The sequence below is a fragment of the Acinonyx jubatus genome, chromosome D4 (assembly GCF_027475565.1).
Source record: "Acinonyx jubatus isolate Ajub_Pintada_27869175 chromosome D4, VMU_Ajub_asm_v1.0, whole genome shotgun sequence".
Classification (NCBI taxonomy): Eukaryota; Metazoa; Chordata; class Mammalia; order Carnivora; family Felidae; genus Acinonyx; species Acinonyx jubatus.
Genome location: NC_069391.1, coordinates 2,062,398 through 2,327,680, shown reverse-complemented (window position 1 = coordinate 2,327,680; position 265,283 = coordinate 2,062,398). Strand labels below are relative to the sequence as shown.

General features: G+C 60.5%; 16 protein-coding genes, 3 long non-coding RNA genes and 5 other non-coding genes across 39 annotated transcripts; 11 read left to right on the top strand and 13 right to left on the bottom strand.

Annotated features, from left to right (window-relative positions):
- Positions 1-1,863: 1,863 nt before the first annotated feature.
- Positions 1,864-36,913, bottom strand: ADAMTSL2 (ADAMTS like 2). Of its 2 annotated transcripts, none has more exons than XM_027051679.2 (20): positions 36,673-36,913; positions 35,726-35,851; positions 34,829-34,919; positions 34,154-34,296; positions 33,401-33,476; positions 32,263-32,365; positions 31,747-31,892; positions 31,489-31,612; positions 29,006-29,086; positions 26,262-26,437; positions 20,347-20,695; positions 17,999-18,371; positions 13,268-13,365; positions 8,598-8,724; positions 7,315-7,528; positions 7,076-7,231; positions 6,381-6,551; positions 5,482-5,658; positions 3,294-3,438; positions 1,864-2,559 (listed from the first exon to the last, which is right to left on the bottom strand). In XM_027051679.2, the coding sequence occupies exons 3-20, from the start codon at positions 34,916-34,918 to the stop codon at positions 2,441-2,443; spliced, it is 2,868 nt and encodes a 955-aa protein (XP_026907480.1). In that variant the 5' UTR covers position 34,919; positions 35,726-35,851; positions 36,673-36,913; the 3' UTR covers positions 1,864-2,440. The 2 variants fall into 2 exon arrangements, with proteins under 2 accessions (XP_026907480.1, XP_026907481.1); XM_027051680.2 differs by lacking the exon at positions 36,673-36,913 and adding an exon at positions 36,257-36,472.
- Positions 36,260-39,066, top strand: LOC113596851 (collagen alpha-1(III) chain-like). Its single transcript, XM_053204401.1, has 2 exons — positions 36,260-38,071; positions 38,584-39,066. The coding sequence occupies exon 1, from the start codon at positions 36,584-36,586 to the stop codon at positions 37,790-37,792; it is 1,209 nt and encodes a 402-aa protein (XP_053060376.1). The 5' UTR covers positions 36,260-36,583; the 3' UTR covers positions 37,793-38,071; positions 38,584-39,066.
- A 5,907-nt stretch (positions 39,067-44,973) lies between these two features.
- MYMK (myomaker, myoblast fusion factor) lies at positions 44,974-55,198 on the top strand. Its single transcript, XM_053204400.1, has 5 exons — positions 44,974-45,256; positions 49,556-49,670; positions 50,475-50,623; positions 53,420-53,536; positions 54,008-55,198. Exons 1-5 carry the CDS (start codon positions 45,122-45,124, stop codon positions 54,155-54,157), a joined length of 666 nt encoding a protein of 221 aa, XP_053060375.1. The 5' UTR covers positions 44,974-45,121; the 3' UTR covers positions 54,158-55,198.
- Positions 55,199-69,858: 14,660 nt separating this feature from the next.
- Positions 69,859-72,971, bottom strand: LOC128312282 (uncharacterized). 3 transcript variants are annotated; one of them, XR_008291376.1, is made up of 5 exons: positions 72,216-72,971; positions 71,611-71,966; positions 71,154-71,396; positions 70,518-70,617; positions 69,859-70,208 (listed from the first exon to the last, which is right to left on the bottom strand). It is a non-coding gene; the product is annotated as an uncharacterized LOC128312282 (long non-coding RNA). The 3 variants fall into 3 exon arrangements; XR_008291377.1 differs by having other exon boundaries at positions 71,210-71,396; XR_008291378.1 differs by having other exon boundaries at positions 71,611-71,950.
- Positions 72,972-74,915: 1,944 nt separating this feature from the next.
- Positions 74,916-82,247, top strand: SLC2A6 (solute carrier family 2 member 6). Of its 2 annotated transcripts, XM_027051690.2 has the most exons (10): positions 74,916-75,133; positions 75,639-75,801; positions 76,886-77,092; positions 77,689-77,788; positions 78,320-78,531; positions 78,898-79,050; positions 79,712-79,820; positions 80,228-80,413; positions 80,624-80,769; positions 81,376-82,247. In XM_027051690.2, exons 1-10 carry the CDS (start codon positions 75,042-75,044, stop codon positions 81,529-81,531), a joined length of 1,524 nt encoding a protein of 507 aa, XP_026907491.1. In that variant the 5' UTR covers positions 74,916-75,041; the 3' UTR covers positions 81,532-82,247. The 2 variants fall into 2 exon arrangements, with proteins under 2 accessions (XP_026907491.1, XP_053060374.1); XM_053204399.1 differs by lacking the exon at positions 75,639-75,801 and having other exon boundaries at positions 75,015-75,133.
- Positions 82,248-82,910: 663 nt separating this feature from the next.
- CACFD1 (calcium channel flower domain containing 1) lies at positions 82,911-93,084 on the bottom strand. The gene is made up of 5 exons (XM_027051691.2): positions 92,872-93,084; positions 89,869-89,941; positions 88,325-88,450; positions 85,362-85,469; positions 82,911-84,854 (listed from the first exon to the last, which is right to left on the bottom strand). The coding sequence occupies exons 1-5, from the start codon at positions 92,990-92,992 to the stop codon at positions 84,764-84,766; spliced, it is 519 nt and encodes a 172-aa protein (XP_026907492.1). The 5' UTR covers positions 92,993-93,084; the 3' UTR covers positions 82,911-84,763.
- A 374-nt stretch (positions 93,085-93,458) lies between these two features.
- Positions 93,459-125,155, bottom strand: ADAMTS13 (ADAM metallopeptidase with thrombospondin type 1 motif 13). Of its 7 annotated transcripts, none has more exons than XM_027051702.2 (34): positions 124,893-125,155; positions 123,107-123,225; positions 122,692-122,863; positions 122,280-122,346; positions 120,975-121,255; positions 120,754-120,895; positions 119,576-119,721; positions 117,527-117,610; positions 117,247-117,371; positions 116,982-117,128; positions 115,393-115,533; positions 114,751-114,913; positions 113,945-114,049; positions 113,500-113,651; positions 113,312-113,375; positions 110,939-111,065; positions 110,390-110,538; positions 109,924-110,044; positions 109,120-109,200; positions 107,782-107,963; positions 105,970-106,105; positions 105,747-105,876; positions 104,334-104,537; positions 103,946-104,129; positions 103,217-103,337; positions 101,653-101,782; positions 101,364-101,543; positions 100,516-100,698; positions 97,765-97,969; positions 96,840-97,131; positions 96,168-96,314; positions 95,660-95,836; positions 94,485-94,660; positions 93,459-93,944 (listed from the first exon to the last, which is right to left on the bottom strand). In XM_027051702.2, exons 2-34 carry the CDS (start codon positions 123,142-123,144, stop codon positions 93,759-93,761), a joined length of 4,938 nt encoding a protein of 1,645 aa, XP_026907503.2. In that variant the 5' UTR covers positions 123,145-123,225; positions 124,893-125,155; the 3' UTR covers positions 93,459-93,758. The 7 variants fall into 7 exon arrangements, 6 of the variants coding, with proteins under 6 accessions (XP_026907503.2, XP_026907506.2, XP_026907505.2 ...); XM_027051705.2 differs by having other exon boundaries at positions 105,970-106,036; XM_027051704.2 differs by having other exon boundaries at positions 122,692-122,803.
- A 469-nt stretch (positions 125,156-125,624) lies between these two features.
- REXO4 (REX4 homolog, 3'-5' exonuclease) lies at positions 125,625-135,155 on the top strand. The gene is made up of 8 exons (XM_027051746.2): positions 125,625-125,870; positions 127,660-128,018; positions 129,244-129,381; positions 129,561-129,754; positions 131,106-131,194; positions 132,828-132,902; positions 133,320-133,394; positions 134,065-135,155. Exons 1-8 carry the CDS (start codon positions 125,652-125,654, stop codon positions 134,242-134,244), a joined length of 1,329 nt encoding a protein of 442 aa, XP_026907547.2. The 5' UTR covers positions 125,625-125,651; the 3' UTR covers positions 134,245-135,155.
- A 9-nt stretch (positions 135,156-135,164) lies between these two features.
- On the bottom strand, positions 135,165-157,685 carry STKLD1 (serine/threonine kinase like domain containing 1). Of its 2 annotated transcripts, XM_053204397.1 has the most exons (19): positions 157,523-157,683; positions 155,730-155,816; positions 152,751-152,795; positions 151,158-151,232; positions 149,589-149,690; positions 147,120-147,190; positions 146,139-146,254; positions 144,982-145,100; positions 144,258-144,421; positions 143,527-143,657; positions 142,202-142,285; positions 140,019-140,135; positions 139,592-139,732; positions 138,650-138,778; positions 137,828-137,956; positions 137,629-137,757; positions 136,263-136,403; positions 135,867-135,946; positions 135,165-135,385 (listed from the first exon to the last, which is right to left on the bottom strand). In XM_053204397.1, exons 1-19 carry the CDS (start codon positions 157,535-157,537, stop codon positions 135,296-135,298), a joined length of 1,965 nt encoding a protein of 654 aa, XP_053060372.1. In that variant the 5' UTR covers positions 157,538-157,683; the 3' UTR covers positions 135,165-135,295. The 2 variants fall into 2 exon arrangements, 1 of the variants encoding a protein (XP_053060372.1); XR_008290843.1 differs by lacking the exon at positions 136,263-136,403 and having other exon boundaries at positions 135,315-135,385; positions 135,867-136,229; positions 157,523-157,685.
- A 348-nt stretch (positions 157,686-158,033) lies between these two features.
- Positions 158,034-170,608, top strand: SURF4 (surfeit 4). Its single transcript, XM_027051751.2, has 6 exons — positions 158,034-158,218; positions 165,301-165,487; positions 166,170-166,246; positions 166,847-166,890; positions 167,404-167,590; positions 168,273-170,608. The coding sequence occupies exons 1-6, from the start codon at positions 158,171-158,173 to the stop codon at positions 168,537-168,539; spliced, it is 810 nt and encodes a 269-aa protein (XP_026907552.1). The 5' UTR covers positions 158,034-158,170; the 3' UTR covers positions 168,540-170,608.
- SURF2 (surfeit 2) lies at positions 170,188-175,097 on the bottom strand. Of its 2 annotated transcripts, XR_008290842.1 has the most exons (7): positions 174,939-175,097; positions 174,699-174,853; positions 173,922-174,025; positions 171,812-172,000; positions 171,463-171,629; positions 170,866-171,056; positions 170,188-170,768 (listed from the first exon to the last, which is right to left on the bottom strand). XR_008290842.1 is itself a non-coding variant. In XM_027051754.2 (6 exons), exons 1-6 carry the CDS (start codon positions 175,014-175,016, stop codon positions 170,976-170,978), a joined length of 774 nt encoding a protein of 257 aa, XP_026907555.1. In that variant the 5' UTR covers positions 175,017-175,097; the 3' UTR covers positions 170,188-170,975. The 2 variants fall into 2 exon arrangements, 1 of the variants encoding a protein (XP_026907555.1); XM_027051754.2 differs by having other exon boundaries at positions 170,188-171,056.
- Positions 175,000-178,630, top strand: LOC106988273 (surfeit locus protein 1). Of its 2 annotated transcripts, none has more exons than XM_027051750.2 (9): positions 175,000-175,191; positions 175,289-175,340; positions 176,172-176,305; positions 176,614-176,696; positions 177,184-177,375; positions 177,633-177,705; positions 177,794-177,956; positions 178,281-178,362; positions 178,453-178,630. In XM_027051750.2, the coding sequence occupies exons 1-9, from the start codon at positions 175,015-175,017 to the stop codon at positions 178,520-178,522; spliced, it is 1,026 nt and encodes a 341-aa protein (XP_026907551.1). In that variant the 5' UTR covers positions 175,000-175,014; the 3' UTR covers positions 178,523-178,630. The 2 variants fall into 2 exon arrangements, with proteins under 2 accessions (XP_026907551.1, XP_026907550.1); XM_027051749.2 differs by having other exon boundaries at positions 176,154-176,305.
- Positions 178,631-178,852: 222 nt separating this feature from the next.
- Positions 178,853-182,315, bottom strand: RPL7A (ribosomal protein L7a). The gene is made up of 8 exons (XM_027051752.2): positions 182,290-182,315; positions 181,567-181,687; positions 180,945-181,094; positions 180,307-180,447; positions 180,017-180,096; positions 179,587-179,717; positions 179,216-179,285; positions 178,853-179,027 (listed from the first exon to the last, which is right to left on the bottom strand). The coding sequence occupies exons 1-8, from the start codon at positions 182,290-182,292 to the stop codon at positions 178,923-178,925; spliced, it is 801 nt and encodes a 266-aa protein (XP_026907553.1). The 5' UTR covers positions 182,293-182,315; the 3' UTR covers positions 178,853-178,922.
- LOC113596870 (small nucleolar RNA SNORD36) lies at positions 179,378-179,444 on the bottom strand. Its single transcript, XR_003417701.1, has one exon. It is a non-coding gene; the product is annotated as a small nucleolar RNA SNORD36 (small nucleolar RNA).
- LOC113596868 (small nucleolar RNA SNORD36) lies at positions 179,785-179,856 on the bottom strand. The gene has a single exon (XR_003417699.1). It is a non-coding gene; the product is annotated as a small nucleolar RNA SNORD36 (small nucleolar RNA).
- Positions 180,181-180,255, bottom strand: LOC113596869 (small nucleolar RNA SNORD36). The gene has a single exon (XR_003417700.1). It is a non-coding gene; the product is annotated as a small nucleolar RNA SNORD36 (small nucleolar RNA).
- On the bottom strand, positions 181,177-181,251 carry LOC113596871 (small nucleolar RNA SNORD24). Its single transcript, XR_003417702.1, has one exon. It is a non-coding gene; the product is annotated as a small nucleolar RNA SNORD24 (small nucleolar RNA).
- On the bottom strand, positions 181,839-181,912 carry LOC113596864 (small nucleolar RNA SNORD24). The gene has a single exon (XR_003417695.2). It is a non-coding gene; the product is annotated as a small nucleolar RNA SNORD24 (small nucleolar RNA).
- Positions 182,316-182,425: 110 nt separating the features above from the next.
- Positions 182,426-188,758, top strand: MED22 (mediator complex subunit 22). Of its 2 annotated transcripts, none has more exons than XM_027051755.2 (5): positions 182,426-182,578; positions 182,974-183,149; positions 184,622-184,702; positions 185,432-185,640; positions 188,092-188,758. In XM_027051755.2, the coding sequence occupies exons 2-5, from the start codon at positions 183,027-183,029 to the stop codon at positions 188,279-188,281; spliced, it is 603 nt and encodes a 200-aa protein (XP_026907556.1). In that variant the 5' UTR covers positions 182,426-182,578; positions 182,974-183,026; the 3' UTR covers positions 188,282-188,758. The 2 variants fall into 2 exon arrangements, with proteins under 2 accessions (XP_026907556.1, XP_026907557.1); XM_027051756.2 differs by lacking the exon at positions 182,426-182,578 and adding an exon at positions 182,597-182,878.
- Positions 188,759-190,249: 1,491 nt separating this feature from the next.
- Positions 190,250-192,257, bottom strand: LOC128312054 (uncharacterized). The gene is made up of 3 exons (XR_008290841.1): positions 191,907-192,257; positions 190,935-191,019; positions 190,250-190,842 (listed from the first exon to the last, which is right to left on the bottom strand). It is a non-coding gene; the product is annotated as an uncharacterized LOC128312054 (long non-coding RNA).
- Positions 192,258-192,341: 84 nt separating this feature from the next.
- On the top strand, positions 192,342-196,589 carry SURF6 (surfeit 6). 2 transcript variants are annotated; one of them, XM_027051694.2, is made up of 5 exons: positions 192,342-192,545; positions 193,539-193,742; positions 194,310-194,398; positions 195,505-195,717; positions 195,835-196,589. In XM_027051694.2, exons 1-5 carry the CDS (start codon positions 192,452-192,454, stop codon positions 196,312-196,314), a joined length of 1,080 nt encoding a protein of 359 aa, XP_026907495.2. In that variant the 5' UTR covers positions 192,342-192,451; the 3' UTR covers positions 196,315-196,589. The 2 variants fall into 2 exon arrangements, with proteins under 2 accessions (XP_026907495.2, XP_053060371.1); XM_053204396.1 differs by lacking the exon at positions 192,342-192,545 and adding an exon at positions 192,579-192,778.
- Positions 196,590-210,432: 13,843 nt separating this feature from the next.
- On the top strand, positions 210,433-227,328 carry ABO (ABO, alpha 1-3-N-acetylgalactosaminyltransferase and alpha 1-3-galactosyltransferase). The gene is made up of 8 exons (XM_053204395.1): positions 210,433-211,837; positions 214,551-214,856; positions 215,439-215,489; positions 215,736-215,792; positions 216,205-216,253; positions 217,111-217,146; positions 219,363-219,491; positions 226,520-227,328. Exons 2-8 carry the CDS (start codon positions 214,643-214,645, stop codon positions 227,190-227,192), a joined length of 1,209 nt encoding a protein of 402 aa, XP_053060370.1. The 5' UTR covers positions 210,433-211,837; positions 214,551-214,642; the 3' UTR covers positions 227,193-227,328.
- A 9,731-nt stretch (positions 227,329-237,059) lies between these two features.
- LOC128312052 (uncharacterized) lies at positions 237,060-262,763 on the top strand. Its single transcript, XR_008290840.1, has 3 exons — positions 237,060-237,910; positions 260,514-261,819; positions 262,171-262,763. It is a non-coding gene; the product is annotated as an uncharacterized LOC128312052 (long non-coding RNA).
- On the top strand, positions 241,438-243,845 carry CDRT15L2 (CMT1A duplicated region transcript 15 like 2). Its single transcript, XM_053204394.1, has 3 exons — positions 241,438-242,403; positions 242,852-243,101; positions 243,404-243,845. The coding sequence occupies exons 1-3, from the start codon at positions 242,266-242,268 to the stop codon at positions 243,805-243,807; spliced, it is 792 nt and encodes a 263-aa protein (XP_053060369.1). The 5' UTR covers positions 241,438-242,265; the 3' UTR covers positions 243,808-243,845.
- Positions 262,764-265,283: the final 2,520 nt, after the last annotated feature.

The following is a 265,283-nucleotide window of genomic DNA, read 5'->3' as shown; positions in this document are numbered from 1 at the left end:
TTCCTAAAAGACAAAGCAGCCTTTGAGGGCCCCTGAGCCGAGGACAGCCCGAGCACCTGCCTCTTGCTGAATGCCCCAGAGTCGTCCGGACGTGAGCAGAGTTAGGGAGGGCTTACTGTTTTCAGCTTTCTCTGTGACTTTCTCCTTCCGTTCACCTCCAGCCTCAGTTGGGACACGCTAATGGAATCCACCCCCAGCTTCCCTGCAGCCCAAGCTCTCCTCCTTTGTGGAACCCCATGAGTTTGTTTTGCGCATTTGCTTGGGGGGTGGGCTGGGGTGGGGGGCGAGCACCAGGAGGCGGCACTTCCTGTGGCCGTTCTGTTCCCGTTTCCTGTTTCCTTCCCTGGTCTCTGTTCTCTGTGTAGATTCATAGATCCACTTAAAATGAGGTGAACACCCATCCCTGTGAGTTCATGCAGCTGCACTGTGGGGACCCGCGGGGAGCTGCGTGCTCCCCGAGAAAAGAGAAAGCCAATAAAACTCATCTCCAGCACCGCCACCGCCACCGCCTTCGGTCTGCCTGCAGTTCCAAGCCAGCCCGAACCTCTGCCCGGGACTTTCCGGGAGGGGACCCCGTCCTGCCCAGTGCCGGGCAGGGTCTGCCTTTCCTCTCCCATCTGGGGGCCTGGGTCTAGGCACGCCACGTCTAGGGTGGCCGTGGCCGTCTGCCAAGTCTGGGAGCCGCTGGCCTAACCTCTGAGCTCCTGGAGAGCGGGGTGGGGGTGACCGGCTGAGTCACCTGGGGCCAGTGTCTGATGGCCTCTGGGCCCGTGTTGGCCATCAGCACGGGGGGGGGGGGGTGGTAACGACGCCCGCTTCAGGGGCTCTTGGGAGGTTCGTGAAGCAGGACTGGTAGAGCACTGGAGGCAGAGCCTGGCACACAGGAAGTGCCGAGTGTGGTCCGAAAGGAGGACCGGGGGCAAGGGTGACCACAGGGCACAGCAGCAGGGTGCATCGGGGAGGGCCCAGACCCCTCGATTACTGTGACTCCCCTCTCCTGGGGCTGGGGACCTCACGCAAGCCCATCCCAGGGCCTCAGTGACCTTCATCACTGAGCAGCACCCTCAATGCTGCCCTGAGCGCTGGGTGCTGGGCCCTGCTCTGGCAGCCGCCTGCCTCCCTGCTACCTGTCCCCGAAGAAGACGATCCCCGTGGCCCCCTCAGCCCATGGCGGTCTTGCTTCCCGAGCTGGGCGGACACCCTGGTCCTCCTCCCCCCGCCCCCAGCTGAGGCCAGAGCAGGTTTCCAGCATCTTCCCCATCCCCACCCTCTCCCTGGAGACTCTGTGCTGGCTGCTTCCCCTTCTTTCATGCTGGAGAACCACTCCTGCTGCTGGACCAGCCTAAACACCACCTCCCCCAGGAAGCCCTCCAGTGGCCCTGCACAGCCCCCACCCAAGTCCAGATTAACTAGCCCTTCTAGGAGGTTCAGGAACAGTAACGACGGATGATATTTCCTGAGCTCCCAATCTGGGGCCCACCCCCGCCCCTGCCTCATTTCCTGTTTTCCCCCTACACATCTCAAGGCCAGCCTTTTCTCCCAAGGCTCAGGTCGTACAATTCCTCCAGCCCCCCAGCCCCCTCCCTAGGTTCCACTTCGGTCAGTAGGCGGGAGACCGGCTCGGTTCTGAGAACACATCCAGGTCCTGATGCCTCCTGACCCCCGTCACCCCTGCAGGCACCCCACCTCTGGTGCCCCGACCGTCCCCTCCTCAGGGAGGCACTGCTGCTTGGTCCTAGGCCCCGAGCCCAGTCCTGGACCCAGGCCTCAGCCAGTCTTCCCGGACTCGAGCGCGGGACAGCCTGGCTCCCGAAGCCCGACGGCCACCACACACCTCCCGCCAGAGCCACTGGGAGCCCAAGATGCCGCCATAAATACGACCACTTTATTAACATACAGGAGCACTGGCTGACGACCATATCCTAGTGTGCCGTGAGAAAGAGTGCCTCCTCCCGGGGCGTAAAGTGCAGCGGGTCCCTCCGTGCGTGAGAGCTTCATAGAACGAGGCAAGTGGACGCTACTTGCGAGATACAATTCCTCTGGAAGGGGCACACCTGAACAGGATCCGGGTCCGAGGCGGCGGCACCTGGATCTCCCCGCCGCCCCAGCCCCGGTCCTCGACCCCACAGCCCTGGAGGGAGAGAGGACATTCCCAGGCCCCTTGGGTGGAGCCGGGGGCTGGCCGGTGGGACCCACAAACACGACCGTCCTTGCAGCCCTAAGACACCTTTCCGGGCAGGGGCAGGGGCCGGGGCCCGGGGCGCGCTCGTGGGGGCGGGCGGGGGGGGGGGGGGCTCTCCTTCCCCGGGGGAGAGCAGAGGCTCAGTGTCACGTCTTCACAGCCCGGGTGCCCTGCGGGAAGGGTGTCCGCAGAGGGGCCCCAGTGGCTGGGGGGCCCCCGGGGCCGAGCGCTCGGGTCTCTGGGGGGCGGCGGGGGTGGCTAGGAGTGCGGAGGTCTGCAGGAGCGGCAGCAAGCCTTGCTGTAGTACCAATGGCCACAGAGGTTCACCTTGATGGCCAGGGCACAGTTGGTGCCTGGCTGGTCCTGGCAGCTGTCGTCTGGGGAAGGGACACAGCGGGGAGGGAGGAGGGCATCACCGGTGGCCAAGGGGTGGAAACTCGACAGGACCCCCCCCACCCCACCACCTCGGGGGTGGCCCCCGCCGGCAGCACCCGTGGACAGGTGGCCCCTACGTGCCCGTTTCCAGGGGCAATGGGCCTCCCACCCGCGTCGGGCCCTCCAGCCCTACTACTCTGCCACCCCTGCCCCCAGCCCTCCCCAGGACGCCACGCCATCCCCCCGAGGGGTCTGATCTGCGCACAGCAAGGGTGATGCCCAGGGCCAGGGTTTGGAGGAGTCCTTGACCTCACCCCTGGAGGCCCGAACCTTCCCAGGTGGCCCACAGGTGTCCCCTCCACAGAACAGGTGTGAAGCAGAGCGGGTCACCTGTCCCGGCACCCCCCTCAGACTCTAGCACCCTCGCTCCTCCTCCAGACGCCGAGGCCCCATGTCAGGCCCGGCCACCCCCGCCTCCCGCGTGCCCGGCTCAGCATGAGTCACCGAGGACTCCTGGTCCCCGCCCGGTCGGCCCCACCTTCTGAAGCCAGATACAGGTGTTGGTGTGGCTCCTGGGGAACCCCAGCCCCAGTCAGGCCTCACCTGCCGCCCTCCCCACCCTCACCTCCCAGCCGGGTTCCGCCCCCCCGCCAGGCCTCGGTGTCCGTAGCCGCCCGATCTTCCCGGTCCCCTTGGCCCCTGGCTCTGCCCGCCTTGTCAGCACCCCCCTCCTCACCTGGGGGCTCCGTGGGGCAGGGCAGCAGGTCACAGGCCTGCCTACCGACAGGCTTCACCAGTGGGTCGCAGCCACGGACGATGTCAGTCCCCTGGTAACACTTGACGTCCCGCATCCGCACGCCCACCCCGCAGGTCTTGGTGCACTGATGGGAGAGACAGCATGGCCGGAGCCCCCACCTGGCCGCACAGGGTTCCGGCCCCAAGGAGGGGCGACCCCACCCCTCCCACCAGGCTGCTGGGTCCCATCCCCACCCAGGGCCGCGCAGCTCCAGCAGGTGCCCAGGGAAGGGGCGGCCCCTCCCCTCCCCACTGTCACTGGGTGCGTCCTTCGCTTTCAGCCTCCCCGGGGCCCGTGAGACGGACCCTCAGGACACACGGGGCCGTGGCAGAGGGACAGCGCTGGTTTCCCTCTCCAGTGAAAAACTGTGTTGCCGGCCAATTAAACCTATCTTCCAAAGCCACACTCCCGCCTGAGGCTCCCTCGTCCAGATGTTCCCCTTGGAAAACCCCGCTGAGCTACCCAGAGCACCAGGGACATCTGCTGACCCCGGCTGCCCCATCGTCTCCTTGCCAAGATCCTGCAGGCGGTGGCTCCCTCTTGCCACCGCCCTCCAACATGGGTGACCCCACGTCACCCAGGCGCCTCTGGGACCCGAGCCCTGGGTCCCTGAGGTGGGGGAGGGGTGGGAGGCCCCAGCCCTGGACCCCTCCCATTTAACTAAGACTTAGCAGGGGGGACCACCCACCCGCTCCCAGCATGGGGGGCTGGCCCAGTCTGGAGGCAAGAGGCGCCAGCTTGGCACGGAGCACACAGGACCATCGACCGCGGGCGGCCGCTCCGAGGAGCCTCTGTGTGCCCCCGGAGGGGACCCTCCGGCCCTGGGGAGTGGGCAGAACAGCTGGGAGGAATGAGCTCTTACTGAGCCCGTATCCCAGGGAGGGGCAGCCACAGGGACAGAACGCCAGAGCTCCACACACCCACCGTGGTCCACCTGTGCCGGTCACCTCCCGCCCACCCTCCGTCATCAGCGCAATACAGGTGTCCCTATCCCGATGCCCTCAGGCTGTTTGGGGGGCAGGGTCTGCTCCCTCTCTGCGGCTCTCCCCCCTTCCGGGGCTCGGCACCCAGCACCCAGCCCACCACCTGCACCCGGTAGGTCCTGGCCCCCGTCTTCTGAAGCAGGAAGTACCTTCCAAAGCGCGAGTGCTGGCGTGGCTCCTGGGGGCCTGGAGCCCCAGGCGAACTTCACCGGCCTCTCAGCCCCACCTGACGTCCTCCCCCACTCCCTGCCGGGCTCTGCCCCTGGACATGACTCACTCTGCCCCCCGTAGCCACTAGACCCTCCTGGCCCCTCCAGAAACCTATTCTTTATCCTTCAGGCGCTGGCTCTGCCCACACCTCCTCTGGAAGCCCCCGCCCCGCCCCCAGTCTCCCTCCTTCTCCCCGGTGGGTCCTTTTGTGGATGACACAGAATGGAGAAATGTGTGTTTTCGCTCTTGAACGAGCCTGTGTGCCAGTAGGCCCCATCTAGGACGAGGTTTGCATCCAGATACCACCTTGAGTCTCTCTGCTGAGATCCCTGAGCCCGGGTGGGGGCGGGGGGTGCAGAGGTCCTGGCCCATCACCCTCTGAGTGGGGGCAACACTCACGGAATCCCCAGACTCACCCCTGTCTTACAGACTCTAAGAATCTTCACCTTGAACTCTAAGGTTTGGGGATGTGCCTTCCACCATCCAAGACCATGGAAGCCTCGCATGCGTGTGTCTGAGACAACACCACGGTGCAACGTACAGGGCTCCCCACCCCCTGTGACACCCCTGCGTCATCCCCCTCAGTGCTCAGAGCTGGCCCATGAGGACACCGAGGCCTGAGGCACCGGAGACCCCGGAGCACACAGCGACAGAGGCCCCGGGGCTCCTGTTCTCTACCCCCTCCCCGCTCAGTGATGCTCAAAGACCGCTCTGGGCCTCCCCCTCCGCCACCTCTTGAAAACTGACGGCATCACCAGGTGGAGAGGGCACGAGGGGCACGGGGGTGGGGGTGGGGGCACGGGTACTAAGGACACACGGAGGAGACAACAGAGGCGGGGGTGGGGAGCGTCTGGGGCAGGGCTCGAGGTACCGAGGCGGGACCAGGACTCAGGTTCCGGCCTCACGTGGCCCCAAGGGGCCAGCCGGGCGCTCACCTCCGACCAGGGGCTGGTGTACCATTTGAAGCAGGGTCTCTCGAAGCACGTGCTCTCCTCAGGGGGCTTCTTGGCCAGCCCGCACTCGGGGCCGCTGCGCGTCTGTGGCCTCCCGTTGGCCAGCTCCATGCACAACACCAGCCTCTTCTTCACACCTCGGCCACAGGTGGTGTTACACTGAGACCGGGGGACAGACGGGGCCGGGTCAGAGGCCAGAGGCCAGGAGGACCAGGACACCGTGCACGTGACTCCGCGACTCCGGGGATATGGCTCGGTCAGTAACGATGGGGTGAAAACGTTTAGGTCAATGGCAGATTGGCCGAGGACTCTTTGGTCGGTAACCCTTTGGCCCCAAACACATTTGATCAAAAGCCGTTTCACGGAAAACCATCTGTTTGGAAACACAACGGTTCGTGACAATTTGTCCCAAGGCGGCTCGGCTAATGGTGATCTAGCTGAAGCAACTGGCTGAGAACGACCCGCCTGAAAAGGCAAGTTGGGGACTGTGACCGGCGGGGGGGGGGGGGGGGGGAGGGGGGCGGGGGGGGGGGCAGACGAGGTGGTCATGAGAACAAACGTCGGCCCAAGACCCAGGGGCCAAGAGTCTGTGAGGCCCAGGTGCCCCCGGCCCCCGTTTTCCATAAAGTGGGGGCTGGGAGAGGGCCGGGGACACAAGACCCATTCTGTATCATCAGGTACTTGCCTATTTAGATCTGGCAGGTGTTCAGGGGTTTTCTTACCTTTTGGCTTTTTCCATTTCAAATTAAGTTTCAGTGAATTGTGCCATCGTATTTTGCAATTAATTCCTCGTTTGACCAATCCGCCATCGTGGCCACTTGGCTCTCAGCCCAGAGCCCTCCCAGGCAGAGGGGAGCCCTGCTGCGGCTGGGGGCACTCACCCGCTCCCAGTCCTGGGCCAGCCAGTGGGCGGGGCAGTTCTTGTCCCCACAGGGATGGATGGCCAGCGGCTTGCTCTCCATCTGGCACTGAGACTCGGGCACCACCCGGCCGTCACTGGTCTTGCAGTACACGTGTCGGATCATGCGGCCCTGCCCGCAGCTCCCGCTGCACTGCAGGGGGGAAGCGGGGGGGGGGGGGTTAGGGGCGGAAACCCTCTCCCAGTGCACCCCCCCTCCCCTGCTGTCACTCCCAGAGAGGACCGGCTCCCCAGGCAGTGTGGGGGAGGGAGCGGCTGCCATGACAACCACTTTTTAAATAACATTTTCTGTTCTAATTACAGAAATACTACGCGCTTGGTGGAAAACAGACACACAAAAGCACACCTAAAATACCTAAAAAGGTCATCTGTGCACCCAGCACCGGGGTGGGCGGGGGGGCCGCTGGTGAGCACAGCTGAGAGACACACAGACGGACACACAGACAGACACACGGGGAGGTCATAAAAAGGGACCCCGAAGTCGCCACTCGGTTTTGGATACCGTCTATGACTCCTCACGTGACCAGAAGAACGGCTGGTTCGCCGATCTAACCCTACATCCCTCCCTCTAGAACGGCGGGGGCGTGAGGCGGCCCCGCGGCCACTGGGCACCGGCCACCCCTCCGCGTGCCCCCCCCCCCACGGCCCTCCCCTCACCGGGCCCCAGTCGGAGACAGTCCACTGGCGGTCGCAGGGGGGGCCTGTGCAGTCCTTCTCCCCCACGGGCCTGGTGTTGGGGTCACACAGCTTCTCGTCTTCCGAGCAGCGGATGTCCCTGGTCACCACGCTGCGCTCCCCGCACTTGGCCGTGCACTGTGAGCGGGCGGGTGAGGGCGGGGTCAGGACTGCGCAGCCCACGCGCGCGGGCCCGAGCGCCCGGCCGCGCAGGCGCTCACCTCCGACCACTCGGACATCTCCCACTGGGGCCCGCAGGCCGGGTTGCGGCACGTCTTACGCTCCTCGGGCCGCACGGCCTCGGCCGCCTCGCACAGGTCGCTGTACACGGAGCTGTCGAAGCCGGGGGACAGCATCTTCCAGCAGCGCACGATGCGGAACTGGTAGCCCTCGCCGCAGGTGCGGGAGCACTCGCTCCAGCTGCTGGTCTCCCACCTGCCTCGGGAGGGGCCGGCTTTCAGAGACCCCCACCTTCCTTCCGGGACCCCATGCAACCCCACGCCCGACCCCGAGAATGCACGTCTTCACCCATGTCCAAAATCACGCGGGGCCAAGCCAGCCAGGGAGCTGGTGAGGCCCCCTGGGGGGGAAGCTGCTGTCTAGGTGACCCTGAGCGCCCCCCCGCCCCCCACCGGGAGACACCCGAGGAGCGGCGCCGATACCCTGCTGGTGCCCCGAGTGTGTGCTTGGCCCGCCTGCCTAGGAACCCATGTGGCCTCCACCTGCTCCCACCTCCAGGCGGGACGCCTGGCTTTCCAGTCACTTCAAGAGCCATGTCCTGGCCTTGCTCCCTTGCCCATGCTGTTCCTTCCTCCCAAAGTGCCCCCCTCCTTCCTTCTCCGACTTTGGGATCATGCCTCAGCGTCCCAGAGCCTGTGCTGTACCCAACCCCCCCCCACACACAATGGGGGCTCCCAGGGGAAGGACAGGCCCCGAGAACCACACAACCAGCTTCTCAGAAGGGAGCAAATGTGCAGGGAGCCAGAAGAGCAGAACTGTGTAGCCTCCTCCTCCCCACCCGCCCCCGAGTCCGGGGACCCTGCGTCAGCTCCCGCCGTGGTCATGACTTGGAAAAGGACACGCTTAGGGCTCAGTTTCTGTCAGTTTCTGACTGTTTGCAAAGCGGGACAGGAGGCCTGGGTGGGGACTAGAAAGACAGGGCCTCCCCCCACATCCCAGGGACAGCCAGGCAGCTTGGAATTTCGGGAATAATCGTTTTGGTTTATAAAACTCCTGTGCGCCTGGGGGTGGGGGCCAATGATGAGTGATGCACAGAGTGGCTCCAGGATCTACAGTGGGAGACATTGGCTGAAATTCGGCAGCCACGTGTGGCCCGTGGCAGAGAGCCTGGCAGGCACCCCCACCCCACAGGTCCTGAGGCCCTGCCCACCACAGCACCCACTGAAGGAGCAGGATGCTAGCCAGCTCCCGACGCTCCCCTGGGCAGAGTCGAAGCAGAGCCCCAGCTGCCCCCGCAGTGCCCAAGGCGCTGGGTGGCAGGTACCTGGGCTGGCACTCCCTCCCCGCGCAGAATTCCTGGACGGGCTCAGGACGGGTCAGAGCGTCACAGTAGCTGTCATCCACCTCGATGCCATCGTAGCGAACGCACATGGCGTAGGTCGACATGACTCCTGGTTCAGGACAAGGGAAGAGCCTGTGAGCCACGAGCGAACCCCTTGGGGACCAGCAGATGGGCCATGTGACCACGGGCAAGGCAGCTACCTCTCAGAGCTTCCTGGTTTAAATTGAGGATAACGACAGTAACCAGCTTACCGAACCGTGGCAGAGCCCAGTGAGGACACCTTTGTGGATCTGAACTCCCTCCCTGCCCACGTCTCAGGGTCTGACTTCTCTCTGCACCCCCACCTCCACACCCACCCCTATGGGTAAATAGGAGGGTGGGTGGGTGGGTGGATGGATGGGCAGGTTGTGGGTGGATGGTTATGGATGGATGGATGGATGGATGGATGGATGGATGGATGGATGGATGGGTGGATGGAGAGTTTGGTGGGTAGATGGAAAAATGGATAGGTGGGTGGGTGGATGGGTGGATGGATGGGCAGGTTGTGGGTGGATGGTGATGGATGGATGGATGGATGGGTGGATGGATGGATGGACGGTTGGATGGATGGACAGATGGATGGACGGACGGAGGGATGGATGGAGAGTTTGGTGGGTAGATGGAAAAATGGATAGGTGGGTGGGTGGATGGGTGGATGGATGGGCAGGTTGTGGGTGGATGGTTATGGATGGATGGATGGATGGATGGATGGATGGATGGAGAGTTTGGTGGGTAGATGGAAAAATGGATAGGTGGGTGGGTGGATGGTGGATGGATGGGCAGGTTGTGGGTGGATGGTTATGGATGGATGGATGGATGGATGGATGGATGGATGGATGGATGGGTGGATGGGTGGATGGATGGATGGACGGTTGGATGGATGGACAGATGGATGGACGGACGGAGGGATGGATGGAGAGTTTGGTGGGTAGATGGAAAAATGGATAGGTGGGTGGGTGGATGGGTGGATGGATGGGCAGGTTGTGGGTGGATGGTTAGATGGATGGATGGATAGATGGGTGGGCAGGTTATGGGTGGATGGCTGGATGGATGGATGGACGGTTGGATGGATGGACGGACGGAGGGATGGATGGAGAGTTTGGTGGGTAGATGGAAACATGGATAGATGGGTGGGTGGGTGGGTGGGTGGACGGATGGATATGTTTGAAAACTAACCGTTCGAGCCCTTGCCAGCATCCCCAGATGTTATATTAGATCTTCAGACCCTCCCTGCTCCCCTGTGGCATGTCTCAGTCCTTATCCAACTCTCTCAAACTTTCTTTAATCACCACTCTGTGTGTTTATCTTCCTTGCCTCCCCGGTACTCTATAAATCCCATCAGGGGGATGATGTGTAAAGGGCCAGCCCTCACCCAATGTTGTTAATTCCTTGACCCCACTCCCATCTTCTACTCCTCTGGTCTTTCTACGCATGTCCCTGCACCCCTGCATCTGGCACTGTGTTGGCACATGGCCAAATCCACTGAACAGTGGGTGGGTCCCTGCCAAGGAGGCAGGATGACTCAGGGAGACTTGTTAGCATCAGTGAAGGCCCACGTGAAGGGTTAGGGTTTGTTGTTGCTGATGTGTGTGTGTGTGTGTGTGTGTGTGTGTCTGTGCGCACGTGTGTGGTGGGGGGGGGAGGTACCCAGCCTCCCTGAATGATGGAGATAATGGAACCCTCTTCAACGGGGCTGCCAGTGCCCCAGGAGGAAATCAATTTCCCCATTGACCCAGCCACCTCACTGTCCCTTTCTGGCGGCGTGTGTCTATAAGCTCCCACCTCCCCAAGCCCCAGCCGGGATGGAACGGAACCACCTGGGAAGCAGCCCTATGTGGGGACTTTTTTTCTTCTTTCCATAAAGGACTCCTCCATGCCAGCACTGGGCTGTGTCGTCTTTAGCCCTCTCTGAGGGGAGGCTGCCTTCCTGGCCAGGTCTGCTTGGAATGTTCTAGGCCTCAAGAGACACCAGCTCTGGGGCCCAGGGAGGTCCAGGGCTGGGGACTCACAGACCCTCGCCAAATGCCCGACTGTCCATTCAGTCCTCACCGTTGAGTGCAAACACGGCAGGTCCTGATCAAAAGAGACTGGGGTTCAAGACCCAGCTCAGTCTCTCCCTCGTCAAGGCAGGGTCACGTGAACACTATCAGAGTCTCCAGGCCTCGGCTTGGTCATCCTCAAGTTGGGAACCTCCCCGAGATGCTGGGAGAGTCAACGTAGCAATCTTCTTCATGACATCAGTCTCGGACACAGTGCTTTTGAAACCTTATACACGAGGCCTTCCCTTTAAGGAAAAGCAAGCAAGGGGGTGCCTGGCGGGGGAGGGGGGGCTCAGTCGGTCAAGCGTCTAACTCTGACTCAGGTCATGATCTCATAGATTATGAGTTCAAGCCCCGCGTCGGGCTCTGTGCTATCAGCTCCGAGCCTGGGGCCTGCTTCCAATTCTGTGTCTGCCTCTCCCCTGCTCACACTCTGTCTCTGTCTCTCTCTCAAATGGAAATAAACATTAATTTAAAACAACAACAACGACAACAACGAGCAGGGCACCCCAGTGCACAAAACACAGATCGGCGTGTTGCACCAGCAGAGGATGAGGCTCAGGGTCCGCCGGCCCCGCCCCCCCCAGCCCACCCCCCAGAAGTGCCAAGGGACGGTCTGAAACCACAGCTGGGCTCAAGCTCAGGCTAAGAGTCCACATTCACCTGTATTTCTGCCGCCCCAAAGAGCATTTTGAAAGAAAGGGACTCTGTAACGGAGCTGGCTCGGGAGGCAGGAGATCTCGCAGCCAAGCACAGGGTGCCCAGGGACCCCTGCTGTGTGCAGAGGACTCTCAAGGACGTCAGCACAGACAGCACGAGCCCCAGCAGGTTTGTAACCTCACCACCACCCCATCCGGCCTCGGCACTCCTCCGCCAAATGGGATTTTGAGAGTAGTTGCCACAGTCACGAGCTTTGACTCCGACAGAGCCTACGGGAGGTGGTGGCAGGGGGCCATTCGGCAGGGACGCGACTCCACCTTTTTTGGCCGGGTGCCGCCGGACCCGGCTCGGTGCCTTGGCGGCGATGGGGAGCTCACCCTCTATCGGGGCTGTTCACTCCACTCCTGGACAGCCTCCTCTAAAGCAGAGCTTTTTCCATAGCAGAGCCCAAATCTGTCTTTCCCACTGCCTTCCTTCTCTCACCCTACTGTGCCCCTTGGGCCACGTGAGACAAATTCAGCCTGTCCCCCACCCCCCTCACCTGGTCACTCTGTAGGTGACAAGGAGTGGTGTGTCCTCCCCGGGGACGGTCCCCCCCCCCCACCCCGGGGCCAGGCATCAGCCCCTCACCCCCATCTCAGGCGATGTCACCTCCCCAGGCGGCCCTATGTCCAGGAGGGAAAGGAGATGCTCCCAGGCTGTGCTCCGTGACAATCCCAGCTCTCGCTGCGTCCCCGGAGGCTGTGCGGCTCTCAGTCAGAACCGGTCCGTGCCCTGCTGACCGCCTCCGGCAGGGCAGACTCCCCCAGCGCCCCACCGTGCCCAGCCCTGGGAGGGGGCTCCCGCGGCTCCCTCTCAAGACCAGCGGCCTGGCACCTGCGCTTTGGCCGCGACAGCTCACTTCTGCTCTCCCTCCTATCCTCACGACCGCCGTGGCGGAGGGGCCCGTCCCATCTTACGGGTAGGAAAGTGAGGCTCAGACAGACCAAGCAACCTGCCGAGCGCACGTGGCACGGTGGGCCAGGTGGTGCCACTCCCGCGCTCACCGCGCAGCCAGCAAAGCTGGCCTCGTGCCCTGCTCAGGAGGGTCTTCAATAGCAGGGGGGGGCCCCGGCTCCCTAACCGAGAGCGAGTTCCGGGGTGAGCAGGACGTAAGGACCCGGGGTCCGTTCTGAGCCCTGCAGGGCGGGCTCCCCAGCCGCTCCCTCGGGCATCTCCTCAGGTGCCGAGCAGGACTGCAGGAGGCGCGATCAAGCCCAGACTCCCGGCTGCCCAGGGTCCGCCAGGGGTTCGCCTCATCCTCCTCACCAGCCAGAGACGGCAGGGGCCACTTTGGGGGGGGCAGGGGCAGGGTAGGGGGCATCATGCAGTTTCAGGGGCAGCCCCAGGTGCTGACCAAACCCAAACAAGCTGCTCCGGGCATAGGCAAGGTGGCACTCGGGGTCTCCCCACAACCTTTGCCACAGGGGCTGGTCCAGGGTCTGACATCTGAGCTTGCAGCCGGCCCCAGCGGAGGGAACCCAGGTCCCCGGCGGCTGCAGCCAGCATCCGAAGGTGCGGGTGGCCAGCCCCGTGGGCAGACAGACGTGGGTTCAATCCCAGCTCGGCACCTACTGACCACTAACCACGTGTGTCTGTCTCTCTGTCTGGGCACCACCGGCGGGGGGGGGGGGGGGGTCTGTGTTCCCCTCTACCTGCCCAGGTCCTAGACAAGGTCCCAGCATCTGTTCCACTCCTTCGTGGGTCTATTTCCCTTCCTAGGTTGCTGTAAACAAAAGCAAAATCCTCCCCGCTTGAGACGTCGTAGTTTTAACCAAAGGGACGTTCGCTCTCACAAGATACCATACAAAGAACAGTGAATTGGGGGGGGGGGGGGCTGAGCAGGTGGCTCCCGCCAGCAGCCGAGATTGGTACCTGTGGTGCAGGTGGCACTGCAGGGCTCGTGGGACGAGAGCTTCCACCGGTACATGTCCGCTGGGCTCACGCCTTGTTTGCGCGCCTTGGGCCTCGTCCTGGAAGGGAGAAGCAGAGAAGGGCACGGGCGCTCACCGAGGGCTGCGGGCACGAGCTCTTGGGGAGCAGCGCGCCTGCCCCGGCCCCGGGGGAAGTCCCCACCATCAGGGTCAGCCCGCCCACTGTCTAGAGCAGAGGACGGGAGGGGGCATCGCGGGGAGGCACGCTTTAGGACAGAACTTTCCCCCGCCTGGACGGGCGAGAGTCCGAGGCGGGCACTGGAGGTGCTGAAGGTCCTTCCGGGTGGCGGGTGAGCTCGGGGCCCCCCAGCATTGCCACCGCGCCCTGCACGCACGCACGCCACCTGCTAGCGTGGGCAGGCGACTCCTTCTCTCCGCTCCCCCAGGAGGGACCGCAGACGGCACCTTCTATGCCGAGAACCTGCCAGGACTCCCCTTGAGGCCCCCCTCAGCCCGACTCTGCTTGAACGGGGACACTGGCCATTCAGCCTCCAAGTGTCAAAACAGAAAAGCTCAGCGGCGGACAGGGGAGTGGTTGGTCCCCTCCAGACGCCTCTGCCCAGGTCTGTGATGGCTGCCGGTGCGGGGAAGGCGAGCTGGGCCCGCGCCAGCAACCAGCTATGATTCTTGGCCGGAGCGTGGGCGGCCGAAGCCAACTATTGTTAGGACCGTTTGCTTCTTTGAACCGGTTGGTGTGCTGGGGCCCAGCCTCAGTATCCAACATGCAGGCTGGGTTTGGACTCAGCAGGGGAGGAAGGAAGGGGTCCTCCCAGATCCCCAGCCCCTGGTCTGAGATGCAGCCCCTCCCCCTACAACCCGAAGCCCCGCGACCTGCAGACGGGGACATGGGGCGATGGCCTGGCTGACGGGACACCATTCGAGGCCCCGGCATCCCTCTTGCACCGGACGCCGCCCCAGTGCCCGGCGAGGGGCCGGCTGGAGACCACCGGAGCTGACGCCCTTTCACAAGGCTTCCCCGTGGGCTCGTGCGCACGGGTCCCTCTCCGGGGACCCTGTGCCACCTCGGTGGTCGGGCTTAATGAATGCTGCAGGGCATCCACTCCGAAGGGCCTTCCAGTCGATTCTGCGATCCGGACATTGGTTTGGATCCCACTGGGAGCTCGCTCCGCGTCTGGGCTTCACAAGTGGACGAGCTCGGAGGTTTACTTCTGTAGGAACGTTTGTTGCCCCGAAGGTGCAACTTGCTCTAAACCAGGAAATGATCCGCCCACAGCCTTAAGTCCTGAGTCTACTGATGTGGCTACACAACCTAGGGAGCCGGAGATCTGGGAGGGGTGGAGGAAGAGAAAGCAGCAGGAGGGGGGAGCAGGCCATGAGCTGGTGGCCGGTTTCAGGGCCACTCACAGCTGCTGAGCCCCTCACCTGCTGGCTTCTCAACCAGGAGACAGCCCTTCCCTTTCACAGATTTCTGGGGGGAGGGGAAGGTCCCCCTCCCACCTCCTGAAGAAGGAGAAAAAAAATCTTAAATGCGGTTTCCCCACCCACTCAAGACCTTGTCATCTCAGAGCAAAGGACCCGTAGAAACCCCCAGGGAGCACCCAGCTTCCCTGAGCAAGCCCCCCCAGAAGCCTGATTCAGAAAACACGACTCTTGCTGGTTGGGTCCCCCACCCCCGCCATCCTTTCGACGAAGACGACCACGGCTGCCAATTCTCCCCAAGAACAAACAGAGATGAGAAGGTCCCGGCCAGGCCCCACCGCCCCACCCACGGGGAACTGCGGTAATTACACGCTCCTCAGCCAGCAGGCCGCGTGACTCATCCTGGACTCCGGAGAGAGCGGCCTGGTTCAAAATAACCCTCCGGGTTTTAAGCACAAAAGGTATTTCTAGGTGGGCTGCCCACACATCACTCTTACACGGGCACACGTCAGGCGCAGCAAAGCCCCTCCTGAAAAACCCTGCTCGTGTTTGCACAACAACGGAATGCCTAACCGTTCTGTGCTTGCAAGTGGCCAGCCCCCCAGGAGAGAAACACCCACAGAGTCGCCCGAACCACCAGCCCCTCGCCCGCCTCCTCGCGGAAGGAAGAGGGTGCCCCTGTGCGCCACACTCAGGGCTCTGGGCCCAGACAACGCGGGCCAGGGAGTCCCTGCCAGGGCGGCTCCGGGGGCCCCGGAGAGAGACCCTGCGTCTCTGTGTCTCGCACGCTGGCTCCCAACGTCTGCTTCTGGTGACCGGGGGGCCTCCCTCAATTGTTTGAGGCTGTTCTGAGATGAAAATAACCCTTCCTTTCTGAGCTGCCCCTTTGATTTCGGCCTCTGTCGAGCAGACGCGACTTCCTGTGTTTGGACAACGCGCCGTGCGCGGTGGCTATTTTGGCCTGGTGGTTTCCCCGCGGCCTCCCTCAGCCCTTTATCTCAAAAGACCATCTTTGGTCTCAGCTCTCCAGCATCCTTTGATGGCAGCCGGCTGGAGGCGCCGCCCCATCACCGCGTCGGGACTTTCCGAGCGCAGACGACCCAGCGTATCGATTTCTGTAGTGGGCCCCAGCGGGGCTGAGGAGTGGGCTACGATTCAGCCAGGGTGGGGCAGGAGAGACTCTTGGCACTGTGGCCTGACGACCCGAAGGTCGTGCCTGATCTGGCCCGGGGGTCTTCGGCTGCCCGGCCCTCACTCAGGGACGCGGACGGGGAGTCAGAGACGTGTCTGAGTCGCCGGGGAAGTGGTCTCCCGAGCTCTCTCCAGGCCGCAGGCTGCATTAGAGCAGCAGGGCCTCTGTGTCACCCCCACAGACCCCTTGAGGGGGGGACGCTGAGTGTCAGACCTGCCAGCCGACTTTCTTCAGCCCCTGGGAGGCCCGGCCCCGCCCTGGAGGCTCACTGCACTACTGGGGTTTCCATTGTCGCGTCCTCCCCGGTGCCTCCGTGTGGGATAGACTGTAACCCTCTGGGCACAGCCCGGGAGCTGAAAGCAGCCCAGGTTGGTTAGACGCGGGAACCGGGCTGGGAGCCTCAGTCACCGGCCAGGCCCCGCCAGCAAGTGCTGGCACATTGTGAACCCTGGCCCCCGTGCCCACGAACCCCGCTCTCGGACTCAGACCTGCGCCTCGTAGCGAAGCCTGGCACCCCTCTCAGCCGCTGGGTCCCACGTGCCCCCCAGACCCACACCCTGCAGACTTTCGGGCCCCTGGTCAGGTGAGCAGACAGCCCTGGGGAGAGAAGAGCGGCCACAGAAGCTTCCAGAGCTTTACTCCGTCCAAATTTGCGCACAAGAATTCCACCCAGAGCCTGTCAAAGGTAACCAGATGTGCCCCGTGAGCCCGATGCCCGGCTGTCCCTGCAGCTGGGGGGGAGAGGGGGCCTCAGAAAAGAGCCTGAGAAAAGGGGCGGGCACTTTCATGGGCTGTGGGGGGCCCGCCTCGCTGCTCTCGTCCCCTGGGCGAGGGTGAGAGGGTCACCCCGACCGCATCACATTAGGAGTGGACCCCCAGGGTCCCAAGGACACCCACCTCTGCATCCTCAGCCCTGGCCAGGGCTCCATTCGTGTTGGTGTCTAAAGTCAAGGGGTTCGGGTTGGTCTTCAGAAAACAAAAGCAAACCCACTGAGTCCTTCCCTCCTCCGGCCCCCACCCACCTCAGGTGGCTGCTGAGCCCGGCTCGCTCTGCTTGAAGCAGCCTCACTGCCCCCTGAGCCTCTGGGGAACGGTGCAGGGACACTCCAGGGTGGCCATGATCAGCCTAAGGGACCTGTCACCAGGGACTGTCTCCTGGTAGGGGTGGTGACAGGACTGGGGCCACCCTGCTCCCAGCCGCTAACCCAGGGTCAGACATGACCGTCCAGATGTCCCAGGGAACTGCCTGGGCGTCCCCAACTGTTATTGTCCAGCTGTCCCCGGGTGTAACTGTCCAGGCGCCCCCAGCTATCATTGTCCAGGTGTCCCCAGCTGTAACTGTCCAGCTGTCCCAGGTGTGGCTGCCCAGGCATCCCCGGCTGTAACTGTCCACGCGTCCCCAGCTATCATTGTCCAGGTGTGGCTGACAAGGTGTCCCCAGGTGTGACTGTCCAGGCATCCCCAGGTGCATCCCAGGCTCTGGGGGCCTGGCCCAGGTAGACAGACTCTCACTGGACCCGTCCCAGAGGCAGCACCAGCCCCCGAAGCAGAAGGCCTCATTCCCAGTGCCTGGCTCCGGGGTCTGGCCCCTGGCTGAGGACCCCACGGGACCCCTCCCCATCTCCTCTCGGGCTGCAGTGAAGGTTGGTGCCGAGCCACTCCACATTCCGGGAGCTGCCCAACAGCCACGTGTGCGACGACCGTCCAGACGGAGAAGCCAGGCCTTCGGGAGAAGCCAGGCCTTCGGGCTCCGTGACCCTCTCTGAGTCCCCGTAACTGCCCTGACCCTAAGGGCGGTTGTGACGGGTGTTCCCGTGCTTACGGGTGCCTAGCCCGAGCTTGGCCCACAGTGAGCACTCACAATTGTCGGCCTCCCCCTCCCCCGGAAGCGGCGTCACGGCCGCACGTGGGCACTCGGCACCGCTGTAACCCGTGGGCCAAACTTGCGGGAAAGACTCGCTACAACCCAGGCCTCTGCCCTGCTCGCATCCAGGGGTCGGGGAGCCCGGCCACAAGTGACTGTCTCCCGTTTGCCCCCGGGGTGTGGCCTCACCTGCCAGGACCCGCCCCGGCTTCCCCGACAGCGGAGCAAGGACCTACCTGGCCTTGTGAGTCCTGTTCCCGGCCACGGCGGGGAGGCTGGCACTGGCGTTGGGGAACGGGGCCTCGGAGGAGGTGTTAGTCACTCTGTCACTGCTCAGCTCCAGGTAGGACCCATTGAGCAGGTAAGTGCCGGCTCCCTCGCTGTCCTCGTAGTCCACGTAGAGGCTGTCAGCCGGGGAGCTCCTCGGGGCGCCCTGCACAAAGATGCTGTTGCCAGTGTCATTGAAGGGGAGCTCCCTGGAGTCGGAGCCGGTGCCCAGGAGCCGATCGGAGATGGCATTGGCAGAGAGGAGCTGCTGAGAGGGGAGATGCGCGTCCACCTCTGGGTCATCCTTGTCCCCCGCGAGAGCCGTCCCGGTGGCATTGCCGTCTACGAGGGAGACAGGTGGCTCACTCTCAAATGCTCCCTTGTGTGGGCGCAAAGGCCGCCCGTGGGGGCGGGGTGGGGGGGCCAGTGGGGCTCGCAGCAAACACCTGAACCGAGAGGCTCCCGGAGGCAGTGAGAGCACACAGATCACCAAGCGGAGGTGTGCGAGCCGGCCTGCACAGCCTCTCGTAGGGGAACCTGCAGTGGATGAAACAGGGTCACCCTCGGGGCGCCCGGGGGGCTCTGGCGGTTAAGCGTCGACTCTTGGTTTCGGCTCAGGTCATGAGCTCACGGTTTGTGAGTTTGAGCCCCGTGTCGGGCTCTGTGCCGATGGCGTGGAGCCTGCTTGGGATTCTCTCTCCCTCTCTCTCTGCCCCTCCCCTGCTCGCTCTCTATCCTCCCCCCCCCAAATATATAAATAAATTGGGTCCTCCTCAAAATTCGCACCTGCCCTGAACCTCAGAACGTGAGCTTATTTGACACAAAAGTGGCTAAGGATGTAGACACGGGTCATCACGGATCTACGGTGGGCCCTGTTTCCAATGGCTGCTGTCCTTAGAAGAAGAGAAGACACACATGCACAGAGAAGGCGTGTGACCACGGAGGCAGAGGCCGGAGGGACACGGCCCTGAGCGCAGGAGCACCTGAGGCCTGCAGAAACGGGGAGAGGCGAGAAGGACCGCCCCCACCCCCTGGAGCCTCCAGAGCGAGTGTCGGACCTGCTGACACCTTGGTTTTGGACTTCTGGCCTCCAGAACTGGGAGAGAATGAATTTCTATTTGTCGTGAGCCCCCCAGTTTGGGGTGATTTGTTACAGCTGTCCTGGGGGATTTATACAACCTCCAAAATGTCTTCTACTAGAAGGTTCTCAGGGTCTCAAAAACTGGAGTGCCAGCCCAGGCAGTCCTGGTGACCGGTGCACGGCCCTCAGGAACACGTCCAAACTGCAGGTATGGATCTCGGGGACCCCGATGTACACTTGCATCTCGGGGACGCTGACGCACCCCTGCATCTCGGGGACCCAGACGCACCCCTGCATCTCGGGGACCCTGACGCACCCCTGCATCTCGGGGACGCTGACGCACCCCTGCATCTCGGGGACGCTGACGCACCCCTGCATCTCGGGGACGCTGACGCACCCCTGCATCTCGGGGACCCTGACGCACCCCTGCATCTCGGGGACGCTGACGCACCCCTGCATCTCGGGACGCTGACGCACCCCTGCATCTCGGGGACCCTGACGCACCCCTGCATCTCGGGGACGCTGACGCACCCCTGCATCTCTGGGGACCCTCACACTCCCCTGCATCTCTGGGGACCCTCACACACCCCTGCATCTCAGGGACCCTCACTCACCCCTGCATCTCTGGGGACCCCACGCACCCCTGCATCTCGGGGACCCTCACGAATCCCTGCATCTCCGGCCACACCTCCTGCTGCCTCCCTGAAATCTGCCTGCCAGGCTGTCGGCCCTGAGCGGCTCTCTCTCACCCCACCCTCTCCCACAGCCTCACCCAGCTACTCCTCACTGGTTCCCAAACCCTCAGGCCAGGGGCCACACTCTCTGAGAACTCAGGGTCCGCCCGTGCCCCCTCACTGGCCGGTCGTCCCCTTCCAGAGCTCTTGCCACACTGTGGCGTGCCGTCTGCCTCTACCCAATGAGCAAGCACACGGGCTCTGAGGACAGACTGTCCCGGGTCTGACCCGCAGCTCAACTGTGGATGTGGGAAAGCCCAGCCTCCACCTAAGCCTCAGCCCCCCCCCCCCAACATCTGTCAAGTGGGGACACCCGTATCCCCCTGGAAGAACGGATGGAAAGCAGGGCATGTGCGAAGGGGCCCGTGCCGTGCCTGTCCCAGGAGAGCCACAAGTAGGAGCCTCTCATCGGCCTCATCTGCCGGCCGCGGGGGCCCAAAGACCCTCTGCCCAAGGCCCCCTCCCTGGGAAGCCCCTGCCTGATCCCGGCCCTCCTGGTTACCTCGGAAGCCCTTGCCTCTGGGGGGTCCCTCGCAGGCCCTGCCGCTGGCCTGCTCGCACACCTCGTTGGTCTCCCGGCCCTTGCTCAGACCCAGCTCGATCCCCGGGCCCAGGTGGCCGAACAGCCGGTTGTCCAGGCCCAGCCGCTCCGAGGAGGCCTGGCCGTAGAAAGAGCTGTTGTGCCGCAGGAAGCCCAGGAGCGCGGCCCCGTCCAGCTCCTGGCTCTCCGCGCTCTCCGAGGCGGGCTCTGAGAAGCTGTAGTAGACGGGCTGTGTGCGGTGGGCATGCGGCGGCTGCAGCAGCGTGTACTCGAAGGTGATGGAGGGGCTCCTGCCGTTCTGGTTCCACACCTGGGGAGGAGGAGAAGCAGGACCTCACCCCTTCCGCACAAGCCGGGAGCGGCTCGGGGCTCGTGGGCCACGAGCCCCCAGAGAGCTGCACTCCGGTCCCGGGCCACCAGAAGCAGCCCCATCTGCGGCCCACAGCCAAGCCCTTCCCAGGGACGCACCCTCGACTGAAGGACGGTGCCCCTGCCCGCGCTGTGCTGCTCCCCAAGGGCAGCCGGCCTCCAGAGCCCCGCGAACAGGGGCACACGCCCAGGGCGGGGCAGAGGGAGCTGTCCACTCGAGGCGCGGGCCGGGAAGGGTGCCCCGAGCACACAGGATGCTCTAAGTAATAAAGCCGACTAAAACCCCATCTGCACTTTATTCCCACCCCGGGTGTAGCTCTGAGAGAAAGTGCCAGCGCACCCCCCAGGGTGGTTCCTGGAAGCTTGGAGAAAGTGAGGCCAGCACTAAGTGGAGAATAAAGGCATAGCAGGTAGTGGGAGCGTGGGAGCGGAGGGAAAGGCTGGAAGATTCGCCAAGTGACCGTTTCCTGCAGGAGACCCCTGCAGGACATCCTGTTCACCAGCGTGAAAAGAAATTGGCCAGTGAGAAGGCACTGACTTCACTTCGAGGGACACCGTTGAGTGACCGCAGCCCAGGGCGGATGCCAGGAGATGCTGTGATAGAACCAGACTCCCCACGATCATCAGAATAAGGGAGGCCGACGTGGTGGCCGGGAGCCCTGACCCACAGAGACGTCTGCACACGGCGGATAGGACAAAGGACTCCCGGACAAATAAGTGGGACCAGAAAAAGGGCTTCTCAACATGTAAGATCAGAACTTATCAAGGGTGGATATTCAGGGGGTGGAGGACAGCTGCCCCAGAAAAGTCACAGCCCTATCCCATTTCCTGGGCCAGCGTTTGGACCCAGAATCCACTGAATGATGGAACGGCCAGGTCCCCAGGACAAAGGACCCCCCATAAGTGTATATGGTAATGATTCTCTCAGTTGTTCCCCCAAAGAGCCTACAGCCGTTGACTTGGTTAACTGGAGAAACGGACAGACATTTGGGAACCAGGGTCCAAGTTGTCATTGTTTATCAGGGACCCAAAGCATCATCATCGCCCCCTGTTAGCATGAGAGCTTGTGGGTGACAAACAAGTGTGGCCCAGGTCTGGCTCACAGTGCGCCCAGTGTGGCTCACCTTGGGTCCAAGGCTTACCCAGTTCCCAAGTCCATTGCTGGTAGTCGGCTCCTTAGCCTGTAGGGTATGCGCTACCATTGCAGGGAAAGCTCAGCGGAAGCCCGTGACCCCAACCCCTGACCCCCATGCCCTTTCAAGAGAGTAAATCCAAAACAGAATTGCATCCTGGGGAAACTACAGAGATCAGAGCCACTCCTAATGTTGCCAGAGGATGCGAGGTGGTGGTCCCCATGTGCCCCGCTTCACTCAACGGTTTGGCGCCCATGAAAACAAGACAGATCCGGGAGGATGACGGGGAGCCCTTCCAAACCCAGCCAAGCGGGAGCCTCAGATGCAGCTCCCGGAGCAGATTAACATGACCTCAAGTCGATCACCTGTGGCCACCAACGTGGCAACCACCTTCTCTTCCACCCCCGTGGGGAGGAGGAAGTGGTGTTCGTTCACCTGGAACGGACAAGAGTATACATGTGCGGGTTTGTACCTGGGGCCGTGCTAACTGCCCCATTCCTCGACGTCATACAGTACAGGGGGGTCTGGACCGTTCTACAGAACATCACACGGGTCCTCTACGTTGGTGACATCATGTCCACCAGGCCAGCTGAACAGGAAGTGATGCGGGAGGCCTTGGAAAGCCTACGGATTCCAGAAGACCTTACACTGAACCCTGTGGAGATCCAGTGCCCCACCCCCATCGGCGAACGCTTCAGGGTCAGTGGCCTAGGGCATGCCAGGACATGCCCTTGAAAGCAGAGGGCAGAGGATCGCATCGCGTTCCCTCCCTTATGAGGAAGAATTCTGGACATAGCATGGCACGTATCTGGAAATGTGGATCCAATCCACATACCAGGTAAAAGCTGCCACCTTTCAGTGGGGGTCCTGAGGAGAAGGGCTCTACAGTTGGTCCAGGCTGCGGGATAAACAGCCTGCCACTTGGGCCATAACACCCAGCTGGTTCTATAGCGGCGGGGAACGATGTCACACGGGGTTTCTGGCAAGCCTTGATAGGAAGAGGACCACGTAGTCCTCCAGCGTTCTGGAGCAAAGCCATGCCACCCACGACAAATATCACATCATTTCTAAAAGAGCTTGTGACATGCTACCAGGCCCTATAGAGACGGAACCCTTTGACCACGGGACATCGAGTGACTCACGCAGCCAGAGCCGAGCTCCACCGAGTGACACAGCCGGGAGTTACGCAGCCACCCGTCGTAAGATGGAAATGTCACGTCCAGGATTAGGCACCATCAGAGCAGAGGACAAGACCGCCGGCTCGGCAGGTGACTGAGACTCTCATCACCCGAGGCCCCTGCCCTGACATCTCTCAGCTCACAACGACAGGTGCACGGGGTACCGTTAGGGTGAAGTCTGAGAGGAGAGAAAGGGCCAAACTTGATTCAGAGACGGGTCAGCTTGGTACGGGGCGGGGGAGGGCTCTACGGGGCGCATGTGGGATCATCTAATCTGTAGGAAAAGCACAGCAGCCCGAGGTGAGAATACACACTGCCTCGTGGGCAATGTACGTGGTTTGGGTGGTGGCTCAGGATTCTGGATGGAAAGGGCTTTGAGAGGGGGTGAGGAGGTCTGGAGGAGACCCGTGGGGATGGGTCCATGCCATAGGCAGAAGATGGGAGTCGCCGTGTCCCTCGTTAATGCGCCCCTGGGAGCATCCCCCCATGGGAGGGACACCGGACACCAGGTTATAGGTGAAATGGCCTTGCCAGGTGACACAGGCCAGCCTCTGCCATCAGTCCCCCCACTGATGGCACAACAGGTGCATGACGGGGATAGCCACGGTGGCAAGGATGGGCACCATGCGTGGCCCCAAGGGCAAGGGCGGTCACTCACCAAGCCCCCCAGCACCGACAGAGACTGACATGCGGCACCGTGCCTCGAGGGGCCGTCAGCTCTTTGACGGCCAGCAGGCTACGTTAGACGCCCTTCTGTCCTAGCAGGGAAGTGACCGCGAGGTTGCCTTTCCTGACCACAGTGCCTCCGGCCCCCAAACCCAAGGGCTCCCAGAGCATTTGATCCGCTGAGGCAGGATGGCACGTGACACTGCATCGGACAAAGGGACCCACGTCACAGCAAAGGAGGTGCCTCAGCAGGCACTTGACCGTCAGATGCACAGGCTGCGTCACCCAGACGCTGCGGCCTGATGCGACCGCGCACGCTGAGGCCACGGTGCCACGTAGAGAGGGCAGGACCCTGCGAGGATGAGGGGCCGGGGTGCCCTCCACGACGCAGTATACAAGGAATCGCCCCGACACGGTGCTGCGTCCCCACCGGGCAGACAGCGTGGGCCCGGGAAGCACAAAATGGAAGTCGCCTCCGCAATCGTTCCCAGTGACCCAGTGGGCATTTGGGGTTTCTAGTCCCTGCGGCTTAGGGTCTGCAGGTCTACAGGTCCTGATGCAGGGAAACACTTCCACAAACGGGAAGCTGTGACCGCCACCTGGGCCATCTGGCACCCTGTGCACAGAGAGCAGCCGGAGAGGAGTGGCCGCCCCAGCAGGGGGATTGACCCTGACCACCAAGGCCGGGTCGGGATGCTTCAACCCTAGGGGCAGAGAATATATCTGGTTCCCTGCTGCCCCACTGGGGCTCCTCCTGGTATCGCCCTGCCCGTGGCAACGGGACAAGGACAGGGATGGAAAAGGGCCCCGAAACCAGGAGCCCAGACCCCTCGGGTAGGAGGGACAGGGACACCTGGCCAGGTGAGCCACCTAGACTAGCAGAGGAGAATGCGGAGTGGGTAGCGCAGGAGGCAAGTGATGTGATTGGCTGGCAGCCCAGGCTAGCTGCCGGTCACCTCGCCAGCCTTCCCGGGGAGGAAGCCAGCCAGAATTCTAGAGGAGTCCTTCCTGCCAAGCATTCCACCCAGCAAATGGGTACCAGCGGGCACGGCGGCAAGCCCCCGGGCCCCACCCTTCAGTGAGCTGCCTGGCGAGCCCTGCCCCCAGGAACGTCCCTCGGCCAAAGAGAGCCGCCTCTCCCAAGGCCACGCCCATCCCCGTGGCTTCCAGCAACTGGGCCACGCCTCTCCGCCTCAAGTCCAGGGGACTCGAGGGGCCACTGCGACCCCAGAGCCCCCGCTGGGATCAGCTGAGGCTCTGACCACACCGGCAGCACGGCTCAACATCTCCCTCTGTCCAGGCCTGTCCCCCTCACCCCCTCACGGCCACTGCTCCTGTCACCACACCCTAAACCCCGCCGCTCACAGACCCTTCCTGGGATCCTGACCTGCAACACAGCTCCTGCGGGCAGGCAGGGAAGCCAGGCAGCCGGCCGGCCTGCCTCAGGGGCAGCTCCAGGGGCAGGCGAAGAAATATGTGGCCCCCATTAGATTCTGGGGCCATCCAGGGATGCTCTGCAGCCAGGAAGCAGTGTGGGGAGGTGGCGGGGGGGGGGGGCACCGCGATTGGAGACCCCTCTGGCAGGGCACTTAGACACACAACCGGCTCCAGCACCAGGCCGACCCGGGCCCCAAGCCCGGCCGCACCACCAACAGGTCCGTGATGGCAAGTCAGTAATCTCTGTGTGCCCAGGTTTCTTGTCTACAAAGTGAGGATCTAAACGCCCACCACGGTGGGATCCAGAAATCATGCCAGGTCGGGCGGGTAGGCTCTGGCCCCGCCGTACCCCTCAGCTTCCACGAACACCCGCAGACCTTGAAAAACACCAGAACTGCCCACCTGGGCGTCACCTGTTTCCAGGGACGAGTCCTTGTACATTTCCTCGACGCCGGGCCACCAAGCAACGACACTTGTTTCTAGACGCTAGCCATGGGAACGCTCCCAGGGAGCTGAGCAGAGCAGGTCCAAACTCTCCCGCCCTCTCCTCGCCCCTGTGCTGTGCCCCCAGAAACCGTGAGCATCCGGGGAGGTAGCGGGGGGGGCCACAGGCACTGCCTGGGCCCCCCAGCACTGAGGACCTGGCAGAGAGGCCACAGTGCCGATGCGGCCGGGGCAGGGAAGTACGCGGGGGGTACCAACCCCCAACTATGGAGTGGGGGAGGGGGCCTGCGTCCCCGTCTACTTCCTGTCCTTAGCAACCCCGCAGATCGTGATGACTGCAGTCCACCGGGGCGCTAACGGCCGTGGCAAGTGAATGAATGAATGAGTGAATGAATGAGTGAATGAATGAATGGTTACTTGGGTGAGGGCTGAGACAGTGGGTGGCTGGGTGAGCGAGGGGACGGGCAAATGAAGCAACGCATTAATGAGCTGATAGAGGCTAAGGACAGGAATCAAACCCCGAGCGGATGGGTGCACAAGGAGTGACCGAGCACGACCCTCGCCACGCCGGGCGGGGACGCTGCCTTGTGCACACACACCCTGGGGCCACGGCACGGCGTTGGTGGCCCGAAGCCTGCGGCTCACGCACCATGACGTTCAGGCCCTGGTTGGTGGGCCCCTGTGCCACTATGTACTCGATGCCGGTCTCGTAGACGTCCATGGGCCGCCGGTATTTGACCACGGTGCCCGCGATGTTGAAGTTCTTGGGGCTGTCCACCTTGAAGTTGCCGTTGAAGAAGTAGAAGCCAGCTTCATCCGCGAGAGCTAAAGGAGCAGAGCCACCTGGTCACATGAGCTGGACGAGCCACAGGGAGGACGGGGCGGCGGGCGGGGGGGGGGGGGGCGGACAGGGAGTGGCCAGTATCACTCACTCAGGTACCTGTGACCAGCTCACCCCCGCGACCCTCCCCGAATACCCCGAAGACAGGACACCTCCTCTCGTGGGGGAGTCGGAAGCTCCGACCGTGTCCAGCATGTGGCCCTGGCCAGCGAATGCTAAGGAGAGGTGAGTGCGCTTTCCCATCAGGAGGTGGAGGTGGCTGGCCCGGGGCCCATTTGGTGTCTCTGGTCACCTCTAAAGAGGCCAGAGTCTGCAAGGTGATGAGTAGCATAGACTAAGCGGCCAAGTGGACCAGGAGGTCAGCGCCCGCGGAAGGCATGCTCTGGACAGCAGGCACTGGCCGGCTCAGGGCAGGGCCATCAGCCCGGCCCTGCTGAGAACTCACTTTGTGACCCTGGGTGAGTAATCCCCACCCAGCTTCCCACCTTGGGAAGGAAGGGGACCACACATGGGGAGGGGACCTCCATGCCCCTCCAGGGTCCACACTGAGCTTTGTGACCCTGGGTGAGTAATCCCCACCCAGCTTCCCACCTTGGGAAGGGAGGGGACCACACATGGGGAGGGGACCTCCATGCCCCTCCAGCATCTACACTGAGCGACACTGCAGCCCTGGCCTGCCTGGCCCAGAACGCTGTCCCACCAGCGCCGGCAGGCCCTTCCAGACCACCCCAAGCTGGCCAGCGCCATGCCGACACCGGGAGCCATGACATTCTGTGGCCCGTGCTGCCGTGACCAGGCTGACCTTTTACCCCATCAGTCCATTCTCCCAGGCGTGGCTGAGGGCAGCCCCGGGCACATTCTCAGTCGCCCTCTCATTGAGACGGGGTGTGGGTGGACACTTGGAACAGAGGACCTCAGAAGGACAGCCACTCCCAGGGCCTGACCCAAGCCTGATGACGCCCAGACAGCAGGAACGTGCGTGCAGCCCTCAGCAGCCCGTCTCCTGCCAACCCCGGAGGCCGGGACAACTCTCCAGAGCTGGGGTGATTTTTCAGGGCAGCTGGCCCTTCCCTGGGGCTGCGGAGGGCTCGCAGGGTGCTCGGGGCCTCGGGCCCAGGGGATGGGAGTGAGGAGGCAGGCTCCACACGGTGGGGGACAGCGTGTCTTTCAGAGGGTGTCCTCTGAGCCAGTTCCGGAAGCTGGCCGGAGGGAGGGGAAGAGTTCAGTTTCCAGAGCTCCTGATGCAATCCGAGCGGGGGGGGGGGGGGGGGGCCATCCGTTTATTCTCAGGCAGACGCAGCAAGCAAGACTCGTCTGCTGGAAAAATACCCTCGACGCAGCGACGTCAGAAAATACCGTGAGTGAGGGTCCAAGCTGCGCCTCCTGGGGCGCGTGCCGGCCCGGCCTCCAGGTATGTGCATAGGGTTAAATCCCGGCCGGCATCCAAAGCCTGTTTCCTGACAGTAATGACCTTCCTTCCTGCGGCTCTGCCTCTGCTCCGAGGCTGCCCTTGCTGTCCCCACGCGGCTGTTTCAAGAGCCATTTCTGGGCAGCCAGCTCTGAGAACACCGTGTTTCCTGGCCTCGCCACCCTCCCAGCGGGGGACAGAGCCACCGGCCTGGCAGAGGCCTGGCTCCCGAACTCGGGTGGTGGGGCCGGGGGCCTGGAGTGTGCAGAACTGCTGGTGTGGGGGCCGAGAGCCCAGGTTCCACCGCGGGGACCTTTAGCAGAGTCCCCACCCGCGGCGTCCCCCGAGAAGGGCGGGTTTCACCCAGCCGTCCTGGCTCTCCCACGCTGCCCTGAGACACGGGCGAGTGAGCCAGGCGTCGGGACCAGCTTCCCTGCCCGGGGCCCCCCGCCCGCCCCCACCCAGGGCAAGGCCACGTGCAGAGCAGCTAAGTGGTGTCAGCACCCACCCACCTGAGCCAGAAGGGCCTCGGGCTGCGTCCCGGGGGGAACAGACAGGGCAGGCTGTCAGGACAACGCTCCAACTACAGAGGCAGCCTTTCCAGAAACTGCCATCAGCTCGGGGCCTCACTTATGCAAATAAGCCCAGAATCCTCACGTCGCCGAAGGCCCCCCGACCTACCAAGGTCCAGCTGCCCCGCAGAGACCATCCAGGGGCGAGAACCTCCACCAGGGACCGCCAGGCCCGAGTCTGAGTCTCACTTCTGCTTCGTGCGGCTGAAGGCCTCCAGCCGGGCCACCTCCGTGCTCTGGATCTACCTCAACCTACTCGCCTCCTGAGTCTCATCCTTGTGCCCTGGGGGAGGGGCGGTCAGAGATCCCACCTCCAGCACCTCCAGCTTTGGCCTGGGCCAGGCTCTCCAGGGACGGGAAGTCACTACGTGTTGTCACGTGTGGGGGTGGGGTCAGCTTCCCTATGAGCCCCCCCTCCGACACACACGTCCACACACAGCCAGGTCAAGTTCTGGCTTCTGGGGCCTGACTCTCCTGCAGGACGGATCCAGGGTCAAGAATCCACCCATACGTGTGGCCCCACACACACCCACAAGTCCACAAGAGGCAGCACCCAGGCCCCGCACGCGTACCTAGGACATCGGCAGACTTCTTCCGCTCCACAATCTGAATGTCTCGGGCACCGGCCGGGATGTGGGTCACCAGAGAGTAACCTGGGGGACATCAGATGACAGTGAGCCGCGGGCCGGCCCCGCTCAGTTGGAAAGTCACCACCCTCCTGTGCTCTTGGTGGGGGAGGGGTGCTGTCTAAGGGCAGCCCCACCCCCAACAGCTGCACCCGGGCCCAGACACGAGTCCAAGGCCCTGCAGACACGCACTGTGCCACCCGGGGACGGGCTCGGGTTCACCCAGGTTCCACGACCCTCTCCTACAAAGGCCCTGCCCCAGCCCCTCTGGAGGGACACCGTGGGCCACAGGGACCTTAAATCTGCTTGGGGTCAAACAGACTTGGGTCCTACTCTGCCACATGTCACCAAGATGATTCTGAAAAAAGTCACTGGAGCTCTTGGGCCTCAGTTTCCTCATCTGCACACAGGGATGATGGCTCCCACTCTGCGTCATGTGGGAATATCTCTGCATAGCACAGGGCCTGGCCCCAAGGGCATAGTCACTCTTACTATTTTAAAGGCCCGTGTTGGCCCAGCACCATGTTGATTTAACAGACTTGCTAACACTCAGAGACGCAGGTGGGCAAATACAGCTGAGGGCCGTAGAAGGTGGGGAGGCAGCCGTGGGGACCCCCACAGAGACGCCCAACGGAGGGACTGAGGGTCTAGGGGGGCCGGGGTCTGAGGAAGGGACAGGTGCTGCCAGCACGGCCTAGAGGGTGGTCTGGGGAGGAGACCCCAGAGGAGAGATTCCGAAAGCCCTAAGATAGAAAAGTCTCCCAGGAGGGAACAGTGGCAGCGAGGGGAGTCCACCTGTACCCGCCTCGCCCCCCTTTGCAGGCGCCCAAAGGCCCTGAGCCAGAGTGCGCTGAGTGGCTCCTTGGGGGGCAGAGCGGGAAGCTCTGGTCTGCAGTGTAAACCGCGCCCCACCCCCACCCCCGCCCCAGCCCGTCTCAGGCTCCCCGAGGGCTGGGCCGACCGCAGGCAGAGCAGGGGAGAGGCACACACTAGCCCGCCTCGCCTCCCTCGACAGCGTCTCCCCTACACGCCCATAATACACACAGCAGTGAAGTGAACAGGAAATGATGATTTGGCTTAATTGCCATTTATTCAAATGTGGGTTTAAATACGTTCATTTTTAAATTAGCAACCGGCTCACAAGATTCCTGCGCATCTAATAACGGCTCTTGCACAGCCCAGGGCCGTCGGCGTGGTTAGGGCGCTCGCATTTATCAGGGGAGACTGTGGGTCAGCGCTTAGGACCACAGGCCCAGGAGCCAGGCTGTCTGGGTTCAGACCCCGCTCTGCCACTCCCGGCTGTGTGACCTCAGACTAACGTCTTCACCCCTCTCTGCCTGTTCCCGCGCCCGTGGCACCCGTCCAGGACCTGCCTCGTAATGTGCGAGGCACGAACGCCTCGGCCCGGGCGCAGGAAGGACTAGGTGGATGTCGCGGGGTTGGAAGCGTCAGCCCCAGGCCCCCACGCCGGGAGTCCACGGGACACAGCCCTTAGGTGCTCAGAGACACGCACTGCCATCTACACGTCCCGGGATCTGGCAAGGAGCAGCCTCTCCCTGTCACGCTGGCTGTGGGTCCTTCAGACACCTGTCCGGCTGCTCTGCCCTGGGCCTTCCATTTCAGACCCTCCCTGCAGTCTTCATCTAGTCCCTCCTCAGCCCAACAGACCCATCCCCGGGCCCCTCGTCTAAGCCCTAACGTTAGCTCTGAAATTACCCCTCCTGTGTGGGGTGGACACGGTCAGGGTCCCCGACAGCCGGGTCCACGGAGGCTCCAACTAGTCCGGACCTGCCCAGCCTCACTAGGGAACCTTGAGCAGGCAACTCCCATGCAGGCCTCGGTTTCCCCATCTGCTAAGTGGGTTTCCAGCACCCTGCTTTTCCCAGTCTGAAGGCTGTGATGACCCAGGTTGACCCCACAAGCATTTGGAGAGACCCAGAAATGCAGTCAGTGTAGTACTGAGTGCTAAAGTGACACCGTTGCAAAGTACAAAGTCCTGTCACAGGCAGAGACCCCCAAATCCCCACCTGTCCTCCACCCCTCCCCCCGCCAGCCCCTGCAGAGCCAGGCCTAAAGGGGCACCCTGGGTGACCCACCAGCCACTGCCCAAGGGAAGGGAGGGGCCTTGTGCCTCGGTTTCCCCCTTTTGGGTGCTGCCGCAGAGGCCAAACACGATCCCCCAGGCGAGGGTGCACTCAGGCACCCGGTATTCAGTAGGCAGTCAACAAAGAGTGGCTCAGTATCCCCAGCCAGAGGGGGCCTTCCGGAGCACCTGGCCGGCCCGCCTGGGCACAGCAGGGACGTTCAGGTGGCCGAGAGCGAGGGAGAGGCGCTCACGAGGAGGCACCCAAGGCCGGAGACAGCGCGCAGCGGGCCCGGAGGGGGAGGGGCGAGGCGCGGGGGGGGGGGGGGGGGAGGGCGGCTCTTACCGAGGTGGGCGTTCCCTTTGCGGTAGTTGCCTGTCACGTGGGTGCAGCTGCTACCGTCCCCCTGGCAGACGCCGCACTTGTCCAGCGTGTGGGTGGAGAAGAGCACCCCGTCACAGCCGATGGGCTGCAGGAAGGGAGGCGGAGAGGGCCGCTGGGAGGGCGCTGCGACCCGGGCCCCCGGGGCCGCCACTGCCACAGGACAGGCGGGGCGGTCAGCGCAGTGAGACCAGTGGTACTTTTGCTACAATGTTTAACAACCTCACATTTTCCAGACACGCAAACCCCTCGCAGGTCGGTGAGCTTGCAGGACGTGCCGTCGCGGGCCGGGACCATGAGCTGCCGCTGACCGTCCACGGTGGTGCAGTGCAGGTCGCACGGCTTGCTGGAGATGTGGACGTAGTCGTCTGACGGGGAGACGGAGGGTCTCAGGGGCGGGGGGGGGGGGGGGGATTCAGGAACTTCCTGTGTCTCCCGCCGAGACCCGCCTTAGCTCCTCCCACCCATTGCGCGAATGGAAGAACTGAGGCCGGGAGAGCGGAAGGGACGGATCCCCCTACGGACGGTCCCGGGCGGCCTGGCACCTGCTCCGTGAGCGAGCGAGGCCGACTCCTCTTCACGGTGGCCTGTGAGCTGACCCCTCCCGCCGGGCCTCACCGTCCACCTGCCCACCCCGGGCCAGGGTGTCCCCTCCCCACCGTCCCCAGAAGGAGCCGTCGGGTGTGGAGGGGCCGCCCTCGCACTCTGCTCCCCACTGGGCAGCCCAGGGCCTGGTACCGGGGTACAGGGGTTTCCACTGGTGCGTCCGCCCGTCGTACACGCGGGAGTTGAAGGAGATGCATTGCTCCTCCCGGAAGCTCCTCCCGTCCGGCGGACACTCCTGCGGAGCGAGCGAGAGAGCAAGAGAGAGAGAGAGAGAGGAGGCTCCAGGAGGAACTCGGCCCGACAAAGGCATTTTTGTCCCGGCTGAGCAGGAAGTGGCTGCGGCCGGGCTGGGGTGGCCTCTCGTTCTCCCTCAGTCCCACTCGCTTTCTGGAAGGAGCAGGGGGCAACCGAAAGGGCTGCTGCCTTCCCTCAAACGCCTACATGCCCTGGCCCTCCTGGTGCTCCGGGCAGGGTCCTTGCACGTCCCCGCCACCCCAGCCTCCTCCCCAGAGGCACTGGGGCGCGGAAGGGGCGCCCGGCCTCGGCTGTGCTGGCACTGTCCCCCACTCGCCTGTGGCCCCGGGGCAGAGGGGGGAGGCCTGGGGGTGGGGGGCAGCCGGTCACGCCGGGGGGTAAGTGGGTCTCCCTCCGGAGGAGCTCACAAGCGTCCAGCAGGGGAGCAGACCGGCGATGCCAACACAGGAGCTGTGGCCGCCTGCCTCCCTTCAGGCCCTAACTCCTCGAGCGTGCACATACCCAGAGACGCTCACGGGGACGCAAAGACCCCTATGGCTTGCTGTCTTTCTACCCCACACCTGTTCTGGGTGGTGGCGGGGGGAGGGGAGTTCAGGTCCAGACTGGTTTGGCCCCATTGAAGGGCACCCAGAGGCTGAGGCAGAGTCAGCATCTCCTGTCCCCCCTGGGGCTGCAGTGAGACTTCTCACGGCTGGGGACGGGACACCTGGTGACTGTCGGTCTCCCAGCAAGCACCTGGCACAGGACTTGTGAGCAGCCTGAGATCTGCACGTTAGAGGCCGCATGTGAGCCCCCGCCCCCAGCAGAAGCCAGTCCTCACCCCTGCGCATGCACAGCACAGATGTGATCCGAGGCGTAAAGGGGGCTCTGAGCCCAGGACCCCTCACCCTCCTTCTCTTCAACCGGAAGTAAGGGCAGACCCGGCGCAGAGTGCCTGGAGGGTCTGGGGGGCCACCTGAGACCGGCCTAAGGAGCTTGGGGGTAGGGCTGCAGTCCCACCCAGGCGGGGCCTCACCTGCAGTCTGCACAGTTGGTACCTCTTGGACGTGCCCGTGCAGGTCCTGTTCCCTGCGCCCGTGACTGACGTCCTCCTGGAGGGAAGACCCGGGCTCTGAGCTGGGGGCTGGGGGCCGCGGGCTGCGGGCACCGACCGTGCCCCTGCTCCAGACGGCCTCTGGGCTGGGCCCCGGAAGCCCCCCCCTAATTCCTCTGGCCCCCCACGACTCCACCGCAGCCCAGGGGAGGGAAGATATCCAATTCACCTCTGCACCCCCGGCATAGAGCCCAGGGTTGTACACAGAACTGATAATAATACCAAGAACGTTTACTCCGTACCACTCCATACGTGAGGAAACTGATGTTCAGAGAGATGAAGCAACTTGCCCAAGGTCACACAGCAAGGACGTAGCAGAAGCAAAGATTTGAACCCACGCCCGCCCGATGGTAACCACTATATCCTATGTTTTTTCCCGTGTGAATTCGACTCGGGTCTTCAGAAAAGAAGGACCAGGAAAGATCTCGCCCCTCGTTGAAAAAAATCCCAAGAAACAGACCATGCCTTCTCACGAAAGGGCTGTCTGTCCCCAGAGCCCCGGGGCAGGGTGAACCCCAGGACACGGTCGCCCAGGACCCGTCGGGAGCCTCGGCCCTGACAGGCCAGCAAAAAGGCTCACTCACCTGGCCTGTGCCGCCTCCGCCTGAAGACCCCTCCCGGCCTGAGCCCGCACCCACCTGTCACCCGCTGCCCACCCCCGTGCTAGTCCCACACCTCTGCTGCAGACAGTGCCGCTCCTGGGACGTCACGCCGGCCCCACAGCTGCGGGAGCATGCCGTCCACTTGGTCCACTCTCCCCACCAGTAGGCGGTGGCGTCCGAGCCCCCCTCCAGGCTGTTGGACGTCGGGCTGTGGTCCTGGGCGAGAGTCCCCATGGAAGGTTAGAAGACGCTGGAACGGGACTGGCCCACCGTCCCTTGCTGTGGTCAGCAGCACACAGCCCGGCTGGGCCCCTCGGCACCCCCGCCCAGGTGTCCAGGCGGTCTTGGAGGGAACGCCCCGGAAGTCGTGGGCCTTAAGCGCTCCCAATCTCGGGATCTGGAACATCTTGGGGGCTTGGCGGGAGCCTGAGGCCACACCGTCCTTGTTTATCTTCTCCCGAGCAGCCTGGGCCCCGGCCTGGGTTCTGCGGGACACAAGCCCGCCCCGTCTACACGCCCCCTTCCAGGACTTTGCTCGGAAGGAAGCACTCAGCCCCCTCCAACCCCATCCTGCCCAAATCAGCCAGAGTCCCCGTAGGGACTGGTCTGACCGGCTTGTAAGACGTATTCCGGGGCTGTGTGGGGATCTGGGAGTGCACGCAGGGCTCGCTGGACACGTGCCCTACACCTGCCACGCAGCCCCTCCCACCTCAGCCCATCTGGGTGAGGGACCCTGCTCCCCACTCACCGTGGCCCCAGTAGATGCCACACGCCCAGCCAGAAGTGCCACAGCCAGCAGGGACCAGACCCAGCGTGAAGGCTGCCGTCTGCCACCCATCCTAGGAAGCAAGGCCACGGTCACTGCCAGGCCAGACCCAGCTCCTCTGACAGCTGAGGAGGGTCCACTTAAGGGAAGAGCCCTGGGGGCCCACCCAGCACTGAGGCCCAGAGGCTCTCTGGGATTGATTGGTAGTGGCTGCCTGGTGGCCCCGTTGGGGAAGGCAGGTGGGTGATTAACGATGCCTGCCACAGGCAAGAGAACCAACGTAGTGGTGAGCTTGCAAAGCCTGTCCCACCTCCCATCTAAGGGTGCACAGGGATGTGTGCTTTGCCTCTGACCACCTGAGCTCCCTAGAGAGGGCCTGCGGAGAAAAGCAGGGACAGCTGAGGAGGCTGCAGGCCCAGGCCGCACCTGTTGGACGAGGGAGCCAAGCCCCAGAACTCAGGCCGCCATCTCCACTGGGGGAACTGGCCTGAACAAGAGCCCCTGGGGATTTTCACCTGCTCAGTGCTAGCTGCCCACCTGGGACAGTGATCTCCCTGCCAGCCACACGGGGCTGCTGGAGGGGCCCATGGATGCCACCCGCTCCGCCAGCCCCTTCCCCTCCCTGGCCCCTGCTACCCCTGCCCTGGAGGGGGCCGGGCCCGGGACCCTCAGGGATCTCAGGCCGCACAGAGTCCAGGCGCCTGTGTCCCTCCCTTGTCCCCCGGGGTGTGGAGTCAGGGCAGACCAGAGCTACGGGGCTGTCTCTTCCCCAACAAGTTAGCACTGTCAGCCCCAAACACCCCTCGACCTCCCTGCCAGGGGTCAAACCAAGGGGAGCCCTTAACCTCCCCTATCTGCCTCAGCTGTGTGGACGCCTACCTCCTAGAAGGGAGGCACGGGGGCCTTCGGCGGCCTCTGTCCAGGGTCTATCTCAGGTCCTGAGTGTCACTTGCCAGCAGGTCAGAGAAGGGGTTTCAGAAGCCGCCAAGCCTGTCCCCCTACAGCCTGGAAGCGACAGAGGGGAGCCAAGTTGCCCAAAGCCACACAGCAAGGTGGCCAGATACCCGCCGCCGCCCCCCCCCCCCACCCCAGACCACAGTAGACTCAGGGACTCGTCCCCTGCCCCCGGCTACTTTCAAGGAAGAAGGTGTGAAAGTCGCCCCCCCCCCACCAGCCCCGAAGCCAACTCCAAATCTGCCCCCCTCCCCTTGCAGGGCTGACACCTGCAGATCTGCGGGAGTCCCGCCAGTGACGCCCGTGCGTCCTAAGAATGTCACCCTGGAATTTGGAGCCGGAGTCCTCGAGACCCCCACGTCCCCGGCTGCCTGCCTGCCACCCCCCCCCCGTCTGCTACCCCTCCCCCGCAGGCCTCCACCTACAGCCCCCCCTGCGCCCCCCCCCCAGCCTCACACAAGCACAGAGCACCCCCCTCGGCAGCCCCATTGGCCAGTCGGTGCCCCAGCTCCTGCCTGCTGAGCCGAAGACAGGTGCTGAGCCGGCCCCACACTTGGTTTTCATTAAGGCTCCCAGACACCGCTGGCCACAGGCCAGGTCCGGCTCACGCGGGATCCATCCCTCCCTGGGGTCCAAAAACAGCCACCGGCCGGCAGGAGAGGCTCGCCGTGCAAAGACCGGCTTCAGGCGCCCGAGGCTGGGAGCTGAGGGTCCAGACCCCTCCCCGTGAGCCCTCCTCCTGTTACATAACGGCTCCCCGGGGGGGGGGGGGTGGACCGGGAGATGCTCTGGCCCCCGGCCCCCTCAGAGCTCCATCCGTGCCCCAGGAGGGCCGCGGGGGGGGGCAACGCGGGAAGGCGGAGGTGGCCTACCTGGCCCCCGGGTCAGCAGGTCGTCCTCCCGGGGAAGGGGGCAGAGCCGCTGTGCGAGGGAGGCGCCAGGTGCCGGGAGCAGGGGGAGGCTCAGAGTGCAGAGGGCCGCGGGCTCTGCCCCTCGCCCGCCCTCCTCCTCCCCCTGGCCGCCTCCGTCCTCCACTTCAAAGAGCACCCACGAGAGGGGGTTCCCGGGGAGGCGCGCAGCCCAGTGGCGGCTCTGTGGCGCGGCCGCCTTTATAGCTGTCAGGCAGACAGGGAGGAACTCACACTTCCCACCAGGCTGCTCCCCCGCCCGCCGCCGGCTGGCCTGGCGCACACTTTAACCCACTCCGCGCCTCTGGAGCCCGGCCAGGCCGGCCCAGCTGCCTGCCGACTGCGGCCTCGGCGGCGGCCCAGAGCAGCGAGCCGCGAGCGGGGAGGCCGCCTTCCCGGGTCCGGGACGGGGAACACGCGTTGGGGCGTCCAGGCGGAGCAGCCGCGGGCCCGGGGTCACGGGGGAGGTTGGGGGTGGCAAAGCCCAGCCCCAGCCTCGGCCCGGTCCGGCTTCTGCCTCGGGAGGGGATCCGGTCCTCCGGTGCTCCCCAGAACGGGGTCCGGGGATGTAGGAGACAGCCGGTCTGACGGCTCCGTTTTACGGATGGGAAAGGTGAGGTCCGGGCCACCCAGCCGGCCCTGGAAAGGTCCTCCTGAGGAGCAGACGCCTATGCGAGCGGAGGGACGAAGGGAGACCCAGTGGCGGCTCAGCCAAGGGTTCCGGGGAAGGGACAGAAGTGCCCGGGTGCTGACCGGATGGCCGACATGGCCAGGGCCGGTGGAGGGCCGGGGGGCTGGGGAACCAGCCTGGCTGGGCCCAGGCCAGTCGGGCAGCCCCTGGCAGGCCAGACCCGTGTTCCTGCTGAGTCAGAGTGTGGAGCGGAGGACGGAGCAGGCAGCACACGCTCCAGCCCCCGGGCACCCGGGAGGACCCCGGACTCTGCAGGCGGTCCCCGAAGCAGGGCCTGGCACCCACCGCTTACACACCAGCCTCCTCCCTGGAGCCCGTCCTCCTGGCGCCCACCATGTAAGGTCTTCTGAGCCATCTCAGCCGCCCCCTGCCTCTGCTGCGCAGGGGTCATAGGCCCGCACGGGCACCTGGGGATCCCCCTCCTCCCCTCCATCCTCCCTGCCAGAGGAGCTACGGTGAGCTCCTTCGGCGGCCACCTTGGGTGGCTGAGAGTTATCCCGTCCCCGTGGCCTGTCTGGCCGCTGACAGGAACAGTGGAGAAGGAGTAAGAGTAAAACAGCACCGCCCGCTCCCGTGCATGGAGCCCTTCCCGGGCACCGGGAGCTATGAGGCCAGCATCTTCCTACGCCCATTTTGCAGATGGACAGACTGAGGCTTCAAGTCCCACATCCAGTAAGGGGCCCATCAGGGACCCCAGCACTCTTGCTGATCGTGTCCTCTCCATCCGCAGGGTTCTCCCATGATGTCTGTCCTCCCCGGAATATGGGGGAGGGGGGTCTTGTCCATCTCATTTTCCCCTTGGGGCCGCTGGGATAGTCACTGTGACCAAGACTTGAACCCAGCTCCACACTGCCCCCTGCGGCCGGTGTGCTGAAGTGCAGACAGGACGGAGCCTTTCCCCGGGCACCGTCTGGAGCACAAGCACCCACGCGCAGACCCCCCCTCCCCCCAGCCCTCACAGACACAGCCGCCATCCCCTCCCCTCCAGCCACCCCCTGGCACGGTCCCGAAACTCCCAGCGTTTCTGGCTCCACAGCCAGCCAGAGCCAGGGTGACTAATGGTTTCCCTTGGGAGGGACCCCACGGCCAACCGACACAAACACCCCCAGCGCCTTCTCTGAGCCCGGCGGGGCAGTGCCCGGGAGACAGGCCTGCTACCCCCCTGGCTTTGTGACCTCCTGCAGGTGTGTGACCCTCCCAGGTGCCTGCCACGCTTCCGCCCCACCCCAGCCTCCACCTGGAGGAATCCGCCAAGGTTCTCCCCCAAGGGACACCGGTGAGCCCCCAAACTCCAGACCCGCAGGGAGCTGCACCTGCTTTTTCTGCTGGTGGCCTGGGAACGTCAGGAGAGAACTCAGGAGCCAGGGAAGGCTTCTGGGAGGCCCCCCAAGACCCTAGGAATTTGGGGTGAAGAATAAAGCACAGGCAGGACTGTGCTCCGAGTGTGGAGAGCTGTTGGCCCTGGGGGGAGCTGGTGAGGGTGGGCCTCCTGGGCCACAGGCCATAGGTGCCCTGGGGACTCACTTCACAGGGTCCCAGCGAGGCTCTCGGGGCAGGAACCCAGAGCGCCCTCCCGAGGAGCCTCGGGGCCGCTGTGCTCAGAAGGGACCCACGCTTGCGGCCGTCACTGTACTGAAAGTCTTAATAATGTTACGCTTGGATCCGTATTCTGGAAGTGACATCCTAAGGGACGAGGGAGCACACACTGGGGCTTGGAGCCTTGGCTCAGGCACGGTCCACCTCCCTCCGCCTCCCCGGTTCTTGACCACCCGACCCCTGCCAGCCCTGACCCAGCCACCGCAACTGCCTCTGCCCTCCACGCTGGGCGGGATCCCGGGTACCCGTGAGGGTGAACACTCATCCCGGGAGTATCCTCGTGCCCAAAGGAACACGGCGTTAACCCTCGGATAGAAAATAACACGGTCCGTCCGGAGAATCGGGGAGGAAAGAAGCTCTGTCCTGCTTTTTGAACAAAGGCCCCCCCCATTTTGCACTGAGCCCCACAAATTACCCAGCGGGGTCGCTGCCTCCTGGCTGGGTCCCTCCTATGGTTCAAACTGCGTCTGGGCTCCCTGGAGTCACTACGAGTATTTTGAGCCCCTGTCTCAGGTCCTGTTCCCCACTTTGTGGAGCCCTTCTTTTGCACCCATCTGGACATGCTCAGCACCCCCAGCCGATCTTCTAGGGCCACCTCCTCCAGGAAGCCCTTGGGACTTTGTTGAGGCTTCTCATGTCGGGCCTGAATGCTCTTCCCTGACCAGCAGCTGAGACCCCACAGAGCGGGGACCGCTCCCAGGTCACAGGGCATCTTTGTGGGGCCGGCTCGTAGTAGGTGCTCGGTTAACAAAGGGGCGGATGTGTGTGGTGGCTCCTGACGCCAGGGCCCCTGTCCTCTGAGGTTCTCCGCTCTCCGGAGGCAGAGCTCCCTGCTGGCCTGCTGACATCCCCCAGGGCCTTTGCCACATGGAGACCCCACCCGCCACCACCTGCGGGTCCCGGCTGTGTTTTAGGAGATGTCTTGCCACTGGAGCCTTCTGGATGTCCGAGGAGGAGTTTGGAAGCGGGAAAGCAGGCACATTTCTAACGACGCCAAGCAGGGGTGTGGGAAAACAGGAGGCAGACCGTGAGGCAGGCTCAGGGAGGAGGAGAGATCCAGGGCACGGGAGGGGCACGGGGTGCCATGGGGTGACGGGCTGGGGGTGCTGGTGGCTGAACAGTCACACGCGGAGCCAGGCCCTGTGCTGCACGGCAAAGTGTCCAGAGCGGAGCCCAGAAGCATGGGGACCACAGCCAGAGCGTGTGTGAGGCGGGTCCCCCTGCCCCGGCCGCCAGCCGCCTGCCTGCCCTCCTCCTCTTCTCTCTGTCTCCCCAGAGGCGTCCTGGGTGCCTTCTGACAGCGGAGCTTTCCCACCCAACAGGCCCTGGGCCATCGAGGGGCCAGCTTGGAGGTGACCGGCCAGACACCAGAAGAGGACCAGGCCCCCGAGGGCAGTCCCAGCACCATCAGTCTGGAGCTCCGTGAGCTCTGGGGACCCCGTGAGCTCCCTGCCCAGCCCAGGGCAGATGACAACTTTCTCTGCCCCGGGCCCAGGGGCTGGACATTCGGGAAGAACTTCCCCCTGCAGACCACGGGGGTCAGCAGGTGGGAGGCTGGACCACCAAACGGACTTCTTTGTTTCCCTGTCCAACTTTCTCGGCCTTTCTTCTGTCAAGCCAAGGCTCGAAGTTCAAGCGGGGGAACCCAGGAAATGGGTAGACTTCTCTGGTTCTCAGATTCCACAAGAGGCTCCCTTCCACCCAGATATGGAACAGGGAGGGGGCGGGGGGCGGGGGGGGGGGGGTGGCGGGTGCATGAGAGGCCCCGGTAGCCTCTGCAACCCCCAGGGAGACGAAGCCCCAAGGCCAGACAGGCGGTCCGGCTGCTGCTCAGAGCTCCACACCACGACCCTGGGAGGCAGGGGCAGCGCGGGCTCCATTTTGCAGATGAGGAGACTGAGGCTCGCTGGGCGAGGGGCACACCAGAGCCCCAGAGCCAGGCAGGGGCGGCGTGCTCCGGCTGGCTCACGTGGCAGGCGTTCAGAAGCTGGGGGTGGCTCGGGTTGCTAATTCTCAGCCTGTGGCTGAGGACGACACATGATTGCTCTCACAAGCTCCGTCGCAGACACACAGCGCGGACACACGCGACACGTGCACGGCGCAGAGGCCCCGGACAGCGGTCCAGGCTGCGGACCCCAAGGAACGAGCTGGAAAACATCAGAGCCCGCCCCGCTCCGCAGGTGCGGGCCCGCCTCGGTGCACCCCTACGCAGGGAGCCAAGGCGCAGGGGCCGCCCGGGAGCTCCGGGCCGGGTGTTCAAAGCTGGGAGGACGCAGGCGCAGCCGCTGGCTCCGCTCTCCGGGCGGGCAGGGCAGACAGACAGCTGTCCGGGAGGCGGGGGCTCCGTGCCATTCCAGGCGTTTCGGCACCTCTATAAAACCCCCCTGCTCCGAGGCGAGGGGGCAAGGGACGGGGGGGGGGGGGGGGGGACGGGTGGGCGGACTCCCTGGGGGCCTCCTCCCTCCCCTCCCCTCCCCTCCCCTCCCCTCCCCTCCCCTCCCCCAGCAACCCCGGGCCAGCGCCACCTGCTGGGCGGAGCGGAGATGGCGCCTGGGGCCGCGCAGGGAGACCCCGAGCAGTCTCTGCTCCTCTCCGGGCCTCAGTCTCCTCCCCTGTAAAATGGGCTCGGCAGAGGCAGCTCTCCCCACCCCCCACCCCCCACCCCACCCTCTAGCAGCTGCCGGGACCCGACAGGACAAAGTAGGAAGAGTGCTTGGCACAGGGCCCTGCACATGGCCGGCGCTGAATAAATGTCTGCGCCTGCCAGTGGTTTTCAAGACACACACAGTGTGTGTGTGGAGGGGGGTGGGTTGCAAGGGGGAGCCCACACCCCGCCGGGCGTCAGGAGAGGCTGAGGGCCACGGGGGAAGGCGAGAGCGCGAGAGCGGCCAGGCCGAAGGAGGGTGTGCGCTGGAACATGGGCAGGTGGGGGTCGGTGGGGGAGGGTGTCCACGGCAGGCTGGCAGGCGGAGGTCACCGAACGCAGGGAAGCGGGGGGGGTTGCACATCTGCTGCTCAGGCCGCTGGTTGAGTGGCCCCGTCCCCCCCTGCCCCTGCACCTCCGAAGGCAGCTCGACCCTGGAAGCAGCAGCCTGCCTTCCACTCTGCCTCCCCCTCCCCCAGCCCCCAGGCCCATCGCTTCGCCTGCTGCAGGGAGAGCGGAGGGTCATTTCAGTCCTGTTCGGAGCTGGACGCCTTCCCCCGAGCCAGCTGGTCGGTCTCCAGGCGGCCAGGTCTCAGAGGGGAGCCGCACGCAGGCCCCCCCACCCCCGCCCCGCTCCACGCTGTCCCTGCACTTCCGGCCTCGCTACAGGGGCTCCTCGGGCTGCCCCTGGACTGGTCACCTGTCCCCCCGCTCTGGGGGCGGCCCCCCTCGGCCCCCTTCTGCCTTAATCACTGCAACACATGTACAAGCGGCCTCACCCTTGCTTCCACCACCTCCCCCTTCTCTTTTTCCCTTCCCCAAGCTCACAGCCCTGGCCCTGGAGTTTACAGCTGCAAAGAAAACACACACACACACACACACTCCTGCACAAAACCAACTGTGGAATGTTTTCCTGCTTCTGAGCAGGGTTTATGGCTCCAGAGAGTTCTCGGACACCTGACATCTACTCGTATTTCCACTCCTGGAAGCTGGGGCTGGGGGCTGGGGGCTGGGGCCGGGTCCGAGCAGGAGCTGAGGGGCGGAGGGGTGGGCCCGCATGGGGTCGCCTGCCTCCTGCCCCGAGCTGCACGCAGCAGGATCTGGTTTTCCCATTTGGGGCAGGGAACTGGCCGCTAAGTGCCAGACTGAAATGTGCAGCCGCCTGGCCTCCTCGGACTTTCATTCATTCTCTTAACAAAGTCATTCATTCAGCCGGTGTTTGTTGAACTCCGACCGTGTGCCAGGCTGGGGCTCAGCACAGGAGCACCATCAGCTTGCCTGGGGGCCAGCGCGGGGGGCAACCTCCCCACGGATGGCACGGCCTGGACAGCGACCAGAGGGACCAGAACAGGGGAGGGGGAAGCATGTTCTTACGGGGTCTGAGAGCACGGTGGGGAGCGGGGTGTGTGGTGGGGGCACCGGGGCCGGGGATGGCCCCGTGGTCTCCCTGACACTTGGACTTCACCCCAACGGCGGTAGATGCCTTGGAAACTTGGCAGGCGCTTACGCAGAAAAATGACACGACCAAATGCATCATTGCAAACAGCAGAAGCGGGCTCCGGCCAGCTCAGGTCAGAAATGAGATTTATGGAAAGGGTTTTTGGTTGCTCTTCCACAGAAGGAAAAGTGGAGTAGCCAGGCCCCTCTCTGAGACACTGAGATGCGTTGGCAGACCCTCCCCCGGCGCCCCCACTGTCCCCGGAACGGTCACACTCCGCGGCCCGGCTCCCACGAGAACCAAAGCGTGGCGTATCCGAACAGTAGAACGCTACGCGCCCCGCGACCGAAGGAACCACTTGCCACGACGTGGGCGAACCTCGGGGACATTCTGTTGGTGGGGCGAATGCCAGTCAGACCCACGAGAACGCGTGCTGCACAGCTCCATATGTGTGGGTTTCCAGAACAGGCAAAATCAGGCAGAAATCAGGCCAGCGCCCGCCTGTGCTGACAAAGGGCACGCGGGCACATCCTGGGGTGACGGGGACACGGCATGGGTCACGGAAGTGTAGGCACTCATCTAAATGCATCAAACCTGTACTTAAAATCTGTACCTTTGGGGGGCACCTGGGTGGTTCAGTCGGTTAAGTGTCCGACTTCAGCTCAGGTCATGATCTCACGGTCCGGGAGTTCGAGCCCCGCGTCGGGCTCTGTGCTGACAGCTCGGAGCCCGGAGCCTGTTTCGGATTCTGTGTCTCCCCCTCTCTCTGCCCCTCCCCCACTCACGCTCAGTCTCTGTCTCTCTCTCTCAAAAATAAATAAAACATTAAAAAATTTTTTTAAATCTGTGCATTTTTCATATGTGAATTTTATCAGGATGAAAAAAATGGAGCAGAAGGGAAAGAATGTTCTTCTGCTGACAAGGAATCCATCCATCAGGAAACAAGCAAGCAATCAGACCAGGGAGAAAGTCTGTCTGTGGAGCTCACCACTCCCATCGTTCTTGGGCCGGAGGATAAGGGGGCACCCTGCCAGACGGCTCCCCTCAGACCTCTTAAAACAAGGGAAAGTCACTTCCCAAAGGCCAGCCAAGGGGTGCGGAGAAAGCGAGCGTCAGCCTTACCCTGGATCGTCAGCCTTACCCTGGATCGTCAGCCTTACCCTGGATCGCTTTGGAGACCATCCTGTGTCTGCTACAGATGCAAGACGACGTAAACAAACAGAAAAAAACAGTTTCGTTGGTTCTGTTTTGGGGGAATCTGTGTGGGGCAGGGGGAGAGGGGGGCGGAAAGCAGGCGAGTGAGCGGGACCCTGCCTGTGGGCTCGTAAAATATGACACTTGTCTACAGGGTCCTTCAGTGATTAGAATTGACTAAACCTTGGGGCGCCTGGGTGGCTCAGTCGGTTAAGCGTCCTCCTTCGGCTCAGGTCACGATCCCGCTGTCCATGAGTTCGAGCCCCGCGTCGGGCTCTGTGCTGACAGCTCAGAGCCTGGTGCCTGTTTCGGATTCTGTGTCTCCCTCTCTCTGACCCCTCCCCCATTCATGCTCTGTCTCTCTCTGTCTCAAAAATAAATAAAAACGTTAAAAAAAAAAAAAAGAATTGACTAAACCTTGGGTTCTCTCACCTCTAGCCGCCAGCGGACATTGGTGCCCTCGTCTGGGGCTCCCGAGTGCCCTGGGGAGAGGGCCAGGACGGAAAGAGGCTGCAAGTTGAGGCTGGTACTCATGGGGACTTTGTCGCCTCAAAGGAAAGAAGGATGGTCTCCGTGAATCAATAACTCTGGTCTCCCAAATTAAAAAAAAAAAAAAAAAAAAATCCGAGACAAGTGTTGATCACGTGGTACGTCAGCTGTTGGCCTCTGTCCGTGTGCCCTCAACACGTGCACTCAAGTCCCTGCCCCCCTTCGGGGCATTCGAACCACAGCTGCCATCGGAGCCCCCACCGAGCGGAGCAGGCCTCGTCCCTTCCGTGTTCTCTGCCCTGGGGACCCGGGCGGCCCGCACCCTCCCCTCCTCCCCAGCCGGCGCCCTCCTCCCCGGCCCATGGGGACGCTCGTGGCAAAGCTGCTCCTCCCCACCCTCAGCAGCCTGGCTTTCCTCCCCACGGTCAGCATCGCTGCCAAGCGCCGCTTCCACATGGAGGCCATGGTCTACCTGTTCACCATGTTCTTCGTGGCGGTAAGTCCGGGCCCCGCGGGGGCACCCACGCGGGGCACCCTCCCCACGGCGGAGGAGAGGGGCCATCTTTCCACCACGTGCCTGTATCGGTGATGAGGAGAAGTGATCTGGAGGTGAAAGAAACAGCCCGAAGACCAGGAGAAAGGGGTGGAGGGCCCCCCTCCTCCTCTCTGGACCTCAGGTTCCCCATCTGTGCCAGGAAGTCACTCTGGGGTCGGTGTGCATAAAATGGGCGAGATTCGGTGGGTCCAGGACGAGCCCCTCCGGGGTGCCCCTTCTCTCACCGCTGACAGGCCACCCCAGGCCCCCGCCCTTGTCCCACCTACAAGCGCGGGGCAGCTGAGCCGGGGCGGAGGGGCCGCACCGGGCCCCGGGAGGGGGGTGGTGGGGTTTAGGGAACGTGTAGGGCCTGGGTGAGTCTGATTCCAGGATTCTGGAATCCTGTAGCTGGCCCCTGTTCAGGAGGGCCTGCTCACGTCTGCTTGTCTCTCCTTCTTGGGGCCTACGTCTGTCTCTCTCTCTGAGTCCTTCTTTCTCCATTTATAAGCCTGGACGGCTGCCTTTTAGCACTGTCTCTCCCCCCCTCCCCTCCCCATGGGGCTCTTTCCCTCTGCCTTTGTCCTGTTGCTTTTCACCACATCTGCCTTTTTTTCTTTCACTCTGTCTGCGTCTGGGTCTCTCTTGATTTCTGGAGCTCTGTCTCCATAGAACTTGCCCTCTTCCCAAACCTCCTTGTCTCTCCCTGTCTGGCTTTGCACCCCCCCCCCCCGCCCCTCCACGTGTCTCTTTGGCTCGATCTGTCCCTCTAGTTTCTGTCTGTCTGTCTGCCTATACTCCTACCCATGTACATCCCTATCTAATCAATCATTGCCCCCTACCTACCCAATCGATGATCCTTCCATCCACCTGCCCGCCCCCGTCTGTGTCTCATCTCCCTGCTGCCATGTCCCTCTGAGCCCCCCACGATCACGGCTGGCCCCCCTCCCTGGCTCTGACAGTCCTCCTCATCGGCTCCCCTCAGACTCACCCTTCACTGAAGCCCAGCTCCCTCCCCGCGAGAAGCATGCACCGCGGGGGCGAGCGTCCCCCCGGACGTGACAAATCGCACGATGCCTTTTGCCGCCGGCCTGGCTCCCCAGCAGCAGGGCCTCGGGGTCCCGGGGGCAGCCGTGGGCAGTAGGTGTGTGAGCACACGCCTGTGTCCGCAGACGTGCCTGCACCTGTGTGTGCACTTGGGCGGGCGCCCCCTTAGGCAGCAGGGACCTGGGGCCAGGGGCTGCCTGGGGTTTGTCTCCACCTCTGGGTGGGAGAGACCCCCGCCGGGAGCCAGCATCCAGGCTGGGGGGCGTGCCGGGGGCTCTGCACACAGTGTCTTCTGTGGTCTTCTCGGCTCCCCGTGAGCCTGGGATTGTGACGGGCCCATTTGACGGATGGAGAAACCGAGTCCGACAGAGGCTGAGTCCCGTGTCACTGTGAGCACCAGATGTACCTTGGAGCTCCTGGCTCAGTCAAGGCATTTTGTCCGATGCCATTTCATTGGCCTCACAAGGGACCCCTGCTTGGGAGGGCTCCAGGAAGTCGGTTTGGCAGGTGGGAAGCCCAGGCACGGGGCGGACGCGGGACTTCTCTGCGGGTACAGGGGGCTTAGGGCCGGGGAGGGGAGCCAGGGGTCTTGTCCCCAGGCCCAGGTCAGACCCCACCCAGGAACCCACAGACACGGCCAGGCCACCCCTCCCTGCTGGGGCTGGGCTGGCCCCCAGCTGCCTCCGGGCTGACCTCAGCGGCCCGCCCTGGCCCGCCCAGAATGGCAGAGGCAGCTGCCTCCTGTGACAAATGTCCTCCAACCTCAAAGCCACACTCAACCCCTCTCTCCGAGAGCCCCAGGCAACACCACTGCAGCCCCTGCCTCCCATGTGGCTTCTTCTGCGTTCCACCCAGGACCCTCCTGGGCCAGTTGTCACAGGGGGTCGCCTGGCCCACCCTGCGGACCGACAGAGGGGGCCCCAAGCAGGCAGCCAGTGGCCGGGCTCACAAAACAAGGATCCGTGAGGCCAGCCTCTGGAGGCTGTGCGGTCTCCCACCAGGTCCCCAGCTGTACCCCACCCCCACCAGCACCCTCCGGGCCCCCAATCTGCCCCTGCATTGGAAGACGGAGGCAGGTCTCACAGGCACCTATCCCTCCTCTGCCCTGCCTCCTTGGCAGGTAGCACTGCTCGGAATCTCACCGTCCCCACCTGCCCAACAGAAATGAACCAAGGGCCAGGCGGGAGAGCCCCCCCCCCCCCCCCGCCCCATCTCGGGTCAGCTCTCCTTCAAACCGCTCTAAACCCTGCCTCCCTGACCCTGCATTCACACGGCCGGGATGAGACAGTATTCCTGCTCTTGATGGGGGCAGGGCACAGACACTCCAAGAATCTCTTAGCAATTAAGTCCGTAATGCTACACAGTGATCTGTGCTACGAAGGAGAGGTGTGGGTGCAGAGACAGCAGATGATGGGGCTGGGGGGTGGGGGGAGGGATGGCGTTCTAGAAGTAGCAGGAGAATATTCATGTCACTTGTAAGGCCTCACTCTGCCTGCCAGAGCCACGTGGAGCAAGTGTCCTTCTCCCCACTCTATCCCACAGAGTTCTGAGCACCTTGATCAGGCCTCACCTGAAGCTTCCCTTTCCCCAAACAGTTATGTCCACTCCCTAGTTGTTCTTCTCTATCCTCTCTGCCTGTGTCACTTCAAAGGGTGAGACTCCAAAGTTCAACACAGTCTTCTAGGTGGGTCTGACCCGGACAGAGAGAAGCAGGACTCTGTCACCTCCCTTGTTCTGGGCACTCTACCTCTATTAACACCTCCCGGGGGCACCTTAGCTTTAAGACACCCGTAATTGTAACCAATATGAGCTCCAAATCCACCCCAACTTGCTTGACTCACCGGGTGGCCCTGGGCTCCTGCTCCCCCTGTAACATCCCTGGGGCCTCCGGACGTGGGCTGCTCTCCTGCATACCTCGTCCCGTCCGCTGAGCTGGGCTCACCGAGAGACGATTGTGCCGGTTTCCGGGCTCGTCTATGCCCACGGAACTTGTCAAAACAATTACGTCACGTAATTTAATATGATGAAATGCATGTATGCACAAGGAAAGAGTTGTTTTTGGTAAGAAGTCAGTTGACAGCTTTGAGAATACCCCATAGAGGCATTTGGCTTTAAAAATTGCCAGGAGGGGTGTCTGGGGGGCTCCGTCGGTTAAACGTCCGATTTCCGCTCAGGTCACGATCTCACGGTCCGTGACATCGAGCCCCACGTCGGGCTCTGTGCTGACAGCTCGGAGCCTGAAGTCTGTTTTGGATTCTGTGTGTCTCCCTCTCTCTCTGTCTCTCTGCCCCTCCCTTGCTTCTGCTTTGTCTCTCTCTCTCTCTCTCTCTCTCTCAAAAAATAAACATTAAAAAAAAGTAATAAAAAAATAATAGGTTAGAAAAAATTGCTATTAAATAAGGTGTGGAGGAGACGACCGTACGAGTGTGGGAGGGGCCGGGCAAACCGACCGTGCCGTCTGCAGCACAGGGGTCCCTGTGGTGGTTCTCGAAGCGTGTTCCCCACTGGCGGCTGGCTTCAGCCTGAAAAACTCTTAAAAATGCACATCTCCGACCTCCCGCCAGACTGCCGAGTTAACGACTCAGGGTGGGCTCAGCGATCCGAGGATTCACAAGCCCCCCCCCCCCCCCGGGGGGTTCTGGTGCCCACTCGGGGCTGAGGGCTTCCTCTGCGGGGTAGCCCAGTCACGACAGGGGTCAACCGTACAGCAGGAGGCCCCTCAGGCCCCCCAGGAGCCGCCTGGCATCCAAAGAGTAGGCCCTGGCCTCACGTCCACGGCCGCGGGGAACGCGCACCTGCACCCACTGGCGGTAACCCCGGCTGTTGAAGGAACGTGCAGGGCGCGTCTTTGAGCCTCAGCGGAGCGTCGCCCGGCCTCTGTCTACTCGTGTCACAGAAAGTAAGGGACGCGTCTGAGCCCTCAGCGCGCGTCCCAGGCTCCGGACCCCGACACAGATTGTTTCCTCGAAGCCCCGCGAGACCCCATGAGGGGAGCAGTCGGCAGCGCCCCCATTTTTCAGGTGGGGAAACTGAGGCACGGGGCCGTGAAAGGACTTGCCCGAGCTGGTGAGTGGTCTGGCTCAGCTCGCAGTGTGGGTGTGGCTGGGGCCCGGCCCCGGCCCCGGCCCCCGCCCCCCCCCCCCCCCCCCGCCCCGCCTGCCCTCGCCATCGTGCGCTGTCCCTCCCAGCCCCCAACTGCCCTGCGTGTTCCGGCAGCTCCACCACGCCTGCAACGGGCCCGGCCTGTCGGTCCTCTGCTTCATGCGCCACGACGTCCTGGAGTACTTCAGCGTCTACGGGACAGCACTGAGCATGTGGGTCTCACTGATGGGTGAGTGGCCGCATCCCGAAGCCCAGTTTCCCCGCCGTCCGCGGGCCGGGCCCCCCGAGAAACCCGACCCCAGCGATCCTGCTGCCCAGTCCTCATCTGGAGCGTCTCCTCCCCCCCTCCCGGGGTCCAAGCACAGTCTGGTCTAGGAGCGCGCAGTCCTTTCACGCCCGGATTCCCATTCTCGAAACCTCTAACGTACACACTTGGTAAAGGCTTGTTGCAACACACGCATTCTAGAGCAGTGCCGAGGGCCGGCGGAAGGGCTTCCGCTCTCTCCCCCGGGAGACCGCTGTCCCCAGGTCAAGGTTTGCCCCCAAGACGTTTCTTGAGGCTCGCGCAAGCCTTGATGCACGTCGCTGTCAGCCCGGGTCGGTACGGGGATGGAATCCCTGGACGCAAGTCATTCCGCGACTTTGTTCTCACTTAGCGCCGTCTCGCGGCAATGTGAGTCAGGGCACGTGGACCCCGTCGCTCGGGGCTCCCTGCTACGTGCCCGTGAAGGACCCAGATCTTTCCTGTCTCTTAGCTGGGTGTCCTTGTCTCCGTCCCAGGGGTCTCCAGGGGTCCCCAGGGGTCCCCAGGGGCGGGCGCGTGCCGCCCGGGCTGCTCCGTCCACGTCTTTCCCTTCAAACCCGCTGGAACAACTCAGACCTCGGAGTGACCGGGCTGGGCCATGGGCTATCTCTGGCAGAGGACGCCCAGCACTGGGAGCCCTGAGGGATGCCTCTGGGGGAGCAGTGGCCGGGTGGGGGGGGGGGGTCAGGGGGCCGCTCACCTCTGCCGGTTCCTCTCCCCGCCCTCCAGCGCTGGCCGACTTCGACGAACCCAAGAGGTCGACCTTTGTGATGTTTGGCGTCCTGACCATCGCGGTCCGGATCTACCACGACCGCTGGGGCTATGGCGTGTACTCGGGCCCCATCGGCGTGGCTGTCCTCGTCATCGCCACCAAGTGGGTGTGTACTGCCTGGGCCTGCCCCCCCCCACCCCCCTCACCCCTCCGCCCCAGGCTCTCCGATTGCCCGTCTCACCTAAAGCACATCACCTAAAGCACAGAGACGGTGAGCACCAGGCACCCCTGCCCCACAGGCGTGGTTTGTGTCACCCGCACTCACCGGCTCTGGGCCTAAAACCCAAGTGACGTCACTCCCCTGCCTCAGCTTCCAGGTCTGTGAAGCGATCATTACAGGGACAGTCTCTTCCTTACCTCGTGGGCTTGGTTCTGAGCTGAGACAATGCACTTAAAAGTACTAGCTGGCATCTCACTTGCTCAACAAATAGGAGTCGTTAAGAGTATTGCTGTTAATAGTATTGCAGACAGTGACGCCTTTAAAGATACAAAACCCATCGGAAATGGCCTGGGTTAATCTGGGAAGACTTCCTGGAGGGGGTGAGCCTAGAGTTCGGTTCTAGTGAGGAAGGAGGCTGTGGTATGCAGTCGACAGGAAGAGGGATCTGCCCGTAAGCGTTGAGGAAGCTCGAGCTGGAGTTTCTGACACTGAGAGCCCTCTGCTGCCCACCCCTGGGGGGTATGGCACCCAGTAGGCCCTTACATACGGCTCCCAGGCCTCCCCTAATCCTCTGTTGTACCGAGCCCCCCACCCCCCCCCCACCCCGGCGGTGAGGCCTGAAACTCACACTCCCCAGGCTGACGAGGAACCTTCGGCAGGATGGACCCAGGGCCATTGCCTGGGGCCCCAGAAGGGAAGGAGCTGAACCTTGCCGGGCCAGAACACAGGTCTGGACTGCCGCAGGCCTGAGGCCGGGCTCACTCTCCAGCCGTGTGGCAGCTCAGGCCCCAGGGGGACGTCCCTCTGCCCCATTTTAGCCCCTCTGGAGCTCCTCCTGGAATCTCGGGGTCCCAGCTCCAAGTGCTGGCGGAAGGTCCGGTCCGACCCAGCCCAGGCCACACACCCACTCAAGGCCCTAAGATTGGCCCTAAGCCAAGATGGCAGGACCTCAGAGAATGGTCTGCCGGGCCACCTGGGGAGCAAGCAGGAAGGTAGTTCTCTGGGAAGAGGGGTCCGGCTGGACAACTGGTTGCAGAAAGTGCCCACCAACCCATTTTACAGCTGCGGGAGATCCTTCCCCACACGCCCCGGGCTCCTCCCACGGCCAGGGGGCAGAGGGTTTGTTTGGCCAGGCGGTTAATGAAGGAAGTAGGGCTCAGAGAGGTCAGCCACCAGCAAGGAGTCACAGCGGCAGCGAGCGCGGCCGGGCCTCGACTTTTCAAGCAAGGGAAGGAAGGAGCCTCTTTCTCACTGGGGCTCAGGGACGCACTGCTGGCCTGGGCCTGACCCAGGAGGCCCCTCGGAGCTGCCTCGGAGGAGGGGAGGCATGTTGGGTCCGCCGTGTCTGGGCCCAGGGAAGGACCACATTAATGAACAGGCTGGAATGCATAAACACAGAGCCCTCGATAATGCGCTCACTCCTGGCAGGAAGTAGGATAGGCTCCTTGGTCTGCCCTGGAGGGCTGTCGTTCCCCGCCTCCCCCACTCTCCCCCCCTCGCAGATCTTGGCAGGTCTGAATCTGGGCTGCGTTGTAATCCGCCAGAATAGAAGTCACTCCCTAGTGTCCCCGAGAATCCTCACGGGGACTTCCACGGCCTTGGGGGCTGTGGGTCCAGCCACAGGAACCAGGAGGTCTGCCCGGCTCCCTGCATCTGGGGCTCCAATTGTGTTTTGCAGACCATTTAGCGTGGAGTTTATTTTGGATTTTCAAGGGCAGTTGTTTCCTGGAATGAGGGTGGATTTTTCTCCCGGAGGCTCGTCCCTTCTCGAGCCAGAGTTGGGAACAGCAACCCTCGGGGAGAGGAAGCCGAGCCGGGTGCGGGGGGTGCAGGGCTGGTCAGGCCAGGCTAGGGCACGACCTGGGGCAGCCACAGCCGTGGCCACCCACACCCAGGACGCCCCCAGCCGCACCCAAGCCCTATGTGTGCCGTGCAGGTCCTGATTCCTTATCAGCGATGGTAAATTACAGAAACCTGAAAACCGGGCTTTGGCGGCCAAAGTTGCCCTGCCCCAGCCCAAGGCTACTCGGGGTCTCTGTGCACTCCACCTGGTGGGCTGGTGGGGGGGAAGGGGGGCACTTCCCCAGCCCCCGGGGGGCCTCCACCATTCGCAGTGTGCATGTGGAGGCTTGCCAGAGGCCTAAACACCCCGCTCTCTGAAACATTTTGGAACGCCCAAGGGTTCGAGATTTCAGGGTGTGGCCCTACATTTACTGCATGATTTCAGTGCATGTGAACCCGAATTCAAATGCCCGCTTGAGCCTTCCGCTAACATCAGGGCCTGCGAAACCACAGATGTAACGTGCGGGTCAGGCTGTCTCATAAATACTGCGATGGGACACCGGTGAAAGCAACCAAAGGGACTTTCCGAGCACCACACGGGCGCCCCCACCGGCCATACTGGCGGGCAGGGCCAGTGCTCCAACACCCCCTTGCTGTGACTGGTGCCCTGGACGGGTCCCCTCCGGCTGGGGGAGGTGCATGTGGAAGGGTGGCCTTGTTACATCCCGAAGAGGCAGGCAGGGGTGGGGTCCCCATGGGGGGGTACTGGCCCCGCAGTTCCCAGCTCAGCTGTCCAGGCTGGGGGCTCCCTTGGGTCCTGCAGCCGCGAGGCTGGGCATGTGGGGCGTCTCCCTGCGCCCCAGCCCCTGCCCGAGTGTAGCCAAGGTGCTCATGCCCGGGGCGAGCTCTCCGGGCAGCCCAGGGCGGCGTCCCCCGCATCACCGGCCACTCTCTCCGCAGCTGCAGCTCATGAAGGAGAAGAAGGGTCTGTACCCCGACAAGAGCGTCTACACCCAGCAGATAGGCCCCGGCCTCTGTTTCGGGGCGCTGGCCCTCATGTTACGATTCTTCTTTGAGGTACAAGGCCTGAGCCTCCTCGGGGTGGCCTCACATTCCTGCTTTTCTGTCCCTCCGGGTGGGCGGAGGGGAGCCTCCCTCCCTCCCGCCACAGCCTGCTTCCGTCCCCAGCACCGGGGCGATCGATCGCTGCCTGCGCGCACCTGAGGCGAGGCGCACGGCCCAGATGGGGCCTGGGGTGGGGGCCAGCACCCGCAGGGAGGAGGGAGGAGGGAGGGGGGCAGGGAGGAGCCCCGGACTCCTTGTCAAAGGCCTAGCGAGTGGGGTCTGATGTCAGGAAAGATGGCCTGGGCCGGACACTGAGCGGAGGCTCCTTGGAGGAGGCCATTGGCCACATTCCTGAGTGGGGGCGGGGAGGTGACCGGCAGATGCCCTGGGGAGCCAGGCAGGCCGGCATGCAAGCAGGCGCCCAGAGCGTCGGGGAGGGGGGCCTGGGGCCCCAGACTGACCCCACCCCCCCCACCCCTGCAGGATTGGGATTACACCTACGTGCACAGTTTCTACCACTGCGCGCTGGCCATGTCCTTCGTCCTCCTGCTGCCCAAGGTCAACAAGAAGGCCGGAAGCTCGGGGCCCCCCGCCAAGCTGAACTGCCCCGCCCTCTGCTGTGCTTGCGTCTGACTGCGCGCCGCGCCTGCCCCCTGCCCCCTGCCAGCCCCTGCCCTGCCGCATCTCCTGCCTGCGGAGAGACCCCCATGGCCCCCCCGGCTCTGAGCATCCGGGAGAAATGTCTCCCCTCAGAGGGATTTGGGGAGCATCCTGCCGAGGGCTGCTGGGAGCCCACTTACTAGGTTTCTACGGAGGACAAACCACCGTGCTGGAAAGAAAAGGACTTCCTGCCCCGCTCCTGCTCCCCCACAGTCATGGCCAGTCTGCGTCCACAGGACCCCACAGCCAACATGTGTCCCCCCCCCCCGTCCCCCTTTCCTCCTCACGCAGCCACAAAGGGACTCTGCCCATGTCCCCCTCACAACACCTGTCTCCTCCTGGGCCCTGGTTGTCACCGCTTCTGTCCTGTGCCCTCGGGCTCTGAGCAGACCCGTGTAGGAAGCCAAGGCCAGTGGGGGCCAGCTCCGTCCAGGCCTGCTGGCCGTCCCTCCAGCCGGGTCCCTGAATCAAGCCCTGTCAGTAACGGCAGCCCACAGGAAGCTCCTCAACCCTTGACCTTCCTGTGTGCCAGAAGCCGTATGATCATCGCTTCATCTAATTGGTAAAACAAGTCTGCATTAAAGGATGATCACTCCCTTCTACAGACAGAAGCCCGAGGCGCAGGGTCCATGGTGTGTCCGAGGCCTCGAGCAGGCGAGTGCAGACCCGGGCCAGGCCCACCGCCACCAAGCCCGCCCCCTCGCTGTGGAGCCGCCCACGGGCTGGGCGCGAGCACCTGTGTTGGCCCTTCGAGAGCGGGTCCACCCTGGGCTAACGGCCAGCGTGGGAAGGGGGTCTGGGCCCAGGGACACCCGCGCGGAGGCCGGCGGGCCCAGAGCCGGGCGCACGGGGCAGGCTTGCGGCAGTGCTGAGGGAGGGCGGCCGGCTCCCGCCTACAGCCCGTCTGCGCTGGGCCCCGCGAGGGCGGGAGCCGGCCTCCCAGACATCACCTCACAAACCTGAGCCTCCCCAGCAGCCCCAGCCCACCCCAGCTTCCCGAATGATGTGGGCACATCTGTCAGGCAGGAAGTTACCTACACCTGTCTGGGGCCCGTTTTGTGTTTCCAGACGGTGCACCCCCACCCCCACCGCACGGGGCGGCCCCTTATTTGTCCTGAAGTCACCTCTTGCTCCCCTCAGGGGGCCGGGAGAGAGCTGGGGACAAGGCTGGCCCCTCGGCGAGGCACCCCCGGTCTGTCGGCCTCCCTGACTGTCCAGAGGTCCCACGTGTGGGGCCCGGACGCCCACAGTCTCACTCTGGCTCAGCCCCTTCCTGAGCCTCCAGACTGGATGACAGAGCAGCCTCTGGGCAGCTCGCATGGGCTCGGAGTCCTGGCCGGGCCCCAGGGAGCAGGCCTCAGCCTCGCTCTGCTTCCCAGTTGAGGAAGCTGAGCCCACAGCTTCAGGGCCGTCCTCCCAGACGGACATGTCCCCGCATCCCCCGCCCGGCGCAGGGAGGGGCAGAAGCCGCTTCCGTTGGCTTCTGGTCCGGTTGAGGGGTGTGCACACACAGGTGCCCGCTCACACCGTGAAGAGATAGGGCCCCCTGGAAACAGCATCGTCCTGTCTGGCCTGTCTCCCAGCTCCGCAAGGGGAGACACCGGGCAGGAAGGAAAGGGAAGGCTGTGGGGGCCACGCGGGGGGCCCGCGGGCATCACTCTGGAAGCAGGCCTCTGCCAGTCGCCTCCCTCCCCGTCACCTCCCTCCCATCCCCCCCCCCGTGTCCCCCCCCACACACCCGGCGAGCACACCCCAGCTCCCAGCTCCGCGGCAGCAGATGGAAAGTTGGAGGCCGCGGGATGCTCCTGAGCAGGGAGGAGGTGAGGGGCCGGCCAAGAGCGTTAAGGACCATACTAACAGGCTACTCACTGCGGCCACGCTGATTTATGAGGCCGTCTGGGAGCCCAGCCAAGTCTGTAAGTCATGGACAATTAGGAGGCTCGCTCCAGCCCTCAGCCCCGTCCGCCTCTGGGGCTCTAGGCCCACTGCGCCCCTCCTCAGCAGGGTCAGCACCGTGGAGACCCCACGGTGCAGATAGGGACACGGAGGGTCGGGAGGCCAGCGGCTGGCCCCGGTGACTTGGACACTGGGTGCTGAGCGGTGGCTGTGCCCAGGGTCTTACTCCTAACCCTAGCGGCATCTTCCTCTGCTTCCAAGGCCCACTTTGACCTCTTGGGGGCTCCAGCCAAGGGCCAGGGGGGGAGTGCCCGGGAGGGGGGCAGAAAGAGAAGAGGCCACTTGGAACCTCCAGCCCTACACCTCGAGACTAACAAGGAAGAAAAGAAGTCTCGTGGCCTTTAGACCAAACGCCTCTGAGTCCCAGTGTCCTCGAGCCCGGGGCCTTCGTGCCCTAGAATCCAGCAGTCATAGCACCCAGTGCCAGGAGGGACCTCCGAGGACTCCCCCCCAGGCCCCCTGGGGCTCTGGACGGGACTCACCTCCAGCCAGACCTGATGAGGGAAGCCTGGGTCCCGACTCCAGCGTGTGCCCGGAAGCCGAGCCCGAGATGATGGCAGCCCCAGAGCAGCCCGTGCAGTAGAACTTGCTTTAATGATGGAGGCGAGGCGGGGGCGCCCGGGGGGCTCAGTCCACTAGCGTCCGACCTCGGGTCAGGTCGTGATCTCGCAGTTCGTGGGTTCGAGCCCCGCGTCGGGCTCGGTGCCGACAGCTCGGAGCCTGGAGCCTGCCTCGGATTCTGTGTCTCCCTCTCTCTCTAACACCCCCCCCCCCCACTCATGCTCTCTCTCTCTCTCTCTCTCTCAAAACTAAGTAAACATTAAAAACAAACACTTTAAATGATGGAGATGAGGAGACCACCCCCACGCCAACTGCCCGTCACACACATGGCCGCAGGGCATTTGAAATGTGGCTGGTGCCACGGAGGAGCTGATTAATCTAAATGTAAGAAGCCACGTGTGGAGGGTTGCAGATAAAATACAGGACACCCGGTTACACATGAATTTCAGAGAAACAAAAAAACGATGATTTCGCCTACGTGTGTCTCACGCAGTATTTGGGACCTATTTACATGAGACGCACTTACAGGAAGACGAGTCGCCGCTCATCTGAGATTCAAATCCGATGCAGCGCCCTGTCCTATCCCCGCGGCCACGGCCGGCGCCTACCACACGGGATGGCGCGTCTGCCAGAAACCGAAGAAATGGGACAGCTCCCTGGACGTGCAGGTTTGGGGGTCCCGAGTGAAAGCACGTGCCGCGGGCCGAGGGGCTGCAGCGCCCAGGACGCGCCCTCTCCGCTCGCTGCATCCTCCCTGCACCCTGGGGGCTGGGAGTGCGCAAAGGCCTCCCTGCGCCTGGACGCGGCCTCCAGACCCCGCAGAGCAAGGGGCACGGAGCAGTGCCCCCGCTTGAGCACCGGTGCCCCCGACCCAGGCACACGCGCGCGCACACGCACACGCACGTGCACACGCATGCACACGTCCGTGCACACATACGTGCACACACACAGAGCTCGGCTGCAGGGGGAGCCACACACCCCCAGCGGCAAAAGGCAAACGCAGAAGTATTATAAACACTTACAACCACGCAGACAAAACAGTCTATCGTAGGGGCCCCTCCGCCTCCCTGGAGCTGGGGCGGGGTCCGCCCGGGGAGCCAGCGGCCTCTGTTTGCTCAGAAGGAGGTGTTTTGGTCTGAGGGCAGTCTGTGTGCCCGTGGCCTTTGCCTGCTACCGACATTTCCTGTCTCTGTTATTCTCTTCTTCAGTAAGACCATCTGAAACCCAAAACTTTTATTGCCCCTTTTAAAAAGGCTTTACAGCTCCCCGTCTGCCTCATCCCTGCCGGCTGGCGGGCTGCGATTGTAGTTAGGGAAAGCGGGAAAGCAGCAGCTGCCGCAGGAATTCGCCCTGGGCTCAGCCGCAGGGTCTTGGCCGAGGACCCGCAGGGAGGAGGGCCAGGTATGTGGGCAAGGCCAATTCTGCAGAGTCGGCAGGAAGGCCGTGGGGGCGGGGGCGGGGGGACCCGGCTGGCCGGTTAGCCGGTGGCCAGAGCTCGCTGGGTGCCCCCCGGGGATCCCTCACAGCTCGGGGCCCTGGGGCCCGTGTGGTCCTACCTCTGCAGCAGCTTTCCTCACCTCTGACCGGGGACAGCAGCCTCGCCCGCTGCCGCACTCAGGCCGGAGGGGGTGAACTGAGTCAGATGCTGGCTGCCCTGGTCTTGGGAAAGAAAACAAGGCAGGAAGAGGAAGCAGGAGTGTGTGTCGGGAGGTCCGGTGTGGAGGTGAGGAAACAGGCGTGGGCTCCATCTCCCTCTGGGACCTCGGGCGAGCCCCCTGCACCCTGCTGGTCCTCTAGGCCTCAGTTTCCGCCTTCGTAAGGCGCCTGCCTCACCTGGGCGTTGCCAAGATTAAATGAGGTAATTGAAAACAAAGCGCTTAGCACGGTATTGTTTAAATGGCGTTTAAACAACTGGCCTTGTTTTCCTGATCAGTAGTCTTGGGCGAGCAAGAGGGTAGCAGGCAATCAAGTAGAGGGACCCTTACAGTCAGGGGACACGCACCCCAGATATGGCACCAAATGGCAAGAAAATGAAATGCTTCCAACCAAATGTTTATGATGGATTAAGAATTATGGATCAAGGAAGTAAGCGAGGAAGGCTGCCTGGAAGAGGCGGGTTTGAGACGGAAGCTAGAAAAGCAAAGCGGACTGAACCGTGTGAGCCTGCAGATGCCTGGCTCTTGAGACTCGTCCGTGACGGCTTCACCGGTCCACGGTTCTGAGTCTGACCGTCCTCTAGGCCCTGGGCCTCCCCGGACCCCCTGCGTCCTTCCCAGAGAACCACTGCTGCCCGGCTAGAGAGAAGGATCTGCCCGGCTGGACCGTCCCGGCTTCTGTCGCCGGCATGTGATCCAGGATGAGAGGGGCATAGGTGGGCCTGGCCCGGCGTGCTCAAGGTCCAGAGGTGGAGGGAGGAGGAGGCCGCCCTGGGCTCTCCCGCCCTCCCTGGGAGCTGGGGTGGGCGGGGGAGGGGGGAGGGCTGCGGTCAACCCAGCACATGAACGGGACTTCAGAGGCAGGCGTGTGCTGGCCTCAGGGTGCGGCCTTGCTCGAGAAAGGGCTGCCGGATGGCCCATGCCTCTGTGCCTCGTCGCCAGTGCCACTCTGGGGTTTCTGTCTCGCCCCGATGCCTCACTTTAACGTCACCCCCTTCCCGGCCAGTCACATTTGCCAAGCAGCTTTCCCAACCTCGGGGCTTCGCGGGGAGCCAGCCACGCCCGGGCTCTGCCTCCCCACCTCGCACAAGCAGACAGAGGTGAGCGAGGGGGTGGGGGTCGGGAAAGATCCCGCAGAACGTGTGCCTTTCGCAGACCTAAGGAGAAGGGAGCGGTGGCCCAGGGAGAGGGTGGAAGGTCAGCGGGGTCTGTCCGGGCACCGCGGGGGCCGTTGTGGCCGCGAGAGCTAGCGGCGGGGGGCCGGCGGACAGAGCGCGGGCCGGGTGCCCCGGGGCCGGGAGGCTGTTGCTGCCATAGCGGAACGTAGGTGGACGTGGGTGACTCTCCACGCACACTTAACCAATATTTGCCAACAAATGGGTGGGCGTTTCCATGTCTTGGTGAGGGCAGACTCCTGGCCCCTTGGAGAGCCCACACTTGATAAAGGGCTAGTCTCAGGGTAGCCTGAGAAGCCTCGGCCTTGACCCCTTGCTGACCTGCACACCAGGACCATGATGGCAGGGCCGAGTGTGGGAAACGGCTCTGGAGCCGTGGGCCCTGGACGACCCTCGGCCCCCAACGTCTCCAGAAGCAGAGACCCTTGCTTATCCCGCTGGGGCCGTCCAGTGACACAGTGGCCGTGTTGGCACCTCCCCCACAGCCACCACCCCCTCCCCCAGGCTGCCGAAAACCTGTCCCGCTCAGGAAGGCTGGCAGAGGCACACGGGACCCTCACTCTGATGGCAAGCCGGCACCGTGGGGTCAAGCCGCCATCCGGGCTGGGGTGAGCGGGATCACGAGGTCCGCATCACCACCCGCGGGCGCTTTGGACGAGGATCCGGGGGAGCCCTGGGCAGGGGTCCTGAGACTCCCCACCCAGGAGGCAGCCAGCGATGGCCGTGACCACCCCAAGTTCAGGGCCGGCTGGGCAGGCTGGGCTGTCTGGCCTGGAGGCCGCAGAGAAGGAAGGGGCCAGCAAGTGCCTAGAGCTACATGACCAGGCCGGTTGCCCTCTCTCCCTTCCGAGAAGCCGGGCCCCTGGTGCCTTCGTTGGGGTTTGTTTTCCTAATAGCTCGGCTGACAGGAGTCTGCTGGCTGTGGGCCCCAGCCCGAGCCAGGCTATCGAGTAGCTGCGGCCACATCTGGAAGATGTTTGCAGAGACCCCGGCCCCCTGCCCGAGGTAGCGGGCCTCGGAGCAGCAGGCCTTATCAGCTTGGGCTCCGGGAAGCCGCCTGCCTCAGACCAACAGCCCTGACTTCTGGGACTGGAAGGGGAGGGGCCGGGCGGCGGGGCGGTCTGTGGCCTGGGGCCTCCAGCGGGCTCCAGAAATCCCAGAATGGCAGAACCCAAGATGTCAACTCAAGAGACAACCTCAGAGGCCAGCTGATCCTGCTTCCTGCCAACGCTCGCCCTTCCGTATGGGGCCCCACGATGCCCACGTCCTACGAATCGTGTGATCGGCCCCCATGACGGACTTTAGAGCCGAGAAGGGGCTCTCGAACCTGGGATCGCTTCCTCATCCTGATCCATCCCGGCCACCACGGCTGTCCCCATTGCACAGGTTGGAAAACTGGGGATCAGTGAGGCGTCAGGGGACCTGAGATCTCACACCGACCGAGCTGGGACTCGACCCTGTTTGCGGTGGGGCTTCCCGGCTCTGTGTCCTGTCCGCTGCCCCTCACGGCCCCCCTCGTCCTGCTGTGCGATGGCACAACGTGGCACTGCGCTGTGGACCACCCAAGCCACTGGGCACCGCGTCCTTCCGTGAGCACGCAGGAAACGTGACCGGCGAGGCATTGGTGTCGTTCTTGCTGACCGGGAACTCAGGGAGCTCCCCCACCAAGCCTGGTGCATGACCGGCCATGCAGGCAGCACCAGGACGTAAACCGGTTCGTGAGTCAGCAACGGAGCCTGACGGGCAGGGGGCAGAGGGAATAAAAGGCCAACCACCCGGGGCGCCTGGGGGGCTCGGTTGATTAAGCGTCCGACTCGTGATTTTGGCTCAGGTCGTGGTCTTGTGGTCCGTGAGTCTGAGGCCTGCATCGGGCTCTGTGCTCAGAGCCTGCATGGTTGGGGTCCTCCCTCTCCCTCTCTCTCTCTCTCTCTCTCTCTCCAAAATAAATAAATAAACCTTAAACATTTTTTAAGTAGGAAAAAAGGGCCAGCCGCCGGCGTGCACGGCGCCTTCCGGACACTTGGGTGCCCTGCTTTGCATGTCCTGACTCGGGCCTCTCCACCGCCCTCTGAGACAGGCACCAGGACTGTCCTCGTTTTGGACTCCTTACGACGCCTTCTTTCCTAATTTTCAAGCTATTACTGACCCCTGGTCCTGAGGTCACTCTGTGAGACACCAGTGTGTAAAAAATGGGCAAAGACTGGCTTTATGCCCCGGCGTGTGGTCGGTTTTTGTAACTGGCCAAAGGTGTTTACCGTCCGCTTCCTGTAGGAGGTCCAGCAAGTTGAGCTCATTGGCTTACTAAGTAGATGCCGTCAGTCACGGAGAGGGAGGTGACAAAACCTCCCACTCAGGAAAAAACAGCTTCTTTTAAAAAACGTTCATTTATTTTTTAGAGAGAGGGAGAGAGAGAGAGTAAGTGGGGGAGGGCAGAGAGAGAGGGAAAGAGAGACAATCCCCGGGAGGCTCTGAGCTGTCAGCACAGAGCCCGATGCGGGGCTCGAACTCACGAACCGTGGGATCATGACCTGAGCCGAAGTCAGACGCTTCACCGACTGAGCCCCCCAGGCGCCCCAGGAACAGCCAGCCTTTAAAACAATGGGTGCTGGCACCAACGAGACGAACCTCAACGCGTTCCTCGCACCACACCCCCAAATTCACTCAAAAAACCCCGAAAGCTTCCAGCGGAAAGCACAAGAGAAAATCCTCGTGACCTTCGGGTAGGCAAACGTCCTTCGGAAGGACAGCACAAGAGTGAGCCATCAAAGACAAAAATTAGTAAGCTGGATTGTATCAAAATTTAAAACTTTGGTTCCCGAGAAGCCATCATTAAGACAATTAAAAAGACATGGCACGTGGGTGGCTCAATCCGTTAAGCATCCGACTCTTGATTTCGGCTCAGGTCATGATTTCACAGTTGGCGAGTTCGAGCCCCGCGTCGGGCCCTGTGCTGACAGCTCGGAGCCTGGAGCCTGCTTCGGATTCTGTGTCTCCCTCTCTCTCTGCCCCTCCCCCCTCTCAAAAATAAACTTTAGAAAACAAAAAGAAAAAACAAATCTCCCACTCAAACAGTGAGTTGGTTATTTTTTGTAGCTCTGCCCAATTTTGCCTTCTATATCTTGAGGTTTTTGTTAGTAGGGGCACTCAAGGTAAGAACAGTTATGTCTTCCAATAAATCAAGCTTTTTAAAAAATCGTTAAGCAATGGACTGGGTCTGGTGGTTCTTTTTGACAAAGTATATTTTTTCTGGTACAGAGTCTTTTCCAACTTTCCCTGGCCCAGTATTTGCACAAACTTTTCATTTCTAGCCGAACCGAATCCTTTTATCTTCCTCTTGAGCCTTACAGGACTTTACAACCCCTTCTTTCCAGTTTCTCCCCTCCTGACCTAAAGGCCATATTACCTTGTATTTCTGCCCTGTCTTCACTCAAAGCCCACACGACATTGCTATCCTCTTTATATGTTCCAATCTGCCCACCTACACAGCCTTCCCTTTGACTCTCTTCTCCTCCCCCCCCCCCCCAGCCTTGGTTCATTGTTTTTCCGCCTCAGATATGTCCTTTAGAACTTCCTCAAGTACACGTCATCCGTGGGACAGTTTCTTGATGTTTCTTTGCCTTGATTTTGGCCCCTTTTCCCTAACATTGACTTCTAGCTTGACAGTCATTTGCTGTCTGTGTTTTGACATTATTATTATTATTTTTTTTTTTTTTTTAGAGCTCCTTGTTGCTGCTGAAGGGTAAGCTCCTGAAAAGATAATCTATACTTTCTCTCCAACTCATTCTCAAGCCTTCTCTGCTCTTGGGTGTTCAGCATTTTCCTCTGAAGTGATGAGGTGTGGACCCCTTTTCTACTCGTCTTGCTTGCAATACATTGGGCTTCTTATATTTGTAGGTGGCTGCCTTTCATTAGATCTGAAACAGTTCCCGCCTTAATTCTCTTCCAATGCAGCCCTGTCCCTATTCTATCTCTCCTCAATGGTCGAAACCCCACTTGGTGACCCGTGTACCTGCTCACTTTATTTTCCACGCTGTTTCACGTGTCCCAGGTCTTTACTTTCCAGGAGTACAGTTTTCCTAACCTCCTTTGCCTTATCTTCCAGTTCAGTAATTCCCTCTTTGATTATGTTCAAACCATCCTCTGGTTTTTTGTTTTGTTTTGTTTTTAATTTTTTTTAACGTTTATTTATTTTTGAGACAGAGAGAGACAGAGCATGAACAGGGGAGGGGCAGAGAGGGAGGGAGACACAGAATCTGAAACGGGCTCCAGGCTATGAGCTGTCGGCACAGAGCCCGACACGGGGCTCGAACCCACGGACCGTGAGATCATGACCTGAGCCGAAGTCGGACGCTTCACCGACTGAGCCACCCAGGCGCCCCCCATCCTCTGGTTTTTAATTTCAAGTACCATGTTTTGTTCTGTTTTGTTCTTCGTTTTACTTTTAGGAGAATGCTTATTCTTTATTAATGTGTTCAAGCCCTCTTCATTTCTTCTATAAAACATGTTTGTTTCGTGTTTTAGGTCTGCTATTCCTAATATCTGATTTTTTTTTCTGATCTGATTCTACCGCCCATTGTTTCTGCCAGCTTTTGCTCATGGTGCCTTGTTTCCTTGGGCACCATGAATGGGCACCATTCATTTTTTAGTGAACGTTGACTCTGCACTGCTCATTTGCTGTGGAACTTTCTGGAAATTCCCACAGGCCTGACAGAAAAGCAGCTTCCTTTGGAAAGTGCTTGCCTTTGCTTCTCCTGCACAGCTAGGGCTCTCCCAGCCTCAGAGCCCTTTAACCGCAGATCCCTTGTTTGAGGTTGGGGGGATACTTGAGGGGATGTGAATCCAGGTTGCACACACATGGGGCCAGCTTGTAATTATGGGTTCCCGGAGCATTTTTCCTCCTCGGCTTCGGCACCAGGGCTTGAGGTAAGCACTGTCGATGCGACACCTAAAGAACAGATGGATTTTTCTAGTTTCCCTTACAGCGAGGGGGGACTTGGGAGTCCCCTATTCATGGAGGTGGTCTTCCGTTTCACCCCCAGCATGGCCAGGCTCGGGGCTTCGTCTTCTGTCCCTAGCCCCAAAGGGAGCCAAAATACGATGCTCCAATCCACCTATGAGAACAGAAAAGTTTCAAGTCCCCGTATTCAAAAAGAGAGGACAGGTGCGTCTGGGTGGCTCAGTCAATTAAGCGTCTGACGTCAACTCAGGTCGTGATCTCACGGCTGATGAGTTCGAGCCCCCCATGGGGCTCTGTGCTGACAGCTCGGAGCCTGGAGCTCCTTCGGATTCTGTGTCTCCCTCGCTCTCTGCCCCTCCCCCACTCATGCATGTACACACACACACTCTCTCTCTCAAAAATAAATAAACCTTTAAAAAATTCAAAAAGAGAGGACACGTTGCTCTTTGGCCATCAAAACCAGTTAACACCAGAACCAGCTTCAAATCCACCCCAACCTAACTGGTGACAACTTGGCTGCGGTCAGCCAATCAGCGGCAGACAACTTGCTGAGGTCAGCCAATCAGCGGCAGACAACTTGCTGCGGTCAGCCAATCAGCGGCAGCCAGACTCCTGGGACTGCACTTCCTCATTTCAAGACCGTCCAGCCGCCGAGCTCCCCGCTGGGAGGGCCTGATGCCACCCTTGATAAAACTCCGCTCCGGGCCAGCAGTTTGCTTTGCTCCGGAGGTCTGTGCCTCCCAGATGCGGTGCTCCCTGGCTTCACAAACAACACATGCAGGCTTTCGTTCCAGAGGTGGCTTGGTGGCCTCATCCCCCTACGTCTCAAAGCAAAACCAGCTTCGGTGCGCCACGTTCCTCCCTGGGGCGCCCCCTGTCCCCATCCTGGCCCGAAGATTCTGCGCCCCCTAGCCAACGGAAGATAGCATCCAAGATGGACATGTTTTAGTCTATCCCGAATTTGTAGCGGCTTTTCATACTAGTAAGAACGGAAATCTTTTGCCTTTATTTTATACGTGAGAGAAAACTGAGGCACAGGGACGTTAAATAAAGGGCCGGTCAATCACAGACTCAAACCTCGGAGCCAGGACCCTCTGGCTCCAGGGTCCGTGCACTCAAACTCTGCCATCGTCAACGAATGAGTTAGTAATTGGTGAATTTATTCATTCGCCAGATATTCATTGAGCCTCCTCGAGACGCCAGGCACTGCTGGGGCACCAGACATATGGCAGGGAAGGAGACGGGTGACATCACTGCCCTCAGAAGCTTATATTCCAGTGCGAGTGGGTGCAGCAGTGAGTGGAGGACGTCTGCAGATCCCTCCTCTGCAGAGGCCAACGGCGGCGGTCAGACGTTCTGCATTCCAGGAGGGACCAGTGCCCACGTTGGCCATTCCGGCTGGACCTCAAGGTTGGGACCACTCTTCTAAGGCTGCTGGCATTTCTCTGTGGGGGACCCTGATGGCCATGACGAGGGAGTTATGAGCTCTTCCATTGGAAGACAGGGCCTCCCCTAACTTTACAAGCGTGAGCAAAGGGCATCCCCTGGGCTGGGCCGTGGACAATACTTCTGAGCCCCCGAGTGTACCTGGGAGCCCTCAGGAAGTCAACAGTTTTCCCGAAAACTCTGCGAGCCAGGCAGGTCTTGGCCTCTGTCCTGTTACCCCAAAGGTCATAGGTCCCCAAAAGGACCCCGACACCTGTGTCCCTTGGTCAGCAGAGCTGCTGGGGAGAGGCTGGACTTTCTGGACGATGTCATTCGGGAAACAGCTGGGCACAGCTGTGTCCTGAGGACACTGTCCCAGCCTCGCCTGGAACACAGGCTCAGACGCCATTGCCAGCACGGGCCCTGCTCCAGGAGGCCAGGCCAGGCCAGGCCAGGGGACGGCGTGTCCCGGGGCTTGGCTGGCCCCCATCCCAGCCTGACAAAGCAGTCCCCCGCCCCCCTCCAGCCCTGTGGGTGGGAGGATATCTCTAGCCCCAAACCAGAGGAATGTGTGAGCTTCTTGTCTGGAGGCTTTCCCAAGCTGGGTGACTTCCGTGGGGTAGGGCCATGTGCCGGCGTCCCACAGTGTCTGAGAAGAAGCCTGAAGAGGGGTTTGTAAGCTTCTGGAACCCCCGACCTACTCAGGAACCCCCCCTGAGACCTGAGGACTTGGTGAAGCCTGTTCCCAGCATCCCGCCCACCGCCCACTGTGCACTGAGACCTCTCTTGGTGAACCGTCCCTCCGATAGCCCCTGCCCAGCGAGATGCTGGGACCGAGTCACCCTTCTCAGCTCAGGTTCCTGCTTCCAAAGTTCACACTGCATCACGCTGAGGGCCTCGTCCAGTCTGCACGCCTCCCAGTGGACTGGCCTCACCTGCTCTCCAGTTTCCCCTCCTGTTAGGTGGCAACCCCACCCCCAGCATATACGGAGGGACCCGTGTGTGTGTGTGTGTGTGTGTGTGTGTGTGTGTGTGTGTGTAGGGACCCGTGCGTGCACACAGGCTGTTCCCTGCATCTGCACACCTTCGTGCACATCTCTGCTCCCCGACTGGTCAAATCCTACACACCCTCCAAGACCCGGCCCTTCCATGAACCCCTTCCTCCACTCATCGCTCCCTGCCGAGAGGCGTCGTGCACCCACAGATGCGTCCGCATGTGCAGAGCCGCGACCGGCGGAGCCCCTGCCACGCCCCGCCCCCCTGGGCCCGTTCCATCCCCAGCCCTGCAGCCCGCTGGCCTCCCATCAGGGACGACGGATGCAGAGTTTTCTGTTTTCTTAACTTTTCGTCATTTTTTACCATGTAGGCAACACACAGGTGACGATTCTAGTTTGTGCAAAGCAACCGTTTAACCTTTTCAAAAATGGCCCCCGCCATTCACGTGTGTTGTCGACAGACTCACACGTGCAGATGAGTAAAAAGGCCATCTGAATCCCCTGGAATGTGAGACACCCTCCCCTGCAGACACCTCCACGGGGCTGTGGCTCAAGGTTCGCGCTCCCTGTGTGAACTCATTCGATCCTCTCCGATGCCCCCCGAGTGGGGGGTGAGGGTACCACCCCCGCTGAGGCACCAGAAGTGTGAGGGAGGCAGGCGCCTGTCCACGGTCAGGGCCAGCCGGAAAGTGACAGGGCGGGACCGAAACCTGCAGAGCCCACGGTCTGGCCACCGCAGTTCCGGGTGGGCACCCACGTCCATCTCGGCAGGACCAGAGACTTCCCCTGACCGCCTCGCTGTCTCTCTCTCTAGCACCTTCCGAGCTCTGGGGCCCAGTGTTCTTTCCCGAGCCGTCACGTCCCGCACGGGCAGGTCAGCCCCGGCCGAGACGGGGTGGACAGGAGCTCAAGGAGGGGGCCCGGTGTGGCAGGACTGTGCCCCCAGTCTGTGGCCGGCCGGGAGCCCTTCCCCAGGCCAGGCCGCTGCTCCCCCAGCGGCCACCAGGATTGCAGCGCCCTCCCACCCGAGGAAAGGCCAGCTCAGCTTCCCAGAGGCGGGAAGCGGGGGGGGGGGGGGGGGGGGGGTGTTCCGGGTCCTCGAGTCTACAGATCAGGCTGGCCGACCTGGGGTGGGGGAAGGGCCGAGCATCAGGAGGCCACGCACAGCGAGGCCGCTGCCCTCAACCTGTCGCAGAAGCTGCGGGCAGTTCTAACCGGGCCAAACCCCGCCTGCCCTCCCCGAGGGGGGAGCACGAGGTCCTCAGGGTGCATCAGAGAAAGTGCCGGGTCCTCCTGGGGATGCTCAGCCATCAGCCAGCCTCCTCACTTCTACCAGGGCTGTCGTGGGTGGGGGCGTGGCCTCCAAGCCGCCCAGGGCCTCCGTCTGCCAGCATCTGGGGAGATGCCCTCGGGTCTCCCAATCAAACATAGTCTACGTATTCAAAACCATCAGCAAAACACGACTCAAAATTCAGTCGTTGCTTTTGGCGGGAAGTCCACGCGGCAGCACAGGGGCCGAAGATAAACTAGAGAGACACGGGGACGGCCAGGGAGGACAGAGCCAGACTGTCGCCTACACACGGCGAGCCAGGAAGAGTCCCACCGTGCGACCAAATGTAACGTCATGCTTGAGCAAGCAAGGCGGCCGTGTGCCGGCCGGCTGCGTCCCCAGAGAAGGCGCTGGCTGAGGCCGGCAGGGGACATGAACCCCAGGGCGTCTGGCCGGGGTGGGGGACCTGGGCTGACCCTTCCTGGCACCAGACAGGGAGGGAGCTCACCTCACCTGCTCAGATCAGACCGTGTCCATCTCCCAGGCAGCCGCCTTCTCTCCCGCAGGCCTCGGGTCCCCGCCTGCCACATGAGGGCTGACAACAGATGGGCCAGGTGACGAGCGCCCATCCAGGACCCTGGGCGTCCAGCTTGGGGCTCCGCCTGCACCTGCCCGTGCGGACCTCCCCGCTGTCCCCATGTACACATGAGAAATAGAGGCTCACGGAGGGGAGTGGCTCACCAGATCTGCACAGCAAGGACTCAGCGCCAGGCCGTCTGGGCACCCTGCCAGGCCCCCAAGGCCGGGGTGGGTGGGGGTCACAGCAGTGCCCTGAGCAGGGGGTTAGCCGGCGGGGTGGGGAGGGCCTCGCCCTGGCCTTTTGCTGTTCCCTATCAAGCCCAGAGCAGGACGTACCTGATAGTGCGGGCTGGCCGGCACCCCGAGAAGGTCCCCAAGAATCTCCACAAGGAGTGTCCGGCCAGGTCTTTGGCGTGGCTCTCTGGGGCCTGGCCCCCAGGACTGGCTGCCAGAGTTATGAAGAAGGAGGCCCATCTGTTCACCTGCCGTCTGCGTGCCCCTCTGTCCCGGCTCCCCCTCCCCCCGCCCGTCACCCACAGTCCCCACTGGCTCTTGTGTTGTCACCTCACGGAGGACACGAGGCAGGAGGGCAGTGGCTGGCCCAGGCCCCATGGCCGCGCTGGGTCCCCGGCCACTGCCCGGTTCCCTGTGACCCAGAGCCTCCACCTCTCCGCAGGGGGCCCGGCCAGGCCCCCCAAACCTCTCTACTCAGGAAACGTGACCCTCCCTGGACACTCTCACCTACCCCTCTGGGCCAGAACTGATTCACTCGGTCACCTGACTGCGAGGACAGCTGGAGGACCTTTTAGGAAGGGGCAGAAAAGAACGGAGACAGTGGCGTCGCCCCCCCCCCCGGCCCCCCGGCCCTCGTGGGCTGCGTGACCCCCCAAGGACGCCCGGCTGGAGAGCGGAGAGCGGCCCGTCTCCCACACGCTCTCTCCAACAGCAGCAGGGGACATCCCCACCTGGAGCCTCGACGGGCCACTCACCCCCTCGCCCTGCAGACCCCCAGCGTCCCTCCGCCAGGCTGGGAGGAAGGATGCCCACCTCGCTACCGCACACGCTCTTATAGGGAGGCCACAGGGACTAAGCACACAGGCGCATGCACACTCACACAGGTAGGCTGCCTACCCCTAGCGACGCTGACAGCCTGCTCAGGAGCGGTCTGCCAGCCCCACCCCAGGTCCCAGGCCCATCGTGTCACCCTTGGCGACGGGCAACCCACCCAAAGCATATATTTCCTTCACCTCAGGCATCTGGCTGCCCCAGTATCCCTGGAAGTCGGTGGGGGGGGGGGGGGGGGGGGGCGGGAGGCAGGAGCCGGGGCAGGAAAAACCCCAAGTGGAACCTTCAGCATTTATAAAACCGGTCCCTGAATGGGATCCTCCTCGAAGGTGCAGTTCCCGGAGTTTATGGCCCCAGCAGAGCCCTGCCCCTGCCACACGCTGGGCCTGCAGGACAGGAAGTGAAGTGGGACAAAGGAGGGCAGTCTCAAAGTCACTGTGCCAGCGGTCAGGCCTCCCGACCCCGGTAGCAGGTAGGGGGTCAGCTGACAAGCAGAGCTCCCGAGAGCCGCCCCGAGGTGCTGCTGACAGGTCAGGAAGGCTACTGTCCAGCCCCCAGGCCTCGGCTCCCTCACCCCCACCTGAAGTGCCCGCCCCCACTTTTTCAAGAGGCCCCTCCAGACCTCCAGGATCCACCTCCACACCCCTCCACCCGGGAAGTCTCTGAGGCCCCCAGAGCCCCCACTCACTCCCCACCTGCCCTCTCCACTGGGCTGAATCCACGCAGCGGTGGGGGACAGAGGGCATCTGCCGCTCCCAGCACACCAGCCTGGACACACAGGTGCGTGCTGTGACTCTGAGAAGCTGGAGGAGCAGGGAAAAGAAACGTCACCCCCGGAGGGGATGTCTGTGGTTGGGGCTCGCGCCACAGGCCTTCCCTTCCCCGGGGAGGGCCAGCCCCGAGCTCTCTGGGCGCCCCCGCCCCGTCCACCTTCCCGTGTCTGGCACATGGTGTCTTGATAAGTATTTGTTCAATGAGGACAGAGGGGTCCTGGTGCCTCCCGGTCCTAACCTGACGGTCCCCCGCCCCTCCCATCCTCAGCAACTCGTGCCTTCCTTTGTCAAGGTCCAGGACGGGGCCACCATGGCGCAGCAAGACTCCAGTGACCCCGGGCAGCGTGACCCATCACCACTGCCCTCCCGATGGACACAATTCTCTCCCACCCCCTCCTCCCCCTTCCTGAGGATATTTTGGCGGCAAAACTATAGATACAGAACTGAAAGGAACGAAGATAGATAGCAAATGGTAAAAGAAGCTCTCTCTAAGTAACAGGACTTGTGTTTAATCCATAATCTCAAATTTTTCCAGTTTGAAGAATAAAACACCCTCACCTCCTCTGCCCTGAGGAACCCCCAAGGGATCGCACCGCAGATGGTGCAATTCTCACTTCAGCCAGCAGGTGGCGGGCCAAGACCACATGGACCGTCACAACCCTTCGTGGACAGAGCCTGGGCTGGAACGCTCGCTTCTGGACTCACTTTGATTTCGTTCCACAAATTCCCAGGGATCACCTGGCTTTGTTTGCAGCACCCAGATGGTCGTGCAAAGATGGGGACTCCAGCCCTGCGGCAAACCTGGATGAGGTGGATTTGAGCCCCGTCTGCCGCAGCACTTTCTGGGGCCCCAGGCTCTTGGCCCACCATCTGCGGCCATCTGGAGGGGTGAGCCTCCAGCAGAGACTAGGGCTCCCCTGGATTCCCGCTCTCCAGTGGGGGGGCCTTGGGGTCCTCCTGGGGTCCCACGGGGGCTGCCATAGACAGAGGCCACAAGTTTTCCCCACACTCTTACCCTCAACTCCCCACCTCTGCAGACCCCCACCCTCCAGCCCCGTCCCTGGATCTGCTCCTGGAGCTCCACTCCTGACTCCTGCCCAGCCCGGCCAACAGATACCCCACCCTCTGCCTCGGAGGCCACAGCAGCAGCAGACTCAGAGGGGCCTGTGTTACACCAGCCAGGCCAAGAGCAGGAGGAACACCAGGACCAGGGCTGCGGCCAGGGTCACAGAGGGCACCAGGTCCGAGTCCTCGGGACCGAGGACGGCATCTCCAAGGGCATGGTGGAGGGCGGCAGGGGCACCAGACAGCTGGGTGTCAGCGACCTTCTCTCCGGGGGGCCCTGGCCGGCCCATCTGTGGGAAGGGGGACCTGAGGGACAGGAATTCCTCTGGGAAGCGTCCCACTCTCTGCCTGGCCGTCCCATGCCTCTCCTCTGGGAGGCCCTCCAGACATAGCAGGTGACCAGAGGTCCCCGAGGTGACCCTGGGCAGTGACTCCCTGAGCCTCAGTTTTCTCCGCTGTAAAACCGGGATGCCAAAGGCCACCAGGGAGGACAGGGACCAGATGAGACAGTAGCGCCTGGGCTATTGGCATCTCCTCCCCGCCCCCCACCCTTACCTTCTCTCTTGAGACGACTGGGGCTGGAAAGTCAGGTTCGGCACCACAGCCCCCGAGACCTTAGCCCTTGTGCCAGGGGATCTGGAATGCAGCTCTGCTGGTTTCTTGGGCACTTAGAAGCCTAGGACTCATCTGGAGGGAACTTTGTCAAACTGCAGGAGAAGCCCCATCAAGGCCTGCCAGCTGCCCTCTGCCCACACAGTGGCTGGGGCGGTGGGCACCAGATTACATCCGTTTTACAGTTGAGAAAACCCAGGTTCAGAGAAGGAAGCACCTCCCTGGAGCAGGGTTCCCGAGAAGCCCCAGAGGTTGGCAGAGGTGGTCACAGCATCCTGGGTCCTCTTGGACCTCAGGCTCCTCGTCTGCACAGGGGCAGACTGTGCATGAACTCGTTTGCTAAGCTCCAGCACCGAGGATCGAGGATCGGCCAGGGATGGAGACAGCCCAGGAGTCGGAGGTGGTCTCCACCCAGCCCCTCCCCACCCCAGGCAGCTCTGCAGGACGTTTACCTTCTGGCCAGGGCGGGAGGCGGCTCCCACGCCCGGGGCCGGCCACGTTCCCCAGTGCAGGCAGCGACCAGTGGCAGCTTGATTGGATCAAGTAGGGAACCTTCTTCTAAAGAACCCACCCTCCTTGGGGCCTCCCAAGGGATTGGAGATGGGGGGCGGGGAAATGAGGGACCGGCCCCTGCTGTGGGTGTGTCCGGGCCAGAGAGGGGAAGCAGAATGGGTGCTCCCACCCCCAGACAACTGCTCTCTGCTTCTTCTGAGCGGACAACTCCCTGAGGGGGCTGGAAGGGGCTCAGGAAATTGAGCAGGGACCTCTTGGCACCCCTATGTGCCTGCGCCGTGCCAGGCATGGGAAGGGGGGCAGGGGGGGAGGAGGAGAGCCCCACCCCGTCCCAGAGGCCAGGTCCCCAAGCAGCCCATCTAGGGCAGGCCCAGGTGGCAAGAGAGAAGGCCCAAGTGACCCAGTGAGGGAGATGGTAGTTAAAAGAGGTCCAAGGACCAGAGAAACATCCTTGGTGGAGGAAATCATCCTTTAAAGACAAAGATGGTCATTGGATCACTAATTTTAAAAGCGAACATGTTTGAAATAGCCTTAATGCCCATGACAGAAGATTCCTGAACAAACTCAGGTTATGTCTCAATTGTTAAAATACGGTTACACGGCTTGTACAACACCAGCGATGAGAGTCACCATTTATTGGGTGCTGGATCTAAAGCCTATGTCCTTTACGGCAATAAAAGGCTTAAAATACGTAAAGTGGCCACACAGTTGTATAACGACACACAACGAAAATAATGGGAAAATATGAAGATTAGACGCAGGTGGGGAAAGACACGGAAATGCCAGCAGGGTGATGGATGGGGCTTTCCGGAGCCTGTTTTTCCTGTGGGTCTACTAGTTGGATTTCCATAGTAAAAGGGAATTATACCTTTTTTTCTTTTAACGTTTATCTGTTTATTTTTGAGAGAGAGCAAGCATTTGTGCGCGAGCACAAGAGAGGCGGAGAGAATCCCAAGCAGACCCAGCTCGATGCCACAACCCGAATGTGAGATGGAGACCTGAGCCGCAGTCGAGTCCTACCCTTCACTGACTGAGCAGCCCAGGCACCCCTATATAACGCCTTTTTCAAACAACTCACTGTTACAATAGCTAGAACTTGGAAATAACCTAAATGTTCAACAACAAAGGATCAGTTCAAACATAACACGAGGCCAGCCGGGCAGCAGAATGGGGTGGGATCCAGCCCCTCCCGGAAAAAGCCCACAGGAGGCAGCGGGCCCCAGTGACTGTGCTGTTATTGGAGGGTGAGCTTCCTGGGATATTCAGTTTCTGCTTTTCTTATCTTGTGATTTTATCTTATTACCTGGATGATTTTCAACAAGCCGTTTATTCCTGCAATCAAAAAAGACCAGAAACGGGGAAAATGCAAGTCTGGAGCCACCACCCTCTCTTCTCTGGGTCACACACACACACACACACACACCCCGGCTGTCGGGGATGCGGTTCAGCCCGAATGCACCTCGTCCCTGGAGGGGAGGAAGCAGGGCCAGCGGTGACTCAGGACGCGAGCTGGCAGGGACGGAGTCCTGCCTTCGCTGGAGACCAGGGTTCTCCCTGTGACCTTGGCGAGTCGCTGCGCCCCTCGGGGCTCCGTTCCTCCGGCCTGTAGGAGCCACGGGCGCCGGACCTGAGGGTGGTCCGCAGTCCCCCCACATGTGCACACGGACGAATCCGCAGGGGCTCTGCCTCCAGGCCCCGCAAGGCTGTCGAGTCTCCTCCTTGGGTGCGGGGTGCCCATCCTCAGGGCCAGCCCAGGGGGTCCTCGGGGGCTCACGAGGCACGGGTGACGCCCATTTGAAGCCCAGCCACGCCCCCACGCCCCCACGCCCCCAGCCAGAGCTCCGCGCCCCAGTCCGCGCCCCGCCCCCAGGGCCGCGCCGCCGGAAAGCCCCAACGGAGCCCTGCCCCCGGCACCCGCCCCGCCCCCGGGCTCCGGCCCCGGGAAAGCCCGGCCGGGCCCCGCACCCCGCCCGGTCCCCGGGTCCGCGCCCGGGGAAAGCCCGGCCGGGCCCCGCACCCCGCCCGCGCCCAGCCCCGGCACCCGAGCAGCCGCACCGCTCGCGGCTGCCCCATTGGCCCGCGCCCGCTCCGCAGGGCCGCCTGGCAGCCAATCGCGGCCGAGGGGCGGGGCTGCGGCCCGGGCCGGATGCTCGGCGCTGCTGCGGCCCGACGCGCCTCCCGGCCGGAGCTGTCCCCCAGCACCCGGCCACTCGGCGGCGGCGGCGGCGGCACGGACACTGCCAGGAGGGGCCGGCCATGCAGGAGCCGCTGCTGGGGGCCGAGGGCCCGGACTATGACACCTTCCCTGAGAAGTCGTCCCCGTCGCCGGGGGAGAGGACGCGAGTCGGGTGAGAGTCGCTGGGCATGGGGGCTGCGGGCAGGGGCTGGCTTCCGCCTTGGGCCTTCTCTGACCTTCCATGAGTGTCCAGCAAGGGTCCATCTGGTCCCCTCCTGCCCCCAGACACCCTCGTTTTATTTAAGGAGCTGCCCCCCACACCCCCACCCCCTGTACCGGGCCCAGCCCCCAACTGCCTCAGATAGGGTGAGTGAAAGCCAGAGAGGGCGAGGGGCTTGCCTAAGGTCACACGGCAAGCTTCAGGCGGCAGAAACCAAGCCTCCTCTTCTAGAGAAGAGTGCTCCTTCACCCGTGCCTCAGCCACGGGGATGGGCTTTGGGGACCATCCTGGGGAATTCTCCAAGCGAGATGACACTCAGGCTCCGGGAGCTGGCAGTCTGGCCCTGGAGCCAGCCCTTGCCAAGCGCTGCCCTCACAGCCTGAGCGGGCAGCCATTGTTCAGCAGTTGGGGGAGGAGGAACTCAAAGACCTCATCGTTCTGCCCACCCCCCCACCAGGGCCCCACAGAACAAGAGGGTGTTCCTGGCTACCTTTGCTGCCGTGCTGGGCAATTTCAGCTTTGGGTACGCCCTGGTCTACACGTCCCCTGTCATCCCTGCTCTGGAGCTGTCCTTGGACCCAGACCTGAGGCTGACCAAAACCCAGGCATCCTGGTTTGGGGTAAGAGCCATGCTCTGAGCTGGAGATGGGCAGGGCAGAGTGAGCAGGGACCCACGAAGCCAGGGACGCCCACAATCTCAGGCGTGGGGCCCCCTCTAGGGCCCTGGTCTTCCCCCTCCCCCATCCACCCCAATCACGCTGGGCCGCAGGAGGGGCAGTGGGTGAGTGAGGCCAGATGATGGCTCTGAAATAGAAGGAGGAAGTGAGAGCTGAAGGAGAAGGTGTGGGAAGGAACAAGTGGGGAGGTGCCCCTCCAGGTCTCACCCCTGGGGGGGTTGAGGGCTCCCCAGACTGCCCCCGCCACCCATAGCCGGGCTGTCACAGCAGAGCAGACGCCTCTCTGGATGATGGGGGCATCAGATGCCGATGGAAAGAGGTGCCAGCTGGGGCGAGGGGGGGGTCCCAGGACAGAGTGTGGGTGAGTGGAAGGGAAGAGCAGAGGCCCCAAGAGTCCCAGAATTCCAGAATTACAATCTTAGCAGCCTCAAATGTACAATGACAACATAGTAGCTAAGATAATACCCATTGTGTGCCGAGCACTTAGTATGCGCCAGGGATGTGCTGGATACTTTACGTGAGAGCTGGTTAACTCCCGGGGCCAACCCTAAGAGTGGGTACTCCTGCCCCCCCTCCCCCCCCATAAAACAGCTAACGAAACTGAGGCTCAGATAGACCAAGCAATGTGCCCAAGTCACTGACCGGATCCTACTCACTCCACTCCACAGGGAATCCAAGAATCCCCAAGTCTAATAATGCCAGGGGCTTTAGGTTATAGAATACTCCCGTCTGCTATACTCCAGTATCAGACTTTTAAGCGTTCAGCTGAGCAGAACCACCATGGACACACGGCCCCACATCCTCTGCAGAGCAGGCCTCCCTACGGTGGCACCTCTTAAGAAATGGCTATGCACATGCTGCTTGTACACGCCTGGAGATGGGAGGCTCACTACCATTCAGGGCCTGAGTCCTGCACCCCAGGATCCCACGGTCAGCCTGGAAAAGCAGCTGCCTCTAGGCTCTGATGGGGGGTGGGGCGGGAGTGCGGGGTGCCCACACATGTCTGCAGTGCACTCCTTTCCTGCAGTCCGTTTTCACCTTGGGCGCGGCGGCTGGGGGCCTCAGTGCCATGGTCCTCAATGACCTCCTGGGCCGGAAGCTCAGCATCATGTTCTCAGCCGTACCCTCGGCAGCTGGCTACGCACTCATGGCAGGCGCCCACGGCTTCTGGATGCTGCTGCTGGGGAGGACAATGACAGGCTTCGCCGGGGGGCTCACAGCTGCCTGCATCCCGGTAAGGCCAGGACCGCCCCTCACTGCCTCGGCACCGAGTTGGCCCCCGTGTAGCTAAAGCCTCCTGACCCTCGAGCCATCTGGTCAGTGGGGGTTATGTTTGCCAGGGAGCCTCAGCTTACCTCCACCAGGGCAACCCATTTCAGGGAAATCTGGCCCCAGCTGACCTCACTCTGGACTCCCCATAGTTCCTACCCCATTTCCTGACAATCAGGCACATTGCTCAATTGGAGAAAATCTGCACGAAGCAAGGGGGGAAGGGGAAGTGTCTGCCCCGAGCCATCCCTCGGACTCCTCCCACAGCTCCCCACGCGCCATGTCGGGCCCAGGGCAAGCCCAGAAGGGGGCAGAGGTGCCCGGGGGCGGGGGTGGAACCAGAGTCTGCTCCAGTTCCCAATCTCAGGCCACCCATTTTCAGAGCCAAGTGCCTCTGCCCACTTGACGGGGAAATGGACTGAGTCCCGATCAGGATAAGAACCCCACCTGAAGCCCCCGCTTCTCAACTCCCGAGGTTCACAGGGCCACCTCTCCCGTCTCGGGCCGGGCCCCGGACCCTAAACTCTCACCAGAGGCCGTGCGGGCTGATGTGTCTTGCAGGTGTACGTGTCTGAGATTGCTCCCCCGGGTGTTCGTGGGGCCCTGGGGGCCACGCCCCAGCTCATGGCAGTATTCGGGTCACTGTCCCTCTACGCCCTTGGCAAGTATCGTCCAGATGAGCAATGAGCACCTCCTGTGTGCAGGCGGGCGGGTAACAGGGTGCCGCTGCTGAGCAGCCGTGGGTGGAAAGGCAGCGAATGTGCCCCAGAGCAAACCCCGAGCTGGGGGACAAGATACTTGCTCAGCCAGCACTGTGCTGTGTACCTCTAGGCAACGCTCTGCCTCTCTCTGGTCACATGGGAAGCCCATGCAGAAAAGAGAGCAGGGTACATCCGGTTGAGGTGGGGTGGGGGTTTGGAGGTAGTAGCCCGGGGCCTTGCCTGCTCCGTCTACCCCGCCGTCCCCCTGCCGTGGCCCTTGAGACACTCCGAGAACCTCCTTCAGGCCAAGCCATCCCTGTAGCCCCTCCTGGTTTAGACCGCGGAGGCCTGAGGCAAGCAGGGTAGGCTTCCTGTAGGAGACGGCCCTGGGACTAGCGCTTGAGGACAGAGCAGGTCGCTCAGAGGCATCGATAGGAGGGGACTGGACGTGCAGCCTGGACGCCGGCCGCTCACCCCGTCGTCACCTCCAGGCCTCCTGCTGCCGTGGCGCTGGCTGGCTGTGGCCGGGGAAGGGCCTGTGCTCGTCATGACCCTGTTGCTCAGCTTCATGCCCAACTCCCCCCGCTTCCTGCTGTCGCGGGGCAGGGACGCGGAGGCGCTGCGGGCGCTGGCCTGGCTGCGCGGGGCCGACACCGACGTCCGCTGGGAGTTCTCGCAGATCCAGGACAACGTCCAGAGACAGGTGCGGGAGGGTGGGTGCGAGGCCCTGGGTGGTGCAGCCGGCCACTGGGCCCGAGACTTGGCGGCTCGTCCTGGGGGGGGGGGGGGGGGGGCGGGAGACGGCGGATCCCACCTCCGAGAACGAGGGGAAGGGGAGGCGTTGCCGCGACCCAGAGCACGTGCTCCGCGCTGCCGATGCCTGGGCACCCAGAGATCCTGCCTTGTCCCACCCGCTCCCCCAAGAGCCTGGGGCGGGCAGGGGTCTGTGGCCGGACCGCCTCAGTGCCCAGGGTCTTTTCCTGGAGGAAGGGAGAAGGGAGTCCAGGGCAGGGTGGGGGCTGCCGGAGGGGCGGGCGCAGCCGCCTCAGGAGCAGCTTCACGTTCGCAGAGCACCCGCGTGTCGTGGGCCGAGGCCCGGAGCCCCCACGTGTACCGGCCCATCGTCATCGCCCTGCTGATGCGCTTCCTGCAGCAGCTGACGGGCATCACGCCCATCCTTGTCTACCTGCAGCCCATCTTCGAAAGCACCGCCGTCCTGCTGGTGAGACCCGGGCCCCACACCGCCCCAGCTCTGCCCCCCCCACCCCCCGTGTCCGCGGGGGCCGTCCCCTACTGAGCACCTGCTCCGCACCTCGGGTCGGGGGCGCATGCGCCGTGTGGAGCCCGCCGGGGTCTCTCCGCCGTTGTGCCCTGCACCTGTTCTCAGAAGAACGTTTGCGAGTAACCTCACGTGTCTTAAGCCAGACGGGATTGCAGAGGAACCCGCTGTATAGAAACGCACAGAGAGCCCTGGGGGGGAGGGGCGCCGTGGACCCCCAGGTTCAGAGCATCTGCCACGCCCCTGCAGACCTCAGCTTCCGCCTCTGTAGAATGGAGATAGCAGAGAGGGGGGCCTCCGTCGGCCCGTCCTGGGCTCAAAGGGAGATGAGATTTAGAGATTAGTGACAGTGCAGTCCCACGAGTCACCGTGATGCCCGGACTCTCTGCTGGCCTTGGGCTCCGGGGCGGGGGCGGCAGTTGCGTGCGCCCTGGCTGAGGGGGCCCAGCTGGGTGAGCAGAGGAAGTGCCCGGCACATGGTACGCGCCGAAGGAGCTGTGGCCACGGCTTGGCGTCTGAGCGCCCTGCAGCGCCGTGTGCGGGACGGGTGGGACAGGAGCAGCAGGCCAGGGTCCCTCAGCCCCTGGTGGCTCCCTCCCTGCAGCCCCCGAAGGATGATGCAGCCATTGTGGGGGCCGTGAGGCTCTTCTCCGTGCTGATTGCTGCCCTCACCATGGACCTGGCTGGCCGCAAGGTCCTGCTCTTTGTCTCAGGTGAGCACCGGCCTGGCCCCTGCACTGGCCCACTCCTCCCGCAGGGGCCAATTGTGTGCCGGCCCACGTGACTGGGAGCCCCGGGGCGAGGGGGGGGGATGGCTGGGTCAGACCTGCCCTGCCGGCCCTGCCCCCACCAGCGCCCGGCACAGGGCCTGGCGGCCACGAGCTGCTCCAGAAAGACCTGCTGGGGCTTGGGTGAGCAAACGAGCCAGTCGTGAGCCACACGGTGGATGTGACAGCAGCTCACAAGCGGGCAGGGTCAGAGCCCTGCAGGAAGTGTCCGGTCACAGACGGGCCACGACGGCGGCCTGGATGAGAAATGGGCCGCACGGGGCGCAGGGTGCTGAGGAAGCACCGGGCTCAGACGGTCCCGGCCCCTCCGAGGGCCACCGGTCTGTCCACAGCCACCATCATGTTTGCTGCCAACCTGACGCTGGGGCTGTACGTCCACCTCGGTCCAAAGCCTCCGACTCCCAACAGCACCGTGGAGCTCGAGAGTGCGCCCTTGGGGGGCACGGAGCAGCCCCTGGCCGCACCCACCAGCTACCTTACCCTGGTGCCCCTGGTGGCCACCATGCTCTTCATCATGGGTAGGTGTGGCAGTGACCCCACCAGGATGGGCGGGGGGCGGGGGCCGGGAGGGCCGAAGGCCAGCCAGAGAGGGGCTGTCTGGGGCTTAGGTGTGGGGACGTGCTAGGGCACGGGCAGGGCACCGCTGTCCTGGTCTGTCAGGGTGGTTGGGGAGGGGTCTCGGCAGCTCAGTGGAGGCAGAAGAGGCCCCACGTCCCCTGTGTCGGCAGGCTACGCCATGGGCTGGGGGCCCATCACCTGGCTCCTAATGTCTGAAATCCTGCCCCTGCAAGCCCGCGGGGTGGCCTCGGGGCTCTGCGTGCTGGTCAGCTGGCTCACCGCCTTCGCCCTCACCAAGTCCTTCCTGCTGGTGGTGGTGAGTGCCGGGGGCTGAGCTCAGGGCTTCAATGGCACGGCCTCTAAGTGCCACACAGGTCCTCCCGGGCCGGGGCGGGACCAAAGCCCAGAAGGCCGCACTTGTCCACATGGCAGTTTGGGTCTCTCAGCATGGATCTCTGCTGGTCAGCCCACATCCGGCTCTGTGCCCGCTTTCCCCATGCCCCCCCCCCCCACACACACACTTGGTTCAAACCCCTCCCCGGGCAGCTCGGCGGGTGCCTACCCTGGTGGAGCCAGTGGGTCAGGGCAGGGTCGGGGGAACCCAGAGCGAGCACAGCCCCAGCAGAGAGGCACAGACGAGCTTGGGGCAAGGCAGGAGGGCATGTGGAGTGCGCTCCCAGCCAGGCTGTGGTGGCGGCACCGGGCAGCGAGGGAGAGAGGTGGGGGCGGGGGGGTCTGAGCCGAGGCTGAGACCAGAGGTCCAGGCCCCAGGTCCAGGCCCGGGCAGGCTGCTGCCCTCGAGTGGAGGAGGTCCTCGGGGCCCGGCACCGCGGGAGGCTGTGGAGCCCAGAGAGGCCCGCTGGGAGAAGCAGGAGCATGCTGGGAGCCCCCGTGTGACCAGGCATTCCCTCCATGTCCCCAGAATGCCTTTGGCCTCCAGGTGCCTTTCTTCTTCTTTGCTGCCATCTGCTTGGTCAACCTGCTGTTCACCGGCTGCTGCGTGCCTGAGACCAAGGGCCGGTCGCTGGAGCAGATCGAGTCCTTCTTCCGCACTGGGAGGAGGTCCTTCCTGCACTAGGTCAGGGTCCCCACCTGGGAGGGGCCAAGCCAGGCCTGGACGCCGGGCCTCTGTGCGGGCCACAAGCCTGAACCCCAAGCCCAGGGGGCGACCGCAACATGCCATCAGACGGAGCCCAGGACCAGACAGAAGCATGACAGGCCCCTCCCGAGTGCGCTTCTGGCTCTGGGTAGGCTGGGCCCCAGCCTGGGCCCCAGCTCAGCCGTGCCGCACGCTCGTCGGCCAAGACCTGCTGGCAGAGGAGACAGCCATGGGCCACGGGGGAGTACGTGGCCCGGGGTCCAGGATGAAGCCGGGGCTGAGCAGGGGAGTACACGGCCCAAGGTCCAGGACAAGGCCCCGCTGGGTGACCCCAGGGCCTTGGCCCTTACTCAGGCTCAGAGGATGCCCCACACAGGGCTGCAATGAGGACAGAGCCAGGCAGGGCAAGAGGCAGTGGACGGCTCCACACAAGGACGTCGTCGTGCCATTTTGTTCTGATCACTTAGTCGCCATTGAGCATCCTAACCACAGGGAGGAAGACAGATCTGCACTTCTGAAAGCTGTGGATGCCACAGAGAACATTCTGGACTCCCAGGCCAGGGCACAAAGCCCAATACAGACCTTCCTCCTACACCCACCCGATCTCTGGGAACAGGGCTCTTAAGTGCCCCTGTCTGTAAACCACGTTCACCCCGTTTGTAAAAATAAATCAGGCTCTCGGCCCTGGCGTGGAAGGGAACGGGGTCTGTCGTAGGTGGGGGAGCCCACGCAGCAGCCAGGCTCAGCCAGACCCAAACTCTCAGCCAAGGCTACCATGGCCTAATGCCCCAGGCAAGGCCCGCTTTGTGGGGTCACAGGGAGGCAGAGAGAAGGGGCAAGGCAGCCTGGGAGGGAGAGCCTGGTCACACGACGGCCCCATCCGACAGGCTCCGGCCCTTCCCGGCTGTGTGACCTCGACAAGCCACTTGCCTGTCTGAGATGCTGCCAGCAGACCTGGGACAGGGCCAGCAGCACAGAAGGTCCTCGATAAAATGGCAGTTCCTCCCAGGGCCAGCGATCCCGGCCCCCGTACTTACGGTATCAGAGGGAGAAAGGAGCAGGCAGAGTGCGTGAGCGAGCATTCAGACCACGGCCAGGCTTTATTGCTCAGACAAGTTAAACACGGAGCGTGAACGAGGACCCCAAGAAGGCAGAGTCCAGACCCACTGAGGCAGGAGTGGGCCCTGGCAGCCCAGCCCCTTCTGCCACCCAGACAGACAGACGTTCCCTGCGGGCGGCAGCCCACACGGGCGGGGGACAGGATCCCCGGCTGCGGGACTGCTCGGCTGCACTCACTGGGAACCTCGGGCACGTAGCATGTCCATTCTTGCCTGTGACTGAGGGGTCAGAGGGCCCCCCCCCCCACCCCAGCAGACCTGCTGACAGAACGGAGGTGCAACCTTCCGGGACACACAGCCAGCCCTTCCCCTCCTGCAGCAGGGAGACCCCCGCCAGCGAGGCCCCTGCAGCAGGGGCAGGAGGGCTGGGCAGAAGTGACCCCCGCGTCCCACTTCCTAGATAAGAATGAGCCAAGAGGGGCGGGCAGGGCCCTTGCCCCTCCTGGGAGGTAGACGGTCTTGTCCACGGCACACAGAGCAGACACACACACACGCACACACACACTCCCGCCCGCCTGGAGAGGCCTGGAGCCCACAGCCCTTTGAACCCTGCGCTGGCTTGAGAAAGGTGGTCCCAGAGGACCCCTGAAGGCACGTGTCCCACCCGCCGGCCACGCCGCAGGGCCCACGCCACCCCCGGGGCTCGGCCAGGTCGGGCTTGCTGGAAGGCTGCTGGGGGCTGCCGCGGACCAGGATCCCTGTGCGCGTCCCCCAGGACAGTGAGTGCTGCTCCTGCGAGGAATGCTAACGAGCCCCAGGGAGGAGGGCTCCCTCTGGGAAGCAAGGATCTGGACACAGCTCTAGGGGTGGTTTCAACAAAGGGGGGCTGGGCCCGAGCTCAGGGTTCTGAGCAGGGCCCAGCCGGGGGCCCTGGGAGAAGGACGAGTGGGAGCTGGGCCCCAGACCGAGCCTTTTCCACACCAGCCCATTTCTCCCAGCACCGCCCAGGCTCAGCCAGGCCCCACCAGACACGCCTGGCAGCTGGGCGCCGGTCGGGCTGGCGGGGCAGGCAGCGGGCCGAGGGAGAAACACACAGGGGACACCAGGAACAGTGGATGGAGGGAGGCCGGGGTGACAGTGCGCATCCCCACCAGGGCGGCTTCCTCAGGCCCCCCACACGGGCCAGGCACCCGGTGCGCACAGCTCGTGGTGGTGGAGGCGGCTCTGGCCCCTGCCCAGCTCCCCAGAGACCAGAGTAGGGGGCAGGCCAGCAGGAATACGGAGGTGGGCGGAGCTCGGCCCCGCTGCCTGGGCTCCGGCCACGGCCGACACGGCAGGGGCACACAGACAGGTGGACGAGCAGCCCCACGGGGCAGGGGAGAGCCTGCCCTCCGCGCTTCCTTGGCACCGGGCCCTTGGGGGCCGTGGGGGAGGACCCATGACAAGCGTCCCGGAGTGGCCTGTCCGAGGTTCCCGGGAACTGGGGAAGGGGCGCTCCCTAGCCAGCCAGCCAGCCGCTGCTCTGGGCACTCGAGGAGCATCCCGGGACTGCTGTGGGCTCCCACGGAGAGCAGAGCGGCGGGGAGGGGCCTGGGCAGCGGGACGAGGCCGGGGGCAGCAGCACGCTGCCCTGCCCCGAGGGAGAGCCACAGGAGGCTCACCCCACCCCTGCCCAGGTTGCCGTGCCTCCCAGCTCACGCCAGGACCGGCATCCCCCAGGAAGCTCCTCCTGGCCCTGCGGCCCTGCGAGCGGTGTGAGTCCGGACACCCACCCGGCAGCCTGCTTCCAGCGGAGCCGGGCCAGCTGCGAGGGGCGGGGCCAGGCGGGCCGCCCGTGCGCAGCCACTGCGGGCTCCGCTCTGCCTCCAGTCCTGCGGCCTGGGTCACCCCGAGGCCCACGCTGCCTGCCTGCTGCCACCGCCAGTCTCCTTGCTGCTGGCCAAGGCCCGGGGCAGGAGACACAGATCTGGAGAGAGGGAAGACAGAAGAGGATTCCAGGTGTAGGGACAGGTGTAAGGGGGCTGACAGGAGCTAGGCAAAGGCTCCTCTTCCAGGCTGTTCTCCAGGGTCAACGCTCCAGGCCTCATCCCTGCAGGCCGTGCTCACACAGAGTCCGAGGGGCGAGCAGGAAGGAGCGGGTCACCTGACCTGCCTCACAGCTCTCCCTCCAGGGTGTCCGTGAGCTTCTCCTCATCAGCCTGCTGCTTCTGCTGCTGGATCCTGGCATAGGAGATCGCGTCGCCCCTGGGGAGACAGCGAGTCAGTGTCACAGGACGCCCAGTCCTCCCACCCACCAGCAGATTCCTGGCCTGTGACCGAGGTTTCAGCTGCAGGGACAGCAGGTGTCCCCAGAGACCCTGCTGCTAGGATAGCCGCCTCTAAGAGAGGCACAGGCTGCCCGGGATCTTGGATTCAGAGTTGCAGCCCGGGCTCTGAAGCAGAGGGCGGCAACTGACTGGGACGCCAGGCGTGGGCGCTGGACGGGAAGAGGCTCTGCCGAACCACAGACCTGCCATCCCCACTGTCGGCTGTGGCGGGGCACAGCCAGGCCACCAGGAAGTCCACCAACCCTCCTGCTCTCATTCCCGTGAGCGGCAAACACCCTGGGGGCACTGATAAGAGTCACTGACAACTGCCGTGCCCGTTCCCACAAACGGACACCAGGGGCCCCTCCTGGACCCTCCGCTCTGAGAAGACTACAGGAGGTAGGATGTGAAGATCCCTCCCAGGGGCTGGGAGAGGCAAACGCACTTTTTGCCCAGAGCCGAGAGTCCGTACAGCACCCCAGTGGCGAAGGCGATGGCGTTCCCCAGCAGCGTGGTCAGGGTCAGGCTGATGACGATGGGGACGATGGCCATCCTAGGAGAGAAGCCCAGGTCAAGGCGGTACCCCTGCCCTGCGGCTGCCATATGACTTCCCGGCTCCCCAGACTAACCCAGGCCCCCCCTCCCGGAGAGCCAGGTGCAGGAAGGGTCCCCAGAAATCAGTCCAGACACAGGGTCACGGCCAGGCTTCAAAAAGTCCTTAGACACCCGTGCACTTGTCTGCGAAGTTCCGTGTGCTTTCTGAGGCGAGGACCCAAGCCTTCATCAGACCTCTGGAAGGGTCTGTGGTACACAGAGTAAACCAGCGCTGGGGTCATCCACCCACCCCCTCGGGGAGCAGGCCGACCCGAAAATCTGCTGTCAGTTCCTCCCTAGCGGCTTTGTGACGGGCCAAGTTCCTGAACTCCTCCCGTGTGAACTCCACACACAGGGCCCGGGACAGCATCAGCACCAGGTAAAGGTCAGCTCTTCGTGGTGCAGCGAAACCAGCCTTATCTCAACAAGAGAGATCCCAGAGCCTGAACCGCACAAGGCAAGGGGTTTCCTTCTGGTCCCCGCCACGGTTGGGCGCCCCCTGGCGGCAGGTGTCCCCGCTGGCTCGAGGGTCCACGGGCTGACTCTCGATTCCGGCTGGGATTTCCAGACGCCCGTGGCAGTGGGTTAACTAGGCCAGGGACGTACCGCAGCTGGAGGACCAGTGCTCTGTCCCGTCGCTTCCCTGGGCGAAGCCGTCTGGCCCAGCAGCCGCACCCGCCCACGCACACCCCGCGCGCTAAGGCGAACACTGGGCCGCCACATGGGCCGCCGCAAGCCCGCCTGCCTCTCTACTCAGGCGGGACATGAGGCCGGGAGGTTTTGCTGTGCTTATAAAATCTTTCAGTAGCAAAAGAATAATGGGAATTAGAAAGAAAAAAAAAAAAAAGACCAAGGGGGAAACCTTCTATCAACAAAATTAAAGGGAAACCGGCTGGAAAGATGTCTGAGAGAAGTAGAACAAAGGGTTAAGAAATCTTCACTATAGGAAACATATAACTTGCTGAGTGAAACATTGAGACGCCAATAGGTAAGAAGTAAACTAGAACATTTTCAGGAGAGAAAATGCAATTAGTAAAAACGTTCAGAAAAACAGCTCAATTCTTGTCAGACTCGAGACGGGCAGCACCAGCGGGGTGGAGAGGAGGCAGACACCCTGATCGCCTCTTGGGAAAGCAAGTCAGTCACATATTGAAATCTTTCCAATGACTAACCCACAGCCTAACGATTCCATGCCCAAGGAGAGATCTATCCTAGGGAAAGCACCACAGGAAAAGTTCTGCTCATCGCTGTTTACTGTGGTTCAATTTAATCTGTACCACTGTTTACAGAGGAAGAAAGCATGACACAGGGAGTGGAATAAATATTCCTGTCAGTAAAAGTAATCTTATGAAGTCTTTACCGGTGATCCTGAAAACGTTTACGTCGCGGTATTAAGTGAAAACGAGCAGGACACAAATTTACTTCTAACGGTCATACTGTGTAAGAAACAAGTTTAAAAAACCTGCAGGGGTGCCTGGGTGGCTCAGTCAGTTGAGCATCTGACTCTCGATTTCAGTCCAGGTCACGATCTCACGGTTTGTGGCATTGAGCCCCACACTGGCCTCTGCACTGACAGTGTAGAACCTGCTTGGGATTCTCTCTCTCCCTCTCTCTCTCTCTCATTCTCTCTCTCAAAGTAAATAACTTAAAAAAAAAAAAACAACTATTAAAAAAAAAGTTTTTTAACGGACAGAAACATACCAAAATGTTCCAAGCAGTAAAGCTTTAATATTTTCCAAGTTCTTTTCAGTAAATGTATATTACTGTTAGTATTTTTAAAATACAGATCAAGGCAAGGGGCACGATGGCAGATAGTATTTTGTGAACCTCTATTCCTCTGTGGTTTAGACCCAGTAGGAAGCGGCTCTAGAATGCAACGCACATCTCCTGCTGTCAAAGCAACTGGCCTCCACGAAGGGAAAAAACCCGGGAATAAAGAACTCCACATTTATTTATTTATTTTTTTAAAGTTGACTTATTTTGAGAGGCGGGGAGGGGCAGAGAGAGAGAGGGAGACAGAGAGACAGAGAGAGAACCCCAAGCAGGCTCTGAGCTGTCAGCACAGAACCCGATGTGGGGCTTGAACTCACAAAACCATGAGATCATGATCTGAGTGAAAATCAAGAGTAGGAGGCTCAACTGACTGAGCCCCCCAGGTGCCCCAAGATCACCGCATTTATTGCTAAAGATAACCTAAATCGTGGTAACCATTGCCATTGCTGTCGGAAGCCACGAAGGGCCTCCTGCGCACCAGCACTGTTCTAGAAGCTTCCGTGCATGGGACACACCCTGAAATTCATTCAACCTCATGACTCAGGTGGACAATGCCCCACAGCGAATCTGCGGTTAGAACCAGGAAAATCGAGGGAAGCCCACTGGCAGGTAATATTTTCTGTTCTGCAACCTGCCTTCGTGCCGGGGCGTCGGGATGGACCCCTCGTGCAAGGCTGCACAGGAGCACATCGCTGGGCCTACCAGGGGTCAATTTAACAACTCTCAAACCCCAGGCCAGAGGTCCAGGCCCCGCTCACTTTTCTCTAGCCCGTACAGGCTGCAGGGCACGCATTCTCCCTGCGGAAGTGCGGGCGGCCACGGCTGTGGGCTCACCCCCCAGACGCAAGGTCACACGCCACACCCACCGTCGGAGGAGGACTCTGCACGAAGCCATCGCAGCCTCGCCCTCCCCGAGAGGTCCCCCCAGCCAGGCCCGCTGGCCACTGCCTGCCCTTCAGGTCCCTGACTCTGGGAACCCGGGTCGGGGGCCCCGGAGTGTTAAGTCCCCGCACCGTCCAGCCCCACCCGGGGGCCCCGCACCCGCAGTAGAAGACGGCCTTCTGCCAGGAGCGAAGCCGGTCCACCTTCTCCGCCACCGTGTTGGCAAACTCGATGAACTGGCAGCAGAAGGGCGCCTCGCAGAGCAGCAGGATGAAGGCGTTCATGCTGGAGGGCGGGGAGAGAGGCTGGTGGGCTGACAGGGTCGGGGAGGGGCGCCCCAATGCCCACCAGAGTGCCGCTCCCCCTCCCCCAGCTCCCCCTCAGCGCCTCTGCGGAGCCGCTCCCCACCCGAGGACCAGAGCCTTCCCTTCACCCCTCCTGTCTCGGAAGGTGCCCCTCAGCTCTGCCGTGAGCACGCGGAGGGGTTCCTCCACACAGGGCGCTTTGCAGAGAGCCAGCCGCCCCTCGGCCACCCCGTTACCGCCACGGTCACCGACATCGTCGTCTGCGCGGGGAAAGCTGTCCCGGCAGCGGCTCACCCATCAGGACGGCCAGGAGGAGGTCATCAGCCCACAACAGTCACTGGGGGCTGACCCCTGGGAAGCCCACACGGGGAGGAGGGCACCTGGCAAGCCCCGTACCCTGCCCCTCCTTCCTGTGTTCCGGCTGGGGACAGCGAAGCCACGGAGACAGACCGAGGGGGTCTGCTCCATGGAGTCTTTGTTCTCCACGGCTGGGTCACGCTCACAGACGCCGGGCCCTCAAAGAATGCCACAGCAAGCCTGCGTCCACCCCAAGCCTCGGAGGAAAGTGCCCTCATTACCTACCAGGGACAGAACCCAAGCTGAGGTGCCCCGGGAGCCCACCTGAGCCCAGAGCAGGGGCTCTGCACAACTCACACGCCCCCTGCTACAGGCCAGTCCCCCCAACCCCCCCACATCCAGGCCGGCCGGTCTCCTGACTGCCTCTGGCCAGCACAGGCCTCCGGGCCCCGGGCCCCGCTCCCACAGGCCTCATCACTGGCCTGAGTTCCCTGAGGGTCCCACCCTGTCCGCCTCTGTGTCCCTCCCAGGCCAAGCCCCACGTGGGCACCGACGATGCTTGGTGCACAGCCACTTCTCACGCGCAGGTGGCTCAGGCACGGCCAGAGTTTCACTGGCTGATTCTCACCCCACCCCCTCCGCCTGCCCTTCCAACGGGATCAGGCTACCCAGGCGGGAGCGGGGCAGGGAACTCACCTGGGGCCTTCTAGCCCCTGGCCCCACACCAGCTCTAACCTGCCCCGTCTGGCTTGCCCACCTCCGACCTGGAGCTCCCAGCACCTGACTCCAATCCCACCAGACACCAAGCCTCCACCAAGCCTCCTCCAGCAGCCCTGACGGCCCCCGAGCTCCCACAGGCCAGGCCCCTGGTAGCAGACACAGTGCCTGCAGAGTCTCACTCCGTGGACACTCGGGAGGCATTTGTGACCCCGGCCCTAAACCCAATGGAGGCCTGAGTGAGTGTCCCCCCTGGCCTGGCCCTAGTGAGAATCAGGACAAGTGAACACGGCAGGGTGGAAAGGAGGTGAAGACCCCCGCAAGGCGACCAGAAATCCACGTACCCCCAGCCCCATGGGGCAGGACAGTCACGGGGCTACTCACATCATCCACACGCCGGCCGCGATGTTCAGAGGGTGGATGGTGACGCAGTTGAAGAGGCCCGAGATGGCGCAGCCTTGAAAGCGACAGGAGCTGGGATTAGCAGGCAGGAAGGGACAGAGCCTGCCAGGGAAGACCCCTGGCAGACCCCTTCCGACACCCAGCACTGCACTCTGCCATCTGAGACAAGCGAGGTCCCTGTAAGTCCCCCCACGTCGTGGGTGAGGACCCAGACTGGGAGAGGCGAGGCGGCTTGGCCCAGACCCCGCGGCAAGGGCGCGGCCGGCTGCAAGGGCATCTCACCCTGTCTCCAGTCCAGGGCCCGGAGGGCCGGCCTCCGCACCCCAGCTGTACCAATACCCGCCGCAAGGCATCGAACGTGAGAAGAGAAGAGGATCTCAGGCCTCAGGTTCAGGCAGGTGTCACCATTCACAGGGCTGGCCACACAAGAAGCCTCTGACGCCAAAAATGAGGCTTGGATTTTGCTGGGGCGAGGCCTGCTGCCCCTCCGGGAACAAAAATTGGGACCAGGGAGACCTGGGTCACAATCCCAGCTGTGAGCTGCACACCAGCTGAAGAACCTTGGGGACGTCCTCGTCACTTTTTGAGGCCTGTTTTGTCCCCTGGGTGCGGGCAAGTGCCACAGCCCGGCCCAGCCGCCCCTGAAACACCAGGCCCCGAAAGTGGCTCCTCCGGGGTCCCGAGGGTGGAGCCTCGCCCAGTGCTCCCAACCGCACCCCGAGGGGTGGGTGTGCCACACTCCCCTCAGCTTCTCCCTACAGCCAGCAGCCCAGCTTCACCAAGAACGGGCGGTTCCCAGGCACAGGCTCCCAGCTGGAAGCAAAGCCCTGCCCAGGGCCATGGCTGGGGTGGGACTGGAAGCTGGGCCCCGAGGCAGCAATCAGCAGCCAGTTCATTAAACTTGCAGCAGCTCCGGGCACCTGACCCCTGCCTGGGCCTGGAGTCCTCCTGCTCTTCTCCCAGGTAACCCTGTACGGGCTGCAGGGGGAGGGTGAAACCAGGCGAAGTGAACCCAGACTGCAGGGGGCCTGCCCTCGCGTGGTCCCAAGGTCTCCTAGAGGGACAGAGGTACTTTCTGCGTACTAGCGGCACTCAGCCTGGACACGTCCCATCAGCCTCCAGGCAGCAAGGTTCCCCGGAGACACAGAACACAGACCTGAGTGCCCACAAGACAATGCCCCTGCTGAGTCAGTACTTCTCCTCCAGCTCTGACCCTGCCCCCACTGTCCCACCAACAGCCCACCTTAGGGGGGGACTAGGTTTCAACCCAGAAAGAAGGCTGCAGCAAGGAGTCCTTTAACAATCCAGCCCGGAGGCTGTCTCACCCCTTGGAGACCCGGACGTTCTGCCTAAAGTGACCAGCTGGAACCGCAGCCCTTATCTGAATTCCTGTTTCATCACTCAAACTTTTTTAAGATTTTATTTTTAAGTAATCTCTACACCCAATGTGGAGCTTGGACTCACAACTCCAAGATCAAGAGTCGCACGCTCTACTGACTCAGCCAGCGGGGCGCCCCGCATCGCATCCCTAAAACTCTTGCCTTGCACCCCACCCTGCAGTCTCCTATTTGGTATTTGCACAACAATCACCTCCCCCCAAATACGCAGGTGAAACCGACACAAGTTTCTCCTGATGCTTCTGGAGTAGCCCCAACACCATGAGCTCCTGGGGCGGCCCAGGTACCTCACTTTAAGAAGCGCAGAACGGGATGGGAGACCAGGGTTAACCCGGGAGCCAGCAGGGCTGCTGAAGCCAAGGCAGAGAGAGGGTGAGGGCCCAGAGGCCACAGGCAGAACCTTTCCTTTCTCCACCACTGGCCCCCTCACTCCCTACAGGACCCCCACTCTAGTCTGCAAGGAAAACAACTAGCCACACCTGAGAGGATCCTATCTAAAGCCTGATCCTGAGCCGCCAGTCTCTCCTACAACGTCAAAAAGATGCTCGCTCTGACAGCAGTGACAGGGACTCAGGGGCCTTTTTGGGATCTGCAGAAGGGCCTGTCCCATGATCACCTCTGGATAAGGGTGTGCCCTTCTGCACAGCACACGCCTAACCCTGCACCCCTGAACTTCCTTCCAGCACCCAGCCACCTGGGACGACTGTGGGACAGGCAGGGGACCCTGAGCAGTGTTCCCTCCGGCCGACTTGATCAGGATCTGCCCTGCTCCCGCCCTCTGTGCCAAGCGGGCACTGTTCAAACCCACTCCAGTGACTCCCAAAGGTGAGGGCCGCAGGACAGGACAGCAGACCATTCGAACAGACCAGACACGTATTTGCCACATGAGCTTCATTTTACTCCTGCAGCAGGTCTGCCTTCCTAGCGGTGTTCTTTGGGCGGGGTGCTAAAAGAGCCTGGCTTCCGTGCAACTTGAGGTCAAGATGTGTGTCGGGACGGCGCTGGGGGGATATGAAGAGGGGAGAGGAGCGGTGGCCGACGCAGAGTCGACAGCAGAGGGAATGCACTGGCCTCGGAGTGGGCAGTGAGGACCCAGATGCTCACTGCCCGGCCCTCCCTCGAGGACTACTTGTGCCCGGGCACCACCCGCCCATGTTTAAACAGCCTTGGCCCAAAGGTTAAGGGGGCCTCCGCCCGCGCCAACAGGTGAGGCTGCCTCCCGGCCGGGCAGTGCTGCGCTCTCCCGGCAACACACGGGAGGTCTCGGAAAGCCCCCGGGGCAGAGGCCGCACGCACCGTCCCGGCGCTCGGATGCGGCGCGGGGGGCAGTAACTCGGCCACGGTAGTTCACGTTCCCTCCTGGAATGTCCCCAGCGCCGCCAGCCCAGCCGCGGGCCCCGCGGGAGCCCGGGCCGCGGGGCCGGGACCATAGCAACCGCCAGGGCGTCCGCTCCGCGCGCGCCCACCCGCCGCAGACCGCCCCCCGCCCCACCAGCCCCTCCCCGCGGGGGCGCGCCGGAGGGGCGGGGCCGAACACGCATGCGCGGTGGGCGGTGAGGCCGACCCCTCCCCCGGGCCGGGTACTCACAGACGGCCCCCAGCACCCCCGACAGGCGACAAAGCCAGCGGTACCACCACGTCATGCCCTCCTCCTGCGCGGGCGGCGCGGAGCTGACGGACGCTGTCGACGCCCCGCCCGAGCCGCTCATGGTGCCGCTGTCTGGCGCAGCCCGCCACCCTCACAAAGGGCTCCGGAGCCGGCCGCGTTGGCCCGGCGCGCTGCCTTGTGGGAGAGGCGGCCGCTCATTAGCATAAGGGGCGTGGCTCGCAGGGCGGTGGCGGGTGCGCCCGAGGGTCTCGCGCTGATCAGCATAGGGGGCGGGGCCTGGCGGCACCCGCCCTCCCGGGTGGTCAGGTCCTCCCAGCCGGACCAGCACAGGGCCGGGGCCTCGCAGAGAATTAACGAGTGTGCCAGCGTGGGGGCTCATTCTCGACCCCACGCTCCCTCGTCCCTCCTTCTTGGGTAGAGAAAAAGAAGACCGCCACGGGTGGCGTGGGGCTTGTTCAGCTCAGTATTGGGTCTAGAGCCCTGCCGCTGCCAGGGAATTCCGGCAATGCCCTGGGGTGGGTTTTCAAGGCAGATTGGACAGGTTATGTGAAGAAAAACGCTACTCAGACTGCACATTCCGTTTATTGGTACAGAGGGACTGGTGACTGCCTTTCCAGACAGAGTCCAGACCCTGCCTCCCGCCGCCTAGCCTTTTGCATGTTGGAGGAGGCCCTTAAAGGAGATACTTAAGATTGGACGGAATTCAAATTGGAAAGCACTCAGAGACCAGAGTCAACCCTCTGGGGCTTGCCAGGCACCTAACAGGTGCTCATAAATGTCAAGTTCGTTTCATTTCCTTTCCAGAACCTGGAGGAGACATCCTACTGTGCACGCAGGGCACTGGAGGTTTGTGCTTGGAGAGGAAGCTAGGGTACGGCCCAGCCAGGTTCCTGCACTCGAGATCCGAGGGTCCAGTACAGGCCCCACAGACTAGCGCCCGCCTCCATGAAGCCCTGGCTAAACTCCATCTCAGCCTGGCTTCCCTCGGACTCCCAGTAGAGTGCCTGCTGCCCACGGAATGTCATCGTCTTCAGGCTGTGGATGTCCCGGATCTGAGGGGAAAGGGGCAGCCCCAGAGGGCCGGCCAAAAACGGTGGCTAGCATTTATGGTGCCTTTAATATACAAGGGACCATACACTCGGGGCCACACACTTAATCCTCACACAACAGCCCTGTCAGGAAGCCACTACTATTCTACCCAGGAAACAGGTTCAGAGAAGTTGTATTACTTCCCCAAGGACACACAGCCAGGATGTGAGAGATGGGTTCTGAGCCCAGGTCTGTCTAATTCCAGAAGCCAGGTTGCCTCCAGCAGGGGAGCTGACACTTTGCAGAGGATCTAAAATTATGCTTGAGTTCTGGGTTAACTGTCTACATCAGAAAAGGTCTTGTCTATTTCACTCCTGTGGGGAGCTCAGTAAACATCTGTTGGTGAGTAAGTGGAGGAAACTCTTCTCTCTCATTCTTTCACAAATGATTTTGAGGTTTGGGGGCAAAGTGGGTACAGCACCCCCAGTTCTCATCCCCAGGGACAGCTGTCTAGACTCATAGCAAAAGTCAACCCATTCTTGTCCCCATCCTGGTAGCCTTACCAAGATGTGGCTGGCATCAGTGCCTGTGCCCACGCTGGTGACCAGGGCATGGATGGCAATGCGGGCCCGTGGAGCCACATTGATGAAGATGCGGCAGCCCCCCAGGTTCCTCCCACGTGGACTCATCGAGGGGCTCACGATTTTACCCCAGGGTCCAAAGAGCTGCATATCACACTCTGCAGAGGAGAGCAGGTGGATGGGCTGGGTGTGGGCCACTTCAGGACCTAGCAGCCCTGGGAAAGACCACTAATGCCAGAGGCCAGGGCGGCTCACAGCCAGGGGGCAGTGAAGGGGGGCAATATGGCATTGTGGTCAAGATCGGGTCTCCGCCACAGAAGCCCTCGCCGAACCCCACCTCTACCACTTTCTGCTGTGAGACCCTAGGCGAAGGCGTTAAATGCTCTGAGCTTCAGTTCCCTCCTCTGTAAAGTGAAGGTAACTGTCACAAAGGCCATTGACATTAGGAGCCCACGGGAGCCCCGCCTGCCTGCGCCTCCTGCCCGTGCCCCTGGTGAGGCAAGAGCCCATGTGCGGGAGGGAGGCCAGAAGAGAGGAGCCTGAGAAGGGGCGGCCCGCCCTTGAGCACTCAATGCCTGTGCTCAGGCACCAAAAAGCTACTCGCTGAGGGGCGGGGGGAGGAGGGGGCGGGGGGAGGCAAATCTCTGTAGAAGTGAAGCCTGGGGGCGCCCAGAAACCTCTGGAGCTGGCTAGGGAAGCCACCTTCAGCCAGCTTGGGCTGTTGGGAGAGGGAAAGTCCCCTGAGACCTCCAAGAGGGCTACTGGAAGACACCAGTGGGGCCATGGGATGCCATCCTCTACCTGAGGGGTGTGTGTGTGTGTGTGTGTGTGTGTGTGCGCTCACTCACACGTGCAAGCATGCATGCACACACCAGCTCTGTGGGGGCTGAGCAGAGAGGACACTGCACTGGAACAGGGCTGGGGGAAAGCTGCTCACAGAGGACCTTGAAGGGTCTTGAGGGACATGAGTGCCAGGGCAGCCACCCATGTGGCTGCAGGGGCCTAGCGAGGGAGGGACGCAACACACACACCAGGACCTCGTCCTGGCACAGGGAGCTGGTGGTGTCCTCCTCCATGACAGTCAGCCGCCCGGTAGGCGGCACCCGCAGGGACGTGGGGGAGGCTCTGCTTCCCCCCCCCCCCACTGCCCCCCATACCTCTGTGGGAGGCTCCCGGGGCAGGCTGGCTCCGGTACCGCAGCACAACTCCGCCTTCCGGCCGCTCACGGCGCTGCCTCACCAGGAGCGTGTTGGCTTTGGAGCTGAAAGTCATGTCCGACAGTTTCCCGCACATCTTCCTCCACGTGAGCCTGCCCCAAAGCAGCAACATGTCCCCTAGGAAGTGACGGAGTGGTGAGGGTCCAGCACCCCCTGCTCTGGGCGGGCAGCACGACGGCCCTGGGGTAGACTGAGCTGTGGTCGGGTCCCAACCGTCCCACTTCCTGCCTTTGTGGCTCTAAGTCATCGGACACAGCCTCAGTTTCCTCATCTGCAGAACGGGGACAATCGCACGACAGGCTCGAGATGGCCATGATGATTATTGGGGGAGGGGGGGGTGGAGAATGCACTTGGTGCATCCCGCTGGGAACGGGGCAGGCTGGAGTCCTGCTCACCAGTGCCCGAGGCCCCACACCAAGACCGGTGGTGCGTGCGGCCCCAGACGTACCAGTGCTGCAGTTGAGGGAACTCTCGAGGACTTGAACGGTCACCACCTCACCCAGGGGCCGCCCGATGGCCACTACACAGTCAGCCTGCCCTGGGCCTCGCATGTCAATGGTTCCTGTCGGCTCAAGGTGCTGCCGGCCACAGACGCCTGGAAAGGAGGCAGGAGCACAGGAAAACGGAGCTTCAGGGCGGGGCGTTCCCCGAAGGGAGGCCCCAGGGTTTTCCACGCTGGGTAGGAGACTGAGAGGTAGGGTGGCTGACAGCCTCCTAGGCCCAGCTGGAAAAGCATTCTTAGGTCAGGGGAGGGGCTGCATGGGTGCAGGCAGGGCACAGAGCCGCTTCCGGATGCTCCAGTGAGAGGGAGGCAGTGTGGACAGCAGCACGTGGCCTTGCGTCCCACAGACCTGGGTCGGATCCTGTGAAACCTCAGGCTGAGGGTAAGGAAAGCGAGCTTGCACTCGGCCAGCAGAAGCAAAGTGGAAGGAGAGGGCCAGCCTGGAGCCCCACCTCCCAAGGCCACGCCTTCAGCCCCCGCCGCACCCAAGTGCTGCTTCGCAGGATGACCCCAGGAGGTCCCCACAAGGAGGCTGTCCCAGCTCTCCCAGCTGGGGACGGCTTTGCCCACCCTTCCCGCAGCCAGCCAGTGCCCAGACAGAAAGTTGAAGGACATAACTGGACACAGCCGGGCTTTCCTGGGGCCCAGGCAGAAGCCCCTGAAGCCGGGGAGCTGGGGAGAGGAGGTGGGCCTGGGGCCGGGGCTGCTCCGGAGGAGCACCAGCAGTGGCTTCCTCGGGGGGCGCCGGGCTGGGGGTCCCCTGCCCAGCGCAGGGCCCAGCCCAGCAGCCCCGCACCGTGGCTGGCTTGGGCAAGTGCTGGCAGAAGTGGGCTGGCACCGGTGCCTGGGACCCGGGTCCAAGGCAGGCATCGTGCCGGTGCTGGATGCCGTCTCCGCAGGAGACAGAGCACTGCCGGGAGACAAGAGAGGGAGTTGAGGCTGACCTCGCCAGAGGGCGTCGAGGACAGCAGTGACTGCTGGCCAGGCATGATCTGATCTCATCTGTGCACAGCCCGGGGGGCGGGCACACGTCTCCATTCCACAGGTGAGGAGACTGAGGCTCGGAGGGGTTACCTTGCCGGGTCACGGCACCAGCACCCCCCCTGCCCTCCTGCCCTGCACTGCCCTCATCTGAGCTCTCGTTTCCACCAGGACCCGACGCCCAGAGTCCTTGTGCCCAACGCCGGCGGTGGCTGTCTGCTTTGCCTCCTCTCCCCTTCCTGACCGTGAGCGAGATCTTCCCGCAGGAGACCTAACCACATCTACCTTTGTCTTTGCACTACCTTGCGAGGTGACGGCGCCAGAAAGGCAAGAACGGAGACCTGAGTCCCCTTCCCCTTCGTGGCCTGGTGTCTCCAGACCTCGGTCCAGACCCGCCCCTCAGGTCTCCAGGCCTCGCTGTGTCTTCTGTCTCTAGATGCCTTGACTACTTCCTCCCGCCCCAGTCTCCCCCTTCCTTTCAGGGGGTCACGATGAATCCAAGCCCCCAGGTCCCTGCGTATGAGGACCCTCGGCCGACGCACGCCCCAGCTGCCGTGCTCACCTGTGTCCAGGTGCTGACACGCCACCGGTAGGCGCAGTCGGCGGTGATGCAGGGGATGCTGGCCTGAGGCCGTACCAAAGCTACACAGGCCGCCCCGTCCACCTCGACGTCCTGGCCTTGATCGAACTGCACACAGGCCACGGAGCGTGTGGCGGTGCCAAGGCCACAGCTGGCTGAGCATGGGCCAAGGGACACGATTTTCCACCTGCGAGGACAGAAGACCCCAGGGTGCAGCCCCGAGCCCAGGAAGGGTGGGCCCTTCCCGTCCAGGGCTCGCGGATCCTCAGTTATGCAAGTGACAGGGACGGGGGAAGAGACGCCCTTGGATAAGGGAGAACACATCCCAACGTCGGTCGGTCCTGCCCGTGTCGACTTGTGATTAGCCTCAGCACCGCCTTGGCACCACTGACATCTGGGGCCGATGGCTCCGTCGGATGCGGTGCAGGAGGTTCACTCCACCCACTTGCCAGATGCCAGTGGCGACCCCCCTTCCCTGGTCACGGCCCTTAACGTGTGTCTGCACATCTGATTCGAAGGGGCACGGGCACCCCCATGTTTATAGCAGCGCTATCGACAATAGCCAAAGTCTGGAAAGAGCCCGAATGTCCACCGACGGGTGAATGGATAAAGATGTGATTTATATACACTTGCCGATGAAAAAGAATGGAATCTTGCCATTTGCAACAACGTGGATGGAAGTGGAGGGTATTGTGCCAAGTGAAATAAGTCAGAGAAAGACAAATATCGTAGGGCTTCGCTCATCTGTGGAATTTGAGAAACTTAACAGATGAACATAGGGGAAGGGAAGCAAAAGTAAGATAAAAACAGAGAAGGAGGCAAACCACAAGAGACTCTTAAATACAGAGAACAAACTGAGGGTGGATGGGGATGGGAGATGCAGGGGGTGGGGAAAATGGGTGATGGGCATTGAGGAGGGCATTTGTTGGGATGAGCACTGGGTGTTATATGTAAGAAGTGAATCAAGGAAAGGAAAGGAAGGAAAGGAAAAGAGAAGAGAAGAGAGGAGAAGAGAAGAAAAGAGAAAAGAAAAGAAAAGAAAAGAAAAGAAAAGAAAAGAAAAGAAAAGAAAAGAAAAGAAAAGAAAAGAGAAGAGAACCAAGGCTGGGCTCCTGGATGGCTCAGTTGGTGAAGCGTCTGACTCTTGCTTTCTGCTCAGGTCGTGTTTTCAAGGCTCATGAGTTCGAGCCCCTTAGCATTCTCTCTCTCCCTCTCTCTCTCTCTGCCCCTCCCCTGCTGTGCTCTCTCTGTCAAAATAAAGAAAGAAAAACTTAAAAGAAAAAATGTCTCTAGACAATGCCACATTGGGAGGCGAAATCGCCCCCGGTTGAGAAACCGCTACACTCAGTGAAGGAACAGACAGAGAAATCAACAGCGAAATAAACGCCAGGGCGTAGCACATGCTATGAAGAAGAGGGCAGAGCCGAGAGTCACGGGGTGGGCTGAGTGTGCCATTCTGGAGTGGTGCTCAGGGAGGACTCCCCACCTCTCTGCTGCGGTGCTTTGAGCAGAGCCTGGACGAAAGGCTATCCAGAGAAGACCCATTCTGGCAGCGGGAAGGTAGCCACAGAAGCCCTGAGGCAGGTGCCATCGGGGGAGTAGCCAGAGCTCAGGGGTGTGTGCAACTGCCGTATAAATCCCAGATAAATTCCCATACGAATGACTGGGCTGCGCGGCCAAGGGACTTCAGCACAAGCCAAGAGACACCGGTGTGGGTGGTAAGTGGACCATAAAGCCACAGTATTTAAAACACTCTGACACGGGGACGGGTGGGGGAATTACAAACAACAGAAGCCGATAGAAAGCCCTGACACAGATCCCAATGTACACAAGGATCTAGGACATGATAAAGGGGCCGTCGGGGGAAATTCAGTGACTGACGTGGAGAAATAAAGTGTGCTCCCGACTCTGCGACAGACCCCAAATAGATGACAGGTGAGCTAAGCGTTTTAATTGGAACGAATTCTTATCCGTAACGGTGTATTTCTTTGAAGCCAAGGAGACCGACAGGAAGGAAACATGGCAATACAGCGAATCTATTAAGGCTGGGACACAGGTGTCTGTTCCCTTGTTTGGGTTCAGAAAAGCAGTTCGGTGGTAAAAACGCGAAGCTCCCGGGGCGCCTGGGTGGCTCAGTCGGTGAGGCGTCCGGCTTCGGCTCAGGTCACGATCTTGTGGTTTGTGGGTTCGAGCCCCGCGTCGGGCTCTGTGCCTACAGCTCAGAGCCTGCTTTGGATTCTGTGTCTCCCTTGCTCTCTGCCCCTCCCCCGCTCACACTCTGTCTCTCACTCCGTCTCTCTCTCAAAAATAAGTAAACGTTAAAAAAAAAACAAAAACAAAAACGCAGAGCTACAAAGAAGCAGCCGTGGAAGCAGGGCCGACCAACAAGGTGACTGTCTGTTCCTCCCCGTCAGGCTCCCACCCCACCCCTGGACCTCGTTGGCTGCAGCTACTCTGTCCTGTGCCCAGCAGGGACCAGCTGCGGACTCCGCGTCAATGCTGCCCCCTCCCGGTGAAGCCCCCCAGCCCTCCCCCCACCCGCGCACCCCACGGGCATGCCACCTGCGTTTTGTTGGAACGTCACCTCGGACACCTAGTGCAGCCTGCCAGGTGGTCCTGCTTCCCGAGCACCGTCTCCCGCCAGAGCCACCCTTTAAGCCCCACGGCGACCGGCCGGGCGTCCACACGCTCCAGGACCTCGGGCTGCCTGCTGGACACCTGGGGGCTGCTGACCTGGGTGGGCAGGGCTCCGGGCCGCACGGCTCCTGCTGCTCCGGGCGAGGCAGCCCCAGGCACTGGGTATCCGGCAGGATCTCCTCGCCCTCGTCCCTCCTGTGGGCCCGTGCGCAATACAGGATCCTCCGTGCGACCCCTCCTCCACAGCTCACGCTGCAGGCTGCCAGCTTGTACTGCCACCTGGGGCAAAGCGGAGTCAGGCGGCGCCCAGAGAAGCAGGTCCCATTTCCCCAGACCGGGAAGGGCCTGGCAAGGGCCTTTCTCCGAGGGTCACCTTCACATCTCCACCGAGAGGCCGGGCCCAGTGGACAGAAAACACGCGGGAGAGCCCATTCTGCAGAACGCAAAGCTAAAGGCAAACCGACGTGTTCGAAGGGAAGTTGGGGGAGAGGCAGGGGACCCAAGGGAGCCTGCAAGGATATCTGTCTCTAGCAGGAACCCCAGCCCCCCACCGCGCCCGGCCGGCACTCCTAATCTTCCTTCCCGCCACGTTTGCCACATCCCCCCATCCGACTCTGTCTCCCATCTCCCCCCGCCCCTGGCGCCCGCTCCGGGAGGGCAGGGATGCCTGTCTGTCCGGCTCCCTGCTGGGTCCCTTCTGCCAGAACAGCACCTGGGCGGGGCAGGTGCTCAGGAAAGAGCAAGCGATAAACGAACCATCAGCCACATGGGCCCACGGCATCCCAGACCCCGTGAGACAACACTCACACGCTCTAAACGTCCCCCCCAACCATAGCCTTCCCGGACACCAGTGTGACCTGCTCCCACAGGCGAGGACACGGAGGGTCAGAGGCTTCCTGGAAGGCGACGCCTAGGACCACCCGTCTCCTTGGGAAGGGGCCCACCTGGCAGGGCAGGGCTCCGGACTGCAGTCCCGGACGGGGCGGGGCCTGGGCAGCGGCCAGCACTTGGAGTGAGGCAGGGGGATGGGGCGACCGCGGTCCAGCCTCACGCAGCGGACAGCCAGTGGCACCCGCCCCCCTCCGCAGGTCACTGGGCACGGCGCCAAGGCTCGGGTCTCCCACCTGCGGTAACAGGCCAGCGTTCCCTGGGAGGCTACACGCCAGGGTAAGACTCCTTCCTCCCCGGGGGACCCAGGCTGCCGCCCCCAGCACAGTCTCCACCCCCACTCACCAAGCCGGGCACGGGGCAGCCTGGCAGACCTCCCGCCGGCTCCCAGGCTTGCTTCCCAGGTCACATAGCTCTTCCTGGACAGGGGTCCCCAGGACAGAGTCCACGCACACGAAATGCAGCTCCTTCAGGCCTGCGGGGAGGGAGCAGAGGCCCCGAGCCCCAAGAGGAGGATTCAGCCAGAACTACAGGTGCCCAGCTCTCTGGAGACTCTAGCAGATAAGGCCGACGTGGGCTCCAGCCCTGCCTCTGCCACTTCCCAGCTGGTCAAGTCACATGTTCGAGTGACTTAACCTCTCTCAGGTTGTTCATCTGCCTAACATGCAGGGATATTTATAAAGACTTAAACATTTTTGTTAATGTTTCTTTTTGAAGGAGAGAGAGAGAGAGAGAGAGAAGACAGAGTGCAAGCAGGGGAGGGGCAGACAGAGAGGGAGACACAGAATCCGAAGCAGGCTCCGGGCTCTGAGCAAGCGGTCAGCACAGAGCCTGATGTGGGGCTCAAACCCATGAACCGGGAGATCACGCCCTGAGCCAAAGTAGGACGCTTAACTGACTGTGCCAGCCAGGCGACTCTAAAGATTTTTTTTTTATTTTTTTTTTTAACGTTTATTTTTGAGACAGAGCACGAATGGGGGAGGGTCACAGAGAGAGGGAGACACAGAATCTGAAACAGGCTCCAGGCTCCAAGCCGTCAGCACAGAGCCCGATGTGGGGCTCGAACCCACGGACCGTGAGATCGTGACCCGAGCCGAAGTCGGACGCTTAACCGACCGAGCCACCCAGGCGCCCCAAGATTTTTAAAGCACAGATACAAAGTGCCTGGCACATAGTAGGTCCAGAATAGCTATATGAGAATCTCTTAATGCGTTTCTGATGACGATGTTATCAGGGCTGGTTTCCTTGAATCTCTCCTTTAGGAGCGTCCTCGAAAGAAATCTCTGGTCTTGGTTGTACACATGCTCCAGTTTCACGAAGCAAGTGGTTAGCGTTTTGGTTTAAGAACGTGGCATATCTTGGAATTTTCTTCTGGTTTGGCTGCCAGGAAGCTCATGGCTAAGTTTGGGGCCCTCCTCTCACTGCTTTTCCACACCTTAAGAAATACATTTGGGTGCCAGTATTGCCGGGAACCCTAACCCTATCTTTCAGCCAATCAATGAACACATTTACATGACTGTCTGCACTTTGCCCCGGTCCCCTTGTGTATTATGTTACGTTCTCGTGTAGTCTGGATTCTCTGTAAGCCCACCCAAATGCTTCTAGAACTAGGTAAAACGCGGGGCGCCTGGGGGGCTCGGTCGGTGAAGCGTCCGACTTCGGCTCAGGTCATGATCTCACAGCTCGTGAGTTCGAGCCCCATGTCAGGCTCTGTGCTGACAGCTCAGAGCCTGGAGCCTGCTTCACATTCTGTGTCTCTTTCTCCATCTGCCCCTCTGCCGTTCACGCTCTGTCTCTCTCTCTCTCTCTCTCTCTCAAAAATAAATAAACATTTAAAAAAAAAAAAAGAACTAGACAAAATGTAGACAGGGACAGGTAAGAGTTAGCGAATGAGCCCTGGGGGCCTTACCTCGACTGCAGGAGACAGAGCACGGCCCCGCCAGGGGAGTCCACACGTGGGCGGCGCGGGCCCCCGGCCTGGCAGGGGCCGGTGGGGATGTGGCCTCCTCCTCTAGAGACTGGGGGTCTGTCTGCAGGGAACAGGGAAGGAGCCGCTGGGTCTGGGTTTCACCCTCTCGATCCCTGGGCACCTGGCCTCCAGCCGTGCCAATCTCTTCAGGAGCGAGCAGAAGCGGTCAGCAGCACCCCCAAAGGCTGCCCCTCCCTGCTGCTCCTTTCTGGGGAGATGTACTTCTGGCTGCCAGAGGAAGCCCTCAGCCCACACCCACCTTGGCCTCTGTATCGCCGTAGGGCAGGGCTGAGGCTGGGGCTCGGGAGCCAGATTTGCAGGCGCCCTTGACCCCGCAGCCCCCACCAGTCTGGAGGGGACAGGCTTGGCTTGTCTGAAAGCAACGCCCGCCAGCCAGGGCCCCAGGACGCAGGCAGGAGTGTGTGTGCTGCAGGGAACTGGCAGCATTCTAACAGGGTCTGGGCTTCAGCCTGGCTTGCCGGCCGCAGCGGGGCTTTCCGGTAGGTCCTGAGCCTTTCCCCTAAGTTTTCCCTCTGACCGGGGCGGGGGGTATCCCGCGCACAGCAGGACTGCGGAGGGACACCCTCTGCGCTCTGGCCAGGAGGCGGATGGTAACCAGCGCTCCCCGTTCTCTGGCCAGAGAAGCACCCAATAGCCCAGGGCACTCACGTGGCCCTGTGCCGGAGGACATGCCGTGGCCACACACGGCTCGAGGGCGGGCAGCTTCTCGTCTGTGGAGCAGGGCCCGGCTGTGGCCAGCGCGTCCGGGCCACCTGCCCCGTGCATACACGTCCCGTTGTGCGAAGCCAGGTGGGCCTCACAGGCTGATGAGCACGTGTCCGACTCCTGGCGCCTGAGGAGGATGCGGGAGTCACATCAGGCCCTGTCCCTGCCGTTGGGCCACAGGTACAGCCCAGCCCCTGGGGCAGGAGGCAGTGAGCCTGCGCCCCAGGATCCGAGAGCTCAGAGAGGCACGCCACCACGGAGCAAAACCCAGAGGCCTCTCCCTGCAGCACGGACGAGCGGCTGCTGGCATCCACGGTGACACGGCCCTCACCCTCCTGCCTTCCAGAGAGGACAGCAGGCCTCTGTCCACGTAATAATATCACTGCCGTGACAGAATCGGGTCACCCAGATCGGGGATGGCCGCTGCATCTCGTGTGCGTGTGAACCCTGACAGGTGGCGTCGGGCCCGCGGCGCCGTGTTGAGGATTCGGAGGCAGGCGCGGGCCTCGGTGGGACAGGGGGGTGGTTCCTACGACTGCCACGGATGGGAGAGGGAAAAAGGAGCCCAAGCCACGCGTGGGCCACCAGTGACCTAGGCCAGCCCCCTCGCCGCCGGACAAGCAACAAAGCCGGGGCCCCGAGTGGGAAGGGACTTGCCCTGGTCACCCAGCCAGTATATGGCACATCAGAATAAGCCAGCTTGGACGCTGAAGGGATGGGGGGGAAGGGGTGCCATGTGCAGACAATGATAGCAGTGACAAAGTGACCCTTATTGCTTTCCATCTGTGGCTTCATCACTTGGTCCTCACAGCCCCTCCATGAGCAGGGACCCGGGGGTTCAGAGAGGGAAATGGCCAGCCCAGGGTCTCTTGGATGGCAATTCTGAAGCTGGCCACTCCGGGCCGCCCCCGCCTCTCACTCAGGAGGGTGGGGCCCAGCCAGAGTCCTGGGGAAGACAGGGCACTCTGGAAGGGTAGGGCTCAGTGCAGGGACAAGCCCTGCCAGGCAGACGGTGCCCCCGCCTCCCCCACCTCCGGCGCCTTCCCGAGCTCACCTGCCGGGGCCAGGCTGAGGGTTGCGGGTTTCTAGCACTGCCGGCTGCAGGGCCAGGGCTCGGCACCGGGCAGGGGGCAGCGTTCTCAGGAGGCTGCCCTGGGCCTCCACGAAACACACCGCCCTCTCCCACGTGCCCAAGTCTCCAGTGGCCCAGCTGAGGCGGGGAGGAACAGAGCCGCTGGGGCTCCGGCTCCCAGAGGACCGGCCCAGGAGAGGCAGTGGGAGACAAGGCGGACCTGTCCAGCCACCTGAGCCTCGGGACAGCTGTACAAAAGTGCTAGCGGGTGTGCACCAGCCCGGCACCCAACAGGGACAGCCTGGTCCCTCACGTTACGCTCCTGCCAACGGTGCATGCCAGCTGCTTTCCACCGTCACCTCTCTGAACCTCACCTCCTCCCTCCCAGGGAGGCGACCACCTCCACCCTGCAGCGAGCTCAGAGCGGGTGCACGCTGCCCTTAGAAGAGGTGCAGCGGGAATGGGTCACACTAGGCTGACCCTGGCACCCGCCTTGGCCCAAATCTCGGTGTCCTCGCCTGCAGGATGGGGGCACTGACACACCCACCTCCCAGGGCAATGTCCGGGACGGCACGAGAACACGCCTGGAAGCGGCCTCATCGAGCCCAAGCTACGTGGACCCCGCAGCCAGCAAGAGCCCAGGGGCCACTGCCGGGCGCAGACAGCACTCACTCTGGGGGGCAGGGCCCAGGGGCGCAGGACTCTGGCCACGCTGCCGGCCGCTGGCTCCCTTCGCACCGGGCAGCCTCTGCCCACTCGTTCCTGGCCTGGTCCAGACAGCTGTAGGTCACCCAGCGCAGCCCTGGGGTCGGGGGGAGGAGGGGAAGGGGGAAGCTGAGCCACCTCACCGCAGGGGGCGGATGGTGCTCCAGGCCAGCCCCGCCCTGGGCCTCACCTGCCCCACAGCTCACGGAGCAGGGCCCCCGCACGGCGGCCCATGCCCAGGCCTGTGGCTGCTTCGGCTGGAAGTAGGTGAAGGTGATGTCTGGGCGTGCAAGGTCACCATACTCCTCCCCGTAGCGCCTGTAAACCTGCGTGAGACAGACAGGGGCCGGGCTGGCCCCCCCCCCCCCCGTGAGGTTCTAACACCCGTCCCCACGATGCCTCATTTGGCCACTCAGCACCGGCACCGTGTTGTTAAAACCCGCCTGGCGGGTCCTGCCTCAGCGGCTCTCTCTCTCTCTCTCTCTCTCTCTCGGCCCAGGAATCTGCATTTTTACCCACAGAGTAAAGGGTGCAGACACAGCTGCCAGGCGGCCACATCTGGAACAGTGTTCCCGGGGGGGTTGGAGCTGGGGGCCGAACGGGGCTGTACGAGGAGGCAGGGAAGGAGTGAACTGCTTACCAGGAGGCTCCCTCCAGCCTGGCTTGCACTCTGGGGGAGACCCCGGCTATCTCCCCCGGTGGTGGGGGCAGAGGTGGGGCTGCCAGACCAAAGCCAAGGGCCACCAAACCTCGGACCCCTCCCTGAGGGTTCTCAGGGCTATTTCAACACATGCTAACTTGCATCCACCCCTCCAGGCGCCTTCCTCGGCAAAGCACACGTGGGGACACGTGCAGAGGAGCTCGTGCGTGGAGGATGAGCCCGAAGCCCGTGCTCCCGTGTGCCTCTGTCCCCAGCAGAAAGACCCCACATCCACTCGGTGCCAGCGACTGCTGCCCATGCTGCCGGGCGCGTGTGTCCCCTAACCCCGGGAGGCGGGACGGCAGCCTCCTGCCCATTCTACAGGAGAACACTGAGGCACAGGGCGGTGGCATACACAGGCGGCAAGGGCAGGGGGAGAACCTAGCAGCCTCTGCGGAGGACAGCGTGGCTTGGGAGAACATTCAGCTTGCAGGCCTGGCCCTGTGCCCGTCCCTCTGTCCCACGGCTCCCGGGGGGTCTCACTTTCCCTCGATTAGGGTGGGGCGTGCCCATCCTCTGGCACCTTCAAGATCCAGGCCAGCAAGCCCTTTAGCAGCGGCCACCTTTCAGGACGTGCCACCCTGCCACATGCTTAATGCACCTTATTTTTGACAAATGAATCTTGACAAAACTTCGTAACGTAGGTATGCCTAGCCCCATTTTACGGGTGGGGAAATTTAGGCTTAGGAAAGTTCATGCCCTTGCCCAAGCTCTTGGAGAGCCGGGATTCAAACTCCAGTCCGTCGAGTCCCAGGGCCTGGACCCTTCACCTCTGGGTCACCCTGCATCCGGCTCCTGGGCTGACACGGCTCCGGGAGGGATGCCCCCACAGTGGGTCTCTAATCAGGGCGTCACCGACGGTCTCGCTCCCCATGCCCTCCTCGGGCCAGGTCCGACACAGGCCTGATCCCCACTGCACCTGATCGCCCTGCATAGAGCCCCCTCTGCACCCTCCCTCCCCAACCCCCAAGTCCCCGGGGGGAAGCCCCCACTCTTCCCATGGCCAGCAAGACCCCTGCAGATCTGTCCTGCCTCCTTGCCTGGGGGGGGGGGGGGCGGTGTGTCCCCTTCCCTCATCCCTCCTAGTTACCCATCCTGGGCACACACTGTTCGCTCAAGACGCGTTTGTCACTCCCTGCTTGGCCCGGCCAGCTCATCTCTGACCTCAGCAGCACAGCCCTCTCCTGGGGAAGCCCCCGACCCCTGCACGCCCACTCTCGGGACGCCAGGGACCCCGTGGGCTGACTGCTGAGCGATACCAGGAGGAGGCCCCACCGACCCCCCACAGGCCCTCCTGGTCACCTGGATCTCCACGTGTTCCCGAGTGGGTCCCCGGATGCGGATCTCCTCCAGGTGAGGCAGCCGGTCCTCGGTGAGGGTCACGCTGTACTCGACACGGCTGTCCTCCAGGAGGGAGGGGTAGGTGGTGCTGGGAGAGATGCCAGAGTTCCCGGCCACGACGTAGCGCCCTCCGATCCGCACCGCTGTGGGGGGATCCAGCCTGTCAGCGGGGGGAGCGCCACCCCACCCCACCCCAGCCCCGCGGCGGGTGGCCGCCAGCCCTCACGGGAGAGGTCCCGGTTTAAGAAATGGGGTGGTGGCAACCATGGGACGTGATCTCTGCTGCCACATCTGTAGCCTCCCCCCCAGGGTCCCAGCCCTCCCAGGGGAGCCCATCTGCCTGGCGCCTAGGTGGGTCAGGCGGTCTCTGCAGCCAGCAAGGCACAGCCTCCCAGGTGTGCACAGGCATCTGACCACAGAGAGCGTCCCCACGGGGCACCGGGGGGGGGGGGTTCCGTTAGTTGAGTGTCCAGCTCTTGACTTCGGCTCGGGTCATGATCTCACGGTTCGTGAGTCTGAGCCCTGTGTCAGGCTCTGTGCTGACAGCGTCCCCGTGTCGGTGGCTCTGCGCCTCTGCCCAGAACTGGTGAGCACTGTGGACCTGCCGTCTCACCAGGCGTGCTCACATGGAGCTCTCCAGGCAGCTTCAGGGGCCCAAGGACCCCCAAGCGCCCCCACTCCGGATTCCAAGGACGGGTGTAGGCGCCCTCGAAATCAAGAACCACCGTGGCATTGGGTAGTAATGCAACCGGTCCAAAGACAGATGTGGCCTTTGCCCTGGGCTTCCAGGCAGGAACTTGCGTCACACCTGATAGCTGTATCTTTGTTTAAGGTAGGGGCTGGCCAAACCGGCAAGACCAAATACGCGATTTAGACAGCAGCTCCGAGTCAACTGCCTCAGCGAGCCCAGAGATGGAGACCATCCGAGTGAGGAACCGGTCCGCCGGTCAGGCCTCCCGTCTACGTGATGAAGCCCTAATTCAAACTGGACGCTGAACCCCAGTGAGCTCCCTGGGTTGGCACTACTCGGTGCATGTTGTCACGCTTCGGTGCTGGACACGGAACCCTCCCAGGTTCTGCCCTAGGCGTCTCTTGCTCTGGCTTTATCGTCTAAGCCATAACCGCGGGTATAAAAGCTCTCCAACTTCTGGGGATCCTCCTAGTGACGTATCCACCCTGGCGGTGGTCAGGGAACCCCCTGAACTTGTAGCTGGCATCCGAAGTGAGGGCATCTTGGGGTCTGTGCCTCACCGTTCGCAGTCTGGCTAACTCTGGGTGAGTGCCCTCTGCCCAGCTCACCCAAGTGTGTGAAGAGAGGTTTCTGGTTGGCGACGTATATGCTGGTCAGGTTGCGGGTAACCGTCAGGAACGTGACATACTCTAGAAGGAAATAGGGGAGGGTGGGCGGGAGGGTGGGTGCTCCCAGGTCACTTACATCGCAGTCAAAGGGAGCAAATTTCAGGTGTACAGGAAAAAGAGCCTCAGCCCCGAAAGCTACCAATACAATGGGGCTGCCTCGGGCAGTAGAGGGCCCCCTGTCACCCCTCGGACAGTAGAGAGGCCCCTGTCACCCCTCGGGCTGTAGAGAGCCCCGTGTCACCAGGGGCCAATCAAAGCCAGGCTGGGCGGCCACCCTCCAGGGTGCTGCCCCGGCCAGGAGGAGGGACTGAATCCAAGGTTCTGGGCTCAGCGTGTGACCCGCCACAGGGAGGTGGGACTCAACCCCTCAGCTGACCTTCTAAGCGCCCACTTTGCAAATGACTTGACCTCCTTTATAAACAGATCACAGCCAAGGGGTTCCCAAGTATAACATCCCTTCTGATGGGATTCCGTGGGTAGGAGGGGCCAGGCCGGCCTCCCACAGACCGCCCAGTATCCGGGTTTTATCTGCATCACAGCTACTGTGAGCAGTCATTCCCAAAACTCCACTGCCCCAGGCGGCGGCCTCATCAGACTCCGAGCTGGGCGGGGAGGCTGGCGAGGTGGAGGGCAGAGGCCGAGGCCCACGAGGAGGGTCCGGGGCTCACTGCCAAGGCTCTGAGCTGCAGGTGTCTCTTGGAGGCTGGCAGCGGCCCGGCCATCCACCCCGAGGGAAGCCCCTACCTCTGGCTCTTCCGGCCGTGAAAGAGCCGTTGCGGGGGCTGCACGTGCTGTTGTCCCCTCCACACACCTGGCACGCGTCTCGCACCTGCTGGGAGTCCATCCTGCCGTCACAGCCGAACGTCTGTGCAAAGAGCAGTGGCAGGTGACGCCTGTCCCCACCGACCCCACTGCTCTGAGGCCCTGGGATTCACACGACAAACTCGAGGCGTTTTGCAGCATCGGACCTCCATGCAGGAAGCAGGCATAAATGACTCCCCCAAGGTCACAGCGGAGCTCTTGACCCCCTGCTGACTCCAAGGTCAGTTCAGTGCCCTAGCATCACCCCATGCGGATTCCGCGGCAGCTTCACAAGGACCGCGCCCGCAGACCAGGCCCTCTCCGAGCCCCTTAGCATCTGGCTTCCGACGTGACTGGCCGCAGGGCCATAGCGGGTGGGAGGGTACCTCCGCTGCCCGCACACGCGTACCCTGCAGCTGCCCGACACGCACAGGCTCAGGGTCCCGTCCTCCCGCCGACCACTTGGCACACACCGGGTCCCATCCAGGAAACTGTCCCCACGCCTCACAATGAAGGTCTCGCCGATGGCTCGGCACATGTGTCTGCACAGAGCGTCCCCTGGGAAGGTGGAGAGACAGAGAACCCTGACGCGAGGGTGACCGGGAGCTGGGAAGGCGGTGACCCTGCAGAGCACAGCCCAGGTGGGCCTGCCCTTGTCAGGGCCACCTCACTTCATCCTCCGGGTTTGGGGCCAGGGCCCCGCCTCCTGAGGCAGCGATCGCGATCACGACGTAACGCTTGTTACCGAATCGAGCCAAGGAGCCCCCTTGGTGCTTCCCGGTGTCGTCTCACTGAATCCTTCCAACACCCGAGCAGGGAGTCCCTACTTTTATTTCCATCTTACAGATGGGAACACCGAGACTCAGGCCCCTTAGCAAGGGGGCCGAGCCAGGACGCGATACAGAGCCTGAGTCCGAGCCCTGCTCTCACAGCATCAGGGTGACGGGGGCCAGCCCACCTTGACTGTACTGCTCAGCGGAGCCCCAGCGGTAGAAGGAGGTGTTGCCTGGGGACAGGTGTAGTGGTTTCCTGTCCGTCCAGGAGCACTGCTCAGACATGAAGTCCAGCTGGGTCTTCTCACAGGCCTGGCAGGGAGGAGGCAGAGAACAGGTACAGGAGGGGCCCTGGGATGGGGGGCCTGGGGGCGGGGGATCTAGGACAGGAGCCTTTGCCACCGGGGACGGCAAGGCACCCCGCGGCACGAGGGCCACGATGTGGGTTTGAGCCCGCTGCTGGCTGCGCTGCGGTTACCCGCTCTATAAAGCAGGGGAGCCAAGAGCCTTTCTCTGCTGAGGGGAGAATCCCGGAGAATCTGCAAGGACACAGGGCAGGGCCTACCAGCCAGCAACAAAGAAATAAAGAGCACTGCTCGCCTGCTCCCCTCCCTGAGCCCGTGCTCCAGGTGAGGACTCTGCCCTCCAGGTCTGGGGAGGCCCGTGACCGCCTGGAGAAAGTGGGAGGGAAGGCCTCGCCATGTGCAGACCTTGACACAACGTCAAAGGAGCCATCCGAGCGCCTCGCACCCAGGGTACTGGCCATGATCAAAGAACACCGGCGATAGGGACGCCCGGGTGGCTCAGTCAGTTAAGCGTCTGATTCTGGATTTCGGTTCAGGTCGTGATCTTGTGGTTTGTGAGTTTGAGCCCTCAACCCTGACGGTGTGGAGCCTGCTTGGGAGTCTCTCTCTCCCTCTCTCTCTCTGCCCCTCCCCGGCTCGCTGTCTGCTCTCTCTCTAAAAGTAGAAAAAGAAAGAAAGAAAGAAAGAAAGAAAGAAAGAAAGAAAGAAAGAAAGAAAGAAAGAAAGAAAGGCAAAAGAAAGAAAGAAAGAGAGAAAGAGAGAAAGAAAGAAAGAAAGAAAGAAAGAAAGAAAGGCAAAAGAAAGAAAGAGAGAAAGAGAGAGAGGAAGAAAGAAAGAAAGAAAGAAAGAAAGAAAGAAAGAAAGAAAGAAAGGAGAAAGAAAGAAAGAAAGAAAATCTTAAAAAAAAGCTCATGGGCAATAAAGATGGGAAGTGGAGAGGATATGGAGAAAGCGGAACCTTCGCCCACAGCTAGTGGGAGTGCAAAGTAGCTGGGCCGCTGTGCAGGATGGTTTTGGAGGCTCTTCAAAGACTTGAACGTAGAAACACCATACAACCCAGCGATTCCGCTCTTGTTTTTAACGTTTATTCGTTTTTAAGAGCAAGAGAGACAGAGCACGAGCAGAAGAGGGGCAGAGAGAGAGAGACACAGGGGGACGCAGAATCCGAAGCAGGCTCCAGGCTCCGAGCCGTCCGCCCAGAGCCCGACGCGGGGCTCGAACCCACGGACCGCGAGATCGTGACCTGCGCCGAAGTCGGACGCTTCACCGACCGAGCCCCCCCAGGCGCCCCTATCCAGTGATCCCACTTTCAGGTGCATACTCAAAAGAAATAAAAATCGGTGGGGTGCCTGGGTGGCTTCTGGCTTCCGCTCAGGTCACGATCTCACGGTTCGTGAGTCCAGGCCCCGCGCTGGGCTCTGCGCTGACACCGAGGATCCTCTGTCTCCCTCTCTCTCTGCCCCTCACACCCGCACACGCGCTCTCACTCTCAAAAGTAAATATTAAAAAATAGGAATAAGAATTGGTCCTCGAGTCCACATACACACAGGCCCACAGCAGCACTATTCACAATAACCAAAAGGTGGAAATGGCCTAAATGTCCGTCAACAGATGGACGGATAACATGTGGCCCATCCACATGATGGGCTGCCGTCCAGCCACAAAAAGGACTGCACTTCTCACACCTGCTACGCCGTGGATGACCCTTGAGGACACGATGCTGAGTGATAGAAGCCAGTCACAAAAAGGCCACGCATTGTGTGGTTCCATTTGTATGAAATGTCCAGAACAGGCGCATCCGCGGAGACAAAAGGTGACTGGTGGCTGCCAGGGCGGGAGGATGGGGGAGGGGAGCAACGACTTAAGGGGTCTGGGGTCCTACTTTGGGGTGACAGAAGCGGTTTGGAACTTGATGGAGGCGGTGGTTGCACAACATTGTGAATGTGCTAAATGCCACTGGATCCCACCCTTAAAATGGTTGATTTTATGTGACGTGAATTTCACCTGCTCTTAGAACGGAGGAATGGTTTCAGGGGGTGCTGGGGGGGGGCAGTGGCAGGTGGGGATGGAGGGGGACACTGCAGGGACGTCCTGGAGTATGCATTGAGGTCCCAGGAGAGGTAGAACAGCACCCCCCTCTTTCAAAAGCGCCCTGGCGTGAGCCACGAATTACAGCCGCCCTGATCCTTCCACACCCCCGGCCCCGCGCTGCCGACCTGACCCTCTGGCTGCACCCCGGGGAGGCAGGCCTACCTGGGTGTTGCACATCTCCGCCTGGAGGTCATCGCCCACACACGCACGCCCTCCAAAGGCCGGCCTGAAAGTACCCACAAGACACAGGGGGTGACAGGGGAGCCACTCCCCCCTAGCCAGGGAATGTGGAGGGGGGGGCCCTCCCCCCCAGCCCTGACCCGGAGAACAGCGCCTCCTGCGTGCAGTACCTGGGGTTGCTGCACTGTCGCCTCCTGGTGACCACCCCTCCCCCGCAGGAACGGGAGCAGGGACTGGGGGGACCCCAGCTAGACCAGTGCCCGTGCACCACTCCCACGGGGGTCAGCTCCGCCAGGGAGCGGCAGTGACCTTTGGAGCACCACTGCGAGAGAAGGGCACACTATCGCACACCCAGGACGGCTGGCATCCCCAGGGCCCCGCACACGCAGGGTGGCCACACAGGCATACACACGTGCTCGTGCCCCGCCCTCCCGTCCTGCTCAGGAAACGAAGCTGAATACGAAAGAGGGCAAACCCCAGCGTGTAGGACAGAGGGGTCTGGCCCCCGCAGAGCGTAGGAGAAGGGCAGAGGCACAGAGGTCTGCAGGGTAGCGGGAAGCCGAGCGCCTGGTAGAGCCCGCCAGCCAACACATGCTCCGTCACTCCCGCTCCGACCTTCTGCTCGCCACACTCTGTCCCATCCAGGAGGGGAGTCAAGAGGCGGCTACAGACGCTTTGGTCCAGGGGGTCCTCGTGGCAGGAGAGAGCCTGGCACACGTCCTAAACGGGGACACAGGGGGCCCGCTGGAGGGGCTAGTGTCCAGCCTTAACTGTCCCCCCGCAGACCACGGGGGCACACACACCGCTCTGTGGGCACCGGTGGCCGGGCAGAATGGGCACAGCACACCTGTCTGTGAGCCCACGAAATGTTTTCACTTGTTCTCAAATCAGCAGACAAAAAATGATTCTTTAGGTCAAAGCAGGTGTCCTCATATGTAACGTTAATACGTTTTGTTACAACAACGCGAAGAAAAAAAAAGTTTATATGTTTTATAAAAACACTGATAACAATTCTCAGTATTCCGTACTGAGAAAGAGGCCCCGCTAGGGCAAAGGTGCCTGGGGCCCATGGAAGTCCAGGGAGGAAGTCCGTCTTTGGGGAGCCGGCCCCCCTTCATCTCCCCTTCCCCCGCTAGCTCACACTCCTGCTATAGGATTCAGTGTGGAGGGGACCTCCTCCAGGAAGCCCTTGGTGACTGCCTATTAAGTCCCGCGTCCATGGGCTCAGGGGCTCCACATAATCTGTGGGACACAGTCAAAAGGAAAACATGAGCACCCTCGCTCAAAATTTACGCATTTTAAGCGGTGCCTGGCGGCCTGGCACGGCGGGCGCTCACAGGGCACAGTGGAGCAGGAGCTGGGCGCGGGTAGAGGGTGCAGGGGCTGGGTGGCGGAGAAGCGGGACGGCCGGCGGGACTCACCAGGTGCCCCCTGGTGAAGGTGCAGGCCACCGCTGCAGGGCCGAAGGCGACGCGGCACTGCTCGTCCGCGCCGTAGTGGAGGCCGGGCTGCGCCCGGGGAGGGCTCCCCGCGGCCCCGGCCTGCGGCCCCGGCGGGTCCCACAGGCAGCGCACCCGTCCTGCGCTGCGACAAGGCCCGGCTCAGACCCCGGGTGCACACCGGGGTGGAGGGGTGGGCGCGGGCGGGCGGGCAGGGGGTTCTCAGCGCGCACCCCCAGCAAGAGCTGGGACCGGGCTCGGGCCCGGCGGAGTGGAGGTGGGGCCCGGGCAGATGCCCGCAAGAGGGAGTGGGGAGGAAGGGGATGAGGCAGGGGAGCGGCGAGGAGGGAGGGGTGGCTGGAGGGAGGGGCGGGGATGGGGCCGAATTGAGGCGTGGGCGCGGAAACGGGTGGACGCAAGAGGGTGCGTGGGAGTGGGGGAGAAACAGGATCCGCGCAGGGAAGGGTGGCTGGAGGGAGGGGCCAAGGAGGACGGAGGAGGGCCCCGGAGGGGGGAGGGGACAGAGCGCGATGGGGATTGAACAGAGGGCTGGGGTACAAGTAGGGGTGGCCCCAAGTGGAGATAGGGCGGAGATAGGGCTGCGCGGGTGAGGGACGCGGCTACCTGAGCAGGTGCAGCAGTTGCTGGCGGCTGCAGGCGGACCACGAGAGGTCACCCCTGGCGGTCGCCGCGTCCTGGGACGCCATCACGTGGCCGCTGGGCCCACAGCCGCTCCCGGGCGCGCCGTCGTGTTCCAAGCCCAAGCTGTCCCGGGGGAGGCAACGCTCAGAGCCCTCGTGCCCCCTCCACCCGCCTGGAGTCCAAGCCTGGCCAGCCCTCTGGTCGGGTTGGAAGCGTTTGCAGACCCCACGGCCCCCTGGCCCCCCCACCAGCGAGCCCTGCCTCCGTTTCCCCCAGAGGGAGTGCTCAGCCAGCCAGCCAGGTGGTTCCTGCCTCTTTGGGCTAATAAATATCAAAAGGCTTTAGTGGCCCTTGGGTGGCTCAGTGGGTTGAGCCACTGACTCTTGATTTCCACTCAGGTCATGATCCAGAGTCTGCTTGGGACCCCCTCTTTCTCTCTGCCCCTCCCCTGCTCATGTGCACGCTCTCTCTCAAAAATAAATAATAAATAAAACATTTTTTAAAAGGCTTTAGGGGCACCTGGGGGGCTCAATAGGTTGAGCAACTGACTTCGGCTCAGGTCACGATCTCCAGGTTTGTGGGTTCGAGCCCCGTGTGGGGCTCTGTGCTGATAGCTTAGAGCCTGGAGCTGCTTTGGATTCTGTGTCTCCCTCTCTCTCTGCCCCTCGCCGGCTCGTTCTCTGTCTCTCTCTCTCAAAAATAAATAAAAATTTAAAAAATAGAAAACAAAAACAACATACAGTATAATCCTGATTTTGCAAATAAAAACTATGTGTGTGTGGGCGCCTAGGTGGCTCAGTCAGTTGAGCATCTGAATTTTTTTTTATGTTTATTTAGAGAGAGAAAGAGAAAGAGAGCGTGAGCAGAGGAGGGGCAGAGAGAGAGGGAGACAGAGGATCTGAAGCAGGCTCTGTGCTGACAGCAGGGAGCCCAGTGACAGGCTTGAATTCAGGAACCATGAAATCAGGACCTGAGCTAAAGTCAGATGCTTAACTGACTGAGCCACCCAGGGACCCGAGGGTCCAAGTCTTGATTTCAGCTCAGGTCATGATCCCAGGGTTGTGGGAACGAGCCCACATCGGGCTCTGCATTAGCATGGAGGCCGATTAAGATTCTCTCTCTCCCCTTCTGGCCCTCCCCTGCTCGCTTAAGTGTGCTCAAGAGTCTCCCTCTTCGTAAAACAAAAGTAAATATGTGTGTGTGAAGACCTGACTACAATTACGTACAAAAGGTGAACAGATGTTACCTCTAAGGGCTGGGATTTGGGATGATTTTTACAGCCTGCTTTTCCTTTACCTGAATTTCCTAGAAAACGTTTTCTAAGGGCGAAGTCTGTCTTGCTTTTGGGGGGAGGAGGGGGTAAACACAATTTTTTTAATCACCTGGTAATCAAGAAATAGCAGATTTCCCAGCCCTTGCCCTCCTCCCCCCCAAGTCCACTGAGGTCAAGGGTACAGGTTCCTTCCAGCAGACTCCTACAGGGCTGCCCTCCTACCCCACGGCAGCCTCAACGTTCCCTCCTGGGAGCCCCAGTCGGCTCCTAGACCTCAGCTTGGGGACAGTATGCCTACCTGTGCCCAATCTCATGGGCGATGGTGACCCCCAGGTCAAAGCCGGTATCCTCAGTGATGAGGCAGCTCCAGGAGGACGAGCAGACACCCCCCAGCTGGGTGACCCCCCGAACCTGCCGGTTACCATCAGGCAACTCCAGGTCAAACCTTGGGAAGAAAAAAGGCACCAGGCTGCTGCTGAGGCCGGGCCGCCTTTGCAGAGGAGGGGTGGGGAGGGGAGGACAGCTCCCAGGCAGGCTGGCGTGCCACGGGGGCGCTCGGCTACCTGGTGATGTAGAGGACCAGGTCGGCATGCCCAGGATCTGTGTCGTCCTCGGGGTTGACCGTCCTGCTCCACTCACAGACACTCAGCAGTGAGGCCGTGATGTTGGCTGTGATATTCGGAGCATCCTGGGGGTGGGGGTGGGGGTCACAGAGCCCGTGTTTATGGGACCTGCGCCACCACAACCCTGTCGCTGTCCATGCTACAGACGGGGAGAGCGACAGGAAGAGATAGAATGGCAATGGGGTTTCCAGGGACTCGGGGCTCCCAGCTTGGTGCCTACCTCAGGCTGGGTCAGGGTGACCATCTTCACCAGATGCACTCGGAACTGAGTCCCCAGGGATGGGTCCCTCAGCAGCTCTGACCCCTGTGGAAAGGCAGGAGGGAGAGGTGACTGGTGGGTGGGCGGGGCCTGGCTGGGGCGGGGCCTGGAGAGACTGCTCCATTAGCAGTGGGGGGAAATGCTTGTCTCGGGGCTGGCGGCCAGCCACAGAGATGGGCAGACGCGTGCTGGTCCTCCTTGCTCACGGCTCAAGAAGGCCAACCACAAAGAAAAGAAAACCTGAAGCCATGGGATGCAAATAATTATGAGTTTAGAACATTCCATTCCAACACCGTTTCCTGCTCACCAGACTCACCCCGTCCTTTCCCTTCTCTGTCCACCCAACTGGAACACCCTTCTCTCCACCTCGGCTTGTTTCACCTGCGCCTCTCCAGGAGGCGCCACGAGGGCCTCCCCTCCCTCCGCGAACCCTTTTCCGGGTTCCCCTGACAGAGCGCTGCCCCCACCACCCCCCAGCCAGGCTCCTGGCTCTCTCTCTCTCTCAGCACATCTGCCAAGATGCCCATCATGGTTGACTGTCTGTGGTTATTTGCAGCAGCCTGTCCCTGAATTAGACATGCCCCCCCCCCCCCCCGAGAGAGAGAACCCTGCCATCACTGGCCTCAGCTGACCTGAGTCTGAATCCGAGCTCTGCGAACTACCCGTGTGTGCGTGATCCTGCTAACCAACCTTGGAAGCTCAGGTTCCTCATCTGTGACATGGAGGTAAAGCCTTCCGTGGCTATTGGCGGACTCAGAATGATGCCGCGGGCACAGGATGGGTGCCCAGCCACGACAGTGGCTGTCACCACGGCCAGCCACCATCCGGGCAGGAGCCAGTCCGGTACCTACCACTGTCCCAGGTCCTCATAAGACACATCAAGGACCAGAGGGAGTACGGCTTGACGACCGAATTTCAGCAGAGTAGACGGGGGGGAGGAACCCCCCCCCCCCCCCCCCCGCCAAGCTTTCAGGTGACTGAAAGGAAGGAAGTGTTTTTCACCTCTGGGGCTGCAGGCAAAGACCTGTGGACTCGGGCCATGTCTGCAAGGGGACAGGACCACACGGGTGTGTCCCTGAGGCCCAGAGAACTGACAGCGGACCGGGTGGTCTGATGGCCTGGCGCTCTGAGCCCGGGGGGGGGCTTTTCCTTTTGCCCCAAACAGGTGGGCACACCTAAGGTGGGCACAAAGTGGCACCAAGCTCCGCGCATTCTTGGAGGGCGGGCTCTGCCACCCTGCAAGGCCAACTTGCAGAAGGCGGCCGTCTCCTCGTCCCTCCCCCCACCCGGCACTGGTGTCCATCCCCCGACGTGGCAGACACTCGCCGGCGGCCCAGAGCAGTCACCGCGTGTCATACGTGTATTCTCAAACCGCTGGACACAGGGTTTCATGCAGTCCGTTAGGTTACACGTGAGCGTCAGGTTGTTGAAACGCCCCTTTCTTTGCTTACCCTGCCCCCCGAGACGACAATCAGTGGGAGCCACTCTTCCCACGCCACCTTTACCCCTAGAAGCCAAGGGAAGGGGGGCCAGTAGAAACGGGGGTGCCCCCAAGAAAGGGAACAGAGAGGCCAGTGTGGGGTACCCCAGCTGGTGCCCGGGCAGTGCTGGCCGAGGTTCCCATGGAGCAAATGGACTTCAGGCCAGAGGCCAGACCTGAGGGGCCCTTGGAGAGAAGGGACCCAAGTAGCAAGAGGCGGTGGGGTGCACTAGGGAGCCAAGAGGGGTTCCAGGACCTCACCCGCCTCCACTGCAGGTGAGGGAGGGGAGGAGGAGGAAGGAAAGGACAGACCACACCCCTCCCCGCCCCAAAGCCCTGGGCCCCAAGCATGACCCCGGCCTTGCTTAGGTTTACGCCCGAGTTCAGCCCAAGTTCAAACTAGCAGATAAGCCAGCCCACTCACATTCGGCCCCAAGTCCCCGGTGTGGGGCACCGTGTCCAGAGGCTCCCGAGCCCCACTGCTTGTGGTCAGCACCATCCAAGGGGCCCGCTCCCCAAGGAACACTCACCATGTTGAGGTTGGTGAGCACGTAGCGCTCAGTGTCCTCCTGGTGAGCCTGGTAGACGTCGGGGCCCACGGCCACCAGCAGCTCCAGGTGCAGGACCCTGCTGGCAGCCCATCTCCGGAGGCGAAGGCGAGGGGAAGGAGGACGGCCTGGTGAGGGAGGGGGCAGGGCTCCGAGCGAAGGTTCCAGAAAGCAGACGACCCATAGCTTTGGCCGCCCACGGCCAGGTCTTTCTTGGACTTGGAGACACGGTTGTGAGCTCTGTCCCTGCCACTTACCACCGTGGGTTTACGGAGTCAGGGGGCCCGGTCCCCAGCTTTCTCATGGGAAAGGTGGGGAGCAGGGAATGCCTGCTCCCAGGCGGGTGGGCGCCGAGTGAGAGGGCCTGTCCTGGACCCAGTCTCAGCTCCTACCTTGGGCCCTCCGGGAGCCGGCCTCTAGGCTTCTCCGAAATCAATGGTCTCAGAGAGCAGAGGGGCCCGAGCTGTTGAAAGTCACTTTATATTGGGACTGTCAGAAACAGTGGCAGCTGGCCCAAGAGGCTTCTGGGTCCTGGATTTCAGCCCACCCCCAAGGCCAGGTCCCATCAGCGACTAGCCGTTTCGGAGCATTGAAAGGACCAGGTGGCAGGGCAGGGCCCAAGGAGGGAGCTGTCGTGTGGCTTTTACGTCCTTGGTGTCTCCCCAGAGTCCCACACTGGCTCTGCCCCCTTGATGTGTCCCCGCTCTGGGCACATGCTGGAGAACGGGGTCATCCCGAGATGAGCCCAAGACAGGACCCTGCTTGCACCTGGATGCAGCTGGGGGCCCGACGAGCAGGCCCGGGCAGCCGCGGAGCCAGCCATGCAAGCCCCGAGTGGCCACCTTCTGTCTTTGGGCCTCAGTGTTCCCATCTGTGGTATCGGATGTCCTGCCAGTCCCGGAGCTGGGAGACCCCAACAGCACATGTCTGCGAACGTGCTTTGTGATTGATGAGGGGCTGCTCATAGGCTGGCGGCCTAGCTGTCCCCCTCTAGGACAGCTGGGGGCATGGCCGATGGCCACATGTCCCCCTGGCCTGCCCACTCCCCAGCATCCTGAAGAAGATGGCTCAGCCGGGCTTGTGGCATTCTGCACAGCCACCTGGGCACTGGGGAGAGCTGGCCCTCCCCCAGAGCTGTCCCCCTCTCCCAGGAGCCGTACCTCGGGTGACTTGGGGGGCCTCGGGGCTGCCCCTGTGGACCAGGTGGGGCTGCGCACGAACCCGGGGAGGCAGCAGCTCCCAATGCCGCCTCCTCACCGGCTGGACGCGGAACCTGTCTGCGCCCACCAGGACGTCGCCCTCCTGGAGGAGAGACAGCACACAGGCACGTAGCCCACCGGCCCCACCGAGGGACAGGGCCTCTCTGGGACGTCACGCTCACCAAGTGGCCTGAGCAGTAGGTGACCCTGGCCACTGCGCCCAGGGGCAGCAGGGGGCGGCCTCCCGCGAAGCAGGGATGGGGAGGCCGCCTCTCAAGCCGGAGGGAGGCGTTCAGCACGTGCTCGCTGGTGAAGGAGGCGGTGAGGAGGCTCCGCTCCGGCGGGAAGGAGAAGGCAAAGAGCTGTCCCAGGGCGAGCAGAGAGCAGCTCGGGGCCCTGCGGGGAGGCCCCCCGGGCCCATCCTCACAGATGCAGGTGAGCGGGGCCATGTCGAATTGCAGCACTGCGGGACAGAGGAGACCACCTTGCTCCTCCCCTCCCCCCGGGGCTCAGCCCTCCGCGTCTTCCTGCCCTGGGGAGGGCCCCCCCCCACCGATCCGTTCCCTTTGGTGGGTGAGTGGGGCGCAGGGCTGGCCTGGAGCCCGAGAGGCCTGGGCTCAAATCCAGCTCCTCCCGGCATGCAGGGTGGTAGACTGAAAGTTTCCTCTCCAATTTGGGCCTCACCCCGGGGCAGACCAGCACTCAGCATGCGAGCCTCGCCCCAGAATAGGGTTTCCTGAGCGGTGGCCTGAACCCCAGCAGGCAAAGCAGGTACAGCCACAGCCTCTCTGGCCTTTACGGAAGAGCAGGTGCCCCAGGCCAGCCTCACCACCCTTCTCCACCGATCTGCCTCACAAAGCAGCCCCCAGGCCCCAGGAGGTCCCATCCCCAATCCCCAGGCAGCCCCAAGCAGCGCTCAATGTGCATGTGACCCAGGCCACAGGGAATTCAGTCACAGATGGGACATCCCCTACTGCTCTCCACCCTGACCGCTAGCCCACCCTGCCTCTGGTCCCCAACAGCCTTTATGTCAATGGCCTGACTTGGAAAGGGGGCTGGCACCCCAGCGAAGTCCGCAGGCACGGCCAAGAGCGACACGAGAAGCTCCGGCCGGAGCTTGAGCCAGCGCCTATCTCGTTTCTCACGGAAAGGATAAATAATTCCATTTCCGTCTGTGGCCAAAAGCCACAAGAGCTCCTGCAGCTTGGCCAGCCCAAGGGAGGCCCAGGGGCAAAAGGGACCAGCTAATTAGGAACCATTCCCTGGAGATATTGAGCAGAAGCCTGGGGTCAGAACCCCAGCTCGGTCCAGGACGCCCAAACCAGCTTTTACGGACTTGGCGGAAGTATGGAGTTAATAAGCAGGAACGATGGCAGCTTCTAGGACCTCCTCCCAAGCGGAGCTGAGATGCTCCCCCCCCACCCCCACCCCCGCCCCCGGCTCGGTCGGGGGAGCTCCCTCTGCTGAGAAGACACCAGGACAGATACCTTCTAAGGTAGCATCGGGGCCAAAATAAGAAGTCACTTCCTCTGGCTCCAAAGCTTGGAGAAATTGCTGCAGGACAGAAAGCACAAGGGAGAAGGCAGGCGGGGAGAGGGGGTGGGAGAGGGGCAAGGCAAGGAGGAGGGGGAAACCAAGGCAGGGGTGGGGGTGGGAGGAGATCAGTACTGAGAAGCCCTTTCCTTCCTCGGTGAACATGCTCTATCCCCGAAACCCCAAGCTCGGATCCGCCCCTCTCCCAGTGCAAACCTGGAAGCTGAAAGGACGCCCTCACTCTGCCCAAAGGCCGTTTGGGCGTCTCCATCTCTCCCGGGGGGCACCCCCTTGCAGCACCCAGCAGAGCTCAAGATTCCCAGCTCCAGGGCTCCCAAACACCTCAGCTCCTGCAGATTCGCCCACCTGCTGGAAATCGGAGCGTCCCCAGCAGCCCAGGAGAAAGAAGGCAGAAGTGAGCGTTGCCCCCACGCAGCTCCCCCAGGGGCGAGGCTCCCTCATCCTCAGGAAAACCAGCCTGCTCAGAGGGAGAGAGCCTTGTGACTGGAAATCTGGCCGGTGTGGAATGTGGCAGACCCTGGTGGGCGGGAAGAGGAGACTGTTGTTTACTCTTGGGAGCTTCCTCCAGGGGCAGGGGCCAACGGGGGTGGGCAGCCTGCAGGCCCTTGCACTAGGCTGGTCCTTGGTCTGGAGCTCCGGATCCTATACCCCGGAGCGGGGCTGAGCCAAGCAGCAGAGTCTGGAGGAGGGAGCATTGGACTAGGGATCTTAACAGATGTGGACCCAGGCGTGATTCTAGAACTGGGGCTGGGTTACTCACCCTTGGCTGGTGACAGGCTGCACCGGAGACAGCAACATTCCAGCCTCCAACAACCCGCTCACGTCCACGGACAGCCCATGATCTGCCCTGCTCTCCTGTCCTCAATTCCCTTTGTCAACCTAAATTGTCCGGAGGTGATAATTACACAAGCACATTTATCTGGGATCCAAGAACCGCAATTCAGGCCACATAGATTTGGGTCACAATCCAAACAGTGCCCCACCAGGGAGCCAAAGTCAGGGGCCTTTACAGCAAAAGTAGGCTCGCTCGTGTGCATTGCTTACAGAGAATTTCAGACTGGTGTTGGTGGCCGCAAGTTAAATCTGTGTAAGACACACCTCGACTAACGCTGTCAGTAAACAACCTCTCACTAGCTGATTGCAAGGGTTCAGGCTCGGTCCTTGGAACATTTGCACTTTGGCCCACTTCAAAAGTGCATGGTTCCACCGGTGAGGATGTCGAGGCCGTGAATACGGCCCATCTCCTTAATGGACTCCGGCTCCACTTAAAACCCCTTGACATAAATGGCCCCGTCTCACTTCACCCTCCGCGCCCAGGGCAGATGCCCGGCCCCCCGCTGAACTCACTCCTCACTCCCCCCTCCCGCCCCCGCCGGCCAGGGACGGTCACAGAACCAGGCGAGTGGCACCACAGTCACAGACTGCTTGGCAGCCCACTCCACTTTCTGGAAGGTTCTCAGCCACCCTCTCCAAAGCCCTGTTTCACACTCCCTCCCACCTCCAGGACATCGCCCCCCCCCCCCAACTCCCCTGACAGCTAGAGGGGGATCTGAAGGTCTCCTGGCTTCTCCTCCTCTTTATCAGGGAGGCTGCCCTGACTCCACCCTGGGCCAATCCGCTTCCCATTCCCCGACCAGACCTGCAGGACCGTCTGAGGCTCTCTCTGTCCATCCTGCCTTTCTCCCTTTCCCTTTCCCAGGTATGCCATCCTAATTCACACTGTGCACTCCTGACTTTCTCTGTGACTGCTCTCTAGAGACCCAGATGGACACATGCCCTAATCCAAGCTGCATCACTGCCGGTCTGGGCATCTGTCATTGGTTCCCTCTGGCCTCCCTGCTTTCTCCCTCACGTCCTCCCCATCCCGTTTCTCTTAGAGCGGCAGTGACTTGACTTTAAGAACTGAAGTCAGATTGCATCACCTCCCAGCTCTGTAACAATCGATGGCTTCCCCTTGCCCTTAGGGTAAAACGTCCAAACCCCTTCCTGAGGCCTCCAAGGCTCTGTAATCATAGATCAGACTGGCCCCTGCCATCCCTCCGCCTGCATCTCTAAGCCTCTTCTCCCTGCACACAGAGCCTCAGCCACACCAGCCTGCTTCTCACTGTTCAGATACTGCTCTTCCCTCTGAGCCCTGGCTTTACATTCCAGTTTCAGCTCAAACGTCACCCGCTCAGGAGGCCTTCCCTTAGGACCTGATCTAAGCGACCTCCAGGTAGGGTTGCCACATTTAGAAAATAAAAATCGGGGCACTCTGTCAAATTTGAATTTTGGAGAAACAAAGAATACTTGTGTTTGTTTCAGTTGATGTATGCCCCAAATAGTGCAGCTCTTACATCGGACACATTTATACAAGAACTATCCTTTGTCAGAAATTCCCATTCCCCTGGGCCCCCTGCATTTTGTCTGGTAACCACACCCCTGGTCACCCTCTTCCCCAGCATCTCACTTTATCACCTTAGCGACAGTTACCCGCATCCAGAATTACCTGGTTCGTTTGTGATCAGTTTCTCTGAAAACCTCCCACCCCCGCACGACACACATACGGCGAAGCTTTAGGGAAGCGAAGGCGTCATGGGCTCATCAAGGTACCGAGGGGCCACGCAAGGTGTGCTAGTGATTTATTACCACCGCTGTCGCGCAAACTAATACGCAGCATTGTCATCACGCTTTCTCACTGCTGCTGGACGTGGCTCAAGTGCTTCTGCAGCCCCAGGGCGCACGTGCCTCTCTACCAGCGCTCTGGGGCCCTCTTTCCGTCTCGCGGCCTCAGTTTCCCCACTCGGGGAGAGAGGGGCGGGGCCCGCGCGCCTTTCGCTCCGCCCCGCCCCCCTTCCCCCCCCAACCCCGGGCGGCTCCCCAACCCGGGCCCGTCCGCCCAGCGCCCCCTCGCGGTCGCCTGCGCCCCCGCGCTCGGCCGGCCCAGCTGCGGTGCTACACCGACAGCGGCCCCCCAGTTCTTTTCCGGCGCACGCGTCTCTCGTCCCCCGTCCCGGCTTTCGGTAGGGCCCCGGGCCTACCCCAAGCCTACCCCAGGTCATGGACCCCGGACGCCGCTCCTGGGGTGGTGGCCCTTCTGCCAGGCGGGAGAAGAGCCCCGCCCTGCTCCCGGCCGTGCGGAACCAGGAAGGGAGGCCCGGTTTCCAGCCGGTCCGGAGAGAAGAGCACTTCCAGAGGCCGGGACGCACGTGCCGGGGCGCGCGCGGGGTCGTTTCCGGGGTCCCGGAGGCTGGTGTCTCTCGGGCGGGGGAGTCGGGGGCCGGCCTGGGCTTGCGCTGGGTGGGCAGAGCCCGGCCGGGGGCGGGATGGCCAAGGCGCTGACCTCCAGGCGCGCCCCCGGCGAGCCCGTGGCTGAGCCGGGGCTTGGCAAGAAGGTAGCTCGGACGAAAAGCAGGAAGAGGAGATTCTGGAAAAGCCGAGGGCCAGAAGCGAGCAAGACACCGGGCTGCGGCCCCGGAGTCGCCGTGGTCCGACCTCCGAAGGCGCCGGAGGACTTCTCCCGCAACTGGAGGGCGCTGCAGCGGGTGAGGTTTGAGGGGCCGCGCGGACGGAGGCAGAGGAAGACGCGTGGGGCCGCTGTGCGGGCACATGGCGGTAGAAACCTTGCAGACAGAGCCTGTCGCGGGAAGGTTAGCCTGTGAGGGTGGACAGCGAGTCCGCGGGAACGTGATAGAACCGGGGTTTGCGAGTGAGCGACCTTGATGGCAGCTGCCCCCCGGGGTACTGATCCCTGGAAATGGCGCGGACCCCGCCGGTACATCTACACGTGTGTTGTTGTTTAAACCCCATACCAACGGTGTGCGGTGGACGCCTGTGTCGTCTCCTTTTACGGGCGAGGAAGGGGGCCCGGAAAGGTTAGAGAAATTGTCCAGGACTGCAGCCGGGTGGGCAGAACCGGGTGTCCCACACCAGCAGCCACTGCCCTGAACCCCCTGTGGTGCCCTACTGCCTTTCTCCGCACGGGTGGCCAGGCCCTTCGTGGAGGTTTCTTTTTCTTTCTCCCTTAAGTTTATTTACTTACTTATTTTGAAAGAAGAAGAGAGCGCAAGCGGGGGAGGGGCAGAGAGAGAGAGAGAATCCCAAGCAGGCTCGATGCACGGGTCAGTCCCATAACCCTGGGATCATGACCTGAGCCGGAGCCAAGAGTCGGTTGCTTAACCGACTGAGCCACCCAGGCCCCCCACGTGGCGGTTTCTTTCTGCCCGATGCTGTTCCATGCCGTTCAGTCATCAGTTCTCTACGCCTTCCTCGAAGCGAAGCTGCTGTTGTCATCGCTGTTTTCCAGGTGAGGAAACGGAGGCACAGAGCTTGAGGAGTTTGGCCCAGTGTCGCAGAGCTAGTAAAAACGCGGCAGATCGGGGTGCAGACTCACCCTTCCCAGCGGGAGTTTGCGTTCTTTGCTACCACCGACCTTCAGAGTCTTCCACAACGTCTTGGGCTCTGTTTCGGAGCCTCGGGCGATAGAGAAAAGCTTCTTGAGCCTCTTAATACGGCCGGTGTCGTAGGGATGGGAGATCCTAACCGCCTGTCTGGATGGACAGCACTGAGGAGGCTCCTTCAGGCAAACCCAGGGTTCTGGACGATTTCTTGAGCTGTGGCTCTCCTTCCCTCTCTTTCAAGGAGGTAAAGCAAAATCAAGTGAGTGGAAAGGAGATTTATTAGGGGGAAAGCTTGTGTTTTCTGTACGTTCTACAAAAAGTCAGCCCTTCCGTGGTTAAACGTTGCAGGAACAAGTAAGTAGAAACCCACGTTGTCTCTCAGCTCGGTGCCACCTCCCAGGGTCTTAACTGCGGTTGAGAGCCGCCGTGCTGGGGGCTGGGGTGCAAGGGAAGGGACACAACAGCCCTGCTTGCCTGAGCACAGTGTATGGCTGCCGGCAGCTCTTCAGCCGCCACGGGCTTGCACCCGTGGCTTGAACCAAACTCTGGGTTGAACACACGCCCCTCTCTCTTCCTGAGACCCTCGAGGGGTTTGTAAAGGATCTGGTTCCCATCCCCCCTCCTCCCCCGCTTTGTTGGCCTAGTCTGCACAGGAGGGAGCTCTAACACTTAAGGTGTTGGACAGGCGTTTAAAATTTTGTAGGAATGAGGCAGCAGGTATCAGATCATGCCTTGTAACGAGATAAGCGAAGAAGACCATCTCACCACAGGTGACCAGGCGTGAATGAGAAGGGCTTTTGCCAAACTGTCAGATGATGGATCTCAGTGATGCCCGTAGGGGTAGGCGGGGTGTATACACACGTAAGTTTTTCAGTCTCTCATGCTTGGTTTCCAAATTAAAACGTGTCGTGTATTTTATTTTGGGTCCTCTTAGCTCCTGAAACAAAAAACACAGGCCCCGGAAAAGCCTCTTGTTATCTCTCAGACGGATTCCAAAAAACAGCCCGGAATGATCCAACCGAACAGAAAAGTCGTCCCAGACAAAGCAAAGAGAAGTGAGACGGGGCCAGAAACAGCGGCCCCAGCGGCCACGGGGGGCTCTGGTCCTTCAGTACCTCCAGCGGACAGGAAGGCGCCGGCTCCCCGCACAGAGGTCAGCAGAGCGGGGCACGATGGGAAGGGAGCCGAGAAAAGGACAAATGATGATACTTCTCCGAAAGGAGGAGACGCCAAGCGCAAGAAGTGGAAAGCTAAGGAGGCGACTGTGGCCTTGACTCCGGCCGTGCCCACCGAGTGAGTACAGGGGGTGTGTCCGCCTCCGTGCTGCGGGTGGCCTCCGTCAGCTCATCCCTGAGCATCTGTCTCCTGGGGGAGGCCTGGGGGGCGGGGGGGGGGGGGTGGCCTCTCCGCAGTCTCTCCATCACCTCCTCCCAGTGCTGTTTCTCCGTTTACTACTTTCCCCCAGGACGGAGGTGTGATGAGGGCAGGGCCTGTTTGGTAACCGCTGTATCTCCAGGGCCCAGAGCAGAGCGAGGCCCTTAGGCCTCTGGTAAAAATTTGTGGGGTGGACGGAGGTCAGAGCCAGAAAGGCCCAAGTTTGAAACGATTCCTGCGTCTGGCCAATCAAGTGCTTTGGTGGGGTTCCTCGTGGCCACCTGTGGTGCTGGGAGGCGGGGCTTGTGAGATGGGCGGGGCTGCCCCCCCCCCCCTTCCCGGGCACCCTGTGGAGGTCACTCCCATGGGAGGGCAGGGGCCCGGGGTCAGTGGCTGCCTCCAAATGGCTCGGCTGGAGGCAGCGCAGGAGTTCGTAAGTCAGGCTGGTGGCGAGTTACCTGGGCGCCGAGGACACGGTTGCTGAAGCTTCCAGGAGAGAGCGGTGTGAGCACCGGCCACGTGTCGCTGTGCCCGTCCGCTCTCTGGAAACCCAGGGCCCTCCCCCTGAGGCCGGCGGTCCGGCAGGAGAGGCAGCCAGATGGAAGCTAGGCGGGTAATTCTGTGAGTGTGGGCAGCATAAATCGGTGAGGACGGAGCTCGTGGGCGCGAACGGCCAGAGGAGTGTGTCCACCCAGTGGGATCGGGAAGCGGTTTCTAAGGAGGTGACGTTTAGCTGCGCCCGGGAGGCAGTTCACCAGGCAGACGTGTACGTCCTCGCGTGGGCCTCTGTGTGGGCTTGGTGTGCAGGTGCCAGGGGTCGCCAGAGTTTGGGGGGGGGGGGGCGCTCGGGGGCGTCTGCGTTTCCATTTTATAGTCGTTGTGTGTATCTGTGTCTCAAGTGTTCGGTGACGAGCTTCCTGCTTTCTCAGTTCAGAAGAGAGCGTTAGCAGCCGTCGCCCGCAGCCCGCACGTCTGTGCTCTGTGTTCTTTGTGTTTCTCTGTGGTTCCTGGGTTTGGGGGTAGCGAGCGCATCTCCCAGTTGAGAAAAGCAGCAGAAGGACCGCGCTGAACCAGTAGCAGGGGCGGCGGTGTGGGCCCGACCGCGGGAGCCCCTCCGCTGACGCCCGGTCCCTCTGCCTTCCAGGGAAGACATCTGGTTTGATGACGTCGACCCGGCGGACATCGAGGCGGCCCTGGGCCCGGAGGCGGCCCAGATAGCAAGGAAGCGGCTGGGGCAGAGTGAGAGCAGCATCGCGCTGGTGAAGGAGCAGGCCTTCGGCGGGTACGCGGGGCCGGTGCCCAGCCGGGGAGGGCGAGGGTCTCGGGCAGGGGCTCCCCCCGCGCCCCCAAGCGGAGTCGGGCAGGTGCCGCCCCATCCTACGAGGAGCCCTGAGAGCCAAGCCGGTCTCCGGGCGGCGGGGGGCGCAGCGTTGAGTAAATGGGACCTTCGGCTCCCTTCAGCCTGACTAGAGCCTTAGCCATAGACTGCGAGATGGTGGGCGTGGGCCCCGAGGGGGAAGAGAGCATCGCCGCCCGCGTGTCCATCGTGAACCAGTATGGGAAGTGTGTTTACGACAAGTGCATCAAGCCCACCCAGCCGGTGACGGACTACAGGACGGCGGTCAGCGGGATACGGCCGGAGAACCTCAAGCAGGGTGGGTCCTCCCTGCTGGCGAGCGCGGGAGAGGCAGTGCCTGGGTCCCTTTCTCCCCATTTATTGTTATTAAGCTTATTCATTTAGAGGGGGTGCGAGCAGGGGAGGGGCAGAGAGAGGGAGAGAATCTCCCTCACGCACAGGGCTTGAACCCACGAACCATGAAATCGTGACCTTAGCCAAAACCAGGAGTCAGACGCTTAACCCACGGAGCCATCCAAGAGCCCCCTTTTTAAGTTATTACTTTATTTTTTTGAGTAATCTCTCCACCCAAGGTGGGGCTTGAACTCACGACCCCGAGATCAAGAGTCGCACACTCCTCTGAGCCAGCCAGGCACCCCCGTCTCTTCCTTTTGTCCCCTTTCTGTTCTGGAGCATTGGCCACAGCAGGAGCCCCAGTAGTCCTACGTCTCCCAGGGTGACTGTTTTCAGATGGCTCTCAGGCACATTTGTGTCTTCACCTGTGTGTCATTTGGCAGTAGGGACCCAGAGAGTGTGCCGGCATGGGGGTGAGGAGGGAAGGTGGGGACAGATGGGAGGGTCTCGTGGATCTTCGTGAGGACCTCGGGAAGCCACGGGGAGGTCTGAGCAGTGACAGGCCCGGCTCAGGTTTCCACAGGTTCCTTCCGGCCACAGGATTGAGAAGAGACTCGGGCCACGAGGGTGGAAACAGGAAGAGGGGGCGTGTGCCGCCGGTGACCTGGTCATGGTCGGGGGGCGCCGTGAGAGGTGACAGGACGTGGCCCAACTCCGGGTGCACCCTGAAGGCGGAGTCCCGTGGGGTCTGCTGGACTGGCCGTGTGGGAGGAGTCACCCAGGGCGACTCTGAAGTCAGGGACCTGAGAGGTCCCGAGGTCCCTGCTTTCCCTGGCCCCCGTGGCCTCCTTTCTCTGTGCCTCTCAGATCCCCTGTGCACACATAACCAACCAGGCGGTGCCCCGGCCTGACCAGTCCCTTCTGGCTCCAGGCTCGGTCAGGTCCTGCTCAGCGTGGGCCGCCCTGGACCTGAGCACTTCTGTCCGGGGGCGGGCACGGTGGCTCCGAGCCTTCCCTTGGCGGGGGAGGGAGAGGACCAAGGGCGTCTGTCAGGAGAGCAGGCGGGGCTGCCTCCGGAGCCGGAGGTCTGGGGGAGCACTCCTCGCCGTCTGTGGCGGGGGACCAGTCTTGTTTTTACCTCCGGTTGGAAAGCACGACATCTAAGACCGATTCTCACTTGAGTCAACAGTAAAAATGACGGTCGGGTCGCTTCCGAAAGGCCACTCTCCTCCCTGCCTCTGTCGTGGCCGTGGCAGGTGTGATGGGCTCAGCAGCGTGGCACACGGCGCTAAAATCCACTTCTTCGTTCTCGTCAGGAGAAAACTTCGAAGTTGTTCAGAAGGAGGTGGCGGACATGCTGAAGGGCCGGATTCTAGTCGGACACGCGCTGCATAACGACCTAAAGGTACTGCTGCCTCGTGCGGGCTGCACCCCTGCCGTCGCCCACACCGTGTTCTGGACGCATTTCAGTGTTTGGTTTGTGGCACCTGGGTGTCGGGAAGGCCCCCCAACAGCATCAGACGCCAGTCGTCCAGTTCTCCCTGGGTCCTGGGGGAGCGCTGGGCGTTTCTCAGTTCTTTAATTTTTTTTTTAATGTTTGTTTATTTTTGAGACAGAAACAGAGCGTGAACAGGGGAGGGGCAGAGAGAGAGGGAGACACAGAATCCGAAACAGGCTCCGGGCTCTGAGCCGTCCGCACAGAGCCCGACGCGGGGCTCGAACTCACAGACCGCGAGACCGTGACCTGAGCCGAAGCCGGACGCTCAACCGACTGAGCCACCCGGGCGCCCGTTCGTGGTTCTTTAAAAGGCGTCCAGTGGTGCTCCTTTTACAGGAGGTAGACCTGAGGCTCTGTGAGTTGAGTGACGTGCCCACAGTACCCACATGGCAGAGCCAGGTGCAAACCCAGACCTGGGGCCAGGTGCCTTCCCACTGCTCTAGCGCATTCCACGTGGACAGAGCCAGGCAGCCACTGCCGCAGCTCCACCCAGCTGGACGGGGCCTGGTGCTCCTCTGAGGTCGGAGCCACCGTCTGTGGGGACGCGTCCCCTGGCGGCCGCTCCCTCCCAGCCGGCCAGTGCACCAGGTGGCCTGTAAGCTCGTGGGTCCACTCCTGGCGCCCTAGGGGCCATGTGCTCGGCCTCTGCCCCCGGAGGGTCTCTGCTGTGGGCGGGACCGGCCCGCCTGTTCTGAGGAGAGCCACGGGGCAGGCGGGTGTCCGCGGAGCCCTGGAGTCCTCGGGTGTTTCAGGCGTCACCGAGTGTTGGTCTTCATGGCCTTTTATTTATTTTTTTTTTTTATTTTTTTTTTCAACGTTTATTTATTTTTGGGACAGAGAGAGACAGAGCATGAACGGGGGAGGGGCAGAGAGAGAGGGAGACACAGAATCGGAAACAGGCTCCAGGCTCTGAGCCATCAGCCCAGAGCCCGACGCGGGGCTCGAACTCACGAACTGTGAGATCGTGACCTGAGCCGAAGTCGGAAGCTTAACCGACTGAGCCACCCAGGCGCCCCTTCATGGCCTTTTAAAGTAACCCGGAAGTACTGAAACGAATATAGCAGGCGCTCTGCCCGCCGCAGCAAGGTGCCGAAGTCTCGGTGGCCCCCTCCCTGTTGGGCCATGCTGTCTCCTCACACCTGCTCCGTCCCTGGCGACTTGGGCAGGCTCGTGTCCGGCGGTCTCCTGAGACCGTCCTGAGGTCGCGAGATGAGCTGTTAGAACACGTTCTCCGTAACTTCCCCGATGTGCGACACCCACTCAGGACACAGGAGCGCAGTGGTTGCTGGATAATTGATGGCTGTCAGTCTCCGGTTTCCGTGGTTTCGAGATTGTGTTTCTGTTAACGTGGTTCTTGCTGTTGGACGTCATCTTTAGTCCGTGTGAGAGTTTTCCATCCCAAGTCCAAGTTCACGTCAATACCTGCTTACCCGTGTGTGTCACCCGTTAGGATTCCTTGTAAGAGGCTGTTTGAAAAAAGGGAGTCCCACCGCTGCACGCTGACAGCGGCTGTGACCGTCGCTGTATTCTCTTCTTCCAGGTGCTGTTTCTTGATCACCCAAAAAAGAAGATTCGGGACACGCAGAAATACAAACCTTTCAAGAGTCAAGTGAAGGTATTTAAATAAGCACGGCTGTGTGCATTGTAGTTGTTGGCTGGTTCACGTGATGATTGGTTTTGGGCGGCCTTCTAAGTTTTGAAACTAAGAAGTATTTAAAAACAAAAAACAAAACAGAGTTTTACTGAACGTTGCCCTTTAAAAGTCAGTGTGACCAAGGGCCGGCTACCCCGGTCTCCACGGGGAGGCCCCCAGCAGTGGGAAGAAGCTGTCCTCGGATCTGCTTCAGAGGGAGTCAGACACGCAGACCCCTTTCCAGGCCCTCCCCTGCGGGCAGACCGGGGTGTCACGTGCCCTAGGTGCCCCGGGCACTTCCGGTGAAGGCACATTGGAGGTCCCTGGGCCGGGGCTCAGTAGGTGACCCCCCCTGCTGAGGCCTCCACCCCAGCATGGCTGCGTGCTGTCCCCTGGCAGAGCGGAAGGCCATCTTTGAAGCTGCTCGCGGAGAGAATCCTGGGGGTCCGAGTGCAGCAGGCAGAGCACTGTTCGGTAAGTGTCCTGGGGTGACAGTCCTCAGGAATGGGGGCCATCCCTCACCTTGCGGCCAAGGCACTCTGTCGGGGCCCGGATGACTTATTTTTAGAAGGTTGCCGGTCCACAAAAGATGAAATGGTACAGCGGGCTTGCAGAGTGGCCGTTAAGTTCTGGATGTTTGTATGTAGCTCATCAACACTTACGCACAAAAAACTGCCACATGACAGCCCTTAGGAGAAAAAAATCCCCCGTCTAGACTGAAGCCTTTACAGACCGTGCGGCCCAGGCCGGTTGTTCCCCTGGGCTTTGGGACAGGCTCCAGTGACAGGGCTGGGGGGTGCTGGCACCAGGCTGCTGGCCCACGGAACCCAGCCCCTGCGTCGAGGCCTCGGTCAGCATCCCACCCGGACCCCCGCTCGCATCTGCGTGTCTGCGTGCATCCTGTCGGATGCTGTCCGATACACCTCACGAGAGGCAGCAGGTCTGTTCCTGCCTCCCTCTGGTCCTCTCTTCCCCCGCAGGCTGGCACCTGCGCTGCCAGAGCCCCGCTGGGATCAGACCCCCAGGTGGCCGCTCTGCTTGGCTTTCTCCTTGGCGTGCCCCGCATGTGGCTCGAGGGCTCGGGTCGCGTGTGCCCTGCCCGTCGCCTGCTGGGACGGTCACAGTGGTGTTCTGTGCCCCCTAGATTCAGGATGCCCAGGTGGCGATGAGGTTGTATGTCCTGGTGAAGAAGGAGTGGGAGAGTTCGGCCCAGGACAGGCGCCCCACGGCCCCCATTCCAGACAGCCACAGCACCTCCCGTCCGCAGGCGTTTGTGACCACGCACAAGACAGCTCGGGTCTCCCCGTGGCGGCAGCTCTGTTGAAACACGTTCGCCGTCCTGGCGGCAGGGCGTGGGGGCGGCCGAGAACTGCTTCCTCCCTCTGCCATCCCAGACCTGGCGCCCCTGCTGGGGGCAGGCACCTCGGCGGGCTCTGTCCTGAGGACTGACGGCAAGTCGGGGGGCGTTCTGCATTGTGCTGTCCCCACAGCGGGGTGGCACCTTTGCCGGGGATTCGCCGGGTCCCAGGAGCCAGGGGCACCCAGCATCCACTGGGTTTGTAGCATCTTCCTGGGAGGAGGCCAGTCCCCTTTCTTTCTGTGCCTCGGGTCACAGGTCACGTAAAGAACCCCACCGGACTCACGGGCCGCACCCAGCGTGTGCAGTGAGCTGTGCTCCAGCCCCATCTCCCAAGTTTGCCGCGGCCACCTTTGGACTTGGAGAGATTCTCTGAGGGTGCCGATCCTTTCTCACACCCCCAGCCCCACCCCACAGGTCCACCCGCCAGGTTTCAACTTGGGGTCAGGGCCCACAGTGCGGCGAGGGAGGCTCAGCTCGTCTGAGCTGGGTGACCATGGTTCCCCCCGCCAGAGGCGGGTGTCCCTCCCCATCTGGGACAGATGTGCTGATCCCCAGCTGTGGGGCTGGAGCACCGTGCGGGTCTGTCCCGGGTGTGAGGGTCTTTGAGAAGAGTCGGGAGCCCGGCATATGGCCCGGCTTTACCAAACCGCCTGACGTGGCACAAGGAAGCCCCGGACCCACTGAGGAGATTTAACACAGGCGGGCTTTTACTAGAGGTGGAGTGTGGGGAGGTTACTCTTTCCACGTTTAGAGTGGTCTGAAAGGGCCGCTTTTTCCACAAGGGCCACGCTCATGGGTCCAGGGCTGAGGTCTGTGCGGAGCCTGCCGAATCGAGCCCCCGGGGCCCCACCGGTGCTCCACACTGCCCCCAGGGCGCCTGGAACCCCCCCCCCACACACACACACACAAAACCTAAGGAAAATGCCGCTCACCGGGCAGCTCCAGGGCCCGACAAGGAAAAGAAGGGCGGGAGAGAAGGTGCGGGGAAGCGGGAGGCCGTGGGGTGTCTGCCTCCTCAGGGCAGAGCCGACTGTCCTCCCGCGGAGCCTGGTGGCGTGCCGGCCTCCAGCCTCAGGAGTACCTTCTCTGCGTAGGAAACCAGCTCCTGGAAGGACAGCCAGTAGGCACCGTGTCTGTGACGCTTTTGGGACCTACTCGTAGGTCTTTTTGTGACCGAATCTGCTCTTCTGTGAAGAGGTCTAATTGTCCCTGCCCCTTAGGTTTGGGGGGCCCAGAGACACATGTGAAGTCAAACGGGAAAAGAGTCATGAAAACTACACACACAGAGTGGGTGCTTGGGTGGCTCAGTCGGTTGGGCGTCTGCCTCTCGGTTTTGGCTCAGGTCATGATCTTGGGGTCGTGGGATTGGGCTGCACACGGAGCGTGGAGCCTGCTCGGGATTTGTTCTCTCTCCCTCTGCCCCTTGCCTGCTCGTGCCCCCTCTATAAAATAAAACAAGAAAACACCGTACACAGAGCCAAGTCTGTTTGGCACAATGTGTCTTGTTCTGGGCCCCTCTGTGCTACCCAGATCTGGCCGTAGAGGCAGTTGGGGGCCTGGTGTGTTGGGCCCCCGCTGACACTCACCAGGCTGGAGGTGAAGCGCTCCTTGATCTCCTGGGCCAGAGGCTGGATGCCACTGGCCTGCAGCTCGGGCAGGATTTCCTCTGTGGGCAGAGCGGAGGGTCCTGAGGTCAGGGCCCAGCCAGCCCGATGCTTGTACAACCCGGGCCGGGGCACTTCTGAGGCCAGTGGGACAGAGCCGGGCGCCATCCCACTCGGGCTTAGCATGACCGCACGCTGCCTCTGGGGCTCAGCAGCCGGTGACCCCCACGGTCAGCGTGGCACCCGCTGCCTTGAGTTCTGCTGTTGAACGCACAGAAGTTGCAGGGAAGGGTTCCTTTCCTTCTCCCCACCAATAAGAGCTGGGAGCCTCCGACCACTGGCTTCCTGGGGGGATGACCAGGAAAGGGGGACTCGCACCGTAGGACGTGAGGTGGGCCAGCAGCATGCAGATGTTCACCACCACCTCCGGGTCATCCTTGTACAGCCAGTACGTCTCCCGGATGAGGCTGAGGCCGCCGCCGCCCTCCTCTGGCATTGCCACCTGCAGCGCTGCCAGCTCTGGGGGCGGGGGGGGGGGGGTGGGATTCATTTCCTGCAGCTGCCTGTGCCTTGGTGTCCTCCAGGAAGGGGGCTGGCAGCAGTCCAGGGTGCTCAGGATAGCAGGGACCTCCGCCACTGGCAGAGGAGGCCAGTTTCCTGCCGCCTGGGGAGCCGCTGAGGCCAGCACGGCCCCACGGGTTGTAAAGGTCGCGAAGGCATCTGCGGGCCCACTGGGACCTGGCGGGAACGTGCGCCCCACCTCCCTCCCCCAGCAGAAGGCTCCCACTCGAGGGCTGGCCTCTGCCCGCAGGTGGAAGAGAAGCACTAGAACGCGTTCCAGAGCGTGCCTGTGGGGCGGGCCTGGGGGACCGCCAACGCGGCACACGTGCACCCCCAGTTAGAGGTCAGGCCCTGGCTCTCGAGGGGCCGGAGCCTGGGGGATCTCACACGCAGACTTGATTTGTCGGGCCGGCAGGTGGCAGAGCCCGTTCCCGCTCACACTCTGGCCCCGGCTTCTGACCACCCCTCCATTGCTGAGCCAGGTCACATCTGCCCTCAGGACCCCAGCTCCCCTTCCTGTCCCACGAAGGTCGGCAGCTGCTACAGACCCCGTGTCGGGAGAGGACGACCCTGCCGGCGCCCTTTGGAGCCTCTCCAGGAAGGAGGGCGGCCCCACTCCCGCAGGCCCGGACCGCCTCAGGCCGAGAAGCAGACAGAGGCCTGGCCGCCTGGCCCCCGTCCAGCCCACCCTGTGTACCTGCCCTGAAACGCTGAGTTGGGACCAGACCTCAGAGGGGCTGGAGCACCCCTCACACGCCAGCTGGCGGCCTGTCCAGTCTCGGGTCCCAAGCGTCTCCGAAGGGTTATTGTGCCACGAGACAGTCACGGCCCCTAGCACTGCCACCCCAAGTAACAGCGCTCAGGCTACCGGAGTGGGACCCGTCTCCTGGGTGTTTCCATAGGCTATACCCGTAGGGATACCTGCGCTGACCTAACACCTGTTCAGAGTGTTTATGGGCAGGGAAAGAGAATCTCAGCATGGCATGGAGCTAAAAAACCCCACAAAACCAGTATGTATGTGAAAAGTCTCCACGGCAACTTCTGGATGATGGGACTATAGGTTGCTCTTTTTCGATTTTGACTTTTTGGTTCTGCTTTTGGTTTGTGGGCAGCTGGCAGACACGACTTGTTGAGTCCTGGCCCCCCGCCTCCTCGGAGTAGCCCAGTCCACTCCCTGGCTCACCGGACACCTTTGCGAGGCTGGCCAGTCCCCGGTAGGCGTTGTTCACCAGTGGGATTCTGTCCTGGCAGAGCCGGATGCTTTGGAGGAACAGCGTCACCACATCTGCGAACTGGTGCTCCTTTATGCAGCCTGCGGAGGACCTCGTCAGGCCTCCTCGCCTCACGGGTGGGGTCCGTGCCGCCCAGCCCAGGCCGCTCACCTAGCAAGGACAGCAGCCAGAAGACCGCGCAGCCGGCTTCAGCCATCTCTGCGTCCGTGGGGTGGGCGGCCAGCACCTCAGCAATGAGGACCGGGGCTCTCTCCAAGGGGGTCTTGTTCACAATGACGGCTGGGACCGGGACAGGATGAAGGAGGGGACACCTAGCCCTTGAGTGCCCGCAGGAGTGCCTGCTGTGTACGCGACCCCACGCCCCCTGCCTCCCACCAAGGACACCAGGGCCAAAGCTGCTGGGAGAGAGTTCAGGCGAGAGGGGAGTTTGGGGAGGGGAGGGACTGTCTGTCCCCAGGGGGTCTCGGGGAATTTTGCACTTTGGGTGTGGGCAGGCCTCTCTGGTTTCCCAGGGTCTCCGTGGCCCGGAGCCCCCTTCTCCTTAGAACTACTGCCCAGGTGCTGCAGGGCCCAGAGGGCGCCTGGAGGAGAGGGAGCAGCCCAGCCCCTTTTCTGAATCAGAGGCATCGGCCAAGGGCACCCTCAGAAACCAGGGACTGCCCAGGAAATCCCAGGGTGGGTGGCAGGTAGAGGGGCTCCCAGGGCAGGAGCCACCAGAGTCGGTGTGGGCGGGGGGGGGCACCCCACGCGGATAGGAAGCCTGCCTCCCCTGGGTGGAGCCCCCCTCCCTTGTCCTCCTCCCCTCCTTTCTCTTCCTCTGCTTCCAGGCTCTCAGAAGAGCCTCTCTGTGGGCTCTTGTCCTGAAGTGTTTAAGGCGCAGGACACAGAGGCCCTCGAAGGCTTGCAGAGGTGATCAGGGAGCAGTGAGGACACCAGCCCCCAGGCAGGAGAGCAGGAGGAGGGGACCCTCACCATCCACCATCAGGGCCCAGAGCAGGCTCAGGCCGTTGATGCAGATGTCCCTGTTTGTGGGGAAGGTACTCAGGTGCTCCAGGATATGCTCGAACAGCCCAGCCTCCTGGAGCTCCTCTGAGGCCGATTCTGTGGGCAAGACCCAGAGAACCCCGTCCGTCTGTGGTCCTTGCCCCCCACATTTCTGGGCGCCTACTCTGTGCCAGTCATACCCAGTGCGGGGCCCAGAAACTGGAGGACACGGTCCATCCCCTGGGCCGCCAGTCCCAGTATCGCCCATCCCAGTACTGGGCTGGGACCGGCCTCCCGGGACCACACAGAGCAGGCCTGAGCCTCCTGAGATGACAGCGTGATTGTGTCCCGGCGGGTGAGCCGACACCCAGTTTGCCTGATGGCTCTGACGTATGCCTGTCGTCCTGACGTGCCTCCTCACGGCACCCTTGCCCACTCCCCAAAGGGGGATCCAGCCAGTGTGGTGAGGAGCAGTGTGGGGGTCCCTGCCCTTGGCTGGCCACGGGGCTCTAGGTCCCAGGGTTCACGGGCCCAGCTTCCCGCTGGAGAGAGGGCTGCTGACCCGGGGAGGAAGGTGGGAACAGGTCAGGTGCCAACGCCCTTGTCGCGATGCTCCCCATGGCATTCCCCATCCGGCCGCCTACGGCCTGCCTGCCTGGTGGCTCCAGGAGCCCAGGTGCTCTGAGGAGATGAACAAGGCAGAAGCCGCTGCCGTGAAGCCCATGGTGGCACCTGTCACTCGGTCGGTGTCGTGCACGTTTGTGGAGGGAACAAGTGACTGTCAAATGGAAGCTCCGCGTTGGGAGATAAAACAGAACGACTGCGTGGGCGAAGCCAGTGCAGGTCGGGCCGCATCCGGAGCAGGCACGCCCCTGTGCCCCAGCAGTGCCCCCGCCTCCGCCCGAGAGAGGGAGGGCCAGGCACACCCACCCTGGCTGGAGATGATGGCGAGCACGCTGTAGACCGTGACCAGGAGCTGCTCTGACTCCGGATGAATCCGCAGGCAGCTCAGCAGGACGGAGACGACGGAGCTCTCACTCGGCACCTCGGCCGCGGGGTCCTGTGCCAGCGCTGCTTGGGCCGAGGGAAGATGCCCAGGGTTACCTCCCGAACCTGGGTTCATGGGGCAGGTGGCAGGCAGGTGTGCCCCCTCCCTGGCTGGGGTGGGGGTGGGGGGCAGTGCCCCCACTTCGCATGGAGAAAGCCTTGCCCGCCTGGCACGGAGCACGTCCCCCCCAAGTGCCCGCTGCACGACAGTGAGTGGCGCTGTGCAGCCAGGGCTGGTTTCCAAGGCTCTGCTGGCTCTGGGACGGCGTGCCAGAGTCCACATCTGACACAGGCGTGGCCCGGAACCCACCTTGGCCCAGGGTGCGCAGCAGCAGGGAGCAGGCGTGCAGCTGTATGTCAAGGATCCTCTCGTGTTGCTTCATGATGGCGGTCAACAACTCCACCAGTTCTGTCGGCCATGGCAGACCTGGCAGGGCAGGGTGACGAGGTGAGCCTTGGCATAGGAGCAGGGGTGGGACGGGTGTACAGACCAGACCAGGGACCCCAACTCCGCTAGGAGTGCACAGGGCATCGTGCACGCGGCCCCGGAGGGACGCGGAGGCGGGGAAAGAAAGTCGTTATTGGGCGCCTGCCGTGTGTCTGCTGTGGGCATCTCGTTCCAGCAGCCCTTCTTGTCACTCTCGTCTTACAGATGAGGAAACCGGGCAGAGAGAGGACAGCTCTCGCCTCAACAGCCTGACTCTGGAGCCCGTGGCCATAACTACCCTGAGTGTGGGCATCTGTGGGTGTCGTTGACTCTCCTCAGTGCTGTGTGTGCTGGGTAGGAGTGAGAGGCGGGGGCGGGCAGCTGACGGTCCAGTGCCCGCTGTGCCCCTCCACTGCTGCTTTGTTGCCTCGTTCAGTGAGAACAACCAGAACGAGAGTGCTGGCGCCCAGGAGGCCGAGTACAGCTAGCCCGCCTCCGGATGAGGCTGGCTGGGGCAGGTGTGGCCCCGGGGAAGCCTCCCTCAGCTCCTCCGGGAAGATAAAATCTCCCTTCCTATGGACTCTACTCTGGCCACAGCCTAGCTCCAGAAGGAGTCAAGGGGAGGAATGAGGAAGAGGGAAAGGCAAGTGGCCAGTGTGAAGTCTCTGCTGCTGCCTTAGAGGGCTGGGACTGGGCCTCTGCAATCTCTGATGCCCCAGCCACCGAACGGACCTTTGTGCAAGGACAGATGGACAGATGGTTGATGGATGGGTAGATGGACAGATGGACGGATGGATAAACAGACGGTTGATGGATGGTTAGATAGATGGGGGGGGTGGAGGGCTGATGGATGGGTGGATGGATGGATGGATGGATGGATAGATGGGGGTGGATGGATGGGTGTGTGAGTGAATGGTTGGATGGATGGATGGACGGACAGATGGATGGATGGATGGTTAGATGGGGAGTGGATAGACAGATGGACGGACAGTTAAGATGGAGTGGTGGATGGAGGGCTGATGGATGGGTGGATGGATGGATGGACGGACAGTTAGACGGTGAGTGGATGGATGGGTGTGTGGGTGGGTCGGCAGATGGATGGATGGGTAGATGGACAGTTAGATGGGAGGATGGATGGAGGGCTGATGGATAGGTGGACAGATGGGTAGACAGACAGATGGGTGGGTGGATGGATGGATGGATGGATGGGTGGATGGATGCACGGAAGGATGGTTAGATGGGGGGTGGATGGATGGATGGACAGTTAGGTGGCGGTGGTGGGTGGATGAAGGATGGGTGTGTGGGGAGGGTGGGTGGGTAGATAGGTACTTAAGTGGGGGAGGTGGATAGGTAGACAGATGGATAAATAAATGAATAGATGGGTGGGTGGATGGATGGATGGGTAGATGGATAGTTAGATGGGGGGATGGATGGAGGGCTGACGGGTGGCTGGACAGGTGAGTGAATATAATATTCACTCTCGTGAGACAAGTTGAATGGAGAGATTTTATGAAACCATGTTTTGCAAAATTTAAAGGATTGCGAACACTTATTGATGGAGAGTGTTGGGAAGAAATGCTGTCCTTGACAGGTGGGTAAGTTGGGGTCTCTGTGGAGGGCAGTTTGCAGTATCTGTGAACTCTTCACACCCCAGACATCTAGGAGCTCATCCTACAGAAACGCTCACACAAGTGCACACGGGCACGTGCTCCAGGGCATCCGCTGTGGGTTTGCTCATGATGCTGGACAATTAGGAACAGGTCAGATGCCCGTCAGTAGCAGCGGTGGAAGAGGTGGGATGTCACATTGAGAATCCACGAAAAGCGCGTGACGGCAGGCTGCCACAAGCTGCACACCGAGCCGTCCCATTCCCGCTTTCTGCCGGGTAGAAGGCGCTCGCCCGCCAAGAATTCCAGGCTGCCCGTTCCAAGCAGGTGGCAACAGGAGCCTCAAAGGTGTAGGAGAGCCCCTCCAGGGGAGCCTCTGGGAGGGATCACCGCTCCCCCAAAGGCCCGTGCCGCAGGGTGAGCCGCGGGGGAGCTGGGGAAGGGGGGTGGGGGCCCTACCTAGCTGCTCTTCAGGCATCTTCAGGAGCCTCTTGAGGGCTCTGAGCTGGACTTCGGGTCTGCCGGAGAAGTTCTGCATGATGTCTGCAGGAGACAGGACGGCATGGGGAGGAGCCCGGCTGGTTCGGGGACCCTTCCGAGGGCCCGGGGCACGAGGGGTCCATCTGTGGGCACCCCGCTGCTCACGGATACATATGATAGGGCATGAGGGGGCGCCCTTATCCCCACTTCTCAGGCCGAGCAGCCTGTCCAGAGGCAGACCCCAGCCTTAGAGTCTCACTCAAGGCTCAACACGGCCAGGGTTCTGCCCCGAGCCCAGGGCTCTTCCCACTCTGCCTCTGAGCCTCCCCGCAGGGGTCTTTGCCTTTGATTCATGACAAATGCCCCCAGCCCCCAAAAGGAGCAGCAGTCTCCAGGTGTGCCCATTGTAGAGCCCTTCCCTATCCCCTGGCTGATTCAGAGCTCCTCCTGCACCCGTGTCTGGGCACAGGGCACCTCATAGAGGCCCACAGATGGGCCCTGCAGCTCCCCTCGCTCTAGACGAGGGAACGGGCTCAGAGGGGGTGGCTCGCTCAAGGCCACTCAGCTTCAACCGGACCTAGGGACCTGCCTCCAAAGCCCAGGACCGTGAGACTCAGGGAAACAGAAGCTAGGGCCTCGTGAGCACCCCTTCCCCAGAAGTGGGGGCAGAAGCGGCAGACGGGGGAGGGGGTCCCTCGTCACGGCAGCCAGCGCAGGGAGCCACAGATGAGGAGGAGGGCTGGGAAAGTGGAGCTCGGGTGGAAACTGAGGGTGACCTGTAGACCTCATCGTTCACCCAAGACCTCAGGGGTACTGTGGGGAGCCGCGGGGCGCCCCTGGCCAGGGGCACTTGGTGGAGATACGGTGCTGTGTGTGCACGGGCACCAGGTGACTGGTGGCACCCCCGACGGAGGCCAGTGTGCGTCACACTGCACGGAGCCCCCACAGGCATGCGCCTGCCAGTCTGGCAGTGTCCGGCACCATGACGGGCATCGGGGCCACCGTGTGCCAGGGCGTGGAAGCAAAAAGCAGGCAGTTCTGGGGGCTGTAAGAATGAGGGGGCTGTTCGGCTATGTTGAGGACCGTGGAACGGGAAGGGAAGGGAAGCAGGTGGGGGCCAGGCACGAGGATGGCCGCTTAGAGGTGGCGGGGGTGGGGGAGGGGACGCGAGGGGCTGGATGGAGGGGAGTGCCCTGAAACCTTCCCAGCCACCGGCCGCATGTCGGGAGCAGACCAGGGGACTGGGCCTCAGGGGAGGTAAGAGAGCAGTGCCAGGGCCCTCCCCATCCGGTCCCCGCCATCACCTATGATGCTGGCGATGCTGCCCCCTAGCAGCAGGTCGGTGACTGAGTCAGGCATCAGCTGCCAGTGTGGTGACAGAGCGATGCTGGAGGACCTGAAGTTGCTGCCCACGAAGGTGATGTGTATCACTTCCCTGGAGAGGAGTGGAGGCAGCTGGCTGGGCTCACCCGGGGGCTCTCGGGGGGACCCTGGGTGGCCGGCAGGCGGGCGCACGGACGCCGGAACCCCACCTTCCCGTTGGGGACCCCATTCGGCGGCACCTCTCCCGACGTTGCAAGCGTGCCCCGCTGGCGCCCCAGCCACTCCACCTCCTGGAGGGGCCCTGGGCTTGCTCCCAGGGCGAGGGAGGACGGTGCTGGGCCCCGGCAACCTCACCCGCGGGGGCTCCTTCCTCGAGAAAACGTATTGAAAGATCAGATGTTACTATTGTGTCGGTATAATGGCGAGCAGGGGCCAGGCTGGACTGGTTGTTGTATATTCCTGTTTTCCTTCTTATTTGAACGTAAATTGCAACGAAGACCGGTCCTGGTCCTCAGGGCCTTGGCACCTGACGGAGGAGCCGGCTCTGTCGGCTGTGAGGTCACCGGTTACCGCGGTTTGGGACGGCCACACTGGGAAAGCCAGTGGTCCGTGGATGGGACGGCGTGTTTGCGGCGTTAAAACGCCAAGTGGCGGGGAGACACCGTGAGAGATCCACGGGAAGATTAAAACACGGCCCCAGCCCCCAGCTCACCTGATTGTTATTCGCTCCGAAGGGTTGATCTGCAGCATCAAAGGCAAAAGGGAACCGAAAGTTTCCGCGTTGGGGATCTTCTTCTCCTCCAGGGTCTCCAGGACGCCCCTGAGGCCATTCGGGAGGGTCCGGAGGGACTTTCTCAGAAGCATGGCTTCTGTTTTCTGAGGGGACACAGACAAACACCGCTGCTTCCCGCGCTGCATCAACGGCGCCCCAGCTGGGCCCGGCCCCGGCAGAGGACTGGCTGGCCTGTCCCAGGGCCACCCTGAGGGGGCCAGAGGTGGGAAGGCTGGGGAAGTGAGCCTGCACGGCTACCTGGGGGCCCTGGGTGACAGGCAGCCCCTGTGTGTTCAGGCCAGCCTTGGTCACTTTCCTGTGGCACCTGCATCCCACCGCGGGCCGGCTAGTGCACCTGAACGGGGCCTTCTCATCCACAGGAGGCAGTGAGTACGCGGGGAGCCCGCTGTGAGGGTTAGCGTGGGGCAGTCTGCCTGTCATGGTCGTCGCCCTCCTCACCACGCCGGGGCCCCGCAGGCCCAATGTTGAGTGCGAGGGTCCCCCAGCAGCTGGGACGGGGGGGTTCCTCACGGCCCCTTGGAGGCTCAGAGCAAGGCAGGAGGATGCAGGTGGGAAGAGTGAGCCCCTTTTGAGCAAGGTGGGCAGGGCCGGCCTTCTGGGGACGTGGGGTGTGGCAGGGAGGGGCAGGCAGAAGGCAGCTCACGTCTGTGAAGGAGCAGCTGGCCATGTCCAGGATGATGCAGCCCAGGGACCAGACGTCAGATCTCTGGCTGAAGGAGAAGCGGAGGGCCTCGGGCGCCATCCAGGACTTCTGACAAGGGTCTGTCGGCAGGAGAAGGTGTCAGATGTGGGAGTCCTGTCTCCCTGGGAAAGTGAGGGGAGGCTCACTCTCACCAAAGAGGTGCTCTCTTTGGAGGGAAAGGAAGAGGGCCCTGGTCTCAGACAGCGAGGCAGGTGTCCAGCCAGGCTGGCCCGTGTGTGCACACACGCGTGTCTCTGCACGCAATATGGCTGCAGAGGTGACCCAAGAGCCGTGAGCCAACAAGGCTGAAACTTCCGCCCTCTCTGACCATCTTGCCCCTCTAAAGGTCGGAACCCGGAGGCAACATTCCAGTTTCCCCGCCCTAGTTTCTGAAACCTGAACCCCAGACAAGGAGCCAAAAGAGCAGGGTCACCAGTCTGTTAGTCCCTGATAGACCTCAGGCAGCCCCTCCCTCTCCGGGCCTTCATTCCCCAATCGAACGGTAAAGGGGAGAACTCCAAGGACCCTCCTACATTTCCAGTAGACCCACCCACTCACCCATCCGCCCACACGTCCATCCCTCCGCCCATCTATCCGCCTGTCCGCCCATCCATTTGTCCTCTAGGCAACCAGGACTCTAAAATTCTCAACTACGGTTACTCTCTCCGTCCCTGACAGCTGGCATGGGCTTGAAGCCCAGCTCCCTTTGCCCCACTGTCCTTCCAAAGGAAGGACAAGCCGTCTCCCCTTACTCCCCATGTCTACCATCTCCTCGGTTATTTTTAGGGCTCAGTAAAGTAACCCAGCGCTCACCGGTGCCTGGCACCCACCAGCTCTCCATCTGCTTCTGAGGCCACTCTTCTCCTTCCACGAAGGCTAACATTTCCTGGGTGTCTTTTGGACCCTGCGTGCGCCCCCTCCCCTGCCACGGTTACAACCCAGGCAAGGGGGTCTCTTTGGAGCCCACAAAAGCCCATGGGGGTCTGTGGGGAACTTCTGAACAAGGAGAGGTTTGACCCGTTCCACCAGGGGGCCCCGCCCTCTGGGATCTGGGAACGACCCCACTAACCCCACTGGCAGCGTGGCCCCTCCCCCAGCCTGGGACGACCCTGGGCCACCTTCCTCCGCGCGGATGTTCCACTTGGCTTTGTCCATCATCAGCGTGTTGGAGCTCAGGTCCTGTAACTTGCAGTGGTTGCTGCTGCTGAGGACTATGTTGGAGGGCTTGAGATTCCTGAAACGAAGAGGCGGGACTCTCCACCCGCCCCCCCCCCCCACCGGCCGCCTCGGGAGACCCTCCCGGGGCAGGGGCCAGCACCTTGAACCTCCCTCCCTGCTCCCTGCCCCACCCAGTCCTGCTCCGCTCTCCGGAAGTGCCCCCCTTGCAGCCTGCTTTTTAAGCACTGCTTCCTACAGAAATGAAGTCTACTCCGTTCTTCTAAATGGGAAAACCTCCAGGCAGCCACAAGGACGAAAACACCTGACCGTCTGCCGTTCCTCCACTGCCATCTCGCTCACCTCCCTCCAGACCCTTGCTATCCATGCATCTGCTTAGGGGTTTGGCTTTTGACCATTTGTTGAGGTCCAGTGACATCAACACTAAATCGTGAGCATTCTCTTCGTCCACGTGGTCCACGCGTTTCTTCCCTCTTCCTTTAAACCCGGCACTGATTCAGTCTGAAGCCATTCCCAGCCCCTTCGGACCATGGATGCCACAGGGTGAGCGAAGCCGTGCAGGTGGCGATCTCAAGCTCAGCCCTGGGGACGGCAGCAGCCCCGCCAGCCGGCCAGAGGCCACGGCGCGCAGCCTAATCTCTTTCCTCTGAATGCTGTGATCTGGCCGCCCTCCCTGCACTTTAGAACCAACCCGCCCCGGTCAGCTTACGCTTCATGAAGCTGGGTGAATCACTGCAGGTGACGTGGAGGGGGTGGCCGTCCCTTTACACCTCGGAGCTGCTCTGGAAAGGTGCCCACTCTTATCCTGGCTGCGCTGACCCCGGCCACGCCTCTCTGCCCTGCCCCTGCCCCTGCCCCCGGGTACTGACACCTAAGGGGACTCAGTGCCTTTGCTCCTGAAGCAGCCTGGCCGCCCCGGTCACCTGTGGATGATGTCTAAGTGGTGCAGGTATTCCAGAGCGTCCAACACCTGGCCCAGCATGTTCTGCATCCACTGGGGGGAAAATGAGAGACGCCAGGATCGGAGGGGTCTCCCGGCAGCCGGCTTAGGCAGGTCAGCGACCACACAGAACAGCTGGTGGGATCGTGGTGTGTTCTCTCTTTTTTTTTTTTTTTTAATTTTTAAACGTTTTTAGTTTATTTTTGAGAAAGAGAGAGAGAGAGAGAGAGAGAGAGGGAGCGTGTGTGTGTGTGTGTGTGTGTGTGTGTGTGTGTGCTGGTGGGGGAGGGGCAGAGAGAGAGGGAGACACAGAATCCGAAGCAGGCTCCAGGCTCTGAGCCGTCAGCACAGAGCCCGACGCGGGGCTCGAACCCACGAGCTGTGAGATCATGACCCGAGCCGAAGTCGGACGCTGAACCGCCTGAGTCCGCCAGTCGCCCCTCTCCTTGCTTCTTAAGACAGGCCCAAAGCCCCACAAAAGCTCAGGGCCAACGCAAGAGGCTTCTGCTTCATGTGCCTTTGAGGCTGAAGTGTGTGCGGCCATCCAGACAGTGATAGCACGTCAGCCAGGGCAACGCCCCAGTTTCCAGACCACCTGCCCCTGCTTCCATCTCAGAGTCCCCGGGTGCCCTGACCCCAGCCCTGTGCTCCACCCCTTGTGGCCCAGGGGCCTTGTGGGGATCAAAGATATTGAAATCTTTATTGCCTACTTGACGTTTGCCTCCCCACGCCATTGGAATGAAAAGTGCTCTGACAAAGAACATTCTAGAACTACTTTATGTCAGAAACAAGATCCATCTAGTGTCCAGGGCAGTGATTTTCTTTTTTTTTTTTTTTTTAATTTTTTTTTAATGTTTATTCGTTTTTGAGACAGAGACAGAGCATGAATGGGGGAAGGTCAGAGAGAGAGGGAGACACAGAATCTGAAACAGGCTCCAGGCTCTGAGCTGTCAGCACAGAGCCCGACGCAGGGCTCGAACTCACGGACCACGAGATCATGACCTGAGTCGAAGTCGGACGCCCAACCGACTGAGCCACCCAGGCGCCCCCTAGGGCAGTGATTTTCAAACCGTGTTCCTAGGAACCCCGGACTCTACCCAGGGGTGTCAGAGAGGAGCTGAGCATACAAGACCCCGGGCTTCCACTCTACCCTCCACCAACCCTGCCATGCCCCCTGATTAGAATAGCTTTGCCTTCCTTGCTGGGTTTCTGAGAACATTTTGTGCTTGAAAGGGTTCCACCACTAACAGAAAGTTTGAAACCTACTCCAGAACCGACCCTGAGACCCATGTTGGGAGAGGAGCTGTGTGCCCACAGGCCCCCTGAGCAGAGGGGCGCTCACAGCAAAAGCAGGCAGAATTCACTTGGGGTGCATCATCGGCAATGTGAAAGCAAAAATGACCTAAGCAAAAATGACCTCGCTTAAAAGGCAACAGGAAAATATCCTCATGACCTTGGGGCAGGACAGGCTCTCAGATAGACTCAAAGGCGCTAACCATAAAAGAAGGACAGAGAACCTGACTTCATTACAATTAAGGAGTTCTGTTCATCAAAAGACAAGGTTAAGAAAGCAAATCAGGAAGCCACAGTCTGGGAGAAGACTCTGGATGCCCGCATCCATGATATGTAAAGAATACCTACACACCAACAAGAAAAGACAAACAACCCCAACGTTCAAATGGACAAAAGACTCGAACAGGCACAACATCCAAATGGCTAAAAAGCACTCGCCACGATTACTGAGCTTATCTCAAATTAAAACGTGATTTTTAATTAAAATGGCACAGAATGCCGTGTTGGCCAGGAAGCAGGAACCGGAAGGCTCACAGCTTGTGCTGGGAGTAACCCCGAGTCACCCAAACTGTGCTGGACACTGGAACATGTACAGAAGCTACTCACACACACACCCGCTCTGCGGTCCAACAACTGCACGCCCAGGGACTCCTCCAGGAAAGGTGAGCACTTAGGTTGACCAGAAGGCACATCCAGCATTGTTCATGGCAACCTGATTCATAATAGTCCGAAACTGGGAACAAGCCACGTGGCCAGACAGACGGGGCCCCACAATGGGGCGGCACCTCGCCACGACACGGACAATTTCATGATACATTCGCATAAGAACCCAGACACAAACGGTGACACGCTGCATGAGCCCATTAATGTGAACCCCAGGGCAGGCAGAAGAATGTCTGGGCGGAGAATTCCAACCGTGGGCATGGACAGGGACTTCTGGAGCTCCAGGAGTGTTCTGCATCTCCAAGTGGGGGAGGTTATGTGAGCGTATGCCTGGTACGGTGCACCAAGCTGTGCACTGAAGGCCTGTGCACGTCACGGCGTGAAAATACCTCTAGGCATAGATGGGAGAAAAGATAAGGCACGTCCGCCCTCCCTTCTGCCCCCGATTGAGGTCCAGGTGGCCCCCAGGCCTGGTGTTCTAGAGAGTCTGTCTCACCTCGGAGTCAATGATTGTCTTGGTCTCCCTCTTCTTCTCAATGACCTTCTGGAAGCTTCCATGGTTGTACTCCATCACCAGGCAGAGGAACAGAGAGGAGATCTGCTGGGGACATGAGGCCTCAGCCAGATGTCACAGTCCCAGCCCCCACAAGCCCAGGCCTGGGCGCCTCTGCGAGTCTGTGAGGGCCTCCCTCCACAGGGCTATGGGAGCACTGCCTGCCGTGGGATATGAGCCCCCCGCAAACAGCCCCTGCTCACGCCGCTGGCCTCATCTATCCTCTCGTCCCTCTCTGTCCCTGCTCCATCTGTATGAACCCCTCAGACTTTTCTGAAAGTGGCCCAGGCCTTCTGGCCACTGTATACACAGACCCCCGCACCTGGGACCCCTTCTTCACAGGTAACCATTCAGTCTTTAGGGCTCAGCTTACGTCCGTTTCCTCTGTCAGGGGAGCCTGGCCCGGGTGGGATTCCAGCAGACCAGGTCAGGGGCCTCAACTCAGGGCTCTCAGAGGACCCCTGCTTTTGCTTCCACAGTGAAATGCCCTCTTGGCTTTTCTGTGTTTCCGTGAGAGCGTTACAGGGCGCTCCGAAAATATTCGGGGTGCACACAGTGATGGCCTCTCCCTAAGGCTTTCCTCGGGGCCCAGCTGAAGAGGGGGAATATGTATGAGGGGACCCTCCACTCCTGCTCAAGCCCTGGGTTGCCACCCGCCCCTCCCCCAGACAGGGACACTAAGGCAGAGGTCTGAGTCTGCCAGGAAGCCTTGTGGCCTCCCTTCACCTCCAGGGCCCCTGCCCCACCAAGCTCAACCCATCTGGGACGATTTGCAGGACCCTGGGTCCCTGTAAAGACCAGAAGTCACATGGCCTATGGGGTGAAACACAGGGCTTGGGGACTTACAAGACCCTGGTTTGAATCTTACTCAGCTGCTACTGGCTGTGTGGTCTCGGAGAGCTCCTTAACCTCTCTGAGCCCCGGGGAAATGAGGACACTACGTCCAACCTGCAGATCTCCCAGATCTCCCAGGGTGTAGGGACGGCCATTAGTAAACTTCAGGAGCCGCAAACGTCAAGGGTCCAGAGGCACAGGACAAACTGATGCCAAATAAGGGGGGAGAGCAGGGACCAGCTTCCTAAAGTCTGTTCCTTCCGTGAAAGTCAAAAGTTCCCCCTTCAGAGGGCAGACTCACGTAGCCTTTGGCTGCAGGATGAGCTCAGCAGCTGAACACACAGGGCACCGGAGTCAAGCCTTCCAGGCCCGGCCTCTTGGCTGGGCCACGGACTAGGTAGGTAACCAGGAGGGACTGGTTTCTCTTAGCCTTTCTTTCTTCCCTAAAGTCGTATACTAACCCCTCCTCCACTGAGACTCCTGCGGGCTCATAGGAGATGATGCCCACAGAGTCCCCAACAGGGCCCCAGTAAGTGCTGAGTCAGGGGCCACCGCATTTACAGTCCCTGCCATTACTGCTCAAGGGGTTAAATGGCATCGGGGTGCTCTGTGCTCAGCTGGCTTGTTCCTGGAGCCACCGGACGCCAGCTGAGCCCAAAGGTGTTGGCTCTGACCCACCTGACTGTTCCATATGATGAACAGCTCCTGGTATATGGAGATGTGGGCGTGCCGGAGCTTCAACAGCGGCATCAGCTGCAGGGACGAGAGCAGAGGAAGTGGCCACGTGTGGGAAACACTGCTCCTCAGCTAGTGCTTCCGTGTCACGTTATCCCGACAAAAACGCAAGCTTCTGGCTCTGAATGGGGCTGGGGAGCGCGCACGAGGAGGGTATGCAGTCTTGTGCTTCAGAGTCAGACAGCCCCGTGTGGGTCCCGGCTCTCCAGCATGTGCCGGCTGTGCTGTGTGGCCGAGGAGAGGCTCCTCAACCTTTCTGAGCCTCTAGCCTCATCTGAAAATGGCAGTAACAGTGGCACCTGCCTCACGGGGGTGTCGAGGGCCAAAGTGAGCCCATCCAGGGAAGTGCCTGATGTGGACGGCAAAAAGCACGGTCAGGGTCAGCTGGAGAAGGTGGTGCGGCCACAGGGAGGCGGGACACTGATGCACTTGCCCCCACCTTGCCTCCTGGGTGGCACACACTTGGGGCTCCAGTGGCCCACTCCCGGCTGACGGTGCTTGAAGAAGCCACGCGGCTGGGCCACAGCAGTGGCGGCCGGAGCCACCAGGAGGCAGGCGGCCAGCTGCTGCTGGTGGAGGGCTGGCTGCCAGCGCAGGTGGCCCAGCGGAGTGGGGAAGGGGACGGGGTTGGGCACAGCTGTGGTGGCGTGGGGGCTGCGGGAGGTCTCTCCCACGGTCTCTATCTCACTTTGTCGGGATGTGGCCTGGGTCCCGCACTGTGCCTCCCTCACACTGTGGACCGGACAGCTGGGTGCTGGCAAAGCTCAGGAACCGGTGATTCCGGCAAGATGGCAGACGGGTGACCACCACACAGGAAGGGAGGCATTTGCTTCATGCAAGTTGAAGTTGAAGACAAGCAAAGGAAAACTGCTCGGAGCCTTTGGGCAATCCGAGCGCATGTGGCTGTCAGTGCGATTGTTGTAAGTTAGGATGTTATTGTGGGTTCTGACTGGTAGACTGAAGGAACGTAAGAGAACGTACGTTTGCTTTCTCAAGCAATTCCAAACTCCCCAAATCTTCTGCTGTGACTGGCATTTTTATAATCGAAGGGACAATGTTTTAAAAGATGGTGATTGGTAGATTAGTCCTGGGGCCTGGCCAACTTGTAAACTTTATCTTCTTGGGGCACCTGGGGGGGCTCAGCCGGCTAAGTGTCTGACTTTGGCTCAGGTCATGTTCTCACGGTTACTGAGTTCGAGCCCCACATTGGGCTCTCTGCTGTCAGCAGAGAGCCTGCTCTGGATCTTCTGTCTCCCTTTCTGCCTCTGCCCAGTTGGCTCTCACCCTCTCTCTCAAAAATAAATAAACATAAAAAAAAACCTTTATCTTCTCTGAGAACATATATTCTGGGTTGTCTGCACCAGGATTCAGAAACGAATGTTTGGGGCACAGACTCTCTTCATGACCTTGGGGCTTCTGGCTTTGCAGCACTGGGCAAGAACTGGTTCTGGCCCTCCTTGCCTCCAGTGAGGTACAGAACAGTCTTTGTGTGTTCTGCATCGGGTCCTCTAGGGAGGGAACCACCCAGAAAGTTACCTCCTCCAAGGCCTCGTTGGCCTGATGCTCATCAATACACTCCACCTGTAGGGGTACAAGAACACTAACTCAGTAAACGTGTAGGAACCCATCTCCACCACCACTCTCATCAAGATCACCATCTCCACGACTACCACCGCCACCACCATCACCATCATCATCATCATCACCGTCATCATCATCACCATCATCATCATCACCATCATCATCATCACCATCATCACCGCGATCATATTGTCACCATCACCATCGCCACCATCATCACCATCATAATCACCATCACCATCGTCGCCATCATCATCACCGTCATAGCCATCACCAACATCACCACCATCACCGTTGTCACTGTCGTCACCATCATCAATCATTGCCATCATCACCATGATTGTAACCATCACCATCATCCCCATCGTCATTGTCATCACCATTGCCACCATCACCATCTCCATCATAACCAGCATCATCATCATTACCACACCATCATCATCACCATCAACACCATCATCACCGTCATCGCCATTACCAACATCACCACCATCACCGTTGTCAGTCATCACCATCATCAGTCATCGCTATCGTCACCATGACTACCACCACCACCATGATTGTAACCACCACCACCATCACCATCGTCATTGTCATCACCACTGCCACCATCACCATGTCCATCATCACCATCATAATCATCATCAATACCATCACCATCGTCACTGTCGTCACCATCATCGTCATCACCACGGCCACCATTGCCATCAGTATCACCACCATCCCCACCATCACCATCACCATCATCACCATGATCATGATCATCACCATCATCACCACCATCACCGTTGTCACTGTCATCACTCTCATCATCACCATCATCATCATTGCCACACCACCATGACCATCACCATGACCATCATCACTGTCACCATCATCACCATCATCATCACCACTATTATTCACTGGGACGGGGGCCAGGCTTCTACCACTCGTGCCCCACCACATGGCACCAGGTAAGGCCTGGAGTTGTTCCTAAGGCAGGGATATCCAAAAATGCTTTGAGCAACGAGAACATCTTTACTCCTGTCACAAGGATAAGCCTAGGATAGAATAATATAAACTCCAAACAACATTAGAGGATCCTCCGGTTGGCCAAGTATCAACCTCACTGCTTCATTCCTTATCCAAACTAGGAAGATTGTCCCTGTCACTGAACATGGGGCAGTGGGGGAATGTGGGAGAAAAAGGGTGGTTGATGGGAGGAGCAGCACGAAACTTCGAGTCTACCACATACTTGGTGGGAAAGTATTCATGTATTTTGCAGGAGCATGTCATCCCCGCCTCTAATACCAGATCCTCACCCAGAGCTTCTGCTCGTAAGACTTACAGATGACGAACTCTTAGGGGCGCCTGGGTGGCTCAGTCGGTTAAACATCTGACCTCGGCTCGGGTCATGATCTCATGGTTCGTGGGCTCAAGCCCTGCATGAGGCTCCGACGGCTCGGAGTCTCGAGCCTGCTTCAGATTCTGTGTCCCACTCTCTCTTGGCCCCTCCCCCGCTCACACTCTGTCTCACTCTCTCTTTCTCAAATATAAATAAACATTAAAAAAATTTAAAAACAAATGATGAACTCTTATAACTGGGGTGATCGTAGGTGAAAATGCAGAGGTGGTGGCTTATTCCCAGATCCCGTAAAGACCCCAGATGGAGCAGCACAGTGAGACTGCCTTCCCTTCCTCCTGTTCCAGGGGCTCATGCTTATCGGTGAATTTGGCCAACACACCCTGAAAGCCCTCAAAATGTCACCTCCTTTGCCCTAGATGCCCCACCCCTAGGAATTGATCCCCAAGGATATCATGGATCCTCAAAAAAGTTAACTAGAAGGTTGCTTATCAGAGTTGTTGACACAGAGTGAAAAATCAAGAACAGGCTAAGCGCTTATCATACACGAAGGGCTCAGAGATCGTTGGGGGCAGTTACAGTCCATCAAGCAGGTGGGGCCACGCTCCTTGATCCCCCAGAAAGCGGTCGGCTGTCCTGCCCCAGTGGCTGGAGAGACAATGGGGGCGGCCCTCCAGCCAGCCTGCAGTGGAGCCAGAGGAAGGTAAGGACTCCAGGCCCAGCCTCCTCTGGTACAGGCTGCTGAACTGCTCCACAGGCAGGCCGCCTGGTCAGCAGAAGTGGGCCCAGCAGCTGATGCCAGCGAGGCTCTCCCACGTGCACGGTCAACCCCAATTCCACGGTATCCCTCTCCCACGTGCACGGTCAACCCCAATTCCACGGTATCCCAGCCGTCACCGTGCACCACGAGGGCGGGGCCGGAACTCTCGGCGCGGCCCTCTTCTCCTACACCTTCTGTGCAGACATCTGAACCGCCCTGGCTCGGATGCACAAAGGGCTTTCCCCCTGCAGGTCCGTACCCACCCTCTGCCATGCCACCCCGGTGAGGAGGTGGCGGAAGGGCCCAGGGCCCCATGATGTCCTGTGTGACCTCGGGCGAGTCCCTGCCCACCCCTCCTCCACCCCAGGCCTGGCTCCCCTTTGGTAAAAAGATGGCCCTGCTGAGGTAGCCTGAATTCGCATCCTCTTGGGAGCTGATGCTGGCCAGCTACAGCTATCCTTGTAGGATACCCTTGAAGGCCAAGCCTCCCTATCCTTGTAGACCGGGGCCATGGCTCCTGCTTGGCAGGGCTGGGGGGAGACTGAATGCGACTGGCTGGAAGCACATGCTGAATAAGGGGCTGGTATGGTTGCAGTTGTTGAAGTTAAAATGAGCACTCCTATTCCACGCAGGTGAGAGTCAAGTGTGTCGGGAAGCCTGGGGAGCCTCGTGCCGCCCCCACGTCTACTCTCAACCGGATCTGCCTCCGTGACTGCCGGCAGAGAGGAAACAGCTCTCATCGGGAGGGAGCCCTTCTCTAACATGGGGGCAATAAGTGTACGTTTGGGGACACCACTCGCGCTAGGATGCCCCCAGAGTCACCTCTTACCTGCTTTATCACGTACTTTACTTTGCTTTCTGTTTTCTCCACCACCAGGTTCATCCCCAAGGCCCCAGGACTCAGCTGGTCCAAAATCTAGCAGCAAGAGAAAGAGAAGCTTTCAGCAAACGCACACGGATGGCTTTTCCCTTTCCAAAGCGCGCTCAACTCCGACGCCTTTTCTGACCCCAAGCCCCCTCGCAGACTAGCAGAGCAAGCGTCTCCACCACATTTTGCAGAGAAGGAAATGCCCAGAAGGCTGAGGAGCCCTCAGAAGGCAGAACCTGAGCCCGTCTCTCCGTGGGCCAATTCTGGAGCTCTTTCCACCACCCTGTAACCCCTTCTCCAGGCTGCAGCAGGGAGCAGTGGGCATCCAAGAGCCAGTACCTCCCTGGGGCAGAGCTTTGTTCACTCTCTCTAGCCCCCCTATTATCCCAGCTTCTAGCACCCACCTCCAAACTGAACATCCAAACAAGAAAATAACTGGTCCATAATGGCTGTGTAGTTACAGCTATGTGTGGCCTGGCACTGTGCCAAGCACTTTACAGCCCCCTCCCCCTGGTGAGTGGCACTATTGTTACGTCCATGTCCATACTGGAGAAAACTGAGGCATAGGGAGCGAGGTCCTTGCCTGAGGCTACAGTGTTAATAAGTTAGACGGCCTGGAGCGGACGGGAACTCTGGGGTCTGACTCCAGGGTCTGCGTTATGAAGCAAACCTGCAGAGATGGCCACCAAGTCAGAAATCTGTGCAGGGAGGCCAAGGACTATGGGGTAGGCTGGACGATGGAATTACACCTGCCAGGGGATAGAGGAAGCCCGGCAGGACGGAGAGGAGTGGATGTAGGAGGTGGAACCCTGAGTCTAGGGCCTCTCAGAGCCCAGGAAAGTCTTGGATTCTGCAATCCAGCCCCTGTGGGTGGACTGAATTGTGCTTAGGGAATTTGGGGGACAATGTACTACCGAGTGGCTTAAGCCAGTCTAAGGATGCACAGCTGAGGCTCTCTTAAGTGGTGGGGTAAACAGTAAAACACTCGTAGCTCAGATGGGGTCTCTGGTTTTCTCCCCCAAAAAGTAACTTTGCCTTTAAAATTCTCTGCCCCCCAGAAACTCATCTCCTTTACGGGGCTGACTTCCCCGTAGCCCTCCCACACAAAGGAAGGGAGTTCTCCCAAAGTGAGCAAAATCTTATCTACAAATTGTTTTCAAATTAATGAAATCTTTACAAAGACTGAATCTAACATTTGATAAAGTTGGCATATCATGTATCGAAGCAGTCAATTAAACAATTAAACACTCATTCATTTTAACTTTGCATCTTTCCTTTTGTTTTGGGAATTTTTCAAGTCTTACACATGGTCACGGGCCCTGGAAATGGTCCAAGCCCTCCCACCCGGGACTACCGACGGCGTGTATTAGGAGTTTGGAGGCTCGTGATTGTGAACTCTGGACGTTTTAGGGTGTCCTGTGTCCGCCGGCAAAACGGTGGACTTCTCTCCCATCAAGTATTCAGACGAACGATGCTGGAGAGTCATTTCATCCATCATTTTAGAGAAGGGGAAACTGAGGCCCAGAGAGGCAAAGGGCACCCAGGGGTCGTTCCACGCGCTGGAGGCAGACCCTGGCCGGGGGTGGGGGGGGGGAGGGGTGGGACTTGGCCACCAGCCCCCTCTCCAGCGGCTGTGACCGGTAAACCGGTAGGGGGCTGGGTGGGGGTTGCAGGAGGTCGTTGAGGTCCCTGGCTCGCCCCAAACCGGCGGGTTCTCGTCGCCCCGGCCTCCCCACCAGGGAACAACTTGGCACCTGGTACTTCTCCATAGTGTCCCCAGGGGAGACTCCCCGCGTCCTCTCCCTTGGCACGGCGCTGGGGGTGCGCCCCTAGCCGGCGCCCACGCGCGGACCCTCGACTGAGCATGCTCAGTAGAGAGCGCGCCCGGCAGAGCGCCCCTTCCCCCGCCCCAAGGGCGCCCCCTCAGCCCCAGGTGCGCCTGCCTGAACGGTGCACGCGCGGGCGGGGGCGGGGAGGGGGGGCTCCGACACGCCCCTCCAGCCGGGTGGCCTGAGAGCGCTCGGCGGGCGGGGCCTGAGAACGTGGCGGGCGGGGCCTGAGAGCGCGGAGGGCGGGGCCGGGCGGGGCTGCCCGGGCCAGGGCGCGGCGGGCGAGGCCCCAGCGCGGTGGGCGGGGCTGCCGGCGCCAGAACGCGGCGGGCGGAGCCTCGAGCGCGGCGGACGGGGCGGCGGCGGGCGGCGCGCGGCCCCTTTAAGGCGCGGCCGGGGCGGGCCCGCCGGCGCGGCCCCTTTAAGGCTTGGCCTACGTGGCAGCCGCTGGAGCCGCGGACGAGGAGCGAGGCCGGCCGCCGGGCACTTCCTGTGGAGGCCGCAGCGGGCGCGGGCGCCGACGGGCCGAGCGCCGAGCGAGGGAGCGAGCGAGCCGAGCCTCCCGCCGCCGCCATGGGCCAGAACGACCTGATGGGCACGGCCGAGGACTTCGCCGACCAGGTGCGGCCTGCGGCCCGACCGGGCCTCCTGCCCCGGCCCCGAGGCCCCTCCCGCGCGTCCCCTCCGACTCCCCCTCCGGGCCTCGGCCCCGAGCCCTCTGCGCTCCCAGAGTCGGGCCTCCGGCCCCCGAGGGCCGCCCCTGGGTCTGCGCCGCGTCCTCACCCCTCCCGAGCCCGCCGGAGAATCTCGCCCCCTCCCCCAACCGGGGCATTCCCCTCCGGGGCTCGTCGCCTTCCCGACCCGGGGCTCCCCGAAACCCGGCCTGCCCTTGTCGCCGCCTCCCCGCCAGGGCTCCGGGTGGGTTCTCGGGCCCGTGCTTCGGCACCCAGGTCGTGAGTCGCCCCCCTCCACCCCCCCCCCCAGCCTGGCCGGCCCCAGGAGGTGAGGGGTGTGAGGGGCTGCCTCGCCCGGTCCCGAGAAGGGAGCCCGAGGCCTGGGGGCTGGGGGGCGCTGCGGGTTTGGGCCGAGTCTGGCTACTGGGGAGCGTTCTCTCCGTATCGAACTGTTGGGGTGGTCCCTGCACGCTTCTCCTTTCACTGGCACTCTTAGGGGGCGGGGTGGGGAGCTGTGATCCTGAACGGGGTTGGTCAGAAAGGAGGCCTGGGGGTCCTCCCAGAGGAAAGGGGGCGCCCTGGTATGCACCCCAACTACGGAAAGCAACCGCACTTTCTTCTGTTACTCTTTCCCAGATGTGTTGGACTCATGGGGTCCCTTTGACCCTCCCAGCATTTTCCCTCCCTGTTTGGACTCTGCCCTGGGACTGAATTGGATGGGTATCTATCAGTACACAAACCTGGGAGGAGGAGAAGCCTATCTTCCTGGGTTTTTTTTTTTTTTTTTTCTTCCCCGAGTGTACAGGTGGCATTCTGAGCACCGGGGAAGCTCTTGAAACAGGCAGTTGACACAGACCAGATGGACAGAATCAGATCCTAGAAAGGGGAAAGGACGGAGCTTCCTGGCGATTTTCATCAAGCTTTGATTATTTAGTGTACCTTCTAGCTGTGAAAGTGCCCCCTTACGTCTACAGATGAACAGCCTTATCCCTGCAGGCACAGCCATGTCTGGCCCACTGGCCATTTCTTTCCCTTGTGCACTTAACGGGTTTGTGGTTTTTGCCTGACTAAAAAGTAGTGAGGTTACATTTTTTATTTTTACGGGGGTGGTATTGAGTAACGAAACTCTGAAGTTTGGGTTTATTGGAAGGCTTGTACGCGTTTGTGTGAGTTAGAAACACAAATGCGTGTGTTCTGTTCCGGCATGGGCGGGCTCGACCTTCCCTTGTTCCCCTTGAAGGGTGCCGTCTGTAGTGTGGTCTGGTAGCGGGGTTTCCATTGCACCACTCTCCTGTGAGCTGGTATTTGAGAACCAGCTTGGGGGGGGGGCGGGGAAAGTGTGTCCATTTGAAAAAATAGTTTTTGCTAAGGTCATGATTTTGTGTTTAAAGACCTTTTAAAAATCGTATCCTTCATAAACACAACTCATATCAAAAGCTCTCAAGAACCACGCAGGCCTTCCCTGTCCATTTTTCAATGGTTTTAGTGACCCGATTGCATTTCCCCAAGTAGCAACTCCCTGAGAAGATGGCTCCTTTGAGCCACGGGGACCGTGAGAGCTCTGCACACTCACTCTTCAGTCCGGAGAACCCTGATTTTGCAAGTGCGTTTCATAACCAAATCTAGATAAAATGTCTCTAACCAAGCTGGTGCCAACTATCAAACGATCAACTTTCCTACAGAAAAAAAAAAAGCTCAAAATCTCTATATGTAATCTTTTCTTCTTTTTCTCCCTGCATTTTGTTTAAATCAAAGAAGCAGGATCTTGGAACCTGAAAGGCCCTTCAGGCAGACACACAGTCTGGCTGCACCTAAGTCACTGGTGGGAAAGATGGCCTGCTGGGGCTTCTGGACTGGCCTGGGGCACAGCCCCGGGGGGAACCCCAGACTCTGACCTCAAAGCTAGTGCCACATACTATGAGCTTCCGAGGCCTGGTGTTCTTCTGGCACAAATGGAGGAGAAAGGGCCTGCCTGCATCACAGTCAAACACCCAAAGTGGCCCAGGGCTGCGTCTTGTCAGGCAGTGTGGGCTCCTGCTGTCAGTTTATCAGGGCCAGGGCCCACCTTGGTGGTGGCAGCGGATGTCAAAAGACCCCTCCACGCCCTTTTGTGGGTGACTCAGAGGGCAGTGGCCCTCATGCTCTCCAAAACCAAAGTCAGGAGCGTCTTCTGCCCGGGCAGGCTTGGCGCGGGAGGACGTGGGCAGAGTAGAGGGTGCAGAGCCCAAGTGACGGCTTCCTGTGGATAGTAATCTGGCCAGGCTGGGGTGCCGCTTTAACATTTATCCACACGATATTCAAACAAAGCTGCCAATAATAAAGGTGCTGGAGTCCAGGCTTTTAAAATGAAAATGATCTCATTTGAAGGGCGTGGGGGAATATTGTCAAAGTCACTGATCAGTAACACGACAGACCCATTTTTCCAAACCCTGTCTTCAGAAAACGAAAGCAAAACTCAAGTGACAGGCGTTAACCAGAAAATCTAGGTTGCTGGAGTGGGACCTAGAAAGCCTGCGTGTCCCCCAGTAGTTATGATAAGAGACACTAACTCTGGGCCAGGTCCTCCACGCTTAGTACTGTGTTACCCTCTGGACCGCGTGAGGCTGGCCACAGTGCCTCTATCTTCAGGTGTGGAGAGGGCGGTCTTGCATGGAGTGAGGTAGGCTGAAGTTCTGAGTCCACATCTTGGTACCAAAGGCTGGGCTTCTCGCCTCCTGGCTGTCCTGCAGCCTCCCCTTGAGGCCCGCAGAGGTCAGAGCACAGGGTCAGCTGTCCCGTTCGTTCTGACTGGCCGGCTCATCCAGAGCTACATCTCTGGCATCGGGCTCCTTGCCCCTGGCGGCCAGGAGGCCAGGCTCTTAGAGAAAACGCTGAGCGTGCCCTCTGCAGGAGCTAGGCATTCGGAAGCCATCTGAGACCAGGTCAGGAGGGGCCAGAGACTAACGAACTCAGCAATCCAAAATTACGTCCGGGTCCTGAAGCCAGTGCTCGCTGCCCTTTGGCAGAGCGTAATTGCAAGCACATCTGCACCAGTAAATGGGAATATTAGCACCTACTGGGTTCGGCCTGATGGCTCATCTGTCACCAGGGTGACCGGTAAGCTGCATGGGGCCTTGCTGTCCTGTGTGGCCTTTGGGGTTTTTACCTGTCTTTTGGCATGATGGAGCCATCCTGGGAGCCTGTGCCCGCAGGAGCTCCCCTGGGCCTCTGGTCCAGCGTTGGGTAGCTCGGATGGCCCGACAGAACGTGAGTGGGCACACCTGCTCCCCGGGTGTTAGGGCTCTGGATTAACCGTGTGTGGACGGCCATTGGGTATGAGTGGGGCTCTCGTAACAGTGATGGGTGCTGAGCATCATTTTCCTGTTCCTCTGCTCTGTGTCCCCCTCCCTGCCGGGGCTTCCTGCCTTGCGCCATCAGGAGTGAGGAGAGAAGGCAAAGAGGGCGCATTCTTTCCTGCTTGCCCTAAGAAGAGCCATCCCGCCTCTTCCGGGGAGCGGGGTGGAGACACGGGGGGCACTGGTCAGCAAGGCTTCTGGAAAGTGAGGCACAGCTGTGTTCTCCTCCATGGGATTTGTTGCTACTCTCCTATGGTTAGGCTCTTAGTCACGTGGATTTCTGGTACGGAAGCCAGGCCATCTCCAGGACCAGTTGACGCTTGTTCCTGTACTCGGAGGTGCAGCGTGAACCCACACAGCAGCACCCCGGGAGACCTGCCGGGGGAGTTCTGGGGTCATGGTGAATGCCCATGTGTGAGTCATCGAACTCTTGCTCTGGCCCTGACTCAGCCTGATGTGAGGGAGGCCATCTGGCCACAAGTTCTAATCTTCTGGGATGTGGAGGCTTGAAGTGGCCCTTGAGAAGGGCAGCCCCAGTCCCTGCGACCAGATGGTCTCATGCCCTTTTTTGCTTCCTCAGAGTTCCCAACCAAGAATTGCAGACAGCTTTCCTCAAGTCCCTTCTGTCCTCAGTACTCAGAGAAAGTAGCTTTTCTGTGTCATGTGGGAGCTGCAGGTGGCTGTGTGACATGATCACTGTATTCTCAGAGTTAGGTTTCTTAAACCCCCTCTAAAATCAAAATCATAGCCCTTCGTAAATAAATCCCAACTTTCCGTATTTCATAAGTCACCCAGGTCCTGTCATCGCTTGTGAACCGCACCCTGCTTGACGGTGAGCTTCTTGGAGGTTCCAGTGAAAAGCCTGCCCCACGCAGGCTAACCGTCCTCTCCTGTGGCCTGGCCTGCCCCTGCTTGCTGCCCGCTTCCGGCTTTCCCTCCACGATTCTGTCCCAGGCGTGGCCGTCGTGGGTCTCCGTGTCCCCAGCGGGCAGCACCCAGCCCCTGGCCCGCAGGACCCGTTGCACAAGCACGGGACAGGGGACTCCTCCCGGGCTCCCGCGTGCTGCCTGGATGCCTGCTTCAGGGGCTCTTCTCTGCTGTGCCGGGAGGATGCGGTCCCCAGACGCCTGACGTGGATTCAGTGGCCGAGTCTGAACCGCCATAACCAGCACGCATTCGGAGAATCCGAGTAAAATTGGGTCTGGCCTCGTGTTGAAACAGTTTTTTTTCTTTCCTGTTGAGTCCAAACAGGTGCTTATTAGAGGCTGGCTGGTTTAAAGAAGTTCTGGAGCAGCCTGGCTTGCAAAATACAGCCGACCCGTAGCCTGAACCACATCCAACTTGGAAATAACCTGAATTTTGGCTCCCCCCCCACCCCCCCAAAGCACAGAGCTGTCTGTCTCCTCAGCCTGTCTCACGGGGAAGGGAGAGTCTCCCTGTTGCTCTTTAATCCTCTTGACCCAGACACTCAAATTAGGCGTACAGACTCATCACGGAAGCTCTTAAACACTGCCTGTGTCTCTTGGGCCGGGCTGTGGAGCAGAGCGCGTGTTAAGCGGGGTGCTTCATGGTGAGGAGGCTTAGAATGAAGGCCAAGGGCCCGGGCTTGTTTGCTCCTCACTGGTGAGCACAGCAGGCAGCTTTCAGCTCCAGTTTGGAGGCGGGTCAGGACGTGTCCCATGTCTGTCTGCCCCTGCCTTTTGGGGTCAGCCTCCTCCAGAATTGCGCCGCGGCCCCAGTCGTGTCCCTGTGGATTAGACTAGGAACGACTCTACCGCTGACCCTGCTGGGGCTTACGACAGCATTTGGGCCATGAGGCAGAAGCAGCAGGGCCAGTGGTCAGCTGTCCCTCTACCTCCCGGTCTGACGCGGGGGGGGTGTGTACCCCGAGTGGACAGACATCCTGTGTGTGCTTTACAGAGACTCCAAAATTTGTAGGGGCGTTAAGGTTCTTTCTCCTTCCCTCTTCTCCTCTGCTTATTCAAGTTGGAAAGAACCTTAGACCCACCTGGTTCATTGTCCAGGCGTCGGTCTCTCCCTGTGACCTCTGCCCCCGCTTCGGTGAGGGTCAAGGGCTGAGCAGGCGTGTACAGAATCGCCACCTTGGGGCTCAGTCAAGCTCGGGAGATTTGGAGAGAAAGGACACCTGGCTTATAAGGGCTTTCTCCCCACTCTCCCTCCCTCCCACAAGTGCCCGGCTGCCGTGGCCCAGCGGAGGGGAGGGGAGGGGAGGTGAGGCTTCTCTGCTGACTGAGCCCAAGTCGACAAACTGGAGGTTGATCTCAACAGCCAGAGGCTCGTTACTTGTGGCCGAGAGCATCAGCTGTTTCTAGGACTTGAAAGCAACTTTTCAAAAACGCCAATAATTAACAGACTCTTCAGACACACCTTAGCTGGTCCCAGTAAGGTTTCGCCAGCCCTGAGAGGGGCAGTGATGTTCATTTGACTGTCCCTTTGCGGGGGCCAGGCCCACAGGTGCCCTTTAGACTCGGCTGCCTGACTCGTCACTTCTGTGGGCGGACTTCCCGGAGAGCCTGCTCTTACCGTGTGCTGCAGGGTTTCCTTCCCTTTGCATTTAGCTTGGACGGTGGGAAAGAGAAAGTGGCTGCAGGGCACCCGAGTGACATTTGTGTCTCCACCCGATATATGTTTCATAACCACGCTGTCGTTAACGGCGCACTTCGCACGGAGCAAGAGGAAGTTCTAAATGTGCTTTCTCTCCCTTTGGTGCTCACCAGTGATTTTCCGAACTGGACTCTTCACTGCTGTTGAGACAGTTGTGCGTCCATTTGTTAGCATGTCTTTGTAAAAGACTCCAGAGCCTTCTAGCCATTAGCCACACCAGTTCCATGTGTGTGCTCACCGCTGCCCACCCCACCCTCTCCAGTCCAGGACTCTGGGAGGGACTGGGGGTGTGCACGTGGCTGCCAGAGCCTGGCCTCTTCTCTCACTGCCCGGAGGTTTGGGATAAGCGTAGACACATGAACTTACCGTTGGTCTACCGTGAGGCCCTCCAGGCCTGGGACCCTGGCTGTCCCCTAAGTGGACTGTCTTCAGAGCGTGCTCAGCCCTCTTCCATCTAGAGTGGGTCTGAGCACCATTGGGGGTGTTGGGAGGCCAAGGCTTAGCCGTGTGTGACCGTGTGTGACTGGCAGGCCAAGCCTCAGCGGGCTGTCTCGGGTCCGTGCAGCTCTCAGGGAGCCCCTTTCCCCTGTGGGGTGCAGTCTGCCCACTTGTGAAACGAGAGGGTCTCGAGGGAGTGGGTGCGGTTCTGTGGCAGTGTCTGGAGGCGTTTTTGGCCGTCACAGCTGGAGGGGGGCTGCCGATGACGTCTGGTGGGTAGAGGCCAGGGGTGCCGCGCGCCCCCCTTTGGTGCCGGTCGGCCTAGGATAAAGACGACTCAGTGCAAATGCCGGGGCGCACGGGAGGGGAGACCGCGGGTGAGCCGGCAGGGCCTCATCGGGGTGATCCTGATCCGCCAGGGCCCTCGCCCGAGCGTCCGCGCGGTGTGCCTTGCGTGGGCCCCTCGTTGGGTGACCGTAGTTGGCACCTACACGCCTGTGCTGACAGGGCGGAGGCTGTCGCCCTGGGGGTCCGAGCCTGACGGGACCGGCGGGCGCAGAGACACACAGGGCAGCGCGGGGAGCGGCCCTGAGGGTCCCGCAGCCCTCAGCCGGGTCTCTGTGGCCCGCAGTTCCTCCGGGTCACGAAGCAGTACCTGCCCCACGTGGCGCGCCTCTGCCTGATCAGCACGTTCCTGGAGGACGGCGTCCGCATGTGGTTCCAGTGGGGCGAGCAGCGTGACTACATCGACACGACGTGGGGCTGCGGCTACGCGCTGGCCTCCGCCTTTGTGCTCCTCAACCTGCTGGGACAGCTGAGTGAGTGGCCCTGATACGCGCTGGCTTACCTTGTGGGCGGGGACGGCAGGTCACTTGAGGGGCTCCCGGGCCGGCCGTTGCCGGCCCTTTCCTCCTCCCTGGCGGGTGGGCCGGGCCTGGGTTCTGTGGGCCTTCGGGTGGGTGCTGTGCTCACTGAAGACCGATGACACGGGCCCCGCTCTAAGCGCCTGGACCGGGACGCGGGGGAGACTGGGTGACCCGGGTGGGCCGGAGGGGAGCCAGAGCAGGGGAGACGCAGGGTGTCGGGAAGGGTGAATCGGTGGCCGGATTCACGTGGGCCGCAGATCTTCTGCTCCCCGGCCGCTGTCTGCTGGCGGCAGCCCCCCTCCCTGTACATTTTGGGGCCGGAAAGGGGCCTGTGCTTCTCAGTCCGTCCTGTAGCTCCCACGGCAGTTTCCACTGCACCGCCTGCTCCGGAAAACGGCCCCTTCCCTGGAGCAAGGGATCCGTTTTCTAGAACGGTATCTTCGATAAGTAAGGTCCCGTTGACTCGTGTGTGGTCCGTGTCTACGACGAATTCTCCCAGGAGTTGCTCTTTTCTCGGGCGCGTGGCTGGGCCACCAACCGCGCAGGGCTCAGGTGAGGGCGCCAGGTGCCGTGGCGGCGGCCCTCGCCCGGAACTCGCCCGCGGCCCCCTGAGCCTGGCCCTTCTCCTTTCCAGCCGGCTGCATCCTGGTGTTGAGCAGGAACTTCGTGCAGTACGCCTGCTTTGGGCTCTTTGGAATCATAGCGCTGCAGGTACGCGGGGCTGGGTCTCTTCTCTTCCTTGCCGTGCTTGGGGCATAGCTTCCGCAAAGGCGTCTCTGAGGATGCGGCTTCACCCCCTTGTGTCTCTGCCTGGGTCTCCTTTTCTTTCCTGAGAAAACACTGGATTTTCCCGAGTGCAGGCTCAGGAGAGCTGGAGAGGATGGGGCCCCTGAAAAGGTGCCAAGCTCTGGGCGCCCACCTCTTTGCCACCTTCCCGAGTTTCCTCTGATGGGGACAAATGACAGGGTTGGCTGCAGCCAGGACACTGTCTTATCGTTTTACCTCGTGAACACCCAGCTGGCCACATGAGCTGTGTGCACCTGGACCAGAGCTCCCGGGCGCCGTGCCGGCACCTTGCGGGCTGGGTGCTCCCAGGGAACGGTGCTCGTTACGCGGGCCTGGGGTGGTCAGCACAGCTCGAGAAATGCTGAGCCTGTGGTTGAACTCGGAGCTGTCCTGGGCTCCTAAACTGTCCCGTGCACCTTATGTTTACGCTTCTGTGGGAGAGATTGCCTGCTGCTGTTCTCGAGAAGTCCCAGTGCGTTTGGAAACGTGAGACTCAAGTTTCTGTCCCTTCTCTGTTCCCTTCAGACGATCGCCTACAGCATCCTGTGGGACTTGAAGTTTTTGATGAGGTACGTGCGCTCCACATGCTGAGCTTGCTTTTCATGTCTGTCGACTCAGTAACTAGCAGTCGGGAGTGAACTTCTTGGGGTCCAAGCACTTGGAGTCTGTAGGAGGTGTTGGCAGAGGCTCCCTCCCCCAACAACCCCCCACCCGCACCCCGGGACACAGGTGAGGATGAAGCTGTCCCTCCCAACCCCCTGTTCATGAGGGAGGGAAGGAGGGCCGGAATGGCAGCACTTGCTCACAGGGACCCAGCTGGTCAACAGCAGGGCCAAGGCCGGGCCAGGTTCCGAGTGTGTTCAGGTTAATGTCACTGTTGGGCGGAACAGACCCATCTATCTTCAGCCGTGGAGCGGCTGTGAGTCCTGTGGACTCACACCCGGCCGGTCCGGCACGGTTTAGAGAGAGGGACCTAAGGGCCCTCCCTTCCTGTGCTCCCGCCGAGGTCTCCCGACCTGGTCTGACGGGCGTGCGTAGTGCCTGCCGAGCCCCGGCAACTCAGCTGGCGTTTCTGTCCTCAGGAATCTGGCCCTAGGAGGAGGCCTGTTGCTGCTCCTGGCGGAATCCCGTTCCGAAGGGAAGAGCATGTTCGCAGGCGTCCCCACCATGCGCGAGAGCTCTCCCAAACAGTACATGCAGCTCGGAGGCAGGGTTCTGCTGGTCTTGATGTTCATGACCCTCCTTCACTTTGATGCCAGCTTCTTCTCGGTAAGCGCTCCTGCCTGCGTACGTGGACCTGGGCTCCTGTCCTTCAGAAAGGGCCCCGACCTCTCTTCCCCGCCTGTGCACGGAGCCTACTCCAGGGGCTGTTGGAAGGAGTCGGCGTAAAGGAGGCAGACGTCGGATCCTACTAAAAGGAGTAAACACCCCGCAAGCTCTTAGGGGCCCGGAGCTGACAAAGGAAGTCTAGAGTCTCCCTGACCTCACTGGAGGTCCTGGTATCCTGTGTGCCGGCCTCCAGGCGGTCCACCCGGGCTCTTTGCAGACCCTTGGTTCTTTAGCTGCCCACTGCTCGTACCTTTATCGCGTGCCGTGTGCACGCCAGGTGTCTCGTCTCCAGGAGCTTTACAATGCCCGTCTTTAGAGCTGGCTGGGCGCCCTGGCCGGGAAAAGCTCCCAGGAGGGGCACCTGGCGCCATGGGACGGGGGAGCCCGCTCCTAAGAAGTACTGGGGACTACCTGGATGGCTTGGGGGCCCGCAGGCCGGGGCCTGAGTGTGTCCTGGTAAATTGCAGCCTGTTCACCGAAGCCCCTGGCGCCTCCCTCTTTATTCCTCACTTGAATGCACACCCCTCTGTGACATCACCTGGACACATACCGCAGTGACAAGGGCAGTTGGAATATCTCTTCTTCCTCACGTTTTTTTTTTCTTACCTTCTAACCTATGCAGATTCTCCAGAACATCGTGGGCACAGCTCTGATGATTTTAGTGGCCATTGGTTTTAAAACCAAGCTGGCTGCTTTGACTCTTGTCGTCTGGCTGTTTGCCATCAACGTGTATTTCAACGCCTTCTGGACCATTCCTGTCTATAAGCCCATGCATGACTTCCTGAAGTACGATTTCTTCCAGACCATGTCGGTGATCGGAGGCCTGCTCCTTGTGGTGGCCCTGGGCCCCGGGGGCGTCTCCATGGACGAGAAGAAGAAAGAGTGGTAACAGACCCCTTCCCTGCCTGGCTAGGACCCGCGGCCATCGAGGACTGGTTCGGGGTGGATTCGACCAAAATGCCAGCATTTATGTGTCCTCTTTCCTTCCCTCCCTTGGTAAAGGCACAGATGTTTTGAGAATTTATTTGCAGACACCTGAAATTTGGCGGCTAAATCTGCTCTGGACCCACAGCCTAGTACCCGACCACTGGGGCGGGCTGGCTGGGCACAGCGCCTCCCTCCCCCAGGCACGGCCTCGGCTTCCCACGAGCAGCTTGCTGGGCTGTGGCCGCAGTTCCCGTTTTTGTTTCTGTTTTGTGGGTGGGGGGCCTTCAAGCTGTACTGTGAGCAGATACATTTGTGTATCCTTCAAAGCGGTCTCCCTCTTACTGTTTTTTAAGTTTACGTTTTTAGCTAAAACTAAATGATTTGGGATGGCCCAGCCCGACATCACACAGTCAACGTCCTGGGCGTAAGCCTCGCCCATGGCTCCGAGTTGTCCCCGTGCCGCATCGTAACGCTCGCAGGGACAACAACGGCATTTGGACCCAAACCCAAAAACGAAGTGGTGCCAGAGGGGCCACCGAGGCTGCCGTTCACTCGGCACAAAACCGGCTCCGATTGGTGCAGCTCGTTGGGTAGGGGAACCCCCCGGGAGCCTCAGCGGCTCAGGGCGGGAACGGCGGGTCAGAAGTCCCCAGGTGCACCTGGAGCCTATGGGGACCCCCGCCCCCGCCCCCGCGCGCTGACTCCCGTGAGGGGCGTGGGAGGAGCAGCAGCCTCGTGGGGCAGGGCAGCGATGAAGCGGGCTCTCAGACCAGTTACCTCACCCCCGGTCTTCACACCGAGCCTGGGCTGCCGCTGTGGGCTCCCGTGGGCTCCGACCTGGCCAAGCGCCCCGCCCGCCTCTCCTTCGGCTGGAGGGACTTTTCCCAAGCTGCGCAGCCGTGACTTACCACTTTCTCAAGGCTGTTGCTTGCTCAGATTTGTCTTTGCTACGCTGAATGCAGCCCAAATTACTTTTTACGATTTGTGATGCCTTACCGATTGGATCTTAATCCTGTATTTAAAGTTTTCTAACATTGCCTTACACCGCGTTTCTCTTCTTGGGGCTGCACGCGCCTGCTGGCTCTTCTCCACTCGTCCACGCTGTAGCGACTGCCACGAGGGGAGAGTTGGACTCGTCTGTGCCTCCCCCAGACCCTCGGGGGGGGTGGGGTGGGGGGGGTGGCAGGCTGACCAAGCTAGAACGAGGACTGCCTGAAGCTGGTCTCTTTTTTCCTGGTTCATGGCTAGATGTGCAAGCCTGAGGGCATCCCTAGGGATGCCGGGGCCAGTCCCGAACCAGGATCCACATTTACCAGCCAGACCAGAGCCAGCGTGGGGCGGGGAAGCTGCCCCACTTTTGCCTCCCAGTGCTCCTAGGGCCTTACTTGGCTCTGCGGCCTGGACCCGCCAGACCTGACAGAAGCAATGGCACCCCTCTCAACACCCCACCTCATGCCCACACCTCAGCCCCAGATGTTCCCAACGCCCGCCCATTTGCAAACGCCTCCGGCCTTGGAAAAGCAACAGATGGAGAGGGCTTTTCTACTTGGCCACCCAGATGCTCGCCGCACGGGGTGGTTTCTGACGCCGTGCGTCCACCTCGGGGCCACCTCTCGGTCCACCCCCTTTCCCATCAGCACAGCATCACAGTCCCATCAGATGACACTCAGCCACGTCCGTCCCTCCGGGACACCTTTGACAGTTCCAATACCTCTGTTGGTTTGCAGGAACGGTCTGACCCCAGGAGGCCAAGGGGTGCGGTCAGGGGGCACCCTCAATGCTGGAGGAGGTTGCTTGGGCCTCCCCTGGCCCTCGGTGGGCTCGTGCCTGGGACGGGGGTAGATGCCTTTGCAGAAAGGAGAGAAAAATACCATCTACCAGTTGGCTTCGGCAAAACCAATTCTGACAATTTTTTGGCTTTATGTGGGAAATAGGTATAAATCTCATTTTATGCTGTATTTTATATCTTAGTTGTGTTTGGAAACGTTTTGATTTTTGGAAACATCAAAATAAATAACGGCATTTGTTGTATGCGGCGTGATCCTCTGGTGTTGTCCAGCTGGGGTGGGGCCTGACCAGGCCTCTCCTCGGATGCCCAGCGAGCCAGCCGAACCCTCTAGGCTTCGCCGAGGCCCGCTGAGAAACCACGTCGGGAGAGAATGCTTCCCTCGGGGTCCCTGGGGGCTGCTTCCTGGGGATGGGTAAGGTGGCCCTGATGCCAGTGGCACAGACTCCCAGCCCCGGGGACAGCATACATGAGCGGATGGAGAGGACCCTGAGACACCCACCCCATCGGCTGAGAGGGCGCACAGCAGGCGGCTTGAAGAGGACCCGGGCTCGAGGACCTGAAGGACTCCGGAAAAGCTTTCCACATGTGCTTTCCTCCGGCAGCCGTTTATTAACCTGACTGTTTAAAATTGCTGAAGCTCTTGGGTTTACGGTGGTGACGTCTGAACTTCTTCGCTGAGCCCAACTGCCTCTGGAACACGAACACGGAGCTCCAGTTAGTGAGCCATCCCTGTCCTCTCGGAGGGGCGCCCCCGAGTCAGGCCAGCTGTCCACCCGTGGCTTCCCTGAAATGCCACCTGCCCGCCCCCAGCGAGCGAGCTCTCGATCTCCTGTAGACCCGAGGGCGACGGAACCTTGGCCACGGCCTAACGAGGCCCTCCCGCGGGGCCCCTGCGGCGTGCGCCCCGGAGTCCCCTCGGACGGGCTGCAGAGCCCAGCGTCCCTGCGGCAGCCCCTGGCCCCGTCAGGCCAAAGCAGCCTCGGCTTCTAGTTTACTCCCGAAACGTTAGCTTGGCATTTTATCTGCCACGGAAAGGGTCTTTAAACAGGTTTGGTAAGGAAACAGAGAACCGTCGGCAGGGGAAGCTGCCACTCACCTTCCGGCGCTTGAGGACCGGCTCCTGGTCCCCTCGCCTCTCTTCTCCGCCCCCAGGGCCCGTCTCTGTCGGGCCCCTTGGCCTCTCGTCCTCCCCCTCGGTCAGAAAGTCCTCAGTGCCGTCCCCGTGTTCAGTCCCTCCCGGGTCCTTTCTGGTGAACACCTCGGCTGAGAGGGACGGAGGGATGGGCAGTTTTAGGTCCGGGTCACCGTCTGCGCGGGGCTGAGGGGGGGCGCAGACGGGGCCGAGGGCCCGAGCACACGACGTGGGAGGGAAGGAGGCTGGAGCCTGCTGGCTGCAGGCTCAGGACACACTGGACGTCCGGGGGCGGGGGGCCAGTCCCACTCACGCGGGTACAGGTCTGTCATGCTGTCATCACTGTCACTTGCAGCTGCGCCGTCCTCACCGGACGAAGGTTCCCAGAAGGCTTCTCCCCGGCGAGGCGGCCCGGTGCCGTCCACCTGGTCCTCCCTCCTCCTCCTCCTGTGCAGGAGGCAGGCGGCCACGTACTCCGCGCCCTGCTTCTGACACCTTTCATCTGGGAGACGGGCCGGCACGCCGTGTCTGCCCCCCTGTCCTCCGGAGCAGAGACCAGCTCCACTGGGCCCGGCCCCCCCCCCCCCCCCGCCCCCGTCTGCTGGGTAAAATGTGGTGGTGGGAGGTGCCCTGGCTCAGCTCCGAGGAGAGGAGGGGAGGCCGGTGGGGGCGTGGGCGAGGCGTGAGCAGACGCAGAGCTGTGCCGGGCCCCAGCCTGGGCGAGAGCAGAAGCTTGGACGCTGCTGACCCTGCCCGGAGCGGGGGGGGGGGGGGAGGCCGCGACAAGGCCTCCACACCCTCTTGTGTACAGAGGCCTTGGGGAGGCCGGACGCCCGGCGTGGCGGACACAGACCAAGCCCCGATGAGGAGCGGGGTGGCACCAAGGGGCCTGGCTGTTGAAGGTGGCCCTCTGTGGGCGGCACTCTCCTGTCTCAGGGAGGAGGGGGAGGGGACCGGGCCCTGGCCTCTGATGTCCCCCACCGCCAGGCTCTTCTCTCCTGCCTCATCTCTGCCACTCGCTCTGTGGCCCCACACGGCCTCGGGGCCAGCGGACCCTACACCTGGAGTCCCCTCTCAGAACCCCCGGCCAGATTCCCCAGCTGCCGGGCTCTGGCTCCTCTCGGCCGCTGGTCGCGTGAGCCACACGCTCCAGCATCAGGACGACTCTCTTACTGGGGAAAACCCAGTCCCTCTCTTCCCACCCACACCCAGCAGCCCCCAGGCTCTGTGCCAACGTGGGACCCTTCACGGGTCCTTCACTTTTGCCTGTGGGCGAAGACTGGGCCTCATTTCTTCTTGGGGAAACACAGCCTTCAGAGTTCTCCCCCTCATCTTGCCTCTCTCTCCATACCCAGACCCACTGGCTCTGGCCCACCTGGCCCTCTCTTCCCCGTGGGGCTCCCGCCGGCTCTGTCCCCACCTTCCCTTCAGGAGCATCTGAGAAGCGTCTACCATTTCCTCCTCAACACCTCCGTCCCGACACCACCCCGCCTGCTTCTCCCCCTCCTGGGGCTCTTCGTGTCCCCTCTTCTGTGGCTCTGTGGACGCAAACGCCACTCAGTGTCAGTGGTGTGCATCATCTGAGCACTGGCCCGTGTCTTCAACAGCCACCTTCCGTGACACACGTTGAAGAGAATGCTTCATTTCCCCACAAAGCCTGCGACTCAGATGCCACTCTCGTAAGCACCCCAGTTCTCGAGCCAGGAATCCGGGAGTCACAGCTGACTTCTTCCTCTCCCTCACCTACTGATTCTGCCCACAGAACAGCTGCGATCTGTCCACGTCTTCCCTGCCAGCACCTGTAGCCCCGGCCACCGTCCCCTTCAGCTGGCTGCACGGCCGCCAAGGGTCCCCTGCTCCACTCCTTCCCACCCCCCACCCCCGCCCTCAAGAGTCACAGTGACCCTGACGCACACAGTGACTACCAGTCCCCGCTTCAGTCCTTTGTGGCCTCCAAGACCCCCTGTGGTCTCGTCCCACCTGCCTTGCTGACCCCGACCGCATCTTGCGTGGTGTCACAGTGGCCGTCCTTCAGGACCTCCCACAACCAAGTGTTTTTCCGCCTCTAACCTTGCTGGAATCCTTCCTCTAACGGGAGCACTCTTGCCTCTACTCGCTACGTCCCTAAAGTCTCAGCCCAGAAACCCCGCCTCCCCAGGGCCTCCGCATTAGGCAGGCCTCCTGGCGGCCCTCGGCACAAGACTGCCACAGCACTCACAGTTACGTTGGGGCCCACTGCCTGCTTTATCGCAGTCTCCGCCACCACCCCTCCCCTGGGCTGGGCCGGGTGCACCACCAGCTACTGCCAAAAGCTGACTGAGACACCACTTCTGCCTTCGAGGGCACTGGTCCTGGAGAAGAGCAGGCATGCACCCGAAATACTTGTAAACTGAGGCAGGCTGCGTCCGCCCACGGCTACTTACATTCACGCAGAGCTCTCTGGTACCGCTGGCCCTGGGTGTGCCTCAGCACATGCTCGGGGACCTTGTTGATGTGCCGCAGGGTGAGTCTGCAGAACAGCTGGTGCCTAGGGGACAGGCAAACGTGGGCTGGCAGGGGTGTTCACAAGGGTCTGGACCAGTGGCTCTCCAACCGCGGCTGCATCTTGGAATCGTTCCCAGAGTCTGGCAAAGAAGTCTCCGAAGCAGACTGGGCATCAAGATTCTTAAAGGCTGGAAAGCAATTCCACTCCGCAACTGGGGTGGAGAACCAGTGACCCGGACGGACCGTGACCTCTCGGTGTTTACCTGGAACACACCTGGTCATCAGCATCCGCTCCCGCACAAGGGAATGCAAGTGAAGACCTGGCTTGGCAAAGTCCTAGATGAACAGGAGCATCCCCCGGCCCCCTCCCTTCAACCAGTGCTGTCAACCGTACACGTTCAGCTACACCAAAGTTCTCCTTAAATACGTGGAACTCACCGCATTCAGAGCCTTAGGTGACAAGCCTCAGCTTTACAAAAAGCAAACACGCACCACGGAGAGGGGGCTCACCGGGGAGCTCTAGCCTGCAACCCGGATGTCCAGTCTCCTAACATCTACCTACGAAGGACGGCGCCAAGCCCTCGAGGAGCGCGCAGCCAGCGGGGAGGGACCGGGGTTCCGAATCCACCTCGCGGCAGCGGCCAGACTCAGCGCTGGGACCAGGCTCCACTCGGGGGCCCTCCCGCAGTACCCGGCCTGCGCCCCCTCCCACGTACGGGTTCTTGGTGCTGGGCACGATGTGCGGCTCGAACTCCGCGTAATCGAAGGCCGGAGAGGCGCTGACCAGCCGCCGGTACTTCTTGCCGCGGGTGTAGACCTGGAGCTCGGGCAGACGGCAGGGCAACTCGTGGCCGGTGAGAGCGCATTTCACCTGCGGGGCGGAGGGCGGGCGAGAGGGTCAGGGGGTGCGGGGGCCGCCCGAGCAGGTCCGCACCTCCTCCTCCGGCCCCGCGGACCTTAGCGGCGCCCGGCTCCAGCCGCAGACTCGGGTGTTCGCGGAGGAAGGCGAGCACTTCGGCCGGCGGCTCGCTCATGGCTCGGCCGCCCTCGGGGCTGGAAGCCGGCGCCGCTCGCACCACGTGGGCCGGGGGCGGGGCTCGGCGGCGCCCCGGAAGCAGACGCCTCTCGTCCCGGAAGCGCCGGCGGGGCGGGGAGATGGCGGCGGCGGCGGTGCGGTGGCTGGGGTTTCGCGCTGCGCGGCCGGCGCCGGTGAGCGGGGCGCGGGGCGGGCACGTGTCGGGCGGGCTGGGGGACCCGGACCCGGACCCGGCCTGGGCCGGCTCAGCCAGCCCCTCGGTCTCCGTAGGCCCCGGCGCGCGCCGTCCGGAGGAGCGTCCTTGCGGTCCCCCTGCGCCCAGGTGAGGACTCGTCCGGGTGTGACCTGGGCACCTGGGAAAAGACGCCCCGCTTTGTAAGGGGGGGAGGGGGCGGCCGCAGGCACTGAGAGGAGCTTCGAACTGCCGCCCGAACGCGGGCGTGCCTCTCAGCCGAGGTGGCCCGCGGGCCGGCCCCTCTCGTACTCCCGAGTCACGCCCGGCCGGGGACGGTCCGTCACTTCCCAGCGCCTCAGCGGGCTGAAGAGGGGCCATCCCAAGATTGAAACCGGGTGGCCGGGGCCCTAGACGACAGCACAGCCACGGCGTGCGGGTTGCGCGTGCACGTCCGGCAGGGTAGCGTGCTGCGTAAGAAGGAAGGGTGCTGTAGAACCCTTGCTCCAGGCCTGCTTTTTTACCGTCCGCGACGCCCGAGGTGCCCTCATTTGATGAGGCTCACACTCTGACCGCTGAATTACACTTTCCCTGTACGTGGTTCCATCTTTAAGTTCACGAGCAGCGAACAAGAGAAGCTGTTGGGAGTGCTCTTGCGAGCCCCTTTCCCGAGTTGGTCGCGCTTCCCTCTCTGCATAGCGGGTGCATCTGAATGCGACGGAGTACGCGGCAGACTATTCTTGTGTAAAAGGCGGGAGATGGTTACAGGAAGTACCCAGGGTCGGGGTTGGTGGCAAAGGCAGGACTAAGCCCTAGGTCTTGCTTATGCAGTCGGTGAGCATCCAGGGAGCGTGCCCGGTGGCCACAGGCTGGTCTGTTCACTCTGGGGCAGTAGTGCTCGTGTCTCGTTGAGGAATAGGCTGCTCCAGGTCTATTTGCCGGGGGCTTCTGACCCCACGCCAGGATTGGAAACCTTCCTAGGGTTGGCCTGGAGCCCAAGCAGGTGTGGTAGTTCTGCAGCTGAAGCACCTGCCACCAAAGCGGAGGATGACTCCTTTGTCCAGTGGTTCCTGCTTCTCATTCCTGCGACTGCCTTTGGCCTGGGGACCTGGCAGGTAAATACTGGTTTTGGCGCTGATGGCTCTAGCTTTTTTTTTTTTTTTTTTTTTTAATGTTTGTTTATTTTCGAGAGCGAGCGAGCGAGCACGCAGGGAGGGGTAGAGAGGGAGGGAAACACAGAATTCGAAGCAGGCTCCAGGCTTTGAGCTGTCAGCAGAGTCGGACACGGGGCTCAATCCTATGAAACATGAGAGCATGACCTGAGCCGAAGTCAGATGGTTCACCGACTGGGCTACCGAGGCGCCCATGGTGGCTCTGAGCTTTTGCCCTTGTTGCCATCTGCTGGGGTGTGCTGTTTCCACAGGTCCAGCGTCGGAAGTGGAAGCTGAAGCTCATAGCAGAGCTCGAGTCTAGAGTTATGGCTGAGCCCATCCCTCTGCCAGCAGAGTGAGTGTGTGGCTGCCCGCCTGGGACCGGTCTCCCTCCAGGTCGGCAGCGGGGCCTGGCTGCTTCCGCTTGCTGTCCCGACCCTCAGACGGGAGCCCTCGAGAGGAGCTGTTCTAATGAGCTTCCTGACCACCGTTGGGGAGTGGCATGATCTATTTAGAAAGAGATCTGTGACTTGGGGCTTCGCCTTTCTTCTCCAGGCCCATCGTACCTGTGGGGGCACGGTGCTGATGGGCTCCCTGGAGCAGCAATTGTTACCGGGTGGGTGGGGGTGGTGTGCCTCATGTTGTCTTGACAGGAGAGCAGAATCTTGAAAAAGCATCCTAAGGGATTCTGTCGTCTCTACCCCTCATTTTGACCCACTGTCCTGGAGGGACAAGAGCTACTTTCAGGGAGCCAACGTGTGCCGTTTGGGACGCGTAGGCCTCACAGGCGCTGACTTCCCGCCCAGTCTTGTCGGGCCTCACTTTTCCCCACCGCTGTGTAGCCCAATGGAACTGAAGAACCTGGAGTACAGGCCAGTGAAGGTCAGGGGGCACTTTGACCACTCCAAGGAGCTGTACATGATGCCTCGGACGATGGTGGACCCGGCCCGGGAGGCCCGGGAGGCCGGCCGCCTCTCTTCGTCGCCAGAGAGCGGGGCCTACGTCATCACCCCCTTCCGCTGCACAGAGCTGGGGTGAGTAGGACCGACAGGTCAGAACTCGGGTTGTGGGAGAGGGTCATTCACTGCTTGGCTGTTGCAGGAGGAGGCCCGAGGGAGGAGGCGGAGATGGATGCAGGGGCCCTGGATATCGGTCTTGCCAGTCAGGACACGGGCTGGACAGAGGCAGGCCTTCCCGGGGCACACATGCTCCTTGTTCTCCCGGAGACTACGAGGTTAACACCTTTGTCCAAAAATCCTTCTCCGCCTGAGAGCATACTTTGTTACTTCAGAATCACCATTCTGGTAAATAGAGGGTTTGTCCCCAGGAAGAAAGTGAATCCAGATACACGGCCGAAAGGCCAGGTAAGGGGCAAGAACCCTCCTTTTTTTGTGAGCAGGGCTCTATGGAAACCACAGGCCTTAAGGAGGACTCTCACATTTTCCTTTCTAGATCGAGGGAGAAGTGGACCTAGTTGGGATGGTGAGGCTGACAGAAACCAGGAAGCCCTTTGTCCCTGAGAACAATCCAGAAAGAAATCACTGGCATTACCGGGACCTGGAGGCCATGGCTAGGCTCACAGGCGCAGACCCCATTTTCATTGATGCTGACTTCAGTACGTTGTGATCAGCCCATCCTAGATCGAGTAGCTTTTTTGTAAATACCCCGTTCTACCTTCCTTTTAGCCCTGGAAATTTTCTAGTTATTTCCTGTTAGTTACATCGTAGTATCCGTTGGGAGAAAGGGGAGTATCTGTCTGGAAAGAGGCAACCCAGGGTTGGTTACAGGTGAAAGGTATGTACTGAATTTTTGGCCGCGCAAAAATCTAAAAAGCTCTGCAAGGTTCCAACGAAACAGCTGGCCAAGCCGCGGTAGGGAGAAACTGGTGCTGAGAAGCTGGCGGCTTAGCTATTGTGGATTGAGTCCGTTATCTCTGCAGAGAGCACCGTCCCTGGGGGACCCATTGGAGGGCAAACCCGAGTCACTCTGAGGAACGAGCACATGCAATACATCATCACCTGGTGAGTCCCCGATACGATGTCCCGCGGTGAGTTTGGATCTCTAGTCCCCCACCCCTTCAGAACCCTGACTGTTCATCTTCTTGACCCAAGGTATGGACTCTGTGCAGCTACGTCATACCTGTGGTTTAAGAAATTCCTACGTCGGACTTCTGGTGTGTGAGACTAGCAGATGTAGCCCTTCCCCTAAATTGTCAGGAAGTGGCCGATTTCTGGAGATGTTTTCGTGTGGGATCAGCAACTATTGGCATAAATAAATCTCTGTGCTACGCTCTGTACCGTATCCGTCATTCTACCTGGGCCACTTATAACTGGATGATCGTAAAGTCTAGGCTTGGGCCTGGTATGTGACCCAGCAGTCTTAAGGCTGCTTTTTCCAAATGATCAACGTACAACCTAGACAGCAGGTTTAACTCTACCCTACAACAGATAAGGACCTTGCCAAAACCCCAAACGTGTGTTAAGACGACAAAAAATTGCAGTCCACCCTAAATGCCAACGGGCCCGGGCTGAGAAAGAGCCTTTTATTTACTTTTATATACAGAAAAGTCACCTGTGCCCACTCAGCCCAGTTTGGTGGCCAGTTCTTTAGCCTTTGCCTTTTCCAGCTTGGCGATGCGAGCCACCGACTTTGGACCCAGGACGTTGCCTCCCCAGTGGCGGCGGATCTGCAATGACAGGAGAGGCAGTTGGCGTGGGCTGTCGTTGTCAGGCTCTCAGAGCCATGCTGGGTCATGCTGTCTTCTCCTTGGCCCTCCAAGTCCTTTGCCCAGTAGGACTGCTCTGGGGGAGCTGGCCAGTCCCCCGGAGACAGGCCTGACTTACCCCAAACGTTTTGTGTCCTGCTGCTGCTTACCTCATCGTATCTGTCGTTGTAATTGGTTCTGACAGCTTCCACCAGCTTAGCCAGAGCTCCTTTGTCTTCCCTGAAAAGGCGGGAGGGACAAGGGGGTCATCAGCATGTTACCTTTCCAGAAAACAGGAATAACTTCCTTTCTGTAGCCCCAAACACAAGGCCTTTGCCTCAGAGACAACATGACCACACGGCTTATTCAGGTGAAGAAATTCGTAACCATCATCGGCAAAGATTCAGATGAACGTGTTGCTTGAAGGTAGAATATTTGGTCTTTAAGGTAAGATCCCGAGAAGTGAATGAAACGTACTGGGGGAGAGGACTGCCTGACCTCTACTGACACCTGGGAGTTCGGGGGCCCCTTGCATACTTACGAGTTAACCTGTGTGAAGGCGACAGTGGTGCAGGTCTTCCTGTGGACCAGTCGCCCCAGCCTGGCCTTCCCCTTGATGATGCAGTAGGGAACCCCCATCTTACGACACAGGGCAGGCAGGAAGACAACCAGCTGGAAAACCGTATTAGCTTTAGAACGTATGTTGGCCAAAAGCAATAATTTAGAAGCTAACTTAGCAACTGCTCAGGGTTAAAAAGCTCATGTTTTGCACTTCAAGATTGAATTCAGTGAGAAATCCACATCATTGCAATGGCTATCGGTGGGATCCCTCATCAGTACTGTTTTCAACGGAAAGCAATCACATGCCTACTTGGGCCTCGAGCCAAACTCCAGCTTACTTCCAGTCTTCCCAGTACTGACATGAGGGCCCAATCTGACTTTAACAGCGTTTACCAACCAATCTGACACACCTCGATAGGATCCACATCGTGTGCGATCACCACCAGCTGAGCCTTCTTGTTTTCCACCAAGGTGGTGACAGTGTTAACCCCTGGAAGCACAAACAGTTTGCATGAGCAGTTCACAGGGACTGCCCAGGTCACAAAAGCAGCTCTACTATGGTACGCACCCAGCTGTGGCTCAGGGTTAAAAAGCTCGGATTCTGCTCTCCACGGTGTTTCCAGGTGAAGAAATTCATACATCACTGCCAACAGCCTGCCCCACCCCACCACTCACCCCCTTTAAGGAGGGGCCCACTCACCAGCTCGAAGGACAGGGGGCCTCTTAGTGGGGACATCCCCTTTGCCAGCAGCCTTCTTCTCAGCCCGGGCCAGCAATCTCTGCTTCTTCTCTTGCTTGGTCTCCGGCCTGTATTTGTGGGCCAGCTTGAGCAGCTGAGTGGCTGTAAGAATGACGTCAGTTTAGCCTTGTGTTTCAAGCTCTGCTCTTTGCTATCTACATGATGCTTTAAGTCACTGTCCGGAATACTATCGTAGTGCAAATCTCAGACCACGGGGCGCCTGGGTGGCCCAGTCAAGTGTCAGACTCCTGATCCTGGCTCAGGTCCTGATCTCCAAGTTTGGGAGTTCAAGCCCTTAACAGGGCCCTGCGCTGATGGTGTGGAGCCTGCTTGGGATTCTGTCTCTCCTTCTCTCTGCCCCTCCCCTGCTTGTGCCACCAAGTGTGTGCTCTCAACAGAAATTAAAAAACAAAACAAAACAAAACTCAGACTATGCACGAGATCACTTCGGCTATGCCACCCTCGCGATCTGGAAACCAGACAAGATAACCTAGATTTTAGTAAGCCAGTTTCCTGCAAGTACCCAGAACTCCTTAAAGACCTCAGATCCAGTCCTAACTGCCCAGGAAACGTCTCCGTGCTGGTTTACACAAACTCACCTGTTTGGCGGTCCAACGCCTGGGTGAACTGGTTAATCGCAGGAGGCACTTTGAGACGTTTATAGAGAATAGCCCTTTGCCGCTGCAGTCGGATGTAGCGGGGCCACTTGACAAAGCGCGTGAGGTCCCTTTTGGGCTGGATGTCCTGTCCTGAGAAGTTAAGGGCAACGATGTAAGTGAGGCTCAAACTCCCGGTCAAGTTCGTGCTTAGCGCCACTTGGGAGGGTGTAGGTGCATCAGCGATCTTGGTGGTTTAAAGCGTCATCACCATTTCTCAGATAGCAAATATTCTCTTACATCATCTGCACACAAACACCTATGATCACAGGGGGACTGGCGACGCTCCCCCATCCAACAAGCAGCCCAGCGGGCCGCCCATCAGTGCAGCGGTCAACGTGCCTGTGAGCGCTGCTTTCCTGGCGGCCAAGCCGAATCCTAGCGGAGCTGACACACACTCGGGGGGAGGGACAACGAGGCCACGCACCCGGTGCCGGCGTACCCACATCCCAGCCGGGGGGGACCCCACACCCGCTGAAACCTATCAACGGGGCGGGAACACGACCCTCGCTCCGCTCAGCACACTTCCGCTTTTCCGCTGCTGTGCTCCCCTCTCCTTACTCACCGATGCCAAAGTTCTTGGGCCTTTTCTCAAACAGGGGGTTGACCACCTTCTTGGCCTCCTGCTTCTTCACAACAGCAGGGGCCGGGGCCACCTTCTTCCCCTTGGCCTTCTTCCCTTTCGGCTAGGTGAGAAGCGACACCCAGATCAACCCCGCGCTCCCGCACGCGCTGCTCTGGAGGCGCCCCGATCCCCGCCTACGAGCAGAGCCTGACCCCCCCCCCCCCCAGGCCCCGGCCAAGGCAACCCAGAGGCGAGCGCGGCGACGGCCCGTGTGCATCAGCGATCTTGGTGGTTAGGAGCGTCCCCACCATCACTCAGACGGCAAATAGTCTTCACATCACCTGCACCACCCGGGCTGCCGCGCCCGCCGCGTCCCAGAACTACGCGCCCCGTCTCTAGGGGCCCGGCACACAGCAGCCTCCGCAAACAGCAGCGGTGGACTCGGAACCTCTCGCCCAAGGCCGCCGGGGGAGCCCCCAGGAGTTCGGCCCCGTCGCTCCGAGCCCCGCATTGCGGCGCTGCGCTCCGCGCCGGGGCCCTCCTCTCTCCACTCCCCGATCCAGCCGCCGGGATTCTACCCGGCCCAGTGCCACCCCGCCAGGCCCCGCGGGGCTCCCCTAGCGCTACGCCGTGGAGGGATCCCCGCACGGCCACGCCCCGAAGAGGATGGCAGTGGATAGAAGCCGGACCCAGCTCAACACCGAGAACCGCCAGATCGCTCACCATCTTGGAAGGCTGGAGGAGAGAGAAAGAAAAAGAGAATTGTGGGTAATATGTAGGCGACCTCGGAGATCGCGAGAATTGACGCCTGCGCGGGATTTCGGATTTAAAGCCACAGGACCGCTCTCGCGCGCTTCCTCCCGGGGGCGGTGCCTACCGCGCCTACCGCGGCGAGTCGGAGCTGTACGGGAGCGGAGCGGAGACGGCGGCAGGGAGCCGGGTCTTACTGGGAGGGACGCACGCTCGTCTCCACCCCGACCGAGTGCCCGTCGCGCCGGGCTCTGCGGACCAGGTGGGGGCGGCGGAGCGGGGTCGCCGTCTTTACTCGGGGGTGACCCTCCCCACTAAGCGACTCCGAGGCCGCGAGTTCCGTCGGTCGGCGGCGCGCAGGCGCAAGGCTCCTGGCGCGGAGACGGAGGTGGTCCGGGACTACCCCCAGACCCCCACCCCGAGCGAGGGAGCCTTGGGCGCGGCGGTGGCGGTAGAGTCGGAGGGACGCTCCGGCGGAGGGGCCGGGGAAGGCTCGGGGGTCGCCCCTGAGCGGTCGGGACACGAGTCCCCGCAGTGTGCCCGTGTGCGGATGGTGGGACAGGTGTGCTTAACGGAGAGGGCCTCTCCCGAGATCCCAGTTCTGCTGGGATGTGGGCGGCTGAGGCTGGCTCCGCTCACCCGGACTCTGGCTCCCAGGTGGCGACCGGTGGCCCCAGATCTCTGTCCCTGCACTGCCTGAGGCCCCCGCCATGGCCCAGCAGAGAGCCCTGCCGCAGAGCAAGGAGACACTGTTGCAGTCTTACAACAAGCGGCTCAAGGATGACATCAAGTCCATCATGGACAACTTCACCGAGATCATCAAGACTGCCAAGGTGGGCGCCCCGGGGTCTGAGACCAAGGGAGGGAGCAGGGTCTAGGGATGGTGGTGAGCTGAGTAGCTGACCTGCTCTGGTCAAGGGTCATGGGGTGGGGGGGAGTGATTTCTGCTTTCAGCAGCACCCACTGAACACGGAGCAGGTGCTCTGTGCCCGGTGGTGAAGATACAGCAGTGAACACACAGGCCCGGCGTATGTCCACATGGGAAAAACATTTGGGAGGACTGTACGGTGGTGGGGGGGGGGGGGTCAGCAATGACAAGCAGGTCAACAGATGAAGCTGGAGAGGAGTCTAGTCAGATTGCCAGGATTGAACGTCCAGCGCCACTTACGAGCAGTGTGGGTCTGGGCGGGAACGAGCCTTCTCAGTGCCTCAGTTTCTCCCGCAACCTAAAGCCCTCTGGCGATTGGATGACTTTATAAAATGGTTGCTGTGGGGCCTGATGGGGGCCCAGATGTGGTAGCTGTTGCAAGTGAGTGAGGTCAGTGAGAAAAGTTGGGGAGGCTCCTCCAGGAGGGTAGCGTGGCCAGTGTCTGGGTAGGGTTGGATCTTTGAGACTGCTGTCACCCTCCGAAGGCTTTCTGAAGACGAGGAAGCTGGCTGGCCTGTGTTTAGTGTCTGTTCACCGTGTGTCGCTGTATTCCCAGGGCTGTCTGGGTCTCCTTCCGTTTAACCTTCACAGAAACTCTCCACGGGGCAGTACTGTTGTTTCTATTCTTAGAGAAGGAAACCGAGGCTCAGGAGACTCAGTGATTTGCCAAGGTCGTTCTGGTAATAACTGGCAGAGCCAGGATTTGCACCCAGGGTGTCCAGCTCCTCACTTCAGAGTGCCCTGACCCCTGCCCGTGCCTGGCAAGACCCCCTGTGAAAGCCCCGTCCAGATGGACGGGTTGGAGCAGTGACAGGCCAGCAGCACTCCTGGTGCCTCTGTTTACCTTCGGAGACACCTTGAGTGCACTCTCGGGTCTGCCCTGCCTCAGTTTTGCCCTCCTGTAAACCAGGGATGGCAGTCGGGGCTTCGGTGAGAACGTCGTAAGTTAACGGTGGTCACGTGCTTAACGTGGTGCCCGGCACCCTGGAGATGCTCCGTAAATGGTCACTTAAGAGAAGCACGTTGTGCCTTTACTCGTTTGGCAGTTGGTTCGCCGAGCACCTCAGCTAGTGACCCCATTTCACACAGAACAAGGCTCCACACCCCAAAAAAGACTTGCCCGAGACCTCCCTGCACATGGCGAGGCAGTCAACGTACACAGGCATCCACCTGTCCCAATGAAGGTGCCCGTTAGCTCCTTAGAAGATGACAAGAGGGGGTGCGGCTGAACGTCGCCCAAGGTCAGGTCAGCAGTGCCTGGCGGAGAAGGTACAGCGGACGACAGGCAGGAGGCAGCCACTGTGGGTGTGTGCAGCCGGCCAGTCACCTGTGGGCTGGGGCACCTGCCGATTCTGGGCTTTCTTGTTTGTCCTCCAGATCGAGGATGAGACTCAAGTGTCGAGGGCCACTCAGGGCGAGCAGGACAATTATGAGATGCACGTGCGAGCTGCCAACATCGTGAGTCACTAGGTGGAGGGCACAGCCCGGGCTCCGGGAGCCTCGCGGTCCCCACGGGGGCTTTCCGGTCGGGGGCGGGGGGGAGGAAGGGCAAACCGATCCTCAGAAGACTCCTCTCGAGAGGAGGGCTGTCTGTGGCAGTCGTGTGAGGGGCGGCAGGTGGTGGGCCACGTCCATCACGTCGAGCGCCGTGCGGTGCTTAGAGAGGGGTCGGCCCTCCTTGGCTGACGAGAAAGCTCCTCGAGATTCACTGGGGGAGAAGTAAATTGCTGAGCGAAACGAGGTGTGCGTTTTAATCCCTTCTGGTGCCACAGAACGAGCACATCGACCCGTCAGTGTGTGTCCACCGGTGAGAATGTGTGGGAGAGCCCTGGGGAGTTGCACCCAGCTGGCCTGCATGCTGCCCCAAGGAAGCACGGGGCAGGCATCAGGCAGGGCGGCGGTCTTATCGGGGTTTGAGGCTCTGTGAAGTGGGGGTGGGCTCAAGGAACCCATGTGATGGGAGTGGAGCACCACCTGGAGAGAAAGCTGGGAAGCCCCGGGGAAGCCTCTTCTGCGGTCAGGGCGGGAGCCAGGGACCCTGCCCTCCCGGGACTCCTCTCTAGTTCTCTCCCTTCCCACAATGACCCTGGGAAGGTCCACGCCCTAGTCCCACTTTATAGAGGAAGAAACGGAGGCAGGGCCGCCGTGGCCTCCTCACCACCCCTGCCCTGCTCCTGGTGGCCGCAGGTCCGAGCCGGCGAGTCCCTGATGAAACTGGTGTCTGACCTCAAGCAGTTTCTCATCCTCAATGACTTCCCATCGGTGAACGAGGCCATCGACCAGCGCAACCAGCAGCTGCGAGCCCTGCAGGAAGAGTGTGATCGGAAGCTCATCGCCCTGCGGGATGAGATCTCCATCGACCTGTACGAGCTGGAGGAGGAGTATTACTCGTCCAGGTACAGATAGGGCCGGACCCTGCGCAGAGCACACCCGTGGGCCCGCGCCCGGCCGGCAGCCCCGAAGGTCCCGTCTTTCCGAGCCCTTCCTGGTCCTGGTGGCACAGCCCCGTGCCCGGGTTTGAGAGCAGAGCTCGTGGTCAGAGCCACTGGCGGACAGACAATTTATATTGACTGCCAGGCCCTGGGCAGCAGGATGAAAATCACAGAACTTCAGGGGTTGGGCGGGCCCAGCCCGAGAAGGGCAATCAGGAGCCAGCATTCCTGGGGGGCTGCTGGCTGCCTCACTCTGGGCCTGTGTGGTTCTCTTAGCTTGCTAGCCCGTATTTAAACATTCCAGCCGGAGCTGGGTGAGCTTCTGGCAGCCCAGGTTCACGCCCAGAACGTGCAGGACGCTAGAGCCTGCCTAGGGATGCAGTTCCACGGGGGTGTCCCCGAAACCTCACAGCACGCGTCAGGGTCCACAGAGGGGTGCGAAGGAGGAAAAAACTCGAACAGAGGATGGCCTGGAAGGCCGGGCCAGGGGTACGACCCCACCGAGTTCCGGTTCAGCTCGGCCCGGTTCACAGACCGGAGCCCTCCTACATGCTAGGCCCATGCTGGGCCACAGGGATACGGCAGCGGGCAGGACCTGTCACCCCAGCCTGCGTGCACGACTTAGAATTCCAAACCCTGAGTCTTCTGAGCTCGAGGGGCCCTGAGAAATCAGAGTCCCTGTGTGATTCACATGGAGGAAGACGGAGGCTGGGAACTGGGAGGCCTCGCTCCTCTGTGCCCCTTGGCCGGAAAAATCAAGTCTCTGTTCAGACAGAGTCTGTGCCCCCCATGCCCTTGCCCACACAAACCTGTGGGGTTTGTTCTTCCTGTGCTGGCTTTCAAATGCTCCCTCCTGTCCCACGGAGGCCATGCTGGGGCCACAGAGGCCCAGGGCCAGCGCTGTCTGCGGTCTGGGCCTTGGTTTCCCTGCCTTGTACTCAATGCCAGCCCCCACTGTCTTGGCCATCTTGGTGTCTATGAGAAGGCATAGTGTCTCTCTTTAGGTGGAATGGTTCTAGACTTTTCCAGAGGGTTCTGGGGCCACCTCTGGTCCCTGATATCTATTGGCTCAACAGATACGTGGCAAATACCTCTTAAACACCCTTCAGAGAGGGGTCCTGAGTAGGTCCACAGGGGTAGGGGTGTCTCAGACCACGCTGAGACATGGCTCCCAGCCCCACTGGATATTGCATGATCCCTTCATGTCCCTGTGTGTGTTTCCTGATGTTCCCGAGGGCCGGGCGTGTGGACTAAGTGGTTACAGGACAGCAGTTCAGCCCTGCCTGTTGAGGTTGGGGGCCGGGGCCGGGGGTGGCCGTGAGGGACCTGCCCAAAGTCACTTGACAAGGCTGCAGGGAACCCAGGGGCCTGAGTGGCAGGCTTCCCATGTCCTGCCCCGTCAGTCTCTGGTTCACCCAGGGGGCTCCTTGCCATCCTTGGAGCTGCAGGAGGCTGAGTTCCTCTCGGCTGTAAACACCTGTAGAAGGCGGGGCCTCTACACGGGGTCGAGTCCCCTAGAGCTCCCAAGCCGGGTTGCCGTGCCCTGCATGCCCGTGGCCGTGCTCGCCTGCTTCCTGTTCACAGCTTGCTCTTTCTCTACCTATCACCCTGCACTCTCCTTGGGCTGCTGCTCTGTGCCCAGACTGCTGAGGGCAGGAGGAGCAGGGGAGGGAGGGAGGGAGGGAGGGGCGGGGCCGGAGGAAGGAGCAAGCCAGTTAGACGGGTGTGGGGACCTCCTCGGTGCTGTAGTCGCCCCTTTGACAACCCTAGCAAGCCGTGCTGCTCACCTACATCCTCACCCGTATCTGCCCGTGCCCAGGGAGGCTGCCGCCACCGCAGACCCCGTGTTAGAGGCAGGGAGACTGAGCTCAGGGGGCTTAGGCGCCTGTTGGAGACCACACGGCTGGTACAGTGGTACAGAATGGAGCGCCGGGGTCTCTGGTTTTGATCACCTCATCCGGCCATCCCTGCTGAGCGGAGATCCCAAAAAGACCAGGTCTCTGCTTTTGCGTCCTTGCGAAGTGTAGTGAGTGTGGAGAGACCACAGCAAGCTCTGGGCGCTGCTTTCCGGGGTCTGCAAAAGGAGGGCAGCCAAGCCGGGAGGGACATGGCAGCGCAGGCCGCTCAGCCTTGTGGCAGTCAGCTGGGAGGGACTTGCCGAGGTCACACGGGTGGCTGCTCCTGGAAGGCCTCCCTTCAGGATGCTCCGTAGGACCCCGAAGCAGGTGCGGCCGCACATACCCACCCTGAGCCAGGCTTGCCTGAAGAGGGGCCCGCGCACACAGGAGGGGAAAGGCAGATTTGGGGTGTGGTCTGTTTTCTTAACTCTGCTTCTATCTCGCTCCCTGACCCGCCCCGGCTTCCATCCATCTCTGCCTGCTCCTGTCTCTCCCTGGGTTTCTGGTGGTGGAAAAGCTCAAGTCTTTGCGAAGCTAATGACCTGCCTCTGTGCGAAGCTTACTGGAGGCTGGACCTCGACACAGACTCTGCTGATGGCCTCTCAGCCCCTGTGCTGGCGTCCCCGGAGCCCAGCGCTGGCCCCCTGCAGGCTGCAGCCCCTGCCCACTCCCATGCCACTGGCCCCGGCCCCACAGAGCACGCCTGAGCCTCCCAGGGTTCCCCTCCCCGCAACCCTAGGTTCTTAAGTCTGGTGTGGCCTCCTTGGGACCTTTAGCCCAGGGACAGCACCCCCCAGAGTGTTGGGGAAGATACTGCCCTCTACCGTTTCCAAGGTAGCCCGTCCCTCGGAGATGCCACCTCTGTTCACTGCCCACCTGGCCTGCTGGGCAGACATTTCCTAGACAGTGTGTCCAGGCCAATAGTGGGGCCGGAGGACGTCCTGCTGTGTACAAGCCACAGGGTGGCACTCAGTGGACAGTACTGGCCAAGTCCACGCTCCACCCTCCGGTCTCCTGTGCAGAGATGCACCTGCCGCTTTGTCCCGAGGGCCCCTGGTAGCTGACCGTCCCCGCAGGGTTGTGGTGGGGAGGGGGGGTCCTGAGAGCAAGGGACCTTCCTCACTCTGCCACACACATTCCGGTGGGTTTTGTAACAAGACAGTTGAATAAACACAGCACTGCCATCTTGCGTTGGTCGGCTCCTTCTTGGTGGTCCGGGACCAGTCTGGGATCGCCCCCGGTTTCCCACTGGCTGTGGGGAGAACAGCTTGGGCTCCGCCTGGACAGCCTGGGGCTCCAGGTAAGCCTTCCACCCGTAGGGGCTGTGGGCAAGCAGGGACTTGGTCGGTTTGGGGCTAATGGCTGCATTCCCGCGGCCTAGAACTGCCTGGGAGCTGGAAAGTCCTTAATGCTTGGCGACTAAAGAAAAACTGGCATCGTTGCACGTTACGAGGTCCAGCTGCCTGTCCTTCGGTCCCATCTAGTCCTCACTGGACCTGGCATTGGTGTGGCAGTTACCTGCACTACAGGGAGGAACGGCCACGGGCTTGGAAGGGGTTGAAGCGTTGTGTCCCCCGCCACCGAGCCGGGAAGGGAAGCAGCAGAAATTGGGGCTCAACCCAGACGGAATGCTAGGCCCGGTGCCTGGGTGCCAGGCCCCCCCGGAGAAAGGGGGTTTCGAGCCCACGCCCTGTCGCCAGCGTGCCTCCTCACGAGGGAGACAGCAGTTGGTCTACGGAGGAGGTGGCAGCACACAGTCCAGTCTCAGGGACAGGGAAGGACACAAGCCCAATGGTGTCGGGGCCCAGAGACCCCCACGGCCAAGCAGGGGTGGCACACAGGTGGGAGCTGGGGCCCAGTCCTGGCTCTGGCCCTGGTTTTCTGGGGGTGGCCTGGCGAAGGCTCCGCATCGAGGAGACAGGTGATGATCTCTTCCTGAAATACCCTCGTTGCAGAAATAACTTGTATTTGACACTGACGAAGAAAAAAGGACTGCAACCAATGAAGCACGTGTGGGGAAAAGGCTGGACGGAGCAGAGCAAACTTAACGGGGGTTTCGACTGTCTTCAGTGTCATAACACCTGAGCAACAGGCTCTCTGCACTATCAGTGCCTTGTTCTCCTGGGCTGAGGCCACCGTCCCCATTGGAAATGGAAAGCGAAGTGGTTTCTCCCCCCCACCGGAGCAAGGCAGCTCCCCACCACCTCCTCCTCTCTAGCCCACGTCCCCGGCAGCAGACCTCACTGGAGAAACGGGCACTTTGTTTCCAGGTCTCTCTCAAGTCTGCTTCAGGCCGGCCTCGTCTCCACGACCCCGGACGAGCTACGGGTATTAAGGTCCCCTGTGGCCTCTGTGTCACTCAAACCTGGTCAGTCCTCAGTCCTTCCTGCCTGTGTCCCAGGCATTTTATTCCAAGAATATTCGAACCCCTGGCAAAGTTATAAAGGTCGCATAAAGAACACCCACCTGGGTGCTTTTCTGGATTCACTTCCTGCACCTCTGCTTGCTCTCTCATCCATAAAAACCACGTGAACATCAGCCGCGGACCTCACGCCACCTCACCCCTAGATGCCTGTCAGCTCGTCTCTCTAGGAAAAGCAACTCTCCATGGCCCAATGCCAGCATCAGGCCCATGTGAACAATTATCCCATAATATCATCTAATATCATGACACGTTTTTTTTTTTTCTTTTTTTAGTGTTTATTCTGAGAGAGTGAGGGAGGGGAAGAGAGGAGAGAGAGAAAATCCCAAGCAGGCTCTGTGCTGTCAGCGTAGAGCCTGACATGGGGCTCAGTCTCAAGAACTGAGATCATGACCTCAGCCAAAACGGAGTCGGACGCTTAACCTGACTGAGCCACCCAGATGTGCCTCATGACACGTTCTAACTTCCCCGGTTTTCTAAATGTTTATTTTTGAGTGTTTATTTCTGAAAGAGCAAGGGGGGAGGGTTAGACAGAGGATCCAAAATGGGCTCTGCGCTCGAACTCACAAACCGCAAGATCGCGATCTGAGCCGAAGTCGGCCGCTTCACCGACTGAGCCACACAGGAGTCCCTCCAAACATCTTTTTACGTGTATTTTCGTTTTGCATTGCAGTTGGTTACTATTTCTTACAGCCTTTTGAAATCTAGAGCAGGATCAGGGTGGCAGTCTGGAACAAGTCAAACACAGTTCCGGATGTACTTTGAAGGGAGAGCCAACAGAATTCACTCAAGGACCAGATGTAGGGAATGAGGAGGCAGGGTGGCTTCAAGGTCTGACTTCTGTGCCTGGAAGCATGGAGTGGCCTTAACTGAGGCAGAAGGCAGGCAGTGAGGGGAGGTGGGGTCGGGGGAGGCCAGGACTCCTGTTCTGTACATACCCACGACGATGTGTCTCATGTCCAAATGTGGGCCTGGAGTTCAGGGGAGTCGGCAGCACCGAGTCACGAGCTCTGAAGGGAGTCACTGCACAGTAAGAGTTAACAGAAAGGGGAAATGAGACCCAAGGAGCAGAGTAGGTGTTCAGGGAGGAGGTAGGATCCGCTGGTCAAACCCTCCAGAAAACTCACAGATGAATAAGGCCCATGAGTCAAGATTCGCACTCAGAACTCAACTCTTCTCCCGGCCCTTTGGCAACGCTGCTGCCATCAACCACCTCCCGCCCAGACAGGACCTCAGCAAAGCCTCAAAGACCCCCCCTGGAGATGGTCACACGGGACGGAGAACCCCAGACTGGTCGTGTGGACTGGAAGAGGACACATCATCCCCTCCCCTCCCACATCCCTGTTCCTCTGCGCCTCTGGCTTTGATGGTGAAAACGGACGGTGCCAGGAAGGACACGTTTATGGCTCAGTGAGTGTCCTGGAAATCTACCGTGGGGGACAACGAAGCCATCCTCTCCTCAAAACGTCACCTCACAGCAGAGATCCCGGGCAGAAAGTTACATGCTTACTGCTTCGTCAGAAACCTTTTCAAATAGCTTTTGAAATTGTAGTTTATAAATCCAAGCCCCTGCGCCCTCCCTCCCTTGAGGAATAAGGCCTCCCCTACTCACCCCAAGGCAGCCCTTGAAGGGCTGGGTGTTGTGACAAAGCCTGTCACTGCCATGAATTGCGGAACAGGGGTGCGGTGGTCTCCAACCTCAGGCTGAACACTCCCCTCCCGTCCCTCGTGAGTTAAGGGATAAGCCTTGTCCTAAATCTTAGCCTGTGGCTGCACTGCCCAGAGCAAAGACCCCAGTGGGTCTTCCTCGAGCGCCCCAGCATCCTCCCTCCCGACACCGCACATCCCTTCCTCCCGGACCTTTCTCCTTGGCACTCCCCGTTACCCGACTCGTCCTGCGCTTGCCTTACGTGTTGCCGGTGGCCATACACACGCAGACCCGCCGAGGACGCCGCTGCGTGTCTTCTCAGCGCTGGCATCTCCCGCCCTTGCAGCCCGCCCGGCACCTGCTGGGCGCGCGGTGCTTTCGGAGCGGACCCGCTCTCGCCGGGTCCCGCTTCGGATCTGGGTCCCCAGAGGGCTGAACCACGGCCGATCGGTCCCGTCGCCCCCGGGTACTGAGCGCCCACTGTGTACGCGGCACCGTGCCGGGGGGGGGGGGGGGGGGTGGGCGCGGCGGCCGGAAAGTCACAGCACCGTCGCCATCCCCGCCCGAAGGAAGAGGTTGGGGGCCACGGAAGCCCAGGACCCACAATGCTTTGCGCCCCGCCCCGCGCGTCTCTTCCGGCGGAGCCAGGCCTGGCTAGTCGAGCACCGCGCGCTGGCGGCTCGGCGCTCGGCTGGCGGCGGCTGCGCACGCGCGGCTTCCGGCGAGGGCGGTCCGGCGGCGTGGTGAGGGTGGCGTGGCGAGGGGGTCGCGTGTGTGTCTCCCAGGAGAGTCCCAGGACCCGCGACCATGGCCTCTCTGCTCGCCAAGGACGCCTACCTGCAGGCCCTGGCCAGGAAAATCTGCTCCCAGCCCAGCCCGGAGCCGCAGAAACGCAAGTCCGGTACAGCGCAGCCGGGGTCGGGCCTGGCAGGGCTGGGGGTGGGGTACGCCCCTGCGCCGCCCCGCGCAGCCTGCGGGTGGGTGAGACACGTGGGTGCGTGAAGCAAGCCCGTAAGATGGTGGAAAGACTCTTAAGGGTTATGTACAGTTGTCACTGTTTCCTTGCTTGTGGGCATCAGCTCGGGGGTGCCAGGGAACCCACCGGGCCGGAGGCCCCTGCGGGGCTTGCAGGAGGTGACCCGATGGGATGGGGGAGGTAGGGAGAGGGCGGGAACGGGACGGCTCCTACCAGTGGGGTTTACCGGGAAGTCCGTACACAAGCAGGTGAGACAGAGGTTGGCACTTGTGAGTGCTGCTTGGACCCGAAGGGGCAGAGAGCATCAGCGTCTGACAGGCAGCTAGACGGAGAACGGCCTTTTGTCTTTATGCCAGGCAAACTTACTCATTACCGGAAGTTAGGAAAATTGAGGTTTCTTAGCACTGGGTTGTAACTTTATACGTTAAAAGATTAGTTTTCCTTCTGTGAGTGTGTCTCAGCGTTTTAAAAAGTCTCGTTTCGTACTCAGTGTACTCTTTTTGTTAGCTTAAGTGTAAATATCTCTTGATCCCTTAAAAAACCAAAAGCCTGTGTTCTCGTTTTTGACGGCTAGGTAGTGCTTTGTAATGTGACAGGTGGCTTAACTTGTGCTTGTAGGTGAGTATTGAGGTTTTTCTAGTTTTTCCCTGCGATGAACATTTTTGAGGTCCAATCTTGGTTCTCATAAGCAGACTGCTGGGTCAAGTGTGGATGTAATGCAGGGTTTTACCACCTGTGGCCAGTCTCCTTTCTCGGGCTTGTGGGTGGCTCTGAGCTTTACAAAAGGACAGGGGTCTCTGCATGCTCCGTCCTGACTCGCCTACAGTATCCTGGGATCAAAGGCTTTGCAAAACTTTCATGCAGGTTGGATGGGTCACAAAGGTTAAGACTTCAGCCCTTTATGATTTTGTATTTCAGCCAACAAAACTCGAGGCTCAGAAGCTTCTGGGCCCCCAAAAAAGAAGAGGAAGAAAGCGCAGAAGAAATCCTGGGAGAGGGAGGAGAAGGCTGTGGAGCCAAAAGCCCAACCCCTAGGGGAGAAGTCTCCAGCAGCTTCCAAGGCCAGAAACCCAGCAGCAGCCACGGAGGAAGAGGCCTTCACCTCCACAGGATCTCCTGCAGGTGGAGATGTGGGGCAGGGCTGACTGAGATCCCTTGAAAACATGGCCCTCTGTGGACATGAGAAAGTATGGCGTCACGCACATTTTTGGGGTGTTTTGAGACTTTCTAGAGAGCAGGTTTTCAAGGGACAGATCCCAGGGAATACATAGTGGTTCTAGGCCATTTGGCATTGGGGTCTGGTGAGGGGCAGGGTCATGTTCCCCTGAGGACCTTGCCCCGAGGAGGCTCTCACTGCCTGCAGGTGTCCAGAGTGGCATCACGAGAGCTGACCTGTTGGGAGAGGTGGGGAAGCCCCGCCTGCAGAAATTGGAAGAAACGAGAGATGGGTTTGTCTGGACCCATCAGAAGCATTTTGTCTTATCGCACGGGGGTGTTCTGTTCTGGGGGCCAGTCCAGCTTGGGGAGTGGAGAGTAGCATTTACTAGAACTGTCCTGCAGGTCGACGAGTGGCCACTTGGGGAGTGGGACAGTGTGTGGGGTTTCAGGCTTTGAAGCTGGACCTTGGGAAAAGGGACGGGAAGGTCAGGCAGGGGGTTTTCTCTTAGCTCCCCACTTCTTTCCTCACAGACGTCGAGGTCACGGAGTCCGAGTCTTTGTTTGCCCTGGATGTTCTGCGGCAGCGGCTACGTGAGAAAATACAGGAGGCCCGGGGCCAGGTAAGTTGGGGAGGCTGCTGGGGTGTAGGAAGGAGTGTGGTTTTCTGCAGTGGTTTTCCTGCTCTGCATGGAGGAGAAAGTACCTTGGTGCCCTTTGTGGGCTTGGTCCTCAGTTCTGCCAGCCACTGTGGGCAGCCGCTGTTCCCACCCCTGCAGCAGGTCTTGCCAGGGCCACGGCAGTTTTGGTTGGCAGGGGATCAGGTGTAGTTTCCAGCATCTTGGGGAGACTCAGTTCCCACGGTCACCTGCTTTGTATAGTCTGTGCTGTGGGTTCCCTGTGTCCTTGGAGAGAGGCTCAGTCTGTCGAAGGAAGCTGCCTTTGTTGGACACGACACCGGGCAGCGCTTGGTCCTCTTCACGTCACGATAGCTCTATGAGGTGGCGAGGGTCTGCGATGAGGTGACTGCCACAGGAAGCACCAGACCTAACCCTCCTGGGTTTTTTGTGCTGAGTGACAATCTTTTCACTTAGCCACCACCTGCCCTTTCCCTGGGGACGTACCCTGGGCCTGTTGCTGTGTGGGACAGTCCCCCAGCTTCTTTGTGCAGTGCCCTGGGACAAGCCTGGGGATCGTTCCTAAGGGGCAGCCTGAGCTCTGGCCTGGCCTTCCTGCATGCAGGTCTGGGTCAGTCTGGTAGTGTTCTCTTTTTGGCCTCCAGACGGAAAAGGCCGTCTGTGAGAGCAGAGGTTAGGTGAGTCACCGGCAGAACAGCGCCATAGTCAGCATGGGCATTGAGCGTCCTGATCTGATGCCGAGTTCCAGATGGTGTCCTTGGCTAGGCCTGTCCTCCTCTGCAGAACGATGAAGGACACATCTGTGTCGAATTATTCGTAAAGGGCCCTGGCGCGACGTCCGTGTCTGGGAACTGGAAGCCGTGGTTCTTACCTGGGGGTCCTCGTGTCCTTTTTGGGGTCCCTTGGATTCCGGGTGACAGGTGGTCTCCCGGGGGAACGCGGAGCTCAGTGAGCACCTTGTCTTGCACAGGCGTCTCCTCACCTGCTTTCCTGCCCTGATTCCACATCCCAGACCGGGGGCCCCGAAATGGGGAGGCCCTCGTGAGGGCGCCCTGACTCTCCTCCTCCTCCTCCTCCTCCTCCTCCTCCAGGGCAGCCCCTCGGAGCCGTCTCCCGCGGCTCTGGAGAAAAGACGCCGGAGGAAGCAGGAGCGGGACCGCAGGAGGAGGAAGCGGAAGGAACTGAGGGCGAAGGAGAAGGTGGCAAAGGCCACGGAGGCTGTCGAGCCGCCCCGCGAGCCGCCCCGCGAGCCGCCCCGCGAGCCGCCCCGGCAGGGGGCACAGCTGGGGCTGCTCTTCAATAAGGTGAGAGGCACCCCGGCTGGCCAGGTGGCCCGTGGCCCGAGGCCGCCCGTTCGCGGAGGCGGGTGGCGGGAGAGGCGCGCCTTGGAGCTGGAGTTCACGGGGGTTGCCGCCCGCAAGGTGGAGGTGAGCGCGGGGGAGCCGGCCGGCAGGGCCCAGCGCCGGAAGGAGAAGAGGCGGAAGCTGAAGGGGAAGCCGACGCCGCTGACGGGGAAGAACTACCGGCAGCTGCTGGGGCGCCTGCAGGCACGGCAGGCTCGGCTGGCCGAGCTGCGGGACCAGGACGAGGGCAAGGCGCGGGAGCTGGAGGCCAAGATGCAGTGGGCCGACCTGCTGTACAGGGCCGAGGGCGTGCGCGTCCGGGGCGACGAGCGCCTGCTGCGGGAGGCCCTGAAGCGCAAGGAGAAGCGGCGGGCGCAGCGGAAGCGCAGGTGGGAGAAGCGCACGGCCCGCGCGGCCGAGACCGCGCGGCGGCGGCAGGACAGGCGGCGACGGAACCTGCGCGAGAAGAAGGCGGCCCGGGCCGAGCGGCGCCTGGACCGGGCTCGCAGGAAGGGCCGCGTCCTGCCCCGGGACCTGGAGCGGGCTGGCCTGGCGTGAGGACCCAGGCCGCGTCCCTGACCGGGGGCTCGGCCGGCGCCGTCTGGGCCCCTGGGCACGCGGGCTCCGTGCGCTCAGCTCGCGTGTGGAAGGGACGGCGTCCGGAACGGAGGTCCGCGTCTTTTGGACCCCGGCAAGGACTGACCGGGTCCGGCTTCCCGCCTTCTCTCGGGAGGCCAGACAGCTCCCTGGAAGGGTGCGGGGTGGGGGTGCAGGGGGGCACCTCCCTGGCCCCTTCTCGTCCCAGCTTCCACGAGCAGGGCGGGAATGGCCCTTGGGACCCGCCCGGAAGGGAGGGATCTCCGTAGACCGAGCCAGAGGCGGAGCCTGCGGTGAGGGCGGGCTGACCCGGGTGCGGCCGGAAGGGAGTTACCCGGGGCCTGTTTTGTAGGAGGAACAAGAGGTAGCGCTTAGGCGAACACACGCTCAAAGCCTCAGGGTGCCGGCTAGATCTGCACGGTGTGTACTAGGCTGGAAAGAAAGGGGGAGACAAAGGAAACACCGAAGCTCGGACTCCGCGAGGGAAACGAAAGATGCCCAGTACGGCAGCGGGACTCCACGCAGACCTGCAGGGGGGCAGAAGGGGCGCAGACGTGCAAAGCCCCGGGGCGCGGGGGGGCTCATGGCCCATAGATTCTGTTGGGTTAAAGCTGTTAACAGAATCGTTCTGACTCAGGTTCACTTAAGAAACAGACCGCAGAAGGCCACCTCGGTTGCTAACGACTGAGCTAAGCGTCCAACTCCTGATTTCGGCTCAGGCTGTGTCTCCTGGTTCACGAGTTCCAGCCCCAAGGGAGGCTCCACGCTGGCAGTGTGGAGCCTTCCTTGGATTTTGTCTCTCTTTTCCTCCCCTGCTCGTGCTGTCTGTGTCTGTCTGTCTCTCTCTCTCACGGTAAGTAAACTTAAAACATACCCAGCGGACTGTAACGGAAAGGCTGGTGTGGCCAAAGTGGACAAAGCTGACTTGAGAACGAACGGCACCGTGAGGAGTAAAGAACTCCCGCCCCCGCCCCCCGGTGGAGGGGTTCTGTGCTCCCAGCAGGCAGAGCGGCTCTGACGACCCCGGGACTGGAGCCTTGCGTCTGCCCAGAGCGGAAGATTTCTGATTCCTTTCCTAGGCCTGGAGACATCAGGCAGAAGTCTGGTGGATGTAGAAGGTCTGGAGGAGAGTCACGAGCTCGATCTGGCAACACAGAACGGCGTGTCTGGAAGCACACGCTTTGCGCGTCTCTGAAGCAGCAATGAGAACTGAGCATCTGGTCTATAAAGGACGTTTTCGTTTCGTTTCGAATCAGACCAGGTGTGGTGTCCAGCCACGGCAGGGTTTCGTTGTCAAGGTCAAGAGGTGGTCAGAGTTTCGTGTTTGGAATTTTAAACACACACTCTAGAGTTTACCTGTGGGTGGTTGTGGGAGGCGGAGCCTGACTCCCGGGTGTCCGTGCTGAGCGCGTGTCCTGCGGCAGGCGGCAGCGGGAGCAACTCCTCCAGGGACAATAGTGGGCAGTGGGATGTGGCCAAGGGAAACTCCCAGGGCGAGTCTGGGAGGCCCGATAGACCCCTGTTGGGTGTCGTCGCCTCCAGTGTGGGAAGACAGTGCAGCGTGGTGGGAGAAATCTTCAAGGGCCTAATGTCAGAACGTCTCCAGAGCCAGATGGCGGAAGCTCCCCTTCCCGGGGTGGAGGGGGTTGGATGAAGGTTGTCCCAAGCAGAACACCTGCCCAGAACAGTGGTTCCAAGTGTCCCGAAGGCCGTGGCGGTGGGAAAAGGAATAAAGGGAGAAAGCTCACTGAAATGCAGTCGGGAGGCCGGAGAGAGGAGCACTCGTGCACTGTGCCGACTTGCGTCCATCGTGGGAGGAAGTGTCACCGACTCAGCAGAAGCGTCCTCGACAGGAAAGCGTCGTGATCACAGGCTCAACAGGGAAGGACGCTGTACCTCCTGTGAGACACCCAGCGACCTGGCCAGCAAGGAATGGCCCTCGCCCTGCGCTGTGAGTCTCTGGGTCAGGACAGCCCTTCCCAGCGTCCTCCTCGTAAAATAATCCCCTTTGTCGGCTTTGCCTGTGGTTTCGCCCTCGTTTGCATGTCCCGGGTTGCCGTTCTCTGCCGCCCTAAATAAACACGTTTTGCTGGTAAGGTAACTGGTAATTGTGTTGTTATTATTTTTAATGTTTGTTTTTGAGACAGACTGTGTGAGCAGGGGAGGGGCAGAGAGAAGAGGGAGACACAGAATCCAAAGCAGGCTCCAGGCTCTGAGTTGTCAGCACACAGCCTGACGCTGGGCTCAAACCCACGAACCGTGGGATCGTGACCTGAACCGAAGTGGCTGCCTAACGGACTGAGCCACCCAGGTGCCCCTGGTGGTTTTATTTTTAAGCTCAGCACTAGTCTCCTTTCGCCGCTGGCCCTTTGGGTGAGTCTGGGAAGGAGCACAGCCTGCCTTCTCTCCTGTCCAGGGGCCCTAGGACTTGAGCGGATGGACATTGAGAAATTCAGTGAGTGGCTGGGACCAATCAGGCAGCTCAAGTGAGGCTTCGGTTCATCACATCTGGTGGGGGTGGGGCGTGCAGAGAGAGCTGTCTCTAGACCCTGGTGGGTCAGCTCATCCAGTTCACTGCACCGGTCACGGGAGCCTTGCGTACGTGGCCCGTGGGGAGAAAGGTGCTGTGTGTTCCCTGCGGTCGGGTCCTGACACCTGCGTCGGCCCTGAGCTCAGTTCCGGCTTCATGCCAGCACCCCAGCTTCGGAGGAGACCTGCCCTGTGCTGCTTCTCCAAGATGCCTGAACGCGCACGTGGCAAAGCTGTGCCTCTTGGATCCTTCCCAGACAACCTGTTGGGCACATGAGCAGGTAACAGGGTCAGTAAGGCCCTTCCAGCAAGCCTACGTCTCCACTGGGGCGTCTGACCTTCCTCTTATTCCAGGGAGTTTCCAGAAGCCTCGCTTACCTTAGTGTGCACTTCAGGGGACTCCAGGTTTTGGCTGAGCAACAGAGGAAGTCACCGAATTCTTCCTAGTTCCCTAGCTGGCCCGTGGACTCGTGATGCCAAATTGGAAGCCAATCTGAGATTACGTCCCGGGGAGCTGTTTCTAGAGAGCACGTTGTGAGTCCTGCGGGGTGAACGAGGCAGTTGCCGAAACGTCAGCAACGTTCTGGTCTCCAGGCTCTGGAACGTGATAGCTTGAGTTTGGAGCCTTGATCCCCCAGAGGAGAGGTACAGAATCGGCTGGAACTTCCTGGCACTCCTCAGAGCCGCACGCGCTCCTGGGCGTTTTCACAGAACCGCTCATACTTTGAACTCTTCAACAACTATATCTGATGAAATACAAAAGAACAGCTACGTGCAGTTCGCTGCTGCTGCTGCTGTTTCACTGGCCGAGGCAGCCCGGCATGGCTGCTCAGTCCAAGTGCCTGAGAAGGTTTTCTTCGGTGCACGGCTACGGCAGCCCTCCTTCCTGGCCGGGCACTGCCCACATGTTCCGAGACGTTCCCCTGGATTTTCTCTAATACCAAACGGCAAACGTTTCTGTCCATTTAGTGAATTGAACCTTCCTACTTTGGCCTCGTAACTGGGTGCTCAGAGCCTGTTGGGGCCTGACTCTGCTTGTAGGTCTAGATACCAGGCGGCGAGGTGGCCTTGGGGATGAGGACGCTGGCTCCTTGCAGTTTTGCTGTGAAGTTGAAACCGCTCTTGACGGTAAAGGTTATCAGTTGAGAAAACAGGCCGACCAGACATTGGATCCGAAAGCTTTTGTCTGGAAGTGCCACGTGTTCTCACACTCCACTGGTCACATCACGTGGCTGCACATAACTTCCAGTGGGGACAGAAACGCAGCCCACCTGGTGCCCGGGGGAAGAGCCAGGAAGTTTTGTTTTTTGGGTTGTTAAAAATTTTTTTTAATATGTATTTTTGAGAGAGAGGGAGCACGAGCCGGGGAGGGGCAGAGAGAGGGGGAGACGCAGAAGCCGAAGCGGGCTCCAAGCTCTGAGCTGTCAGCACAGAGCCCGACGTGGGGCTCAAACCCACAAACCGTGAGATCACGACCAGAGCCGCAGTCGGAAGCTTAACCGACTGAGCCACCCGGGCGCCCCAGGAAGATCCTTGTTCTTAAATGTGTTTCAAAATGGGAATTAGCGTGAGGTCTGTCATAATATCACACGATACAGGAAAGCAAAGAAAAAAAGCAATCACCTCTATGAAAGAATGCCCAAAGTAGAAAAATGACCTTATGGAGGAGATGGTGAGTCAGCAGAAGGATTGAAAACTATGAAAGGGTACCCGGCTGGCTTAGTCGGTGGCGTGTGCGACTCCTGATCTCGGGGTGTGGGTTCAAGCCCCATGCTGCACATAGAGGTGACTAAACATCAGACAAGCTCGGAGAAAAAGTGGAAGTAAAATAAGTCGTCATGGAAATAAAATTAGAAGGAGCAGACGAAGAATAAACACTCCTAAAATTTCACACACCAAGAAGCATAATAAAAGACAAGGAAATGAAACGCGACAAAGCGTTAAGGCGCAAAGAGAAATCCCAAAGTATTGAAAAAGTACATCAAAGGAAACCAACCGAAGTGAAAGGTCTTTCAGAGCTATAAAGAGCAAAACAAATTCAAAGAACTTCACGGGACCAAGAGTAAACATCGCCCCAGCTCCCTTATCAAAGGGGCAGAGTTTCCACTCGGACCACAAAGTGAGCCCGAACTCCGTGATGTGGGTAAGAAATACACTTTACGAAGATGTGATGCAGATCGGCTCACTGACAAAAGGTTTGCAAGGAATTGGCGTGAATGCAAAGAAAGAGAAGGCCCAGGGCACGTGCTGGAGGTTCTTGGCGTCCCTGACTTCAGGGACACGAGCCCTGGGTGAGAAAAAAGGACCTCTTATGACAACAAGCACGTTCTCAACAAAGACACAGTCATTGCGAGTATCTGTCCACCTGATGACACGTCATTAACCTGCACAATGAAGGGGAGACACAGAACGCTGAAGGAACACGATTACCCATTCAGGTCTGGTGTGTGTACTGAGAATGGAAAATACAACTTTTCAAAGACTCCGGGGACGGTCACAGTGACATGTCCGTGAACATTAATTCACTGTAAAATAAATCTTCATAAACTAAAGCACCGCAGGCAACATTAACCTCAAATTATAGCCAGTAGTAATCATACAATAAAAAGTTGCTACCCTTCCAATAATTTCTTAAAAATCTCTCGACTCCTGGGAAGAAAGCAAGGGGACGGGGGCATCAGCATGGCAGGCTGCAGCTGGCGCAGTGCTGAGAGAAACGAGCTGATGTAATTACTTAGAGGAAGAAACAAGAAGAAATACGAATAAGTAAATTAGATACCCTGATCAACAATAACAGAGACAGAAAATGACTCGATACGGATAAAAGGAAATATGAGTCAGACATCATCACTATCAACTATTAACAGAGGAAGAAGGAAAAGAGGAACAAGAAAAAATGCAAACTAAGAAATGAAAAAGGGGAAGCGGGCAAGGGTAGAGGAGAGACTTGAAAGCCCGTGATCAGGGAGCACCTCGACAGCTCAAGTCAAGTCAGTTAGGCGTCCGCCTCTTGATTTTGGCTCAGGTCATGATCTCACAGTGTGTAAGTTTGAGCCCAGCGTCAGGCTCTGTGCTGACAGCGTGGAGCCTGCTTGGGATTCTCTCTCTCTCCCTCTCTCTTGCCCCTCTCTGCTTGTGCACGCGCTGTCTCACAATAACTTTTTTTTTTTTAAAGGTACTTTGCCTAACTCTATGCCAATAGACTTGAAAATCTGAACAAAACAGGTAGTTTCCTAGGAAATATAATTTGGCAAAGCTGATTTGGGAAGAGGTGGAAGGTTAAAGCAGACTGATTTTCGTAAAGGAAATGGAGAAAACTTCCAAAGAAGTTTGTCCCTGCTGTAGACAAACAGAAAAAATCAGTGCAGAACTTCCATGGGATCGTTTTAGTTCCGTTTAAACCGTTCGGAGAATCGAAAAAATACTGCTTCTAAATTACTTCTATTAATTGAGCGTAACACCGGTAGTGAAATGCCACAGAGCTCAAGTGAGAGTGACAGAGGGGCAGCACTTAAGGTCCCGGCAGAGCGTGGTGGTGAGGAGGGGCCCCAGTCTCTCCAGCCCCTGGTGTCCTGGTGCACAGCAGGTGACGGACAGTCACCGAGTATGCGAACGAGTCTGCACCGGGTCCTGTCGGAGGCACGATGCCAAGAGGTCTCATCTTTGCCCACAGTCCCTGTATTCTGGAGGGGACAGGACGCTCTGTCCGGTGGTGTGGGGAGGGTTTCAGGGGGCAGCGCCCACTGCACTACGGGGGGGACTGAGGCACAGCTCCGCACACGGGGTCGTGGTGCTGGGGGAGACCCCCCCCCCAGGGGAGCAGTACACGAGGGTGAGGCCTGGAGAGGTGGCCGATCCAAGGAGGGGTGTTGAGGCAGATCTGGGGGTTGGGCAGAGTTTGGTGAGCCTCAGGGCCACGGGCGAGAGAGGGCCGGGGGGCGGGCTGGTCCCCAAACCCTGGGGAGCCACCAAGTGTGCGGCAGGAGCCCATGTCCTGAGGCGTGTGGGCGAGCGTCTGGTGGCAGGGGTGGGGGGTGGGGTGGCAAGAAGGCCTGTTGAGTAAAGACGTGGCTGAACAGACCCGCCCAGACTAAGGGCCGGGCCAGGGGAGTGGTGGCCGCAGGACAGGTGAAGACAGGAGAGGGGTTCTCGAACCAGGAAGAAAGTTTTGAGGAAACAAACTATACTGTGACTGATGGGTGAGGGAGGCGCTTGTAACCATCGGGGAGGGCTCCCTGCCAGGTGGCCGCGGGCCACACTCCTTCCTTCATTCCCGGTGGACCCGGCTCTGCCCCACCTGCCGGTCTGCGTTGCCAACCTCGGCCCATTGGGAGTTGGGAACGTTTCGTGGGCTCCACGGCTGCTCCTGGCCTGGACCACGGTTCTTGCCGCCTCGCGGGGCCACACGGTGGTCCTCAGGCCCCCACCTCGGGCTGGGCTCCCCCAGGGCCTCGCTGTTGTCGCCCAGGCCTACGTCTGGGTCCCGCATGCCCATCAGAGGCCCAGCCCTCACAGGCTCGGCACAAGTGGGGAACCGCCCAACTGGGAACTGGGAGACCGGGAAGCTGGGGTTGAATCGGGGGCAGAAAGTGGCCTTTACTTGTTTGTTGTGAGCCAATGGTAGAAAATACGACACAGTCGATTTTTTAAATTATAAGGATGGAATTCATACAACGTAAAATGATTTTTTTCTTTTCACGTGTTTATTATTTATTGAGAGAGAGAGAGAGAGAGAGAGAGAGAGATTGTGTGCATATGCACTGGGGAGGTGCAGAGAGAGGGAGAGAGAGACAGAATCCCAGGCAGGCTCCATGATGTCGGCACAGAGCCTGACACAGGGCTCGAACCCACAAACTGAGATCAAGAGTCAGACGCTTAACTGACTGAGCCACCCAGGTGCCCCAAAACAAATCATTTAAAAATGCACAGTTCAGGGCGCCTGGGTGGCTCAGTCGGCTAAGCGTCTGGCTTCGGCTCAGGTCAGGATCTCAGGGTTCATGAGTTCAAGTCCCGCATCAGGTGAACACGAGCCCCGCCTTGAGGGAGCCCTGCTTCTTTCCATCGCCCTCTCTCTGCCCTCAGTCACTGCCCACCCCCCGTCGAAAACAAAAGTGTGTGACCCAGGGGCATCTGGTCCATTCACACCGTGGTGCCGCCACCCTCTGCATCTGGCCTCAGAACTTCCTCATCGGCCCCCAGAGGAGGTCCAGGACCCACAGGGCAGTCTCTCCTGTCCCTTCCTCCCTCCCGCCCCTGGCAGCCCGTGGTCATCTCCACAGATTTACCGCTTCTGGACGTTTCACGGAGGTGGGGTTCTAGAGTTCCGGCCTTTTGTGTCTCCCGGCTTTCACCGACCACAAGGTTCGGCGATTCCTGCGCTGTAGCGCCGGTCAGGATGCCGTGCCTTTTCACGGCTGCGTGATACTCCGTCGTGCGGACGGCCCACGCTCTGCTTGTCGATGGGCCGCCCGTGGGCTGTTGTGAATCCGCTGCTGTGAACGCGTGTGGACGTGGACGCGGCACGGTGTCTGTTTCCGGCCCCTTTGGGTCTGTACCTGAGGCGTGGGACTGCCGGGGTCTGCGGTGGTTCTGCGCTACGTTTTGGAGGAGCCGCCAGACTGTTCTCCACGGCAGCTTCACCGTTTTCCGTTCCCACATGCGGAGTGTGGGGCCCCAGTCCCCCCCCCCCCCCCCCCCCCCCCGCCCCATCCTTAGCAGCACGTGTTCTCTCGATTTTTGATTCTGGCCGTTCCAGTGGGTGTGGCTCCGACTCGCGTCTCTTTGAGGGCCGATGGCGTGGAGAACCTTTGCGCCCGCTGGCCGTTTGCGTGTCGTCCTTGGAGAGGTGTCTAGCCGAGCCCCTCGTCCGTTTTGAAGTCAGGTGTCTTTTGTCGAGTTGTAAGAGTCCTCCATACGTTCCGGCTATTAGACCCTTATCAGATGCGATTTGTAAGTGTTTTAAAATATTATTTTATGTGTTGTGAAGAGTGAGACAATTTTCTTTGCGTGGTTTAAGCTCCTGTTTAGGCCACTGGCCCATTTTGAGTTAAGTTTTGTGTACAGAGCGAGGTGGGTGTGACGGCTGACGTCTCATTCAGCTTCTGCCGCTGCGTGACCCTGACAGGGGTCCCCCGCGGGCCCAGCTCCGCAACCCTGCCCTCAGCCGGATGCAGGCCGGGGCATGCCTTGGGGATGATTCGAGGCAAGGGCCTCCCTTCCGACCGAAGTGGCTGGCGCTGAGCTGTGGGCCCGGCCGGTTGGGAGTGGTGTTGTGGTGTCTCCACCCCACCCTGCCTGCTTCCCTCATCCCTCCCCCTGGGCCGGGTGGGAGCCCGCACGGAGAGCGGGAGCGGGAGGACGGGGCCACAGAGACAGCGGTCCTCTGCCTGTTTGTTCCCCGCTCTGCAGCGTGCTGCGTTTAATCCCTGAGTGGTGTCCCTGCACCCCGGTGACACCCTCTCGGAGGCTTTCACTGAAGCTCATCTTTATCCCAGAGTGTCTGAAATCTCTGCAACCTTTCCTCTGGAGAAAACAGTAAGGCCCAGAAAGTGTCCGAGCCCCCTGGGCTGCGTGGAGCTCGGGCAGGCAATGCGCCAGGAGCAAAGCAGCTCCCCCCATGGGGCCCAGGTGAGGAAAGGCCGAGAGCTCGAGAGCTCGGGGAGGGCAGGGGGAGTGGGAGCTAGAGACGTGAGCAGGGGCCAAATCTCCCAGGGCTTGGAGGCCGTAATGCAGGCGGGCTTGGCCCCGAGGTCAAGGGAAACTGCCAGCTGGGCCCCTCTGCGATGTGAGGTTGGGAGAATTGGCCTCGGGACCTGGCTGAAAAGTCTGGTGTTTGTCATGGGACTGACCTAAGCTGGCCACCCCCGGCCAGGTTCCTCCCACCCAGGAGGGACGGGTGGGGTTGGGCCCAGGCAGGAGCCGGGCTTTGTTACCCGGGTTGGTCTGGCTCTGAGCCCGAGTTCTGCGCTGTGCTTGTACTTCTGCCAGGGCGCCCTCCACCTCCTACCCACCTGGCCTTGGGTCCTCAGAGGAGCGAGTGGAGACGAATAAGGGCTCCGGGATGGGGCAGTGGTTACCCACATGGGGCTCTGGCCATCTCTGCTGGGCTTCCGGCCACCTGGAGCCAGAGGTCGGGCCGGGCTGAGGGCCGGCGGCGGGGGGGGGGGGGGGGGGGGAGGGGCCGGGCCGGCTGGGTGCCGTGGGAGCAGGGAGGGTCTGGGAGCTGCATTTGCTTATGCGTGCGGGCGTGGGGTAGTCTTGGGCAGCAGACTGTGGCCAGAGCACTTAGTGTGGAGGGCGGACTTGGGGGAAATACCTTGATTTTTGATGAAAAGCTCCCTGCCCAGCCCTCCTGTCCCTGTGCCCTCTCCCGGGCTCTCTCCTTTCTCTACTAGTCTAGGCCCCAGAGGCTGGAGCCGGTGGTCGATGAGGGGATTTCCTCCTGCCGCGAAGCCTGTAGGAGACTCTCAGGAGCTCAGAGCTCAGACACAGCCAGTGCTTGGGGTAGGGGAGCCGGCTCACCTGCTGGGGGGCCAGGACAAAGGAGACAGAGGAACGGAGGGACAGAGGAAATAGGCTGAGGGGAGGGCCACCTCCTGTGGGTGCAGGCTGGGTCCCTGATATCACTAATGCTGCCTGTAGCTGGCCCAAGGTCACACTACGAGGCTGGGGTTTAAGGACAGAGGAAAGGAGAGAAGGGAGAGGGGAGGGGCCTGGAGAGCCAGGAGGAAGGCCCCTTCCTGGCCCGGCCCCCACCCCAAGCCCGGCCAGGATGCTGGGGTCTGCTGCATATTTGCCCGCAGGGTGGTCTCTGCACGTCTGGCCGAGAGAGGGAAGCTTCTGTCCGGCCCTCAGCCCTCTCCCCGCCGTCTCTGCAGCTGCCTGGAAACAATTCAACACAGCAACTCGGGCTCTTGCTTGTTAGCAGGACTACAGGCCCTGGCCCAGCCCCCGTGGCTGAGTGTAGGTGGAGAAACCCTAGCCCCGTGGGCAGGCAGAGCTCTGGGCGTTGGGAGCCGTCGGACACCCCCCCCCCTCCCCCCGACACGGGGGCATTGACGCGAACCGCACAGCAGGCCCGCCGGCTCAGAGCTCTCGCCGGGGCCACCCTGCGCCCTGCTGCCTGTTCTCAGTGACCAGGATGGCGAGGACGTGATCCTGGTGTGTGCACATTTCCTAACGCCCGGGACCTGGCATTGTTTATTCACCTTCTCATCTGTGGCCCTTTGTAAGAGCCTGGCACACAGTGTGGCCTCAGTGAAACTTCCAGAACGGCAGTCCAAAGCACGTGCCCAAAGCTGGGACGTGAAAATGGGCTGTGTGGGTCCAGATCTCCCAGGTGCCCTCCACAGCTGGGGTCGAACCCCAGGCCTTGCGGTCTCCCCTTCTCCGACCAGAGGAGAAAGGTAGGTGACCCGGACGCCTCTAGGAAGGCCCCCCCGGGTCTCTGCTCAGCCGTCTCCCCTGAGAGCAGGAGGAAGCGGCCCTGGAGAGACGCTGGGAAGGTCCAGGGAGATCAGGACACAGCCCTAGATTCCTCCCTCCATTCCGTCCTGCCTCCTGGGACTGGGCCTGGCTGGGATGGGGGGGATGCGGGGGGGGGGGGCGGGGCGTCCTGGGGGCACATGGGAGGAGACACAGAGTGGGAAGGGGCTTCTTCAGCCCCTTAGGGAGACAGGGCTCAGCCTGGGCAGGAGGGCACATGTTTTTCCAGAAGAGGAAGGCAAAGACAACAGTGTGGTCATCAACATTCTTTTGTTGATAAGAGGCAGCCAGACTGGGAGCAGGGCTCCCTCAAGAAACCATGTCCCCAGCTAGCTGGGAGGGGTGCACTGGGCGTCCACTGTTGACTTGTGCCCTGGTTCTAAAGTGTGTCTGCTCTCCATGCCCAGAGCAGAGACCCTGTGTGGGTGGTGGCTGGTGGGAAGGACAGCTCCTGGAGCCAGCGGAATCCCACGGCCGCGAAGGCACGAGCTGAGTGATACTCCACGGTGTGGACAGACCACACTCCCCTTATTCCTTCCTTCATTCGTTGTTGGACACTTGAGTTACTCCCACTTTCTGGGACCACTGCCGCCATGAGCACGTGCGGACCCAGCAGTGGGATTGCCGGACCGCGCGGCCGTTCTGTGTACATTTTGAGGAACTGCCGAGCTTTCTCCCCCAGCAGCCGCACCCAGGACCACACTCTGACGGTGTGACTGACAGGGTGTGCTGGTGCGTCGAGTTGGGGGGGGGGAGACACCTCTGATCTGCCCATGCGCTCTGGTGCCTGGCCATGATGTGGGAAGTGTGCCCCGCGGGGGGCCTGGGTGACGGGGACCCAGGGTCCTGTCTGGCTGTGAAAGGGCTGATGTGCCTTCAGTGGGGAGGGTCCATGAGCGCTTAGGTCCCCAGGTCCAGGGGTCGACAGAAGGTAAAGGCTGGAGAATGACCGGAGGGGATGGCAGGGTAGATGTCATAGTTCATGCTCCCATGGTGCACGGTGCGGGCAGAAGAAAGGCTGGGACCACGCCTGGAGCCTCCAGTGTCTGTGGCCCCCCCTCCCCCCAGGAGGAGGTACAGAGGTGGCTGGGCGGGTGTCACCAGCAGACAGACCAGAGGGAGCAGAGCTCAGCCACGCTGATGGGGCAAGTGGACTGAGGGCGGAGGAGAGAGTGCGGGGTCAGGGCTGCTGGGGTCCCAGTGGGTGGCTGGGGTGAAGGCTGGTTGGGGAGGGGGAGGAGAGGAGGGGAGGAGGGACGGAGGGTATGGAGACCGGATGATTCAGTCTCTCCAGGGCAGGGGAGCACTGGGAGGGCCCCAGGAAGGGAGGGTCCGGGGAGAACATGCATGACGCACGCGCACCATATGTTCCCGTGCTGTGCAGGATCCCTCTCACCCAAGCCCTGCTCTGATGGGGGCGGGGTCTCCCAGCTCACCTGGGTCAGCCCAGCCACTGCCCCGTGGCGCACCTGATGGGGCAAATCTGGACTCCTCAGTTCAATCTTTCTTGCGCGGCGGTCACCGTAGCGAGGTCGAATGCCTGCGGCCTGAGTTGTCACCCGAGACCCTTTGCCCTTTGTGGGCAGGGCGCCTGGCTGGCTCGGTTGGTGGAGCTCTCAGGTCATGGTCTCATGTTCGTTCGTGGACTGACCCCCATTCCGGGCTCTGTGCTGACATCACAGAGCTTGCTTGGGGTTCTCCCTCCCTCCCTCCCTCCATCCTTCTCTCTCTCTCTCCCCCCCTCCTTCCCCCCCCTCAAAATAAATAAATAAACATTAAAACAAACCAAAGAAAAAACAGTTCATGGGCGCCTGGCTGGGTTGGTCCAGTCCGTGGAGCGTGTGACTCTTGATCTGGGGGTTGTAAATTTGAGTCCCACATTGGGTTTAGAGATTAAAGATAAAAAAATTAAAAAAAAAAAACCTAATTCAGTAGTTCTTATTTATTAAATCCTAGGAGCTATTATCAAAGGGCCTGGGGGTTTATGATATGAGTTCCAAACTTTAAAAAAAAGATGTTTCTTTGATTGCGTTTATGGTTGTCTTTTCAACTGTGCGTGAAAATTTTATTTTCACCGGGTCATATTTATTTGTCTTCATTTAGGGCTATTAAGAAGAAATCTGTGGCCATGACTTAGAAAGGGCCTGACCCTCTCCAAGACTGAAAATGCAGCATCTCTGTCTTATTCTGGTTTATTTATGGGTTTATCTAATTTTATTATTTGGAGCGGGCAGTAGCCTTGCATGGTTCAAAGCCAAAAACGATCCCTCGACGTGATGGAGAGGTGTGACTGGTGCCTGACTTTTGCTGGCCCCTCTGCCAGCCTCCTGCTCCCTGTATGTAACCGTTTTTAGTCATTCCCCGCACAGCCTTTTAGGTTTTTTAGGGAAGCGTGAACAACATACAAAAGGTAGAGTATTGTCTTCGCCATTCCGTACCTTGCTTTAAACCTGTGCTAAGCGTGCCCCTACTCTCTCTCAGAGCTGCGCAGCATCCCCTTTGTTGGTCACGCAGAAGTGGACTTCAGTCCCTAGCCATGGACACTGGGGTCCTTTCCAGGCTCCTGCTGTTACAGACAAAGCCTTCGTGATTAACAGTCATTTTACGCGTGGGCAGGTGTCTCTGTGGTGGAGATCCCCAGAAGTGGGTTTGCCCGATCACATGCTGAGTGAGTCTGACTCTGGGTAAACACTGCCAGATGTCCCTTCCCATGGACTCCCTCCCCTTCCCACCCCCTACAGTGGTGTTTCTGAACCTCACCCCTCCCCAGTTATAGCAGTATAAGGAGGGAAATAAAATTGAATTTAAATTGCCTCCAAAGAGAGGGGGCACCTGGCTGGCTGGGTCAGCAGAGCATGTGACTCTTGATCGCGGGGTCTTGAGTTCAAGCCCCACATTTGGCATAGGGCCTACTTTAAAAACAAAAAAATGTATTGTCCCTAAAGAGAAGAATACGAAGGAGTAAGATTTTGGCGGGTAAAGTTAAGCTTTGGAAGGCCACAAATAATTAATGTCTAAGGTGGTGTTCTTTTTGTCTTTTTTTTTTTTTTTTTTTGCATCCCCAAGAACCAATTTTGACCTCCTCAGGTGATGTCCCTACCTGCCGGCACCCCACACCCCCTGCCTTGAGAGCAGCCGGCAGACGCGGTGTGTTATCGCCCCCTGGTGGTGGGAAATGGTATCCCACTGTGGCTTGCTTGCTTTTTTTTTTTTTTTTTTTTTAAACCAGCTCCAGTATAATTGACCTATAACTACACATATTTAAACTGTGCCTTTAGGGGCACCTGGGTGGCTCAGTCGGTTAAGCATCGACTTCAGCTCAGGTCATGATCTCACAGCTTGTGGGTTCCAGCCCCCACGTCAGGCTCTGGGCTGACAGCTCAGGGCCGGGAGCCTACTTGGGATTCTCTCTCCCTCTCTGTCTGCTCTCCCCTACTCGTGCTTCCCCCTCTTAGAATAAATAAATAAACATTAAAAAAAAATAAAACCTTTGCCTAATCCGAGGCCAAAGAAGCTACTCTTTATTTTTGCCCACACCTCTGGGACTGCACATTTGGGTACATGTGGGTTTTCACATTTTCACACCCAGAGGAAACGGACGTATCCCTCTTAGACCCAGTGAAACTCTTTGGTAACAGTGTCTGGGCTGCACCCAGGTGTACATGTGCACGTTTTGTTTGGTTGTTTTCTCAGTCCAGCACTTGGGACCCCCCAACACATTTGTGATCAATGAGGTTCTCGCCGCTGGGACATCGGGCTTGGGCGTTGTAAAACCCAGCGGTGGGTGGCTCGGGGGAGGAGGCTCTTTATCAGTGGTGGGTCCTGCTGTACCCACCACCTTCAGCTAAGATTTAACTGATGCACGCGGTATGGCTTCCTTCCAACGTGCCCCTTTCCCGGGGTGCCGCACCCCTGTAGTGGGCTCTCCCACCATGATGTATTATTGTATGTAGCTGTGCTGTGAGCCCCCACGGCATTAGGGCTGCGAGGTGCCCGTGGGGTGCGGGGTCCCCTCGGTGAGAGGGTTGGTGCACCGTCGTCTGTCACAGCCCTCCTGGGCCTTGTCCTTCACGCTCTGCCTGTGCGGTAATGGCTGCGGTGCGCCCCAGCCTCTGAAGTGTGAAGAGTGGACCCGCGTCCCCGGGGGCTTGTCAACAAGGAGGGGCACCAGGGCGGGTGCCCAGGGGCTGTAGGGCAAGGCTCAGCGGGTTATGCCTCCAGGAGAGGTGTAACCCTCCTTCGCTGAGGGCACACAAGAGGCAGAGGGCTTTCAGCTGGAGCCCACAGAAGCCCCTCCCTGCCCGGTGCCCAGTGCCCAGTGCCCAGTGCCCAGTGTGGGCCCCAACAAGGTGATTCGGGTGAACTGGCCCCGGAATAACCCAGGCTTCCTCTCCGCAGGCTTCTGGGGAAGGAGTGCCAGCTCCTGGCTGTGCGGGCTCCTGCTCTTGGCTGCGTGTCTGGGCTTCTACAGGTGAGAGTCTGGGGACGTCCCTGGGGTCCCTGTGGTGGGCTGGGGTTTATTATAGCTAATTGACTTTAATTCATGAAAACGGTCAGGGTTTTGGCCCACAGCCGTGGTCCCGGAGAAGGTGTTACCCACATGGTCGCTGTCATTTTGCAGATAAGGAAACGAGGGAACACGGTGGTGTTTTCTGCCTCAGGTGCCCACTTCGCAGGGACGCAGACCCCCAGCCAGCGCTCGGCTCTGCTCCCTGATGAGTTGTCGGCATTTATAGGTTCCCTGGGGAGAGGTGGGGGGCAGAGGGCTTCTGAAGGCAGTGTTTTACAGCCTGTTAGAAACACCGGTTACATAGAGCTCACACCGTGCTTTAAATGCATTTACCGAAAACAGATAACACCTTTTTTTTTTTTTTTTTTTTTACTGCCTTTCATTTGTTTAAAACAAACAGTAAAGTTTATGTTTCCAAACCAACTTAGTAAAATTTCATTCCCTTAAAAAAAATAGAATCTACTGGATCCTTTTCAGTGCACTGGTTTTTATTCAAGGTGAAACTGCCCCTGGCCTCAACTTTGAGGTGGAAACTGAATGTTCACATGTACAGTCGAGACCGCAGGAAGGCATTTTCACGTGGTGGTTAACCTTGAGAGCTGTACGCGTTTTCACTGATGACTTCCGTAAAGTAATTTGTTAGGAGTTCACACTTACTGGATGTCTATCCTGTGCTGGGCACTGAGCAAAATGCTTGACGGATGTTCTTGTACATTCTCTCAACAACCTGTAAGATCTGCATTATTGTCCCCGTTTCACACCTGAGGAAGGTGAGGCTCCAGAGGTTAAGGTGAGACGCGGGTTATAAGGAGGAAGTGGCAAGGCCAAGACGCAAACCCTTCCAAACCCACTTCCCGGGCCCCTGAGGGCGAGTCGACCTGGGGCCAGCATCTCATCTCAGGGCTGCGGGTCCAGCCAGTGCGTGCTCTGGAAAACGGTGCCCTCACTGTCGGACACGTCAACACATTGCCCTGGAGAGGCGTTTACTGAGCCTGGTGTTGGTGTGTGTGCGTGTGTGTGTGTGCGTGCGTGTGTGAGTGTGTGCCCCAGGATGTCACTGTCAATGGGACAGCTCCTTGTCTTGAGCAGTGTCCGATCTGGTAGGGGGAATACACAGGTGATAGGCTGCCACGAGAGTGGGGACAGGCTTTCCCGGATCTCCCAGGACGAAGACACCCCTTGATCCGCCAGAGGTGGACACTGACCAGGGCTTTGAAGGGCCAGTCTGGTCTAAGCGACAAGTGCTGGTGGAACCGATGGAACAGTGCTGGTGGGGGCAGTGGTACTCGTCCGGGTGGCCCCTGCCCACCGCGTGGGGGTTGTAGACCAGCACAGGGACCTCCTGAGTTGCTGTGCTGTCCTCCTGGGGCCTGGTGTCCACTTCGGAGCTTGCCTGCGTCCTGCTGCGGGTCAGGGGGCTGAGCTGGCTCCACAGTCTGTCCGGCAGGTGATCAAGGCCCCACCTGAACTTTATAGGGCAGCAGAACTCCGTCCTCTGCGAGCGGCCTGTCCCGATGTCTGATTCTTAGAATGTGCCCTTGAACTACATGAGAATATTCTTCCTTGTAGTGTAAGGACCCCAGGGAGCGCTGAGAACATGTGGCCCCTTCGGTGTCATGCCTTCAGCTTTTTGGAGACACCTGTCCCCGTACCCTGCCGCTCCCCGCTGGGTCCCAGTTCTGAAGCCCCTCACCCCGCCCAGACTCGCTGAAGTTCACAACATGTGTTACAGCAAGCTTCCCAGGGTGGCAGCCCAATGGGTCTGGGGTCTGGGGTCTGGCCTCTTTTCTCCATCGAGATGCCATGGTTCTTTTGGGTTATTCATCCAGCGCCTCCTTCCTCTGCATTATCCCGTGTTTAGATCTTGTTTTTTCTTCTTTTCTCCCTCATTTCGACACACCTTGGATTCCTTTTTAATTTTTTTAGACTGGTAAATGTTTAGTACCCAAAAGACTCACCCGATTATTACTTTAAGCTTCCTTCTAAAATATTTATTTATTTTGAGAGAGAGAGGAGGGGCAGCAAAGGAGAGAGAGAATCTCAAGCAGGCTCCACACTGTCAGCACAGAGCCCACCGTGGGGCTCGAACTCACGAATTGTGAGATCATGACCTGAGCAGAAATCAAGCGTCGGCGCTTAAGCGACTGAGCCACCCAGGCGCCCCCGGCTCCCTTCTGTGTTTTAACAGGCCCCCTAGGTGATTTGGATGCAGGCCGACATCGGTCTCTCTTTCTCTCTCTCTCTCTCTCTCTCACAAAACAAAACAGAAAATAGAAGCGGGGGGGTGCCTGGGTGGCTCAGTGGATTGAGTGTCTGACTCTTGATTTTAGCTCAGATCATGAGGCGGGCGGGGGTTGTGGGATCAGGCTCCACACTGAGCGTGGATCCTGCTTGGGATTCTCTCTCTCTCTCTCTCTCTCTCTCTCTCTCTCTCTCTCCCCCCCCCACCCCTCTCCCTGACTCATGCACTCTCTCTATCTCTAAAGAAAAATAAAAGAGAGAGAGAGAGAAATAAACATAAAGGAATATAGAAAGGAGGCATGACTCTAGACTTGAGAGTGTCCGCAGGTCACCTGGGGAACTTGTTAGGAAGAGAGCTTTCTACCTACACACCCCTCCTAAGTGCTCAGCACTGTGCAGAGGCCTGGAATTACCTCTAGAAACGACTCCTCAGGTGAACGGGATGCCGCGGTCCTCGGCCCTGCTGTTGGTTACTATGGTGATGGGATTGCGTTACAATGGTCCAGATGACCAGCAGGAGTGGGGATGGGGCCAGAAGGGCTCTGGTCGGGCCCCACGTCCATTTTCTCAGGAGCCAGAGGCCAAAAGGGTGAGAATGTGTGTGTTAAAGTCTCAGCCTCGAACCCCCATCCTGTCGGTCCTCCCGCCCAGCGAAGACTCAGTTTCACACTCTTGTTTGTCCCCCAGCAATGTCTTCAGGCTGATTCCCGGACGGAGGCGGATAGGAAGAGTCTCGAAGGTAATGGCGGCGTCTTTGGATTCAGGGCGGTTCCTTCTAGAAAGATCTAGAGCAGAAATAGAAATACACATATGTACTGAATTGGAGGTACTTCTAACCAGAGACCCTCGGTTCCCAGTGTGACTCCCGAGTCCTTCCCTCCACCGTGTTTTCTCAAACCTTGACAAAGGACAAGGCAGAGAAAGTTCTAGCTTGCGCTGGAGAGAACACGTTTACAGAGTTCATGCACTGCCCAGCGGGCTGTGCGGCAAGGCCGGGATTCTGGGAGGGATAGTGCCTGGTATGGGTCCCGGGGTCCCTTCAGCCGCTTCGACGGGGCCGAGCGGGGGTGGGGGCCCTCTGACCCCGTCAGGGCCCAGACAGGTCGAGGCTCAGTGTCCTCTCAGAGCTCATTCCTTCCAGAGCTGGCCTCTCTGGCGACCTGTGAACAGATAAGGTGACAGCTCCCAACCGGGACGCGTCACGAGCCCCCAGGGCGTGGCCCGACCCCAGTTCTCTCTCCGTCCAGCTTGGGGGGCCCACACATGCTGGTCGGATGGCCAGGTGGATGGTGGGCTCAGCTGGTGTCACTTTTCTCTCCAGCAGCACTGAGGGCCGTCCCCTGCAGGGCCAACGGGAAAGCCCGCCATCGAGGTAGTGACTTCCGCTCCTTCCTCCTCCCTCACAAACACTGGCCTTCGTCGGCCCCACTGAACTCCATCCAGGAGCCTGTCTCCCCTCCCCCCACCCCCAGGCCTGGCTGGGGTCCCCAGGGGCCGGTGGGGAGGGGGGATGCACCCCTAATCCTGGCCTGGGGCGCCCCCCCTCTTGAGGGCACGGCTCTTTGTTGGCAATCGCTACTTTTCACGAAGTGAGTCGATGGAACCTTTCCTCCCTCAGCCAGGATGGCGGCCGTGTGGTCCCGCAGGGGATGCCGCTGGAGACAACGCAGTGCAGGTGAGGGGCGGGGAGCGGGGCTCCCGGGGCTGACAGGGTGAGGGGGGCCTTGCCAGAGCTCTCCTGGGGATTCCAGGACCCACAGGGGCAGCCACGGCTCCTGCCTCCTGGTCTCTGCTCCTCCTCCCCAGGTGTGTGTGTGTTCGGGGGGCAGTTTCTCGAGAGGCCGTGGTCACGCCCTGCGGGTGGGGCCGTGCACCATGCTCCCAGACACGGTCAGCTTGTCCAGGGTTTCTCGGCCCTGCTTCAGATCCCCCGCTCCACTCCCCTGGCCCAGGCTCGGCATCACACGGGAACTTTCTCCTCAGGGGCCATGACGTGGCTGGCCCTGGAGGAGACCTGCCCGCTGGCGCGGGAGCGCTTCCCCCAGGACCCGGCCCTGGGCTGAGTGCTCTCTGTTTCCCTCCCTCAGTGAAAGGGACTGCCCCCCCGGACGCCTGCAGAGTCCCTGAAGTCCCCAGGTATGGGGACCACCTCTTCGGGTGTTCCTGTGCCTCTTTCCGAGCAAGTCAACATGTGCCTCCCCATCCCCTTCCTCACCCCCACCCAGTCCAAGGCCTGATTCCCGGAGGAGAGGAGGGTGATGGGGGAGAGGAGGGTGATGGGGGCACAGGAGAACAGGAGGAGACGTTAGATGATGGGGGTCACAGGGGGTTTCCACTTGACCTCCAGCCGTGGGGCTGCTCAGTGTCATGCCCGTGGCACACTCAGCCCCGGCCTCTCAGCCCTCAGCTCAGCTAACACCTGAGGATGATGTGGCCCTGGGAGGGCATGGAGGTGGGCGCGGCATGGGGGCTGGATGGGGTGGGGGTGGGCCTCCGTAGTTGTGAGGTAGACCCGTGGTAGGACTTACAACACAGGGAGAGAGAGAGAGAGAAAGAGAGGGAGAGGGAGGGAGAGAGAGGAAGGAGATGTGGGGAGTCTAGAGCCTTGGCAGTTACCAGAGACCTTGAGGCGTGACCCCCTTTCCTCTGCTTGGCTTTTAGCCTCATCGGTTTATCACTGGGAAGCATGTGGCGTCCCCAGGGCTGGGTGGGCACGTTTGACCGCTGTCTGTCTAGTGAGTGGACAAGTGACTAGTGGACAAGAGCAAGAAAGGAAGGAGGGAAGGAGGGGGAGCAGGAGAGAGGAAAGGAGGAAGGAGGAGGAAGGCAGGAGGGCGGACGGGCAGGCTGGCAGTCCTGTGGTGCTCCTGGCACAGCTGGCCATCTAGATGGGGAGGACGGCACCTTGCAGCTGTGGGCGTAGACTGCCTGGCTCCGAGACGCTTCTGGGTGCGACTGTCCGCCTCCCTGACTGACGCGTGTCTTCTCTGCAGGATGGTTTACCCCAAGGCCCAGCTCCTGCAGCCTGCGTAAGTTAGCACATGCCTGCTGTGGCCACCGGCCCGCCTCGAGTTCTCCTCGCCCTCACTGCCACCTGTCCTAGCCTTTTCTTTTCCTTCTCTTGCCGTGAGAGGGGGCTGGGCTCATTGCTGACGGGTCTGGTCCCGGGCGAGGGTGCCAGGGAAGGCGCCTCCAACTCCTGGGCCCGGGGAGCATGGGTGTCCACAGAAGGCACGGAACCCTCTCTCGTCTCTTCCTGGGGACGCAGGACAGGTCTGGGCTGGGTTCCCCCGGTGCAGGCGCCCGGCCTCCTCAGCCCGCACCTCCTGGCTGTTGTGCCCCAGATGGCGCTGGCAGCCGGTCCCTGTGGCCTCAGACAGGAAGGTCGCCCTGAGGCCACGCTGGTCAGCCCTCGCCTTACAAGCAGGGAAACTGAGGCTCAGAGAAGTGAAGGTGCTTGCCTGAGCTGTGCGACCGGCCAGGGCGCGGTCGGGTTCCGAGCCAGGCCGCGCGAGCCCTGTGCCGGGAGAGCTGCGGGTGTGCACTGTCATTTCTGACACCAGTACCCACGCCTCCTTGAGTCCTTAGAGCCACCCGGAGGCCGTGACACCGGACACGTGACCTCCCTGGAATGAGAGGGCTGTCCCTGGGGAGGACACACACACACACACACACACACACACACACACACACCCCCAGGTCCGAAGCGCTCCATTTAAAATATCTCAAAAATACGAAGTCTCTTATTTTAAAAACCGATCACGTATTGAAAGGATGGTGCTTTGGACGTCGCGGGTTAAACAACATACACCAGATTAATTGTAACTTTACCTGAGACAGAGCATGAGTGGGGGAGGGGCAGAGGGAGACACAGGGTCAGAAGCAGGATCCAGGCTCTGAGCTGTCAGCACAGAGCCCGACGCAGGGCTCAAACTCACAAACCGTGAGATCGTGACCTGAGCCGAAGTTGGGCGCTCAACCGACGGAGCCCCCCAGGCACCCCTCACCTGGTCACTTTTACCTTTGTGTGCTTACTAGAACAATTTTAAGTTACAAATCTCTGTTGGACACAGCCCATCTGGAGGGACAGGCTGGCGTGAGCCTGTTCCCGTGGGTCGTGGAGCGGTGTCCCGAGAAGCCACGAGTGAACGGGCACTCGTGAGACGGGATGGGAGGAGAGGAGAGAGGCGTCCGTGCGGGCTAGGGTGGCGAAGGGACAGAGAACGTTCTGTGGGGCTACACCGGGGGGAGGGGAAGCCCTCGAGATGGGAGGGGGCTGGAAGCCTAGCTTTGTCCCTGAAGAAAACTCGTGTTACCCCCTACTCCCAGCAAACAGGTAGGTTTCCCACAGGGAACGATGCCGCCGCTCCCCCCAGTCAGCAGCCCCCACGGCGGGGGCTCACTCCCACAGCCCGCCCCCCGCCCCCCACGTGCCAGTCGCAAGTTCTAGGTTGTCACCTGTGCTTTTGACGGACCGGCTGTGGCTCAGGGCTCCCACCGGCCCCTCCTCGGGCTCGATGACTTTCTAGAGTGGCTCCAGAACCCAAGAAGACCGTCTATGCTAGAGTCTCGGCGTATCACCAAGGTCGCGGGAGCAGCCAGGGGCACAGGTCCCCAGGGGGCGGCGTGGGGAGGCCAGGGAGCCTCCGTGCCCTCTCGGACCCCGTCGTCAGGATCTGGTGGAGGCTCCCTCACACGCGCACCTGCCGGGAGGGTGGGGGCTGGGGCTGCAGTGTCACGCTTCTGACCACGGCGTGGTCTTTCCGGTGGCCAGTCCCCATCCCGAGCCATCCAGGAGCCCGCCCCGGGTCACCTCATTAAAACAAAAGGTGTCCCTATCACCCAGGAAGTTCCAAGGGGTTTAGGAGCCCCTTGTCAGGATCTGGGGTCAAAGACTGAATATATGTTTCTTATGGCCAAGTCCCTATTGCTGGGAAAGGGCTTGGCTATTGCTCTCACTGAGATGCAGCTCCTTCTTGGAAATGGGGTTGGGGGCCTCCCAGAAGGAGTGTCCTGTGGGACCCAGCACTTGGCGGTGCTCAGAAGACACTCCACATGGGGCAGTGAGGGAATGGCAGGGTCAGGGCTCAGGGGCTGAGCTTGTGAGGCAGAGAGCACTGGATTGGGAGTCTGGAATCCCGGCTGCGTCTAACTGCGCTCTCGTGGACTGTGGACCTTTGGTCCTTCCTTCCCTGGCCCACCTTTCCATGCCCTGCTCTAACGCACTGTGACCTGTTCCCTCTAGGAGGGCAGACGTGCTGGTCATGACCCCCTGGTTTGCTCCTGTCATCTGGGACAGGGTCTTTGACTCTGCCATTCTGGATGCACAATTCGAAAACACCACCGTTGGACTGACCATTTTTGCCATCAGAAAGTAAGTGAGATCTGGGACGCCTGGGTGGCTCAGCCGGTTAAGTGTCTGACTCTTTGGCTCAGGTCATGATCTCACAGCACCTGGGTCTGAGCTCCGAGCTGGGCTCTGCCCTGATAGTGTGGAGCCTGCTTGGGATTCTCTCTCTCCCTCTCTCTCTCTGGCCCTCCCCTGCGCGCGCTCTCTCTCTCTCTCTCTCTCTCTCAGAATAAATAAACTTAAAGAAAAAAATAGGTAGGTAAGATCTTGGCAGCTGTGCGGAGAAGGACACGTGCCCAAGCTAAACCAGGAAGCCAAGCCCCAGGTAGGGGGCACTCCTCACCAGATGTCTCCCTTTGCCAGGATGGGGTGCTCACAGGGGGAGGGGGAGGCGTGGGTGGCTTTGTGGACAGGTGAACCTGGTGGGATTTGCACGGGCCACCAGGCACACCCCTGCTCAAAATAGCAGCCCCACACCTGAGAGTCGTCTGCTCCAGAAGTGACCGTATCAACCATTCAGAGGCCTGGCAGCCACTGCTGACCACTTAGCGGGACTAACCCTGTGACCCAAACCCATGAGCAGGTGCTCGGCCGCCCCGATGCGTTCCCCTGGGAGGCTGACTGAGGCTTGGCGTCCCATTTAGCCGGAGCAGGCTTACTATGCGGTGGAGTTGGACCTGAAGGCTCCAAGCTGCATTTACGGCTTTGGGGTTAGCTTGTTTGCTTTGGAAACCGGCTCGTGTTTCACATCCGGCACCTTCGCCGGCATGTGTCGGGCGCCTTTGCACGTCGGCACACGCAGACCTTCCTCATTCTTTCGAATGGCTGCCCACTCTTACTCCAGAGCCACTGCATTCCCCACTTGAGCTGACCGTTCCGGAGAGCTGCCTCAGGCAGCACCCTTGCAGACAACCTTGCATGGCGAAGCTTTTCAGTTGCGCGGCCGAGTTGCGAAAATGTCACAGTGAACGTGTGTCTGCCCACCACCCGGACTCCGCCGCTAACGTTCTTGTTTTTCCCCTTCTCACTTTGCCTGGTTTTATTGGGATATAATCAATATATAACATCGTCTCGATGTAAAGCGTACAACATAATTGTCTGATGTGTGTATGTGTCGTGAAACGATCACCCCAGGAGGACCTACTCTCGGCAACTTTCAAATATGCGATATGGTATGTCAGCTGCAGTGGCCATGCTGTGCGCTCCGTTCCCACAACTGATTTATCTTATGTCTGGAAATCCGTACCTTTCGACCACCTTCACCGCTTTCCCCAGTCCTGCACCTCTTGCCCCTGGTAACCACTTATTGTCTGTTTCTGTGGACTCGGGGTTTTTTGTTTTTGTTTTTGTTATTTAAAGACTCCACACATAAGTGGGATCACACAGTACTTATCTGTCTCTCTCTGGCTTATTTCACTTACATAATGGCTTCGAGTGTCAGCCATGTTGTTGCAAATGGCAGGATTCCTTTTCTTTCCTTCCTTCCTTTCTTTCTTCCTTTCTTCCTTTCTTCCTTCCTTTCTTTCTTTCTTTCTTTCTTTCTTTCTTTCTTTCTTTCAAGTAATATTTATATATCTCACACTTTGTTTATCCAGCCATCTGTTGGTGGACACTTGGGTTGTTTCTCTGTCCAGGCTGTTGTAAATACTGCTGCAGTGAACGTGGGAGGGCAGGTATCTCTTCAAGATACTGATTTAGGGGCACCTGGGTGGCTCAGTCCATTGAGCATCAATCACCTAAAATGATTGCTGAGTGTCCCAGGGTCATGGGATGGAGCCCCTCATTAGGCTCTGAGCTGAGTGTGAGTGTGGAGCCTGCTTGGGGTTCTCTCTCTCTCTCTCTCTCTCTCTCTCTCTTCCTCTCCCTCTCTCTCTTAAAAAAAACCTTAAAAAAGGATATTGGGGTGCCTGTGTGGCTCAGTCAGTTGAGTGTCTGACTTTGGCTCAGCTCATGATCTCACAGTTCGTGATTTCGAGCCCCACATTGGGCTTGCTGCTGTGGGCCTGTCAGTGCAGAGCCCCCTTCGGATCCTCTGTCCCCCGTTCTCTCTTCCCCTCCCCTGCTTGTGCTCTTTTTCTCAAAAATGAAATAAAACATTTTTTAAAAAATTAAAAAAGATACTGATTTAATTTCCTATCTTTACCCCCATCTCTATCATCTATCTCTTTCTACATCTCCAGAAGTGGGATTGCTGGATTGTAGGGTAGTTCTGTTTTTTTTTTTTTTCTATTTTTTTTAACGTTTATTTATTTTTGAGACAGAGACAGAGCATGAACAGGGGAGGAGCAGAGGGAGAGGGAGACACAGAATCTGAAACAGGCTCCAGGCTCTGAGCTGTCGGCACAGAGCCCGACGCGGGGCTCGAACTCACGGACCGTGAGATCATGACCTGAGCCGAAGTCGGACGCTTAACTGACCGAGCCACCCGGGTGCCCCTGGGTAGTTCTGTTTTTAACTTTGCAGGGGCCTCCCTACCATCTTCCGACAGTGCACAAATGTGCCCTTTTCTCCACATGCTCTCGGGCACTTGTGTCTCTTGTCTTCCTGAGATGAGCCTTCTAACGGGTGTGAAGGGATGCCTCATGGTTTTGATTCGTGTTTCTCTGACAATGAGTAATGTGGAGCACCTTTTCATGTACCTGTTGGCCATTTGAATATTTTCTTTTGTATGATTTCAATCTTCTTAAGTTTGCTAAGATTTGTTTTGTGGCCTAACATATGGTCTATCCTAGAAAATGTTCCATGTGCCCTTGAGAAGAACATATGTTCTACCACTATCAGATGGAATGTTCTATGTTGTCTGTTAGGTCCATTTGGTCTATAGTCTTGTTCAAATATGCTGCTCCCTTACCGATTCTCTATCTAGGTGACCTATCCATTTTTGAGAGTGGCTTATTAAAGTCAGCCATCAATATCGTATTGCTGTTTATCTCTCCTTTTAGTTATGTTAGTATTTGCTTTATGTGTTTAAATGCTCTGATGTTGTTGGGTGCATAAATGTTTACAATTGTTATATCTTCTTAATGGATTGACCCCTTTATCATTATAGAATAACCTTCTTTGTCTTCTTTGATCATTTTTAGCTTAAAGCCTACTTTGGGGGCGCCTGGGTGGCGCAGTCGGTTGAGCGTCCGACTTCGGCCAGGTCACGATCTCGCGGTCCGTGAGTTCGAGCTCCGCGTCAGGCTCTGGGCTGATGGCTCAGAGCCTGGAGCCTGTTTCCGATTCTGTGTCTCCCTCTCTCTCTGCCCCTCCCCTGTTCATGCTCTGTCTCTCTCTGTCCCAAAAATAAATAAACGTTGGAAAAAAAAAATTAAAAAAAAAAATAAAGCCTACTTTGTGTGATATAAATATATCTTCCCGTCTTTCTTTCTGTCAGTTTGCTTGAAATATCTTTTTCTATTCCTTCACTCTTGGTCTGGTCTCTAAAGCTAGAGTAGGTCTCTTTTAGGCAGACTATTGTTGGATCTTTGAAAAACTTTTTTTTAATCCATGTAGCCATTCGACATCTTTTGAGTGGAGAATCCTTTTACCTTTTAAAAAAGGTAATTCTTGAGAGGTCTCAAGTAATTCTTGAGAGGTCAGGACTTCATGTTGCCATTTTGTTCATTGTTTTCTGACTGTTCCGTGGACTCTCTGTTGCTCGCTTCCTCTCTTGCTGCCTTCTTTTGTGGCTGGATGACTTTTCACCGGTAGCTTTGACTCCTTTACTATTCCTGGTAGTGTATCCACTACAGATTTTCCCTCTGCGGGTAGTAAGGCTTACATAAAATATTTTCTGTTTATAACAACCTTTTCTACGCTGATAACAACTTAATTTCAATAGCTTCTATAAACAATACTTTCACTTCTCTCTCTCTGTCTCACATTTTAGGTGATTGGTGCTACAATTCACATATTTTTAAATATTGTTTACATAAACAGATTACTATATTCAGGGTTGGATTTTTTATGTTTGTTTTTTTAACTCTTAGAGTTGTGATTTATGCACCGCCATTACAACATCTGACCTTGACTGTATGTTTACCATGACCAGTGGATTTTATCAATATATTAATGTTTTTATCATATTAGTCAGCGTCTTCTTCCTTCTGCTGGAAGAGTGTGATGCCCTGTAGCATTTCTTGTAAGGTGGCTCTACTGGTGATGAACCCCCTTAGCTTTTGTTTGGGAACGCTTTCTCTCTCCTTCATTTCTGGAAATCAGCTTTGCTGGGTGTCGTATTCTTTCAGCATTTTGACTATATCATCCCTCTCTCTCGTGGCCTGCACAGTTTCCAGCGTCACATGCTCTTCCCATTGAGCCACCCAGGCACCCTCCTTATCTTTGACTTTTAACAACTTAATTATAACGCATCTCTCCGTAGCCCTTTTCAGATTCAACCTATTTGGGGTCCTTTGAGCCTCATGAATCCAGATGTCCGGGTCTCTCATTTGGGAAGTCTTCAGCCATTATTGTTGTAAATGTATTTCCTGCCCATTTCTCTTTCTCTCCTCCCTCTGGGATTCCCATCATGCATATATTATTTCTTTTTATGGTTTCCCATAAGTCCATAAGCTTCACAATTAACATTTTATTGTACTTGCGTGATCGCTAATCTACTCGTCTGGTCATCCTTCTGTCCATCTATCCATTCATAGTTGCTTTTGCCATGTGTGAAGGTAAATCTGGGACATCAGCACACTCGCCCTAAATACTTCTCTGTGCATGTCATTAACTGGAGCTTGAGATGTGTTTATGGTCTTTCTTCTTCCCAGGCAAAATGTACATACACGAATTCCCTGGGTTTTGGCGAATACATATCGTTGTGTAACCAAAATTCTTTCTACGTATACAGTGTTCCCATCACCCCCAGAACGTTCCGTCGTGCCCCTTTCAGGCCAACCCCTCCCCCTACAGCCTCTCCTGCGGCATCGCTTGTCCTGATTCTTTCCTACTCTAAGATTATGTTTGCCTCCTGGAGCCCTAAAGCATATCCTGCTTTGTGCTGCCTTTTCTGAGAATCGTAATTTTGAGATTTAGCCGTGATTTTGCGTGAACCGGTAGCCCTTTCTTGCTGCTTAGCGTTCCGTGGGGTGGGCGCACCACAGTTGCCTGCTGCACTTTCCGTCTTGACGGACTCCTGTTTCCAGGGCTTGGACACTATAAGTAAATATGAGTTATGTTGGACAGACCTTTTGCGGACACGCAATCTACCTTTTCTCCATTGGACATCTAGGAGTAGAACCACTCAGGCTTAGGCGAGAGACGGCTTTCCTTTCGTAAAGAACCACTCCACACGTTTTTCCGGTTTCACGCCCCCACTCACAATACACGGAAACTCCGGCTGCTCTACCTGCCTCACCAGCATCTGACGGCGTGAGTCGCCCGTGAACTTTTATACCTGGGTCCTTATACTCACATACGAGTAGATCTGCGGCATAGAGTCCGGGCAGTGGAATCGGGGGAAGAATATACACATTTAAAGTTTGAGTGTATTTTCTCCTATGCCCTCCGAAAGGGTTATACAAATGGTTACTTGCACCAAGGGTACATGAGAGTGCCTGCCTGCCTTCCCGTACTCTCAGCCACACCGACGTATTCACTTAGTCATCTGTTAAAAAAGACCTTTACTGAGCAGTTATGACGTGTGCACAATAGGGGTAAGGTAGTTTCCCAAGCAGACAAAGGCCTACTTTCACGGAGCTACGTTCTAGACGGAAAGAATGCGTAAAGATGGAAAAGACGGGAGAAGAAGTAAACACAAATACAAAATATGTCAAGGTGGTGATAGGGGCTCTAAAAGAATACCTAAGGCTGGGTAAGGGGTGGAGAGGGATGTATCTTCATATTTATTTGTGTATCTATTTGCTCTTTCTTATTGGGTTATAATTTCCACGTCGTAAAATGTACACCCGTTCGAGGGCATAGCCTGCAGCATCCGCTCCCTCTCCCCACCGCCTCATGCATCTGCGTTGATGCTAGCAGGGAGACCTATGAGGCATATGCAGTTCTGGGCATTGGTCAAGGAATGGAAGCTATTATAGGGGGTGAGCACTGCAGGGAACAGGGTCCCAGCCCCAGGGAACAGGCAGTATGAGGGCCCAGAGGAGCATGCCTGGCCTGTGTCGGGAACATCAAGTAGCCAGCCTGCCCGGACAAAAAGGTGGACAAGAGGAGAAGGAGACCACATCAGAGGCGGGTCTTGTAGGGTCTGGAGGACCACTGTAGTGTCCTGAATTCGTTTTTAGTTTTTCTTAAGGACAAGGAACCATTTGAGGGTCGTGGGTTGGAGAAATCCATCATCTGGACATTATCTATCATTTGAACTTTGGCCAGCCTTGTGGACTAAGAAAATACCTTGTGGTTGAGACTATCTGCTCCATACCCAAGCAGTCTGAAGGCCTCCTTTTACTATCCAGTTGAGATACATGGTCTTTAGCTAGTCTAGTAGATTGGCTATGGTTTTATTTTTATCTTTCAATTAAAAAAATTTTAATATCTTAAAATATTAGACATAGAATCGGAAGACACAGAATCGGAAGCAGGCTCCAGGCTCTGACCTGTCAGCACAGAGCCCGACGCGGGGCTCGGAACTCACGGGCTGAGATCATAACCTGAGCTGAAGTCCGACGCTCAACCGACTGAGCCACTCAGGCGCCCCATATCTTTTGATTTTTAATCATGGTAAAATGCACAGAACATTGACCATCTTAACTATTTGTAAGCGTGCGTTTCGGTGGTGTTAAGTGTTCACATTGTGGGGCAACCATCCCCAACATCCATCTTCAGATGCAAACCTGAAATTCTGTGCCCATTGAACACTAGCTCCCCATTCCCCCCTCCCCCAGCCTCTGGCAACCACCCTTCTGCTGTCTGTTCCTATGAACTTGCCTCTTCTGGACACCTCCGTCAACTAGATTGACTTTTGCAGTTGGCTTATTTCACTTAGCATGATGTCCTCAAGGGATGGCCATGGTATTATAAGCTGGTTTTGCCTAAGTCTGTTTTTCTGCTGCTGTTTGATTGTGTTTAACACCCACCGTCTCTCCTGGGGTGCTTGTTGGTCTTAGATACGTGGCCTTCCTGGAGCTGTTCCTGCAGACGGCGGAGAAGCACGTCATGGTGGGACACAAGGTCTCCTACCACGTGTTCACCGACCGGCCGGGGGATGTGCCCCGCGCGCCCCTCGGGGAAGGGAGGCAGGGGGTGGTCCTGGAGGTCCGGAGCTACTGGCGCTGGCAGGACGTGTCCACGCACCGCATGGAGATGATCCGGCGCTTCCTCCACGAGGTGGACTATCTGGTGTGCGCGGACGTGGACATGAGGTTCCGCGACCACGTGGGCGTGGAGATCCTGTCCCCGCTCTTCGGCACCCTGCACCCCGGCTTCTACGGGGCGGCCCGCGAGGCCTTCACCTACGAGCGCCGGCCGCAGTCCCAGGCGCACGTCCCCAGGGACGAGGGCGACTTTTACTACGCGGGAGGCTTTTGCGGGGGGTCGGTGGCCGAGGTTCTGCGGCTCACGTCGGCGTGTCACCAGGCCACGGTGGTCGACCGGGCCCACGGCATCGAGGCCGTGTGGCACGACGAGAGCCACCTGAACAGGTACCTGCTGGACCACAAGCCCACCAAGGTGCTGTCCCCCGAGTACCTGTGGGACGAACAACTGCTGGGCTGGCCCGCCGTCGTGAAGAAGCTGAGGTATGTGACCGTGCCCAAGAGTCACCAGGGCATCCGGGACTGAAGACGGGCTGGCCTAGTGTCCGTCAGGGGTGCCACCCTGACCCCAGCCGTCAGAGAAGATGGCCTGTCGCCGCTCCCTTTCTCTGTCCGGTCGCGGGACATCGCCGAGGCCCGGCACCGCCCGCATCCGGCACGGGCACAGTTAGGCCTGACCGGGGGCCTGCCGGGGGTGCGGCTCCAGCAAGACCCCTTGCTCTTCGGGTTCCTGGTCAGAGTTGCAAGGTCGCTTGCAGCCGCGGGCAGGACGTGAAGGTGAGGCCGGATCAGGACCCCCCTGGCTGGTGCCTGGCTTCCCGGCAGCCTGAGGCACAGCCCGCCGCCCGCTGGGGCAGGACAGCCCCCCCCACCCCCGTGGCCTCCCTCGGTCACTGCGGTGTTGTGGGTGTTGCGCTTGCCCTGTCACTGCCACTAAAATGTTTCTGGCGGATGAAGGGAATTGCGGGTTGTCCCGGAAACCTGCCTTGTGCGCTTCCTCGAGGCCCCGGCCAGGACTGAGTGCTGCAGTCTCTCCGCCTCGCGTCTCCCTTCTCACATCAAGGACAGGGCGGTCCGCGTTGCCACTGCTATTTCTCCGTGACGTCGTCCAACTGTTACAATTTCTGGGTCACTTGCCACTGTAAACGGCTCCAATTTTATGTCGGATGCTTTTCTATTTACTTTTTTATTTTTTTAAGGTTTATTTATTTTTGAGAGAGAGAGACCATGAGCTAGCGGGGAGGGGCAGAGACAGAGGGAGACACAGCATCCGAAGCAGGCTCCAGGCTCCAAGCTGTCAGCACAGAGCCTGACGTGGGGCCCGAACCCACAAACCATGAGATCATGACCTGAGCTGAAGTCAGACGCTTAACCGACTGACCTACCCAGGTGCCTCCCCCAAAACACTTTTTTAAAAAAGTTTATTTATTTTGAGAGAGAGAAAGAATGAATGGGGGTGGGCAGAGAGAGAGAGGGACAGAGGATCCTACGTGGGCTCTGTGCTGACGGCAGAGAGCCTGATGTGGGGCCAAAACTCACAAATCATGAGATCGTGACCTGAGCTGAAGTCGGATGCTTAACCAACTGAGCCACCCGGACACGCCAACTAAAAAAAAACACTTTTGAGGTGTGCAAAGAAACAGGAACATGGACCCCGTATACCACTGAAAACAAAGCAATTGACAGAAACCGTTCTTGAGGAAGCTCATGCATTAGACTCTCTAGACTTACTTAAAACAAACTATTTCAAATATGCACAAATACCTAAAGGAAACCACGAGAACAATATCTCCTAGGGAGAAGATAACAATGGTGAATGCATTAGGAAGTGCCCCTCCTCTCTTTTTGAGGAATTTGGGGACAAGTCATGTTAATTCTTTGTCAGATGGTTGTTAGAATTAACCAGCAGTGAATCCTGGCACTGAGATTTTCTTTGTTGGGAGGGTTTTGATTCCTGATTCAATCTCTTACTATAGGTCTATTCAGATTTATTATTTATTCTTGAGTTGTTTTTGGTAGTGTTTATATTTCTAGGAATTGATCCTTTTTTTTTTTAGAGCGAGAGAGAGAGAGAGAAGTGGGGCTGACTGGAACTTGTGTTTTACCTGAAGTGGGGCTCGAGCTCACCTGATGTGGGACTTGAACACACGAATTGTGAGATCATGACCTGAGCCGAAGTCAGTCTTAATGAATGAGCCACCCAGGCGCCCAGAAATTTACCCGTGTTATCTAGGCTGTCTGATGTGCTGGTGGAAAACTCTTTGTGGTATCGTCTTATAATCCTCTTTATTTCTGTAAGGTTGGTAGTGATGTCTCCACGTTCATTCCTGATTTTAACAATCTGAGTCTACTTCCCCCCCAACCCCGATCAGGCTAGGATGGGGCTACTATTATAAACAGCAAAGAGAAAAACCAGAACATAACCAGTATTGGTGAGGATGTGGAGAAATCAGAACCCTCGTGCCCTGTTGGTGGGAAAGTAAAATCTGCCACCGCTCTGGAAAGCAGTGTGGTGTTTCCTCAAGCATTAAAAATGGAACCGGCATATGATGCAGCCATTCCACTGCTGGATACACATTCAAAGAATTGAAAGCAGGATTGTGAAGAGTTATTTGCACACCCAAGTTGCAGCAGCACAATTCCCAGCAGCCAAGAGGCAGGAGCACCCCCAGTGTCCACCTCCACCAGTGAGTGATGGATGAACAAAACGTGGTAGGAACGTGCATTGGTTCATCACCCAGCTTTCAGCGGGAAGGAATTGCTGACACCTGCCATGTGGGTGAACCTTGAGGACAGGATGCGAAGAGAACTAAGCAAGTCACGAAAACACAAACGTTGCACGGTTCCACTTCTATGAGATGAGGTATGTAGAGTGGTCGGCCTCACAGAAGCAGAAGGAGCAGGGTGGTTTTGGGGAGCTGGGCAGGAGAGGGAGACCGGGAGTTGTTGTCCACCGGGTATAGAGTTCCGGTTCTGCAAGATGCAAAAGATCTGGGCATCGGTTGTGCACCACTGAATACGCACCGTGATACTGTGCTTCAAGGTAAATATATATTTGGTCTTCGCCCCTGTTTCTGGCACAGATTTCCCCAATTTCCCGAGTGATGAAAACCGTGACACTGCCTTTTGCTGTGTTCATGGGTGGCTTTTGGACTCTACCTGAGGGGGGAGGCTGGCTGCTGGGGGAGCCAACCCTGGGATTAGATGGCTGGAACTTTCCATCCCCTCCCGCCACCTCTGGGGAGGGAGAGGGGCCGGAGACGGCGTTCAGTCCCCAGTGACCAGTGATCCAATCAATCGTGCCCGTGTAATGAAGCCTCCCCGAACGCCCATCCGACTGGTGAACACGTGGAGATAGCAGAGAGTGTGACATGCTCGGTTACTGTCACGGGGGCCCGAGTGTGCACGGGCACTGGCTTCGAGGATCCCAACAGACCAGGTTTGGCCACTCACCGCTGACAAAAGCCAAGGGCAGAGAGACACAGGAAAGGGTGGTGACTCAAGAAAGGACCATTTCGGTGAGGCCGGTGCTGGGAAGACGGGGCTGACATCTCAAGGTGCTGCAGACAGTCCTGGTGGTGGTTCTCTCTCTCTCTTTTTCTTTCTTTTTTAAATTTTTTTAATGTTTATTTTTGAGACAGGAGAGACAGAGTATGAGCAAGGGAGGGGCAGAGAGAGAGGGAGACACAGAATCGGAAGCAGGATCCAGGCTCGGAGCTGTTAGTACAGAGCCTGATGCAGGACTTGAAATCACAAGCTGCAAGATCATGACAGGTGCCCCCCCACCCTGTGAAGTTTTATTTGTTTCTTAGGATTTTACATGAGGACAATCTAGGACAATGGTCATGGGTACTTGAGGTAGACAGTGAAGGTCGGGTCGATCGCTGTCTTGGGGTCAATCCCGCGGGGTCTTGCTGACGTCAGGGACGTCCGTCCCTGTTGCTTGAGGGTTAGTTTGGCTGCCCTCAGGGTCTTTGGCTGGCGTTACGAGACGAGCTGGGAGGAAGGACCCGATCGGTCAGGAAGCACAGATGATGGGCAGAGAGCAGGGGGGCTCCGAGCCTCCTCTGCACCTTGCCCTGTGCTCCCCATCCCTTCCGCCCGGCTGGTCCCGAGTGCTGTCCTGTGTGACAAACGGGCGATCTAGGAGGTGACAGGCTTGTCTGAGTTCTCTGAGCCGCCCCAACGTTATTCGAACCCGAGGGCAAGGTTGTGGGAACCTCCTCTCTATAACTTAGAGACGCGGGCGACCTCTCTGCCCGGCCGCTGAGTGACCCCTGAGTTGGCCGCACAGAGACTCCAGGGGCCACACACAACAAAGGAAACAGACCTCACGCGGTTCAGAGAAGTCACAGCCCCGAAAAGCAAACAGTAGCAGCTTCACGGAGCAGCAATGATGAGGCTCGGGGAGCGGGGGCTGCAGAACTGAACGGTGGGCGGGTCGCCAACCTTCGACTGGAGCCAAGCCCCGCCCCCTGCAGGGCCGGGTCCTGGTGGCTGCCAGATGTTCCACCTGCTTCTTCGCGACTCCACGGCCGGCCGGACACAGCGACGTCACAACGTGGGTCAGAAACACAAACATCTCTGGGCATCCACCGCCACCTGAACTATTGTCCATTTTTGTAACTTGAGGTGGGCAGAGAGAATGAGGGCAAGGCCCTGAAGAGGGTGGTTCCTGGCCCAGACTTTGTGTTTGGGGGTAAACGCCATGCAGACGGGCCTTTGCTGGGCCTGAGGAGGGGACAGGTGTGGGGACCCCAGCCGCAGGCACTGCTGTCCCGGTGATGCCACCTCAGGGTGCCCGAGTCCACCTGCCCCTTGGGGAGCACTTGCGACCCTCCGCTCTACCTGAGGGCTCTGTCCTGCCCCAGAGGCACCTCCTCTCCTGCCAGCCAGGGCCACGTGCCCCAGGGAGCGCGGGTACCCCTACGGCGCTGGGGACAGAGCCAGTCTGGTTAGGACACCGTCTCCCAGAAGCCCTGAGCTCCAGGCCGCCACGGTGCTCCCCCTCCTCCTCCGGGCTGCGTGGGCCTAAGTCCTCCTCTGCTCAGGGACCACCCTCTGTCCAGGCTCCACACGCTGGCACTTGGGGCAGGTCGTCTGGACCTTCTGGACTCGTGTTTCCTTGCCGGGAACATGGGCAGAGGCCTCCCTCCCAGACTCGCCACAGGGAACACGGCCAGGAACATTCAGACCGTGCCAAGGAAGATGCCACGTGGGGGACCCCGTTGGGTCGTGCAAACCGATGAGGTCACGGTGGTCGGCACACGGCAGGCACCTGAGATCCCTGGCTGAATTACGGAAGGAGGGAGGGATGGAGGGAGGGAGTGAAACCACAGAAGCGGGGTCCACACCAGGTCAGGTCAGAGGGCGTCACAGCTCGGGCCCTGGAAGTGGGCGCGGGACACGTCCTTCTGTCCCTCCAGCGCTGACCTTCCTCCACGTAGGACCTGCTGACCTCCTGGATCATCTTCACCTCCTCCGCAAACAACGCTGAGTGTTCCCAGAAGGGGGACAGCAGGCAGGGGCCAAGGAGGGGCTTCCAGAATCCTGTGCCCTGGGGGACTCTGGGACAGCCTTCCAGGTGGCCCCTTATGTCCTCCAGGCACCAGGCCACGATTCCACCTCATGTCTCAGGGAATGCGCCAACCCATCTAGAAGGCCCGTTATGTCCCCATGTCACAGATGGGGACACCGGGGCTAATAGCACAGCCTGAGTCACTAGTAAGACGAGCTGGGTCAGGAAGCCCATCTCCTTGACTTTGGATTGTCCTACCCGCAGGCGTGCATCTTGGCGTCCTGGGGCTCGGGGTCCCTCCTCCTGGGGGATCCCACCACCCGCCGAGGGCCCCTACCCACTGAATCAGGGGAGCAGAGCTGACCAACCTGCCTGGGGCCCCACATGGGTCTGGGGAAGGGCCGATCCCGGGCTCTGGGGGCTCTCCCAGTACTTGGCCAGCCGGTCCCCTGCAGGACAAGGACTTCTCGCTGGGCATCGGCTGGGGCCTCGGCTTCCTCACATTGTCACCTGGGCTGCCAGTCCCTAGAACAGAAACCTGCCCGTCTGAAGGTGACCACCGCTGCCTCCCTCGGGTTTCACTTGCCCGAGTCCCTCCCCGGGACGACCCGCATCTCTGACGCCTGCTCCCATGGGGGTCGCCTCCCCTTGGACTGGGACGTGTCTGGCCTCCATCCCGGGGAACGCACTGGCTTTGGCGCATTATTTGGCCCAGAGGCCTGTGAACCTTTCTGGCCCTGGGTCGTGAGGGATGCTCTCCCCTCTGTGGTGTGACCGTCCGGCCTTCTGAATCTCCCGGTTTCTGTTTGGGCCACGGGAGGACCAGCCGTGTCCTGTCTGGCTTCAGGCTGTGGTGTCACAGCACGCACAGGGGTCTCCACCCCGAGACCGTGCCCATTGTCACCAAAGGGGCCTCCATATTCCCACCTAATCCTTAATCCATTGTGATTTCAATATCAAACGAGAAAAAGTCTATTTCAAACGGCCACAAAGTACAAAAATGAATCAGTCCCATCTGAAAAGTCGGTGCAGACCCAAAGGTATCTCTTACAAGATTCCAATTGAAGGAAACCTCCAGACTAGGTAACAGAACACGGAGAGAAAGCAGACTGGGGGTTCCCAGGGGCTGGAGGGGGCACGAAAGGGGAGTGAGGGCTCTGGGTACACGGTGACCCTTGGGGATCGAGATGTTCTGCAGCAAAATTCTGTGGCGGGGTTCAAAGCGTTGTGAGTGTACCCAGGGCTCAGGAATTGCACAACGTAAAATACATAAAACATTTTATTGAAGATTAATATAGATTATAACTAATGAACAAAGAACATAATACCTAAAAACTAGAAGAGAAAAAGGATAAGGGAGAAGAGGAAGAGACATCTTGGTGGGGGGTCAGGGTCAGGGATTGGAGAATGAATTTGAAATAAAATATAATAAACAAAAAATAAAACAAGATAAAAAAAGCACCCTGTATAGGTCTTCAACCCCTTGATTTTTGGCCGACACCCATGTGGGATCAAGGGCAGTGGCAGGGGCGGGGAGAAGGGCGATGGCAGGAGCAGTGTTGGGAGCGAAAGCGGGAACAGTGGAACCAGCAGGAGCAGGACCCAGCTGACCCTGCTCAGGTGCCCGCGGTCCCCGCACAGGTCCCAGGTCACCTGCTGGCTCCCGGGCCCCTGCAGGAGTCGCTCCGGATACCACGCCTGCCTGCAGGTACGCCGAGGCCCCCGATGCCTTTGGGCCCGGCTCTGGAGCCGACCCGGCTTTTGCTCCTGCACCGGACTCTTGAGAAGAAAACAGAGTGATGGTTGCAGCGGCTCCAAGGCCTCAGGGTGAGAGGAGGGAAGGTCCCCCACCCCACCCAGCGCCGGCCTCTCCAGGGGCCTTTGCAGAGACACAACTCACCCCAGAGCCTCCCCGAGAAGCCGCGGCCAGGAACCCACACCGGGACCTCTGCCCCCCTGCGGTCCCCCGCCGGGGCTCTCAGTCTCTGCTCCTGGCCCCACACCAGCCCCCGGGGGCTCCTCCCAGGGTGGCCCAGCACCACCCGGGCCCCGTGCACCCCCATCGCCCACCCCCAGCCTTCTCACCCTCGGACTCTGACTCCGGGGACTCCAAGTACTGGTCCCAGGACCAGTGAACGAAGACCTTACGGCGGGGCCGGGGTGCTGGAGGAGGCTTTCCCAGGACAACTCCAGGCCCTGCTTCCCCAAACCTCAGTGCGGCCACTCTCTCCACGGGTCCAGGGTGGCCCTCCAGGGAGACGGGGCACATGCACAACTCTGTAGGGCGAGTGAATCCAGATTCCGCCAATCGTTTCCCGATTTCATCGGTTGATTTCTGTAAAGACAGTGACCCGCGGATGGCCCGGAGACATCACAGCCCCGCCCGGCCACCTCAGTGTCCTTCCGCCCTCTCCCCCTGCAGCTCTCAGATCGGACACAGACCTGAGTGTGCACAGACCTGCACCCGGAGCACAGTGACATCCACCTACAGGGCTCGGGATGAACGTTGGGGACAAGAGGGCCACCCCAGCACACCCTGTCCCTCCTAGCCAGCCTTGACCTGGGGTGTGAGCATGACCCACCCACCAGGCATCTGACCCCTTCATCAGCTTGCACCTGCTCAGGTGGGCCCTCCACACACGACCCCTCTTACACACACACGCACACACACACACAAACACACACACACACACACACACACACACACACACACACACGGAAGGGGACGTGGGGCCGCACAGGTCAGATCAGAGTGGTGTCGGGCTGGACTGGAATCTCGGGGTCCCCTGTGTTACCTTTGGGTCCCTGCGAGCTAGAGACCTGAGGCGTCCTGTGGACGACCTGACCCAATGTCTCCAGGGTCGGGAAGCGTCGCGGCCACGGGCTCCCCCGAGCCGGCAGCCGCGGGACACGGGCACACAACAGGAGAACATGTTTGTCAGGCAAAGGTGTCCCAACGAATGAGCCCAGTCGGGCGCTGTCCCCAGAACGTGGGTGCCTGGTGACCCGGGTTCCGAGTTCTGTTGGGATCTGTTACCAGGGAGGTGAGGTCACTTCCTGGGGTCCCCTTACCCGGCTTCCTGCTCCTACAAGAGCCCCTCCCAGGCTGCAAAGGGCTCCCCTCCACCCCATGCCCTGTCCCTTCAGTGACACCAACACAGCCCAGACACGTCCCCGCGAGGCCTGGTGCAGCAGGTGCCGCGTCTTTGGGGCCACAGAGCTGGGTTCAGACCTCGGTTTTCCCCCTGACCAGTGCTGGGACCCTGCATTGTGCCTCCCGTGGCCCCCGGTCACCCATCTGCGCAGTGGGGTCCTTCTGGCATCTACTCGTAGGGTTACCATCAGGGAGCCACCTGTAGACACGTCCCGTGCCTGCTATCCCATGAAGCTCGTGGGCACACGTGATCGTGGAAGGACGAGGAAGGGGTGGGCCTGGCACAGAACACACTCACGTGGGCCTGGGTCTGCACCGGGTCCAGGTACAGCCACCCCTCCTGCCTGGGTGCCAGGCCCGGGGGAAGGTGGAGGTGAACTCGTTCAGACCCTGTGCCCTCCGGACATGCACTCCAGGGGCCCCATTGCATTTGGGCTCAGGTCCCAGAGCCTGGTCTGGGCCTACGTGATGGGCGGTCCCCACTGTGGCTCCCCGCCTTCCCAAATCCTGGTCCCACGTGCTTCTGTCAACCCCTCCCCTCCTGGGTGGACGGCCCCGTGTGACCAGGTTCTAAGGGCTAGAATATGATGACCAGGTGTCATTTCTGGGCCGATGCATGGAATTTCTGGTTTCCTCTCTCGTGGGTCCATTCTCTGTCTCTGCCTCGGACTCTGTCTCTCTCTTTGTGTCTCATAGACGCAGGTCCTGTGGGCTCCAGGGTCCAGGTGACAACCCTCAGAAGCCTCCCTTGTGGCCCGTGTCGCTCCCCAGGCCCGGTGCTCAGCTCCCTCATGAGGCCTCCTCGGCCCAGCCAGGGCGCTGCCTGGGGAACTACTTTCTAATGAGGACCCGAGGCTCCATCAAGGAGGGTCTTGACCTCGGTCCCCACACCAGGGTCCGCTGCTCGGCCACGTGCTGCAAGCCCAGGTCCTCGGTCCTCCAGGCGGCCAGGCTGCCCTCCACTCCAAAGGACCTTGAGGGAGTAGGAAGCATTTTCCCAGGAGGGGAGAACAGAGGGCCAGGGATGAAGATCCCAGGACACAGAGTCGTCTATGAGCCTGTGGGACCCTTGGGACACTGTCGACGCAGCCCAGTTTAGGAGGAGGAAGCTGAGTCCTTCTGTGCCGTAGCCCCATCCACACTTCCTAGTTCCATGGGCTCAGCGTCGTGGACACAGGACCCCAGACCCCGTTCTACCTTAGTTCCTGTCAATCCCCCCGGACACTTGTGGACCCCCTGACCCTCAGCCGGCACATATCCCCTCCCTATGTGGTGGGTCCCGGGCTATTGCCAGGAATCCTGATGTCCCTGCCCCATGGCCCCACTGCCTCCAGCCTTTCTCTTCTTTCCCCCGTATTACCCACCCCCTCCCAGTGTGGACTCCCCTCTGATCTCCAGTTGGACGGTCAGAATATGTGTGTGTGTGTGTGTGTGTGTGTGTGCACGTGCCTTTCTGGAGATGCCCAGAGGTCACAGCCTCACACGGATGGGGTGCATAGGGACCCCCGAGCATCTCAGGGGCTCTCATTCCCAGGGAGAACCCCATGGGGGGTAGAGGCTGGCCTAGGATTCGAGACCAGCCCTGCTCCTTGGACCCTGCACACCTCACTTGTCCTAGGCCAGTCCTTGCCTCTCCTGACCTCAGTGTCCCCCCTGTCCCTGAGGGTCAGACGGGAAAGTGCCTCAGCGTGGCCGTGGCCCAGGCTCGCCCCGGGGGTAGGTGGATGGGAGGTGCCCCGGGGACACAGGCCTCCCTCTCCAGGGTCAGCCGGGTCTGTGTCATGGCCAGGTATGCCCAGGGACCGGCACTCAGCACCTGTGGATGATCCAGAGGTGACGCTGACGTGCATGAATCCGATCGCTCCCCACCTGGCTGGTCCCCCATGTTCCCACCTCCGCCAACTACTCTGGAACCCCAACCTTCCTGAGCCCCAGAACCATGCCCTCCCCTGCCAGGCAAGCCTCAGGGTGCGAGGCCAGGTGGGTTGGACATCTGGGGACACGACGGCCAGTGACTACACCCATCCCACCCGGCTGGCCTGGACCGCAGACTCCACCCCGGGGTCCAGGTGCTTGGACCCTGGGCCATGGCTGGGCCAGGGCTCCTGGAGGCAGCAGTGGAGGCCGACTCAGGGCAGGGCGAAGTCGGTCCGCCCCTTCCCCTTCTCCTTTCCTCCTTCCGCCTTGTCTTCCTGGCAGGACCTTGGACAGAGGTCCAGCCTGTGCCTGGCTGCAGCCCTGGGTGGAGTCAGAGGGTGGCAAGCTGCCCGGGGAGGCCGGGGGCCACCTCCAGGATGACCAAGTGTCGGGGGGCCACTGTAACTGGCCATCCCCCGGGCACTCAGTGATTTCAGCCCTTTGTATACATGAGCCGTGACCCCGGGAGCAGGTCCCGGCCTCTTCCTCACCCCAAGAGGCCCTCATCCTCCCCAGCCAAGGCCCGTGGGTGGCCGGCCCTCCCTCCAGCCCCAAGAGGTCCAGCTGTTCCACAGGCTCTACATCTTTCGCGGCTGGAGCCCGAGCAGCCCTCAGGGGCCTGGATCCGGGCCCTGGAGCCCCTCAGGGAGGACAGGTGAGACCGGGCAGGAGCCAGGAGAGGGCCGAGTGGAGTCTCCTTGAGGTCATGGCCTCCTGCTCAGCCCAGACCCAGGTGTGTGCCGACACCTAGGGCACCTGGACCCCAGCTGCCGGGCAGGCTCGGGGACAGAGACCACAATGTGGCTCCTGGTAGCTCACAGGTGTCCCTGTGTCCTGTAGTTAGACCTGTCCTACCAGCTGGACTCCCTCCTGGTCGGCCAGCAATATCTTTGGCCAAAAGGAACAGGCCACCGTCAAGGTCTGGGAAGAATGAGTGGCCAGGCACAAGGGGAAGGATCACCCTCGACTCGGGGGGGGCCCTGCCCGGGCTGGCGGGGGCTCCGGAGGTGGTATTCCAGCTCTCTGCTGACCAGCCCTGTGCCCAAAAACACCTGCCTCCCTTCTCTGGGCCTCACTCTCCTGCTCTGTGAAATGGGTGATGCAGAGCGATCACTCCCATGGCAGGAACAAGGCGGGTACCGGTGATGGATGGAGCACCCGTACAGGGCCCGGATCGCAGACCGCAGTGGGGAAGGGGAGAGGGGACGCCAGTGAGGCCCCGCCCCCAAAGCCATCCAGCCTTTCCATCCAGTCACCAGGGCCTGGCATGGCCCCAGGAGCGGTGGCCCACCAGACTCCTGACACAGGTCACTGTGGCCTCTTTCTCAGCAGTGGGGACCCGGGGGCGGGGACACCCAGGGTGCAGGGGTGCTCGGGGCAGCTCCTCCCTTGGAGGGAAAGAGAACAATGGAGGCAGAGAACAATGGAGACGTTCTCTGGGGTCCCCCAGGCCAGGAGAAATGGGAGGAACGCTCCCCCAGCCCAGAGAGCTCTTCCCGGTGACTATTTCCCTGGCGAGGGTAGGGGGTCAGCGGGTTATACTGGCTGTGACTCTGCACTTGAATGTGAGAGCCCCCGAATTCACCATATACACTGAGAGGCGGTTTCGCTGAAAACTCGGCAGGAAGTTGCTTCGGCAGCTTGTGAGTCTCAGTTTGGAGCCCTTTCCTTCCCAGAGACCTCAGGGCCTGGACTGTCCTCGCAGTCCCCCCCCACGCCCCAGAGAACCCAGGGCCCAGGCTGTCCTCCAGGTCCCCCCAGGAGCCCCAGGTTCCAGGATTTCCTCCCAGTCCCTCCCGGAGACTCCAGGGCCTGGGTTGTCCCCCCGGTCCCTCCTGGAGACCCCAATGCCTGGCTGACCTCCCGGTACCCCCAGGGACCCCAGGGACCGGACTGTCTTTCCAGTCCCCCCCAGAGACCCCAGGGCTCAAGCTGTCCTCCCAGTCTCTCCCGGAGACCCCAGGGCCCAGGCTGTCCTCCCGGTCCCTCCCGGAGACCCCAGGGCCCAGGCTGTCCTCCCAGTCCCCCGCAGAGACCCCAGGGCACGGGCTGTCCTCCTGGTCCTTCCCAGAGACATCGGGTTTCAGCTCAGCCTCAGCCGCCACACGCCCCAGGGCAGCCTTGGGCCCTCACGAGCTCTGTCTCTCAGGGTCCGCAAGCACAGCTCCTCACTGCCCCTGTCCCCCAAGCCGGCAAGCGACACCGCATCACCGGTGCCGGCCTGGAAGTGAGGATCGGCAGCTTGGACGAGAGCATTCGCCGAGCTGGCAGGGGGCACGTCCCTTGGTCCCCTCTCCGAGACCTCTCCGGGTACAGACCTCACTTGAACAACTCCTCTGACAGGAGACCATCTCTGGACCTGCCGGGGAATCCAGCCCCGGGAGGAAGCGACGACCTGCTCTGCTCTACAGAGGAGGAGACTGAGGCGACATCATCCTCCCGGGCCGGTGCCTGGGAATCCATGCTTGCCTGGGGGCAAATACCAAGCCCTCGAGCTCCCTCCACATCTAGGGTGCCGTGGCTCTGACGACACTGCCTGGTCACGTCCCCTGCGCCTGGCAAGCTGCGGTGACCCCCGACTCCTTACCTGACGTCCGAGCCCAGAGAGAACTGGGCCAGATGCCCTCCCCAGGGTGTTCCCCTCCCTCCTCCCTAGTGTTTTCCTCCCCCAGGGAGCCCACCATCCCTGCCCCTCGAGCCCCCTGCTACCACCGCCCCGCTCCATGGCTCCCATCCAGAACACCCTCATCTCTAAGGCTGGCTTCAGAGGTCACCTCCTCGGGGTCCTGAGAAAGCCCAGGCTTCGGGTCAGAGTGACCCGGGTTGACACTCACAGCGGGGCCACGTCAGAGTCCTGTGACACGCAAGCTCTATGCCAGCTTCTGGGACCTCGGTGCTCTTTTTTGAAGATGGGGTCGGCGGCTCCCACCTCCGGTGGATGTGTGGGGGATGAAAGCAGGGAGGTGAAGGTGTCCGAAGTGGGGGAGCTTGTGGGGGGGGGGTCTCGGGAAGGCATGGGGAAGGGATGGGAGGAGGGAAAGGCGGCCTGACCTCTCCCTGCCCAGACTGGTGTCCACCTCCCCCTCCCCCTGCTCAGCCAGACGCCTGAATGAACAGTGGAGTGGAGTGTGGGGGCCAGGTCAGGAGGGTGGGGGTCTGTCTCGTTTCCCTCTTGCCCCCGTGTCTCCATACCCGCTGCGTCCAGTGGTGGAGTGGCCGTGGCCCCAGGCCTAAGAGGATATGAGGGTCACTGAGCAGGCGGTGGAGATCGGATACGTGCGACCCCAGGTGTCGTGGGCTCCTGCCGCGAGGTGGTCCCGTGCACGCAGTCCCATGGTCCCGGTGCACCTGCGCGGGCTCCACCTGCCTCGACCTTTGGTGGGAGCACCTCCCCGCCCCCAAGGCTCCCGCACCACATCCTGCCCAAAGGTGGGAGCCAGGGGCCACTCTAGCCGGACTGGTGCAGCTCCTCCTCCAAGCGCTCATGGAACAGTCGGGAAACTGAGGCCAGGAGAGGCAGGGACTGGCCGGGGACCCACCAGGTGAGCAGAGCCTAGAGGGGCTGGGGAGGTTTCGGGCTCCTAGGCCAGGGCTTCACTTTCCCATGCGGTTTTCGAGGGAATGAGAGCCTCTAAGATCCTGGAGGACCACTGAACCCATCCCATGTGGGGTCCTTTCCTCTGGGCATCCCCGAGTGGGCACAGGTCCACGCAATTGCATGGAAACACAGTCCCCCGCCCCCCGTAACTAATCACCCACGTGGGGGTCAAAGGATGAGTGGATCCTGGAGGTGACAGGCGGTGGGGGAGGAAAGTGGTGTGGGGCGGGGACATTGTCTCCAGGGAACATGCCCATGAGGGGAGCCACGCCAGGCCGATGGCCAGGGGATCCCCAAGATGCCCCCGTGTGTATCACAGGTACCCCCATTCTAGAGAAGCACCCCACTCAGCTCCCGTGGTTGGAGACCTTCGAATGCGCAACGTGTTCTCATGCTGTGTCCTGATATCTCGAGGCTGTGGTCTCAGGAAAGCCCACAGGGAGAGCCTTTTCCCACTTGCAGACGGTGGGTCCGGGCTCACCCCCGAAGCCTCTGGTCACGTGCCCGGAGGGACGCAAAGGTGACACTGGGAGGCCCAGGACTGGCCGGTCTAGCCTGACACGGCCCTGATCCGACTGGTGAGTCGCACGAGCCTCCCTGTGTCTGTGAGTGTGTGTGAGGCTGTGTGTGCTTGTAAGGATGGGACGTGGGGGGGAAGCCACCCAGAACAGGAGCAGGCTGATGGGAGGGTCATGTCCGCACCCCAGGTCAAGGGTGACTGGGAGGGACAGGGTGAGTTGTGTAGAGCTACAGGACACAGGGACACATTCTGGTGACTGTCCCCGAGCCCTGCCGGCAGCTGGGGTCCAGGTGCCCTAGTGGTCGGCACACACCAGGGTCTGGGCTGAGCAGAAGGCCATGACCTCAAGGAGACTCCACTCTGCCCTCTCCTGTGTTCCGTGCCAGGCGCACCCCTTCCTCATCCTCCACGGCCACGTGTGCCCACGAGCCTCATGGGATAGCAGGCACAGGACGTGTCTACAGGTGGCTCCCTGATGGCGCCCCTACAAGTAGATGCCACAAGGACCCCACTGTGCAGATGGGGAGACGGGGGGGCCCCAGGAGGCACGGGGTCTGTGCAGGGTCCCAGCACTGGTCAGGAGGAAAGCCCAGGTCTGAACCCAGCTCTGTGGCCCCAAAGCCGTGGCACCGGCCGCCCCAGGCCTCGCGGGGACGTGCCTGGGCTGTGTTGGTGTCACTGTAGGGACAGGGCATGGGGTGGAGGGGAGCCCTTTGCAGCCTGGGAGGGGCTCTTGTAGGAGCAGGAAGCCGGGTAAGGGGACCCCAGGAAGTGACCTCACCTCCCTGGTCACAGAGCCCAATTGAACTCAGAACCCGGGTCACCAGGCACCCACGTTCTGGAGACAGCGCCCGACTGGGCTCATTCGTTGGGACACCTTCACCTGACGAACATGTTCTCCTGTTGTGTGCCCGTGTCCCGCGGCTGCCGGCTCAGGGGAGCCAGTGGCAGCGACGCTTCCCGACGCTGGAGACAGTGGGTCAGGTCGTCCACAGGACGCCTCAGGTCTCTAGCTCGCAGGGACCCAAAGGTAACACAGGGAGACCCAGAGACATCCAGTCCAGCCCGACACCGCTCTGATCTGACCTGTGCGGCCCCATGTCCCCCCGTGTGTGTGTGTGTGTGTGTGTGTGTGTGTGTGTGTGTCTGTGTGTCTGTGTGGATGGAGGGGTCGTGTGTGGAGGGTCCACCCGAGCAGGTGCAGGCTGATGAAGGGGTCAGATGCCTGGGGGGGCGGGTCAGGCTCACACTCGGTCAAGGCTGGTTGGGAGGGACAGGGTGTGCTGGGGTGGCCCTCTTGTCCCCGATGTTCATCCCGAACCCTGTAGGTGGATGTGACTGTGTCCCAGGCACAGGTCTATGCACACTCAGGTCTGTGTCCAATCTGGGAGCCACAGTGGAGAGGGTGGAAGGACACTGAGGATGGCCGGGCACGGCTGTGATGTCTCCGGGATGGCCGCGGGTCACTGTCTTTACAGAAATCGACCGATGAAATCGGGAAACGTCTGGCCGAATCCCGATACACCTGCCCTACAGAGTTGAGCGTGTGCCCCGTCTCCCAGGAGGGCCACCCTGGACCCAGGGAGAGAGTGGCCGCACGGAGGTCTTGGGAAGCAGAGCCTGGAGGTGGCCTGGGAAGGCCTCCTTCACCGCCCCGGCCCGCCCACAGGGTCCTGGTTCACGGGTCGTGGGATCAGGACCCAGAGACCCCGGAGCCAGAGCCCGAGGGTGAGAAGGCTGGGGTGGGAGATGTGTGTTCATGGGACCAGGGCGGTGCTGGGCCACCCAGGGAGGAGCCCCCGGGGGCTGGTGTGGGGCCAGGAGCAGACTGAGAGCCCGGGGTGCGGACTGCAGAGGGCAGAGGTCCTGGTGTGGGTGTCTGGCCACGGCTTCTCGGGGAGGCTCTGGGGTGAGTTGTGTGTCTGCAAAGGACCCTGGAGAGGCCGTCGCTGGGTGGGGTGGGGGACCTTCCCTCCTCTCACCCGGAGGCCTTGGAGCCGCTGCAACCACCACTATGTTTCCTTCTCAAGAGTCCGGGGCAGGAGCAGAAGCCGGTGCGACTCCAGAGCTCGACCCAAGGGCATCCGGGTCCTCGGCGTCTCTGCGGGCAGGGGTGGAGTCTGGAGCGACTCCTGCAGGGGCTGGAGAGCCAGCAGGTGACCTGGGACCTGTGCTGGGACAGCGGGCCCCTGAACAGAGTCAGCTGGTTCCTGCTTCTGCTCCCGACACCGTTCCGGCCACCGCCCTTGTTCCCCTATGGATTCCGGCCACAAATCAAGGGCTCAAAGGCCTTCGAGGGGTGTTTATTGTATTTCTAATTGTTGCTCCAGACCCAGTCCCCGACCCCTCCACCAGAATGACTCTTCCTCTTCTCCCTTATCCTTTCTCTCCTCTACTTTTCAGGTGGTACATTATTTGTTCATGGTATGTTTAAAATCCACATTAATCTGCAATAAAAATTTATTTACTTTACGTTGTGCAATTCCTGAGCACGGGGTACGCTCACGATGCTGTGAACCACGCCACAGAATTTTGCTGCAGAATATCTCGATCCCCAAGGGTCACCGTGTACCCGGAGCCCTCACTCCCCATTCGTGCCCCCTCTAGCCCCTGGGAACCCCCAGTCTGTTTTCTCTCCGTGTTCCGTTACCTACTCTGGAGGTTTCCTTCAAGTGGAATCTTGTAAGAGATACCTTTGGGTCTGCACCGACTTTTCAGACGGGACAGATTCATTTTTGTACTCTGTGGCCGTTTGAAATAGACTTTTTCTCGTTTGATATTGAAATCACAATGGATTAAGGATTAGGTGGGATATGGAGGCCCCTTCGGTGACAATGGGCACGGTCTCGGGGTGGAGACCCCTGTGCGTGCTGTGACACCACAGCCTGAAGCCAGACAGGACACGGCTGGTCCTCCCGTGGCCCCAACAGAAACCAGGAGATGCAGAAGGCCGGACGGTCACACCACAGCGGGGAGAGCATCCCTCACGACCCAGGGCCAGAAGGTTCACAGGCTTCTGGGCCAAATAATGCGCCAAAGCCAGTGCGTTCCCCGGGATGGAGGCCAGACACGTCCCACTCCAAGGGGAGGTGACCCCCACGGGAGCAGGCGTCAGAGATGCGGGGCGTCCCGGGGAGGGACTCGGGCAAGTGGAAACCCGAGGGAGGCAGTGCTGGGCACCTTCAGAGGGGCAGGTTTCTGGTCCGGGGACCGGCAGCCCAGGTGACAATGTGAGGAAGCAGAGGCCCCAGCAGATCCTCAGTGAGAAGTGTGACGGGCTCCCCTCTCTGGGACCACAGAGCGCAGCCCCCATCCACCGCCGCAGGCGCGGACCCTCCCCAGCAGGGCTCGTCCCAGGACCAGCGGAGAAACTCTGGTGCAGCGTGTGGGGTGAGGTGGGTGCCGGGTGTGTGCTCTTCCCGAACCAGCTTTCCCCGGGGCTGGGTGCTGGCCACTCAAGTCTCTTCCTCTGCATCCTGTGTCCCCACATCAGAATTTCCAAAGCGCCCCAGCCCTGGAACATGGGCCATTTGTGAGTTTTCACTCCCAGCTTCCTCAAGGGATCAACCGTGTGCATAAATCTCTCCTGTTTCAAGACACAAGCCGTCAAGTGGAGTTTCTGGGTCAAATTTTATATCATTTGTCAGGTACAAGCCTCGGCTTTCAGCCTCCACGGTCTCCTGGGCCACTGAGAGCCTTGCTTGGGAAAACGGGGGTGCCGAGCCCCGGGGACCATGATCTCCAGGAGGGATCGGGCAGGCGAGCTCTGAGTGGAGTGACCTGGGTACCTGGGGTGACCGGCCCAGCAAGGACCGTCCTGACCCCAGCCCCATACCGGCCCCCACGACGGTGGCGGTTGAGGAAGGCGTGGACACTCGTATGGGTAGTTCCACAGCTGGTGCTGGAGCTACTGTGGCTCGAACGGGGGCTCTACTCCCGGGACTGGCCCCAGGGCTGAAGCTGGAGCTGGCCCCATCTCTGCAGCTGGGGCAAGAGGCGGTGCTGGACGTGGCTCCAGCTCTAGGGAAGGTGCTAGAGCCGCAGGCACCTCCAGAGAGGACCCAGACCTGCTTCTGCAGCCGGATATGGCTCTGGAGCTGAAGCTAGAGCTTCTGCTGTAGACTCTGGCTCTGGCTCTGGCTCCCGAGCGGGTGCTGAAGCGGCTTCAGCTTTGGCCCGGGAACTGCAGCTGGCCGTGCAGCCAGTGCGAGCGACACAGCTGGTGCCAGAGTCCCGGGGGATCCAATCCCGGAACCGGTTCCAGCCCTAGAGATGCCTGTAGCTCTAGTCGTGCTGCCGGAAGCGGTGAGGACCAGGTCCAGTTCACTCCCGCCTTGTCCGTTGCTCTGGAATGCACGTCGGTCCGACCCAGGCTCCAGAGCTGGCTGGTGCCGGACCTGGCAAGTCGGTTGACGACAGAGCTGCCTCTGTCTCTGCAGCCGGTGATACCGCGGTGCCTGTGCTGGTTCCAGCCCTTCCGCTGGTCCTGGAGCCGGTGCTGGAGCTGGCTGTGGTTCCAGGGCTCTCACATGAGCTGATGTTAGAACAACGGCTCTGGACTTGACACTGGATCAGGTGAGAGAGCCGACCCGCGCTCCGTACCTGCCGCTCTATCTGCTGCTGGGCTTGTGCCGGAGACGCCTCTGACTCCGGATTCGGTACCAGAGCTGGGGCAAGAGCTGGCCCTGAAGGCTTTGGAGCCGGGGGTCGAGCCGGCACCGTGGTCGGCACTGGTCCCGCAAGAGGACGAAAATCGGCCACACGAGCGCCTATCCGGGTGCCTTTGCAAAACCAGAAAACGTTCCAGTGCCACGCAGAGAAGCCCCGGCCCGAGGATCCACCCCGGGGCGTCTTCCTCACCTGTAGACCGTATGTGTGAATATCAAATACCTTTCTTGTCTTCCCTTCCTTGTCTTCTTATCGTGTAACATAAGATGCATTAATAACGGCTCACTTCACATCCTAGGATGTAAATCACAGGATATCAAAGACAAGCGTGGACAGCCCCTGAGAGCTCAGCATCCTCCTCGGGGAGAGGATTCGTATGGTTTGACCTGTACGTGGGACAGCTGTGCTACGTTAGGAGGGAGGATGACTCTCTCACTCTCTTTATTTGGAGCTTAACCTGGAGAACCTCAACCACCACAGCGCTAAACTGCCTTCCCGTTCCCACTTTAAGAGTCTCTGTCACTCGCGGGCCTTAGAGACCGAGCGCCACGTAGCGTGCAGAGTGCCTCCCCGGTCCAGGCCTCGCGCTGCGTACTGGGCTCTGCGGGCACCTCCTGGGAATGCCGAGAAGTGCGTGGCTGATGCTTTCCTGGCTGAGGACACAGGTGACCCCCCAAGCCCTCTTACCTGGAAGAGGCCACATTGGGGGCTCAAGCTGCCGCTCGTGAGACCGGCCAGAAACACCGTCAGCACCCAGACTCCCGGAAGAGAAAAGCGGGCCTCCCGACGTGAGGCCTCAGAAAACAAGCCAGAAACGGTCTTTTCAGAACGTGGACTTCCACAAAGGAAGTCAGTACAGAAGATGCTGTATTCCCTCTGACATGCGTCTGGGGTGAGCAGGGGTTTTTGCCTCCTGGTCATTACCCGTTAGTACACATGCTTGACATGCTCTGTTTCCCGTACAGTCGTCTCCTTTAATGCTAAATATTCTCACTCTACAGTCGGGACAGAGAAGAGGAAATTATGGCATACGCATGCCAGAGGCAGCCACCACCTGGAAGATTATCACTACTATTTTGATTTCTAGTTGTCCCTTGTGGGGCGAGTCCTCTGAACGGGCCCACCCCCAGGCGCACAGCGGCCCGAACGAGGCTAACCAGGACCAAAGAGCTCCCATCCGGATCCTGATGAGCTTCCAGAGAAGTTCTGTGTGTTTGTGTGAGGGAGAAACACAGAAGAAGAGGGAAAGCGACACGACTTCGTGGCTTTCAATCTGCTGTAAAATCCGATCGCCACTGAGTACAGAAAACCCTTGACAGAATCCAAGACCATTTCGTGATACGAACGCTCAAAGCAGAAACAGAAGGGAACTTCCTGAGCCCTCCTACAGGCCACCCGCGAACCAGCCACAGCTCCCGTCACCCGGAACGGAGAAAAGACTGGAAGCCTTGGCCCTGAGGTCAGGAGCAAGACGGACGAGGCCCAAGCCCCGGCTGCAGCCCACCCTGTCCCGGAGGTCTCGGCCGTGTCGACGAGGCAACAAAGGGGGATAACAGACATCTAGGTCCGAGGGAATGAAGGAAAGCCGTCTCTACTTGCAAACCACATGACTGGGTATACAGGAAATCGTACAGAATACACAGAAAAGCTTCCAGAAGTAATAAAATAGTTCAGCAAGGCTGCAGGATACAAGCACAGTAGCAAGAAAGAAATTGTACGAGACCGTAAACTGGTGCAGCCAATGCGGAAAGCAGCATGGAAGCTCCTCAAGACATCGAACATAGAAACACCATGTAACCCGGCAATTCCACTTTCGGGTATTTATAGGAAGAAAACGAAACACTCACGCCAAAAGATATCTTACCCCCGCCCCCCAGCATTACTTACAGAGTCAAGACGTGGAAGGAACCCAAGCGTCCACGTGGATGGACGGAAAAAGAGGATGTGGGAGTGTGCGCACACAGAAACGTACATATCATAGAATACTAGTCAGTCATAAACAAGGAGGAAACCCGTTTGTGACAACACAGACGCGGATATTATGCTAAGTGAAATAAGTCCGAGACAGAGAGAAACAAATATCATATCTCCTTTATAAGTGGGATCTTAAAAACAGAGCTCAAAGAACTCACAGATCGAGCGATCACACCGCTGGTTGCCAGAGGCAGGGGCTAAGGGACGAGCGAACCGGGGAAGGTGGTCGAAAGGTACAATCTGCCGGTGATAAAATACATAAGTCTAGGGACGTGATGTGCCGCGTGGTCACTATAGTTAATACTGCATTGCACGTGTGGAAACTGCCAAGGGGTAAATCTGAAAAGTCTCTGTAACAAGAAAACATGTGCAACTACGTGTGCAGATGGACGTTAACAGGACCTGCTGTGTGATCACTCGGCCATACACACAGCTACCCAATCATCGAGGTATATACGGAACTGACTGAATGCCACGCGTCAGTGAAACAAAATCAGGGGCGCCCGGGGGGCCCAGTCGCTCAAGCGGCCGACTTGAGCTCAGCTCATGATCTCACAGTTCGTGGGTTCAAGCCCCGCATCGGGCTCTGTGCTGATGGCTCAGAGCTGGAGCTGCTTCGGATTCCGTGTCTCCCTCTCTCTCTGCCCCTCCCCCACTTGCACTCTGTCTTTCTCTCTCTCTCTCAAAAAGAAACACTACAAGGAGGTGAACTGAAAGACAGCATCACGAAAGCTAGAAGGCACCCTACTGAATGGAACAATGAATCGGCTAAGGACATATATCCTAAGAGACTTGCATGTGGAATGCATATTAAATCTTACAACTCAATAGGAAGAAACTGCGCATCCAATTTAAAAATGGGAAATTCAGGGGCGCCTGGGTGGCTCAGTCGGTTGAGCGTCCGACTTCGGCTCAGGTCATGATCTCATAGCTCGTGAGTTCGAGCCCCGCATCGGGCTGTGTGCTGACCGCTCAGAGCCTGGAGCCTGCTGCTGCTTCTGTGTCTCCCTCTCTCTCTGCCCCTAACCCACTCACATTCTGTCTCTGGCTCTCTCAAAAATAAATAAACATTAAAAAAAAAAATTAAGATAAAATGGGAAATGCAGCTGAGGAGACTTTTCTCGAGAAACGATAAACAAGTGAGCAACAGTGTTCCACATCGTTCTTTAGGATGGAAATCCAATCAAGGCCACAATGAGATACAAGTTCACATCCACCAGGACGGCTGTCATTAAAAAGATGGATATTAAGAAGTGTTGGCAAGGATCCGTAGACGTTGGGGTCCTCCTCCTTTGCTGGCAGAAATATAAAGTGATGTAGCCCTTTGGGAGACAGTGTGGCCATTTTTCGAAACGTAAACACGGAGTATCCGTATGATCCAGGGATGACAACCTGTGAAAAGCCTGACCGTGAACATTCACAGCATTGCCACTCACACTTGCCCAAAGGTAGAAACACCCCCAATGTCCATCGACTGCTGAGTGGATACAGAACACGGCCTATCTACACAATAAAAATGACTTGAAGAACATTATTAGGCTTGAGACCGACTGAACTCCCGGTCCTTGTCGCACTCATGGTGAACCTTGACAACATCAGCTGCATTAAAGGAGCCTTCGGAAACCAGCACATCTGCGTTATTCTGTGTAGAGAAAAGGCCCAACACAGCCTCCCTACCTACAGCTGGGCACCTGCTACCAGGTCATTACAGGAAAAATGACCTCAGGTGTGCCCCTGCCGCCAGGCGCCCCGAAGGGGTCGAGGGCAGTGGTGGTGGACGGTGCCCCCCTTGGTGCCGAGGATCCGCCCTTTCACCTGCTGGATGACGGGGGGTCCCCGATCCTCCAGGGAGGGACGGAGGTCTCCAGCCGGTCCCTTCATACACAAACAAGGACAGTGCAAGACAAAGGCCCGGGGACAGGCAAAGGATCCCTGGTCTCCCGGGGCAGCTGGACAGTCGAAGGGCACCCAGACCTGCCCCAGCACCGGAAAGTCCTAAGTGGACTCTGGGCACCGGCTGAGCCCCATGCAAGGGCTGCTAAGTGTGGGCGGGCACGGGTCGCCCTGCAACAGGTTGCGCACACCCGGTGCGCACGAAGAGGCCCCACAGCGGCTGGAGGAACCCTTCCAACACCCCCATGGACGCGCACCACACGGGACCAGGAGGAGCAGCGTCTCCGGGGCGGGGTGCGCGCTCTCCCGGCTGGGTCCCGGGACGCGGCTAAGTGAGGACAGAGGCCCACGACCTGAGCCCGAGCCTCCCTGCCCCTGCCCCAGGTTGCGTCTCCTCCCCAGCCCTGGTTGGAGGGCCCCAGTCCTGCCCGAGTGTCCCCACCCGTGCCTCTGGCATCCCCACCCCCTGCCTCCTGCTACCCTCCAGCCCTGCTGAGAGCCCACACTGCCCCCAGGCTGGGTGAGCGATGTGGTTCCACCTCAGGCCCTCAGGGACAGTTGGGAAACAAGCCAGGAAAGGCGGGCACTGGCCCAGAGCAGCTGTAGGAAACACCTGTGCGCTCACTCCTCTGTCCCGGCTGTTCCTGGCCATGTGAAATTCTGGAACGAAAGGTTGGGCCAGTTTCAGGTGGAATACAAAATGTAGACGCTGCGGGGAGGGCTGAGACCCAAGAAACACAGCAGGTTTCCGGGGGAGATGTGCGTCCCCCGACATCCCCGCCCCTGCCAGGCGGCCCTGCCGCCCCTGACCCTGCACGCCAGCCACGGTGTCTCCCGCCGGGGTGCTGGCCGGGGTCCAGCGTCTGCCATGACCCTAATAGTAGAGGATCTTGTTTCAGGAAATCTACAACAGGGTGTTCTGCAGACATCGTGTGTGATACCTTGTTCCAGGTACTGGCATATTTCCGACAGGATGTTAGAAATGAGAAAAAGGACAGTGATGGGCCCGGGGACACCCCATAATCCCACCGCTGACCTCCACCTCCCCTGGCTCCCAGGTGGGTCCTGGGCGTTTGAGTCGGCACCAAACTGGGAAAAGGGTGCTTGGCTTTCCGCGGCATCGCCCTCGGACGCCCCAGTGTCGTGGCTCCAGGGACTGACCGGCTAGAGGTCACCTGCTTAGCCCACACGCGTGTCCAGACGGGCAGGCTGCAGGCCCTGGGCTCTTCTCCCTGCCCTCCGCGTCCGCTCTGTGCTGCCCCTGCCCCTCGCCTGGGGGCCGTGTGGACTCCGCTCTCTCCCGCTACTCCCTCTGCCGCAGGCCGGCGGCCACCACGTCCCCAGCCGGAGAGGGAGGGCCGACGAGAACACCCGCAAGCGATGTATTTCTGGCGTCTGTGCCCGTCTCGAGCGGCACCCGCTCCGGTCAGCTCCATGCGCACACACCCCGTCCCGTCCCCAGCTGGATTCTCAGCCCTCAAACTGTGCCGGGTGAGGAATAACACTTCACATCTCGCTGACTCACTGGGACCGTCCCAGAGCCGCATGACGCGGGCCCCGCTGTTGACAGCGACAGATGGGAGCCGCAGCCCGGTGTCCCTTCACTCATCCCCGCACGCGTCAGCACCCGTGTCTGTCTGCTGCTGTGTGCAGGCACCCGCACACGATGGTGAAGCCCAGACACCACCCCGCCCTCGAGCTCACAGCCTCAGCGGTGGGACGGCGTCTCCCCCACGGTCAGCAGCTGGGGGCCACAGAGGCAGAGCATCCCCACCCTCCCCAACCTGCAGTGACCCCCGACTCCTGGCCCGACATCCGGCGCCCTGCGTGAGCTGGTCCAGACGCCCTGCCCCGTGGGCACCCCTCACCCCGCTCCGGCCTCCCTAGGGCCTTCTTCCCCCAGGGAGCCCACGGAGCCCCGGCCCCTCAGAGGCCCCTGCTGCCACCGCCCCTCCCATGGCCCCCACCCAGGACGACCTCATCTCCGGGGTTGGAGCCTCCTCCAATTGCAGGCTCCCGTGCAAGCTCAGGCTTTGGGTCGGATTGTCTGGGGGTCAAAACCACAATAGGGCCATGTCCCAGCCCTGTGACCCACAAGCTCACGTGGTGGGTGTCAGAGCCTCATTTTCTTCGTTGAAAATAGGGTCTGGGACTCCCATCTCAGGAAGGTGAGCAGGAGGCACGGGGGTCACCTTGCTGGGGGAATCCCAACCCAGGACAAGACCTGTGATGGTCAGGGCAGGGCTCCATGAGGGTGAAGACTGAGTCCCTCGTTCCCATTCACGGCTGGACTTGGTCACTCAGAGCTGAGTGCCCTTGATCCCGGGGCCGCAGTTCATGTATAAGAAGGGGTGAAGTCAGTGAGCACCCCGGGGAGTCCCTAGCAACTCTAACCACCCCCAACACTCAGACATCCCCACGATGTGCCCCCTCCTTCCTGGACTCCCTCCCACCCCTCTGACCCGGCCAGGGCTGCAGCCAGGGACAGGCTGCCCCTTGTGTCCCAGGTTCTGGCAGGAAGACCGCGGGAGGAGGTGGAGAGAAGGAGGGGGAGGCGGGAGGGGACAGGCCGATCCTCTCCTTGCCCGTACTTGGTGTCCACCGTCTCCTCCAGGCCCCCTGCCCCAGCCGTGCACCCAGCTGGACCCTGGGGGGGAGCGTGGGGTCTGTGACAGCTGGGACGGCATAGGTACATTCGGCGACCCTCGTGTACCCGCGTGTCCAACCCACCCGGCCCTCAAGTCTGCAGCCCACTGGCTGGGGTGAGGCTGATCCGAGGGCTCACAGGATTTGGGGTTACAGGGCAGCGGTCTGGAGGCAGGGCGCACACGGAATCAGAGGCACGGAGCCCCCCGGGGAGGGCACACGGCCGTGCCAGGCCGAGGACACGAGACCCAGCTGCCCTTTACTAGGGAGGCCTGTGTGCCTGGCACATCTCCTCTCCATCCACCCAGGAGGAGAGCCTGGGCCCTGTCCACGCTGACGTCACTCCACGCCCAACCTCAGGGCCAGGTGGGAGACTGAGGCCAGGGACCGGCCCAGGATACGTGAGGTGGGCAGAGTCCAAGCAGTGGGGGTCTCCGTCCTAGGCCAAACTCAGTCCTCCCCTGGGGTTCGCCCTGGGAATGAGACCCCTGAGATCCCGTCGGATCCCTATCAACCCCATACGAGGTGGGGCTGTTATATCTGGATGTCCCCACACCGTACAGGCAAGCACACGCACAAACACACAGACACACACACACGCACACACACAGAAACACACACACACACACACACACACACACACACACACATGCACACTGACCACCCGGCAGTGGCTCAAGGGGAGTACACCCTGGAGGGGGGAGGTGACACCGGGGCAAGAAGAAGGGGACTGGAGGCAGCTCTGCCACGGGGCAGGGGCGCCCAGTGGGCTAGCAGCACGACCAGGGCTCATACGTGGGGTGGGGAGACGTGCCAGCCTGATGGCCAGCGGGGTCTCCAGGGTACCCAGGGGGCTGCCTGGGCTGGGCGCTTCCCCGGGACACCCGGAGAAGACGGGGTTTGGGGTCCTGTGTCCACCACCAGCCTGGAGCTAGAAGAAGACACCCCCCTACTGGGAGGGGGCTACGGGACAGGCCTCAGCTTACTCCTGTGTAAAGTGGGCTGCATAGACGTGGTGTCCCAAGGGTCCCACAGGCGTGTCTGCTGGCCCTGGACCTCCACCCCTGCCCCAAGAGGCTCCTGGTCCTGGGAAAATGCTTTCTCCTCCCTCAAGGTCCTTCTGAGCAGAGAGCAGCCTGGGGGCTTGGAGGACCGAGGACCTGGGTGGGCAGCACGTGGCCGAGCAGCGGACACTGGTGTGGGGACCGAGGTCAAGACCCTCCTTGTCGGAGCCCTGGGGCCTCAATCGGAAGGGCTTCCAGAGGTAGTGCCCTGGCTGGGGTGAGGAAGCCTTAGGAATGAACGGGGCACCGGGACGGGAGAGGTGGAACGGGCGACAAGGGAGGCTTCTGAAGTCCTCACATCGCCCCTGGAGCCCGCAGGTCCTGCCCCTGTGCCCCCCTAGGGCCAGGGAGGGCTGCTGCCTTGACTACATCCAAACAGAGGTGTGTGTTTCGTTTTCTGGTTTCCAAGCCCGGGACTGTCATGCCGGTGCTGACCACCAGGGGGCAGGCTGTGTCCACTGTGCTCAGTGAAGCCTCTGGAGCGGGAAGGGACGCTCAGGGGTCAAGCTGGGCGTCCCTGCCTCCAACCCAACATGTACCTCTTACTATTAGTCTGCATGTCCACAGCGTGAGCTACTCAGAGGCAGGTAGGGACTCTGAGATCCTCTCTGGACGCATTCAGCTCCTGTGCCTCTCACCCTGAGCAGGGGCTGTTGGGCCCGGGGGCCAGAGTCAAAGGTCCTGTGAGGTCCCCGCCCTCCAGGAGCTCACAGCCCAGAGGGGGAGGTGGGTCAAGGCACAAGAGCGAATCCGTGTGAAAGGAAAGACCAACACTGTTGGGAAATGAAGCAGGGTGAAGGAGGGCGGCCAGGGGCCCCTGGGTGGGGAGGGGAGGGGGTCTCACAGGCCTCCAGGGTGGCCCTGATGCTGGGACCCAGAAGGACAAGAGGAGCCAGTCCCGCACACGTCTGCAAGCAGTGTGCTGCGGGGACGAGCAAAGCTGCAGAGACTCGGAGGCACAGAGGGTTTGTCCGGAGAGGAGCTGAGGAGGAGCCAGTGTGGCCGGAGAGAGCTCGGGAGGGAGGAGGGCGGGCCCAGCCCCCAGCCTGGAGGATGGGCTGTTGTCTGTGCTGGGGGACACATTCACCTTCCTTGGACCACCTCACACTTTCTGTACCAGTCTCCGGGCTCAGCTCGGCTGGGAGCCTCAGCCCCACGGTCACCCAGGAGGCCAGGGCTGCAGCCTCAGCTGAGGCTCCACTGGGGCAGGGTCCACCTCCAAGACTGCGACCGGGCACGTGCTCTTGGCAGGATTCGGCTGGGACTGGGGTGTCTCAGGACTTCTGTGTCTCAGCCCGGAGCCTCTGCAGGTTCTTGGCACTGGGCCTCCTGGGGCACCTCATATTATCTGCTCTTCCTTCGTCAGAGAGAGACACACACACAGCCACACACACTGACACAGAGACAGAGAATGGACCCGGGAGAAAAGGAACCCGGAGACACCACAGGCTTTCATGAACCGGCTTGAAAGCGACACCCATCGTTATATTCTCTCCCTCAGAACCGGTCACACGGGCCTTCCACCGGGGAGGGGAGGGGATGTCACGAGGATACAAGAGGCTGTGTTAGTAAAAGAGGGCACGTGTCGGAGATAGAGACCCCTGTGGGTGTTGTGACGCCACAGTCTGACGCCAGCAGGGACATGGCTGGTCCTCCCGTGGCCCAAACAGAAACCGGAGATGCAGAAGGCCGGATGGTCACACAACAGAGGGGAGAGCACCCCTCACGACCCAGGGCCAGAAAGGTTCACAGGCCTCTGGGCCAAATAATGCACCAAAGCCAGTGCGTTCCCCGGGATGGAGGGCAGACCCGTCGCAGTCCAAGGGGAGGCGACCCCCATGGGAGCAGGCGTCAGAGATGCGGGGTGTCCCGGGGAGGGACTCGGGCAAGTGAGACCCAAGGGAGGCAGCGGTGGTCTCTTCAGACGGGCAGGTTTCTGCTCTGGGGACCAGCCGCCCGGGTGACACGTGAGGAAGCAGAGGTCCCCAGAGACAGGTGTGACGGGCTCCCGTCTCCGGGAGAGAGTCCTCAGGCAGAGAGGAGGGACCGGGGGCTCCAGGGGGATGCTGCCAGCCTGCCGGGAACCAGCCCCTCCGGCTGCTGGTGCACCCAGGTGGCAGAGGGGACCTGAATGGGACAACACTGCGTGGCCGGCCTCGCTTTCCGCATCCAAGGCCAACGTCCTCTGCAGCCCTTGCCACACCGCCCCTCATCTCAAAGCAAAGTGGTCTGTTCCCTCAGGTTCCCTGGTGCCCGTTCAGGACAAGGACGCCTCCCGGGAAGAAAGAGGAGAGCCGGCGGGGCTCACAGGGCCCGGGGGCCCCGGCAGACAAGCCGGCACTCGGCGTGTGGGCCACGGCCCTCTCCTGCCCCACCGGCACCGTCTGCCCTCTGTCCCCTGACCCCCACCTCCCAGGAGACGAATCCAGCCCCGAGGACAGCCTCGGGGCCCTCCTGGGAAGAGCCGGGTGGAAGGACAGGTGAGGGAAGACACAAGGGGTGTTCTCGACTCCCAAATCTGACGACCGAAGTCTGGGAGGTGAGAGGAAGATGGGAGGAAATGCAGGGTGCGCATTTGCACGTCTTCCCAAGAGGAGAGGTGGGTGGGTGCCCCAGGGACTCGGGCGGAGACCTGTCGCCTTCAAGGGAGCCGGGAGGAGGATCCGAGAGAACCAGAGCAAACCCACAAAAGCACAGGGGCGGCGGGAAGTGCCGGAGACATACGTGTGTGGGTCCTCCAGGGCCCCCACCCTTCGCTCCGTGTGTGTGTGTGTGAGTGTGTACGATGGTTAAAACCTTGGTGAATATGGCTTACGTGTCTTCTTAGGGGGAGGAGGGCCATGGGGACGGCGCCCCCCCTTGCTGGCTGCGGGTGAGAGGCCGTACTACCTCCTGGGTGGGGTCCGGGGCTCTCTTTGGGGATCCAGGTGCGTGCACACAGCGGGGAGCAGACAGGGTGCTGAGGGCAGGCATGGACCCATCCACAAAGGAACAAGGACAGAAGCGGTTTCTGTCAATGACAGCACCTGACGCATATCAATTCATCTGCTTATTCGAGAAAGGTAAACATCCACTACATTGCGGGAAGGTTCTGGGGACTTGGACTCAGAGCAATGAGCCAACCTAGTTCCTGCTCGCATGGAGCTGACTGGAGCAGGGAGGGGTTCACTGAGGACTTCTGGTGACAGCCATGTGGTCTCGCTGGGATCAGCGGGCTCGTCCGGCAGCTTAGGACCAAGCCAAGTGAGGCCCGCGGTGGAGGGGCTATGCCCCAGCTACCCCGGATAAGCAAGCCTCCGTTCCCTTGGCCTGTCCTTAGATTTCCCATCTGTCAAATGGGTGTGTAGGGAAACACGCCCCTCGATTTGTCCGTGAACTTGGTCTCGACTCTTCCGGGCCGAAGAGGAAGAACTTCCTGGTGGTCGGTCTCCCCACTGGTAACTCCAGGAGAGGGGTTGACGTCACCAAGGGGATGGGGCGGCACCCCCGGGGGAATGGCTAGGGATCCTTTTCTGGTTAGCGGCCAAGCTGGACCGGGAGCCCTGGCCTCCAAACTCCGTCCTCAACCTCCCTACCGCCCAGATCCTCCCGCTCGATCCCTTGCTGTGACCTCCGCCTGAGATCCCGGAGGAGGCCCGGGAATGTCTCCCAGGAAGGAGGGGCTACGTGGTCGAGCATGTCTTAGAACCCTGGAAGGAGCAGGAAGACAGGGCTCCCCAGACCTTACTCTCCAAGGGCAGGTGGGGGCAGGGCCTCTAGCCCAGTGAGTGCATGCACCTCCCTTTGCTTACCGGAGGGCAGAACATTCTGTCTGGAGCAAGGGCCAGCGTTTTCCCGGGAGCCCAGCAGACGGCTCTGGAAAGCTCAGGGTAGACCCAGACATCCATGTCAGGCCCCGCGGGGCCTCGGTACCGGGACTGGGCGACAACAGGAGACGTGTCTCTGTGGACAGGTGCCAGGTCTCAGGCCACCTGCCACGGGCTCTGCCCTCGAAGTTCTGGGTGACCTCGGACAAAACCTCAGTGTTCCCTGCTATAAAAAGAAGCGATGGGTTCCTCATGGGCTCGTCAAGCTGTGCTTCTGGGATTGGGGGTCGGGCCTCTAGGGGGCCGTGGACGTTCGGGGAGTCCACGCCTCATCCCGATGTCACCCTGAGCAGCTCTGTCCTGTGTTTGCCACACAAGGCTTCTGCCTTAGGTACCGTCGGGACAGCATACGCCCGCCCCCATATAGGTGAGGTTTAAAACCGTAAGGGCAGGTGAGCACTGGGCCTAGCCTGTCCCTCCGGGTCTCTGCTCCTCTGTTCCTTGTTGTCCTGTGCGCTCAGGGGGGACCAGTGGCTATGCAGTCTGGTTGCTCAGTCTACAGGAGTCGAACTGAACCTGCAGGTCATTCTTTTACCAAATCCCAACGTCCCGCACTCGCTAAGGCCTGGCCTCGACCCACAGCCCCCATCCTGTCCCTGATCCCACGCTGGTCATGGGGAGCAAATCTGCAAGCTCTTCTGAGACCAGTAGGCCGGGACCCCAGGAGCAGACCCAGGGAGAGGAGAGGGCTCCCCCTGCATCGGGCAGAGGAGCTGAGGGTGGGGCAAGGGGCCCAGACCCAGATGTGAAGGAGGGCATGTTCGGAGGGGCCTGTGTGCCCAGCAGGCTCACCCTGGGCTGGAGAGAAGGCCTTGCACTTTGGAGAAGGCTGGGAGGGACGAAGGTCCAGCCTCCCTCATCCACTGTGGGGGTTGGGGCCGCCTTGCCGGTCAGGCTCCACAGGCTGGGACCTGGGGCAGGTATCTGGACCTTCCGGACTCATGCTTCCTTGCAGGCACATGTGCAGAGACCTCCCTCCCAGACTCGCCAGAGGGGACACAGCACAGGAAGATTCAGACCCTGCAAAGGAAGATGCCACCCGGGGGACCCCGGAGGGTCGTGCTCACTGAAGAGGTCATGGTGCTCAGCACACAGCAGGGACCTGAGTTCCCCAGCTGAATTAGGGAAGGAGGAAGGGAAGGAGGGAGGGAGGGAAACCATAGAAGCAGGGTCCACACCAGGTCAGGTCACAGGTCTGGTCAGAGGGTGTCACAACTCGGGCCCTGGAAGGGGGCACGGGACACGTCCTTCTGTCTCCCAGCGCTGACCTTCCTCCACGTGGGACCTGTTGACCTCCTGGATCGTCTCCACCTCCTCCGCAAACAATGCTGGGTGTTCCCAGAAGGGGGACAGCGGGCAGGGGCCTAGAGGGGCTTCCGGAATCCTGTGCCCTGGGAGACTCTGGGACAGCCTTCCGGGTGGCCCTTTATGTGCTCCAGGCACCAGGCCACGATTCCACCTCATCTCTCAGGGAATGCGACAACCCATCTAGAAGGCCCGTTACGTCCCCATGTCACAGATGGGGGCACCGAGGCTAATAACACAGCCTGGGTCACTAGTAAGATGACCTGGGTCAGGAAGCCCATCTCCTTGATTTTGGATTGTCCTACCCACAGGCGTGCATCTTGGCGTCCTGGGGCTCGGGGTCCCTCTTCCTGGGAAACCCCACCATCTGCCGAGGGCCCCCCCCCCGAACTCAGGGGAGCAGAGCTGACCAACCTGCCTGGGGCCCCACCTGGGGCTGGGGAAGGGCCGACTCCGGGCTCTGGGGGCTCTCCCAGTATTGGGCCAGCCGGTCTCCTGCAGGACGAGGACTTCTCGCTGGGGATCAGCTGGGGCCTCTGCTTCCTCACGTGGACACCTAGGCTGCCAGTCCCCAGACCAGAAACCTGCCCGTCTGAAGGTGACCAGCGCTGCCTCCCTCGGGTCTCACTTACCCGAGTCCCACCCCGGGACGTCCCGCATCTCTGACGCCTGCTCCCACGGGGGTCGCCTGCCCTTGGACTGGGATGGGTCTGGCCTCCATCCCGGGGAACGCACTGATTTGGAACATTATTTGGCCCAGAGCCCTGTGAACCGTTCTGGCCCTGGGTCGTGAGGGATGCTCTCCCCCCTGTGGTGTGACCGTCCGGCCTTCTGCATCTCCCGGTTTCTGTTTGGGCCACGGGAGGACCAGCCGGGTCCTGTCTGGCTTCAGGCTGTGGTGTCACAGCACGCACAGGGGTCTCCACCCCGAGACCGTGCCCATTGTCACCGAAGGGGCCTCTTTTTTCCCACCTAATCCTTAATCCATTGTGATTTCAATGTCAATGGAGAAAAAGTCTATTTCAAACGGCCACAAAGTACAAAAATGAATCTGTCTCGTCTGAAAATTCGGTGCAGACCCAAAGGTATCTCTTGTGAGATTCCACTTGAAGGAAACCTCCAGAGGAAGTAACAGAACATGGAGAGAAAGCAGACTGGGGGTTCCCAGGGGCTGGCGGGGGCACGAATGGGGAGTGAGGGCTCCGGATACACGGTGACCCTTGGGGACCGAGATATTCTGCCGCAAAATTCTGTGGCGTGGTTCACGGCGTTGTGAGCATACCCAGTGCTCAGGAATTGCACAATGTAAAATAAATAAAACTTTTTATTGAAGATTACTATAGATTATAACTAATGAACAAATAAAGTAACAGCTAAAAAGTAGAAGAGAAAAAGTATAAGGGAGAAGAGGAAGAGATACTCCGGTGGGGGGTCGGGGTCAGGGATTGGAGAATAAATTTGAAATAAAATATAACAAAAGTAAAGTAAAGTAAACACCCCGTGTAGGCCTTCAGGCCCTTGATTTGTGACTGGCATCCATGTGGGAGCAAGGGCGGGGGCAGGGGCGGGGAGAAGGGCGTTGACAGGGGCGGGGGCAGGGGCGGGGAGAAGGGCCCTGGCAGGAACAGTGTTGGGATCAGACGCAGGAACGGTGGAACCAGGAGAAGCGGGAGCAGAAGCAGGACCCAGCTGACTCTGCTCAGTTGCCTGCTGTCCCCGCACAGGTCCCAGGTCACTTGCTGGCTCCCAGGCCCCTGCAGGAGTCGCTCCAGACTCCACCCCTGCCTGCAGAGGCTCCGAGGACCCCGATGCCCTTGGGTCGGGCTCTGGAGTCGCACCGGCTTCTGCTCCTGCCCCGGACTCTTGAGAAGGAAACAGAGTGATGGTTGCAGTGGCTCCAAGGCGTCAGGGTGAGAAGAAGGAAGGTCCCACCTCACACCAGCGCCAGCCTCTCCAGGGGCCTTTGCAGAGACACAGCTCACCCCAGAGCCTCCCCGAGAAGCCGCGGCCAGGAACCCACACCAGGACCCCTGCCCCCCTGCAGGCCGCAGCCCGGGGCTCTCAGTCTCTGCTCCTGGCCCCACACCAGCCCCCGGGGGCTCCTCCCTGGGTGGCCCAGCACCGCCCGGGCCCCGTGAACACACATCTCCCACCCCAGCCTTCTCACCCTCGGGCTCTGGCTCCAGGGGCTCCGGGTCCTCATCCCAGGACCGGTGAACCAGGACCCTGTGGAGGGGCCAGGGCGGTGAAGGAGGCCTTCTCAGGCCAACTCCAGGCCCTGCTTCCCGAGACCTCCGTGCAGCCACTCTCTCCCTGGGTCCAGGGTGGCCCTCCTGGGCGACGGGGCACTCGCACAACTCTGCAGGACAGGTGAATCGGGATTCCGACAGTCGCCTCCCGAGTTCATCGGTTGATTTCTGTAAAGACAGTGACCCGCGGACGGCCCGGAGACATCACAGCCCCGCCCAGCCATCCTCAGTGTCCTTCCGCCCTCTCTCCCCGCTGCTCCCAGATCGGACACAGACCTGAGTGTGCACAGCCCTGCGCTTGGGACACAGTGACATCCACCAGCAGGGCTCAGGATGAACCTTGGGGAAGAGAGGGCTACCCCAGCACAACCTGTCCCTGCCCTCCAGCCTTGACAGGGGTGTGAGCCTGACCCGCCCACCAGGCATCTAACCCCTTCATCAGCCTGCACCTGCTCAGGTGGGCCCTCCACACACGACCCCTCCTTCCATGCACACACACACACACACGGGAGGGGACGTGGGGCCGCACAGGTCCGATCAGAGCGGTGTTGGGCTGGACTGGATGTCTCTGGGTCTCCTGTGTTACCTTTGGGTCCCTGCGAGCTAGAGACCTGAGGCGTCCTGTGCACGACCTGACCCACTGTCTCCAGGGTCGGGAAGGGTCGCGGCCGCGGGCTCCCCCGAGCCGACAGCCGCGGGACACGGGCACACAACAGGAGAACATGTTCGTCAGGTGAAGGTGTCCCAACGAATGAGCCCAGTCGGGCGCTGTCCCCACAACGTGGGTGCCTGGTGACCCGGGTTCCGAGTTCTGTTGGGCTCTGTGACCAGGGAGGTGAGGTCACTTCCTGGGGTCCCCTTACCCGGCTTCCTGCTCCTACAAGAGCCCCTCCCAGGCTGCAAAGGGCTCCCCTCCCTACAGTGCCCTGTCCCTACAGTGACACCAACACAGCCCAGACACGTCCCCGCGAGGCCTGGTGCAGCCGGGGCCGCAGTTTTGGGGCCACACAGCTGGGTTCAGACCTGGGTTTTCCTCCTGACCAGTGCTGGGACCCCACACACACCCTGTGCCTCCTGGGGTCCCCCGGTCTCCCCGTCTGCACAGTGGGGTCCTTGTGGCATCTACTTGTAGGGGCGCCATCAGGGAGCCACCCGTAGACACGTCCCGTGCCTGCTATCCCATGAGGCTCGTGGGCACACGTGGGCGTGGAAGGATGAGGAAGGGGTGGGCCTGGCACGGAACACACTCACGCGGGCCTGGGTCTGCTCCGGGTCCAGGCACGGCCACCCCTCCTGCCTGAGTCCCAGGCCCCGGGGGAAGGTGGAGGTGAACTCGTTCAGACCCTGGGCCCACCAGACACGCACTCCAGGGGCCCCATTGCATTTGGGCTCTGGTCCCAGTGCCTGGTCTGGGCCTACGTGCTGGGCGGTCCCCACTGTGGCTCCCAGCCTTCCCGAATCCTGGTCCCACGTCCCTCTGTCACCCCGTCCCCTCCCGTGTGGATGGCCCGTGTGACTGGGTTCTAAGGGCTAGAACATGATGACCGGTGTCATTTCCTGGCCGATTCATGGAATTTCTGGTTTCCTCTCTCCTGGGTCCATTCTCTGTCTCTGCCTCGGACTCTGTCTGTCTCTGTGTGTCTCGCGGAAGCAGGGCCTGTGGGCTCCAGGGTCCAGGTGACAACCCTCAGAAGCCTCCTTTGTGGCCCGTGTCCCTCCCCTGGCCCGGTGTCAGCTCACTAATGAGTCCTTCTCACCCCAGCCAGGGCGCTGCCTAGGGAACCACTTCCTAATGAGGACCCGAGACTCCAACAAGGAGGGTCTTGACCTCGGTCCCCACACCAGGGTCCACTGCTTGGCCACGTGCTGCACACCCAGGTCCTCGGTCCTCCAAGCCCCCAGGCTGCCCTCCGCTCAGAAGGACCCTGAGGGAGTAGGAAGTGTTTTCCCAGGAGGGGAGAACAGAGGGCCAGGGATGAAGATCCCAGGACACAGACTCATCTATGAGCCTGTGGGACCCTTGGGACACTGTCGACGCAGCCCAGTTTAGGAGGAGGAAGCTGAGTCCTTCCGTGCTGTAGCCCCATCCACGCTTCCTAGCTCCACGGGCCCAAGGTGGTGGACACCGGACCCCAGACCCCATCTTCCCCTAGTTCCTGGCAATCCCCCCGGACACCTTGGGGACCCCCTGATCTCAGCCGGCATGTCATCCTCCCCATGGTGTGGGTCCCGGGCTATTGCCAGGAATCCTGATGTCCCTGCCCCATGGCCCCACTGCCTCCAGCCTTTCTCTTCTTTCCCCCGTATTACCCACCCCCTCCCAGTGTGGACTCCCCTCTGATCCCCAGCTGGGCAGTCAGTGTCAGCGTGTGTGTGTGTTTCTGTGCGTGTGAGCCTTTCTGGAGATGGCCAGAGGTCACAGCCTCACACGGGTGGGGTGGATAGGGAAGCCCGAGCCTCTCAGGGGCTCTCATTCCCAGGGAGAACCCCATGTCAGGGTAGAGGCTGGCCTAGGATTCGAGACCAGCCCTGCTCCTTGGACCCTGCACACCTCGCATGTCCTGGGCCAGTCCTTGCCTCTCCTGACCTCAGTGTCCTCTCTGTCCCTGAGGATCAGATGGGGAAGTGCATCAGCATGCACCTGCACCTGGCAAGCTGCGGTGACCCCAACTCCTTACCTGACATCCGGAGCCCCATGAGAACTGGTCCAGATGCCCTCCCCAGGGTGTTCCCCTCCCCCCTCCCTAGTGTTTTCCTCCCCCAGGGAGCCCACCATCCCTGGCCCCTCAGAGCCCCCTGCTACCACTGCCTCACTTCACGGCTCTTCTTGTTCCCCGAGCGCAGAAGGGACCCAAGGCTGTGAGTGGTCCAGGGAAGCCAGGTCAGCGTGATGCTGGGCGTCTGGCCTGGCAAAAGGAGGGGTCCTGGACACAGCTGCAGTGTGGGGGTGGCCTGGGATGCCAGCTGACGTAGAAATTGCCTGGAAGCCTCATCCACTCCTGTCTGTAGTTGCTTATCTACCCAACAACCCAGACCTGCACAGTGGCCCTGTGGATGGCTGGTGTCCACAACAGTTAGAAGGTTCCTCTGGGTAACTAGAAAAATAGATCAAAGGCAACCTAAAAATATTAGATCGAAAGAAATTATAACGATAAAGGAAACAGAGGAGCCCTCGAGAAAATCGGTGAAAACAACATTCTTTCTTCTAGAGATTTACAAAATTGACAGAATAGACAAAAATTGAACAATTTCGCACCAAGAAATTGGCTGAGACGAAACGTATCAATTCTGAGACACACACAAACTACCGGAACTGACTCCAGAAGAAATGGAAACCGCGAGCAGACCTGGAATAAGTGCAGAGACTGAAGCGGTACCCAGAGCTTTCCAACAAAGCCAACCCCAGAGCCTGACGCTCTCACTGGTGGTTCGTCCCACACGGTTCAAGAAGGAGCCATTGTTGCAGGATGAGCTTTGACAAAATCTACAACCTTTCATGACAAGTGCTGCCAAGGAAATAGAAATAGGAGATTGCATTATGACAAAGGGTATTTAGGAAAAAAACTCACATGTGTGTCATTCTCAGTGGTTAAACACTGACCGTTTTCCCCTGATGATGGTGAATAAGGGAAGGATGCCCTCTTCCAACACCTCATTTCAACGGCTTAATGGAAGTTGGGTCAGAGCTACTATACAAGATGGATAATTTAAAAGTTCTCGAACGGACAAGAAGAAGGAAAATATGTGTATATATTCCATGACCTCACGGGCAAAATCTCATGGAATAAAAACATTCTGTGTGAGATTATGATGCTTTCACCAAGCTATGGGCACAGAAGTCCAACACATATGGATCAATGGAATCCAACTGGGAATCAATGAATAAATCCGTACGGGTATGGTCACTTGTTTATGAACATGGGTGCCAAGACCGTTCCGTGCGGTAAAAACAGAGTATTCGCAAACGGTGTTGGGAAACCAGATTCCACACAGAAAAGCGTGAAGTCAGAACATTACCTGACACCACGGAAAACAATGATCTCCAGGGGCACCTGGGTGGTTCAGTCAGTGAGTGGGTCATCCAACGTCAGCCCAGGTCATACCTCACAGTTCAGGAGTTTGAGCCTTATAGCTGGCTCGTTGCCATCATGGTGGACCCCGCTTCGGATCCTCTGTCCTCCCCCCCACCGCCGCTTGCCCACTCATGCTCTCTCTCTCAAATATAAGGAAAACATTTTCTCAAGT

What these genes read in the sequence shown, in the direction of transcription:
- SURF6 (XM_053204396.1), top strand. Translation starts at nt 192,661, where the DNA reads ATGGTGGAAAGACTCTTAAGGGTTATGTACAGTTGTCACTGTTTCCTT. An exon ending in CTCCACAGGATCTCCTGCAG is followed by an intron (nt 193,743 to 194,309) that starts GTGGAGATGTGG and finishes CTTTCCTCACAG; the next exon opens with ACGTCGAGGTCACGGAGTCC. An exon ending in TGGGGCTGCTCTTCAATAAG is followed by an intron (nt 195,718 to 195,834) that starts GTGAGAGGCACC and finishes GCCGCCCGCAAG; the next exon opens with GTGGAGGTGAGCGCGGGGGA.
- REXO4 (XM_027051746.2), top strand. Translation starts at nt 125,652, where the DNA reads ATGGCCAAGGCGCTGACCTCCAGGCGCGCCCCCGGCGAGCCCGTGGCT. An exon ending in GCCGGAGAACCTCAAGCAGG is followed by an intron (nt 129,755 to 131,105) that starts GTGGGTCCTCCC and finishes CGTTCTCGTCAG; the next exon opens with GAGAAAACTTCGAAGTTGTT. An exon ending in CTTTCAAGAGTCAAGTGAAG is followed by an intron (nt 132,903 to 133,319) that starts GTATTTAAATAA and finishes GTCCCCTGGCAG; the next exon opens with AGCGGAAGGCCATCTTTGAA.
- LOC106988273 (XM_027051749.2), top strand. Translation starts at nt 175,015, where the DNA reads ATGGCTCGGCCGCCCTCGGGGCTGGAAGCCGGCGCCGCTCGCACCACG. An exon ending in TGCGGTCCCCCTGCGCCCAG is followed by an intron (nt 175,341 to 176,153) that starts GTGAGGACTCGT and finishes ACCCCACGCCAG; the next exon opens with GATTGGAAACCTTCCTAGGG. An exon ending in ATGCAATACATCATCACCTG is followed by an intron (nt 178,363 to 178,452) that starts GTGAGTCCCCGA and finishes TCTTGACCCAAG; the next exon opens with GTATGGACTCTGTGCAGCTA.
- MED22 (XM_027051755.2), top strand. Translation starts at nt 183,027, where the DNA reads ATGGCCCAGCAGAGAGCCCTGCCGCAGAGCAAGGAGACACTGTTGCAG. An exon ending in ACGTGCGAGCTGCCAACATC is followed by an intron (nt 184,703 to 185,431) that starts GTGAGTCACTAG and finishes TGGTGGCCGCAG; the next exon opens with GTCCGAGCCGGCGAGTCCCT. An exon ending in GAGGAGTATTACTCGTCCAG is followed by an intron (nt 185,641 to 188,091) that starts GTACAGATAGGG and finishes GTGGTGGAAAAG; the next exon opens with CTCAAGTCTTTGCGAAGCTA.
- ABO (XM_053204395.1), top strand. Translation starts at nt 214,643, where the DNA reads ATGGGGCCAGAAGGGCTCTGGTCGGGCCCCACGTCCATTTTCTCAGGA. An exon ending in CGGGAAAGCCCGCCATCGAG is followed by an intron (nt 215,490 to 215,735) that starts GTAGTGACTTCC and finishes TTCCTCCCTCAG; the next exon opens with CCAGGATGGCGGCCGTGTGG. An exon ending in AGAGTCCCTGAAGTCCCCAG is followed by an intron (nt 216,254 to 217,110) that starts GTATGGGGACCA and finishes TCTTCTCTGCAG; the next exon opens with GATGGTTTACCCCAAGGCCC.
- ADAMTSL2 (XM_027051679.2), bottom strand. Translation starts at nt 34,918, where the DNA reads ATGGGTGGCAGACGGCAGCCTTCACGCTGGGTCTGGTCCCTGCTGGCT. An exon ending in GAAGTCTGCCGATGTCCTAG is followed by an intron (nt 26,438 to 29,005) that starts GTACGCGTGCGG and finishes CTGCTCCTTTAG; the next exon opens with CTCTCGCGGATGAAGCTGGC. An exon ending in GGGAGGGAGTGCCAGCCCAG is followed by an intron (nt 7,529 to 8,597) that starts GTACCTGCCACC and finishes CTCCCGAGGCAG; the next exon opens with GTGGGAGACCAGCAGCTGGA.
- CACFD1 (XM_027051691.2), bottom strand. Translation starts at nt 92,992, where the DNA reads ATGAGCGGCTCGGGCGGGGCGTCGACAGCGTCCGTCAGCTCCGCGCCG. An exon ending in GGGGGTGCTGGGGGCCGTCT is followed by an intron (nt 89,942 to 92,871) that starts GTGAGTACCCGG and finishes GTCGCTTTCAAG; the next exon opens with GCTGCGCCATCTCGGGCCTC. An exon ending in AAGGCCGTCTTCTACTGCGG is followed by an intron (nt 85,470 to 88,324) that starts GTGCGGGGCCCC and finishes CTTCTCTCCTAG; the next exon opens with GATGGCCATCGTCCCCATCG.
- LOC113596851 (XM_053204401.1), top strand. Translation starts at nt 36,584, where the DNA reads ATGCTCTGGCCCCCGGCCCCCTCAGAGCTCCATCCGTGCCCCAGGAGG.
- SLC2A6 (XM_027051690.2), top strand. Translation starts at nt 75,042, where the DNA reads ATGCAGGAGCCGCTGCTGGGGGCCGAGGGCCCGGACTATGACACCTTC. An exon ending in AAAGCACCGCCGTCCTGCTG is followed by an intron (nt 79,051 to 79,711) that starts GTGAGACCCGGG and finishes CCCTCCCTGCAG; the next exon opens with CCCCCGAAGGATGATGCAGC. An exon ending in CACCATGCTCTTCATCATGG is followed by an intron (nt 80,414 to 80,623) that starts GTAGGTGTGGCA and finishes CTGTGTCGGCAG; the next exon opens with GCTACGCCATGGGCTGGGGG.
- STKLD1 (XM_053204397.1), bottom strand. An exon ending in CAGCCTCGCAAAGGTGTCCG is followed by an intron (nt 136,404 to 137,628) that starts GTGAGCCAGGGA and finishes CCCCGCCCCCAG; the next exon opens with AGCTGGCAGCGCTGCAGGTG. An exon ending in AGCGCTTCACCTCCAGCCTG is followed by an intron (nt 135,386 to 135,866) that starts GTGAGTGTCAGC and finishes CTGTCCTTCCAG; the next exon opens with GAGCTGGTTTCCTACGCAGA.
- RPL7A (XM_027051752.2), bottom strand. An exon ending in GGCGTTGGACCGCCAAACAG is followed by an intron (nt 180,448 to 180,944) that starts GTGAGTTTGTGT and finishes TCATTCTTACAG; the next exon opens with CCACTCAGCTGCTCAAGCTG. An exon ending in GCCTTCACACAGGTTAACTC is followed by an intron (nt 179,286 to 179,586) that starts GTAAGTATGCAA and finishes CCGCCTTTTCAG; the next exon opens with GGAAGACAAAGGAGCTCTGG.
- ADAMTS13 (XM_027051702.2), bottom strand. Translation starts at nt 123,144, where the DNA reads ATGTTGCTGTCTCCGGTGCAGCCTGTCACCAGCCAAGG. An exon ending in CAGCCTGTCACCAGCCAAGG is followed by an intron (nt 122,864 to 123,106) that starts GTGAGTAACCCA and finishes CCCGCCCACCAG; the next exon opens with GGTCTGCCACATTCCACACC. An exon ending in CCTCTCTGGAAGGCAGGAGG is followed by an intron (nt 104,130 to 104,333) that starts GTGAGGGCCGTG and finishes CATCCTCCTCAG; the next exon opens with GCGCCAGGAGTCGGACACGT.
- MYMK (XM_053204400.1), top strand. Translation starts at nt 45,122, where the DNA reads ATGGGGACGCTCGTGGCAAAGCTGCTCCTCCCCACCCTCAGCAGCCTG. An exon ending in CATGTGGGTCTCACTGATGG is followed by an intron (nt 49,671 to 50,474) that starts GTGAGTGGCCGC and finishes CCCGCCCTCCAG; the next exon opens with CGCTGGCCGACTTCGACGAA. An exon ending in TCGTCATCGCCACCAAGTGG is followed by an intron (nt 50,624 to 53,419) that starts GTGTGTACTGCC and finishes CTCTCTCCGCAG; the next exon opens with CTGCAGCTCATGAAGGAGAA.
- SURF2 (XM_027051754.2), bottom strand. Translation starts at nt 175,016, where the DNA reads ATGAGCGAGCCGCCGGCCGAAGTGCTCGCCTTCCTCCGCGAACACCCG. An exon ending in TGGAGCCGGGCGCCGCTAAG is followed by an intron (nt 174,854 to 174,938) that starts GTCCGCGGGGCC and finishes TCCGCCCCGCAG; the next exon opens with GTGAAATGCGCTCTCACCGG. An exon ending in CATGACAGACCTGTACCCGC is followed by an intron (nt 171,630 to 171,811) that starts GTGAGTGGGACT and finishes CGTCCCTCTCAG; the next exon opens with CCGAGGTGTTCACCAGAAAG.
- CDRT15L2 (XM_053204394.1), top strand. Translation starts at nt 242,266, where the DNA reads ATGTTCTCCTGTTGTGTGCCCGTGTCCCGCGGCTGCCGGCTCAGGGGA. An exon ending in TAGCTCGCAGGGACCCAAAG is followed by an intron (nt 242,404 to 242,851) that starts GTAACACAGGGA and finishes CTGTCTTTACAG; the next exon opens with AAATCGACCGATGAAATCGG. An exon ending in CCCGGAGCCAGAGCCCGAGG is followed by an intron (nt 243,102 to 243,403) that starts GTGAGAAGGCTG and finishes TTCCTTCTCAAG; the next exon opens with AGTCCGGGGCAGGAGCAGAA.
- SURF4 (XM_027051751.2), top strand. Translation starts at nt 158,171, where the DNA reads ATGGGCCAGAACGACCTGATGGGCACGGCCGAGGACTTCGCCGACCAG. An exon ending in CCGAGGACTTCGCCGACCAG is followed by an intron (nt 158,219 to 165,300) that starts GTGCGGCCTGCG and finishes TGTGGCCCGCAG; the next exon opens with TTCCTCCGGGTCACGAAGCA. An exon ending in TTGGAATCATAGCGCTGCAG is followed by an intron (nt 166,247 to 166,846) that starts GTACGCGGGGCT and finishes TGTTCCCTTCAG; the next exon opens with ACGATCGCCTACAGCATCCT.